Consider the following 282,859-nt stretch of genomic DNA (forward strand, 5'->3'; position numbering starts at 1 on the left):
AGCCTGTGTTGGTGAGATGACAGAGGTGGAGGAGTCTCTGGTCTGTAATAGAACCAGGGAGCAATCAGAGCCAAACTGAGATTTTGTCCCTATTAAGAAATGACACAGAATCATTAGAAGGCTGGTTTGCATAGCACCCCATCTTTACTTCAGATCCTCTTTTTTTAGACATTGTTCTGATACAGATAGACCTGGTTGGTCAATCGATCAATACATTTCACCTGACTGGCTAATTAACAAGAAACCTTTCTTATAAACAATCTTTGAGAAAAACAAGAAAACAGAGAGTAGGAAAACAGCATCTGCAGGTTGTTTATAATAATAATAATCTATCATTGTTTATCTTCAACTCCCTAAAGTCTCTCAAGACAATTCTGGGAAAACTTATCTAGTTTTCTTGCTCTCTGACTAGGCTGTCACATCCACAAGGCTCCTTGCTTAAACTCCTTTGTAGGCAAGTAAAGGTCAGCACAGAGTCCTCACTGCTACCTCTTTTAATAAAAACAGCCCTCTCCCACTGGAATGATCATGCTGCCTTTGGATGCTGTCTTACTGAATTTGTGTTGCCCTCAGACGAAGGAATGATGAATCTGACTCCATGTTTTCAGAAGGCTAATTTATTATTATATTATATTATATTATATTATATTATATTATATTATATTATATTATATTATATTATACTATACTAATCTATACTAAACTATACTAAAGAATACAGAAAAGGATACTTGGATACTTACAGAATGCTAAAAAGATAATAATGAAAACTTGTGACTCTCTCCAGAGTCCTGACACAGCTTGGCCAAAGAGTCAGAACAACCCATAGCAGAATCCAATGGAACAATCACCTTTGGGTAAACAATCTCCAAACACATCCCACATGTGAGCAAAACAGAGGAGAAGCAAATGAGATAAAATTGTTTTCCTTTTTCTTGGAGGCTTCTCAGCTTCCCAGGAGAAAAATCCTGGGTGAAGAGATTTTTCAGAAAATGTGAATGCCACACTGTCTCTCTCCCGCACAATGATTGCTGCAGCATCATTGCCTCTGGCTGCCTTGTGCTGCACAGCTACTGTGTTCCTCACTGGCTCTCTCAGAGGTTTAAAGCCCTGCTTTGAGGCAGGGACTTTGACTGCTGTCTTTGGTGGCGGTTTATTAGTTAGATTCAAGCACATTTTTAAACAAAACACTGCCCTGCACTTCACATCACATCCTATCACATCACATCACACCACAGGACAGTTTTTGCAGTGGTCCTGGGGTCTTCCAGGTGAAAGAGTTTGAACCTGACTTTAAAGAAAATGGTCCTGTTCATAAGTAAACTGAGGTCTAGACAGTCTTCCCCAGAAGTATTTGGTAACTTGCAAGACTTTGCAGCCAGATCAGAAACCAACAGCCTCTGCCACCAAACCCAGAAGAATCAGCGGGCTAAATCCTTCTCCTACATCACCCCACATGCAAAGGCACCAGCAGCTCTGCTCAAGCCATTGTCTGCCTTCTGGAGCAGCACATGTGCATGGACACAGGCACGCACAGAGGAGCCATGCAAGTGCCCTCCTGTGAGGAGGAGAAAGGCAGCTGCCCCTGCAGCAGCTCCCTGGTCACCACATACAACACCCATGAACAGGGTATTATAGGTCCCTATATTTCTGATGTTCTGTTTTGTGCAAGGTCTTCTTTTACAGCACATGCACACTGCTAAAGCTGTCATTCATGTTGCCACAGGCAGCAACTGTTCCCAAATCCAGCTGCTCTAGGAAAACCCGGAAAACAACCCTTGCCTTTGCCTTGGAGCCTCTGCTGAATTATGGTTTCTGACCACTTGGCCAGTCCAACTGCTTGCTTGGCCTGAGCAGAGGACTGCAGCTGCCAGTTATGGCAGGCTGCTCTTGTCTTGTGAATGAAAGGATTTAACCCTTCTGGGGCTGCACTGAGCCTTACAACACTGATTTAACAGCCTCACCTCTGCTGCCATGCGATGGAATTCCCTGATTTTGTAGCCATTTCTGCAATTATTGATGCCTTAGTTTTGGTCTTACAAGTTGCTAATCACTTCCAAATTAAAAGTATATCCTTGGATAAACTACATTTATTGTTGTCATTGAGAAGGCAATGCCCTGCCTTCTCTAGGGGACCCACACAAAAGAGGTTTCTCCTACAGCCACTGGTACAGAGAGTTTTACCCTGCTTCTCCCCTGGGTATGGTGCAGTGTGACTGTGTGAAACTGACCTTTCCTCCTTGCTGGTCTTGCTTCACCCTTATCAGATGGGAAACACCATTTACAGACCCACAGATTTCCCTTAGAAGTAGTCACTTTGGACAAATGCAAGTTCCATTTGTATTCCTGCTGCCTTTTACAAGGTGGCCAATGCTTTGCAATGGCCAGATGCCAGGTAGCTAGGAATGGCTTCTGTGGGGATGAGGCTATACCTCAGTCCCTTGCTGGGCCAGCTGAAAGTCAAGGGGGAGCAGGCTGGATGGTGTGGCTGGAGAAGCCAGGGGACATTGCCCCTTTGGGCAGCACTGGGAGGCTGGATGAACTCTGCCCGATTGTCACTCTGTACCAGTGGGGTCCTGGGCTGTCCAGCCATAAAGAGCTTCCAGAGAGAGGCAAGAGCACAAACTGGCATCTCAGTGGAGCCTGTGAGGACCTCAGACTTCAGACAAATGTTTGAAGCTGGTCCTCATTTTTAGCTTGGTATGTTCTTGGCCCCCACCCATGTCTCTCCCTGACCCAGTACATTGGTTTGGCACAGCCTGGTTTTTGGTAGCAAAGGGTGGGGGGTTGGGGAGAGGAACAACAGAGGTAGCTTCTGTAACAGGTTGCTAGAAGCTTCCACCATGTCTGACAGAGACAATCTCTGATGGCTCTGAAGATGGACGTGCTGATGGCCCAATTACTGATGTTGGTAACACCTCTGTGATGACGTATTTAAGAAGAAAATCAACACAGCGCACACACAGCTTTTTTCAGGGATAGTGAAGCACTGCCACTGGGGCCATCGCTGGTGTAACATGTAGCAATGCACTGCAGTAGCTGCTGCCATCTCGGTGCAGCCCGCGGTGAGCCTTGCCCGCCTGGCCACTCCTAGCCACTGTGCCATGGGCAGAAGGGCAGGGGCAGCAGCGGCTCCCCCTTCCCGGTGCACGTGGAGAGGCATTGAATGGCGCCAGCGCCGCGGCAGCCACCACTGCCTGTGCAATGGGGCAGAGCCGCGTGGCTGGCAGCAGAAGCATGAGGAGTGATTCCCAACGTGGAACCTGGGCGAGATCAACTTCTCAGCGCTGCAGGATCCTGCAGGAATCTTTGAACTCGTGGGATTTGTTGGCAGTGGTTCCTACAAGCAGTAGCTCTTCTTCTAGTCAGAGAAGAGGAGGAAGTGAGGACTCGTGAGGGAAAACAACATGGCGGCACCAAGATCAGTGGTAAAGAAAGAGGGGGAAGAAGTGCTCCAAGTGTCAGAGCCAAGATGCAAGCTGTACTGAGGACTGTGGTTGAAACAAACTGTCTACTTGTAACGCATGAAGTCCACCGGGGGTGAAGAGAGCCGCTTGTAGCTCATGGGAAAAGTGCTCACACCGGAGTGGGTAGATGCCAGAGAAAGCCATGATCCAGTGGGAGACCAAACAGAGAGACAGGGGCCCCAGCTTCCAGAGACAGAGACAGAGAGAGCCCTTGATTCCAAACTAGAGCAGCCTATCCTTAGGGGACTGCACCTCTTGGATGAGTGACCCACACCACAACAGTTTTGAGATGACTGTTTGCCCGTGGGAGGGACCCCATGGCATAGCAGAAAAAAGACTCCTCTCCCTGAACAAACAGAAGATCTTGAATGATGAACAGACCAAAACCCCCACACCCTGTTTCCCTGTGCTCTTGGTGGGTAGGAGGGAGGGTCTGGGGGAAAAAAGGTGGTTTAAGTGCTTGCTTTACTTCTCATTATCCTCCTCTGACTCTGTTAATAATAAATTTAATTTGTACCTTTAAATTTAAACCTGTTTTGCCCTTAGAGGGTTTTTCTCCTAGTTTTTGTCTCAACTCATGAGCCCTTCATAAATTTTTTTCCCTCTCCTTTGCCCAACTGTAGCAGGAGAGGGTAAGTGAACAACTCTTGTGGGTGCCTGGCATTTGGCCAGTGTCAAACCATGACGCCCGGGCATGGTGCTCTGGGCCCAGGCAGGAGCAGTCCTCCAGGCCCAGCACGCAGCTCTTTGTTGTGCAGGAACAGGGCACAGGAGAAGGGGTTGCCAGCACAAGCCTTTGGGGAATGTGACTGTGAAGGGGAGGTTGGAGGGGAAGATGGGCTGAGATGCTCAGCCTGCAGCATGGACAAGAGACATGGGCAGCACTCACAGGCAGTGAAGGGGACAATTGCTGCAAACTGCTGTGCCCTGCGCAGGTGGGCTCACATAGGTCCTGCAGAGGCAGGAGGCATATCTGCAGAGGCAGAGTGCCTGTGTGAAGGATCCTCCACCATTTTGGCACAAGTTTTCCTGCAGCCTCGTGGTGACCTGGGCTCATTTACCTGAGCAGCCCCAGGTGCTTCTTGTAGGAGAAGCTGTTTTGGACACTGCCTGCCCCGGCTGAGTCCCACTGAGAAATGGTACATCTCTTACCCACCCCAAGAGGGCCTTGAGTGGCCACGGTGGAGGCAAGAAGAGTTCCTCTTCATTCTCCAGTCAGTGACACCATTCCAGAGGAGCAGCTGTGTGTGTGCTGGCTCTCAGCTGTGCTATTTGCTTGTACCATATGACACCAGACAGCTACAAAGCAGTTTTTCGTGACTGAGCTCATGACACAACATGGTTAACAAAAGCTTAGAATTCTAATATTTCTTGCTCCTTGTTAACATGGATGGATGCCCACACTTTATCCTTGCAGACTAGGAGCATCTGCAGTGTCTGGGGCATACCTGTGACATTCTGCAGGGCAGGCAGCAGCCACTGGTCACTGAGGTACTGAAGCCAAGGGAAGTCAGAAAAGCAGCAAAGGTTGAGGAAGATAGGTGAACTGCAAAGGGGAGGTCCTTCCTAGAGTGAGTTCATTCAGACAAAGACTCACCAATATGCCAAAGACTGCAGGGACAACCTGGCAAGACTGTTTCCTGAGGAGATAAGAGTAATGGGGTATCTATCTTCCAATAAGGTGTTGGTCCTTCCTTGTATATATATCCCAACAGCAGAGTCCTGTAGAAAGCAAATGTTGCTATTTCTTTTACATTAGAAGGTATTTTTTACAAGAACTAAAAGGAAAATTGGTCATGAATTGGCTGGTGTGGCCAGGGTGTCATTGACACAGAAGGAGAAAAGTGCAGGGTGAGAAGGAGAAAAGTAGATGAAAAAGTAAATGAAATTCAAGAGATTTGTGTAACAACAGAGCAGAAGTAAAGGGCTCAGTAGTCCCAGTGCCCATGGGTGGCCCACAGAAGTATGGATTCTTCACACAGAATTTTCTCCTTCTGGGTGTCCTAGTTATGAAGCCAAATATATCCTGATGTGGCTGAGCACCTCTAGGCACTTCACTGGAAGCTGCTCAGGCACTGCAGTGGAAGGACGCCCGGCTCCTTGCCAGATGTAGGGTGAGGGTATTCTCCCCAGTGGCCTCAGGCCAGCCCTCCAGACCTTGCCACAAGTTGGGATGGCCACTGAACCAGAACAGCCAGGGATATCCAAACGTATTTGCTTAGCAGGGGTAGAGAGGGAAAATAGTGATTTATGTTCTGCAAGATGCAAACTTGCCAGGCTTGGCAGATCCGAGCTTCTGCTTCTCCAGGCCTGGTCAGATCAATACTGGCACAGATGAGAAGATGCACACTTCTAGCCATTTGCACTATGACTCCTGCAAGTGGAGGCTCATCTACACGATGTCCACCATGCATCACTGACTTAACTCTTTATTGCTTTTTAAGTTAAATTGTCAGTATAAACTGTCAATGGCCTCACTGGCCATGTAGCCTCAAACTGATCTCTCTGCCTTTCTCCATTCTCAGACCATTTAAGTGTCTGCAGTTTTCTAGCATTCCCTGGCTTCCCACTCCAAACATGTTATAAAAATGCAAACCCAAGCAACAGCTGCATCATGGTTTATCAACTGCTTCCTTATTACCCAGCAAATACCAGATTAATTTCATGTTTAAAGCTGAGTCTCACATGTCAGACAGGTGTTGTCAGGTAGACTGTTCTCCAAGATAATTGCCAAATTGGTGCTAGACCTCAAGCAGTCCTTAAGGATGTGGCCACAGGTGTCATGGGGTTGCACACACGTGCACTGGTCTGGGGATCATCTCTGTTAATGGTGTGAGTAAATCCCCAGAAATGGATGATCATTTATGATGGGAGTATCACAGATCTGTCCACACTGCTGGGAGAGATAGATGTGGACACCACGCCTGTGAAACTGGGGCAATATTTCCTGGTATATTGAAGGAGAACTGGCCTGGTCTCCCTGCCACATGTCAGTGAATCCATGCCACTTGTTAGTTCTCAACAGTTTGGGAAGCCCAACACTTTGAACACAGCAGTTGTTTTTCTGGATTCCATGGGGTTATACCTTTTGCACTTGAAGAAGCTCAGAGGTTCAGTCAGAACAGGCCCAGACTTAATTTCCTGCACTTGGGCAGATTATCCACCGAGTGAGGACATCCACCCAGCCCCCGAGCAATGGCCCTGATCTTTCCAGGGCACAATTTTCTGCATGCCAGCCTGTCACACTACACTACATAGGGCCATGCTGAAGCTGATCTTTTTTGTACATTCAAAATTTCTCCAGACAGTATAAAACAAACTAAATTCCACAAATCTATGCTATTCTCACACTCAGAACTGGGGTTTAACAGTGCAGAGGAAGCCTGGAAATATCACCATCAAATAAAAGCTTTTCCTCATTTGCTGTAGCTTCTGCCCATTTAACTCCATCCAAGCAGATCTCTCATGGCTGCTCAAAACATCTGATTCTTGCACCTGCCCACCTACGTGCATTCTCATGGTAAAGAAAGAAGTGATGTGATGCTGCTAGCCTTCAAAATTCAGTACAGAGCACAGGCTGCAGGAGAGTCGGGTAGGGCACAGTCTCTTCTGACTGTACCAAACTCAAGACAGCAAATGGCTTCCTGCTGTAGGTTCATGGTTAGCTGGGGCTGTTCTTTAGGGACATGCAGCTCCAACACAAGTGTTAAGTGAGGCAGTGCTCCAGCCCTTCACTGTTGTTCCCAGCTGTAGATGGGAAAAATATTTTCCCATGAGACAGATGTATTGACAGCCTCTAAAAGGGCCCAAGAGAGACAGAGAGGAACTTTGGACAAGGGCATGGACAAAGGGGAATGGCTTTCCACTGCCAGAGGGCAGGGTTAGATGGGATATTGAGAAGAAATTCTTCCCTGTGAGGGTGGTGAGCCCCTAGTACAGATTGTCCAGAGCAGCTGTGGCTGCCCCATCCCTGGAAGTGTCCCAGGCCAGGCTGGACAGGGCTTGGAGCAGCCTGTGGAAGGTAAAAGATGTCCCTGGCCATGGCAAGCAGATGGAACAAAATGAGCTTTAAGGTCCCTTCCAGTCCAAACCTAAATCAATCTGTGATTCTATTACTCTGTGACATGAAAGCCAGGTTCAAAGAGCTACTCCATGAAACTCTAAACATACAGACATTAACTGAAAAATCTTCATGGTCATCTTAGTTTTGTTGCAAGATCATTTTAAAGCTTAATGAATTATCCTTTGTAAAATACTTTGAGATCTTGGGTGGAGCACACTTTGGAGTTGCAGAAAGCATTCCTTTCATCTCCTTGATTAATCATGCATTAATATATCCAAGAGAGACTGATTCCATGCACAAACCTAATTATCTCCCTAGGCCTGTCTTCTTCCTTCTCACGTATGTTTTACTCTGCAAACTTTACCTTTGACAGAACCTCTGGCTTAAGTAATCAGCACTCCCAAATACATGTAGCATGTTACAGTGCATGATGGGATAAGGAGATAATTCTCTTTCAAAGTGGAATCAAAGATTTCTACTTTGACCTTTCTACACTAAAAACTGAACTCTGGTGGGAGCTGGTTTGTTTGTTTATCAGCATAAGACTGAAATATTTCTCTCCAGTCAGACCATGACAAAAGTTGGCAAGATATGAGGAACAGAACAGGTTACTGCAGCTGCTGGAGGAAAATATGTAAATAACTCTACAGTGGTGGGCACCTAGCCAGCTGCAGTTGGGCTGAGAATATGAAAATTAAGCACCAAATGGTTGTCTTGAAAAAAATGCTGGGTTTGTTTTCTTTAGCAGATGAGTGCCAGGCTTTATATAATAACAATTCAGGGGTGTGAGCATTGCATGCTTCCCTCCCATAGCTCCACTGGCACGCCAATGATTTAAGGGATTCTTGGAGCAGAGCTGGGATTGCTCCTGGCTGATAATGCAAGCTTTTTGAACTCAGAGGAACTGCATTCAGAGCCAGCCCCCACCCTCCTTCACTGTCCTCTCCAAACTGTCGAGTGGCTAAATGATGACGGGCTGGCACAGGAAACGAGGGAACCTGAACTCCACAGGTTGCTGAGAATTGGGGCTACCCTAACAGTTGGGTTATTGGAAGTCTAACGAGAATAAAATCCAGCTCTGCTGTGAATAACAAAACTCACATTGTTAGAGATTATTGGCCCAATATTTCATTAAAAGTGATGTGAATAAACCCTTCCTTCATTTTAGAATAATGTTACTTTTACTTTTTATCTCTTTTAACAGCAGCTGCTCTGCACAAGGCATGTCCATGGTCTGGCTCCAAAGGCTGACACAATCTGGAAGGAAGCAGTGGCATTTTTCTACCTGGACAGCTCATCTGTTTTCAGTGGTGCTTTCATGGTATTCAGCTGCCAAGAAATCTGTTTTCCTATACGTTTGGAAGAATTATTGAATCCTGGGGAGACCCAGTCCCAGCCCAGGCACAGCCCCAGCCCCAGCCCCAGCCCCGGCCCGGCCCCAGCCCCAGCCCCGGCCCCAGGCACAGCCCCGGCCCCAGGCACAGCCCCGGCCCCAGGCACAACCCCAGCCCCAGGCACAGCCCCGGCCCCGGCCCCAGGCACAGCCCCGGCCCCAGGCACAGCCCCAGGCACAGCCCCAGCCCCGGCCCCGGCCCCAGCCCCAGCCCCGGCCCCAGCCCCGGCCCCAGCCCCAGCCCCGGCCCCAGCCCCAGGCACAGCCCCAGCCCCGGCCCCGGCCCCAGGCACAGCCCCGGCCCCAGGCACAGCCCCGGCCCCAGGCACAGCCCCAGCCCCGGCCCCGGCCCCGCCTCTCTCGGCGCTTTCCCCTTTGCCGCAGTTCCGGGCACAGCCGGCAGGGGCGCCGGTGGCTCCCGGCCGGGCGGGGCGGGTGCGATGATTCCCCCGCGGCTGCAGGGGGCGCTGTGGCGCCGGCCCGGCCGCCTCTCCACACGGCAATGGCGGGCGGGCTGCGTGGCGGGAAGGGGCTGCGGCAGAGCCGCGGAGCGGTGGCCGGAACCGCAGGGCCGAGCGGACTCCGGGGTAGCAAACGAAATGGAACAGAAACTCCGCAGCTGTAGCGGGAGCCGAGGGGAGGCCCGGCAGGCGGGGCTGCTGAGTTACAGGGCAGTGGAAAACCCGGAGCAGTGGCAGAGAAGCGGCGGGGCTGGGCAGGGGCCGCTCGGCTCCCGAGCGCCGCCGGGAGAGGCTCCCTCGGAGCGGGAGGGGACTCGGGGATCCCGGGGTGTCCCCTGAGGCACCCGAGTAGATGGGGAGGGTCCTTTGTTCGGTTAGGCAGGGGTTAATAAGGTCCCAGTTCAGTGGCTGCGGTCACGAGCAAAAGCCTCATTCCACGGCAGAAGAAGAAGAAGCAGGACCGGGCTGGGCTCCCGCAGGGGCAGCGCCTTCCCGCCGGAGGCAGCAGCTCCAACGCTCCTCAGCCGAGAGAGCAAGCGAGCTTGCAGCTTCCCCGGCCCTTTCTTTTACCAGCCCAATTACCGCAGTATCTCTGCCCCTCCGAGAGAAACTCAGATAAGAGAAGTGCAGCCAGATACCCTTCTCTCCCCTGAGCTTGGCAATTTCTGTTGCCCTTAAGTACCTGATCGTTATTGTTTCTTAGAAAAAAAAAAAAAAAAGAAAAAAAAGAAAAAAAAAGAAAAAAAAAAAAAAAAACAAAAGCAGGGAGGGAATTCCCGAAAAGAAAAACCAAATAAAAACTCTAACCTACAACATGCTATTATAAACAAATCACTTTGATCACTTTGTAGAAAAATGACAAAGTGGAATTGTGGAAAGTTGAGAAGCCTGAGCACTGACCTCTCAGCATCTTCTTTTGCCCCTTTTCTGTTGAAATGTTGGGAAATGTGTAGTGTTTTTTGAATTAAATTCTCATTTCTTTCTGATCACATGAGAACAGGGTCTGGTTCCAGTATGCATCTGAAGGGCCACACTTGGAAGTTACTCACCTTCCTTACACAAAAGAGGGAACAATTCCAAGCACAGACCAGAATTCTGTCTGTCCAGACTTGGTTGGCACTTCCCCCAGCATGATACAGCTTGAATTGTACCTCAGTAAGGAGGTAAATGCTGTAGCAAAATAATATTATTTTTCAAAACTCCTGTCAAACAGTACATGCTGGATTCAGAAAAACCACACCCTTGACATGTTACAGCGTAATGTCTTGTCTTGAAAAAAGCCCTTGTCCTACAGTCAGTCTGCTGTTGGCTTTAAGCCCTCAATTGTGTGCCATGTTCCTCTTTGCTCTTTTCTACATCTCAGCAAACTTCCTCATAGTGCATGAGGAAGGTTTCATCCATGACTCATGGTATACCATTCATTTCTCTACTTGCTTTAGTGCTTTCTGTCCTGACACTGCTGGAAAATATTTTATTCAATGAAAGATGAAATTCAGGAGCAGAACTCTGTGGTGAGATATGAGTACTTCTTCCAGACTTGGACTCATTGCTAGCAATTTTTTGAGCACTAATACTGACGCCAGATTGAATTTGATAGGAAAATGTTATGTGATATATGTTCAATCCTGTCTCCTTCCTGAAATTAATGACAATATTTGAGACAATCAATGAAACTTTATCTGGCTTTTTGAGCAAGGTGAAGAACAAGAGGCACAGGGGGAGTTAGGTGACTACAGGAAAGCTAGAAATAATCCTATTCAAGACATACAAATAAAAGAGGGTAAAATGAAAAATGGGAGAACATAGCAGCAACTGCTGAGAAACAAAAGCAGTTAAGTAATAGCATTGGAAATCCTGTGTCTTCAGATTTATGAAAATGTCAGAGTCATTATGAAATCCCAGATAGCATCAGAAAATTTGTTACACCCAAATGTACAGGAAACTGGTCAACGAATGAGAAGGTGCCCTGCATCAAAGGGTACACAAGGTTTCCCTTTGTCTTTATTATGTACTAGAAGCAATTCCTTCTTTTTTTGTGGTGGAAGAAATACTCCAAACCTAAACAGAGCCAATCTCTACTCTCTGTGTCTGACATCCCGAAAGTTTATTTCTATCCTATGCAGACAGTCAGAAATGTTGCAAGTGTCTTTGAGCTAGAACTTCAGTACTGAACCCAGGGCTCTTCCAAGTTCCTCACTTTACATCAGGGTGGGATCTGTATCTGCAGCAGCTTCCTCCTCTGCTCCACTTTCCACAAAGGGAAAGCCTGGGAGAGTGGGCAAGGCAGGAGCTGCAGTGTACTCTTTTTTCTTTCTTTTTTTTTTCTTTTTATTTTTTTTTAATTATTTTCCTAGCCAGGTGAGGCTGACACATCCTTATACCATCCCTTTGTCAAACACTAAATTATTTTGTCTTGGGATAACAAATCCATTCTACCTGCTCAAAACAGAAGGAGTTTATTGTAAAATTGTTTTGGGTAGCAAAGACCTGTCAAAGTCTCTAATGAAAAATTAATTGCTAAATATTAAGAGACGAGTCAACATATTGAGCGTGGTTCAATTCTAAATCCCTGTCATAGGAGGGATCCAACAGGACCAGTATTTAAGCAGATGCCAAAACCACAACTGAAACTTGTGTTGCACTCCCTGGAAATCACAGCTGGTGAGCAGGCACTCAGCTTTTCCACTTCCCTTTTTTCCTTGATGCCTCCTCTCCCCATCTCACCCCCAAACCATTCTCTTAATTTTAGAAGAGATAGGAAAAGTGAACATACATATTCTGTTAACAAGTGGAGATTGGTGTCAGGGATGAAATTGTGCAAGTGTCCAGGTTACTGCTAAAGAAAGGGGCTTTCTAAAATATGTAGAAAATATCAGGTATAATTATCGATGCATATTTCAGGAAGTATATTTTGATAAAAAACTTTACTTCAATACAGTTGATACCAACACTATGAAAAAACCCAGTAACACTAGAAGGAAAAAAAACTAAACCAAACAGAAAAAAACCCAAAACCAAAAAAGGGAACAAAACAAACAAAAAAAAACCCGCACAAAACCCCCCAACCCAAAACCAAAAAAACACAAAAAAGCCAACCAACCAACAACAAAAGAACCCCCCCCCAAAAAAAAGAAAACAAAAAAAAAAACCTACAGCACACAAACTCTTGAAATAAAGTTTTTTAAGCCATTTTCTCAACTTCATGAACAAAGGGAATGTACATCTCGTTTACATTATCAATCAAAATTAGGCAAAAAGCTTAAAAGAATTTCTAAAATATGAAAGATGCACAGATGATCACATCAAATAAAAATAGAAGTGAGCTTACCAAAAAATGCTTATATAGTGGCTTTCATGATTCTTAAAATATTTTTTCCTGTCTTAACACAAACAGAGTTTATAGCTGGTCTTTCACAAATTTGCAAGTGTTGGATACTGAATGTTAAAGAGAGAAAAAGTTCATTTTAAGCGCACTGCTTGATGCTCAGGGGTCTTTTTTTGGTTTGCTCGGGGGAAGCCAGTGCTGTTAGAGACGACACGGACTACGTGGGGCGGGAGCAGGGCTCGGGGCTGGGGCTGGAGCCGGTCCAGCAGCAGTTCGGTTGCAGTTTGCAGACAGGCGCCAAAATTCAAACCACGCGCGGTTCTCTGCTGCAACTCCCGAGCGCGGCCGGAACAAAGCGCAGGAGGCGGATGGGGCCGGGTCCGACCGCCCTGAGAGCAGCGAGCACAGCACCCTGGGAGTTGTAGTCTCTGCTCGCTGCTTCCTTCCCCGATTCGGGCAGAAAACTGAATTCCACCTAGTCGCCCATCATATCATCAGATCTCACTGGCAGCGCCCTGCCGGCAGTGACCCTCATGTAGAGGGCTGTGCCTTCCAGAAAGTGCACGGGGAGTGTTCTTGGTTCCATTTTAGCTGTCACTCATAAACACCCTCCGGGAAACCCACTGATACCCACAGCTCCACAGACTGCCGAGGAAATTCTCGGTAGGAGGCGGAGGTGAAGGGACACTCAGCGCTGTCCCGGGAGAGGAGAAGCCCGAGCAGGTGGGACAGACACTCTGCTGTCTCACACAGCCAGGACAAGTAGTTTTGTACCAGGTGGACATTTTGAGGCAAGCACATTCATGTGAAAACCTGTGATTTATGCAGTGATTGCTAGAGAGCCTTACAGCTATTTGCCCACGTGGATATTAAGCATCCAGAATTCCTGGGTTTATTCCAAGGTTTTCCAGTTTGAGGTGTACTAGATACTAGGATTTCACATTAAGATCGTTTTAGTTCTATTTTGAGACCAAATAACTACTACCTACTTTCTCACACTGGGTCCGTAAGTTTTCACATTGTATGCTGTATTTTCTTGCTGTCTTTCCAGTTTCTCTATCCAGACCTATACTCCCACCTCTGCATAATGCTCCTGCTACTTTTTCTCTTGGCTCTTCATACAGATGACAGACTTTTCAGTCTGTTTTTTCAGCTTCTCCTTTTTCTCAGCCCTCCCTTCAGCTCCCTCAGCTGAAAGGCACAAGACCAGGAACAGCTTTTGGGAATGGTAATCTAATTTATACTCGTTAACGTGCAAGAATTGACAGAATTTGAGGTTTTGGGGGAAAATACTGCTCCAAATATTCAGGAACAGAAAACTCAGTGAATTCTAGTTTGTACAAAGTTTGACTACGTAGCCAAAAAACATCTCTTTAGGCATTAGAAAAATATTAACCTTGGGGATGTCCAATCCATGTTTTCTCCATTTCAGCACAGAGCTGGACCCTGGCCTGTGCAGAGCCGACAGCAAACAAGGGCAACATCTCAGAGCGCACAGGCGGCTGTGGACGATATTTTAGGGAATTACAGTGAAAACACACAAACACGCCCTTTCACGGAACCCCTCAGCCCACAGGCCTGAGCCCCGCGCGGGATCCGGGCTGCTGCTCCGCCAGGAGCGGGTGAAGGTCAGTCCTGTTGGTGGGTCCGGTCTCTTCCGCAGTAGCCACCAAAACCTCTTCGCTTCAGAACCAGCCCCAGCCCGGTTCTGTCCTTGACGCGCAGCCCGAGCGGCACCCGCGAGCCCCCATCGGGCGCGAAATGGCAGGCGCGCCAGCAGCCCGCGGCCATCTTGGCGCGGGGACTGCATGTCCCAGGCGGCGCCGCGGCGCAAGGGGCCGCCCGCCCGCCATCTTAGCGCTCCCTCCCCCGGTGCGGCGGGATTGAATGAGTCGCTGCCCGCCCGCCTGCCAGCCCAGCGCCATGTCAGGCACTCCGAGCCGCAGCACTCCCGGCGGGACCCCGTTGTCGCCGACCCGCATCTCCCGGCTGCAGGAGAAGGAGGAACTGCGGCAGCTCAATGACCGCCTGGCCGTTTACATTGACCGTGTGCGGGCACTGGAGCTGGAGAACGACCGTCTGCTGCTAAAGATATCGGAGAAGGAGGAGGTCACCACCCGAGAGGTACGGCCGAGTTGGGGGCGAGCAGCGACTGCTCCCGTGGCGCCCCGCGCCTCCGTCCCGGGGCGGGTCCGCGGCCCGGCACTCGCCCGGCCGGCTCCCGCCCGTTCCCTGCGCGGCGCGCGGTGCGCTGTGGCGGCTCCGTGTGGCGGCCGCGCCATGCCCGTCCGCCGCGCGGGGAGCGGGGGGCCGTGAAGACCCAGCACCTACCCGCGCGACCCCTCGGGGCGGCCGGGGGCTCTCTGGCCGCGGTGTCGCGCTGAGGGGCTACTGGCGACACACTGAAGGCGTCTGAGGCCGGGATTCGGCACGGGGAGGTGGCGGGAGCGGAGCGGGGTGGACACGGCGCTGCAGGCGGGAGTGGCGGCTCCCGCGCCGGCCGGGCCCCAGCGCGAAGCCGCTGCGGGTCCCTTGGCCACGGGCGGGGCTCGGCCGGGGTCGCGGGCGGTTCGAGCCCTCCGTGCCCCGCGCCCACAGCACACGCGTGCTCTGGTACCGGCTCGTTGGGTGTCCCCTACGGCCTCTGTCTTGACGGCTGATGCAGTGGGGTGGGAGATTTGAAAAGGTTTGGGCTGGCTTTGCCTCTGACCGTAGGAAATCTTTTACAGACTCCGTAAATACTCGGAATCAAGTCCGTGTAAGCGACTCTGATTTGTTTCCTCGAATTTTGGAGGCAAAACTGCATGATTTTTTTCCCCAAGTTTAGCTTTCCCCTATTCTGTGGCGGCTGCTTTCCGCGGTACTCTCCTCCTCCTGTGGCGGAAGGATGTAGTCGGTGGCACTGGGGACAGTCCCGTCCTGGGCAAGCCCAGACCCCCTCAGCAAGGTGCGGTGTCCCGCCGCTGAGATGATGTTAAGGTGCTGTGGAAAGTCTATCAATAAACTGCCTGGACTGTAACTTCTGGGATGTGATGGATCGCTGTGCCACTGTGTAGCTTTTAATTTTTTTTTGGTCTTTTTCCCCTTTTCACCCCTTGAAATGCTGATTTGATGATGCTCGGGGTGTTGGGAGGAGGATTTGATTTAATTTAGTTTAAGTAGAGCAGATGTTATAATGTCTTATTTGGGGATGCAATCAGTGCATGTATGCCCAAATCAGAAGTACCTTTAGAGTCCCTTTGTATCGCTTAATGATATATTGTAACTTCCATGCTTTCAAAATCGCTAGCTATTTCTAAGCATGAAGCATAACTTACCGTGTGAAATCATGCTATAAACAAAATAAACACATCTAATTTAGGAAGCTTCTAAGCTATAGATCGCTGGAGGCTAGAAGGAGTATCCCTTTGAAATGCAAGAGTGAGAATGTAAATCTGGTGATGGTAGGCATGTGCAAGAGTAAGAGGACAAGCAGGCAACGTTGATATAATTTCATTAGACTTTTAACATGAGTTTAAACCAGTTTGTAACAGTGTAGTGTGTGAGCAATTCTGAAAAGTATTCTGATGCAGTAATCAGAAAATAAACTTGAGAATAGGAACCTTTTGGTTACTTTGAGCTTTCTACCTCTGTGTTTTTCATCCAGACTTCAAAAAGGTCTTAATCCTCAGACATAACAAACTTCTTCAAGATTTATCAAGCTCTTCTTTGGCACTGATGCTTTGGCTTGTCTCTGGACCACCTTTGTTAAATACTTTCCTCATCCCTTTAGGAAGGTTTATTTATTCTTTACATATGTCCATAGAAGGAAACTTTGTAGTTTTATTGTTTTAGTGCTGGGCAGTGGACATTGGTTTAGGACTGTGGAAGCAGTAAGCCTTCACATAGTTGTCAGATTTCCTATTTACTGGAATGGGAGAGTCCTTTCACTTTTGGGACCTACCTAGTAAATTGGATTTTCTGCTGGCAATTCAGCAAATTCCAACAATTATTAACTGTTGGAATTTGCTTTCATAAAGTAATAAGGCTTAGTGTGAAATAAGATATTAATTAAAAATAAACCCTCCAAATCCCACAGCCTCCCCCCCAAACAAACCCCAAAGTAGCTCTAACTTCTGTGTAGAAGCACAGTTAAACATAGTCCAGTGAAATTTGCATACTGTTCTCTCTGCATTATTAAATCTTTATATATGTAAGCATCTAAGCTCTGCATGCTTATAGGAGACTATTTTCTTTTTCCACAGTGTTCAAAATGCACATTCCCATTTGTTATCCTCAACTGTGTGTAAATTTGAGTCTGATCTTATTTACTGTTTATAAAAGCTAATTGGATATTCTGTTATTTTTGGCTTTTCTTTGGTTCTGGCAGAAGATGTCACCTGCCACTGTGGTAGGTGGCATCGTGCACATTGTGGGAAGCAGACAGAAGCACTGCTCAGCAATGGGCTGTTGGTTACTACCTGAGACTTTTGCCTAGAGAGCAGATGATGGAGTCCATGATCAAAGGTGGATTTCTCAAAGCAATAGCTTTAGCAAGCAGTATACGGAACCATGGTTATCATGAGAGAGATGTTTGTTCTTTGCTTGTCACTCAGGTATCCCTCAGGGACCATACCTGAGCTGGCAGAGACTGTTATTTACTGACATGGCATGTCCTGAGTAATGGGTTCCTGATGCCCCCTTCCCCAGCCCTGCATGTCTGGGAACAGTTTTGCTCTGTGCTCAGAGTTCTGGTTTAGGGTGGTGTCTTCTGGATGAGAGAAGTTCTACTGATGCTGATCAGGCAAGGAGTGTAGTTATTGTTCTGCCAGAGATTCTTTAATCATCAGCTGGTCAGGATGTTCTTTTTCCTCGTTGTTTCAACTACCAATTTGAACAAGATTGCAGAAAGCAGCTGTTTGTGTGGCAGTCCCAGCATGGTCTTAGAACAATATAATTCCTGTTCTTCTTGATGAACACAGGGCTGCCATCTCTTAACAGCAGAGAAAAGGAGCTTTGCAGTTGATTAATCTTTAGTTCTTTATTAATTATAGCCTTTTTCCTAACCCTGTCCAGTGCTGCTTTACTTGTATGCAGTAGGCACCTAGACAAATAAAAAGTGTATACTGTAAGCCCTCAGAGAGATGCAAAAAAAAGTTTGCAGATGTGTCTGAGGGAACCTCTAACTGTCCTCATTCATTCTCTGTTTGCTTTCCTCCATCACTGCCCTTGTGTAAGTTAGCCTGTGACAGAAGAGAAATGGAGCTCATCCCCTTGTTTTTCTACATCCTTAGTACATGACTGATGCTATTCTCACTGTGTTGGGGTCATTGTTGCAATAATCTGATTTGTGAGGCTGGGAGGGGACATAGTGGAAGAGCTAAGAGAACAGTCCTAGAGCACTCCTCAGTTCTGTTTTACTGACTCTGCCCTCTTCTGTAGTGCTTGTGGTTGTAGCCTTCTGGAACAGATGTTTTGATGGGGACAAAAGGGATTACTGCGCTGTTCTGAGGTTCTGAGGACACCCCACTGTGCTCATCCCCTCAAAGGAGAATTAGAAAAATAAGGTCCTCGGGAGCCTCAGCTACTGACAGCAATTGCCCTTGTAACAAAAAGAGGATCTGTGGGGTTCCCTTTTCACTCTGTCTTCCCATCTCTGTGGGTGTGAGTGCAGGTGGCTGCAATCTCACATGCTTTCCTCTTACCTGCCAGTGTTGGAGCTACCATGCCCTTTGTGTGCACCATGTGTGGTGGCCAGAGCTACTGTCCTGACCAGGATATGAAGGTCTGGTGTTGCCTAGTTGTCACCTGCAAAATACATACTTAGATGCTGCTGTGGATGTTGGGTCACTCAAGTTGCATCCTCTAAAATATTGGGTTAAATGATTTTCTGGCACTGTAGGTGTCATCTGGGAGGTGTCATAACACACATCTTCATTGTTCTTGAGAACTTGACTGATATTTTTGGTGGCCCTGAACCAGAGCTGACTGGCAGTCCTTTGTCAGTCTATAACTGGCTAAATTAGAACGTGCTGAGCCACACTTGGTGGGAATACACTTGTGCTTTGCACGTTAATGTATTCTTATGAGATTAACGTTTCCTCAGCAGATTTGTCTGGAGTCACTTGTGGTTGGCTGGAACATGTTTCTTGCCTAGCATGTTGGTTCAGTGCCTTCTTGATGTGTTTCAAGTCTTCACTGAGTGACACCTTGCAGCTTTTCTCAAGTGGGGTTGCTTTGGGAGGGTCTGTGTCAGTGTATCTGCCCTTGACCCACTGCCTAGTGAGCTTTGGATGTTCCCAGCGCAGGTAGGTGAGAGCATCCAGCAGCTGTGTCTTTCAGTCTGCTATGGAAACATCTCTGTTTTCTTTTTCTATTTCCTTGTTCCCTGTGTTGCCCAATTACAAACTCACAGGCTCTTTTGCCAGCAAAAGAGAAGGTAAAAAAGTGGAAGCACATTTGTAGTGCAATAAGGGTGTCTAGGTTGGCCTCTGTGCAGGAAGATTTATGCTTGGGCACATGGACATGAAGTGGATTGGGCTGCAGCATGTCCTTTTGTTTTGTGCTGAACATTTTAGGGTTTTTCTGTTGCTTTCAGATGGGGTTTCCATTTTCACAGTTGAGGGACCCATTTGCTGGCCTAACCTGTCATCTGGAAAGGTTTGTTGCTGCTTCCCAGGGCTTGTATTCTGGACATTGTAGAGAGACTGCTGAAGCTCACAGGGCCAAATGAGTTTCATCCCTTCTGCTCTTCAATAAAGGGACCAGTGCTAGTGGCAAGAGGGACCTGAAAAGTATCAAACACAACAACATGGCTCTGGGTGATCGTTGGAGGTTAGGGATGGGTTTTGTTTGGGGTTATTTTTGGTTTGGCTTTTTTGGGGATTTTATTTTGTTTGTTTGTTCGTTTTGTTGTTGTTTTCCCTTTTCTTTCTCTTATGGAATTTTTCTCCCATTTGTTGCCTAAGAGACTGGAACTATAGATACTCGAGAAAGGATGTGGGGAGGGGGTGCAGGTGGCTGCAGCCCCTGTGGTGGGGGGCTTTCTCTTGAGAAGTTCAGAGACCCTGTGAGATTTTGGCTGGGGGCTCAGGGACTGGGCTCAGCTTCTCACTCCCTCTCGGGGTTGGAAGGCAGGCAGTTGGGCTGCTGCTACTGCAGGGAGAATTCGCTGCCGCTGAGAAGTTCTGTCCTGCACAGCTTCTACTACCAAGGGTGAGCCTTTGCTTGTTAGAGTGGCCATTGAACTGTGACCTTTCCAACACCCGACCTCACCGGGAAGGACCCTTGGGGTAAACCTGGAACCCTGAGCCCCTCTGAGGGGGTGTCTCCGGGGTCTGCCTGACCCCTGCCTTCCCTGGCACAGCTCCTGGGTTTTTGCTACACTGTTTGCCACTCTGGGTGTGCCTATTGCTGCTGTTCCAGCTTGCTGCTCCGTAGTTCCTGCTCCAGGCCATTCAGCTTCCCAAGTGGCGCTGAGACCGGCTGCCCACTGAGGGTTTGCAAAGAAATCCCCTTCTCTCTCACCCACCATTGCTGTGTGGGGCTGGGGCTGTGCTTGGGGCCGGGACTGGGTCTGTGGTTCTGTTTGTTGTTGCTGCTGCTGTTGTTTGTTTGCCTTGTTATACATAAACGTACTACTAAAGAACTTTACTCATTTTCTCATACCTTTGCCTGAAAGTCCCATAATTTCAAAGTTATGATAATTTGGGAAGAAGGGGTCACATTTTCCATTCCTAGGGAGGAATGGAAAGACATTGGCATCAGAGCACAGGTGGTGTGGGGAGAGTGAAGGGCTTGAAGATAGCCAAGCAGATCCTGCAGATCAACCATGGATTACACAACTGCTGTTGGCAACAGGGTTTTGGATTCTACAACGAATCAACAAATCCCAGGTGCAAATTTAGGCTGGGTGAAGAATGATTTGAGAGTTCCTCTGGGAAAAAGGACTTGGGGGTGTTGGTCGGTGAGGGGCTGAACCTGCTCTAACCATTGGCACTAGCTGCTAGAAGCCGCCTCTGTGATGGGCTAAGCCCCTGGTGTGGGCAGCAGGGGAGGGGGGATTCTGCACCTCTGCTCTGTTCAGAGAAGCTGTGGCTGCCCCATCCTTGGAAGTGTTCAGGCCAGATTGAGGCTTGGAACAACCAGGGATAGTGGAAGGTGACCCTGCACATTGCAGGGGGTGGAATGAGATGGGCTTTAAGGTCTTTTCCAACCCAACTCATTCTTTGATTCTTTGACCATGGAACTGTCTTTCAGGATTCACAACTGCTTCAGAGAGACAGGCAAGCTTGTCTTTCAGGATCCACCTGACTAAATGTCCAGCATAAAGCTGGATAACCCTGTCACGCTCTGGGTGAGGAACTGGCTCACAAGCTGGGCACAATGGGTTATAGTGAGGGAGGGACATCAGGCTGACATTGGTCACAAGTGGAGTGCCATGGGTCTCCAACCTCAGCCCATCAACATCTTCATCAATGATCCTTGGATGCAGGACTCAGAGGGATTCTAAGAAAGTTTGCCAATGGCATTAAATTGGGAGGAGCTGTCAACACCTGCAAGGGCAGAGAGCCCCTCCAGAGAAATGCTGACCAACCAGAGAGATAGGAACTCACCTATGTGAAGCTTAACAAGGACAAGTGCTAGATGCTGCCCCTAGGATGGGGCAGCCATGGCTTGTGGATGGACTGGGGAATGAGAGGCTGGGGAGAGGCTACAGGAAGGGACCTGGGGGTTCTGGCTGATGGCAGGTTGGATCTGAGTCAGCAGTGCCCTGGAGCCAGGAGGGCCAACCGTGTCCTTAGGGGCATCAGGCCAGCTGAGTGAGGGAGGGGATTGTGTCTCTCTGCTCTGCTCTGGAGCAGCCTCACCTCGAGTTCTGGGGGCAGTTTTGGGCACCACAGTATAAAAAAGACATTGAGCTAGTAGAGGAGTGTCCAAAGAAGGGCCACAAGGATGGGGAAGGGTCTAGAGGGGAAGGTGTATGAGGAGCTGCTGAGGGCACTCTGTTTGTTCAGCCTGGAGGAGACTGAGGGGAGACCTCAATGCAGTCTTCAGCCTCCTCATGAGAGGCAGGTACCGGTCTGTACACTCTCATGGCCAATGAGAGAGCCTGAGGAAGCAGCATGGAGCTGAGTCAGGGGAGGTTTAGCTTGGATGTCAGAAGGTTTTTTCCCAGGAGGTGGTTGGGCACTGGACAGGCTCCCAGGGGAAGTGCTCAGAGCACCAAGCTTGCCAGAGCTCAGGGAGCATTTGGGTAACGCTCTCAGGCACAGTGTAGGATTGTTGGGGTGCCCTGTGCAGGGCTGGGAGTTGGACTCTCAATGCTCTTGCAGGTCTAACTCAGCATATTCTCTGATTCTGTGAAAGTTGTTCTGGCATCCTTTCACAGAAGCAAAAGTAGCAATCTTACATGGTCCGTACATTTTAGCTGTCTGATATAACTTTCAAATAATCTTGTGTTATAAAAAATATAAAGGCATAGCAGACTTCAAGGTGCCTCATGCAGTCTGTATTACTGATTATATGATAGGTTATTTTGGGACACGAAGCAGTCTGTAGTTCTTTATCCTCTAAGATAGAGAACAAGAGTGGAAGCTCATTTCTGAACAGTTGACATTTCTGTAGTTCATGTGGTTTCAGACACTTTGTAGTGGAAGAACAGCAGAGTCAAAATGGGTCCTTGGGCTTGTATTCTACAAAATATCTTCAAGTGTTTAAAAAAAAATCTCCCAAGGCAGCAGTATTGGGAATAAGGGCAAATAATTGAAGTTAAGATTGTAAGGTGCACTGATCTTGTTCAGTTTATCTCTTGGGAAGGTTTGGACATTTCAAACATAGTATGTTTTGTTGCATTGGTAATAAAAATGAAATCTTTGTGTTGCTTGTTAATTGAAAATGTTCAGTATAGAATGTTCTTAAATGGCAGAAATCATATTATACACCCTTTTTCAAAGAAACTTGTGTGTAACCTGGTCCTGTGTTTCGGTTCTTTGATAGTTGTTGTGATGTTACAACACACAAATACTTTACACACCCAAATACTTTTTTTTCCCCTTAGGTGAGTGGAATCAAGAGTCTCTATGAGTCTGAACTGGCTGATGCTCGAAGAGTTCTGGATGAAACTGCCAAGGAGAGGGCTAGATTACAAATTGAAATAGGAAAACTGAGAGCAGAACTCGAGGAGTTCAATAAAAGGTGAGGAGGGTGTTACATTTCTTTTCTTTCAATTAGAATGGGCAATATTTGCTGTGGAAATTATACCAATGATGCTTCTTAAAACACCTCCTGGAAGCAGATCCATGAGAAGATACAGGTTTGTCAGAGAGAAAATCCTTCAGCTTGTTGGTATAGCTGGTCAGAGCACATAATTCCAGCAGTGTATACACAAGTGTATTTGTAAATATTAGATGAATGTTATGTGATGTGAGACTCAAGCAAATGGCTGTGCCTGCTTTGTCCTGTCCTGCCTCCCCTGATGTGAATGTGCATGTGTGCAACTGCTTGGTAAACTGGATTGAGAAAGAGATCTAGATTAAAATTGATCTATTCAAGGAGGGTTCATTAATGATTTTTATTGTCTGGCTCACTGTATTAGTGATAGGAGAAATGGAAGAAAAGGGAAGGGGTTGGCCCTGAGCAGTTTGGGAATATGGAAGCAGTGTTGCCTTGAAAAGACATGAAGCTACAATGTAAATGTGCCAGGAGAAGACCTTGTACCCCTGAAATAATTTTAAACTGCCATTCAGTTTGTATCACAGAGAATTGGCATAACAAGCTAGTTCCTGAAACCATGTAGAATTTATTATTTCAATTCCCATGGGAATTATTTGTAATCAAATACTGTTTAGCAGTAGAAACTTCATTTAAAATTTAATATATGTAGTGGAAAATAAATTTTTGCCTCTAATTGAATTTTGCTACCTGTTTTAATATATAAGATTTGGGAATGACAGATTTTTCCTGAGCAGGTCATTATGTACATCACCTGTTTTTCAATGTTGTCAGCCATAAAATAGGTTTTAATGTGGCAGTACCACTAAGGCCTACTGTAAGTCTCTCATCTCTTCATTTGCAACTAAGTAGTTATAAAAGGACTTAAATGTTTCCCTCCCCTGTCTTTTTTTTTTTTTTTTCTGGCTATCTAGTTAATTTATGATAAAGTATTTCACATTTTCTCTGTAAAATTTGCTATATCACTGGATACTCATTTTCTCATTTTCTCTGCTGGGCCCTTTTTTAATATCAGCCATTGGAGATATTTTTGGAATTTGCCCTAAAACATCTGTCCAAACATGAAGTAGTGATAGTGTAAGCATCTGCATTTGAGTTGGTGTAAAGTCTGTTGAAGTACAGCCAATAGCATAGGCCTGCATGTGGTCAGGCAAGCTGTGTGCTGGTATTTGTGGACTTGGTTAGCTCAGCTTTTGTTAACCATGAAAAACTCCTCTGGTAACTAGGTCAGCAGTAAAACCCCTAAAGTGCAGTGAGGTGAATCCCACCCAGCCCTACTGGGGTGTTGCTGTTGGAACTGTATATTCTCTTCAAAGCCTCAGGCCAGCAGTCTTGGCATTTATTTTGGATAGTGTATTTTGCATGGCAGGTGGCATGTGCATGGCACATGGACTTTAAGGTTGTCTCTCTCATCTTGTGATAGCAAGTACTCTTCTTGCTTGGCTTTTAAAGGAAGCTCCATAAGAGAGCAACAGTAGTAACTGGGAATTTGGTTCACCTCTAATATTTCTCTGTTTTGATTAAGGTCTCCTTGTAAGAAGTATCTTTACTTGGCAGATAATGAGAATCCAGTTGATTCCTGTTCTTTAGACTTTTGATAGCCATAAGAGACTGTACAAAATACTTTGTGGTGGGAAATTGTGCATGTAAAGTGATGGAGATAGTGTTTTCCCTTGGATCACCCCCCTCAACCATTGTCTGGACAACTGAGTTGCCCCTTACCAGTCACTTCAGTGACCAAACTAACTTCAGCTTTTTGTTTGCTTGTCTTCTACAATAGATGAGGAAAAAATACCTGGTTTTCTGGGTTTCTCTCTGTGTTTACAGTTCATAGCAGTAGAGTCAAATTCCTCAGTTTCAGTTTCTTCTACTTAATTCCTTCCAGTCCATTGAGATGTTTGTAATGTTCTTGGAGTGTTTGTGGGGTGTCTAGCTTGTGATGTGGCCAGATTTTAAATATGACTCTTGTAAGTGAAACTTTCAATTTCTTGTCTGATTTGCGGTGTTCACTTGGCATCTAGCTCATTACTGAAGCTGACAGTCAGATGGTGTCTGTGCTGACAGTCAGATGCTGCTTCTCTCAGTATTGTAGCAGCGGGCCCCTGCACGGGGTGTAATGAGCATTGACACCATGATTGCAGAAGGCTGATCAAATGCTTTATTAAGCTGTTCTATACTACACTACACTACACTACCCTGTATAAAAAACCCTTCGTCCATGCCAGACAGTCCGATACACATGTGGATCCAATTGGTCAATGAATCAAAACACCATCACCAGAGTCCAATTAGGAAACTACCTTTTGGTAAACAATCTCCGTAACACATTCCACATGTGCACAACAACAGGTGCAGAGATTAAGATAAGAATTGTTTTCTCTGAGCTTTCTCATAGCTTCTCAGGAAAATCCTGGGAGAGAAGTAAGTCTCTTTCTGTTCAGAGAATATGTGATTACCACATCTCACACCAAACTTGCTTTGAGAACTGTGTAGTGGAGGAGTAGGTTATTGCATAAGTTTATATTCACTATTATTGCCTCTCCCTCTCTTTCAAGCTCATAACAGAGAAGAAATTTAAGAATGCCAGCACAGTCTGGCCAGGAGCAATCCCAAACACTGCCATTCTTTTGTTTGCTTGGAATACATTGGGTTGCTGGGACAGGAGATATTAGACTTCCCTCGCAATATAGGATCACAGTCAACCTCCTGGTTTATTAGCAGATTCCCCATTTCTTTTTTTCCTCCCAAAGACTGAGTTTGTGAGCATGGAAAGTCCTGAAGGCGCTGAAGATACTCCAGGGAAGCCAAAGGGTATAACATCAGGCCTAGTGTGGTAACACCGGGCCTAGTTTGTGCCCAAAGGTGCCTGAGGCTTACCCTGTGTTTAGTTCCTCCCTGGAGCTGTTTACTTGCACAATTTCAACTTGTGAAGCAGCTGACCAACCTACATCAAGAGTCTTGGATAGGGCACAAGGATTTGGGACAGAGCCTGTGGTCTAGGAAAGAACAAGGTTTCTCTGTCAATGTAACGGACATAAGAGGAAGCGCTTCTGCTTATGTCTTTCTGTATCTTGTTCAAATACTGACAGATAACACTACACCAGGGTTCCATATGAGTGCCAATTCAGCTCCCAGGGTTTGCATTCTAGGGCACATATTTGTTTATTTTAGATTTTTTTCTCTTACTGTGTTACCAGTGTTGTAATATTTTCTGGGGGATTTTTAGTGTTTGAGATAATTGGATATAATTTTCCCTACTAAGTCAACAAGAAGAATTCCAAGGCTTTTTCTAGAGTCATTTGTTGTGGCAGGGTGGTGCTGAGGGTGCTGTGACCTCCCTGAAGAGCGTCCTGAGGACGGCTCAGGGGCACAGGCACGTCCTTCTTCCAGTGATAATCAGCTCTGGCTTCTTCTCTCAGGTGATGTGGAGAAAGAGACTGGGGCTCTGTATGGAGTTCCACAGAGCAGTGGCCTCTATTAAAGGCAGAGGCCTCCGCAAAGGGAAGCGGGAACAGAAGCGCTCTGAGCTGGGCAAAACCAGGCATTGATGTAGGGAAGGTGAGGGGCGGGACAAAGCCAGTAACCAATGGGATGTGGGCTCAGGGGTGGAGCATGAGGGGAGGACCAATGAGCAGCAAGCGATTAACATAGAGCTGCAGTGGCCTCTGAGGTGATTTACTCGCCCCAAGTCAGTGGCTGGGGGTTGGCCCTCCAGGGCAGGGCAGCCAGCCCCTCTTTGGCTGTCTCTTCAGCCCTCACAGTTTGTGTTGGATTGGACCAAAGGTCTGCTTAGCCTGTTAATTGATCTCTGTTAAAAGCCATTTGTCTAGAGAAGAGAAGAATGTAACATGCATAGCAACAGCTCTCGGGAATACTCTTCCAGTCTTCAACAGTTCCCTTCAGCTGAGGGACTTTGTGATGTCCAGCTGGATTCTGTGTAATAGCCATCATGGATTTGCATTTCATAGTGTGACCAGTATTCTGAGACCAGCTGTTTGTGGAGTTCTTAGACATAGCAAAGGGATTCTGAGTTTATCTATGTATTGTATAAACATGTTGTTCAATCTGCCTTTCATTTGTTCATTTATCCCTTTTTTTGGTATTCTTCTTCATATCTCCTATGATTTTCTCTTTAATGATCTCTTTTTTTTCAAGTGGAAACATCTTACTGCTTAATTGCTTCTACTCCTGAAGCTGCTTTGTGCTTTCAATCAATGTTTTATCATCTCTGTCATTTTTACTGTTTTAGTGTATCCTCTTGGGAAGGAAAGCTGCAGAATTGGATCTTCAGCCAGTATTCAAGATGTTATTGTACCATAACAGTGTTCTATGTCTTGTTCTGTATTTTATTTATTAATAATTTCTCAAACACATTTGTATTTTGAATGCTTCTGAGCTGCTGATATGTGAAGAAGGGTAAGTTCCAGGTAGTATTTTACATCAGATGTCTCCCAAGACCCCAGTGAGTGGCAGGAGTGCTACAGAACTCAGAAATATTTTGTGGTAACTATATTTGCTGTGGCCTCTTTAGGCAGAGGTGAAATAAGGCCCTCTCAGAGCCCTTCTGTGCAGGGTTTTTACCCCTGCTTATGCTCCTTGCCTTCCTTTACAAAAGCCAAATTAGCTCTGAATTTTCAAATTCTTTATGTTTATGCATATGCCCGCTACTCTTCTTCATTGATGCCTTTGTCAAATTTTACCTGTGCAATCAGAGAAGGATTTTGTGGGAGGACTTTATCAAAGGCCTTACAAAATATTGTGCAGACAGACAATATTCATAGCCCTTTCACAGTTAAGTGACTCCATCAGTGGGCAAGGGAAGGCCACTAGGTTGGTCAAGTAGAACTTGGAGAAGCTGTACTGGATGTCTTGGATCGTTTCCCTGTGCTCTGTATGCCTTTGAAGAGCTTTTCGGAGGATCTGTTCCGTGATGTTCCCAGGTACGGAGGTGTGGCTGGCAGGTCAGTAACTCCTGAAGTCCTCCTTCCCATCCTTTTGAAAAATGGGTGCAATGTTTCCCTTTTACCTGGGCCTTCATCTCACTGCCGTGAGTTTTCAAATGTCATGGGGAGTGGCTTGGCAGCTACTTCAGCCAATTCCTCGGGACTCTGGGGTGCATCTTGTCAGGTCCCACGGACTCAGGTTCCTCAGGTGGTCACAGACCTAACCTTTTCTTATAGTGTGAGCTATTTTGCCTTCCCAGTTCCTGTTTTGTGGTCCATCTACTGGAGAGGTTGCCATTGAAGGCTGAGGCAAAATAGTTGTTGAGTACATCAACCTTCTTCTCATCTGAACCACTTCGCCAGGCTTGTTCATTGAAGAAGTACACTTGCTTTGACCTTCCTTTTCTGCCTAACATACCTGCAAAAGATCTCGTTGTTCTTGGTGTCCCTTGCCAAGTTCAACTTCAGCTGCACCTTGGCCTTACTGACCCTATCCCTTCACAACCAGGCAATGTCTCCATACTCTTGCCAGGATACCAACCTGTACTAATATTGCCTCTTCATTATCTTCTTGCCTTTTAGTTTCACCTGCTGGTCTCAACTCATTCTTGCTGGTCTCTTGCCTTCCAGTCCTGAGGATCAAGAGCTCTTGTGATGTAGAAAATTTCCTAAAAGTTTTTCTCCCTTGTCCCTGAGGGCAGTTTCCCAGCGGGTGCTATTGACCAACTCCTTGAACAGTAGGCAGTTTGTTTACCTAAAACTCATTCTTCATTTCTCTTCACTTGACCCATGTCTCTCAGGACTGCAGACTCCTGGACTGCATGATCACTGCAACCCAGGCTGCCTCCTGTCTGACATCACTGATCGGCTCATTTGTGTTGATGACCGCCAGGTCCAGTATCTCATCTCATCTGGTAGAGCCATTTATTACCTGGCTTGACAGGATATCCTCAGTCCTCTCCAACAGCCTCCTCGATTGCCTACAGCTCACCCTGCTGCTTTTCCAGCAGATGCTGGGATGGTTGAGGTCTCACAGCAGGCTGAGTCTGTGAGTGCAATGCCTCCTGCAGCTGGAGCAAAAAGGCTCCAGTTGATCAGTCAGCTAGGAGTAGATGCCAACCACAAGGGTTCCCATTGTTCCCTTGGTCTCTGATTCTTTCCCATAGGCTTTCAAAATGCTTATGGCTATTTTTTAGAGACAGCACTTCACATTCAATCCACTTCTTGGGAAGAGTAACCCCTCCACCTCTCCTTCCTCACATATCCATTCTTGACAGCTTGTATCTGTTGATAGTTGAAGTCCAGTCATGAGATTCATTCCACCAAGTTTCACTAGCAACTAGGTCACAGCTTCCCTGCAGCACAGTGACTTCCAGCTCCTCTTATTAATTGCCCACCCTGCATGCATTGGTATAGAGAAACAGCTGGATTGTTGGCTGTATCATCTTCTTAGATGAATGCCCCTTAATTTCTTGGCAGTATTTCACTGTATTTCCCTTTTGGCTCCTATTATCTCAGGAGCCACCAGCTCATCATCTCTGGAAGTAAGACTTCCAGAGCACCCTGAAACTGAATGTGAAACTAGGGCATGAGGGGGGCACGGGGCAGGAAGCACTTCCTTCTAACAAGAAAGAGCAGCCAACCAAAACATGTGTGGTGCAGTTGATGCATTGAAGGGAAGGGATGCCGTCTAAAGAGATGAGGACACGCTGGAGAAGTAGGCCTGTGTGAACCTTATGAAGTTCATCGAGGCCAAGTGTAAGGTTCTGCGTATGTGTTGAGTCATTCCCCTCACAGACACAGGCTGGGTGGAGAATGGATCAAGAGCAGCCCTGAGGAGATACAAGTATCAATGGATGAAAAACTGAATTTGAACTAACAATGTGCACTTGCAGCCCTGAGAGCTGATCAAACCCTGAACTGCATCAAAAGAAGTGTGGCCAGCAGGTCAAGGGAGATGATTTGCCCCCTCGAGCCCACCCAGAGTACTTCATTCTGTTCTGGGGACCCAACATCAGAATAATGTGAAGCTGCTGGAGTGAGTCCAGAGGAGGCCATATGTTCTGGTGTTTGGAGGGCTGAAGCTCCTCTGCACTGGAGCCAGTCTGGGAGAGTTGGGGGTGTTCACCTGAAGAAGAGAAGGCTCCAGGGAAGCCTCAGAGCCCCTCCCAATGCCTAAAGGGGCTCCAAAGAGAGGGAGAGGGACTGGGACAAGGCAGTAGTGGTAGGACAAGGATCAATGGCTTCATACTGACATAGGGCAGCATTAGATGGGATATTGGAAAGAAATTCTTCCATATGAGGGTGGTGAGGCACTCAATCATAGAATCATGGAATATCCTGAGCTGGAATGGACCCCACAAAAACCATCAAATCAACTCCTGGCCATGCACAGACACCCCAAAATCCCACCCTGTGCCTGAGAGTCTTGTCCAAACTCTCATTGAGCTCCAGAAGCCTTGGGGCTGTGATCATTCCCTGGGGAGCCTGTTCAATGCCCCAGCACCCTCTGGGGGAAGAGCATAATATCCAACCAGCTGTGGCTGCCCACAGCTGTGTGCAAGTGTTCAAGGCCAGCTGGATGGGGCTTGGAGCCAACCCGGTCTAATGGAAGGTGTCCCTGTCCATGGGAGGGGTGAAACAAGATGAGATTTGTGATCCCTTCCATCCATTCTGTGTATTTTACAACATCTGCCATACGTATATGTATCCACTATTTGTACTTGGATGCAACTCATGAATGTAAAATTTTTTCTTTTGAACCAAGTTCATAATTAGGTTCATAAAGCAGTTAGGTAATTTCATTTTATAAAAAGTTAAGTATCTTTAGGATGTTCAAGCACCATTTATATGATGTAAGGAACAGCTTCATTTTTGTTTAAAGATGTTTGTATCAGGTGTAGGGACATATTTTTAAATCTAGAATTAAAATATTGTTGTAAAAATAGCCATTCTCATTCTGTAGCATGTATGGTTCTATCCTATATGCTATGTAATGGCTTCCAGTGTTTGTGTTTTCATCTTCAGCTGTTTGACAAAACTTTTGACTACTGGAGGGAGGGGATAAGTGGAGGAGGTATGGATGGGAATAATTAATTTACTGGTGAGGTGCACAAAACTTCTGCTTGGGTAGAACACCACCCTCCCACGAGACTGTTGAACCAGACCTGGTGAAGTGAATAAGGTCCATTCATTGATAACAGAGGGAGCTCTGATGCCGTGGTGAAGGAAAGTCTCCTGTCCTGTTGTTCGTGAAGTGTCAGTTCCTGTCTTTACCAGTGTCACTTTTCCCCAGATCAAGCAGGGTCTGAAGGTCAGTATCTGTCAGGTGCCATCATTTTGCTTGTTATAGCAGTCCTGCTGGAGCTCCTGGCTCTGAGAGGGGTGAATGCCATGCTGTGGCTTCCTCTGCCTGCTGCCTACCTATAAGTAGGGACAGAACAACAGGGCATGGCTTCAGACTGAGAGACAGTAGGTTTAGATTTGATATTAGGAACAAATTCTTCCCTGTGAGGGGGTGAAGGCCTGGAACAGGTTACCCAGAGCAGTTGTGGCTGCCCCATCCTGGAAGTGTTCAAGGCCAAGTTGGACAGGGCTTGGAGCATGACAGGGTTGGAATGAGATGGGCTTTAAGGTCCCTTCCAACCCAAACAATGCTGTGATTCTGTGGTCAGTGAAGCATTTCCCTGAAGCAAACTTGGCTCTTTCTGGGGAAAAAAGAGCTCTCAAGAGTTACCCTACTTGGAGAGTTACTTGGTGTTCCTTGAAGCATTGACACATCTCACCAGGTGGATTGACTGCTGGTGGGAACTTTTTAAAATCTCAGAGACCCCCAAAAGCAGTTGTACCTTTGTAAAACCTCTGTCACATTTTTGCATGAAGGCAATCAACCAGGCTAAAATTATAAGTGAAAATAAAAATTAAAATGGCTTGCCATGTTGTCAGTGTCCTTGAGGGGGCCAAAGTTACCACTGTCAAGAATTCTCTATGGTTCAAGCTGTACATCAAACACTTTTATTCATTCCCATCCCTGGAAGCAGTCTCTTGCTGCCTGGCTTCTGCAGGTGGATGTGTGCACATACTGCTGTTCATGATCAGAGTGAAGTAGCATTTGCCCTTTGAGTCCTGTACAGGCAGAAGGCTCCCAGGTCTTGGTTGTGACACAAGCAACAACACATGTGTTTTACAGCACATGTGTAACATAGCGCTTGTGACCTTCTGACTGCTGCTAAATAACTGTCTTCTAAATACAAGCCATGTTTTGTCTGTGCCTCCAGCAAGCTGCTGAGTGTGAAGACACTGCACATATGTTGCAGAACAGAATTCAGAGTGACAGATTGGACTGATGATAAGAAAAACTGGTTACAGTTAAATGAAAACAAATGCTAAGATCCACACCATGAAATGCCGAGAGAAAACACAAGCTGAATGCATCACAGAATTAAGATTTCAGCTTAGAAAAAGAAGCACATTATGCTGAACCATGTAAACCATTGGTAAACCATTGTACAAGCCAAAGGCAAACCACTGTGTGTAGGACACACCAATACCCAATAATGGAGGATTTTCATTAAGTAATTCTGGCCAATTCAGGCAAATCAGAAATTCAAGAAGACAGTACAAGTGATAAGGATTTTGGGAGCCAAGCTTCAGGGTCTGGGCTGGGCAGCAAGGTTTGTATTAATCTAGAACACTGGTTTTCAGCTTTTTTTTTTCTCTTTGCAAACAATAGTTTTTTCCACGTTTGGAGTTGCAGATTGAATACAGAGCTTTTAAAAGCCTATCTGTAGTAGGAATTCTCTTCAAACTTATTTCTGTGGGCCCTTAAAGCAGCTTATGGACCATAGGTCCAAACTACCTAACTATAGATTAGAAGTGTGAAGAAAGGAAAGGAGAAAAATTGTCTGTGGTTACTTAAGAGAAAAAAATAATAAAACTGTTCCTTCGTCCCATGTAGTGTGAGACTAGAACAGCAAGCTTAAGCAGCAATAAGGAAGGATTATAGCACATAACAGATCAGTTTTTTATTAACATAATGATACATGCTGAGAAAAGCTGCAGAAAGTCACTATGTTAGATGAAAAAACTGATAAAATTACTTAGTGAGCAGAAGAAAGATTATCTTGATCATATCTACAAGTTGGATATAACAGCTCAATTAATGATATTTAAAGCACTCGGACGTGCTTTGCCCATAATGAATACTGCTGAAGAAATACTGGTTTATTCTTGCAAGGTGACCACATTTTCATAGTGGATTATTTTATTTTACTGCTTTTTGTGGGACTACATCATAAGGAATATGCTTCACCACATCAGATATAAAACCTTGGGGATGTTCAGGCCTCTTTGGTGCTTGCATGTACTTTGCTTTGTGGGCTGTACTCTAAAGTAAAAGATATCAGCTGTGTAGCTGCCAGATGAAGAAGTACTGTTTACACCTTGTGTGTGTTACCATCTCTTAGCTGCCAGATTTGCCTTCTTGTTTTTCCCTTTTCTGTCCATGACATTTTTTTTACTGGGCCATGCATTTACAGAACATGGTACCAGCTGCACATTTTGGGGGTGTTCCAGGTCAATGATCAGCAGCATTTGTAGGGTACTGCAAGAGCCGTATAGTGGTGAGCTGGTCTTGATAAAAAGTGTCTGGTAACAAAATACCTGTGGCTGTAACCGGGACATGCTCAGGATGTGTGTGCACCCATGTATAAGTATAACGTACTTTTGTTTTTCCAGCTACAAGAAGAAAGATGCAGATTTGTCTGTGGCTCAGGGTCGTATCAAGGATCTGGAAGTTCTCTTCCATAGAAGTGAGGCAGAACTCAACACTGTCCTGAATGAGAAGCGCAGTCTGGAAGCAGAGGTGGCTGATCTGCGTGCCCAGCTTGCTAAGGTATGGTAGGGAATGCTCTCTTGCTTCAGCACAGCTATGTAGAATAAATTCCCTTTTTTCTTTGCAGTTAGTTTATATTCTGAACATCAATGATGCACCTTGTTTACTGCTGAATCTTTGGCTACCCCTCTTGGATACAAAACTAAATTGTAAGAAATCTACGTAAAACAACCAAAGCAACACAATGTTTAGACATTTTGGTTGTTGGAAGCTTTTGTTTTAAAATTTCTGATGTTTCTATATCTTGAGTCATTAAATGTCCTTTGTAAGGTCCTGTATAATTTTACACTTGTGCTGGAGTACCCAGTGTGACCATGCTAGCAAGAAAAAGAAAGTGCAACATATTGTGCTTGAGGAATTAATAATCCTCGGCTCCTGTATCAGAATGTATTGAACTAATCCTTCATTTTAAATAGCTGGTATGCAAACATATAAGCTTGATTTAAATGTCAATTAATACACTCACACACACACTGGTTTTTGTTTGGTTTTTTCCTGGGGCTTTTATTTATTGTGTTTCTTTCTGGTGGTGGTGTGGATTGGTTTTCTTTATTCAGTGGCTTGACATTAGTTTTGTTATTATGAGTAACTGCTCCAAAGACATCAGATGAAGACTGTAAAAGGTTTATGGATGGAAGATAGGAATCCAGACAAAATTATCTTTAAAATTCTTTACTAGGCTGAAGATGGTCATGCTGTGGCAAAGAAGCAGTTGGAGAAGGAGACACTCATGCGTGTGGACCTGGAAAATCGGTGCCAGAGTTTGCAAGAGGATCTGGACTTCAGGAAGAATGTATTTGAGGAGGTATTATCAATCTAGTAATCTTGCCACTGTCCAAAGTTAATGTAGCTTTAAATCAAATTGACTATGAGCAACTACTAAGTAGTCCAGGTAAAGAAAATCAGTATTATCCTTCCTATAAATGGGTTGAATAATAAAATAGGTGAAGATTTTTTTACCTTTTTACATGGTAAATCAGTGGTGGAGTCAGTATGAGAGCCAGGTGATAAGAGTACTGTTCCATGGGCAGGTGAACTGGAGCCAGCTGACTGCTGTGGGAAAGGGAAAATCCTTTTCCCTCTCTCTGGATCTGGTAGCATGGCCCTGCTCTTTACTTACATCAGCTTTGGTTGCTGGACCTGATTATAACCTGTTCTTATTGACTAGAATAGTATGCAGCTGCCTTGCTTATTGCAGAGGTAATTTTCTGCCTGTTAAGTGAATAGTACTAGTGAAGACCAAAATTTTTGTAATATTGGGACTTGGGAGAGGAAAGCATGACTTTCTCTCTCTACCCAATGCAAAGTGTTATGTCTGTTTATTCCACCTCTGGCGGTTCTGCAAGCTCATTCAGTGAGTGGCTGCTGAGCAGTTGCCACATGCTTCTGCTGTTCTTCTCCCCTACTCCAGGTGTGATGCTTGGCTCACTGTTCACCCAACCATTTCAGCCAGATTAACTAGAAACATACTAAAGTTTTCTTGGTTGAGTTTAATTTTTGATGGCTTAGTGGCTGAGTTGATTTACCACAGAATCCAAATGAGTGCTCAGACTGGTTTAAGGGATGGGACAGGGCTATGTGGCTAAGGACAGGGGACAGGGGCTGGAGCAGGGCAAAGAAACCAACCAGGGAGATCAGCCTGAGATGTACTGACCATTGTCTCACTTCCATGCTCTGGAGTGCTTGGATTGGTACACTGACTGCAGTGACAGATCCTTGTTTGGTTGTAGGATCTTAAAATAACTTTTCTTCTTGGGAAGAATGTGTTGCTATATGTTCTTTAGCCATCCCTGAAGCTTTTTGATTCTTGGATGTACCAGTTCAACACATGAAGCAATAAATTGCTTTACGTTACAATAAATTGATTTCCTTTACATTAGTGAATTTATTTGGTTTACTGAAGGGTCCAAATCTCCATTAGAATTGAGTCATTGTGATGGGGAGTGTGACAAGTGAGGCCTGCTTATTCTAGTGGTGTTGAACTGCTGGATCAGCTCAGCCCTTCCCCTGATCCTTTGTAGTCCCCCAGGAAATTCCTTTGGCTTCTGAGCTGTCATTGCCTGAAGTTACTGAGAGACTGCTGCTTGCTAGTTTTCTTGGTGTAAAAATTAACCAAAGAAAGAAAAGCTTATTCCATATCACTTCAGAGCACATTGCTGTTAGTAGAAGGACATGTTTCTGGGGATCTATTTTAGATGCAGAGCATTTCTGCAAAACAATTAGTAAAGTTGCTTTGAGTATGTGTTAGCCTTATATGACTCCAGTCTAGCAAAACTGAGCCTTGCTTCACTTGCTGTTGTTCCTCATGGCCCTGTTGTAACTTCAGGCCTCCTCCCAGTACTCAGAACCACTCCTTGGTTGTTTGTCCTGCCCTGAAGGAAGAAATTGTTTTTGTCATACCACACATTCAGACCTGGCCAGATCTCTGCATGAATAAGTGCATGAGTAAGCCTTACCCTACTAGTTTGCAACCAGTGTTCTTAAGCACAGAAAACTCACACATTTCTAAAAATGCAAGTTTCTTAGTGCAAACTCTAATCATAAAAAAATATGTCTTCAGGATTGCTTGGATTGCTGCTTTATTAATGCTGTAATCAAAATCTAATAAGAAAGGCTCATCAAGTATATAGAACGTAGATGGGACCCACGTGTGCTTAAGAGTGAAATTTGAAGATGCAATTTTTCTCTAGAATTTTTTAAAATATATAAGTGGTGTTCATTTTAATCTGATTCCTTGTAGACTGCTATTGTAATGTCAGGATGTATATTGAGAACGACAGGGTTTGTAGCAAAGCAGTGAAACAGCCCCTTACTTAGTACATGGCTATTTTTGAAGCTGGTGTTAAGTTGAATCACTTTTAAATATTACATCCTGACAAATGAGAACAGTAACTTGAATCTGTTATTGCATGCATGCAGCAATTCCCAGGCTTAAATGCCTGTAGTACTGTAGCTCCATTATGCTAAATAGTTAGTACTGCAGTAGTCAATTGTTGTCTGAATGTAACTGCTCGTACTGTTTACCTTAGTGTGGGAATTTGTCCCTCTTCTTTTGTGTGTATGTAGGAAATAAGGGAAACAAGAAAACGACATGAACATCGTTTGATTGAGGTGGACACAAGCCGCCAACAGGAGTATGAATCCAAAATGACTCAGGCTCTGGAGGATCTGCGAAATCAACATGATGAACAAGTCAAACTCTATAAGATGGAGCTGGAGCAGACATATCAGGCTAAGGTAACAACTGCTGTCCACAACACTGTCAGACTGGAAGCCCAGTTTGTGAGATAAAAGCCACTTCTCCCAGCTCTACTGGTCTTAAGGAGATGAGTAACTGTAATTTGAGGAAATTTTGTCCAAATGTTCAAATGCTTTCCCTGGGACTCGTGTGCAGGTGCATTTCCAGGGGGTTATAGCCAGAGGTAATAGCAAGCAATAGCTTTAGCCAAGAGAGGTCAGTTAGTGAGTAAACATGTAGGGCTGTTGTCTCTGCAGAAAACACAGTGGGAATAGTGGATGTCTAGGTTAGACATCCACTATTCTGATTAGACAATGTCTTTTGCTCTAAGGGTTCTTTTTTTACATCAGTAGATCCAGTTTTTCTTCACAAATGGAGGGGGTTGGGAAAACTTGCAATATGTGCAATCATTGTGCATAAGAAGCTGGAGGGGGGATTGGAGAGCTTGGAAGTGAGTGTGTCTCAGTATGGGCTTTTGCTTGGATACAGTGAGCTTGCAAGCTAATACAGACACACTGGAAGGGGCTTCTTATCTAAGGGTGCATTGTCACTTTGCTCTTACTGTGGCCGTTGCAGTGTTCTTAATCACGCCAATACACTTTTAAATATGTCTAAGCCTTGCAACATTTCAATGATCTAAGGTAGTTCTGGACTGGAAAATTACTAGATGCAGCTGTGAAATCTATGGTGGCAGGGAAACCTCAGGCAAGATACCAGACCTTTCTTGACCAGCTTTGGTGATGAAAATCATGGTATGTAATTTGGAAATCATAGAATCATAGAGTGGTTTCAGCTAGAAGGGACCTTTAATAGCCATCTAGTCCAGCCCCCTGCCTTGAACAGGAACATCTTTAAACTAGACCAGGTTGCTCAGAGCCCATCCTGGCAATTCTGGCTGTTGAAAGTACTTGTCAATAGTTGCAGCCACTTCTTGTTCTCTTGTGCTGGAAGAATGATGGTACTGCTAACACTGTTCTCTCCCACCCTTCGCTGAGACTCCCTTTGACTTCTTTGAGTTGATTATTTGGTTTAAGAAATACTGATCTACAAATATTTAACTATTGCTTATGGCAGCAACCATATAGATAATAGATACTAAAACCCCAAAATTAAAATTAAAACCCCCAACACAGGTGGCAGAGTTGAAATTATTCAGAGAACTCTGGAACATTTAAGGAGCTATTTGGATTGACTTGCCACAGTCTGAAGGAGATCCAGGATAGAAGATGTTTAGTAGGAAAAAAAAAATAAAAAGGATGCAATATACAGACTTAGAGAATGAAAAAGTGACAAGCTTTGAACAGGGGAATGAACAAATTAAGCTGCTTTTTCCCTGCATGAAGGTGGTTGTTATGGATGAAGTTGGAATATGGAGTGAAAGGGGTTTAGCTGTGAACTTAATTTTGTGATTTCTGAACAAGGACGTGTCCCTGTTAGAGAGCCAAAGCTGGGGAGGAATATGATGTCAAAGCAAATCACTAGGTTTAGCTACTGAGCAGCTCCAGGATGAGATGGTCTTGGGTAAAAGCACACATCTTGCACAGGGCAGATATGGAGTGGCTGGAGAAAGTCCAAAGGAGGCCACAAAAATGATCCTGAGGACTGGAGCACCTCTTATGGAGAGAGCTGGGGTGTTCAGCTTGGACAAGAGAACTCTTCAGGGACATCTTATTTGAATGTGACTTTTGAATACTTAAAAAGGGCTTCTAAGAAAGATCATTATGATCTGTGATAACAAACAATAGAAATCCTAAATATGAGTACTTGGCACTATGCCAGCATGACTGTAAGGTAGTGAATGGTTGTCAGACTTCAATTATTTTTTAATTTTAAAGTTTACAAGAAGTAATGGAGTGTGTAGTTGAAGTTGCTTCAAAATCTGTAGCCTAAAGAAGGCTCTGTGTGTGCTGCTCAGAACTAGCGAACAGCAGAGCTAGTGAAGATTGATTTTATAAACCTTTGTGCTGTGTGGCTAAAGAACATCTGCCTGTAACTGTTCTTAGAATTAGATTGGTTTAGTTTTTGAGTGGATTCCATGGTGTGGCAAAATTGTCGAAGTCCAGCTCTAAAGCATGCAAAGGATGGTTTTTCTTGCTCTCTGCTTTCATGAAATTTACCATGTAAGAGTTCTGGTTTTGCCCTCTCTGTTTTGGTTAAAATTAACCACTAGAAATTTGTTCACTAGGTGAATTTAACAAAAAATTCAAACCAAATCATATATTGGCAACTATTACAGAAAGAGAATAAAACCAAACCCATTGTTTTGCCTCTGGGACAGGATGTCATCTGGAGTGCTGGGAGTAGTTTTATTGCTTCTTGCAAAAGTACTACAGAGTTGACAGAAACTATTTAGAGTGGGAAACAAGTCATGCATGAGAAAATTTTAAGTAAAACTTCACCTGGAAAAGAGATCCGTTGAGAGAAGTGAAAGATACAGTGGATGTCTGTAAAGGGATAAATAGCATGGGGGAAGGTAAATGAGGAATGATTGGTTTTTTTTCAGTAGGAGCAGGGATGGTGAATGTCCAGTGAAAATGTCCAGATAGAGAAGAAACAGAAAGTATTGTTCTTTAATGTAGAGCTAACCTCATTGCCCCAAAAATTCAAAAAGCAGAGACAAATTCCTGCCTGAGAAATCCACTGAGAGATAGTAAGCAGTAAAATACTGTCCCTGACTGAGGAAGTCCCTGAGTTGCCTATAGCCAGCAGAGACATAATACCCGTGAAATATTTCATTGAGTTACTCTCTGGGCATGCAAGGAACTGTTGGACCAGGACAGGAATTAGGTAGGCAGCCTTTGCTGTCACCCAGTGTGATTTGCCTTAGGACAAACAAGCAGAGCACATGGTCAGTTTTTTAGAAACTAAGGTTGCTTTTATAATGGAAGGGCTAATAGAGTATTTTTTTAACAGCATAAGCAAATCCTGAAATACGTTTTCCTTCGTTCCTTAGGGCATTCCTAAATGTTACGCAGTTCCTATCCTAAACTTACTAGACCATTTAAAATTTTCTGAATTTAAATAGTTGCTACTTTTTTACCAAAAGGATATTTCAGGATTTGTAACTCAGCACAAGTGAGCTGTATAAAACTTTCTTTCCAGCTGGAGAATGCCAAATTGTCCTCTGACCAAAATGACAAAGCTGCTGGTGCAGCTCGAGAGGAGCTGAAGGAGGCTCGCATGAGGATAGAAGCTCTCAGCTACCAACTTTCTGGTCTTCAGAAACAGGTAAAGGGACTAAATTGGCTTTTATCTCAAATACACAGCTGTTTTGTGTGAATATATTAGCATTTCTGACCCTTCATATTTTCTGAATTTTGCACAGAGAAATCTTTGTTATGTTCAAAGATTTGAACATAACAAGGGAGGGAGAAGGGTTTTAACTTTTTGAGTGGACCTACATGGATGCCAGGTGGGCTTTTTCTTGTTCTGTGTGCCTAGGCCAGTGCAGCAGAAGATCGCATTCGGGAGCTGGAGGAAATGATGGCTGGCGAGCGGGAGAAGTTTAGGAACATGCTGGATGCAAAGGAGAGGGAAATGACAGACATGAGGGACCAGATGCAGCTTCAGCTTACGGAGTACCAAGAACTGCTTGATGTTAAATTAGCTCTGGACATGGAGATCAGTGCTTACCGAAAACTCCTGGAAGGAGAAGAGGAAAGGTGTGTAAAGATTCCACTTTCTTTTCTAAGGACTCTCAAGTGTTATTTTCATTTCTTGCCCTTATTTTTTTACCACTTGAACAGGAATGCCCAGATTACCTTTAACTGAAATTATATTGGCTTCACACCACAATGTTGTTGCATGGAATACTTGTTCTCAATTGAACACTGTCCTTATTTTGGGTTTTTGTAACGGTCTTGGAGTACAGTGAAATATATCATTCTGTGCTTGGTCTTCATATCATCTTTTTACTTAAATGCTTGTACTTGTATGGTTTGAAATCATGGGGCCCAAGAATAGTGTGTTCAGTAGTAGCTGTACTGGAGGGAGGGATTAAGGGATCACTGTTGCTGTCAGTAGCACTGCTTTCCATGTCACATGGTCATACTGCCAGAACATTCCTCAGGGATGGGTAGCCCCCTCTTCCTCATGTGTGCAGTCCTCTTGACATACAGAGTGAGGATACTGTCAGCCTTGGAACATATTACGGTCTGGTTACTTGAGGATATTGTAGCTTTGTATTTCTCTGGGTGAGTTAATTAAGATGCTTTCTTGGTTGTGTTAAGGTTGAAGCTCTCTCCAAGTCCCTCCTCCCGTGTCACAGTCTCTCGGGCTACCTCCAGCAGCAGCAGCAGCAGCACTTCACTTGTTCGCTCTTCCCGAGGCAAGAGAAAACGTATTGAAGCAGAGGAGCTCTCTGGCAGTGGAACTAGTGGGATCGGCACTGGAAGCATCAGTGGCAGCAGCAGCAGCAGCAGCTTTCAAATGTCCCAGCAAGCTTCAGCTACAGGAAGTATCAGCATAGAAGAGATAGACCTGGAGGGCAAGTATGTTCAGCTTAAGAACAACTCAGAGAAGGTGAGCATCAGCAGAACTCACAGAAAACAAGCAGGAGCTGAATTAGGCTGCACAGCCCTTTGCAGCATGAGTAGGGGCGGCCGTGTGGAGAGCGGGAGCAGCATCTCAGGGTGCAGCGTCCTGCAGGAATTAATGGGGGCTTTTAAAAGTTGAACATAATGGTGGGCTAACATGCTGCAGGAAGAGAATACAATCTGTGTCCCAGATGTGTGCTGGGACATTGCTCACAGAAACAGCCTGCTGTCTAGCAGAACTTTGTTGTGTGAAGTGGTTATCTTTTAATATTTTACTGAACGACCTTATGGGGTTTACACTTTAGACTCTGACTGGATGTAGGCAAATACTTTCAAGGTAGAATGCAAATGCCTAACAACCATATAAATAAATTTATGTTCCCATTATTTTTAATTACAAAGACCTAGATTCTGATGCCTCTTTGTTGTGTTTTGTTCACTCTGCATAACTTTCTGACTCTCTCCATTAGGATCAGTCTTTGGGTAACTGGAGACTGAAAAGACAAATTGGAGATGGAGATGAAATTGCTTACAAATTTACTCCTAAGTATGTCCTCAGAGCTGGGCAGACTGTTACAGTAAGTTGTATTTACAGTATGTCAACAACATATTCTTCTGTTCATGCTGTGGCAATTGGAAATCTTGAAGTCTGGTACAGCCTGAATTGGTTTCATGGGTCTCACTATAGAGGAGCAGGATTTCAGTTATAAAAATGCAAAACAAAAAATTTATTTCTATATTAGTACTTCAATATTTATGACCATTTATGACCATTTCTTTGGGCACATAGAAAGTTGAAGAAAAAGGTACTTTGGGGGATTAGTCAAGTGCTGTTTGTTTCCAAACACCTTTGCCCAGGTTCAGAGCCCTAATCCTGCTCAACCTCTTAAAGAATTGGGAACAGTTCAGAGCATTCATCCAGACTGTAGTTAAGACTGGAGATTGTCGCATTAACTGACAGCTGTAGCTGTAGAACAGCTGCTTTTCAATAATTTTGCATTTTATTTTCAGTCTGCAACAGATGTTCTTTTAGGAAGAAACAAATGTATCTTTTAATCACTTGCAGCTATTTCTACCTAAGTATCAATTGTTCAGATACGTATAAAAGATTTAAGTTGATGCACTACATGCTGCTTTTTGCCTTGGCTCCATGCAGTATGGTTTTTGAGACAGTGGTAGGAGAAATTTGTTCAGAAAAGAATTCATGACTGCAATATTAGATTTTTTTAATACCTTACTACAAGTAATAGTGTAGTTAAAAGTAGGGTAAAACTGCCATTGAAATTCAGAAAAGAAGCCTAGTATGTAGAGAGAAGTAGGAGAATTAGGGGGATATGTATATTTAAAAGAAAAAAATTGGATAAACAGCTGATGACAGATTGTCGTTCTCTCTAGATCTGGGGTGCAGATGCAGGTGTATCTCATAGCCCCCCTTCTGTTCTCGTGTGGAAGAATCAAGGCAGCTGGGGCACTGGTGGAAATATCCGCACTTACCTCGTCAACTCTGAAGGAGAGGTAGGCTGTGTCCACGGGCTGGGTTATCTCCCAAACTCTTAATTTCAGAGTGGGGTGACATGACACAATGACAAAATCCTGTTTGTAAGATCTCCGCTGTTGTCCTCTAATATGACAGTTTATAACACTGACATAATTACATATTATTTATGTACATATCTGACATTTTGGGGATATTTTTGAAAACTGTGACCATCATGGTTATGCCCATAGACACTTTTTCCTATTTTAGAAGAATACCCTGCTAGTAATTTGTTTGGAATTTGAGTATGTACTTTCAGAAGAGACAAAGAAAAGAAGCATTTCTGCCAATTCACAGTTCCATTATATCGTCCCTATGATGTTTTGAGGTGCAATATAAATATGAATGTAGGAAGATAACTATCCTTTCCATGTTAGAAGCATATCATAAGTTGTCATTTGTCAGAGGTTCCTTAGCATTCTGCATTGTCCTACACCTGCCCACAGTTAATTTTTTTTAAATCATCTCTGCAGATGACTTTTGCAAGGGAGAATTGTGCCTTGGCTGTTACTCATAACCATTATCCCAGCAATCTGATAGCAGTAGGAAAAGGAAACAGACCACAGTCATATCAGTTTTTGTGTTGCCTTTCTTGCTGGCAGTTTTCTGGAAGAATTTGGTGGGCAGGATGAGGTAGGAGGGGGGTAATTTGTACAAATAGAAAGCTAATGCTCTCCGTATTCAATCTGTGTGGTCAAACTAGTATCTGAAAAAATTTCAAATCCATGTCTCTTTTCACTATGGTTACCTTTAGTATCCCTGCTTAGGAGTGTATGTTAAGGGCAACTTTTTCCACAATTACAGATTTTCATCTGTGATTTCCATGGTGCAAGTAGGCAGAAGAATTTCTTACTATTTATAAGTGTTAAAAATAATTTAGTAATAAAGGAAGCTTCCTGGGATTTTAGAATTTTCTTTAGTGCCTGGCTTGTAAAACTATGCTGAAAACCAACATATGCAATTAACATTGAATATTTATTAGAAACTGGGAATATTCTTTATGTTGTGTAATCATACTGAGAAAGTTTGGTTTCTCACATTACACTGTATCTCAGACAGCTCCTACCTGTTTCTGCTGTGACCTTGTGTAAAGGTGACTGCAATCGCCTGCAACATGTCTACTTCCTCTTAAATCCCAGGGTAATGAAAAAAAAATCAAGTGGCTGAATTACATTACCATGCCTTTTAATGCACAGAAATAGGAATGATGTGGCTTGCAGGATATTGCTGGTATTTGCTTGCATAGCTAGTGGCTAAGTCTAGGCCAAATTGCTTTAAACTCTCCAAAATTTAATAAGGATATTATATTGATGATATGGCAAAAACTTAACAGATAAGTTAAGTTTTTCCTGGCCATCTCCTTATCTGTCATTTTGCGTAGGAAGTTGCAGTGAGAAGCGTTACTAAATCAGTAGTTGTGCGAGAGAATGAAGAGGAAGAAGACGAAGCAGAATATGGAGAGGAAGACCTTTTCAACCAACAGGTAATCAGATGCAGACCAGATGTTTAACTTGTGCCTCATTAGTTGGATCAATCCAGTATAAGATATAGTGGGGGGATTCCCCTTCAACTTTTGCCAACTCTGAGCTTCCCGGTCCTTTCTTCCTTTCTTCCGATGGTTGCTTGCAGCATTGCAGTGCCCCAGGAGAGGACAAAGTGAGCAGTGCTGGCAGGAGTTACTGCTGGGATCCATCCTCACACAGCTCAGGCAGTGGCTGATGCCACCTTGGGGTATCTGTGCTTCACAGTTTGAGCATTAGCAGGCAGTGTTCCTCCCAGTATCTGCTGCTCTGTGCAACAGAGCTGGGGCATTCTTGCTGGAAGCAGGATATTACTGGATAATCACTGAAAGCCAGCAATGGGGATGCTTCTCTTGCTGCAAGCTGCAGCTTATTGGTTTATTTTCTGACACTATATAGCTTCTGCACCTGAAAAAAACTTGTTTTTTCTTAATAATACCACCTGTATGTTTTGATAACCTTCAGCTTAATAATGTGAAATAAGCGACCAGGAGTTGACAGAACAAAAAAAAGGAGAAGGATATATAGGTGATACCAGAAAATATGTTAAATTTGAAACCTAAGGGATTTGTTCTTCTGATCAATGGGCATCAGTAGGTCTTTTCACAAATAACCCATTCTGTGCAGGTTTGCAGGTGAGTTCTCAAAGCTTTTTTGGTCCCAAAGATTAAGCAGTGTATTTGTAGTATAAAACAACTGATTTTTCTTACCCAAAAAAGCAGCTGTATAGCAGAGATTGCTCTCAAACCAAATCAGCATTTGAAATACAGGAACTTGCTGGTCTTGAGCTAATGACATAACATCTTTCATTTGTCATCTGTACCACTGTTGGAAATATGTCAACCCATTGCAGGAGACCACAACCAGGGGAGCAGGGTGTCAGTCCTGGCAGCAGACCAGGGCATGTACTTTACTTCCTCTTATGTAGTGATGTTCCCTTAATGTAACTAAACTACTAAAAAATGCTTTTGGCAACTGAGATGATAACCAGAGTCTAGGCTTACAGTCTGCATAGCTGGTAAGAACTGAATTCAACTCTGTCTATCTTTTTTTAGGGTGATCCCAGAACAACCTCTAGAGGATGCTCAGTGATGTGAAGAAAGAAGAAAGAAACTATTATTTACGCTTTTCCCTCTTCATTTATTTCCTTTTATTTTTGCTATTTTTTCCTTCCAAAGCCACTGAAAACTATTTTTATATGCATCACCTGATTTCTTTGACGTTTACTCCTTGGTACATTTTTATAAAAAATTTCAAAAAAACTTTACTGAACAAAATTGCCAGGATTTTTAATAGATTTCTTTATTTTTCCCTCTTTGTTGAAACACTGTATTGGAATACAATATTTTTCCCCATACAGAATTTAAAGTCTTACATAAAAACCTAAAGCAGAAAAGAGATTTTAGCCAAAATGAGATGAGACTCCTTGAGTGTAAGGTAAATCTATAATTAATATATAATCAGTATAATACCCCCAGAAAAAAAAAAGTTTAATGAAGTGTATTCATTTACAGGGCCCTGGGAGAGATTCACAGAGTGTTTCCTCAACAGTTGTAGAAAAGCTAGTATTTTGCCTGGTATCCTCAGCAATTCCCAGCTTAGGAAAATTAGACCATAGATTCATTCAAAGTGCTGCTCCACAATTGCAGTGACGGGGGAAACTTCATTTTAGGCATTTTTGACTCAGGACCTTGCCATTGTGTCTTTCTCCAAGGTTTGACAGCCTAATGGTAAAACATCTGGGTCTGTCACACCTGAGCTCCGTGTCATCATTTCAGAAGTTGAATGGTGGGTTCTGCTTCCTGAATACACACACCATCCTAAGTTGGAAGTGTCAAGCCCAGAGGTTGAACTGTTTGATTTTTAGGGAATTTTGCCATTGTCACAAGTTAAATCATTTACAGATTGTGATATTCGGTATTTATAATTTAATCCTTTTGACACATTCAGCTTTAAAAATATTTGATTAAGATTTTAGAAGTAAAACATATTTATACTTTTGGCAGTGATAAACATTGGGGATTTTAAAGGTTATCCAATGTAAATGTTGACCTTTTTAATCAGAGCTTGATATAGCTTGTTCATACTTCTGTAAGGTTCAAAGGGGCATTGTCAGGTATCCCAAGGAGCAATATTTGCAAAATAGAGCAGAAATAGTTGAATGACTTTTAAACAGTTCAAAGGAACTGCCTCTGTTAAGGATGTAAGCAACGCAGCATTCAAGTGCTCAAGGCAAAGTCTAACAAGGAGTGAAGGGAGAATAATGTTTTTTATAAAAAATGCGTTGTATGGGTAGCAGGTGATTTTTATTTTAAGAGGATGCATTTTTTACCTGATAGTGTCCATTTAGGTCCATTTCTGCTGCTGCATTTCTCTGGAGATAACTCTGAGTCCCATAATCTTTAAGCACGAGGAAAAATACTTGACTGCTCCAAAGAATGCAAATGTTATTTCAACTACTAGTTGAAAAACAAACTTAGTAGTTTGGATAAAAAATTTGGACACCATTTGATTTCAGCATAGAATCCTGTTGTTACCTGCACTCTTGAACTCTGATCTTGTCATTCAAAATGTTAAAACTCATCAGACAAGTGACAAGGTTTGGATGTTTTCGGTGGCTTTTGGACATTATGTTCTCTGAACAGTATCGTGACTGATAGATATAACCTAGAAAGTCGGTTTAGTGGCTCGGATTGATGGCTTTGTTATGCAAGCAGGGTGGGAACAAAAGGGGCTTTAAGCTTCAGGATTTATTTTGTCATTTAAAAATAAAGATGCTACTTTTCTTTCCTTGAGTGAGATAACTGAGTTGCTGAAGTTAAGCTAATAGACATTTAGAATTATGTTTTAATCCATTATCAGAAGACCCATTACAAAAAACCAGGATAAATATTCGGCTGTTTGGGCTGATGGGATAACTGAATTGATGTGCTTGGCCATCTTTCTGATGTAATTTTCCCACTCTGCTTGTGTAGAAGGTTAAATATGTAGTAAATCATGTCTCTCTCTCTCTCTGTAAGATATATCTAGTGAAATTATGTTTCTCAGACATACTGTTACAATTACCATTTCTAAATTCATTGTTATGCAAATGAATGCAATCAATGTAGAGTTATTTTTGCAACACACCTTCCAACCACTGGACACCATTTCCCTTATCTGACCCACAGCTTCTATAAGATACTGACATAGCGTTTGAGGGCTTTTTTGCTTTTTCCCTAAAGATCTGTATTTATTTTTTTTACATGGGCCAGTTTTCAGACTGCTTATTCCTTTAAGATTGTCCTGTAAATTTAAGATTATTTTGTGATCTTAAATACTAAAGTAATGAATGTATAGTTAATTTACATTTTTTCTGTGGTTTTGGGTTTGTTTGTTTCCTGTAAAGAAAGGCCTCAGAAAGGCAGCTCAAATGAAGAAAAACCTCTTGCTACCTGAGCCATGGTTTTCCTAGCAGCTACTGTATGAGGAATATGTTTTCTTGTAGCCTTAAGAACTGGTGCTTGCAGATTTCTTGTAATGAGCACTGTGCCCTTGAGTAACAGTCTGCAGAATATGTCCTTAGAATTGGAACTGTATCCTTTAACTGTGGAAACAGTTTATTTGATTCTTTGGGAGCATGCTTAGGTATATACAGGTCACATAAACCTGTGATAGACACTGTGGGAAAAGCCAAGTCTGAATGTGGATAATTCTGTTACTATAGTGCTTTTTAATAGGCTACTGCAAATATGATAAATAACTCCTGGCTGTAAATTACAAGCCACAGAAGAACTACTGTATTCCATGTACTCTATTTTTTTGTGTTGCCTTCTCCAGACACCATCCCAGCCTCTTGCTTTTGATGCTGAGCTTAAGTCTTAACAGTGCTGTTCCAGTCAGACTGGGAGGCAGTTTTGTGGCTTTACCAACCCAAAAAGCATTGTTTCTTTTTTTTTTTTTTTTTTTTTTTCTGTCTTTCCAAGATTTCTTTCCATTTTCAGGATATTTAAAGTTTTTTATTCATACAAAATCCAGTGTCTCCTTGCCCCCTTTTTCTCTTTGATCCTGTATATGAACCAGTCTTGACGAAATTAGAAGGGTGGGCAACAGTTCTACTTCAGTGCTGGTACCTGGCATAAAGCTTGAAGGAGAAATAGATTTGACTTGTCTGGAGGAAAAATTATTTTAAGGTGTCTCTGATGAGGGAAATGAAGCTTTTATCAGAGTAGTTACTTGAGCGTAACTGTCAACATGGATGTTCTTAATCCAGAAATATAATCTTACTCTGAATGAGACAGTAAGTAGTTTTTCCTATGTGTAGCTCATAACAGAATATCATATAAAATACAATAAGCACATCCTGCCTCCTCCTAAGCTCATGCCACATGAAAATGCTTGTCTCAGAACAAGTCCCTCTGTTTGCAGACCTGTCAGGGAATGTGGTACCTTCTGGAGTGAATTGTGGCCTCAGAGTCCCTGGCATTTCATGCCATTTTTTTCTCCCTTGCTTCTGCATTTGTTCCTTTAACTGTTGCATTGCAGTGACATACTCCAAGGAGTGGAGTGGCTGGGATTCCCTTGTTCCTGCACATCCATATTTCCTGTGATTCCTTTGCTGCCACACAGGTGTATTCCTGTTCCCTTTGTTGCTTCACAGCTCTATTTCTCAGCAGGTCTCTTTATGCCTACATGGGGCTCCAGCTTGGCTCTGGCAGAACCCATCATTTGCACTGAGATGTTGCTCACTTACCTTCAGCTCTGTGTTACCATTAGATGGGCACTTGGCTGCATAGTCTGTGTTTGCAGCAGGAAACAAAAGTCTCAGGAAGAATATAAATATCTGCTTCCTGTGATGTAAAAGCCAGCTGAGTGTGCAAGCCAGCAGCAGTGTGGGAATTGTACTGCAGTGTGAAAGGAGACCACGCTGTGGTGTCTGTCCTCAAGCAATGGGACACTTCATGTTCAGTTCAGGGATCTTACTGGGTTTTATACACCCGTTTTCTTTTTTATGCTCATACTGTATAAAGGCCCTTTAACTGCAACCTTAACAGAGATTGCAGGTTAGAAGAGACCTGTAAAAATCCTCTCTACACCCCAGACCTTGTAGAATCTGTTACTTTATGTGCATCAGAAAGGTTTTGATGCAGCAGGCAAACATGCATGCTGTATGTTCTAGATCTCTTGTAGCCACTTCTCTCATGTCTTCACTGTTAAACCATTCTATCTCTTCTTTCTGTATTTTCTTTTGAAAGTCTTATCTCTAAACAAAGGCATATCCATATATGATCCTGCATTTTACTGACACTGTTGGGTCCAAACTCTGTGTGAGCAAAGCCTTGTGAACCAGTGAGCGGAAGGTGAGGTAGTGATTGCATTTTTCAAAGCACTGTTTTAGCTGAATGTCAGGACAAATTATATTGGAGAGATTGTTTTCTCATTATATTGGCCTGGGAAACAGAATTTTTATTTGCCCTTCAATATGCTTAGCTTTAAACCAGTTAAAAATTATTCAAAGGTGTTCGTTGTTTTTTTTATACAAGATTATATTTACATGCAATTATTATTTGTAAACTTAATTCTTTTCTTGAAATGCTAAGGTCTAGAGTGAAAAAGATGCAAAAGCCTCCATTCAGAATAGCACAAGTAGTGAATTGACTTGGAGTTCCAGAAAAGATACTGTTTACTGAACTTCCAGATTTATTGTTAGCTATTACCGAAGTGACAAGTCCATCTTGGTAGGGCAGATGTTACTATATATTCAGATATCCAGATCATTACACTAAAATTACAAGCAGTAATCTATTTTGAGCAAGTTTAAGCCAAAATGCTTTCCATTTGGGCACAAAATACAGTTGATCTCTTATTTTCATAGCAGTGATGCCTGGTGACTTGAATTGTGATTTTTATTTTTAAAATTTTTAAACAAAATTTTGATTTAGACAGGTCTGGCTTGAGGGTACTGCAGTAACCACCTCCAGTCAGCTGCTGTGGATGAGTTTTTGGAAGGTTCAAGTTTTTTAAATAGGGAATTATGAAAAAGGCTGTTAACAGAAACACAAAGACAAAACAATGAAAGTGTTCACTTGAAACTTAGAAAAACTACATCATGACCTAGACTTTATCATTTCAAAGTGTTTTTTTTTTTCTTTTTAGAATATGCATGCCAAATGTCTTGTCTTTTTCAATGATTTGTAATATACATTTTATGACTGGAAACTTTTTGTACAACACACTCAAATAAATGTTTTGCATTTTATTGGTTTCCTTCTGTCTATTACCCAACACACAGGTAATGGGGGCTATTTGAGATGATTCACCCAAGGAGGCCTTCAAGTGTGGAGAGAGGACACAAAGAGCTGCTGTCTGCACTGCTAACAGTGATCAGCTGAATTGTGTTTCTGCAGGGATCGTGGGCTGTGTCAACAAACCGCTTTCCTTAAACGTGACGGAATGCTGGTGGAAGCTGCTGTCCTCTCTCATCACTACCAACAAAAGCAGGGGCAAGAATAGCTGGAGCTGGAGCAGATAAACCTTCCCTTGCGTTCTCATCACCGCGGCACTGAAGGGATTTTTTGATTTAACCTACTTGATGCTAAATAAGAATGAGAGCAAAAACCGATCCCTGGCAGGGATGGATTCTTAGGGATAGACAGGAGCATTGCCACGAGGTGATGCATTTGCCAGCCTGGCTCAGCTTCCAGCCCACATTCAAGTCCGTACTCGTAAGTGGGCTGGGAGCTGAGCCAGGCTGGCAAATGCATTTAAAAATTGCTTTTTAAATTCATTTTAAACTTGTACCTTAAACACATTTCATTTTAAACTTGTACCTTAGGTGGCTGCCCCATCGTTAGCACTAGCTATGCTTCTTGCAGGGTGGTAGGAACGCCTTCTGTTTGAAGTGGGCAGATCCGAAGACAGGATGATGTGGTTTGCAATACTCTGATTGTGGGCTCAGGCTAGTGAAGGTGAGCAGAGTTTTGGCTTCAGCTCTGCTGTGGTACTCAGTGCCCTCCTCTCATGCCATCTCCTACCTGCACATCACATCTCTCCCATGAAAAAGAGCTCCGTAGCGTGGTCTTCTCCCATTTGCTTCTACTTCGTCCCACAGCATTCTTACTTAATGGAGGGAAGTGTAGTGAAGCTGACTTTAAGGGCACGGACCTCTCACCCGAGTCACGTAAGGCAGAGGAAAGCCTCGAATAACAGAAGGATGAATTCCAGAGAGAACCCAAAGCGGGGTTTCTCTCTGCGGGGATCTCAGCGGAGCCGGTGTTTCACCGCGGGGCGCAGCTGGGCAGCGTTTGTGTCTCTGGTGATGCCGCTTTAAAGCCCCTTCCCGTTGCCCTCGTTCGTGGGGCTGCGCTGAACCCCGGTACTCGAACCCCGGTGTCTGAGCCGGGCCCGGCTCGGCCCCGGGGAGTCCCCTGGGAGCTCGCTCGATGCCGCCTCCCCCGCGGCCGGCGGTGACAGCAGCGCTCGGCGGCGGCGGGACGGGCGGCCCCGGGCTGGGCCTGGCGCGGAGCGGCTCCGCTGGGGCGGGCGGAGCGCGCGGTCCCGCCCGGCGCGGAGGCGGAGGAGGCGCGGGGCCCGCCGGGAACCGCAGTCCGGGCGCCGCCATTTCTCCCTCCAGCGGTGCAAGGGCCTCGGCCGCGGTGACTCTGGCAATGGAGAGCGGCTTCGGCTCCGATTTCGGCTCCGGAGGAGGCGGCGGGGGGAAGCTGGACCCGGGGCTCATCATGGAGCAGGTGAAGGTGCAGATCGCCGTGGCCAACGCACAGGAGCTCTTGCAGGTCAGGAGGGGCGGCGGGGCCGGGCGGGGCTGGCTCGGTCCCGGTGCGGGTCGCGGGGAACGGCCCGGCCGGCCCGCTCCCCTCGCAGCAGGGGCGGCGGCTGCAGCCGGAGCCCCGGGACCACGCTGCCACTCTCGGGCTCTCTCCGCAGCGGATGACGGACAAGTGCTTTCGGAAGTGCATCGGGAAGCCCGGCGGCGCCCTGGACAACTCCGAGCAGGTGAGGACGGGCGGGAGAACTGGGCACCCGCGGCCCCTTAGCTCGGGGCCGCCGCTCAGGCTCTGTGTCCCGCAGAAGTGCATCGCCATGTGCATGGACCGGTACATGGACTCCTGGAACACAGTTTCGCGAGCCTACAATTCTCGGCTGCAGCGAGAGAGAGCCAACATGTGACGCCTGCCGGCCTCCGGGCCGAGAAGGGACCATGTGGGGAAGGGACAGCGGCCAGTCCAGGTGGTTAGGGGTGAATCCTGCTGCCTTCCCAGCCCCTGCCATGGCAGAGCAATAAAACCTCGCTGAACCTTTTGCATCCATTGGCTTTTATTAGCACCAGCTCCAGGAGAGAGTGATTTTTTTTTTCCATGAGCTGTTGTCCTTCCCAAGTGTCCAGATTGGCCCAAGGTATTATATCAATTGATAAATCCCTGCTGAAAGGGCTGGGACAGGCAAGGAGCCTTCTGTGGAAAACGGGAGCCAAGCCAAGCCAGCAACACAATACCCTTGCTTGGGATTCCAGCATGGACCCATCCATAAGGTCATTACTCAGTCCCTTTTCATTAGTGAAAAAACTGCCAGAAGATTGTCCACATGCCACCTTGCCTCTTTCATCTCCTATATCTGTATAGCGCTCTGTGGGGTTATTTTGGGCTTGTAGGCTTTGACTCAGCTCAAGCACAGTGCTGGAGAGCAGGACAGCCTTGCAAATAGTTGTATGAGCACAGCTAGGCATGTAGGGTTGGGAAGTACTTAGGTTCTTTTCTTTGTAGAATAAAGTGTGTTGTGTGGCTCTAATACTCTGTAGTTTCTGGTTTAGCTCTGGCACAAATGTTCCACCTTGGAGCCTATATCCTAAGCATAATTTTTTTGAGGGAGGAGCATGTCTGCAACAGGGAATGTTGGTCTGCTTTGGGGCACAACTCTATTTTTGTGCTTCTACACTGCTCCTGAAAAGGTGGGTTCATGCTGCGTGGTCAGCAGTGGATACAACAGCTGGAAGAAGAGAGTGTTAGAGATCAACAGTGCCCATGTTTGTTTTCTTTTTAAATCCTTTGTTTTGAAGCTCTTCTGTATTTTAGAAAAGATTTCGTGGTTTGCTGGACACAGAGACAGACTGGCAGAATGGTATCTCTGTACCTCCTAGGGCATTCACTGGGATGTGGTAGAACCTAAAGTGTTTTCACACCAGGTAAACTATGAGGAGATATTTGGGTATTTGGACTTACTGAAACTGGAGTTTCCTTTCTAGACTGTAAGAATGACTACTTGAAAATAAAGTGCTTTCAGACATGTTTGCTTAGGGGGCTTTTTCCTTTATGGCTGTATGAATTCTGTGGTACTGGCTGTGCAGCAGTCCCATTTCATTCATAGGAGCATCCCACAGGTGTTGCAGCCATGCATCCAAACCCGTCTGGAGCTGAGCCATGCCTGGAAGCCAGGTCTCCCACCTAGCTGGTGCTCTGTCTCAGAAAGTTGTAGATCTTGCTGCCAGCTGGGTTGGGATGGAGGAGACCTCTTGTTATGCCCAGATGCAGAACTTCAAGCACCAAAAATGAGGAAGGGGTTTGAGGTACAAGAAGCTGTTCAGTTTTGGTAGCTGAATCAATGGGGACATGTCTAAGTCTGCTCTGCCCAAGACTCAGCGCATGAGCTCTGCTGCAGTTCTTTGCTTGTGAACAAAGTTGTCTCTGTGTCTTATCCTGGCTGGTAGGACCTGACAAGTGTACTTGCACCACTATCTCAGCACTTTAAATTTTTCCCACCTGGCTTAAGCAGACAGTGGTCTGTGTGGCCATGCCTTAATCTTTGCCAGTTTAATCACCTGTTACCTAAGGCTGAATGAGGTGTGTGGGGGTGTGTGAAAAGCCCCTCCTTATACTCTAGTACAGGTCAGGGCCTGTGCAGTCTGAACTCCCAAATGTTGTCGTCCTGCATTCTCTTAGGATCGAATGGTGAGCTGGAGGTCATCACTGAGCTCTCTAGTCTCACACACTAATTGGAAACAGCATCATACCCTTCCCAAAAGCCACTGCACAGCACAACAGCTCCATCGAGTCAGTGGGGTCTGAAGCTTCTGCAAGCGCATAACTTTGGGCTGGGGCGAAGGTCCCAAGTCTGCTGGCTTGGCCATGGGATGACAGCTCATAGGCAGGGGTCAGCCAAACTCCATGAATTTTTGGCAGGTATTTCCGGCACCCATCCAACTAGGAAGCTCATGTTTTAATGCACAGTATATTTGGCCAGGTCTTAAGATGGGACAGGCTTCATTTATTTATAGAAAAAGTTTAGAATGTGTACCTTTCTATGCAAAGCAGTTATCAAATGCTTTGATAACAACCAGCATGTCACACAACACCTGCAAGGTGTCTTCACCCCTTTGCAGCATCAGAAAAATGTACAGTAGCTGAGGGGTTAGTGCATCCTCTGGCAGTTACTCCTCTCATTCACTGCCTTCCCTGAGTGGTGAAATGCAGTTTCAGAGCTTGAGGTTCTGCACAATCCAGCCTTGGACAGCTGTCACTTTGGTGTAGACACCAGGGAAGAATGGCCTGGCACAGCCATAGCCCCAGCTTGTGATTCCTGCTAGAAACCACTTCCCTGAAGGTTCTTTACATGCCAGGGGCCCACCTGCATCACCCTGCAGAGAGAGGAAAAGGATCCAGTATCAAGCCACAAGCAGTACAGCTCCCCCAGCCATGAAATGTTCTTTCTTTCTGGGGCAGGGGCATTTGCTGTCCTGTTCCCCACTTCCCCAGGAGCTGCATTCCAGGCTGGAGAACTGCTCAGTGATGTACCTGCATGAACAATCTGAAGCTGGGATTCTGGAACATAGAAGAGTGTATTTAGAGATACTGTAGGGTCATGGAACAGGCCCCATGTGGTCTCCTAGCATTATCTCTCTGTGTATTCCCCTGACCTGTCACAGGTTGGTGGGGCAAGCAGCAGGAGGTGTATGCAGGATGGACATGCATAAAAGCAGCAGCCAGTTGATGGACAGACAGACATCTGAACTAGGGGAGGCAGGCAGGGCCCTCCTGAGACAATATAGTCTAGGGACTTGGCACGAGTTTGCTGTGTCCCAGCCACAGCATTTGTTGCTGTTGCACTCACTGAGCAGCTGTCAACGGTGCCCTGTGGGAAACCAGCACACAGCATCCTGCTGCTGATCTGGACAGGGTAGAACTTTTTGCAGGCCTGGTCTCCGATCACGTTCACTGCTGCTTTTTGCAGATGCTTTGACATGAGACCTGAGGAGACAAGTATTGCTGTTAGCTGGGTGAAGAGCACATGGGAAATAGCAGCATGTGAAGTGGGGTCTCTTACTTGTTTGCCAGAGGGAGAGACCTGCTCTGGGAAAGTGAGTCACCTGGTTCAGCAGAGCAAACTCCAGAAGGTCCCTTGGGTGTGTCATTTGTCAGGCAGCTTGGCTGACCAGACATAAATTGGAGTGGTCCAATTTGGTATTGGGGTGGTCCTTGTACTGCAGAAGCACAGCTGGAGCAGCTGCTGTGGGGGTGGAGAGCACAGTGGCTGGCATGTAGAAAGCTTGGGAAAGCTTCAAGAGGAAAGAGGTGCTATAAAATGGAGGAGTAGTGTGCACGGTAGCTGGGGAGGAGATGATGGTGACACCAGGCCTTGCCCAGCTTGGTATCTTCTGCAGCCTATGGCCTAGGATGGGAGTGCTTGGGGCAGTGGTGTGGGAACTTTGATGTTTGGGCTTGCAGTGTTGCAGTGTAGGTGGCCAAGCACTGAGCTTGGCCATCATGATTGTGGGAGGGCCCTCTTTATCCAGTACCTCCTTCCTTTGTGGAGCCCCAGCCTGTGATGAAGCATCTGGCCCCTTCATGGAAGATGTGAGAATTGTCTGGGAGACATATAGGTCTGATGGTGCTGCTGAACGTGACAGGTGTGCTCAGCTCCAGTAGTGCCACATCATAGTCTAGGCTGTAGACGTTGTAAAAAGGGTGTTTGTAGATACGAAATATTTTCTCCATTTTGCCATCGATGACACTCAGGAAGGGTGTTCCAAGATAGGCCACCCACATTTTGGGGTCACTGTAACTGCAGAAAGACAGCAAACCTGGCTGTTAGGAGCATAGCCTCACAAGGAGGGCCATCCCTCCACTTGTGGGGCTGGCCACACCTTAGGAGATCAGGACCCCTGTCTCCAGAACCAGTGAGTGTACTCAGGCTTCGTTCCATCCATTCCTTTTCACACTTACCTCTAGGGGCATTTCTCTGATAGGGGGTGTGTGCTTCCTGTGGGACACAGCATGCCAGCCAGGTGCTGGACCACGAGGGAGGGCAAGGGCAGGTTGACTGATGGCACTGAGGCAAGAGCCAGCTGACTTAACTAGCTTATCTCAGACTTACATGTCAAAGCAGTGAGCTGCAGAGAGCAGCCAGCGGTCAGCAATAAGGACAGCCCCACACTTGTGCTCCTTCCGCCGGAGCCAGAGACTGACTTGCCAGGGCCATTCTCCTCGAGCCGCGCTGCTGCCGCCCACGATCTTGCTAAAGGCCAGAGCTGTTGTTGAGCCACAGTCTGGAACACAGGAAGAAGCACCATGGTTTTAAAAAACCATAAATGGAAGGAATTACTTCCTGCCTTCCATAACCTGTGCTGTGGGACAGCCTTCTGGGGGAGCATGTACAGGACAGTAGATGTGATGAATTCAGTTCACCCAGCTGAGGCAAGTCTTGATGGACAGGGTGTATTTTGCAGACTTGTTATCACAGATCACACCTTCCAGGGATGTGGTATGTGAGGAGCAGGTATTTGGATGGCCTGGCTCAGCTATCAAACAGCAAGGAATGTGCAGCCCAAAGTGCAGTCCCAGGGATGCCAAGACACTTTTTGGGCTGCCATGTTGTGCAGACCTGTCTTGCCACCTTGTGCTACCAGACTGACTGGCCAAAAGGCCTGTGTGCTGGGAAATGGGTTCTAATGTCTGTAGCAGAGTAGAAGAGGCTGCACTTTCTGGCAGTAAATTTGGATCCAGCTCATCCAGCTGTATCTTGTTTTAGGGTCTGGCAGAGCAAGTATGATCTGGACCATAGTGGGCTAGCCTAGGACCCCAGTGTCTGGGCCCAAGACAGCCAGTGTTAATATGGTGGGTACCACTGCGGAGTCCAGGTCATGTAGAGCTGTCAGCAGCCACGGGCTACAGAGGAGAACTCACCACAGTTGTGCTCATCGAAGCCATTGCTGCAGTCCACAACACCATCACATTCAGGATTTTCTTTTCCAATACACACCTTGCTGGAACACTTGAAAGTGAGGCTGGTACAAGGCACCACTAGAAAGCAATAACCCATGACCTGCTCAGTACCCTCTATGCTGGAGGCCTCCTGCCCACATGTCAATGCATCAGTTCTCAGTTTTACCTGGGGTTTGGGTAGGCTTGGCAGTCTCGGTCGTTGTCAGAGCTGTAGAAGTTTTGCTCATGGTTGTATTCATCTTTGTCCACAGGGTGGTTCTGCTGGCTGGACCTGCAGCCATTGTGCTGGGCTGGATAAAAACGGCTGTGGTAGAAGCTCTAGGGATGGCTGAGCTGGAGGGTATGCTTGTGCCACCACTGGGCAGCTGGGAGATGGTGTCCAGGATCCAGTCAGTGAGTTTAGTAATTCTGGAGTACACACCAGGTCTCATAGCCTGGGCACAACCAAATCCCCAGCTCACGATGCCAGCAAGGTAAAACACTCCTGGAGTCACCTCACAGGCCAAGGGCCCACCTGAATCTCCCTGCAGAAGAAGCAAGGCAATGGCTGCTCAGTCCAATCAGGTCTGCCCTAGGATACACCAGAAGCACTTAACTGCCCTCAACTCCTTCCTCCAGCCTTGTGGGCCTGTCTGCTGTCATGCAATGTGTATGCAGGGCATGAGTGTGGAGAAATTGAAGTTGGGGTCAGTGACTCAACCTGGCTCCTGTCAGCACCTTTCCACAGCTGCCACCAACTGCCACTGACTCACTGCCACAGGAGGAGACCTGCTTCATCCAGGATTTGTCTGGCCAGACAGAGTGGTGGGATGTTGGTTTAAGTAATTCTCAACTTGGTGGAGCTTTATTTGCTTTCCTAAATCTCCAAAGAAGTGGGCTGGGGTTTGTTTTGTGCTCAGGTACATGTGAATTACACAGTTGGATTACAGCAACTCAGTAAATATTTCACAAGCATCTGCTGAAAGCAGAGTTAGCCCAGCTTTCTAGAACAATCTGCAGCGTAGAGAAATCCCACACTTTTACCTGGCATGAGTCTACCATCCCCTCCATGAAGCCAGCACAGATCATTCGGTCAGTGAGGGAGAAGTTGTAGAGGAAGTTGCAAGTGTTCTGTTCTATGATGCCCACAGATGCTTTCTGCAGGATCTCGGGCTTGGTGTCTGCATGAAAATCACAGAATTAGTGAGTGCAGCAGAGGGAAGGAGCTAGCTAATGGCTTTTAGACTGACTCAACACATATTTTGGGAAAACAGGCTCTAATCCCACATGGGAATTGACTCCTATAAAACCTGTTTTCTCTGCAGCCCTGAAGCTTGGCGCTCACCCCAGGGTGCAGTTTGTGTCTGTGCTAAGGATTCTGCACAGTTTGTGTCCCATGCTCCTGAGAGTCTGTGGGCTTCTTGTCAGCTGGACTTGTTTGGTAGCACATGTGCCACTCTCAGGCTTTCTCCTTATAGTGGGATCTTTGCTTATGCTCATTGCTGGAACACCTCTGTGACTGAATGGCTGACATGCCATCCTGCCAGAGCTGCAGCAGGCTCTGAGGCAAGGCCTGACACTTGTTTAGCACAGCAGAGCTACTGAGGGCGGTCCGGCAGGTTTTCCCTGGCTCCCACCAAGCTGCCTCTCCTTAAGGTAGTGCTCTGTGTGCCTTTATTCTTGCTTATTCTTGTGTTTCTGTCAGTTCCTGACTGTCCCTGTTACTGATCCCTGTCCTATACATTCCCAGGAATGTGGATTGAGCACGGGCTTTGCTGCTCAGGGTACCACTGCTCCAAGGCAAACCAGCAGGTAATGCATTACTGCTTACCATTCCCTTCCTGGAGGTCACCCCATCCAGAAATGAGGCATTTCTTGCCAACAGGAAACTTCTGCATGGCAAGTGGGAGGCACACAGGCTGTATGTATTTGTTGAAGGCAAGAGGTCTTGCCAGTTCAAGTACAGCTACATCAAAGTCCAGAATCATGGGGTTGAAGAGGGGATGTGGGATCACTCTTGTTACGTTGACTTTCACTGCATTCTCGTCTGTTCCGTTTATTGATGTTGTTCCCACATAGGCTTCAATCTCTTCTGGCATTGTCCTGCAAATACATAAACCTAAATGTGCATACTCACACACTTATCCCTGGCATGAATTCTGACATTGAAATTAGAGACAGCTTTACATGATCAGCATGCAGCAGAGCAGCCCTACTAAGTCAAGCCAAAAGAACTGTTTCCAGCAGTGGCACCTGTTGGATATTACCTGAAGAGCAAATAAACATACAATAATAATCCTCTCTTCACCTTCAGGAATTTATGATTTCAGGAGTATTCTGGCACACAGGTGGTGTCACTCTATTCAGTAGATCTTGCTGGATTTTTTGGTTTTATTTGGATTTTTCTAATGTTGTGTTTTGTTTTTCTAACCCTAGGTGAATTTTAAATATTTAGCTTAATTACATTTATTAGAAAAACTGCTTCCTTTTGATTGTTTTCCACCTGCTCTTGGTGATTATTTGGTATCTTAAAAAGACAGTCAAAAGGCATTCCCTAAACACTTTGTACCCTTCATTATTGTACAGTCCCATCAAACACTGCCTTCCCATTAGTTATTTTTATTCCCAGGTCTAGTCTGATCTATTTTGTTGTGCTTGTTATGATGCTGCTACACACCCTGCTCATACCTGAGCCTTGTGAACACAAGCACACGGTGTTACTCTTGCCCTCCCTGTGATGTTGGAGCAGTCGGTGTGCTGTGCATTACCAGCAACATCCCACTCATCTCCCATGTTTTTTACTGCATTCCTGTGCTCATTAACTGCCTCTGCCACAGGACTGCTGCTGTCAGGGCAATATCCACATGTTTCTGACCTCTTGTTTTGCAATAGCTGATGGAGGCTCATCTTCATTCAGCACTATTGGTTTTGCTGTGTACCTCATTTCACACTTGCCTACCTTGCATTTCACTTGCTCCTTTATTGCCCAGCTGTTTATTGCATGAGGTTGTCTTAAAATCCTTCAGAATTAATAACCCACCTTTTCTGCTTTCAGGAATTTAATCTTGACAAGCATTATCTTCTTGCTACTCACTTCTTCAGGCTACTTATAAACCTAGGCTTGGGTTCTTGCAGTTTAACAGAACTATGCAGGATTGAACTGACCATTTTCCCTTTACCAACTGACCATGTGTCTCTATTTCACATATTACAGACAATTTTTTAAGGTTAAGTTTATTAAAGAAACTCTCTTGTGGCACTTTCTTCCACCTCTCTTAGATATGTTGTCCTTTCTCCCTGATCAGGCTGCTTTAACCTTTCTCTGCCTCATTCCAACCTCCCCACAAACTCCTTTTTGCTATGAATGTCAAGCTATAGCAAAAATTAATGTCCAACATGTGTTCTCGATTTCCATTTCTTGGCCCCAGTGCCACACTGTGGATTTGGCTGTGCAGCTCTGTGCTGGTGGGCAGCTGAGCTGGAGCAGGGACAGGGATGGGCTCTTACTCATTGAAGCAGTGAGCTGCTGACAGCAGCCAGCGGTCCCCAATGATGGTGGCTCCACAGAAATGTCTGGAGTCTTCTTTCAGGCTGACTTGCCAAGGGATCTCTCCTCTGGAAGCATCTGTTCCTCCCACAATCTTGCTGGGTTTAGAGAACCCGGGTCGTCCTCCACACTCTGAACAAAAGTCAAAGCATGACTTGTGAGTATTGCTAGCAGAAGATAAGCAAGAAACTCTCTAACCAGTAGGGCTTAGCAGGGATAGGTAAGGCCTGAGGTGAGAGATATCTACCCAAGCCCTGCTGGCTGACAGTGGCAGTGCCTGATGGTGGCCATGTACAGCTGGACTTTCACACAAAATGCTGTTCTGCATCTTGCTCTCAGCAAGTTGTGAATCCTGGGCCTTTCGTGAAGGCAGAGTAATCAGTAGCTCCATGCCTTTTAGCCTTGCCATTACAGATAAAATATTATTCTAGATTTAGAAAAACACCCTTCATTTGCATTTCCTTGCAAAGCTGCTGGGAGTATTCCTTGGAGTGGACAGGTCATCCTACAGACACTTGCCCTCCTTCCCTTCAGGGAGCATGGCTGCTGTGAAGGGACAGCTATCAGTTATGAACTGCTGGGAGCTCCTTAGGTGGCAAGCAAAAGCAAATGATCAACAGATTAAATACTATCAGATGCTGCTGTGCCTTAGTGACCTGTTCTGGGCCTGCCAGAGCAGACCAGTTACACAGCAAGATTACACAGTCACAAAAGCAAAGGAGCACATGGAACTGCAGAAGTACTGAGTGGCTTTGCCAGGTTGCTCTGGACTCAGCTAGGGCAGCCATATAGTGGCTTTGTACCTTAGCACTTTGGCAAAGTTGTGTGGCTCACCCTACAAAACGTCAGCTTAGGTTACTGGAGGAATGAACCTGATGTTTGGACCTACAGCAGCCACTGTGCCTGCCACGATGCACCCACTGTGGGTGCTCGTACCTTGTGGTCCTGCTGCAGCCCCTGGCCTGCTGGCAGCTGGGGCTGGTAAGGTGGTCGGGGCTGCTCCAGTGGTGGTGTTGACCTCTTCAGCACTGACCATGTTACTGTTAGTCCTCAAGTGCACTGGAGGAACAGTACGGGCTATGGAGGTAGGGAAGGCAGAAATAGCATCCAAGATCCAGTCTCTGAGTTTGGTAACACGTGTGTAAACCCCAGGCCGCCTGGCTTCAGCACATCCAATACCCCAACTCACAATTCCCGCCAGAAAAAACCTGCCAGATGGTTCTTGGCAAACCAGAGGCCCACCAGAGTCACCCTGCAAGAGAAAGCAGATGGTGAGCTCTCCCTGGGGAAGCACTGAGCTTGCCCTGTCCACCCTCAGCATCCCTCTACCAGCTGGAGTCTCTCTGTCCCTTTACATTTGCTCCAGCCTAGTGATGAGTGGAGCATCTGGGTGCTGGCCTTTGGGTGTTCCTCCATGTGGGCACGCTGTCCTGCTATTACACAGAAGCCTCGTGCCCTTTATATGCCAGAAGAACAAAGGACACAATCTGTAAAATCTAGGATTAAGCATTTCTACTGCTTTAATAATTTGTTAAACCTCATAAAGGTTAATCCTAGCAGCCCATACACAACCAGATGATGGGTGTTCATTGCCTGATACACAACCCAGGGAGACAACATTAATGTTTGCATCAGGTTTTCTTCATGTCAGAAGTGGTTCAGTTCTTGGTTCTTGTGGGGCCCTGTGACCATCACTGATGGACATGTGGTGTCTGTGAAGCTGGTAATGCCTTCTGGGGATGAGATTGCTCTCGATCAGTAATTAATAACCAGATGGATCGTGTTCATCACCCAACTTTGAATCTTCAATTCTTGGCCCCTTCTCTGGTGTTTGTGCTGTATTTGGTGCAGAAATACAAAGCACTACCACCAGAAAAGTGCAGATTTGTTTAGCTGGTTTCTGTTGATTTGAACGTTCCTGCCAAGCTACAGAGACAGACCTGGAAATCACAGTCCTCCTCTGGCATCACAGTTCTCCTCTCTCCATACTATCAAAGGCAGGCTTGTCTCCAGCTCACCACTTGCAGGATGGAAAAAACTAAAAAACCACTCTGTTGTTCACCAAAAACTGTTGTGTATGTTTTAGTTTCCACTGCTGCCCTTTGCCCATCTGGATTTTTATCTGAAGACCTGTGTGGAATATTGGTAGGGCCAGCCCTGATGACAGTTCAGGAAGACAAGAAAAGTAGTTAATTAACTGAAAGAGCCCCTTAAATAACAGTACCCTGCTCTAAGCAGTAAAGAACATATCCTCATTTGTGTCTTCTGCAGTCACTGATCTGTGCTTGGGTCCAAGGCAGGGCCTCAAACCTCAGTGGGAAACAGTGACCATAGTGTCAGTTCTGCTTATTGAAGTGTCACTTGATGCATACTGGGAGGAAGAAGCTTTATGTGAGCAGGTGTGCCATCTTCTCTGGGCAAAGCTTACCTGACAGGAGTCAACCTTCCCCTCCAGGTAGCCAGCACACATCATCCTGTCTGTGAGGACATGGCTGTAGAGACTGGAACATAGGTTCTGGTCTAGAAGCTCCACTGTTGCTTTCTGCAGGAACTCCGGTTTCACCACTGAATGAGAAAGACACAGTTGTGAGCTCAGTGCAGGAAGCCCTGCACAGGATCAGCAGCTCAGGGTGCAGCCCACCTCAGCTGGCCAGAGCAAGGTCTGAGTTCCCTTCCCCTGATGCCTTCTGCCCCACTCACACCCCACCACGTCTGCTCTGCTGCCTGCCATGCTTTGCTTACAGAAATCCTCCTTGAGGTAGCCCCAGCCAGAGATAAGGCACTTCTTGCTGGTGGGGAAGTGATGGCCAGCATCTGGCAGGCACACGGGCTGGATGTACTTAGTGAAGGTCACAGGTTTCTTCAGCTCCAGCACGGCCACATCATAGTCAGCTGTGTCAGCGTTGTAAGAGGGGTGTGGGATGATCTGTGCAATGTCCATTTTCACTGCACTGCCATCTGAGCCTCTGAGGGAGGTGGTCCCTGTGTAAGCTGCCCACATGGCTGGGTCCTGAAACCTAGAGGAGAGATAGTGGGAGCCCTGTGAACCTGCAGCCACAACATTGTCCTGCAAACCCAAGCTGCCTACTGCCCATCCTGCCATCCACTCCAGGAGTGATGGAAACTCCTCATTCTCCCCGTGGTGGAGCAGAGAGGTGCAGTGGGAGCTTGGGCAGATATGGCAGCTTTTGGAACAGGGATGGAGGGTGCAAAGTGGTGTGACTGAAACTTACTCAGTAAAGCAGTGAGCAGCAGACACCAGCCACTTCTCTGTAAGGATTGCAGCGCCGCAGAAGTGCTCATTGTTCTCTCGAAGGCTGACTTGCCATGGGAACTCCCCTCTGGATGCCTCTGAGCCTCCAACTATCCTGCTGGCAGTCTGCATGGCAGGACGACTCCCACAGTCTGAAAGGGAGGAGAAACTCAGTGCCCCAGGATCCTGCTACTGCACCCCAGCAACACGCTCCTGGGGGCAAGTGGGAAAAGCTGCTTCAGCTTTGTGTGTGCTGCTGGCATATGCTCAAGCAGCAGGGTGGTACTTGGGATGTCACAAAGCAGCCTTTACCCTGCAGGCTTGGGAAGAGCACTGCAAAGCAGTGGGCCATCACAGCATCCTCCCTGAAACTCTTCTAGAGCAAGAAACTGTAGAGCAGCATCCTGACTAGTTTGATGAGCTTAGCTACTGCCTTGTGATAAGCTTCCAGTAGCTCATGGGCATGTGTTCTTGTCCATTGTGCCAGACCACCAGTAAGGTGGACCTTGTCACCACAACCCATCACAGCTGATGGGACTAAGGTGTTTCCAGGGCACAGTGTCCCTCATCCCAATGCAGTCATTTACTATTGCCTTGAAAAGTCATGGCATGTCCTTGGCTGTTTCCAGTGCCTGACAGCCACTGGTGTCCCCCCTGTCAAGGTCTGCCAACAGTGGGCTGTGGCTGGGTTCTATGTCCAGGACACCTGCTGTGGGAGATTCAGCACAGCCCCTTCCATCAGAGGCATCAGCACAGCCTGTCTGGCTGTCACATTCAGGGCTTTCTTTTCACATACTGGATGTTGGAGCAAGCCTGTGTCCCAAGAGCAGCTCCCTGGGGACAGCAAGGCTTGAGTCACTCATGTCTTCTGCAGTCCACGCAGCAACTATCCCCTGCCTTCCCCAGGGGCAACCACCCCTGTATTCTTGTCCTTCTGCTCCCTGGCTGCCCCAGAGTCCCTGCAGGATGGTGCTGGGTGCAGAGCTGCAGCTTGTTTTGAGCTTGCAGGCCCCTGGACCACCAGGCTATGAACAAGATGGGGCCCAAGCCTGTATCTGTATGCAGGCTGCTGGTGAGGAAGAGGAGGAGGAGGCTGCAGAGTGCAGGTGATTCTTCCTGCTGCCTGGCTCTTACCTGATTTCAGTCCAGGTCTGTGGGAAGAAACCTTGTTGGGACCTGGGAAAAAAGAGGAAGGAATCAGGATCAGCAAGGGCAGGGCAGCCCAGCCTCAGGTCCTGGAGTTCCTGGGCTGGGGCTGCCACGGCCTTTGCTGCATCTGCCTTTCCTGCCTGGTGATCTCTGTGCCCACCTGTGGCCAGTGTGAGGCAGGGCCCAGGTGCACAGAGCAGGGGAGGCACAGCTCCCTGGTGCCCTGCAGGCTTTGGGCTGACTCCACGTGGAGAGAGAAATTCCTAAAAGCTGTGGAAGTGAGCTGCCTCTCAGGAGCAGACTGGGGCTGAAGCTATGCAAAGCTGTTTGCCTAAAGCCAAGGGGACACCAGCACCTTCCATTTGGGCAGCACAAGGCTCCTGGAGATCCAGGGATCCTGCCCTGGATTCTGGCAGAGGGTGCAGAGGGAGCTACAGAGGAGCCCACGCCTTCTTGTTTCCCAGGCTCATGGGGGTTTTTTTAATTGGCTGGACCTGGAGTCCTACAGTCACATGCAACTCCACAGTCACAGAAGGAAAGGAGAATTTCTTGTCAGGTGGTTTCAGAGAGTAATTCAACTATGAGAAATAGCAACCTGAGCTGTAGTTATTGCTACAACTCTGAGGTCTGCCTAAGGGCTGCTGTGCACAGGTAGGTACAGAAAATCCAGCCATTAACTTCCTGGAGCTTCATTCCCTGTCCCTCAGACGGATTTCAGGTGCTGCAAGAAAAGCCAAAATAGTTGCAATTCATGCTTTAGGTTCTGTCCTTATTGTGGGTCCCTAAACCTGCTCTGGCACTGCAGAGCAGCTGGACAGCATTAGTGTTGGAGAGGTATCTGGGGACTCCACAAATGTCTCTTAAGCTGGCAAGATCTAGGCTGGATTCTGCTGCTGTCTGGTGAAGCTGGAGCAGCTGGGAGCCAGGCAGATCATGTTATCGGTTTGCTGGGTGCCTGCCAGCACCCCAATTTCTAACACTGACTGGACATTCGGAGCTAAAACCCTGCAGCAGTTGGGGTGGCTCATGGTGGCTTAGCTGTGTGCCCCTGGGTGCCAGCAGCCCCAGCACAGGGCAGCAGGGCCACACCTGTGAGAGAGGCTGAGGAGATGGTCCCGTAGGCAGCCAGGTTGAAACCCTGCTTGTGCAGGGCAGCTGCCAGCCCATGCCTGAAAGCTTCCTCCTCCAAGGTAGAGCTCAGGGGCTGGGAATCCTGGGGGGTGAAGAGCAGGCGGAAATGGACGATCACACTGGAGTTTCCATTCCTGTTGGGAGACAGAGAATTAAGGGCAACCTTGGCTTCATGGTCAGTACAAGGGTCAGGTTCCTGTGCTAGCTCTCTACAGGGAACCCAAAGGAAACAAATCTTATTCTTAATATTTTAATTCTTAATAATTTAGGTTTCTCTGGAGATGTGCTCTGGGTTGACATGATCATTTGAATTTTTTTTTTTCCTTTGGCCCAAAGCTGTGGTTGAACAAAATTCTTTTCCTCTGCCTTTCTGACTGCATTTTGAAATTTAAAAATCCAGAACATTGCTGCAATCCCAGATGAAAATCCAGCCTTGACCAGTTTCTCTTTGTACTAGCTTTGAACAAGAACACAGGTATGAGTTCACCTTCTTGGTGAGGCTTGTCAGAATTCTCTGAAACATGAGCTGTAGGGTCTGCAGAGATAGCTGCCTACACTCACCTGTAGCCCAGGATGGTGCAACCAGTGCAACTCCAGTTCAGCTGGGAGTCCTGGAGACTGGACAGAAACTGCAAAGCAAAGAGTGATGGTCACACATTTACTGGACCCCAAGGAGATGGGAATAGATGATGCCTGGGATTTTGCTGGAATGTGGAACTGTTGGTGCCTGGTCTCTTGCTCTGTAAGCAGAAGCACCCATGTCCAGCTCATATGTAAACTTTTTCCCACCCTGGCTTTTAGGGCATGAGGCAGTACATCTTTTTTCTATGTAAGGAATAGGCCTGAACACACGTTTCCCACTCCATGAATGTCTCTCAGGGCCTTGACAGGGCCTCTCAAAGTGTAGTTCAGCCCCACAGTGTACCCTGCTGATGTTTAAGAAGTCCCAGTTTTCCTCCTGCCCTTGGCTTAGAGATTCTGCTGGTGCTACCACCACAGTATTTCACAAGTGTTTTCCCAAGGCCCAGATAACTCACCAGCCTCTCAAGAGCAGGTGTCAGCACCCTGTAGTAGTCTGAGTTCTCTGTCTGTAAGCTGCTATTGAATGGGATTCCTTGCAGCTCCACTGTGTGCTCAAAGCTGGCCTCTCCTGTGGAATGGCAGGCTGCCAGAAAGGGAAGGTGTCTGTCAGAGGCAGCTTTCCTCACAGCTTTGCAACATGAATACCATCCTGTCCTTCAAACCCCCTGTTTTTAGCAGCTTGACTATCCCTGAGCATCCCAGCTGCCTCGGGGGTGCCCCATAACTGGACTGGGGTACCCTGTGCATGTGCAGGAATAGCATTTTGTACTGAACTTGTTTGAACTTGAAAACAGTGGGTTTTTGTCAAGCCTGAGACAGAAATTCATGAACAGATGGGTACAGCCTGGCAACCTGAGATTGGCCCTGTCCTTGCAGGAACAGCCTCAGAAAGGTTCTGCTGGGTACTGAAGCCACCTCACTAACTGTGACTGTACAGGTGGCATGTGTCAGTCATGTCATGCTGGGGTCTCACTGGCATGCTGGCCTGAGGTGGCCATGGGGCAGCAGAAGCAGCAGGAGAGAGGTGGAAGAGGGAGGGAGATGGTGGCCATGCTCTGGAGTGGGACAGTAAAACAGGCAGTGCTCAGTGGCTGCAAGGGTCATGGTAGGAAATGGCAGAGGCAGCAAGGTACAGTGACAAGAAATTTCAAAGTCACAGAGACAGACTACAGGACAGAATCACAGAATCATGGAATTGTTTAGGTTAGAAAAACCTCTGAGATCATTGAGTCCAATCATTTCACCAGCACTTCCAAGGCCACCATGTCCCCTAATGCCACATCTACATGTTTCTTAAATCACTTAAATTGCAGGGATGGGAATTCCACCACTGCTCTGGGCAACCTGTGCCAGGTCTGGACAGCCCATTCAGTGAACAAATTTTCCCTATGTCCAATCTTAAAACTCCCCTGGGCCACCTTGAGGCCTTTTCCCATTTTCTGTCCTTGTTCCCTGGGAGCAGAGCCCAAACCCCACCAGGCTGCACCCTCCTTCCAGGAGTTGTGCAGAGCCAAAGGTTCCTCCTGAGCCTCCTTTTCTCCAGACTGAGCCCCTCAAGCTCCTTCAGTTGCTTCTGGTGTTCCAGCCCCTTCCCCAGCTCTGTTCCCTTCTCTGATCACGCTCCAGCCCCTCAATGTCTTTCTTGTCATGAGATGTTTTAAAACTGAACCCTGGATTTGAGGTGGGGCCTCACCAGTGCCCAGCACAAAGGGACAGTCACTGCCCTGATCCTGATGGCCACACTATTGCTTCAGCAGATCAACATCCCACCCAGCTTGAGTCATCTGTGAACTGACTGAGGATGCCCTCCATCCCCACTGATGAAGATAATTAACAGGGCTGGCTTCAAAGTGGCCCTGAGGATCACCACTGGTCACCAGTCTCCAGCTGGATGTGACTCCATTCACTCCCACCCTCCGGGCCTGGGCATCCTGCTAGTTTTTACCCATTAAAGAGCACACCCATCCAAGCCATAAGCAGCCAGCTTCTCCAAGAAAATGTTTATGGGAAATGGTGTCAAAGGCTTTACTGAAGTTGAGATAGACCAGATTCAGATGCTTTCCCTCATCCACTAGGTAGGTCATCTTGTCATAGAAGGACATCAGATTGGTCAAGCAGGAAAGGAATAGAGCATATGTATCATGAGACACTGAAGATAAAGTGCTTCAAAGTCACATAGTGAGAACGTGAGCTGACTACAGCCCTTGTAGTTTTTGTGCATTGTGCAGAAAGGTGTCTGCATTTTGATCTCAGTAGGAGGATTTTGAGATTTTTGCTATACGCAGTGCAGACCACTTCTCTTTCGGAGTGCTAAACTGAAAGAATGTAGCTGGCAGCACACTCACCCAGCAGGATCCCCAGGCAGAGGGCTGTTGCAGTGCCTGCCACGGCAGCAGCAGCAGTTACCTTCCAGCAGCAGGCCCCCCATCTCCTCCTCTGGGTGCCTTGCCCTGGCTTTATCTGCTCCATGCTTTCTGAGCAGCTCTACAGATGGGCTCTGTGATTAAAAAGAAGAGGAGGAAAATTACAAGACTGGGATGAAATCTGTCATGCCAGCTAAGGTTACCACAGGAGCATCACTGTCTGCTCCTGCTGGACCATTCCGACCCGGCAATGGCATTAGGCTACGTGTATCCCCAAGGTGCATGTTATATGGATTAAAGCTCTCTAAGTAATAAACCTCACCCTGTAGTTGTTCATGAGGCAGATTCCAGGGTGTTTCATATAGCCCAATGCTATTCCACATTTTTTGCAGGAATTCTGGAAGAATTATAAAATCACAGTGGGTGATTTCCCCCCCCCCCCCCCAACTTTACAGCATTTAGCTGGGAGCTCCCAATGCCTAGTAATGTAGAGCAATTAATATGTCCTTTGCTTACAGCTTTGCTGCTATCCTGATAGTGCTGGCCAGTGCTAATGCTGGCCACAGGAGCAGATTCTCCTTCCCTGTGGCCAGCATTAGCACTGGTGCTTCCAGTATTTTGCCCCGAGTGGTCCTGCACCCAAAGCAAAGCCCCTTCATGTCACCTTTTCTGCCTCCACGCTTTCCTTTGCTTGACTGGTTTCAGTATGTCAATGTTTTTCATGCACTGAAGATGATCAGACGGGATATGTTGCTCCAAGTGTGAATTCAAAAATGCCAAAAATAGAAGGAGTATCTTTCCTGTTTTTTTGTTTTTTTCCTCTGCAGTTTTTCTAGTACAAGCCAGACTATATTTGGCCTTCATTTGCCCATCATCAACAACTGGGTATTACTAGGAATGAAACCAGCCTGTAATATACATAGTTATTACATCATTCAGACAGGTTAGTATCTGCAACAAGCCCAATGAGACAAGGAGGGACACTGATTTCCTGTGGTCCTAAAATGTATTAAATTACTGTATTAATATTTCTCCCTCATAGGCATGAAGAAGATGCACAATGCTGCTGTTCAAACTGGCAGGTTGAAGTTGTCTCAGACAATTTGTGAGATCAGAGTGGAAATCCACAGAAGTCCACTCCTCTTGGCCAAGGGTCCAGAGTGATTTTTTTTTGAGGACTCAACCTCTAACTGTTGGGGAACTCAGATTTACAGAAGACACCAGAAAAGCCTTGGCAAGGCACAATCACCTCTCAAACTTACTCTGTCTTGATATCGACAGCGTCAAGAGTACAAAACCCACCCAGCTCTTCCCTCCTCAGTTCCTGAGTCTGCCCTGCTGAGGGACATCTCACATGTCACATTCCTATCCTCTCTGTGCTGGGAGAGGTTGGGCTGCCACAGCAGCGATTCCCTGTAAATCAGACTGGGACTTCAGAGAAGCTGCAGAGGAACAGCCTTTTCTAATGTAAATGCATCCAGCAATGAAAGGAAGAGGGGAGGAAAGGGACACAGGGAGAAGCAGCTCCCTGTTTCAGAAGAGCTTTTCAGTGTTTTCCAAGAGGCTTCAGCAGCTCTTTAAACAGAAGCTTCTAGATAAGAGATTTCAGAAGGTCATTTCTTTGTGAGGCAGCAGACAGAGAAAGGGGAGAGGGAGGGAGAGTCTGTCCAAGATGCCTCTTTTTTTCTAGCAGACACCCAAATATTCTTTTTCAGCTGTAACTGAGCCTGGCACAGATTGGCACTGTGGCCCCCGGGTTCTGCTAACAATATCTCTGTTTGACAATTCAGCTCTGGCTAAGGGGAGACAAGTAGGGAACCTTTTCTCCAGTGGTCCTTGTGGCCTGAATACATACAGATGAGGAATCTCTCCTTCCCTCTTTCGGTAGGTTTTGGAGTCACTGTCCCTCTTGCAGTGTCCTGAATGTGGGCACCAGAAATCCAGTTCAGGTGTGCTGCCCAGTGCAACAGTGAACTTCAATGGACCTCAAAGGTAGAACAGGTGCATCTGAGGAAAAAAATAAAAATTGCAGACAAAACTGGCTCTGGCTTTTTTTTTTTTTTTTTGACAATACAATCTTAGTTGCATGTAAAAGTCATACTACAAAAAAAGGTACTTGGAAACCTAGAAAAAAGTTTGCATTAGTGATTGGAGAGGCGTTTTAACTGGAAAATAGACTATTTAGAGAAACTTTCTACTTCCCAAAACAATCAAAACTTGTCTTTGTTCTCCCTTTTAGCATATTTTCTTTTGCTGTCAGTGGTGTGAGTTAAAAAGAATTAAAAGGACATGTAAATGGAAAGCCATTTTGCAACAGCAAAATAGAGGTTGCGATTTATTTTTTTTTTTTCTGAAAGATAATAAGGATCATCTATAAATACATAGTGGAGATCTGTGGCAAGAAACTATACACAGTGAAAAATATTGTGACATAAAATCAGAGGAGAGAAAAGTAGATTTTTTTAGTAGGGAAGAAACTGGGAGAGTATTAACAGTCATGAGTTTCCAATAGGAATACTGAGAAATAAAAGCACATTTATGTTTTTTTTTGTCAGTTTATAAATTGTAAGTGGTTATAAAATATGCCCTTGTAAGCAGGGTGTGGGGAACTCTGACCTAAGAGAGTCCCTGCACCAGTGGGGTGTCTTTTCACTGTTACGTTTTAGCAGAGAAGGCATGTCTGATGTGCAGCACAGAGTCAGAAAGAGCTGTCCTGCAGACTGTCACCATCTCTGGCTGTCCCTGAGGATCTGCCACAGTGCTGGGAGTTGGCCACCACCCCTGCTCTGCTGCTGCTTGGCAGCATAGGGTTTGTTTTCTCCACAGAAGTCTGAATTTTTCTCTAGGGCAGCCTTGAGCCACTCCATAGGATTTCCTTGGAAGATGTCTTTTATTTCTCAGCTGATTCAAGTAGGGAAATTGTAAAATATAAAGCGTTATCGTAAATATATTCCTTTACCCAATTAACTAAACAGTCACTAACACCCACTCTTCTTGTCAAAGAGGAAAAGTAGCACGTGTGTGTATGTGTGTGACTGTGAGAGTGTGTGAGTGTGTGTGTGTGAGAGTGTGTGAGTGTATGTGAAAGCGTGTGTGTGTGTAACACTGTGTGAGTGTGAGTGTGTGACTGTGTGTGTGTGAGTGTATGTAAAAGCGTGTGTGTGTAACACTGTGTGAGAGTGTGTGTGACCTCACGTGTATGTGTATGCACACAAGTGTGTGTATGACCTCACGTGTAAGTGTGCGTGATCGTGTGTGTGTCTCTGTGTGTGCGTGATCGTGTGTGTGTGTGTGTGTGTGTGTGTGTGTGTGCATGCACACGTGTGTGCGGGGGAAGATCCCCTGCAGGAGCGGCAGAGGGACAAGGCAGGGCCCCAAGAGAGGCCCCTGGTTGTTGGCCCGTGCCTGGGACAGCCCCAGCATGGCTGTGGCAGGTGCCTCTCCAGCTCAGGGGATTCCACACACACCTGCAGGGCTGGCCCAGTCTCCAGCACAAATTATGCAGGTTCCTGTTTCCAGGTAGAAACTGTCTTCTTGCAAAATGCCACAGCTCCTGACTCTAAAGCGCAGTGGTGACCTCCCAGTGCTGCCCAGCAACAGAGCTGGTTTTCTTCATTCACCTCCACATACCCTGGCCTTCTTTCTTCCACTGCTTGGTACTTCTCTTCCTTCACCTCACCGTGTCTTCACCTTCATGTTTTCACCTCCTGAGACCTTTTCTTCCGCCTTCTTAGCCTTCTGCAGTCTCTCTCCCATCAGAACGGGAGTGTTTACACTCCTGTCTTGCTCTGCACTGCCCCAGGCTTCCTCCTGCTGTTCTCCAGCTTCTCCCATTCCCAGTCTGCCAGCCCCTACCAGCAGCCCTCAACCACAGGGATGCAAGCTGAGGTGCCCTGCTCTGAGCTGCTGGCCAGAGGAAAGAAAGACAGGAAAGAAATAGTGGTACCCGTGTTTTCAAAAGTCAACTTCATTTACAGATAACTGATGCAAGGAAACCCTGATGTCCCCCAAGGGACAATGTAAGAAAACCACTGCCCCATCCCCACACACACCCCCCCCGATGGTGAGTCTGGGCTGCTCTGGGGTCTTTGTGCTGCATTTCTGTATTCTAGCATGCTTGGTTTCTCCCACACTGATGATAAAGGACAGCCAATATGCTGCAACCATTTGAATAACCAAGTGTTAATGGAATATTTGCTTCATCCCATAATGGGGTAGTGTGGCTCTTAGCACAGCAATACAGTGTCTGCTGAGCCTTCAGACACAGGGGCTGTAAAACTGTCTCACTATGACCTGTAAATCCTGTAAACCCAGACAGAGCCTTTGCAAAATGATGGCACAAGTATGAAAAACATGGCACTTGCTCAAGGCAGACCACAAGCTCAGCAGCAGATCTGCCTGCAGCCTCAGCAAGTAATGAGTCTGTGGCCAAAGACAAATAAAGGACTATTGATTTTATCACCAAGGTAAGACTTGTGGCACTTCAGAGGGGTAATACAGCAGAAGCAGGATAGTTCTCCAGAAGGAGGTACCCCAAAATCAGAAAGCAGACTCCAATATGCTATCACTTGGTAGGTTCACCATCCAAAACCACAGCTGCCAAAACAATAAACCTTTGGTGACATATATACGACACCAAACCTGAGCCTGAGCAGGAGAGAAGACACTCATTTGCTGTGAGATGAGAAGCACGACCACAGGAGATAACAGATGTGGCTGTGCAAACAGATCTGCTGGCAGAGCAGGGTGGTGGGAGCAGCCAACCTGAAATATCTCTTTTAAAACGGGGTCAAGCCTAGTGATTTTATCCTTACAGCTGAGAATTTAGTTGCATTGAAACGAAGCTCAGATTTTGTGCCAGCAGGTACTGAGAATGGTAGAATACTTTTAGGGGAGTGGATTTCTAACCAGTGGTATCTATTGGGTGGTGGTGCAGTGTGAGGTCATGTCAACCTGGAGATGGCAAGAACTGTGTGCCAGTTCATCCTTATGGCTCACTCTCTCTCTGAGTGGGGCTCCAGAGAAGGGAGTGCAGGAATTTATCCCAACATTGTTGCTTCCTGGTGAGCCCATATATTTCCCCTTAAACCTTCTGATGAGATGATCTTATGTCATGAAAAAAAAGCCTATGCAGAGACAGCAGCAGCTGGTCAAACAGATAAGAGATGGGTTATGATGAACAGAGCTCTCAGCATCAAAGGCAAACCTTCCCAAGACCAGCAGACACAGGCTTGGCTACACGGCCTTTTGTTTTGTGTGACATGAGCTTCACCTACCACAACACTGGTTCCCTGGACCTGCCAACACAGCATTTCTGTAATCCTTTCGCTTTAACCCATCTCCAGTTTCTGTTATGGATGTATAGAGCATATCCATATCCCCACTTCTCTGCAGGTTAACATTTAGAAATGGTTGTGCTGCATTTAAAAGGCTAAACCCTACTTTCAAGCAGAAAGAAGCTCATGTCACTTAAGAGAATGCAGATTGAGCTGAGGACACCTCATATTATTAAGGTGAGTGAAAAGCCCTGACACTGCAAGCTCCCAGATCATGCAAGTGAGCAAATCTAAAAGCCCCTGCCACTCAGAGTACTGAGGATCCTGAGCCCCTGTTCACTTGCAGCACTCATGGAGATGCACCTGGTTCAGCTGTAGTCCTGCTCCCAGCAAGCCAAATGACACTGTGCTGGCCTTGTTTATTGTCCCTCTTCGTCTACAAATGTCTCTCAATTTACAAGTAAGAAGATCCTCTCCCTGCCTGCCAGCTCAGCAGTCTCAGCTGGGGCATGACAGACAAGCTGAGCTCCCCAGTGCTCGCATTGTCACAGGTAACAAAGGCTCTAACATCACTTCCACCTTGGAGACACTCAGCCCTGAGCTCTCTCTCTCTGGTAACAAAGTACTGGGCAGATTTGTACCTGCAATTACTTCTTAAACTTGTAGCTGTGGATTACACAATAAAATAAAGGCAGCCTTGCCCCCCTTACCCCCCCAACTCTGCTGGCTTGAAAACTCAGTACAGATAGTAAAAACTGAATACACATAGGGAGTATCCAGTAAGCCAGGAAGTCCATGTTTGTCTGTTATTTTCCACAATAGGAGCACTATATAATTTGATACTTTTCGGCTCATGAATGGCCAAGAAAAACTCACATGCTTAACTCATGGCATTTCCACCACTGACATTCAGTCACCTCCCCTGAACACTGCCCGGCCCAATGCAGAGGGTGTGGGAGAAATCTTGGTCCCAATGAAGCTGATGGACACACTGGGACCAGAGGCTCTTGGAGAAACAGGGGCTAAAGTAGAGGTCTTCAGTTTGCAAATAATCACATTTTATTCTTTCTTACCAGCTTACATACATTAGAAGCAACATGTAAATTACATTTTTACCTAGCTTCAGCTGTTATTATAGATTGTCAAGTAGGCATTAGTGTTCATAGATATGAAATCCCCAAGCTACCCTGAAATCAGTTACCTGCAATGCATGCTCCCTCAAAGGAAGAACTGACACAGAGAAATCAGCAAGTGATGAATGGTATCAGTCAAGCAGTGCACTCTCAGCACTTGAGTCAATGAGAGTGAAACTCTCCGTGTATCGATATGGGACAGTGCCACATGCTGACCTCCAGCGCCGAAGCTGTGTGACCGTGCCCAGCTTTTGGCAGCTATGTGACAGTGCCCAGCTTTTGGCAGCTATGTGACAGTGCCCAGCTTTGGGCAGCTGTGTGACTGTGCCCAGCTTTGGGCAGCTGTGTGACTGTGCCCAGCTTTGGGCAGCGCTCCGGCCTGGGGAGGCCACACTGGGCAGAGGCCGCAAGACGCGGGCACACAACGGCTGCTCCAGTCCTGGACCTGCTCTGGGCAGTGCTGCCTGGCTGGACCTCACTCACAGAGGCCTCCATTAGCACACCTCGCTCCCTCAGCACACCTCGCTCACAGAGGCCTCCATTAGCACACCTCGCTCCCTCAGCACACCTCGCTCCCTCAGCACACCTCGCTCACAGAGGCCTCCATTAGCACACCTCGCTCCCTCAGCACACCTCGCTCACAGAGGCCTCCATTAGCACACCTCGCTCCCTCAGCACACCTCGCTCACAGGGGCCTCCATTAGCACACCTCGCTCCCTCAGCTCACCTCGCTCACAGGGGCCTCCCTTAAGCCAGATCAGGGGCTGTGCCCGAGCTCTTTGCAGGGCAGCCTCAGGGCTGGAAGACAAGTGGATGTGAAGCAGCATGACTCTCAAGCCCTTCCCTTCAACCATGGGAACAAAGAACCATCCAGCTACAGAGACATTTCTTTAAGCTCAAATAATGGTGCTATTATAGGTCCATAGAGGTTGTTGATAAGAGTTTGTCCCATGCCTAGGTCGAAGCTGCTCGCTGCCATGGCTGTTTCACTCTTGTATTTCCTACACTGATAATATTGATTTTTTCAGCTTTTAAGTCTGCATTACTGTCAAAGTTGCACTTTTTGTTTTCCGTGAAGTACTTTGAGTTTTCTTACTAGAATATTTCCTAATTTGTTATAGCTTTCAAATAATATAGACCATTCTCTGCATTTGGTTTCCAAAGTGTTTAAGTAACTAAGATATTTCTCTTAACCAGTACTTTAAGAGAAGGGGGTCCAGAAATCACTGAATCATATTAGAGTTACATAGAATCGAAAAGCACTAAAAAGCAATCCAGCACTATATAAGGAAAACTACTTAGCCATAAGTGACTAAAAGGACGCACAGAAGTTTTTTCCATCTTTCAATCTTTTTTTTCCACTTTCAATAAAAGGTGAGTTGAGCTGTTTTCCCCACAGGCATTAAATTCAGAAACAGGCTGTTTGCTCAGAGCCAGCTAAGCACGAGGGATTTCCCCAAGCATGGGGGAAGATCCAGCGTGGAGAAGCAGTTTCAAACTCCAGCTCGGCTGAAAATCTGCGGGTGCAGGCAGCAAACCCGTCTGACCCTGATGGAGAAGCAATGAGGAAGAACAGAAGGAGGTGGTGAAGAAGGAGGAGGAGGTGAAAAAAAGAGCAGCAGCAGCAGGAGGAGGAGGAGGAGGGCTGCCAGGCAGGAGGGATCGCGGTGGGACCGCGGGGCGAGGAGCACCCAGGGCTAGGTGGGTGCAGCCGCCGGGAAAGGTGCGGGTTTTTCCTCTTCCCTTCCGAGCCAAGAAAGCCCGGCACCTTGAAGGAAGTAAAAAGGGCTCCTAAGAAGGAGCAGGGACTCACCTGCTTTGCTTTTCCCGTTGCCGCCCGCTGCCTTCCCCGGCAGCTGACCCGCCCGGGCCTGCGGGGCGCCGGCGGCGGCGGTGGGAGGCACTGGGGGAGTTCGCGGCGGAGCTTAAAGGCACAGGCTGAGCGACAGGAACGGCTCAGCCTGAAGAGCTGGTTTGTTGCTTTCGCTGAACTTTGGAATTAAGTAATTTCCACCCCCAGCCCCCTCCTCCCCCCGCTTGCTCCCCAGCTGCCTGCGTTGGAAGCTGGACCAGTGATGCCCCAGCTCCTGCATCTCCCCAGTCACCAGATGTTCCTGCAGTTCGCTGTACGACTCCCATCCTCTCCAGCAGCAGCACCTAAAGGAAAAGAGCTGCCTGAAGTGGGTTGGTTCGTGCCTGCAGCACTGCACCACTGAATTTCCTCCCATCGGCAGCTCCCACACTGGGGATGATCTCTTAACCATGCAAGGAGAAACCATAAAGGGAGTGATATTCCCAAAAAAACCCTACTAATTTCCTCAGTCAGACATCCATAGCCCTTGCAGTTCATACTGTATTTACCATCCTTATAATCCTATTTGTCATCATTTATGTGTTAGAACAGCCTAACTGCTGCACAGGAACAGGCAGGGGTTATCCAGCATCACACACGCACAGCAGAGGCCAAAACTGGACAGAGTTCCACAAGTGACCCTTCTGCCATCTTGAAAAGGCAAAAAGTAGATGAAAAGCTGAGAACTTGTTTTGCTTTAGTCTGAGTTTTGGCCTGCACAAGTCATCTCTCATCCAATAGCCACTTCTGTCCCTAAGTATCTTCAACATTAACAGCAAACATGAGCAGCTCATGTGTTTGGTAGCAAAGCAAGGAAAGAACATAGGATCCTAAAATGATAAAATTAGCATAGAGATTTCTCTGAAGTTGATTTTGGTTAGAGTATATCCATTCATTCCTAACATCTGCTGTCCCATGGATCTCTCTAGACTGAGCAACAACGACCGAAATCTGTTTTAGATTTCCTGCTGAGCATCAATAATGAAGATTTGGCTGGTTACAGAATTACAGACTGTCTGTGCTGAAAGGGACCCAGAAGGATCGAGTCCAGCTCTTAAGTGAATGGCCCATATGAGGATCAAGCCCAGAACCTTGGTCTTATTAGCACCAAGCCAATAACCAGAAAAATGCTGCAATCTCTGAATCTGAACATGTTTGGCTATGAGCCCGTGAACGCCACAAGCAGTTCTTGTCCTTTCAGACAGACTGTACATCCCTGTGAAAGAGCTGAGTGAGGGAGTGACATCCTTCTAATGTTCATCAGATAAAGAGGATCTGCACGTATCTTTGTGTGAATGGAGATGAAAAACTGCACAATCAAAGCCCAAAAGTAACAAGGGGAGGAGGACTGCAATAAGACTGCAATAAAAGAAGAAACCAACAAAATCTATCAGTGGTTAAATAAGTAAGAAATTAGGAGCAGCAGTTTCTGCACTCCTGCTGAAGGAGCTGGGAGCAAACACATCAAAGTTAAGTGAGAAGACAAGTCACTGTGGATGTCATCTATGGCAACCAAACTCAACAGGGGCAGCTGGGACTACTCTTGTGTCTTATGTTTGTTGCACACACAGTCACAGTGTGCAGATAAAATGATTACTGCACTAAAGCAATATAATACTTGAAATTTAATAGAACAATCAGGAAAACATTGTGGTGCACTAGAAGGATTTAAATATCTTTAACAGTATTTAGCTGGTTTGCTACATTTCATATTGGAATGCTGGAAAATGCTGTGCATGGGATATGGAATTATTTCTATGGTCAAGAAAATTTCTAGATGCAAAAAAGATGGTAAGGAGAAATTTACATGAAAGGATTTCAAAGACCATTCACTTAATTCTGCTTCCCAGGAATACCCTTTTACTGGGGGCATGGAAAAAATGAACGTGAGGTTAAATGGTTATGTTCTTTCCCTGTAGTACAACAACTAAGAAATAGAATGGTAACAGAAACCAGCCTATGAAAACATAGGCTTTTTATCATGAGAACCCCATCCTGACACATCAAGACATATGTCACAAAGCACCACCCCCAAAACACATTTTAAGTGCAGATTTCCTTGTTTCATTTTCTTTTTCTGCATGGGTAGAGATATTTCTCATTCTTGAAGGGGAAAAAGTATTGGTTGATTTGATTCAATTTAAAATCTTGATTTCAGAGTGATAAACCAATCAAAATACAAGAGAACATAGGAAATTTTAAAATTGATACTCATACATAACTTTATGAGAGACGTTTGAGAAATTTTTTTTTTCATAAAATTAAATGCTGCAGTTTTCATTTTAATAAATAGACAAAACTGATGATTATGTGGCTTTCTTCTGCTAGTGTTTCCCTCTCTCTTTTTTTCCCCTATGGAAATATCACAGAAATATTGAGTGACTCGCTAACTTATTAATGAAAGTTGTTTGAATTTTGATGGAATTTTTTTGAGACCATTGAGCGATTCTGTTATTGCCACAGAATTGTCCCTTTCTCTATCTCCATCCAGGGGGTACAAAGACACAGAATAAATATACTTTTCATTTGGCCTACTGAAGGTCATTTGAAGTTAATTTTTCACTTGAAATACCTCACCTGGAGCACTACACCTACCTGTAGGGTCCTCAGCATCAGGAAGGACACAGATCTGTTGGAGCAAATGCAGAGGAGATGCTGCAGGGGCTGGAGCCCCTCTGCTCTGAGCCAGCCTGGCACAGCTGGGCCTGCTCACCTGGACAGGAGAAGGCTCCAGGGACACCTCAGAGCCCCTTTTGGGGCCTGAAGGGGCTCCAGGAGAGCTGCAGAGGGACTGGGGACAAGGCCTGCAGGGACAGGACACAGGGAATGGCTCCCACTGCCACAGGGCAGGGCTGGGTGGGAGATTGGGAATCAGGAATTGTGGAATCCATCCCTGGAATGGATTTCCCAGAGCAGCTGTGGGTGTCCCTGGATCCCTGACAGTGCCCAAGCCAGGCTGGAGCACCCTGGGATAGCGAAATGCGTCCCCCCTATGGCAGGGGCTGGAACAAGATGGGCTTTAAGGTCCCTCCCAACCCAAACAATTATGGGATTCTGTGAATAGGACTATTGCCTTCATCACCATACACTAGGTGTTGTGGATATTTTTTTTATTTTTAGAGCTTTAAAGAGCTCCTAACCGTGGCTGATGAAACTGTAATAATGTAACAGAGTACATCACACAAAATAAACCTCTTCAAATTCACCAAGACTGAAAAATTCTTCCTCTGGAATCCCCACAGCACAGAGTCCATGAAGCTCCCTAATGTTCTCTGTCTGTTTTAGTGTGACCCCGTGCTGCCGAGACTGACCGAGGAGGGGGCAGCAAGCCAACTCTCGCTGCTCAGGCACTGTTTCCTTGCAGTCCTTCACATGAAAGAGAACTTTCCCTGCCCCACACAGAGGAAAACAGGAAACATTTGAATGGCTGGGCTTGCATTGCAGAGGATGCAGACATACCTGACTATAACATAACCTCCTCAGGAGCATCTGCTGGGAACAGGGAGACTCCTAGGAGCCAATGGAGACACAAAGCACACTCTTCTGAAAGCTGCATCTCTTTCCAAGAAACTCTTCTAATGGAGAGCAGTACGCAGAGGTGATCCAGAGAGTCAAATCTATGTTGGAGGTGAGACTGACAAACCGTGAATATGGAAATTGTACTTAAACAGAAAAAACAGAGACCACAATACTGTATATGGCTCGTTAAAGTTCCCACAAGAAAAATAGGACAGATTTAGCCAAGTCCTAGGGTCCCAGGTGGTCCAGGAACTCCCCAGTTAATCACCTGCACAAGTGAGGCAATGAGCTGATTTGAAATTTGGTAATTGGCTGAATACATTCTTAAAAATGTAATTCAGCAGTTGGCACAGGAGCTCTCCAGGTGGGAATTTCAGTGTGCCCTGAAACCCAGCTTCAGGCAGCTCCTGTTCATGGGGCAATCCCTGTACTTAACTGAACCATCATCCTGGGGGCAGAATGTGGAGAATTCAGCCCCTCCTTCCTCAGGTGCCTGAGGGGGTTTTGCTGCAAAACTCAGCAAGGTGTATAGAGATAAAATGCCTGTGAATACTCCACACAAACTGTCCCTGCAGATGCAGAAATGGTCACGTAGGACAAATCTTTAGCAAATGCACAGTCAGGAGGGGCTCAGAATGTCAAGATCTTAGCTAGTGATGGATCTGCACTTGTGTCACTGTGGGGAGAACTGTGGGCTCCACCACAAGTGTTCAGCAGAGCAGCAGTTCAGTCAACAGCTCCTGTTGCAATGGTGCCATTCCCATCAGAGCATTTCTTTGTGTCAAGACCTATAATATGGATTTTTCAAAAAAAAAAAATTAAAAAACCCACAACCAAATCAAATATCCCCCTGGGAAAAAAAAAAAAAAAAAAAAAAAAACAAAGAGGGGAAAAAAAACCCAAAAAAACCCCCCAACAACCTGCTCCCCAAACCAACCCAAACCCACAAAACCTGAAATAACAAATACTCTATCCTTGTCCTTGACTATTCAACAGATACAGGAATAACCCAAGTGCAAGAATATAAAGGTCACACAATTTTGCAGATGTACATCTAAATCTAGAACACTAGGCACTGTTTCAGATAATATCTGCTGAGGTTTACAGTAATTCAGGATGAGCTTTGTGGCCAGATTGTATCTTAGTATTTGCTACCCTCTATCTAAAATGAACCCAGTCTTTCTGGTTTTGAACCTGCCTTTTCTGAATGGAAGCAGCTGTCTCTTGGTTCCCAGTGATAGTCCAGACAGAAAAGCTGTCTTGCTGCAGCTGGATTTTTTAGTGGATTGGATTTATTTTTGTGTGTGTGTGTAGTTTTCTTTCTGTTTGTTTGGTTTTGTTGTTGCTTTTTAGAGTCAGATACCACAAGAAATTTCTCAATTTCCCTCTCCTCAGGTGTATTGTGTATTTACAAGTGAAACGCAGGGCATGCTAAGCAGAAACAGGGTGGAATTGTACCCTCTGTCAGTTTGTACTGTTCCTGGATACACCCGTGACTTGCCTTGTAATTCAGTAGATATTCAGCATTTTTTAAGAAAAAGGGACTGTTAGTAAACACCTCCCTTCCCAAGCAATAGCACTTCAACATGCAACAGAGTAGTCAAAACAAACCCAATTTATCAGTATAAGTGATCACACGACTTTAAATGGCTGGGCAGGCCCTGGCACAGGGTGCCCAGAGCAGCTGTGGGTGCCCCTGGATCCCTGGCAGTGCCCAAGGCCAGGCTGGACAGGGCTGGGAGCAGCCTGGGACAGTGGGAGGTGTCTGGGATGGGCTTTAAGGTCCTTCCACCCAAACTATTCTGGAATTCTGTCAGGGTTACAAAAGCCAGGGAAAGAAATTACTTGTGTGGACCGTGTGGGGATGTCAAATACTGTTTCTGGTATTGAGCAAGTTTTCAGAATTTTGCATGGAATCCAGCTCATGGTGGGAGCTGCACACAGTGAACTTTAAATTCCAACCCACATTTTATCACATCCCAGAACAAACAAAAAAAAGTGTTTCAAACTTCAGGTTGATATAAAATAGCAAAACTCAGTTCAAAAATCAGGTAACTTTATTTGACGCTTTTAGAAATTTTTTACAGTTTTAAACTAAAACAGACTAAAGGAAATTCCAGTGTTTTTTCAAAGCAAAACAGAAAGAAAAAACTAAACGCCGGCAATTTGACTAGCTGACCAATTTCAAGTTTGCTTTCTTTCATTGTATCTATATATGCCCGAATCGGGCTTCCTTATTCCATAGAAAATTCACTCTGCAGAAACCCTTGGGATATTTCCCATCTGTTTGTCTTAACACTCTGCCATCCTTGTTAATTTTGAAATAGGTTTTTTCCCATGTTACATCACAGAAGGAAAGTTAATCTACATCTGGTCTCTGGAAATCCTATGTAATACAATGTATTTACATATAAAAAAGAAGATATATATAATGATGTGCTGTGCAATTGGATAGAAGGCTGTAATTCAGCCAGAGGGAGGGCTGGTATCAAAACCACAAAGATCCATATAGACATAGGGTGGGAAAAGGCCACCCAGACTGAACTGAAAATCAGATGCATGTACTATGGTAAGACCTACAGTTTTGGAAAAACATAAATGTTGGCCAAAAATGTTTTTTTACTACTTAGGAACAAACTTGCAATTTTTCCCTTGGTTTTTGCAATGGTTCTCTCCTAGTGTCAGCACAGGAAGGGATCCGTGAGGTGACACAGTCTCTTCTTTGTACTACTTGCAAACAATAACAGCAGAAAAAAATATCTTGGTACCATAGGTAGAAGATACTTGTATCATAGACAAAAGTCACAGAATTACTGATTTATCTAGCCTTGCAGAGATCATGCAATATGCACAATTTTGCAAGTCATCAAGTAGTAGCCTGAGTTAGGGGAGAGGGACCGTCTTCCCATGGGGAATCAACAACCCCACAATCAGCTCCAGCTGGGGACTGATCCACACAGTGTGTGCCACTGACAGACTGACTGACAGGTAAAGGACAGACAAGATAGGAACCAGGAACTCAGGGAATGACATTCATTGTATCAGCATCACTGACTACATCCTCACAGAGAACTAAATTCCTCATTCTTTATGTCCCATCTGCACTTCATTTTCATAGCTTGTGGGTTTGAAAATTTTTTTGCAAGAAAAATACTCCAAGTAAGTTTTCATACCAGTCTCCCACACTGGCCAACTTCCTTAGCTGTTCTTTTTATGGAGGGAGGGGGTGTTTTTCAATGTGGATTTTTTTTCTAATTTTTTTTTTTTTTTTTAATGATTAAGGGGCCAAGCTGCATAGAAGATCTTACAACAGCAAAAACATGTAACACATTGGATTAAGAGAAAATCTTCCCTTCAGAACCTGAAATGAGCTTAAAGTTTATTCTTCATGCGTACATATGTAGAGGTAAACAGATGCATTTGCAAATGCTAAATTTAACAATCTTTTAGGTTGCACTCTTCATATACTATCCTACATACTATTATTTTAACACCATTACAAAGTCTTTCCACAAAGACACCAGACATTTAAGGCTGATAATGTTATCTCCAAGAATCAACTTCCTCTCTAAAAGCAGCTACTGTCAAGCCTCCAAATGGGTCTTAACTTCTAAATCATCTTTATACAGCTTGAAATTTTTGCTTCCAGCTTCCCACCAATCCACATCCAAAGCATTTCTGATTCGGTTTTAGTAAAGTAACACTAGCAGGGGTCACAGGGGGCTCGTGGCTTGCTGGAAGTCTATCAGACCCCAGTTCCTCCAGCCTTGAAGGAACATGGTCAGCAATGAACAGAGCATCCATGGGCAGGGCTGTAAATTCAGATTTTTCTTAGGTTTTGCTTTCCTGTGTTGCTAGGCTGAAAGTACCAGAGCTCACAGTTCCTATCAGTGGCTTTAGGACCGAGGTTTTGTGTGTTCAGCCCCGTGAGGAATGCAGCAGTGGCACAGGCCCCAGGCTGAGCAGAGTGGTCAATTCCATTTCATGCCTTTCCTACAGCACCAGGAGTGCTCTGTGACACAGAGATTCCTTCTTGCTCTCCCACAACCGGTGCTGGCTGTGGGGCTCTCAATGGGAGTCAAAAGGTTGGAGGAGACAAGTGGCAAAGCATGAGCTGAAGAGACACTGGTGACATGCTCACCCCAGCACAGGCCAAGCACAGCACTCACTGGCCATCAGAGCAGCCAGCCTGCTTCCCACACAGCCTTCCTGCCAGCTTAGGGCCTGCTGTAACATCTCTGAGAAACATTTTTTGTAGTCTCCACTACTGAATATGAAAAAAGTAGATTATGATCCAAACCAAATTAAACTGTGCCACTATAGGTTGTTTTTTACTTTGTCAAACTAAACCTGAACCACTACTTTGAAGTTTTTCTTCAACATAAATCAGAACAACTTCAGTCAGAGCAGAACAATAAAATTCTCTTCTGGTTCCTTGCTGGGGAATGTATGTGAAGGACTGTGCTCCTCCTCAAACAGCACCAGCTCCCCACCATCCCAGTGCTCAAGGCTTGGATCCACAGTGGAGAAGGGGCAGGTTTATGGCAATTTCTTGACTACGGACATATGTTTCAGAAGAGCTTTCTATCCATTCCAAACCTCTGGCTCAAGGAAGAAGTTAGTGTATTGAAAACATCAGATAGGACTCTTGTGTGCAGCCCTCCCCCAGGGTCAGGCTCTGGGAACCCTCGCTGCATTACAGGGTGTTGCTGCTCATGCCAAGTGCCACATTCTCAGGCCTGGAGATGTTCCAGCAGCTCTTGACTATGAGGTGTTGGCTACTGCAGGGCTCCTGCCAGCCCACACCATCAATTGTTTTAGGAGTTAGGATAGAACCTTAGAATCACAAAATGGTTTGGGTTGGAAGGGACCTTTAAGATCATCTCATTCCAGCCCCTGTCACAGGCAGGGATGCCATCCACTAGATTCAGTTTGCTGAGGGCTACATCCAACCTAGCTTTGAACTTCCAGGGATGGGGCAGAAGGTGGTGATGAGCTGGTTTACTTTGAAAGCGTGTCTCTGCATATTTTCAGCTGACCAATATTTACATGAAACACTCAAAGTCAGTTCACAACATACAATGCATGTCTGTCAGCAGGAAGCAGTTCTTCAGGAAAAAAAAATCTAGCTAGCACATCATCTCAGAATTTTTCAGAGACAAACACCTGGATGAAGTTTGCCATCTGGAGCTAAACTTGCATGCTGACATGCAGAAAAATATTATGGGAAAATTGGATAAAACTGTAACGCCATCTTCACCTAAGGAAGGTAGCTCCAAATAATTGCAGCAGCCTGTGCACCTGTAACCCCTGGCTGCTGGACCAACAGCTTCTGGCAAACAGAACCAAGCCTGAGCATCTGCATCACATGAAGTTAAGTCCTCTGCTAGTTCCTGAAATTATAGATTATTGTGTACAGTACACTAGTTCCCAATTCAAGAAAATCCAACTTAAACACATTATTCATCACCTATCACTAATTTACAGATCGCAAAATGCCATCTTTATTCCACATAATCTGAATATTTAACTGCAAAACTGGAAAAGGTGGAACCCTCACAGAAGAGCACATCATTGATAGAGATGATAGGGAGGATCAGTGCAAAGAAAATTCTTTTATGCCACTGGCCAAAGGAAGCTTCTGGTAGCACACAAAGCTGTCTTGTTCTGAAAATGTTCCAGGCTGCCAGAAGCAATTCAACAAATTAAACATAGACAAAAAAGACTAAAATTGATGGGCTTTCCAGAAGATTTATCACTTTTAAGTAGCAGAAAATGCAGTATTTGTCTCCCAAGAGCTGAACTGTCCATCACAGTTGGTACAGAACATCCTGACAGCATTCATGAATATAAACTGAGTACTCTGGGATGAAGTCCATGCTATAACTTCATTAAACCAGGAATCCTGACCCTCAGACTGTATCTCGACAGGGAGGACAGGGTTTGTTGGCTGGCCACAACTGCCAGCAGCATGAAATGGCTCTGGTTGGTGTGGTTCAGCTCTCTCCTGGCAGAATCAAGGGAGCTCATGCCCTGGGCACTGCCCTGTCCTGCTCAGCCCCTCCCCTGTCAGCCACTCCTGGATTTTTCCTACTGCCAGCACCAAAATTTCCTTATTAAGTCTATTAATTCCAATGTCATCCCTACTTGACAAACTGTTTTCCCAATTTGCAGCAGCCTTTGAAATTTTTGGGTATTTATCATGCCCTTAGATCTCTTTGTAGTAAACTCTTCCACTGCCTTTCTTGTTCAGTGTCTCCTCATGCTTTCTGACTAATCTTCAGGTTTTTTCCCTTTCTCCACCCTACCCAGCACCACTGGAAAAACCTAAACTGAAAAGCTCAGTGCAGCTCTGTTCTTCATGTCTTGCCCCAGCTAGGAAACCACATGCAAGATTAAAATACCTACAGATTAATTGTTCCTTGTTGATGATGCTTTCTGGACCACTGAAAATAGTTCCTGTCCTCATTTGCCTGAAGACACAGCCCTACATTCTTTTTAAAATATCAGAGATAATACTTGTCATGGAAAAAAGCACCATCTCTGCAGGCTTTGGATGTGCATTTGGATCTACTGGTATGTCTGTATTTCACATTTGTGTCAATGTGCTATGTGCAAGTGTCGATACTCATTAGTAGTATACACTGCTGCTTGGCCAGCATACTCAGCCTTCAGTACACTACAAATAACACACCAAATGATGAAAGCATGTACAAAACACTCTGGTTTGTTCGTGGACAGTCAATGAAGCTGCTGTTAAAAAGAAGTATCATGGGCTTTACATCGTATGCAGCCTCTGTAGTGCAACAAACCAGAAACACACACACAGCCACGGGGCTGAAGACAAGAACAAAAGCACTGGATCTTGCACTAAAACAGCGCACACGAGCTTTGACTTCAAGGCAACACTGTTCTCTAACATCCAGTATTGGCTTTTTTAAAGAGCTGCAGGTAAATTCGCAGCATGTCCCCGAGGCAGATAAATTCATTAATGACTGCAGCATTCATTAATGTCAGCACCACTTTCCAGCATACTCAGAAGTCAACAGGCACTACCATGGCAGTCATGATCTGTTCCCAGTTGGAACAATGCAGCAGGAAGGCAAAAATCAAAGCTGAAACACTGAAATGTGCATGGCTGAAGAATACTGTCAAGACACTCTTAACAAGAGCCATATTGAGGGGTACTGTAAGGAAAGAGCATCATCCTCTGAAGGAAAAGCTTGACGAATTATCCAAGACCATGGAAAATGTTCAAGAAATATGGAAACAGTTTTCTAAATGAAGTTTTCTATGAAGTATGTTAACAAATCTTTTGGAAAATAGGCTGTGCAGCAGATTTTCTGTTGTCTGGATCTGTCCAAGTTTAGAGAAAACGTTTAATATTTTCACAAGTGTAATTCTTACATAAGTGGATGCACTTTTATTTTAGTGCCACTGGTAAACATAGAATATATTTTCAAATCTATTCTTTTGTTTCTTTTTTATATATTTCATTTTAAATGCTCTTCATTTCTGACAAGAAAAGTAAAATCCGCAAAATTCAAAGAGAGTTCGAGATACTTTTCTCTTGTCATCCTCAGTAAAGTCTTTCATATTCCACTCTACCTTCAGCAGGGAACTGACCAAAACAAACACCTGAGGAAGGAATCTGACCCTCATTATGTGGTCCAAAGAGTCAAATTTTCTCAGATGGATTTTTGTTTTAGTGGTGTTGATTGTTACTGGGGTTTTTCTGTTTGTTTGGATTTATTTTTTTTTCTGACTAAAAGAAGTGCTTCCCCTGAACATATACAAGTTCTCAGGAACAGAACCCTTACTGCATTTCTAGACAAATAAGGCTTAGTATGTGAAAGACATAAACAAGAAGCCTATCAACATTATTTTTAACATTAATATTACTTTAATTACTTTAAATATTAAAACTCAAGTTTGGTGTGGAATGTGTATCGGAAATCATCAAATAAAATCAGAGTCAGTCACATTGAACCAACAGGCATATTTTCCTATACAACATTAAGTTTTAAATTAAGCTGAACAGGGAGCTTTTTTAAAGATAAAAAAATACAGCCTTTTGTTTGATGGAAGGGATTGATCTGCCCTAAGGATCAGGGTCCAAACAGTCACAGCCAAACTGGAGCACCAGGCTCACCTGATTTGTACAGTACTGAGATAGTCAAAGTCTGTAAATTGTTACCACTTCACATGCTTTAACTGGAGGTACTGCACTGAGAAGAAATTGGGATTTTTTTCCTGCATTCTTTGTTGTTTGGGAGAGAAAAAAATTACACGTAAAAATAGATGGGAATTCCTCAAAACCTGAGGTGAAGCAGAAAGTCCAGAATACAACTGTGAAATGCCTAGTTCAGTATGACCATTTCTCCTGTTTTAACTGAGCTATGAACAATCTGAAATAAACTGTTTCCTAACCACACAGGAGAACAAATGTGAAAGTACACTTTCAAGTAGATGATAATACCTAATGCTTGGTCATCAGAAAGCTACTCCAAACAACATTCTGACTAAGAGATGATCAAGGCAAAAACCAATAGAACTTTGAGTCAGTCTCCAACTTACCTTGCTATTTGTCAATCTCTTATTTAAACACAAGATTGCTCTCTTAATTTAATAACCATACTTACACAAAGACTTAAGGCATAATCCAGCTAATTGAAGTAAAATGTTTCTGTTGCTTTTTATTAGTAATAACTGCTTCAGGTTACTGCTGGCCAAAGTAAGGGTCCATTGAAGAGAAGACTGAAAAGCAGATTGCTTTAGTACTATCTTCCATTAGGGCAATTTGTAAATGAAACATTGTGTTGGCCATTGGACCCAGGGAGCCTTCCAAGAAACTTCATTAATCATCCTATCAGACAAGGTTCAAAGCTTTAAGCAGAAGCTGGTAAAACTCTGAAGCCAGAGTGTGGTTTTAGAGAAAGCTGCTCAATTCTAGAGAAACAATGTCCACAAAAGCTTTCATCCAAAAAGCCCAGGGCAAAATTTTGGAAGATCTAGCCAAAAAGACAATGGCTGATATTTAACCGACATTCTTAAAAAGAGAGCCCTTCAAGTCCAACTCAACATGCCAAGTGGAGACTCTCAATTCAACAGCAATGCCTCTGATTGCATCACTGCAACAATACTTTTGTGAATTACATTTTGGGCTCCCAAATACTTGAGAGTATTTCTTCCACACAATCTGGAATCATATCCAAGGATCCTATAATACTTCAATTTTCTATTTCAGTTTTTGTGTGAAGTGTTTGAGGCTTTCTGGAATTGCAACATAAGTGCAGAACAGACTCCTCTGATAAAGCCAAATGTACTTAGATGGAACAAGTAATACGCAAATCCCATCATCTTTCTATGTACAAAAGCTGATGCATGAAAGACTCAATCATGTTATACAGGAAAACAAACAATTTCAGGAATATGAAGTAAGACCAGCTGCACTCCAACATTTTTAAATTCACAAATTCCTTCACAATGTAGCAAGAAAGACAAAATAATGAGTGAGCTCCCAGGTTCATTCCAGAACCTGACAGACTATGCTTTGGCTGTTCTTGGGACAAAGACAAAACATGACTTAGGCAGTTGGTAAGTTACTGAGCAGCAAGTAGCTTTTAAATCACACCTGTCTCTAGCACCACATGTGCTCTGTTGGGAATGAAAAATCAGACTATTTTCTTCAGAATCAGAAATCACAATTATATTCCTTGAATGAAGAACAAATAGAAGCTCAAAGCCCCAAATGTAAGAACATTTGCGCTTTAACATTTTCCCAGTGAAAATGCTGCCTGTTAAGCTTAGTATAGTGCTACTACCTAATTTTTTTTTTCACCTATTTGGCTTATTCTTTATTTCTAAACATTCCTAATATGCATTTGTTTCCAGACATTATTCTGTGACCAACCCTGTTTATTATCAGAGCCCTTAGAGTTCATATGAATGCCTAGAAAGCTTCCTGGAGCTCTACTCACCCTGCCTTTTAAACTAGACTAGTAGCTCAGGTTCCTAGAAGTAAAAACAAAGACAAAAATTTAAGAGATGCATTTAATGCATCATGGTAGCATAAAGCCTTTAGGAGTAATGGTAATTTACCCATTTTCTGCATTTCCTGAATGTCAGTTTATAATAATGCATTCCCTTATATCAATGGCTTTGACAAGTCAGGAGAAGTAAAGTAAATGGTGACAATAGGGAAAGTGCCCCCCCCCCAAAAAAAAAAACAAAACAAACAACCAGACCATATTTATCTCAAGTAAGCATTGCAGCAGACTTGTTCAATGCTTTTCCTCCATGTTAACCTACATCATGGTGAAGCAGTGAAACAGCCATACAAGCACAGAGTAAATAAAGACTCTTGATGCCACCCTGCTCTAATGCAAAGGGAACAAATGGTCAAAGGCATTCACTAACAGCGATCATTGAAACCCACACATCAGAACTCCTGGAGAGCACCATATTTCAGAAAGGTGTTTTAAGTATATAGCTGTACCAAAGCTGGAGACAGAACATTCCTTGTTGGATTTGATGATCAGACTCCTAGTGAGGTTCCTCAATGAAAGCAAACCCTACTAAACCAGTCCTAAATACATACTGGTTTTATGTATGTTTGTGAGGGAAAGTTAAGGAGTTCTTATCACATCACTTATTCCAACTGGTTTTGTTCTGCATTTAGGCATTTGCTTTCAAGGTCATCCTTATTCTGAGCAGTTGGTTCCTCACTGTGGGCCACAGAGACTTCTGGCTGCTCTGTCTTTGTGCTGGTATCAGCCAGCTCCTCTTGAGCCGAGGCGGAGCCGTGCAGCTCCTCCACGTGCAGGGTGGGGTTGGTCATTTGCTCTGTGTCTTGCTGAGAGGCTGGCACACTGCTGTCTTTGGGAAGCTGAGGGCAGTTGACAGGAGCTATAACCACAGGAGGCTGAGGTAGGTCTTTCTGTAAATGGAAGATCACAGTCAAAATGATGAAAAACAAGAACTATTGTGTCCAGTTATCCAAGGTAATGGTCATACAAGAGGAAGATTAAAGGTCCATCAACTCTGTTATCATTCTCCAGCAGTGGACAGATGCATGCATTAACCTTTCTTTGTGTTTTATAGGACACCAGGAGAATTTTTCCTTCCAGAAAAGTGTTTGCTTTCTGAGTGACTGCTCCTCACCAGTTTCAGACATGCTCTGCTGATAAGGCAGCAACAGGCACTTGGTCCTTGGCCACTATCCACTTCTGCCCACCTTTACTATCACTGTACAAGAACTGACAACTTTTACATAACATTTCAGATGATCTCCAACAATTAAATTAATTTCTCTAGTGGAAGCTTGTGAAAGTTATCACAAATAGTTGAATAATAAAATAAAACTCACTGGGGGAACCTCCAGCTTCACAGATTTGGCCTTCTAGTAAGTATTCAAAAACTAAAATAATGCATGATAGAAATTATTCCTTTTTGAATCAAGTTAATTTCACTTGCAGCACAGTGAAACAAAGGGATAATTTACAATACTGAACTACATTTCCACCTTCATAAACAATATGCTATGAAAAAATAGAAGAAAGCATTTTAAGGGTGTATTTTATATAGTACTAAACCCCACATTTTATATAATATTATCATCTTTTACTACTACTGATACTTTCAAGAAAGATCAAACAAGTAACATTTTGGCAGAATCAAGGATGAACAAGGTCTACTTTACTTTTCACTACTCTGATTTAAGTGGCCATAAACACTGCAAAAACCAGAAAACCTTACTGAGGCAAAAAAATGATTTAAAAAAGCAAACAACCAAGCAAAACCAAAACCTTTGCGTTTGTGTGATAATACTGCAATATTTTACTCAACTTTAATTCTAGTTAGGTTTTTATAATATTAGTATTTCCTGAAGACACTCATATCAAACTGGTATTCACCGCAAAGCCGCTGCCCGTCCAGAACATGGCAAGCTCCCTTCTCCAGAGGGCCACCACCAAGCTGGTGAGGAGAGTGCAGGGCACCAGGTAGAGGAGAGCAGGCTGGCCCATCTGCATCAGTGCCAAGGCAACAAAGGTCACAAGAAGGCCTATGCCATATGCTGGAAGAAAACAAACCCAGCAAAACACAGTTATTCAGATATAGCTTTGCTCAAGCACAACTAAATAATTGGCTAAAGGAGAATTCTCACTGGAATTTTTTTAAGCAATATGTACATCTCCAGAAGTTTTTCAGGCCTCTTTAGCATTATTTACACCATGTAAACATAGAATACTACAGTTTTTCTACTGATAACATGTGAAAGTAGTGTGATTGGCCTAGTCCATATTGTACAATTAAATAATTACCTTAAGCAAAATAAACACATGAAATATTGTGCATTATATTTATGAACTCAGCAGATACAGACAAATATTTTGACCATTATAAGGTGCTTCTTGTTTGGGTTGGCTTTAGCTGTTTCTTCCTATCCTGTCAGACAGCTAAAAAAAAGAAGCCAGCCTGGTCTAGGTTTTATGTTTTTATTAATTTCTATTTAATTTCTGCATAAATGTGGCAAAATTTATTTAGTAGAAGAGAAGTAGCTTGGATCTCATAATGTAATTATTTTTAATTACATTTTCCAGACAATGAAGTTAATCTAACATTTTCTTCAGATCCAGATTCCAGATCTTTCTTCAGAAAGCCAAGAAAGACATTGAGGGGCTGTCCAGAGAAGAGAACAGAGCTGGGGAAGGGTCTGAGAGGAGCAGCTGAGGGAGCTGGGAAAGGAGCTCAGCCTGGAGAAAAGGAGGCTCAGCGGGATCTCCTCACTCTCCACAACCCCAACATGAGGGGGCAGCCAGGTGGGCTCCCAGGGAACAAGGGACAGGAGGAGAGGAAACGGCCTCAAGTTCTGCCAGGGGAGGTTTACATTGGATATTAGGCAGAGCTTCCTCCCCAGAAAGGTTTTCCAATCCTGGCACAGCTGCCAAGAGCAGTGATGGAATACCTATCTCTGCAGGGATTTAAAAGATGTATGGATTTTGCATCTGGAGATATGGTTAGAGGTGGGCTTGGCTGGACTTGATGATCTCAGAGGGCTGTGATTGGAATAATCAATAACTTTTTACAGCTCTTGAGAACGTTTTTTGGGCAGAGGCATATTCTGTTATTATGGAGAGTTCCGTATATATAATTATTACCTATTGTTTCTTATAATGATTTAAGTGCATTGCCTCACACCTGTAGGAAAAGCCTCTCTGTCCTCTCTGCAGTCTCCTATTAGGCAGCTGCGGGAAGCAACAGAATCTCCTCTTTGCCTTCTCTTCTTTTTACAACCCTGTGCTCCAGTCTTCATCCATCCTGACAGTCTCCACTGGATTTACTCCAGCATGTCAATGTTTGTCTGGCACCAGGGATCCTGCTTAACTCAGTCGTAAGTGACAAATTTTGAGGAAATAATCACTCCTCTCATAACTGCTGACTACATCTTGCTAACTCAGCCCTGTATGTGGCTCATTCTCATGACTGCAATAGCACACTGCTGCCTCTTTATCAATAAAATATTTTCCGATTTCTGCAAACATATTTTTAAAGTACCAGATAAGACAATTTTGTTTTACTATATATGAGACAATGATTTGGAACATCAATAAAAGCATCTCTCTACCCCTGCCAGAAGTGTCCATGAACCTAGATATTTTTCCAAAAGAATTTCTAAAGAAGTTGTTAATGACAATTTCTCATAACATTCACTGCAAGCATTCGAAGTCTTTGCTAGCAGAAGTACATTGTAAGAAAGACAACAGGAATCTGTCAGATCCTATTCATCAGTAGCATTTATGTTCATGGCACATAATTCCATGGATTTTACAAACTAAAGAAAACTTATCTAGAGGTGTTATAGTCATAATAATAAAATTCCCTAAATCATAGGTTATGGATTTTAAGAACACACAAGAAATTAAGAACAAAGTCAAAGGATGATATCCCTGAACTTGAATTGTCATGCACTTTACTCAAAGATTCATAAATCAAGAAACCACGATGAGTAGCTGAGTACATGTAAAAATAGTGTAATTACAAGGGGTAGATTGAGACCCTTGGCAGCCCTTACGTAAGGCAGGCAAAACAGCTCAGAAAAGCAACATCAGCTAGTTTGGTGATGGAAGATCTAGCCTTGAAAGCACTTTGCTAAATGTTTCTGTTTAATAATAAAAGGAGGAACAGGATAAAACCCCCAAATATGCCATGCAAGACTGATGACATGCTTTTAGAGGGAGCCACTCCTGTAGGTGTTGCTCAGGTGGCACTGTGGTACATACCTATTGTGCAGGCTACAAAATAGACTCTGGATGACTGCACCTGAATATCAAACCTATGGCAATAGGCTACCAGTAAGCCTAGGAAAAGAAAGAACAGTTACAATATGCTTTCAACCTAGTCACACACTTAATAATAAAAATAAAGCCATCAAACCAGCTAGGAACTTGCAAGAACTTTTTTTCCCAAAAAACTTTCTTGGCACCCTGTGTATAAGCACCATGACAACATATCCAGGAGGCTGCACAATTTACAAACCAGTTATCTGATGGTACAAGCCCCATGTATTGGAAGCACTCCAAAAGTAAAATACACAGCTACAAACATGCAAATCATAGATAAAAATGTCATCTCACCCCTACTAAACATTTGCAAAAATACAGTGTTCACAACAAGAGCAAGAGTAAGTTCAGCCCTTCGAGCTGGTACTGAAGACAGTAGAATTTTATAGTTAATGACTATGCCTGCTTCAGGTTGGGGGGAGGATGGGAGACTTATGGGCATAACAGAGTTCATATTTCCCAAAATACAAGAAAGTAAACAAATTATTTTGCAGAAGAAATCTGAAAGCCAGAAGGCACATAATTCTTTCATCTGCAGTGATGCCAGGGATAGTTCTACATACAATCTAAAATCAAATTTGGGATAAAGTGTGGCAGAAATACTGGGTGTAGTATGACTAACAGTTAGGAAGTTTTGAGTGGTCAGACATCTGTACTTAACCCATGTGCAAATGGACAAATAATTTCCTCTATCACCACACTATCAAATATGCTTTATAGTATAGAATCAGCTGCTAAATCTAGTCCTGCAATTTCTCTACATCTCTTGACATCACTGCATGTGAAAGTGAACCATGAGATTAATGTGCATTTTTCTTGTTGAAAAAGTGAATAGTGCACAAAAAACCCCCATACTTGAAAATTTATCAGGTTTATAGTAGTCAAATCAAACCTACCACTTGAAGCAGGAGTACAAGAAGAATAAACTAATATCACAATGCAACATGTAAAATTTTTAACATGCTAAACAATACCTGGAACTAAAATGTCTCCAAATCCTAGGAGAGAAAAAGGCCTGTCACATAGAGCCAATGGTGAGGAATTCAGTCGTGGAACCTTCAGGACCATTGGGAGCTTGGAATGAGAGAGACATATATCTGATGAAAAGCACAGTGACACTACCTACCAGAACTTGTTCCTGTTGTACTCAAAGTGCAAGTTTCAAATACATCAAACGGATCTTTTTATACATTCATTACATACAATATTACTGACAACTAACAAAATGCATTTAAGATGGGAGCAATGAAACACTTTCTAAATACTAAGTTAACTTCAAAGTTTTCACATACAATTGGGTGTCAACTCTGCTTTAGCTGCAGGTATGTACAAAATTTAGGTAAGCTGCTACATGCATAGGAAATAATTCATATAGTTCATTCACATGGGTGCAATAAAAGTCTCAGAAGACCAAGACATGAATAATTTTAAAAAGTCATTTTTCAAATCACTTTAAAGACTCTTCCCTGTGTTCCTATTTATTACATAAATTGCAATGTGAGGCACAGTATGCAATGGTTCATTGCAAACCTGTATTTTCTTTATTACAATACATTAAAGAAACTTTTTTTTTTATATACTAGTGCCAAAATAATTTTATATACTTAAACTTTCATGACTTTCATGACATAATGTTGAATCCAAAGGGGTACTAAAGGGGTACAGGAGAGAAGAACAAAAGAAGTCAAAGAAATTAGTATGGACTGTATGGATTGATCCACATCCTGCAACAACTATTTTCTTTGCTATTTTCCCACATGACACTATTACATTCATTGCTGAAATAGATAAAATTAATCCTTAAATTAACATAACTTTGTTTTCCTACTGATTAGTTTTTTTTGTTTTGTTCACTATATCTCACTATCTCCTACATCTCACATACTTTCCTCCCTGAGTCAGCCACATCTTGTAAGGTGTTCATGCAATTGGCTGCTGTCCAACGGTGAAAACCCACTGAACACTGACTTCTGTTTTCTTCTGTCTCCAATTTGTGTTTCTCTCTTTTACCTACAGCCTCAGCTTTTCATAAAGCAAATGTCAAAAAAGGGAAGGAGGGGAAGAGACAGACTGATTATATGTTTAATCTCTTTAGGAAAAGATGCTCATGCTTAATTAGCAACAAGTTAATATTTACAGATGTGGTCATGTTTGTGTGAAGCTGAGCTAACCAGCTTTCTCATATTGAAACCCTGTCAAAAAAGATAAAGGAAAACCAAAGCTGGTGTGATGAACCACTATAAGTCTGCTTTGCCTCTCCAGAATTAACATTCAGGAGCACTTATTCCCATATTAAGTTCTTTTCAGACTGACATCTTCATTTCAGCTAGTGCCAGATTGTCAGACAACATGCAGTACCTTTTCATGAGTGGCAGAATCAGATGGGCCTGCAGCCACCTCCACCATTATACTCTCCCCAGTCTAAAGAAAAAATGGGAAAATTGTAAATCAGCACTTCATTCAGCAGCTCTGGGATCATTTAGGAACACACAGAGAAACAAGTCATTACACTTTGCTCTGTGGGCAGCAGGCAATAGAGAAGCACCTTACTTACCTTTGTTAGAAAAGGTGTGATAAATACAAAGAATACATCATACACAAAAAGAACCAGGAGGAGTAAGGTACAACCCTGAAGGAAGAGACAAGATATTTGGTATTTACATACAATGCATTAGCAAACAGCAAAGAATTAATAATTAGAAGGCTATTAAAAGAAAAAGCTTGCAAAGACTAAAACAAGTCAGTAATGTATTTTTCTTAATTCCTAAATATTTTAGATAAAGGAATAGGGTCTTGCATGCACCATATATAATAAAACACAAAATTACACGTTATTGCCCAAAATTCTTTATCGTGTAAAGTCTGAAAATGGCGCTACTTGAGTTTGCTGGGAAATATGAAGCAGCTCTGCACTGGGCATAGCTTGAAACACTATATACCATTTACTGTCAGTCTATACAAACTTATAGGTGAAGATAATTTGAAACAAGAGTTTGAAGAGCTGCTTAAGGAGCAAATAAATGACTAATACTAATTTGTGTCATAGGATACTGACTAATGTCAGAAAGACTTGGAAAAAAGCCCACTAGATTGATGCACATCAATTTGAAAAACAAAATCAAAACAATCAAAACAGAACAAATATCCCCCCCCAACAAAATACTCAAATACCAAATACATAAATAAAGAGGTGGTGCTTGATTTACTAGTCAACACTCTACAGAATCTACAGAACAATCATATGTCACTTCTGGGTCTTCATTATACTCATTGAATCCCTTTTTCCCATGCTGACATATGAATGGAATTGCATTTCTAAGACAATATACTCCACTATAAGCGACTCCTCTGCTCAAACACATACATGCAAAATTCTCTTTAACTTTCTTCTGAAAGTCTATAACTTCTGTTTAACTTTCATACCTTAAATGTAGGCAGGCGAATTGTTTTCAACATGTAAAGACAGAAAGCAATTCCTAAAGCATCTTGCAGAACCCAGGCCCACCTTAAAAAGAGAAAAGTAACATTTTTGCAGGAAACAGCAGGAAAAACAGACCAAGCCTTGTCCTCACTAAGGGGCAAGGGACAAAGAAAAAACCCTTTTATTCAAAGTACTTGCTTGAAATCGACATTGTTGTCAGCATGAGTTTGCAAATGGGAAGTTGTTTTTCATCAACCTGATAACCTTCCACAAAGAAGTGCCTGGGAGATGAGGGAAGACCTGTTGATTGTCTATCTAGACTTCAGTAAGGCTTTCCACTGACAATCTTCCATAAAATCCTCACAGAGAAACTGAGGAAGTACTAGCTGAATGAGCAGTGAGGTGGACTGAAAACTGTCTGCATGAGGTCAGTGGATACCAAAGTGGGAAGTGCTGGGGTCCTTTGTCCTCTAGATAGGTGTGGGACATGCACCCTTGTGTGCTGAGGGAAATTTACAGCTGGGCCCGGTTTTCAATTGTGTTTTGCAAGTTGAGTATAGAAGTGCTCTTTGCTTTACTCTCAACTGCTAGGGCTAAAGACAAGTAGGATCTGACAAAAACAAACTAAAGTTTCCCAAAAATTGCTATGGTCTAGGTACAATGACAGATGGTGCTGTTGGATCAATACATGGGTACTTGCTGATGGAGCTCTTGCAGGAAACACTCAGGCCCACATCAGCTCTCATGCAGAAAATGGATTTCCTAGTCCTAAATATTTTGGAACATTTCTATAGTACTGCTGTACTCCTCAGTCTCACACTTATCTCTCTAAAGGGTCTTTCAGAGTTGATGAATCCTGGATTTGAGTTCTGTCATTGATTGGTCCACACAGAACACAGATCCCACAAAAGCACTGGCATGCATTCAAATCACAAGTCAGAAATATTTGATATCATCAACAGAAACACAGCCAGCATTTCAGTTCCAATACTGAACCCCCAAGAGATTAACCAAGAAGATGAACACAACCTGTAGATATGGGAAAACTGGAATATCTGGGAGTGAGGTAAGAGGTAAAAAATCCCAAACAAAAACAAACCCACAACACTCTGTAAAAGATCCACCTCTAACAAAAGTGGTAAGAACCTGCTACAATTAGGTACTATAGCAACACTGGGTGTAGAGAATTACTGACTTGTACAAGAAAGCTGAGAGAAACTAAAGATCTGACAATCTTACCAGTTCTTATTCTCATGAAGAAATAAGTTAGACCACTTGTGTCCAACTTTCCATATCACTTCTGAAAAGCTGTCTTAAGTCAAAGAGATCGGAATACTGACTGAGACTCAGAGAAATGCAAGCTTAACAAGAGACAGTTTTCTGTAATTTAAATGAACAAGAAAAAGATGAAGTACCTAAGGAACAACTAAGAATTTCTGCATGTCTCTATTTTTTTTTCCTGTCATTCCTAATTTCTGGATACATGTAGACTTCTGTGGATGCCAGTTATTTATACTATAAAGTGTATTACAATTTTTAGCACAGATCACTTACTGATCTTCATTTCTGAAGATTCCCCAGACTACGCTGACAGAGATACAAAACACTGCCAGGAGCAACATCCGGACCTGGGGACGCTTGTGAAAATATGGCAAGTTGTTGTCTGGGATTCTGAAAAACAATCACACCAAAGCTACAGTTGTCTATGTATATAGCCTCTTCCTTTGTCGACACTTTGAAGCATGAAGCCACCTTTTAAACCCCACACCTACCCAACAGTATAAAAATCTAAGTTTCCCTATTAAAAGTTTGAAATTTGCCACATACCTACACTTTCCCAAGGGGAATCTTCTTACAAAGGGAGACAGACAGCTGTAAAGACCAATCGAGGCAGCCAGGCAGAATATTCCTATTATAACATAGACTGAGGGGAAAAAAAGTATTAAGTCCAAGTAGGATAAGGCAAGAAATGCATTTTGCATATCCTCCTGACTGAATAAAGAACAGATAGTCAGTAAGACTAAATGAGAAATAAGGCTTGCATTTCAACAGTGAAAGATAAATACAGAGACTTCAAATGATTGATTAGATTTGTGCTCTTTAAGTATCTAATTCTAGCTCCTTTTACTCAGGTGTACTTTATGCAATACCTACTTAAAGTAAAAAACCTCTATCCTAATCTTCTTAAGTGAGTCATAAGCCTCAAAGGCAACATATGATGAAGCATTTATCTTCTCTTTATGAGTACACAAGAGCATTATAAGGAACTGTTAAAGTCACTAAGTAGCAAAATGAATCAATACAAATGGGATAGATGCATGTTTCACTACTTCCTCAAAAATATGAAGAAGCATTAGGCTCTCATGTTTTGTCAATCTGGTAAGTGATCAGTAGAAAATTATAATCTTTATAAAGATAAAAAAACGATCCTTGTCTTGACTTCCAACTGAACAATAATAGAGAGAAAGAATAGGTCTGAGAACACCTTTAACAAAAATAAAAGGTGGAAAATACTAAGTCTGTATCTACTTAATAACCTTTAATGTTTGAAAGAAGCTTTATGATCAACCTCACAAAAAGAAGGATTAGAATCTACTCAGTGAGTTTTCTTACAGTATTTTAAATCATATTGGGATGAAGACACATGACAGAAGAGAGATGTTTCATTATTATTTTCACAATAAAGTGTACATTGAATGATGTCAGCCTTGTGATATTGAAGATGTATCAATACAAATACAACCTTAAGAGTACCTAAGTGGTCATAGAAGAAATAAAGGAGGACGAGCATTGAGCAGCACATCACCACAAACACACAGATCATGATGGGAGTCACATCCACTGTTTCATCATCATGTTTCTCTGCCCCATCATCACGCTTGTGCTTCATGTATCTCCTGAAAGAGTAAAATGGCTACCATCAGTTCATTCCTTATGCAACAAAATACACAAGGATGCTGAATCTTCAGCAAAAAACCACAAGGGGTTGAAACAACACCAGTGCCTGCTTTGATTCCCACTCAAGTCAGTAGGGCACTGTATTTTCCATGGAGGTATAAACATCAGCTGTAACACAAACGCATAAACCAGTAACTGCTGTGTTAACTTATCTAGAGAACTATTTCATTTGCTAAAACTCAACTGAATCTTGAAAACTACCACAGAATAATTTGTTAACTTCAGAAGAAATCCTTGAATCAGGTTGTGTATACAAAATAAATGTTAAAATTAGTGTGGGACAATGACCGCCTTCTCCCAATCCCACTTGCAGCCAAAAAGTAACCATAAAACTTCATTTAAAAGTTGGTAACAAACATAGCATATATGAGCCATCCAATCAATTTGGTTTGCCCTGTACCAGTAAAAGCAAATTTTATTATTTTTTTACAAAGCATTTATGTGGTGAATTTTTGCAAAAGGGAAGCCTATTACTTAATCATTTTCTTTCTGAGCTTTTCAAATTTTTGGTCTTTTAACATGGCAAAATCCTAAAAAAATTGACATGCAATTTAAACTCTAATGATTTCCTACAGTGACCAAACCAATGCAAGGCTCAGGGCCTTTTAAACATCACATCAGCATTTTCCCTAGAGTCTCCTAACCTCACCAGCACAGCTGCCAGGTGATGCTTACATAAACACCACCTTTTTTTTTTTTTTTTTGTTCTGTGAAAAATACAGGAAAACTGGTATACTGCATTTAGTTACTCACTTTTTCACATCTCTGCTTCCTGCCCAGTAGCCTCCAATTGCAACAGTCCCCACGGCCATGACAAAGATAATCACCATGTTGTAGTCCAGCACAGGTTCATTTGGTGCATACATTGCTCCTTTCACTGAGCTGCCAAAACTCTGTGGAGGTAACTACAAGTTAGGAAGGACATCCAAAAATCCACCTCAGCAAAGGTTCACTCACTTAATTTTCACTAAGCAACCTCAGAATCAGGCTTTATTATAAACACATAAGAGCCATCTATTGGCTCTTCTGTTAGTGATATTTATTTCCAGCGCCACGCTGTATTTTGATTTTATTCCAAAGATGAGAAATAACCTCCCAAGAGATTTTTTTTTTCCAAAACACAATAATGCAGTCTTCATGAAGACACTCTCTACATATTCAAAGCTCTTAAGGCAGACTTAATACTGTTGAGCAGTGATTCATTTACATGAGATAATATAAATGAGAGTTTTTAGTATCGAGTTTACCTTGCCAATATCTAACATATCAGTATAGCTAAGCAGAGCCACAGGAATATCAATCTCTTCATACTGGCTCCTATTACCTCCAGGAGGAACCTGAAAGACAGTTAAGACCAGGTAAGAATATGTTTATTCCTGCAAATACTTCTACTGCTTCAAAAGGGTTAAAGTTGCAAATTCTGTTCTGGCTAATTTGAAAAATACTCTAGAAGGGAACTTAGTGACAGCAAACACTCAAAAGTCAAAATATATGCCTGCTCCCAGTAAAACAGAAGTAATATAAGACTGTAACAGCAAAATGAAGCAACCAAATTTCAAGCAGTTTTTTTGCACATCAGGGTCACAGGTTTATGACTGATGTGTGCCTCTAGTTTTGACCAAGACTCAAACCTACTAATTTTATTTTCAAAACTACTAATTTTACAAAATACATGCTGTGGCTGCTCAAGCTGAATCTAAAGCACTAGATTCAGTGTGGTAGTATGATGGAGTCACAAACCAACCTCATCCTTTGACTCCAGTTTCATTTGGAACAAGGACAATCCTGAGCCCTTAAACTGAATTTCACATGAGCTCCATGCCAACCCTTCCTGCTGAAATGAGGATTCTTGTTTCATTCCTTCTTCCATCAGATGTATGGTTTCCACACATAACCATGCAACATATGTACATGCAGGAACACACATGCATTATTTACTTTGAAGAGGAACTTCAAATACCAGCAATGTGCACCGAAGACAAGACAATATCTAGCATCAGAGGAGTATCAGCAGCATAGGAAGATAAAAAGCAACTTACCAGTCTCTCTCTACTAACAATCAGCAGCCCACGGGCCCCATTTATCTGAGCAAGCCTCACTTTCTCATAGAAGGTGCAATTTCCTCGCATCACCATGGGGATTTGATTATTAAATCCCCCATGAGGTACATCAGAAGGAGAACACAAAACAGATGCTGTCTGATCCTGCAGTTGCAGCAGTGACTGAAAAAAAGAAATTAGCTAAATACATATATATAACATAAAATAATAAAAGAAGTCAAGAGCAGAAGACAGAGTTTCTAAAGAGTAATTTAAAACCTTCTAGTAATGGAGTGGTAGACTATTCTCAGAGCAAAATGAAAGCTGAAACAATGCAGTCTTCTCTATTATGTGGGGACCTGCCTTGTTTCACCTTATTGTACAGAATTCTGCTGGTAATAAAATTTGGGATATGACCTTCACTTGCATTTATTTTCTTCAGCATTGCTGCTGTTCTGATGCACACAGCCAGGATGTGGGAGGAGTACAGCAAGGTTTTATCTTTGCTGGGGTAGCAGAATGGCAGGCTGGGATGATAGAGAGTATGAACAGCTAGAAACCAAAACAGGCTGGGGAAAAGTACACAAGCATATGGAATAAACTTCCATCTTGAAACCTACTGTATCCAGTGACCTGAGATTTTGCATCCCAAGTACCTGAATACTGGATTCTAAGCTACTTCTCTCACTTGTGATCCAGAGACATTGCAAGCCTGTCCCAATTCCTTAATTTTGCCCTTCCTCAGACCCAAAGGCATCTAATCTGGTGTGTTTCTACAAGAACATCTCAAAGACACTTCAAGGTTTTAGAAATAACACTGGCATGAATTGTTCCTTGCAAAATCTAAACAAGCACTAGCATCTTTGCCCAGTTCTATTTGCAAGTTACCAGAAAACTGCAATTATCTACCAGACACCCAAGCTGTGCTAAGAGAAGCAGGTCTCAGCCCTTGCTGAGGTGAGCTGTCAGATTTGAGAAGAGTCAAGGTAAAGTTTTAACCTGAAAAACTGGAACAGTTTGTATTAAAAATCCACAGGTACACAACATACAATACCTGTGCAATGGACTCTACAGTTTTAGGAGGGAAAGGGAAGTGTCAGGTTGTCAGGAGCTTCTGCCTTATTCAGAAAACTGCTGTCTCCAGCCTGACCTCTGGAGACAGTGAAATGCTCCAACCCACACTCCTGGCCAGGCAAGATTCAGAGCACAGAGCACAACACAAATGCAGAGTGAGCTCAGAGTGCTGCACTGCACAGCCTCAGCTGATGAACTGTACTGCTGCAGGACTGAAGGAGGAGGAGCAAGAATGTGAAAGAAGGGAAAAGCAGGAAAGAACCAAGGAAGGAGACAGGGACAGGCAAGGGATATAGCATACACTACCCAAGCCTGTGCAAGCTTTCTGGACTGTACTGGCTCCTGCAGAGCTACTGAGATATGAATCTAGTGAAGTTTTAGGAGACTGATTTAAACAAGGTGTCCAGAGTACAGTCTCACAAGTACCACAGTCAGTCATGCATGTGCTGATTCACATTATACAGTCAGGGCAACTGCAAGAATTTATCAGCTGAGTCTATACAAGGCAAAGACAACTATTGATGTATCTAGGGACTAATCTACATGTGCAATAAACCCACCAGAAGTAACTGAGACTTGCCTACACACTGGTAAGGAACTCTAATAATTCTGTGGGGCTCATTCAAAGTGTGTTTGCTGATTTCATCATTCAGTGCCAGTAACTTTGTCTCACAGAAAAGAGTGAAGAATTTACTCCATTTCAGCTCATACAGCTTTGAATAATGCAGCAAAAGCTTGACATAGTTTATGACTACCTAATATTACACGTGACACTGAGAAAGCACTAAAGGCCACAGTCACCATATAAGAAAAGCCATGTGATATCTTCTTGTACCAGGCTGACTACAAAAACTCCTTTGCAAGCCCAGGTACGTGCCATTTGAATTTCATTGATCACACCATTGAAAAGGAGTATTTTTGTTTTGAACAGCAACAGTCATTATCTCTGCACAATGCCTGGAAATGAACATTGCCATCCAGTGATCTTAGGAGATAAAACACTTTCTAGGCAGAACAAACAAAGCGGTTGCTTCAAATTCTACTAATCCAACTAAAAAATCAGAAGTTTCCTTGTAACAAAGGCATTTCTATACATTTTTTGTCATTAGTTAGCTAGGTACTTACAGCTTTACCCAGATCATGTGGCAAATGAGCCCACTGAGAGTTGAAGAGAATACAGTAGTCTTTTCCTTTGCTGCTCCCCTTCTCTGAAAGGACATGTACCATCCCATACTCACAGTACACCTGAAAAGGTAACAAAAATTTCACAAGAATTTTAGGTTACATAAAATGTCAGAAGTGAAGGGAGTAACTTGCTGTTGACTGGCCTGCTTTGTATTTTTAAAGAAAAACAAGAGTCTAAAAAGTTTCCATATCTGTGCAGGGAGTACAGTGGAATTTGTTATTATTTCCATCATGCTTCAAAGAAAGACTTTAGCTACATTAGGCAGATTCCCTCCTACACAGCAATTGGCCAAAGAATCAAATGAAACAATACTGGATGTGTTTAAAGAAAAAAGACTGAACCCAACAAACAAAAAAGCCAACCTCAAACAACACTGGTGCGCATATATATATAACCACAGCATTTCATGATTTTATGAACAAGATACCAACTCCTGAAAGTACAGCCTGAAATAATGATCAATTCTAAATTTGTCTCACTCCAAAACTCAACCTTGGACACCTTTGCTGAAGATGTGGCAAGACCCCAAAGCAGCAGCAGCTCTTTTTGTGTCCTGGGTAGTACACAAAGTCTACCTACTGCATGTATTTATCACTGCTTCAATGACCAGTTGTCACTGTTGTCAAAACTCCAATGACATCTGCAACAACGTAGGTAGTGAGATTACATATCTAATATTTATAATTAAAGGCCTGTCCTGGGTCTGGCTGGGATGGAGTTAAGTTTTCTTTATAGCAGCTGATGGTGCAGTGTTTTAGTTTTGTGCCCAAAACAATGCTGATAACAAACTAATGTTTTAGCATTGCTGCACAGTGAGCAGTGTCAAGGCCTTCTCTGTTTCTCACCCTGTTCACCTGGTGAAGAGATGCCCAAGAGGTTTGGAAGGGGTCACAACCAGGCAGATGATTCAACAAGGAGATATTCCATACCCATAGCATTTCATGTTCATTTTTATAAAGAGGTTAGCTATCTTTTGCATCATGTACATGTTAGAATTCTCCTGAAGAACTCACGGAAACTGAGATAACAGAACCCAGATCCTGTAGTAACATGGAGTAAGAGAACAAGAATTACAGCAAAAAATAAAATTAGTAACATGCAGCAAATCTACCAGTTTTAGACATCTCAGTTGTGATACACAGTATGTAACTTGCTCGTTCAGTGAATTGCTTATACTACACCTAACTGCAAGATGCGCTGATTTTAGCACAAATATTTTCAGCTTCCCATCCCTGCAAAAAAAACCCAAAAAACCAAAAAAACAAACCAACAACAAACAAACAAAAAAAACCCCACAGCCAACACAGTAATTTCCTAATTATTTTGGTTAGGTCAGATTGTACCAGGCCATTTCCCAGCAAAACTGGAAGATCTGGGGGCTTTCAAGTAGGTACTAGCAAACATGTCCTTAACACAGATGTTTACACAAATCTCATTCTTCATGATGAGGTCTGTTCTTTTAAACATCTGCTCCTATCCTTCCTTTCCCTGTGTATAGTGACACAATTTTGTGAGTACTAGGTATATTCCTCATCTTCCATCCAAAAAGCTGAACCTAAATAATCTATAAGAGTATATACATATATATATATATACACACACACATACATATGTATGTATATACATCACACACATATGTATGTATATACATAATCTGCAAAATAAAGTACTTTTGTGGAGTTGATGCAGTTGTTTGTTTGTATCCCAAGTCCTAGGAGATTAGTTTACCTAGGGAATCAGGAAGACAAAATAACAGTGGAAATATGTACAACTCCCCTAACACTAGTGGTAGTTTCCTTTAATTACTGTTGATTTCATTCTTGTATTAACTGAGTCAAAATAATTTTAAATCCTCCCTGATCTTGGAAATGGTTAAGAAACACGAAGTGTATGATGAGGTCTGTTTGTAGTGTTCTAAGGATGCTGAAATAATCCTCCTGGCCATTTCTGAGTGGCAAACAGGTCCCTTGCAGTGCTTCTCTCTCTGACAAGAGGCTCTTGTCCTTGCTTGAACAAGAAGGCATCAGAGCATCATCACTTTACCAATCAGCCATCAAGTCTACAGGACACTTGCTCCTCAGAGCAGCAACACAGGGCTTGCAGGCTCTGTCTTGGCAGGACTGTCAGGCACCATCTCCACTCATTGAAAAAGAGTAAATCAGGAGCGTCTTTCCTTTATACAAAATACTGAACATCAGCTCCTCAGTGTGAAGTTCGCTTATATGCATTCTGTGGCCATCTGGTCAGGTTTGAACACCAACACATTAAGAATTCAATTTCAGATTAAGATCTGACCAGCTGCTGCAAAAAGATTTTAATGCTTCACATACAAACGTAGTGCTCAGAAAGCAGGACAAAACCTAACTTTAAAAATGTAATTCAATTATACAAACCAAGAGCAATGCTTCTTTTTGAAGGAGAGTCTTGCTGATCTTCAGTTGCTGCTTTAGAGCCTCACAGTGCTCTTACAGAGCAATTTCAATGTTCAAGAAGTGCTGTCTGGTAATAGATTACAAAAGAATGATGCTGAGAGCAAATGCAAATCATATCTGTATTTTAGCTTCATACAAGCTACTAGATAGTCAGGAAAAAGTTGACCGCATATTAAATGCAGCAGTCTCAAAACACTGTTTCAGCTCACTGATTTGGAAATCCAGTCCGAAGGAACACCAGACACTGTCAATGTGACTGGAGTCTTCCTCTTATCATTTTTGTGTTCCCAGAGCATTTGTTTCCTATTGTAATGGGAAGTTTCTCCATTTTACTGAGGACATTCACTAATCCTTGCTAGCACTTAGCACTTGGAAGTTGCAAAAAACCCAAAATACACCAACCAACCAAAATGCCCTTAAACCAAACAAACAAGCCCCCTCCCCACACAACCATCTTATCTTTCTACCATCCCCCTTTGTGTCATACTCCTCTCATACCCACACATCCAATTCCTTCCTTTCCATTCTTCCTTCTCTCTTTTTCTTGTTCAGCACTCAAGCAAAACTGAAGTCATTGACTGAAGATATGTTTAACTGGTCTATTGCTCTGCTTTAGCTTTCGCCAAGGAAATCACTTTGTGCCTACCAGAACTGATGAAACTTTGTTCAGGAGATAAATATAACATCATATCCCTAACCATTGCTGCTACTAATTAGAACATTGTGACAGACTAATTTGTCAACATCTAGTTTAACATTCCTAACCTAAACACACCAATGATATGATAATTATGCAGTTACACTCTTACAAATACACCTAACACATCTGTTTCTTCATGTAGCAGCTGAGCAACAAGATGCTAAAGATGACTGGAGTCAGCAAAAATGTCGTATCTTAACATGCTTGTTCAAAAATCCATTAAAAGAATCCATCAGATTTATTTCTCCCTCTTTATTTCAAACCCTACTACACAGAAATTACCATGCATCCCTAGGAGACACTCAAGGTAAAAAGATGTTTTTTTGAAAACTTTTGAGAATTACAGAATGGTTTAGGTTGGAAGGGACTTTTAAAGGTCACCTTGTCCAAATCCCTGGCAATGGGCTGGGAAATTGTCAAGTAGACCAAACCTTGTTCAACCTGGCCTTGAACACTTTCAGGGATGGGACACCCACCTCTTCTCTGGACACAGTGAGGAGTTGTGTGTTTTACTAGTATTTTACACTGTGCCAGTTTTTACCACCTGCATTGTAAATCACTCTTTAACACACAGAGTGTGCCCAGAGGCAATGATGGCATTCTGCTGCAAGATGTCAGCAAAGCAGTAAAGAAACGTCATTGTAAAAATACACAGGAGGTAGAGATTTTTATATTTAGCTCTTCTGCATATAAATGGTCTTTGTTAACATATGCAGCAACTTTTTCCCTTTTTTATAACATGAGTGCTAACTCAGTCCTTTAGAGGCAATGACATTTGTCCTGAAGCAAGCTGATAGGGGAGGTCACACCGATTAGCTCAATGCAGATTTAAGCCACTTGAGCACAGTGCAAGTTTCCAAGAGATCTGTGCAGAAAGACAGGCACTACTGTGCATATGCTGTGAGGAAACAAGAACTCCAATTCCCTGCCATAGTGGACTTGTTAACTCATATCTCAGGTATCCAACCATAGCACCTAAACAACAGAAACAAATAATTTAGGAAAATAACCTGTACTTATTATCTTGAATTTGATTTTGAAGAGTAACAAATAACAGAGATGCAAATACAGTCACACACAAAAGACAAGAACAAAAGAATGTTCCCTGCTTATTGTATGTGGTCTAACTGGGCTTAGATAAACAAACAAAACATGGAGGATTTTAGCTTTGAATATTACATGTACAATTCCCTCCAAAATCTTCAGGCAGTTTTGTAGGAGCTCTCCCATAATTGAACAGCTTTATGCATATGGGAAACAATCAAGCTGTACAGTTAAAAGTCTCACATCTATGAAATATATGGCACACATCTTTAGAATGAGAGTAAGTATAGGGTGTGTTGCTACATTTCTGTGGAGATAAGCATTACTGGAACTCAGGAATAATTCCTAAAAGGCACCCGGGAGGCAGTTATACACAATTTTGCTTTCTGAGCCATTTAATGGATGTTCTTCAAAGAAATATTAAGGGAGTAAAAGGTTCCTAATGTGAAATGCTCAAAACATTTTAGAAGCTATGTGGATTTGTGTTCCAAAGGCCAAATGAAAGTCAAGTGTGAGAGGAATTAAATGCAATAAGAGCGGGGCTAAAAGCAGAAGAGGGAACAGAGAGTTTTAGAAACTCAGTAGAGAACATAATCTGTGGATAATGTGGATTAACAGACATTTTTACAAAGCTATTATCACTTAGAAGCAAAGCATGGTTCTGAAGTTTGTTCTTATCCACTTTCAAGCATCCAGGTTTGTTTTTATTCATGTCAGTAGGTATGAGACAACAAAAGTTCAAGCAGTGCTGCTGATGCACTGGCATAGATATTTATGATGATTCCTTACTCCTAGAGACCACTTCATATCCTAAATTAACCCAGGAGAAAATATCATCTCCTGTGCAATCCTATACAATGTGCCTACAACACCAAAGGGTCTTTTCCAAGTGTTTGGATATCAAGTCCAGCCTTTTTCAAACACAGAAAACAACAGCTGCTATGACAATAAGGTATATTATAATACTTGCCTCTTATTGATCCTGTGGCTTACAAAGCACACAATAGTGTATAATTAACACAAAAGAAAGTGTTTTCTATAAAGCTGCAAAACTGGAAAGGGTTTTCACACAACAGAAATGTAAAATCTGAGGGCAGAATTTAACAGAAGAGCTAATCTAATGTTCACGGTAATAGAAGGGCATACTTGTTAACTCTAAATCTCATCAGGACCTTCCACAGACCAATGCATAAAAGAGAAGAATGCTCCCCAGTTTATTTGCTGTGCAAGTTTTTTTAGGTGAATTAATGTAGCTCAGAGGCAAGCACTGGACTTGCAAGTTAAATTATAGAAGAAGGCAGAGAGGAAGAATTCAGTTCACCAGTATTTCAAGAAACTTCAGTGTGTGTGACTGAGCCAACCCAATGTCTGTCTTGTTTGTTCCTCCCTGCCTCTGGCCCCACACTCACTCATGTCCCATACACCTTTTCTGCTTTCAGCAGCTCTATTAACTGACCTAGCCACTCATATCTCAAGAGAGATTTCACAGGCACTGGGAGCTGTGTTCCTTGAAGAAGGAATGAATGAGCTATCCTCCTCTTAGAGTGGGTACCATGTCTGAGTTCCCAGGAGCTGGAGTCATTCTTTCCCATGAACTGCACTGATCCATCTGGAGACCAGCAACAGCAGGCAGCAAAGCTGCCACAAATAAAACGCTCCTTCAACAAACACAGTGCAGAGAGCTACGTATTCATGATGCAATGATTCCAGGAGACTTAAATCGTCAGCCACCACCATAATGCAGAATTTCAGACAGACTTTCCAATTCTTTGGACCCATATCAGAGTGCCCTAATTTAAAATACAAACCAATCACCTCAATTCAACATATTCTGCTGAAAGCTGCTATAGTGAAGGCCAGCTAGATCCAACACACTTGCTGCAGATCATGTTGCTATGTTCGTCACTAGTCAAAGGCTCACGTATCTGCTGTTGTTACAGGAAACTGAGGGGTAACAATACCTGGGAAGAACAGGAATTTAAATGAAATGTGAGAACTCAAATACCAAAGCAAGATCTAAGTGCAGATTGTACTTGGATCTATAAGATCACACCACTCTTAGTGTTCCCAGATAAGGACCCAGATTTGGAAGAGCCATACTTCAGTAGCCAGGCTGATCCTTCTCCCTAAATCAGAAGACAGAAGCAAATGTGGACACTACCTCCTCTTGCCCCAGGGAAAACAAAAAAACCAAAACAGTCCTATTATCCTGTTTCAAAGAGGGAGACAAAGGTATATGCTCACTAAGGCAAGAGTAAAGCACTGAGAATAAGTACAGCTGGCACAAAGAAAACCCACACAGCAGCTCCTGACAACAGCTGTCAGCTCTGTCCCCTGGAATGACTGCAGCCATCAGTCACAGGGGTACCAAACCAGGACAAGTGCAGCAGAGCACTCTTCTCTGCCTCACACTAAGGAGGATGTGCTACTCAAGCCACCCCAACAAGTCCAAGCACAAGAGATGCAGAAGTTATGCACAATACAAGGTATTCAAGCAAATTTTTAAAACACCAGCTTGGCTAACAGAAACATATTGGCAGCACACAGTACATCCACTTTTCACTGCAGCAGCAGGACTGCTTCAGTACCCTGGCCAGTCTGCCCAAGCTTATTCAAATACATTAACACTTCCACTGCACAAATATACCAAATGTTTACAGACAGGAACGTGCTGCAATGCATGGAGCTGAACGTAAGACCTCCAAGTACCCACTGGTGGACTATCCACGCACTGTCCTTCTGCACTGCCATACGCTCACCTTCCCCAAACTGATGGGTCAAACTGACTCCGTGCCAGTGTTTGACTCATTCTTGTTAATTCGTTAATTAAATCTTATTAATTTGTTGGGACTACACTGGCACTACCAGTCCCTGCAAAGCATCAGTGGAGATGACAAAATGCATGGGGCATGCAAGAGCATGATGAACACATAATGAAGATAAGGATAATGGATGCAAAAAGGGAATGATACAGAAATAAGGAAGATAGCTGACAACCAGACTACTCTGTAACTAAAGATTATTGGCAAGGAAACAGTAAGGAGACAGAGGCAGAAGCAGGAAAAATTAGAGTTCCATGTTACGATGTTACACCAATAATATTCAAGAAGCCATAATACACTCCAAATTACCTAACAAACAGTCAAGAAGTTTAAATGACACATTAAATGACATTTCAAAATTTTCAGAACACAAAACACCAAACTTAAAAGGCAAAAGCTATATACCATGCAATGCAATTGCTAGAAATCCACTCTCTCCTGTATGAGGATTACATGCCTAGTTTGTCACACCCTTAGAACGTATCCCACAAAATAATTAATATTTTAGTAATGACAATCAATACAAGACCCAAGGCAGACTACAGAGTCAGGGTCAGCAGAAATCCCTTCTCTTCTGCTGAACGCTTCCTCTCAGGGAGTTTGTCAGTCAGGATAAAGCCAGAGCCGTCACTGCGGGGATCTGGCCCGGGGGCTCGGCTGCTGGGCTGGGCCCACGGGTGCCCGAAGTTTTAGGAACTACGAGGAAAACGCTAGTTACTAAAGAAAGCACAAAAAGGCCTCAAACAACCCCAGACCCACAGATGAATCAATACTGCCAGATCGCGGAGGGCAGGGCCGGCAGCCCCATGCGCTCCGCTGCCTTCCTGCGGCCACGGCTCGGCCCCGGCCCGCTGCGGGGCGGCTGCAGCACCCCCGAGCGCCCACGGGAGGCGGCTCCGGGCTCGGACGCGCCGCACAGCCCGCCGGGGCCCGGCTGCGCCCGGGGCCGCTCCCCGCCCTCAGCCGGGCTGGGCGCGTAGCTCGGGCAGCGCACGGCCCGGCACGGCCACTGACCTGCGGCAGCAGATGCAGGAACAGCCAGAGGCGGAGCGGGGCCGGCCGCGCCGCCATGCCGGGCCTGCCGCGCCGCCGCCGCTTTGTTCCGACCTGGGCCGGGCCGGACCCTTCCGCACCGGGCACCCAGAGCCCGCCCCGGACGTCCCGCCTCAGCGCCCCGAGCCGCCAACCGGCTCCGCCGGGGCACGACGTCACTTCTGGCGGTGCCGAATGAAATGGCGAGTGGCGGCGGCGGTGGCGGCGGTGCGGGGAAGATGGCGGTGAGGAACGGGGTAGTGTGGGCTCGGTGCCGGTGGTGCCGGTGGTGCCGGTGGTGCACCTGCGCCCCCGTCCCGCCACCGCGGCATCCTGCAGCGGCGTTCCGGGTCTGTGTCTCCGCCGATGGCGCGCTTTAACTGAGCCGTCTGTGCTCTGCCGTAGGATAAGGAGAAGAAGAAGAAGGAGAGCATCTTGGACCTCTCCAAGTACATCGACAAGACCATCCGGGTGAAGTTCCAGGGCGGGCGGGAAGGTGAGCCCCGCGCGTGGCTGCAGCACGGAGCTCTTTGGCCTCTCGGCATTTTCCCTCAGCCGATGCCTGTCGGCTCTGCCCTCCTGCTCACGCTGCTTTCCCATCAAGGGAAGCGGAGGAATAGCGGGTGCTTTGACTTATTGGTGGTTGCACTTAATGGTGCGAAGGTTCTCTCGTTTAAGTGTTCCATTGATCTCCTGGGTGCACTTCTCTTATTAGTTGTTTTGAACAGCCTTATTTTGGCTGGGATTGGTTTTTTTTTTTTTTTTTTTCCTTTCTTTCTTTTGGCATTGCAAGGATGCACTTAAAGGGACAAAGAAACATTTATGGATGTAACAATTAATGCAACTGTCGTGCCTGTCATCTCTTGACATGGTAAGCTTGCCCGGAGCGGTTCAATACATGCCACGGTGCCTTTGCATGCCCGTCCCTTCCCAGCTGGGCAGGTCCATCCCAGTGCTCTTCGTGCCACCCGCAGGCACTTGTTTGTCTGAGTTTATTTACCATGTGCTGCAGTTTCAAACTCCACTGCAGCCTTGTGCTTATAAGGGTTTGGAGGTTACTTGAACTCTTCACTGAGAAGTGTATTTGTCAAACTGGGAAGTCCCTCTGTGTAATTCTGTGATATATTAAGTGCCTAGTCTTGTGGAATCACGTTCTCCATTAGGGTAAAGTGCTGGTCTATCTGCAGTGCCTTCCCGTGAGGCAGTGCTTATGCTAAAGGCATGATGTGCCAGGAGGGCACCTGGAAGATGGGGTTTCTGAGGAAAGAACTTAAAATATGGTCTTGCTTCATTTTTAACCATAACCTTTCATTAAGGATATTTATTTTGTGTTGGAGTTGTCTTTTTTTTTCTTTGTGTGACTTGTACTGATTTGTTATACAGTATTCTTAAAGTGCCCTTGAAGTTGTCTGAAAGCAAAAATGTTAGTGTCTTGAAGAACATTTGGAAGAATTGATTGAAAAGTCTGTAAGTTTTAATTGGTGCAATGCAGACCAGTTTTTGTGTACTTGCCATTGATAAAGAAGACACTGTTTAATATCTCTGGCCTCATTTGTTTGGACTTGCCTGAAGGAGGGAACAGGCCTGGAGAACTGAATCTACCTTTCATGAAGTCTTATGTTGCTGTATGCCTTGTTTTGGTCCTAATCATTGTTTTCTGTGTGGTCTTCAATAGCAAGTGGTGTCTTGAAAGGATTTGACCCTCTTCTGAACCTTGTGCTGGATGGTACCATTGAGTACATGCGAGGTAAGTAACGTGCAATCTTTGGAAAGCTTCCCTTCCCTGGGTGATTTTCTTGACAGAAATCTTACAGTTCTGTAAGTGAATAAGGAGAAACTGCAGATTAACATCACCCAAACTGCAACATGCTTGGGATAACTGTCTTGTAAAGAAAGACATAAGGTGACGGGTCTATGGGACCTGATAGCATGTTCCTGAGGGAATTGGCTTACACTTCCCAGGCTACCCTAAAACATTTAAAAAGTGATGGCAGTCAGATAATGGGAAAGAAGGAAACATTGAAACCATTTTTCAAAAGGGAAGAAAGGAGCCTGGGAACTACTGTGCTGTCAGCCTGACTTCTTGTGCCTGGGGTGGTCATGGAAAGGATCCTCCTTGGAGCTCTGCTAAGACATATGGAGGACAGGGACGTGATTTTAGACCTCCACCATGGCTTTACCAAGGGAAAATCCTGTCTGAACAACCCAGTGGCCTTTGACACTGTCACAGTAGCAGGCCCCCAGCTGGGTAATAATTAGCATTGCCTCCATGGTTCACAGAAGGCTGATCAATATTTTTATTTTATATATATGTATTTATATATATCATTATTAAGAAACCCATTGCTTTTATAGCAATTGCATTGCGATACACCTGGACTGAATTGGTCCTCCAATCCAAACACTATCCCCATTGGCTAATTAAGAAATCACCCTTTGGTAAACAAATCTCCATAACACATTCCACATGTTCACAATAACAGGTGCAGCAGGCCAAGATAAGAACTATTTCTCATTCTTTTCTCTGAGCTTCTCACAGCCTCTTCCCAGGAAGGCCTGGGAAAGTTGTCTGTTGCTCTCTGTGGCCTGAGAGCAGCTGCCACACCCTACAACATCCTTCTCCCTAAGTTGAAGAGAAATGGATTTGATGGGTGGACTGTTTGGCGAATGTGGAATTGGTTGGATGATCATATGCAGAGGGTAGTAGTCAATGGCTTCATGTCCTCGTGAACATCAGGGACAGGGGGTGTCCCTCAGAGATCTCTGGGGACCAGTACTGTCTAGTGTCCATCAGAGATGTAGGCAGTGGGATCAAGTTCACCCTCAGTCTGCAGGTCACACACCTGAAGGATGGGGGCATCCAGAGGGACCTGGACAAGTTTTTGAAGAGGGCCCAAAGGAACCTCATGAGGTTCAGCAAGACCCAGGCTGGGGGATGAATACTGAGAGCAGCCCTGCTGAGAGGGACTTGGACTTGCTGGTGGATGAGAGGCTGGACAATATGTGCTTGCAGCTCACAAAGCCAGCTGTATCCTGGGCTGCATCCCTACCAGGGAGGGGATTCATCCCCAGGGGGGGATTCTGCCCCTCTGCCCCTGGGCTCAGGTCAGACCCCACCTGCAGAGCTGCCCCAGCCCTGGGCAACAGCAGCAGGAGGACGTGGGGCTGCTGCAGCCGGGCCAGAGGAGCCACGGAGATGCTGCCAGGGCTGGAGCCCCTCTGCTCTGAGCCAGCCTGGCACAGCTGGGCCTGCTCACCTGGACAGGAGAGATCTTTGAGGAGTTAGTATTGTGCCCTTTCAGTTTTAAAGGGACATAAAGGGAAATGCCAGGGGGTGAATGCTTCAGCAGGCCCTATTGTGGCAGAGCAAGAGGTAATGGGTTTAAACTAAAGGAGGGCCAATGTAGATATAACAGAAGATATAGATCTAAGGAAGACAGGGGGTTTTTTTTAATGAGTATGGTAAAAATACTGGGACAAGCTGCTCGGAGAGGTGGTAGGTGCCCCATCCTTTGGGAGCATTCAAAGATGGGACTCTGAGCAACTGGGTCTAGTTAAAGATGCGCCTGCTTGTTGCAGGGGGGCTGTACTAGATGACCTTTAAAGGTGATTCTGCAGCAAAAGTTAGATTAAGCACATTTCCTGTGATAGAACATCCCTGGTCGTCCTTGCTTGAGCTCCTGTATAGTTACCTCACTGGCTGCCCTTTTCCTCTAAAGCTTGAATAAAGCAGTGTCTCTTTCTCTCTGATACAAAAGCTGTCATTTGATAGGACAGTGTTTTTGAAGAGTACTCTCCAACCTGTTTAAAAGGGAGCACAGAAGCTTTGAATTTCATCTTTAAAGGAGAGTCTTGAAACGTGTTGTTCATTTCTATTGAATATAGAGATATCTCTATATGGAATACATATGGAATATTGGTTTTGTTTGTCCTAATCCAGCCCTATTTGGCCTGGTCTGAGAATGGACTGGTGCTCTCTTCCCTAGTGCATTGAGAAGTCAGGGTCTTTTTCTGATCTATGTTAATCCCCAAGTGTTTGTCTATAATGACATTTGAAATGGGATCAAGAGATTTTTTTAATCTCACTTACTTAGAGGCTTATGAATTCTTTAATAACTGTGTTCTGCTTTTTGTTGCATACAAAGCAAGTTTTGTTATTGCTTACTGTAGGTAAGGTCTTGAAAACATCAAATGTCACTGCTGCATCACCTGTATGGTCCGTGTGTTCAGTAAAACAAAGCAGCTATGCCAGGAAAGAACATGCATGTCTGTGCCTTTTAAAGTTGATGGAATTTGGTTTCCTTTTCTTATTTTCCTGTTCTAACCATGGATCTCTGCTTCTTAGATCCGGATGATCAATTTAAATTAACAGAAGACACACGTCAGCTGGGACTTGTGGTTTGCAGAGGGACTTCCGTGGTTCTGATTTGTCCACAGGATGGAATGGAAGCGATTCCAAACCCTTTCATTCAGCAGCAGGATGGCTAATGCTTTCTTTGAATTGTCTCTGAAAACTTCGGGGTGCAAGTCATTGGAGAAAACTATCAGTGTGTGAGAAGCTTCCTGTTTTGGGGGGGAAGTTTGAATGTGTATTTGTTAGTGTGAAAGAAGTCAATTTTTATTTTTGTGGCTTTCATAAATGATGAGATGATGGGGAATGTAAGAAGCATGTTCTTGTTTTTCTCCTGCCCCCAAATAAGCGTGTAACTATGTTGTTTAGAGCTGACAGAAGAGAAAATATTGTTGTTAATTGTCTGAGACCTTCTTGATCTTGTGAGTTTTGAAACAACCCCATAAAATTAGTTATGAATGCCCTGAATATTGGTTATATTCTTTCAATTTTTAAACACATTAAAATGCCTTTATTCCAAATTAAAAGCCTAAACACAGTAGAACATATTTTTCTTCCTCTTAGATATCAGTACTCAACTGGGGAAGCATTATGTTGCTGTCTTCTGCTGTTGAGTTCAGTCTGTTGTGCAGGAAAATTACTTCCTTGTGTAGTGTCATCACCTTTACAAGGGATGTAGCCAAGAAGGTCTTTTTCAGCACTTGTTCCAGAACTGGTGGGCTGTGATCTGTGTATCAGCAGGCTCACATATTTCTACAGAGGACTGGTCTAACTTGTGGGATAATGCTTGGTTGAGTGACCTAAACCTTATGGAGGTAGCTATTTGTTACTTAGAATTTTAGGGGGAGAATATTTAATATCCTAACATTTGTTCAATTGTAGGCAGTATCTGGAAGTACTGCATATTTTTATATTGTAGCTATCCACTTGTGGTTTTGCCTGTTATAAATTGATTTGTAAGTAAACATTTTTATTTCTTTTATACTGCAGAAAATGCAAGATATGAGGAGTTCTGAGTGAATAAAGACAAATTGATCTGTTTCTAAATGTCTGTTTTTTAATCTGTAAAAGTGCACTACAGCTGACATAAATCTAAAATTAGTTCAGGAGGTGCATAAACACTGCAGGATCAGGAGGGACCAGAGCAGAAGCCGTACTTCAAACAGGGAATTGATGGAAAAGGCCTGAGAGCATCTTGTCCCTCTTCTGAAGCATTTTAAAGACTACCTGGTTGAGGCATGTGCCTGGAGCCTGTAACCTGCTTCTGCCACCTGCTCTTGCCTTTATAGAGGACCCTTTATGAGGAGGCTGTGGCAGAGTGAATTGTTTTGCTGGCAGCAGCAGTTTTGTTCCTGAAGGGTGTCAAGAACACATGGCAAGTACAGGTTGTATTGGTTATTTTGGCCACAGCACTTTTCTCCCGTGCATAACCTTTCCTGGATCAGCTCCAAAATGGGTGGGAACTTAGAGTAGATTTCATTTTAGTGAATCTGACTTCCAGGAGGCTCTGAAACTAGGGACCAGGTGTTGTGTGTGATGTTGCCTGTGTGAACTTGGGTGCGTCTGGATTTTAATCTGGGGACTCACAGAGCTGTCTATAAAGTTGTGCTCCTCACAACCTAGTTTTCTAATGCTACAAAACTTGCTTGTGAAACTGCATAGTTCAAAAGATAATCCTTATTTAGAGTGTGAGGAGTAGAATTTGCTTGCCATCAGCCTGAGCAGAGTCTTGAACTGTCCTTTTAGGTGGGAGAAAGATTGCTGGTGTTGATGCCAATAATGTGCTGCACTATTTTTGCACTCTAAGTATAGCATCAGAAACAGACCTGCTGGGGCTCTCTGGGCTGGATTCTGGGCTCTCAGTGTTGGGAGATCTGCCTGAAGCAGATCAAGTGTGTAAACTCTGGAGAGGGGCATATTCCCAACATTTCCTGCTCAGGTGATTGGTTGCTTGGTCTTTCTTGGGAGCTGCATGGCTCTCCTGTTCTGTAGCACAGACTCTGAGGTTATACTTTGGAGTCAAGTACCTGAAAAGAAGAATTTGAAAATAATAGGGGACAGACATTTTAGCAGGGCCTGTTGTGATAGGACAAGGGGTAATGATGGTTTAAGCTAAAAGAAGGGTGATCCAGACTAGAAATAAGGAATAAAGTTTTTATGATGGCATGGTGAGACACTGTCAAGGCTTCTGTTTGCTGAGCTCTGCCAAGAGCTGGGAGTGAGTCTTGCTGGTATGGGCTCTTTGGGTAAGGGACTCTCCTTCAAGGTCCCTATCCAAGTCTCTTCATGCAATAGCTTTGGAAAAATTCACTGTGGCATTAGCTGTTGCTTGTCCTACATCTGTGTTTATTTAGTGCTTTTAGATTGAGGATGACTGAACATGTGAAGCCATCTGGGTTTGAATGAGGGCTCACTCCTTCTCTTACTGAAGTATAAAGTTAGATATCTAATAAAAACTGTAATCACATTGGTATTTGGTTAAACTTGAACTAATGAAAGATGAGATAATGGTTGTTTTTTTCCAAATGGGTTCAATGTTTTTTACAACTTCTTTATATTTACTCACTGCTTAGGAATCTTTTGGTTGCTTCTCCAGTTGTTTTCTTTTTAGCCCAGGCTCTTTGCTTGGCTAACAGCTCCCCTTATTTGCTGTGGCCTTACCTGGTAAAAGTAGATGCCAGTCAAATCTGTAATTTTTAGGTTATACAGCTGTTCTGCTAATGCTGTTCAGAAAGCAGCAGAAAAGACAGAAGAACAAAGCAGGAGAGTAGAAAACATGCTATTTTTAGGACAAGATTGGTTTATCTCATACTTATCCTAGCTGGGGGGATAGTGTTTCCAGAGATGGAAAGGGCTGCGTAAGACAGAGTTAAAATTAACTGCCTGGCAGTATACAAGCATGGAGCCTGCACAAGAGCCACAGGAGCTGGGACCTCAGACAGAAATGATTGCAGACACAGTTCTTGAGGTTGGAGAGAGACTCTTCCAGGTCAGCCGTAGGGTGCTTTCAGTACACAGTCGATATTTTGAAGCCATGTTTTTTGGAGGAGCAAGAGAGAGCTCTGAACAGCACATAGTGATCAAAGGGATCGATGCAGTGCCATTTCAGGCACTACTTGAGTTCACTCGCACGGCCCAAGTGCTCATAGGTCAAGAAAATGTGACCAGCTTACTGGAAACAGCTGATTTTTTTCAGTTTGACAGGGTGAAACTGTTGTGTGAGAAATTTCTGGAGAGAGAACTGCATGTTTCAAACTGCCTGGGCTTGATGACCTACTCACAGCAATTTGCCTTTACAGAGTTATATGTGTCTGCTATGAATGTGGCTCTCACTCACTGGGGGGATGTGATATGCCAGGAAGAATTTAAGGCATTACCCAAGGAAATGCTGGTGCAGCTCCTGAAGAGTGATGACCTCTTCATTTCAAGAGAGGATGTGGTTTTTGACAGTATTATGATTTGGATAATGGAGGACCCAGCAACAAGAGAGGAAGAATTTCTGGATTTGGTGGGCGAAGTCAGGGTCACTTTTCTGAGTTTGTCCTTCCTCGATATCTTGGTGAAACGCAGCAAGCGTGCTGGAGAGACAGATATCTTTTCCAGACTAATAAAGAAGTTAGACAGCTGTCCCCCACCCAGCTGGCAAAATCCGAAACTCTGTCCTTATGCTGGCCGGAGCTATGACACCTTATATGTCCTGGGAGGAAAGCATGACAAGGAACAGCAAGAATTATTTCTCTTTCAACCTAAAACAGGGACCTGGCAGGCTTGTTCTCCCCTGCAGCGCAAGAACCTCACCCAGTATGCAGTGGCAGCAGTAGGTAACTTACAGACGAGGGAGACTGAGCAGATGCAAACAGAAGTTGAGCCTGAGTCCCAAATGCAGGGAGTCCAACTGTTGCTGTAAAACTGTTGTGCTCAGCATTGCTAAAACCTCATTCATATTGGTGTTCATATTTGTTCAAAGAATGCTTTTTTCTTCCTTGGTCCTGGGAGAGTGCTAGACAACACTATTCTCCTATAGCAGAAACTATGCAGTCTCCCAAGCTCCTTAGCTTGACTTTATCTGGAATTAGTCTAAGGACTTGGCTTTAAAGCCAAGTGTATTTTTTGGCCTTCTCTTTTGTAGTGATTTAGACATATGACAGGTGACTTCTGATTTATAGTTGCCATTGCATTAAACTTATTTACAGATGTTGGGAAATCTTCATGCTTGGAGACTTTCAAGCCAGCTCAATACTATGGCTTCCTGTATTAGTGTTGGTAATAGTTCTGTTTCTGGTAGGAGTTTAGAAGTAAGATCGCTGAGGTTCTTTCCAACCAGTGTTTCCATGATTCTGTTCAAAAATGGGAGCAGGCTTGGAAAGACAGGCTGCATTTCATAGGCCCAATGAATTAAATACTGCAAACTGATAGAGCAGTGATTTTCTCTCATCTTGCACCTTATCAATACAGCCCAGAGTGAAATGAGAACCCCAGGTATCAGGAGCAATTTTTAGCCTTCACATGACTAGTATTTTCTTTGCTGTGCTTCTAGGGAGCTTCCTTTTTGTGACAGGAGGATATTTCCGGGATGAATTTGTGTGGTACAGTGTGGATTGGGTGCTCATCTACAACTGCTTGGACAATTGCTGGCTGGAAGGGCCAGCCATGAAGAAGTCCCGCAACAGCCACTGTGCAGTAGGAGTAGGGCTCCACTTGTACGTGCTCGGAGGGAGCACGGATGAAGGGATCATCCCAGCAGTGGAGCGCATGGCTCTGATGGAGTCAGAGTGGGAAAGCATGAGTCCTATGGCTCAGCCTGTGGAGAGAGGTGATGCCACCAGTGTGGGAACCAGGATCTATGTGGTCTGTGGCCTGGATGAGAATGGACACGTGTATGATGGAGTGCAAAGGCTGAACACAGAGACAGACAGCTGGGATGTCATCTCGTTCTCCCCTCTTCCAAGGTAAGAAATAATATTCTGGCACCTGGCAGAAGATGAAGGATTCTAGTGTTGATCCAGCTCCAGGAAGAGGTTATAGTGTAGAAATCCGTAAGTTCTGTCCCTGCAACACTTCTGTGATTCTCTGTTTTAAATAGGACTTCTGATCTGAGGACCAAGGTTACCCTGAATATTTCAGGGGCCAAATCTGTCTGTTGATTCTGATCAAGGGTTTCTTCTCTCTCAGGTATGACCTCTGCATCACATCCCTGAATGGGGCTCTGTACACTGTAGGAGGGGAAGCTTTTCGGTTTGATGTGGAGACAGATGAATGGACCCAGGTGAATGAGGAATGCTTGACCCAAAAGTTCTTCATGGGATGCAGCACTGTGAATGGACAAATTTATCTTCTTGGGCAGAGGAAGGGAAACAGCACCCTCCCCATTGCAGTCCTCTTTGATCCCTACACTGATGTGTGCCAGGTCATAGATAACAAACTCCCTTGCCCTGTTCCTATTCATGGCTGTGTCTCTGTGCGAAGATTTGATACATGGGCATAAGAGTGGAAGATGTGTACTTTACAGCTGAAGGGAGTTAGATTGCATCAACTTTGGCCTGTGACATTTAAACAATTTTATTCCTTTGTAATTTTACCTTTTCTTTTCTACTTGACAAATGAACTGAAGCCAAAGCCAGTGCAAACTTTTTCTACACAAAGGCTGCAGGTCATTATTGAAAATGGTAATTGGTATTGTTATGGCATGTAAACTCCTTAGGGTTGATGCTTAGTAAAGGGCTGTTCTGACCTTTAACCTCTGTGTCTCTCTGTTCTTTGAACAGCTGGAAAATCACTGCCTCATTGTTAGAAAATATCATAGGATTTAAATAATCAAATGGGTGTCAAGGGAATCTTCAGCAGGGTTATAAGCCCATAGTGCTGTAGACAGAGCCAAAAACCCAAACAGTAATTGCTGTCAAGCCATACTTAATATCCAGTGCCATTTTAGCCTGAAATAAGCAAGTTTCACAGGTTAATTATGGCTAAAATTATCTTTAGTCAAGGCTGAAAAGCACCACAGAAGGTGGGAGACTGTTCTGGATTTATGGATTCAGGTATGTGATGACAAACTTTTGCACATTGAGTCTTAAGAATCTGGCTTTAGTTTCCTTAGTTGTCTTTGGGTTCACAGCTGCAGAGACTCAGAATAAAAATGCCCATCCCAAAGCACTAAAATAAAGTTGCAAGGAGCAGGGTCCTGCACATGGCTGTAATTAAAGACTGTGTATGAGGAAGAGAATTTCCTGGGCAGAACTATGGCCTATGGGTGGTAGGGATTGATCTCCAAGGGTGCTCGGGCCTCCCAAGTGTGGAGAGGGAGAGAGTGGCTGCCCCATGGGTGCAACAGATGGAGCTGGGAGGCTGCACTGCAAGCACTGCTGTCATCTGTACTGTCAGTCTGTCCTCTGATGTGACGCAGCAAGAGAGCTCCTGAGCTGAGTTATCATCGTCTCCAGAGAAGGGGAGAGGCCTTAAAAACTGAGAGGTGTTGGTGAAAAGCAATCCTGCCACTGTGGCAGCTCTGTCAGGGCAGCAGGCCTGCAGACATGGAGCCCTCTAGGTCTGCTTTGGCTTCCTCTCCTCACCTGCTCCCTCCCAGAGCTGGGGGTCCCATGATGGGGCTGCAGCAGCCAAGGCTGGGCCTGTTCTCTGGGCCCAGAGGCCAGTTGTGCCCTGGAGGCTGTATAAGTCTTTTGAATTATGAAATTCTCATGTTTCATGTGGGGTTTTAAAAGAAAGCATCGTACTTGAAGGATTAATTCATGAGCAAACCCTGACCCAGGGATCCCCATGAAGGGTCTTTCACCTCACCAAAGGGTGGCATCCTGCTCGAGGCTGATGCTCCACAGAGAGAGGGTGGCTGCCTGCCTTCCAGCATTGCAGCCTGCAGACCCAAATTCCAGAGTCCTTCAAGTGAAAGCTGGTTCAATGTTTGAGTTACATGATGTCAGGCTGCCAGCAAGCTTCAGAGATTTTCCTCCTGACATATGGTCTGCTAGTGTAAAAATATTTCATGCAAAATGTACATAAACCAGACTTTTTTTGATGTAATTAATTTTTTACATTTACTTAAAATTTATTGTTATGCTATAAATTCTGAAAGTTAGAACTTATGCAAGAAATTACAAGATGAAGCATCATCCAACTCCCAAGTTATCCAGGTAAAATGATAGTGTTGTAATGCTCCTATTTTCCAATTTTAAAAATGACATCTCAACAAAATTATTACATCCATAGAGAAAGCTTTCATTGATAATGTATAATTTCTGATGGAAAAAAGTGCCTTTGGAAGAATTTAGTTCCTTTCCATTTTATGAGACTTTTCCCTAAGTAGACATGCAGTAAGCAAAATCTTTTAGACATTAGAGCTATTTTGAATAATTCATAAGAAAATACAGCTTGTATAATTTAACCTGGCCTTAGCTGCAGAAATGGTTTATCCCAGAGCCTGACCATTTTATACTTCCCAAGTGAAAACTTATTTGCCATTCAAACCAGTACCTTTCACATGCAAGTCCTTTCATGGGGTGGCTGGCAATGAATGCCACTGTCTTTTGAAACTGCAAATTGGTTAAATCTTCCCCAGTTTTAGTTTATTATCTCAGGAACCTTTTGGGAAGGCTTTGAGATAATGACAGATAGGAGCCATATCTTCAACATCTTGTTCAACCCCCCTCTTCTCTTTATACAGTGGGTCTTTGGCTGGTATACCCTTCCATTCCTGGATTAATGACTATGGAGTAGTAGTAAAAGAATATTCCTAATAGAAGAATTATAGGAAACAACTCCTGAAGTGACTTAACTGCTTATAGATGTGATGAAATTCACCACCTAGGCCTCAGGCACACTGCAGTGAAGCCCTGTCCAGCCTCTCTCCCAGTCCTGTTCAGCCTTCCTGCATTCCAAACACTGCCTGGATCCTGGTGTTTTGCAGCAAGCCCCATGCTATTCTTTGTTCTTTGCCAGATCCTCTCCTTGCTCTTGTCACTCTCTTTAGTGTCACTTCTGGCATCTTGTCTTTTCTGAAGAAAAGAAAGTTTATATTGTATTTAAGAAGACTAGTCCTGTATTCATTCACTGCCCTCGGGGCCTAACGTGGCAGCTAAAATAAGAGGTGTGATCATGTCATTAAAGCCAGTGCCTCATTGTCCCTGCAATGGGAGGCTCAGAAACCTCATCCTTATCCCTGCGTTGAGGTGTCAGATGTCCTGACCACCTTTTGTGGCACAGACAGCCACTTCCAAGCAGACTTGTGTGGCAGAGGAAGTGAGAAGAGGTGCCTGCTCTGAGCAGAGCTCTCCATGGGCTGTCATGTGGGAGCACACGTGAGGAGCTCATCAAGAAGGTGTCAAACTGCTTGCATAATGCAAACATAATGTGAGGATGAGAGACCAGAGGGGTGTTGAAATAAGACAGGTGGATATAATGAGGTATGAGTATAAAGCTTTTTGTCATAAGGTGGTGCTGTCTCCATACTTGAAGGTTTTGAAAAGTAAACTGGAAAAACTAAACTGGGAAAAGCCTTAGGTAACCTGATCTGATCTCACAGCTAAGTTCTGCAGGCAGGAGGTTGGACAAGAATATTTCTTATCTCTCTTCCAATATGAATTATCTTGTGATTCCATGTATTTGCTGCTCACCTGTTGTGGAAATTTCAACCAGCACTTGGTGTGGTTCCAAAACCAAGGCTTCTGTGCATAGAGAAGGCAGCAGTAAGAACCCAATGCCTTTTAATGACACGTGAAGACCATGGGAAGAGGTATTGCAAGGACTCAGTGTGCCCATGCTAGATTCAGTCTGGCTCTGAGCTTTGGAGAAACTGGTTGGCAAAATGCATTTATCATTAGTGAATGTACAAGATGTGATAGGGAGAGTCTTTGGAGCAGTGGGCAGCAGCCACAGCCAGGACAGGCTCTGCTCTTGTCTGAGGTGCAGGTATCTGTGGGGAGCACTTACACCAGGATCTAAGGCAAGAACAGCAGAGTGACATCTCTGACACCTAGCCAGCTCCACCCAGGGAAAAGGGAACTTCTAAATCAGCATTAGGGATGATTCTGTTCCATACCCCTGAATTTGTCCTTCTTTGGCTTTGCACCCACAGTCATGACCACACATCGTCTTTGGATGGGCTCTTTAAAGTGGCCGGGGACCATCAGCCTCATTTGCAATGAACAAAGAGCCCTTGAAAGACGTCACTTCACAGCATGACCCTGCTCACATGCTTACATCATACAGAAGAGCCAGTCCAGAGAAGAATGAGGTGAAATAAAATGTAAATCTCCAACTAACACAGAAAACAAGGAATTAAGACCTCCTCCAGAGTTGAAATAGCTCCCCAGGCTGTGCCCAGGATGCCCACAGGGGAACCTGTGCTTGTGTGGACAGAGATTTGCAGAATCTCAGCTCTGCTGGCACATGGGAGCATGTGCTGTAAGGCTTGAGGGTATCCCCTGCCCAGCCAGGCTCTGCTGAGATCCACGCTTTGCCCAGATTCCTTGGGCATCCCATCAGTGCCAAAGAGGATGCAGTAGGACTACCAAGATGCCTCTCCCTGTCTCCTTTTGTCGTGTGGATGTTTTGTAGATCACCTATCAGATGCTTATACACCCCAGACAGTGGAAGGCAACCAGTTTTTCTCAGTGATGGTACAGGAATACTGGGGGATTTATAAGTTTCTTCAGAAATGCTGCAGTAGGAAGCACTGCACAAGCTTTCAGGTGGAGAATATATTTTTTAAACATAATAACATGATTCAAACACAGAATAATTTCTTTTTCAGAGGGGGAAGAGGAGTAGATCTCTTACCTGATGGGGGTCTTTATGTACATATAGCATTAAACCTCAAGGTGAGAACCAGAGATAACTTGATTCTCTTGATCAAGACACTTGGTGACTCCTCTCTCCACCACGACTCCATGTATTACTAAGATATGCAGGAAGATTTAATGTAACAGAGCAAACAACTTCAGGAAAAGGAAGGCTGTCAAGACTTTGGTGCTTTCTTGGGTTGTTCAGTTTTAACCTCCCTCTTTCATGGCATGCACTGCCTCCTAACTGCACTTCATGGATTCATTTTCTGCCCAACCATCCGTGCTGACAAGATCTTAAAATTTTAATTTTGTATCAAAATCACTTTTGAAAATAAGTTTAACACATTTTACAAGGGGCTTTTGTGCTCAAAATCCCTCTGAGGGATTTTGAGATTTAAACCTGTTCTCCATCAAGGCCAGTAGACTCTGCTGAGGCAAATTTAACTTTTCAAAGGTAAACATGGGAAGCTGGCAGTGCTGCAGATGGCTCTGTGTGCAGTGAGGGGACCTGCCCTCATGGGACAGAGGCTCTGCTCGCAGCCACAGCAGCTCCCTGGCAGTGGGTTTGGGGTAAGGACAGGACAGAGGGTATTGATGATGTGAAGGCTTCCATCACCAAAATCTAACCCAACTACCCGGCCTCACAGAACTTCTTCATCAACCTGGGGTGGTCCTGGGCCCGCCAGTGCCTGAACCAGGTCTCCACTTTTTGACAGGCAGGTCACTTTGCTTGGCCAGTGCAATCTGCTCCTCCTGGAAAACAGAGCAGGGAGGAAGGACTGAGCCCTTTGCAGGCTGTCATTCCCTGTGAGGGAGGAGGAGCTCTGCTCCCAGGGCCTGCTTCTGCCTGTCTACCTTTGCCCAAAGTACACCTTTCTTTGAAAAAATTGTATCAAGTCTGTTTGCATTTGTGAACTCTCAGATTGTTTTGGCCATTTTAAAACTCCAATTCAGACATATCTAAATGCAGGTTCAGAAGTAAGCACAGCCTCTCCCTGGTTAAATTTTGTCACCTGTACACAATGGGATGTAATGTCTGGCTATAAAAGTCTAAATACATTGTTTTTCATCTCTGATACAATTTTGGCTTATAATTATCAGCTATTGATAAAAGCTGAAGATAAAAGAAGTTTCAACTTGGAAAGATAAAGAAATAGACACATGGTTCACTCCATAATGTCAGTAAACCATTCAGCTGTTGAAGTGGCAGTCACAGGCTAAAAGGCATCAATTCTATCATTCTCATTTTCTTAATGAATTCCAAATAACATGATGTGATAAATAGATATGATTTGTGCTGACAAAATTGAAACAGTAATCAATATTGATACAGTAATTAATATCTGGAAATAATAAAACAGTTAAAAGTTGTAATGCCAAGAAAGAAAGGGAGAGGATGGGTTCCACCCCCTCCCCTTCCTGCAGATGTTCAAGCACAGGAGAAAATAACAAGAGATAGCAGTTACTAAAAATTAACAGAAAGAAGGGAAAATCTGGTTAGGTCCCAGGAAAATGCCAGCTATAAGAGATTTATTGCTTTGATTCTTAAATGTAGTAATATGTTAGTCTTGGCTTACATTGTACTGGTTTGGTGTGTATGTGTAACCCAAAGGCGAATTAAAGGACATAGAGGAAGAGGAGAGGCCTTCATCATAAACGACCCCCAAAGACTTGTGTGACCACCAAAACAAGTGGTGGAGCATGCGCGGTAAAGATGGTGATGAGGGCAGAGGTAGAAATGTGATGAATCGAAAATGGGAGGAGATGGTATTGACACATGACATATAAGGTGAGAATCTTCACTTTGCAGGCTCTTACGTGAGGTGGCAAGGGTCCTGCACTCCGTACCCTGCTGTTATCTTCTGCTTATGCGCTATTATTGGAACCAAATTATCCCTTAATCAAATTATATTGTCAATATATATTTTCTAAACTATTCAATTAAAATTGCTGCTACCTAAAACATTGTTTGGATTTTTTTTATGATGGGATAATTGGGCAAACATAACAATGACAAGAGTTTATAAACTGTGATTAAAATTAATGTAAAGATGAGCTCATAAGCATTTTATAATTAATCTGACAAAGTTTCATCATTATTACAGTAAATTATTTTTTAAAATCAATGCATCAGTGTGAGTCATGATCCAGGCCCAGAGACTGGTGGTGGATGAAGCTAAATCCAGCTGGAGACTGGTGACCAATGGTTTCCCCCAGGGCTGAGTTTTGGGGCCAGTCACATTTATTATTTTCATCGATGATCTGGACAAGGGGATCAAGGACACCCTCAGTCATTTCACAGATGACACCAAGCTGGGTGGGATGTTGATTTGCTGGAGGGCAGGAATGCTCTGCAGAGGCAATTTGACAGGCTGGATCAATGAGCCAAGGCCAACAAGGCAAAGGGCCGGGCCCTGCCCTTGGGTCACAAGAACCCCATGGGACAATCCAGGTTTGGGGTAGAGTGGCTGGAAAGCTGCCTGGTGGAGAAGGACCTGGGGGTGCTGGTCAACAAACTTCAAGCCCTGGCACAGGCTGCCCAGGACTGTGGTGGAGTCCCCATTCTTGAAGACATTTAAAATATGGGTAGATGTGGTACATGGAACATGCTGGTGGCCTTGGCAGTGCTGGGAGAATGGCTGGACTTCATGATCAAGTTGGAGAGCTTTTCCAACCTAAATGATTCTGTGATTCTGAAGGACTCGGAGTTCTGCCAAAAATAAGCAGCCTTAATAGACTCTACCCAAAGGGGTGGTGGCTGCCTTCCTGCCAGAGCCAGCAGCTGTGACAGCAGCTGCAGTGTTTGACACACGGCAGGTCAGGGGTGCTGGGATTGCAGCTGCTGAACGTGTTGGAAGCTGCTGCAATATCTGCTGGTACATCTGTTCCCTGAAGGGGGGCAAACAGCAACTGCCTGGCTTGTGAGGCTGGCGGGCCTGGCCTGGGGACAGAGAGAAGGTGTTGCTTGCCTGGGCTTTTGGGACAATGGGACACAGGAGACACTCACCTTCTTTGGGGTTCTGCCCAGCAGAATGTAGGAGCCTTCCAGTGTGGCGCTGGTCTGAAGTTTGGGCCTTCACTTGTCGCTCACCCCAGTGCCCTGCCCGAGGGCAGAGTCAGGGCTCTGTGAGAGGAAGGAGCTCTGGCACCACAGGACCTGTGTGCCCACATTGCAGCCAGGGTCAGCCAACAGCAGGATGCTGCCAGTGCCATGCTCTGTGCTGGATTTAGAGCCCCAGCACCAGCAGAGTGCTCCCACACCTGGCTCAGAGCACAGCCCAAGGCTCCCAGTGCTGCTCCAGCACCACTCAGAGCTTGGTACCTCTGCCAGGTCAAAGCTGTTTCTTCACAAGCACAATGGCACCAAAGCAAAGGTGGAGTGGAGACAACCGTAACGATGGCTAAATAAGCAATAGTTAAGTTTGCTGAGGCAACAGGACACAGAGCATGCCTCTGTGTTGGAGTATATGCTGGCCCTCCTTACTGCGCTCCTGAGCAGTCCAGAGGATGCCACAAAAACAGTTTGCAAGTGTCTGAGTGTCCCATGGGCTCTGTGTCTAGGGTACCTGACCACTGTCTGCAGCAGGAGCCAAGGACAGAACACATAGGAATATGCTGGTTCCTGCAGGAAACCCCAGCAAACCTCTAGTGAGAGGCATTGTGTCCTAAATCATGTTGTTTCTAGGAAGCCAGGCGGGTGCAACATGCCTTCCCTTCTTTGAGGCAAGACCTGATGACCCTGGAATTAACTCTGGCTCTTCCTACAGCTCTCATCTGCCTCATCTTCTTACATGGCTGTGCACTGCAGGCAGGAGCCAGCACTTGGGGCAGATGGGTCAGTGAGAGACCCTGTCTCAGCTTAGGGCAGGTTTGCTGACCACAGCTTTGATACTTCATGTCCTCCCCTTTTCCCCCTGGAGTCCTGCTGTGCCTGGTGGGAAGCACTCTGGCAGTTCTGCCCACAGGGGCACACAGCCCTGCTTTAACTGACCAGCTTCCAATTTTCTGAGCGTGAGGGCTGATCTGCACCTCCCCACATGTCAGTCCTTGTTCCGGAAAAAGGGGCTCAAAGCCCTCTCTGAATCCATCTCATGGGATGAGCAATGTGGATCTGCCTCATTTCCACACCCAAGTTCTGGGGAGATGCTAACCAGTCCCCAGGCTCCCTGGGGTGACAAGCCTGCAGCTGGGACCCTGGAGTGGATCATCACCCCTGACAGAACTGGGGTCCTCTGGTGCCAGGAGGAGAAAGCGAGGCAGAGCTGGGCAAAGAGTGATGTGAGCAAAGCGGTCACGGCAGCTGCAGGAGCTCTGGGGTAGGGAGCTCACACAGCACCTTCAGGAGCATCCTCTAGGATCAGGCTGAACCCTGGCTCAGCTAGGGGCTTCCAGCACTGACATACCCACTAAATCCCTTATCTGTGCTGCAAGCTGCCTTATCTGCCTTGGACTGTCTCCAGAGGGACCCACCCATAGCTAAGGTGTGATTGAGATATTGACTTGTCTTTTCACAACTACAGGTACAGGAGAAAGGGAGGGCAGGGGAAAGAGCTGCCATACCATACAAATACCATATGGTATGAAAAGCAGAGAGATTCATTATTCTTGGGGACAATCCCATGTACACTTTGTAGTGGTCAGGAGACAGGCAAGGATTATTCTGGAGCAGCCCTGCAAAACACTGGTGACAATCAGCACAGGAAAAACCAGAGGTGCTGCACTCACCTTTCAAAGATGCATCAGACAAAGATCAATAATGGGGCACCAGGGATGCAGAGCAGGAGGTGCTGAGGCTGTGGGTACTGTATGTCTGCAGACTCCTTCAAGTCCTCCCAGATAGCTCCAGGTGACAGGCAGTATTCATGGTGCCAGAACCCCTCTGACACTCCCATTCTGGTCAAGACAGTGGGCACAGAAACCAGAGCTGCCTGCAGCAAGCAGGTATTAGTAAGGCATAAAGCTCACTGCTAAATCAGGATTCCCAACTCAACAGCTCATCACTCTCTGTCCCAACCTCTTGCTCAATCCGATGAGAATGTCAGACCAGTTGAAATATCATCACTTGTTCTGATGTGTCTGTGAGCTTGGAGGTGGGGTAAGATGTCCTAGTACACGAGAGTGTCAAGGAGGTGGCTGATTTCAATTTCACTCTGTTTCACAGATGACACCTCCCTGGTGACGCTATCAGCAGAGTCATCTCTCTTGCCCCCTCTTTCTTTCCTTCTCATTCTGCAAAGCCCTCATCTCTTAATCAGCTCTGACACCCAGCAGAGGGTGTGGATGGATGTCCCAGGGGAGACCACCCATTGTCTACATCCATTAAAATCTTCTGGCATCTTCAAGGCCCCAGCAGTCCCAGTTTTGGTTCCTTCATCCTGTCCAGTGACATCCCATATCCTGTTTGTGTTTTGAATCCTCATGTACTGAGCACAAAGATGAGGCACTGCTGCCCAGAGCAGTTCTGGAGTGCTCACACACAGACCAGCACTCCAGGACACCCTTTCTCCTGCACCACCTTCCTCTCCTCACCTGTGTTCTGTCAGTCTCTGTGATGTGAACTGCAGCAGACAACATGCAACACCATCATGAAGAACCTTCATTATCAGCTGATTTTGCTCTTTGCCTTTCCCTCCCCCTTTTTGGGGGCACCTGCACCAATATACAGTTGCAAACAACCAGTGTTGGTCTCTCACAGTCAGCTCAGGTGGGTTTCCTCACCAGGCTGGTGAGGGACCTTTCTGAATGCCTTTGCAAAGCTGAGCAGGGTGCAGGTTCTCTCCACTAGATGTGCTCACGAATTTTTTGGGGTAACTCCAGCAGAGTGAGACAACTTCCCCACAGACACCCTGCCCCTTGGGGACTCTTTCCTATTATGTTCATATCTGTTTCCAAAAATTCTATCATATATAATACTTTCTCCTGCTCTGACCAGTCTTAATGTAGACTACAGAAGGCTGAAGTTTCTTACATTCCCACTGGAACCTTCTTAAATTTTTCTGATAACAAGATGATTTGAAACAAAGAACAGCATTCCACAGTTGGTAGTTGAACTCCTCTAAGAACAAATTTTCCTCCTGCCAGTGGGTTTGAAGGTTTGCTGTTACTCAGGTAATCTGTGTGCTAGGTGACATTTTCTCCCCTGTTGGCTTGAAGTGGATCCTCTTGCAGTATGTTCTCAGTGAGATGTCAGGTATTGAGCCCTCTCTCTCAGCTGGGGAGCCACACAGGGCAGCTCACTGCATTTCTTGGCCTGACCTATCCCTGTGTTGCTGCCACCATCATTTCTGAATCCAGTCATCTTGCCAATGTTTCATACTGCCTTTCAAGTTGTTTCTCAGGATATTTCTTGGCCTGCTTTATCACATGCTTACATTCATCTGACAAAGTTAAAGGTCCCTTCCCTTGTTTAGACATGACTTCAGCTTTTTGAACAAGGCCTTGTCTTTATTTGCAGGCACTGTGTCTGCTGTACCTTTGAGAATGAGAAAAGCAATGCTGTTCCAAGTGCAGCCATCCAAGAAAAGGTTCCCTTGGGCATACATTTCCAAATGAAATCATGTGAAAATGGAGATCTTTGAAATTTACTGTGTGCAGGAAGAAGGAAACAACCGTGCCAAATTATTCTTAAAACAAGATCCAAAATGGCAGCAGATGTCCACAATTCCTGGAGTCAGCAGATTCAGGTCAGCCATAATTTTGGGCTAGGGCAACCTGGGGGCCCCACTGTGCCAGCCTTGACTCACCCACCTCCCAGCAGCCTGGAAGCATCTATATGTGCTGTTTTTCTCATGGCTCACCTGGAGCTGCATGCCTCGTCTCCCACAGCTGCTCACTAACATTATGTGGGCACACAGTTTGTGATGCACATCTCATCAGTGCATATGGGGGATAAAAGTATGGGGAAAAGAGAGTCAGGCCCTGCTTGGTGCCCAGTGCTCCATCTGGAAACAGAACTCTCCATTAGAGAGTGAGTCCTGTGAGGAGCAGCTGAGGGAGCTGGGGGGGCTCAGCCTGGAGAAAAGGAGGCTTGGGGTGATCTTCTCTCTACAGCTCCCTAACAGGAGGATGCAGCCAGGCAGGAGTTAGGGTGACAGGAGCAGAGGAAATGGACCCAAGCCATGCCAGGAGAGGTATGGGTTGGACATCAAGAAGAATTTTTTCATGGAAGGGGTTGTTAAACATTGGAATGGGTTGCCCAGGGAGGTGCTGGAGTCTCCGTCCCCGGAAGTAATTAAGAAGTGATTGGACTCTGCTTTGGTTGACAATGTGGTGACTGGTCACAGGCTGTACTTGATGATCTCAGAGGCCTTCCCCAATCTAATGGATTTGGTGGTTCCATGATATGCTCTGCTGGGTTTCTCAGCAGACAAGTGACAGGCTAGCTGCAAGTTTTCTACAACAGCTGTTCTGTGGGGGGAGCTGTGATGCCCCCTGTGTGAAGAGAGAAGGGCATGGATATACTATAGTCTTAAACACTGTCACACTACTCAGAAGCTTCCCAGCCCTGGAGCAAACATAAAGAGAGAAGGTGGAGAAGCAGGGAGGGAGCTGAATGCTTCTTCAAGCCTTAGCAAGTTGATGGCAAGAAAACAAATTCACCAGCTGACCTGCCTCAATGAATCATGACTGTTATGCTCAGCTAAAGGCAGCACTCAGTAATTCTTGCTCAAATCCAACAGCTCTCCTGTATCTTTGATGTATCTTTCATAAGAACCAGATTTGCCTCCTAACAAGCTTATCTCAATCTTCAGGGACACAACAAAGCCCTGAGGGTCAAATCCAGCAGGCATTAACATACACTGGCTCCACTGGGCATTATGCAGACTCTGGGAAGCATTCTGCTCCTAGGAGGACAGGTGATGTGATTTTACAACAGGGAGCTTTCCTAGCCTCCTAAAACCTCAGAAAAAAGAAGAATAGATATTAATTTCTCTCCTCACACCCTTGCAAGGCCAAAGCACCTCCCCAGTGTTGCCATCTTGGACTTGCCATTGTCCTGGCAGTACCAAGTAACCTGGCCTGCCCCTATGTCTAGTGTAGGGGTGTTCCAAATTGTCCCTTGTCACAGGGCCAAACACAGTCTTACTAACAGGAGACAAAGGTGGCAGCTGCAGGTCTTTACTGGCATGACTCAGTGTGCCTGTGTGTCCTGGGCAGGCAGCACCTTCCCCTTGGCAATGGCACCGACGTGGGTCTCCCCAATCACACATCTACCTGCAGCCAGCCAGGTTTACCTCCTGGTGGTTAAAGAAGTAGAAAAGAGACCAGACGATCAAACCTTTAAAAGTAATTTATAAAGAACATTTACATTCAGTAGTACAAAATGATGTAGCATTTCAATATCCCTCCTGAGCACAGCACCTGCAGAGAGGCGGGACCATACGCTCAGATCACAGCAAACACAACATGTGCTTCCAACTTTCAACTGTCACAGAATTACAGAATTTTATGTGTTGGAAGGGACCCACAAGGATCATTGAGTCCAATTCTAAGTGTTGAGAAACAGCTGTCTGGACTTCCCAGCTCTTCCAATGTGATTTGTGTGGGTACTCCTCCAGCCTGGGCTTTGGAGCTTAGGGGCAGTAAGTAGGGACTGAGATCCACACATTACAGAACTGGTCACTGGCACAAAGAGTACCTCCCTTGAGAAGACCATGTTTTATCTTATGCCTTTCAAAAGCTTTCATTTCACTGTACTCAGTTTTAATTTTGTGAGTGCATACAGGGCACCTGTTTTCTCAGAAGAGGTATCCCAGTGATAAGATTTGTCACTCATCAGCCATAATAATTACTGGCAATAGGTCAGGGCCTCCAGAGGCTGATCCAGGCCAAACAGATTCCTATCAAACATTAGGTGGGTAAAACTTTACACTGCCAGAGTTTATCCACCTTCTTATTTTTAAAGTATTTTTCAAGATTAACACATTTGACAACAATTATGGTACAGTCTTAATACAAGTCAAACCACTTTGATCCCTTGCTATCTGTTTTGAGGCTACAATCTATAGTAAGCTTTTACTGAAGGAAGACAAAAAACTTCCTTCAAATATCCACTGGCTATAAACACCTTGGTTTATGGGAAGCAGGAATTCAGCTACAATACTGCAATTGCACTCCAGTTTATCTACACAGTGAGCAAAACTGTTTCTACTGATGGTGGCCTGGGGTTGCTGGAGGCCAGGCCAGCATCACAGGACAGCAGCTATCTTTCCTTGGCATGGCCATTGGCACGGTGGGCTCTGTTGTCCAGGGGCTCAGAACCATTCCTCTGGATATAACCATTGCTTGTGACGTTGCTGAAACACGTGATCCCATTTTTCTCCTTTTCTCTAATTTTATCTCTTTCTTCATCCTTGTCACTTTCTTCTGTGTCACTTCTCATGTCCTTGTCCATCTACAAAGGCAGGTGAGTGAGAAGCCAGATAAACAGAGCAGTTGCACAAGCAGCAGTGATGGCTGAGCCACAGGCTGACCATGCCTCTGCTGCCTCAGCTCCCTTCAGCCTTCACATCACCCTTGGGAGCAGATTCTCCCTGCCTCTTTGCTTTCAGTCTCACTGGAATCTCATCTGTGACCCTGATACACATTCCTGATACACAGAATTCCTGAAATTAGGAATTACAGGCTGCAAAGCAGAGCAAAACCACAAATGCCCAGGACTGAGGACAACTGTGCAAGCCTGAGGAGATCCACGTTGCTGCCCTGGTCACTGGCAGGGGGGAGAAGGAAGGGGAGGCAGTGAGTCAAGCTTGATTACACTTTCCAAAAGGGACAAGGAGCTAACTTGTGCCTACATGGCCTGGGTGGCTGCAGGCTGACAACACTGGGGACAGGCTGGAAACATGCCTCCCAAAGGCTCAACACAAAGCCACTCCACTCTGACTGCATTCAGGTTTATGGTCAGGTTTTTCCTCTTGTTCATTGACTGAGAGACCTATAATCCACTCCTAAGTATTTAATTATCTGCCTTAAAAGGAAAGCAAAAAAGAAATAATGGGATAAAATGACAGCTTAGAAAAAAACAGCTCAGCACTTCCTGGCTTCTCAGGCTGTTTCTACTCTGCCATATAAGATGCCAATATTGGGGACAAATTCACAGTGTCACATTCCTTGTAGGATAGAGGGGAAGCTGCAAACCCCTTCTGTGACCTCAGCTTTAGAAACTGCTCAGGGGAAAATCAGGTGCTGCCCAGAAATTTAGTCTCCATTTATGGCTGTCCATTCTTCTTGAGATCTCCCAGATCATACTGAGAACTCTATTTCAGCTCATGCTCTTTCCAGAGATCACTACAACCAGATGCAGACAGGATTTGTAAAAATCTAAATTTGCACTGAATTCATTCGACCTCCAAGGACAATATGGGTGGGAGATAGGATCTGCTGTGAACAACCTGCACCTTGGATCACTCTGGAACTGACAGATCAGGAAATATGCAGGAGTCTGGACCTGCAGCATAAGGACAAATAATAGTCAATATTACTAAATATACCCATTTATAGCCAGAGAATGTGGCTGAGGCCTTAAATCTGGCAAGATTCCCAAAGGAACTATAAAGCTGCTCTCTCTATGAGGGAATGAAACTTGTACTTCAGGATCTAGGCTGAGTACTAATTGCTTGGGATTAGGAAACATCATGTGAGAAGGTGGTAAAGATTATTCTGTAGCCAGAGAGGAAAACCATGGAGACCAGAAAGGCCTGCAAGAAGAACATGAACTGATTGCAGCAAAAGTTTTGTAGCTCTCAAAGAGAGAATGTCCTGTATTCTTGCTGATATTGCTTTGGGCTACAAAATATTGTCATTGAAACAGATATGTTTAGGACAATTCTTTTTTGCTTTTTACTGTTCAGTACAGAAAGCTTTCAAATATATTTTTATATCAAATCTGGCATATCCATTTTAGATAAAATAGGAAAAATTCTGGACATGCTTCAGGATCTTCTTCCCTGATGGTTCTTTACTTTCAAATAAGACTATTTATTACCTCATCATTTTACACTACAGTAACGGCAGTGGTAATTCAGCCCACACAAAAACTAGGAAAACAATAAAAGGCAGTTGTATCTTCATTTCCAGCCCTGTTTCCTGATCTGCAAGTAATTTGCTCTGTGCTACCTTAAGGGAAGGCAGATAAAGAAATTGGGGACAATCAGGATAAAGAGGAGCCTTTAATGATTGCTCTCAGTTCCTGTAAGAGAATTCCAGTTGGATACTAATAAAACAAATCATCCTGGGCTCTGAGGTCACTTGTCACAAGGCACTGACTGCTCGCCTTTGGACTGCATCCTTGGCACGTGGCCAGCCATGGCTTTGATTTTGGGAACATGCTGAGCAGCACTTTGGTCTCACAGCAAATACTACAGGCCAGAAAGAATGGGATGTGGGATGCATTCCATTTCAGTTTATACAGCTGGAGCTCAGAAACTCATCTCTGGTTGCTTTGTGCCTGTTGAGCAGCACTGCCAGGTGAAGTATGGAATGGATCATAATTTGGGCATGCCTGTTGCCTTCCACTGCTGGAAGAAGAGCCCAGGCAGCTAGTTTAGACAGAAATACCTACTGTGTGAAATTGCATTCAAAAATCCTGTACAATAAGGGAAACACTTTTACACTGACCTCACCAGTCATGACAATTTCCTCTTCCTTGATTTCTTAGTCTTGTTACAAATGCAAATCACACTGCACAAAGTGTTGGGATTTTTACCCAGATGTCACTGGCATTGTTCACAGACATCTCTCCTGGAGTCCAATCCATATTTTTGTTGAATATTTTTGAAGAAGTGGACCCAATATTGTAGTGATTCATAAAAAATTTTTTGGTCAACTTCCCCTAATACAACTGAGTTTCCTTCTACCTCACTGTTGGAAATACGCATATAGAATTTCAATAGAACAATAAGGAATCCACGCCAGATGGACCCCTGTATTCTCAAGCAGTCTAGGTGGACCCTCCCTCCCCATGTGATGCAAAGGACAGTGCAAGCTGATGCGTACCGTGCCCTGGAGGATGAACTTGTAGACCATGTGAATAATTAGGCAGGACCAGAAGACATGGAGCAGCTGCAGAATCATCAGGAGAACATTCACAAAGTAGTATCCAAAGAAGGGCTGGAATATCTCCATGGAGTAATAGTAGGTGTTATAAAGCACTCTGCAAAACAGAGGGGATTGCAGTGGAGGGAAAGCATGTGGTTAACAGGGCCACAATTAAGCCCCAGAAATTTGTAGTCACAGAGGAAGTTTCAGATCAGCCTTTCCATCTTTACCTATCCCAGCTCTCAGTTCCCCACCTGAGGTACACGGGATGGAGCCAGGCTCCAGGACTGCTCCATGAACCCAAAGAGCAGCCTTTTTACCCCAGGGCAGGTGCAAAGGGGCAAACCCATGCTCCAGGACTAACACCAAAGGCTGCAGCCCCAGATAATCCTGCTGTCTCTCAGGAGGGAGCTCCTCCCTGTCCCCTCACTGAGCAGACTCACGTGTAGGGGTAAATGACCAGGCGGCTGATCAGGAAGACAGCTGAGAAGATCATAAAGAGGCTGTCACAAGTTCTTTTCCACTTCATGTAATTGAATATCTTAGTTGGCTGGAAGGAGAAAGAACAATTAAACAGCAGCCAAGACAGCATCTGCACACACTCCAGGGGGTTAATGAGACATGTGTGACACAATCTGCATGCAGGTAACCACAGCTCTCAGCTGGGCACCCTTGGCTGAGTCAGCAGAGCAGCAGAGGATCTGAGGAACACCCCAGTGCTTGGCCTGTGTTAGACAGAAGGCCATTCTGTGACTGAAGAGCACCATTGCTGATGAGGCTCTGCGTGGCTCACCTCTAAGAAGCAATCAGAAGCATCATGAATCACCATCACCAGTGTCCCAATGCGGATGTAGTTGGCACAGTATGAAAAACTGATCAGGAAGATGGTTGCAGCATGATGGACTATCTGCTCCTTGAAATCCTGATGAGAAGGGGAACAGCAGAGAATAAAACACATAATGTACCTCCTGCCCCAGTCTAAACGTGGTTCCTGCAGGTAGCAACGATATCTCTCTACCTAGTGACTAGGAAACCTCCCTCTACAAAGTCTTACCCACATAATTATTTTACCAAATGTATTCTAAAAATGTAGGCAACCAAGAGACCCAGGAATGAAGAGCTTGTGGTGTAAACTGAGGATCTCACAACAAAGAACACTCTTTCCCTCCACCAGCCATGGCCTGATGCTGCACCCTGTCTGTTGGGACACTGGCACCAGGAACACAAGCAGCTTTACTGGCAGAGAACCACCTCTTTGCCCGTCTCTGTGATCAGTGCAGCCTAGAAGAGTTACAAAAGAGCAATTTTTATATTTGGATTTTAAGTTTGGATTGAGAACTCTGCAGTACTTTGCACCTTTCTATATCAGGGCTAGTGTTCTCCACTTCCAATGAGTGGTAATGAAAATGCCTGTGAATGAGCAAGGAGAGACTGCCACGAAACCTTGACTATCACTATACACACACTCTTTGAGATCACTCTCCTAAGTATTCAGCTTGAGTCCTGGTTGTACTTGATTCTCCCCTGAGACTGCCACTCACCTTCCTCTTCACGTCAAAGGGCAAGGTGAACACCAGTGACCAGTAGAAGGAGAGCTCCAGCATGTAGTACCAGAACAGGGAGGGCTGGAGAGGCTGGGAGAGAGGGACAGACATTAGTGCAAGGGCTGGAAGTGAAAACTCCTTCCAAGGCAAAAGGCAAATGTAGTGGGTTGATGCTGACTGGATGCCAGGCAGCCACCAAAGCCACTCTGTCACTCCCCTGCACAGTTGGACAGAGGAGAGAAAATATGATAAAAGGTTCATGAGTTGAGATAAGGACCAGGACAGATTGCTCATCAAATATAGTCATGGACAAAGCAGACTCTAATTAGAGATATGAATTAAGTTAATTGCTAACAAAATCAGAGCATGATCATGACAAGTGAGATAAACCCTTAGAAACACCTTTCCCCCTGCCCCTCCCTCCTTCCCAGCTCCACCTCAAACCCCAGTTATGCAAGGACATGGGAATGGGGGTTATGATCAGTTCATCACCCATGGCTTCTCCTGCTGCTCAGGGAGAGGAATGCTTTCCCTGCTGCTCTGTGGGGTCCCTCCCATGGGAAACAACTCTTCGTTAACCTCTCCAGTGTGAGTCCATCCCACAGGCAACAGCTCTCTGTGAACTGGCACAACATAAGCTCATCCCACGGAGAACAGTCCTTCCCAAACTGCTGCGGCGTGGGTCACCCTTCTATGGGGTGCAGTCCCTCAAGGACAGGCTGCTGCAGCACAGGGGCAGGGCTCCTCTCCCCACGGGCCTCCCACGGGGCCACAGCCTCCTCAGGCATCCCCCTGCTCGGATGTGGGCTCCTCTTCCACAGGCTGTGGGGGATCTCTGCACCTCCATGGATCCCCAGGGGCTGAGGGTGGATTCTCTGTGTCCCCCTGGGATCTCTGCATCCCCCATGGATCCCCAGGGGCTGAGGGGGGATCTCTGCATCCCCATGGATCCCCAGGGGCTGAGGGTGGATTCTCTGTGATCCCCCAGGATCTCTGCATCCCCATGGATCCCCAGGGGCTGTGGGGGATCTCTGCACCTCCATGGATCCCCACGGGCTGAGGGTGGATTCTCTGTGTCCCCCTGGGATCTCTGCATCCCCATGGATCCCCAGGGGCTGAGGGTGGATTCTCTGTGATCCCCCAGGATCTCTGCACCTCCATGGATCCCCAGGGGCTGAGGGTGGATTCTCTGTGTCCCCCTGGGATCTCTGCATCCCCATGGATCCCCACGGGCTGAGGGTGGATTCTCTGTGTCCCCCCGGGATCTCTGCATCCCCATGGATCCCCAGGGGCTGCAGGGGCACAGCTGCTTCACCCTGGTCCTCAGCACAGCCTGCAGAGGAGCCTCAGCTCTGGTGCCTGGAGCACCTCCTATCCCTCCTTGTCCACTGACCTTGGTGTCTGCAGAGCTGTTCCTCTCCCATTTCTCAGCCTGCTCTTCTTTGGCTGCAAGTACAACTGTGCAATAACTTTTTCTTTTTAAATCTGTTATCACAGAGGTGTTACCACTATTTGTAATTGGCCCAGCCTTGGCCCGTGGCACATTCAACTTGGAGCCACCAGGGATTGGCTCTGCTGGACATGGAGGAGGATTCTGGCAACTTCTCACAAAAGCCACCTCTGTAGCCCCCTGCTACCAAAAACAGGCACCGAAAACCCAATATTACAACCAAATCAACAACGCAGGCTCCCGCAGCTACAGGGGGAATTAGTTCAACTGAACAACACACTTGCTTACTAAATGTCATATGTGCCAAGATTAAATCAAACAGCAGGGGAAATTCAACTTTACCACACCATGTCAAACATTTAGGGAACCACCATGAAGACCGTGAATATTTTTAGGATTTCTTCAACATTATTCAGATTCCTGAGCAGACAGTAGAGAGTTGTTTTTAAAACTACATAAACCAATTCATTATGGTGGAGAAGGAGTAGCTGAATAAACCATTCCCTTTTTAGGCTTGAAGATGCTTCAGATACCCTGCACTCTGTCAAAAATTTTCCAGTTTAATCAAACTAATGGGGGGAAAATCCAACCCCAGCAGGAAATGTAATTCACATTCTTTTGGGTAAATTATCTGAGCTTTTACAGCTGGGAAACAGAAAGCTTAGACCCACTCAGCAAGATTTTGTTACTTAACAAGCAATTTTTGCTGTTGTTGCATTGTATGACCTCCTTAAACCTGAATCTATTTGATTAATAATTACTATGACTAAAGTGGTTTTGCAACCATTTTCAAAGGAGAATGAAGTATCGTGCTCCCTAATACCAACTGGTTATTTACGGCCTTCATAAATTCTAGTTTGTTTTCCTTTGCAGCACCAGCAACTGGCCACAAGAGGAAGCACAGCTGGATGCCCTGGGGCTTCCAGGGAGGATATGAACATCTCCCGAGCTGGTATGTGCTGGTCACACTCCAGGTTATCCAAACAGGAGCTCTGGATCAGAAGCTATTTTTTCCCCCAGACATCAGACTGTTGGGGAGAACTGGTGTTTCTTTTGTCATTGTCTGTAGCACACGGCATGGTCTGTTTAGTAGAAATTGTAATTAATGTATTTGTTGTTCCTGCTAATACACAGGTTTGTCCTTGACTTGCTTTTTGCCAGTGGGACATGACCAACCCTGGTTTTGGTCTTTTCTGGTTGTTACAAATGTTGGAAAATGAGTGTGCACTGGATTTACATGGAAAGGTTTTGCTAGAGGGGTGAGGGCAGGGGTGGCTTCTGTGACAAGTCAGAAGCTGCCCCCTGTCCAACAGAGCCAGCTCCAGACACCTCCAAGATGGATCTGCCACTGGCTCCATGAATGATAGTGCCAGCAGCTCAAGGACGATGCATTTAAGAATGGGAAAAACTGCTGGGCAAGAGTGGTGTGGAGAGAGGAGTGAGAATATGAGATACAGCTCTGTAGAGCCTCAGGTCAGTGCAGGAGGAGGAGGAGGAGGAGGAGGTCCTGGTGCTGCAGCAGAGACTCCTCAGCAGGCCATGGTGATACAGGCTGTGCCCTGCAGCCCATGGAGGGAGCAGAAATCCACCTGCAGTCCCTGGAGGAGCCCTGACTAGAGCAGGGGGACGTGGCCTAAGGAAGCTCTGAGCCTGTGCAGACCCTGTGCTGGGACAGGCTCCTGGCAGCACCTGTGGACCTGTGCTGGACCCAGGATGGAGCAGTCCATTCCTAGTGGAGTGCATCCTGTGGGAAGGACCCACAGTGGAGAGGTTCATGGAGAGCTGTCTCCCACCGGAGAACCCCGCTCCAGAACAGGAGGAAGGAGCAGCAGAGACAAGATGTGATGGACTGACCACAACCCCCATTCCACATCTCACTGCACCACTGCAGGGGAGGAGGTGCAGAATGTGGGGGGGAAGTTAAGCCCAGGAAGAAGGGAAGGGTGCAGGAAGGTGCTTTTAAGATTTGGGTTTATTTCTTATTAAACTACTCTTATTTCACTAACAGTAAATTAAAATAATTTTTCCCCAAGTCAAGCCTGTTTTACCTTTGATGGCAACTGGATATGCTCTCTCCCTGTCCTTATCTCAACCCATGAGCCTTTTCTATATTTTCTCTCCCCTTTCCATTTGAGGAGGGGAGAGAAAAATGGGCTCGGTGGGCACACTGTGGCCAGCCAGGGTCAGTCCATCACAGTGTGCCCTTATGGAGGCTCCCATTGTTTGGACAAGACATGGATCACAAGTGTACAGAGCAGGAGACTGAGGGAGCCAAGTGATCCTTGCAGTCTTACATTCCTATTCAAGCCCCACTTGTTTGTATGGTTTAATTTTTACACAGAACTACAGACTTGCATCTAAAATTTTTGTGTTCAAGCAATACTGGATTGTTCAGAGACTCATCCTCCAAGGCACTGCCTCACTCTTCAGTCATTGGTCCCATTACATTTCCTGTGCCTCATGCTGTTAGAATTGGGCATTACTTTTCTCTTTATGGGTTTGCAACCTCCATATACAGTCAAGGGGTCTTGCTCTAGCTTTGACTGTCAGACAAAACCCCTGGAACAAAAGTCTTCATTTTCTCTTGGTAGTGACAAAGTGCTCTGCCAATTCATCTTCTCTTGCATTAGATGAGACCAGGTACAAAGATGTTCTCTCCAGATGAGGGTCTGACTTTGAATTCTTAGGTCTTCTGTGTCTGAATTTAATTCAGTGTCCTCTTTTTGTCACTATTATAATTTGATTTTCAAAAAATACAGAGACACAATACAAGACTGATAACAGCAATTCTCCTTCTTGTGTGACTCACCTGTTGTGGATATCCTGTCCAGCACTCTCTATGGTCCCAAAGCCAAGGCTTCTGCAATAAAAATGCAACACGTATGTGAGAATATCAGAGGAGTTCTTTACTTATCAGTTGTCTAATTCCTTTAGTTTGTTACTACTATAGACTTTGCTGTCTTTTATTACAGGCAGAGCTGGTCTCACTGTCTGGAATCCAATTGCCAAGAGATTTCCACTACAAGGACTGGCATCTGCTTGTGACATTTCCAAATTGTGGCTATTTGCCTGAAATCTCACACACTATTTAACTGTTCCAAATAAAATAGCTCAGAGAAGACTTCTTCCAACTTTTTACCATCTTCTACAAGCTTGAGGTGGTGGTGATGTTCTGAACATTTAAAAATAATCTTACAAGTATTTCATTAGGAATACCTGTGATTTAGACAATAACACTTAAATGTGGATAGAAGGTTGAAAACTGGTGTGTCAAGTATGTGTTTTTTTCCTTTAACAGTGAAGGTTATGCTGCAGTTTGTTAAGTAATGAACCTCTGAAAAGATCCTGCTCTGTTCAATATAAAATTGGTAGTTTGGAACTTGGCAGTTTTGAAACCTTTATAGAAACATGGCAACTGCAGTGCCCAAGAGTCCTCCCTGCATGGAGCTGTGTCCAGGCTGGGTCAGAGCTCACAGAACACAGCAATGCCTCACACCTATGGGGGTAACTTTCTTTAAGTTCTACAGGGTTCCAGGTATCAGAGCTCAGGCAAGAAGGCAGCATTGCTTCTTCCCACTGAGCACTGCTGGTGTGTGGGAGATACAGAGGCAAAGAGGAGGCAGCGGTTTTAGGTGCAGGGGTAATTTGGAACAGACACGGTTCCTGCTGACTGGGAGTGAGGTTGGGAATAGAATTTACAGCAAATACATGTGCAGAAGCAGGAGAGATGTGTGATATAGAACCAGAAAGCACAAAGCAAAAACTACCAAACAACTATGGCATACTGTTTACCTAAGCTAGAAAGGAACTCCAGATCCCTGAATTTCATAATTCCTCTATTCTCAGCAAATATAGCTGATTTCTAGTGGCCTGCTGGAAGATAACTTTCCTTTGTTACAGGCTGTTTCACTGACTTACATGCAGAGGTTTTTGCTGCCAGTCTAAAACTACTAATGCAGAATTTAAACATTTGTTTTTTTCCTAAAGAAAGAAGTGAGTTTCACAAAAACAAACACACATTTAAAAGCTACCCAGGTTACAAAATAAACCTGTGAAAGTCAGAAAATTTCACAAGTATATTATATATATATATATATTTCACAGGTATATATATAACTTGTCATGTTAATTCTTTGTCCTTCTTTTTAAAGTAGTCATTTTAGTACAATTTAGGTAACAGAATAATATATTTTCTACAGGATCTAGAGGCACTATCTGTAGGATGGATGTCTCCCTTTTTTGTGAAAATTGTAAGATGTGTGTTGAATAAAGACATGGGTCACAAAAAGTGAAAATGGTATTTCATCCATATAATGGACAGACAACATGCTGAAGAATATGATTTTGTCCCTTCTTGCCATAGGGCTCTTGTATAATGCTAAGTAGATCATGCAGACCAAATTTCAGTAGCTGGTCTCAAGGAACAGTCTTCTGCTTTGATGTACAGATCCACAGAACACTGCAGATACCTTCACTCCTCACCTAGCTCATCCTCTATTCCTCATACTTTTGAGTACCTTAAAATCTGACTTAAAAGTCTGTGTAACTTAGAAGTCCTTCAGGTGCTACAATGAGAGGTTACAAGGAGAGTTTGTGCCTGTTGCCTTGGGATGTGCACATTTTACATCGCTTAACTCATCAAACTGTACCAGAAGACTTTTGCAAATCTCACCCAGGGAACCAGGCACAGCGAAAGAGTCAGGGGAGCCTTGAAAACAGAGGCAGCAAATGGCCACTGCCCCAGTCCCAGCTCAGTGACCACAGCTCAGGGACAAGAGCACACCCACGGCTCCTGTCACCACTTCTGCCTGATGAGGCAGTACAAATTGTATGAAGAGAACTCACAACCAATCACATCCTGGGTAAGGAAAACAAAATTAGCAGATACAATTATTAAATTGCAGTCCATGCTCCAAAGGAAGCCAAATTTATTTGCCTTAAAGAGGTATTAGGTACAACACACAAACAGGCCCTGCAGCTTCCAGCTTAGGTAAGTGTTCTATCTCCTACCCTACAGAAATTTACTTTTATACAATCTCAACTGCTTTCTGCTTTGCCAGAAGAAGAGGAAACATCTTGGTTCTGGAGTCCTTAAAATAGGCATGGCCCAGTATGTCTGCAGCCTCCTAAGTGTGCTATGCAGGGGATACACACCAACCTGTATGGAAAACCTCTAGAAGAAGATCTGAAAAGGCATGTTTGACAACAAACTCTGCCATTCCTGCAGGCATTGGCTGGGGAGAACAGCAGGTGACTGTGTGTGTACTCACATCATACAGCACAGTGAGTCCAGTGAAGAAAGAAATGATGTAAAATGTAAATCTCCAGCTACAAACAAACAAAAAAAAGGGCATTAGAATCCCATTCATTAACCCCTGAGCTGCAAGTCTGTGTATCCTCACACTAATTAAAAGAATTATAAACACTAATAAGGCAAAGACATGTTAGTATGTTCAAGGTTTGACCAAAACAGGACCAGCTCTTTGCATTTTACCAGCACATTTCACAGACTTCACAAAGAGCAATTCCTTTGCTGTAGAGATGGCAGAGGACACAAGAATCTTGCTGACTAAAATTCTGAGGAGAATAATCCCAAAGCTTCCCAGCAGTAGCAGATGCATTTCCAAAAGTGAAACAATGCCAATCTCTCTCCTAGGCCTTTGGAGATCCAGACCGCTAAATTTGTTATCATGTACAGTAACTAATTACTGTCATGTTTGGCCCAGTGAGGAGCCAGAAATGACTTTCCAACATTAAACCCACACAGAAATACAACAAACTGTTTGCCCAGTTCAGTGGACAGAGGCAGGTCACCCGAATATTCACACACATAGTAAGGAATGGAGGAATTTCAGCCCAACTGAATAAACAAGTTATTAATAAATGAACCAAAGGAAATATGAAAAGGAGTAAAACTGTCTAAACTAGTCCTTTAATTTCCAAAAATCTCCATAACAATTCAGACATAACTGCATTTTGAGAGACTCCACCTGTCAATGAAAGCCCCAGGAATTCCAAGATAAAAATAAACTGTAAAGCTGCTGTGTCACATCAGAGAGACATTCTGTCTACAGACTGCACATGGCAACAGAGGGCCAGGGGAAGGACTCTATCCTCAGAGGGCTGAGGCAGAAAAGGATTTACGGTTTCCTACTTACTGTTACTATTTACTACAAGTGCAGGGAGAGCTGATATTTCATCCAGATGGAGGGAGAATAAACATTGTTTATAAATAAACAACTCCTTATTCCCTGTTTCTGTAAATATTTGTAACTATATGGAATATTAGAAATAAATAATACACATCCTTTTCTTTTTGAATTAGGGTTTTTATGCAGGGGTTTCAAATTACAGGTGGAGTGTTAAATTGAGCACATGCTGATGAGCCCAAAGTTGATGCCTACCCAAAGGATACAGATACACACTTTTAGACAGATGAACTCCAGGTGTAGTACTATTTAGATAGATAGTACTCCAGGTATTTAATGATTTCTTTTGCTTATGTGGCTTTCCTGGGGGAGCCCAATTCCTTACACAAATAGCAGAGCAGCCCCTTGTAAATGAAGCGTTCCAACCAACCTGTGGAGAACCCTCCTCTTCTGTGGAAAGCTGAGCCAGGACTGGCATGCAAATCTGTCTGTCCTGAAATTTATTTTGTGCCTCCACATAACAAGGAGGATTTCCACACAGTTGTTTCCAAGGGAGTTTTTGCTCTTTGCTCACAAACTTGCACCCCAGTGGAAGGATGCTGGTTTGTGACTTCCAGGATGCTGAAGAAAAACGACAGCAGAATCCAATCCAGCCTGCTGCCTGTAGCTTTTGAAAGCAACAGTGTGCAAAATAGTTGCAGAAAAGGTGCAGCAGAAGGAATCTATGCAGAAAGGGAAACTATGGGGAAGGCAACAGAAAGGATGCCTTTATAATAGGAACTGAAGCAACAGCAAAGCACTAAGATGTAAACAGCAGAGAGTTTCAGTTTCAAATGTGTGTCAAAGCAGGATGCCAGTGTAACGAAGTCAGGAAAGGTCAGAAACAAGGGCCTGATAAGGAATAAAGGAACAACAGCAAAAGGAGATTTGGGATTGCAAATAAGGGGAAAAAGCAAGAAATGTTTCTGTAACAGAGAAGCAGCAGAGAGTAATAGCAGAGCCAGGTGGGTCAGGGAGACCCAAGATGCTTTCTGTGGAGGGAGCTGGGATCTCTGCACAGGGATGGAGGGCACACGGGGAGCTGGGATCTCTGCACAGGGATGGAGGGCACACAGGGAGCTGGGATCTCTGCACAGGGATGGAGGGCACACGGGGAGCTGGGATCTCTGCACAGGGATGGAGGGCAGGGGGAGGCAGTGAGCTGCCTGTGGAGCTCAGCTCCCATGAAAACCTGGGTTCATGGCTTGTGCTCCTGCTCACCAGGCCTCGCTGAACTTCTTGGACAGGCTGGGCCGGTCCATGTTCCTCCGGTGCCGGAACCACTTCTCCACCTTCCTCACTGGCAGGTCACATTGCTTGGCTAAACTGAGCAGCTCACCCTGGAAAAGAGGAGAGGCAGCAGGCTCAGATCCAGATTCAGAGGTCAGACAGGGCATTATCTCATCTGGCCCACCACAGAGCCCAGCTGGGGCCCCTGGCCAGCCTAAGTCTGTTCAAGCCAAGGCATCTTTCTGAAAGCTGTCCACTCCCAGTGTAAAGATCTTGGTTAGCAGAAAATCTTTCCATTCTCCTCTAATCAATTGGTTATAAATACTAATGTTGAAAGTTTTCATTTTTATGTTAACTTCCCCATTTTTAAACTGGTCTTGTCCCCTCACATGATTTTGTAGCCTAATCACTTCCTCACCCTGTCTTCAGGGATCAAATCCTTAAAATCGGTCACTCCAATAAAGATCACTGCAGCTTAAATCCTATTTTATGGTTCTGCACTGAACCTTGTCACACCTCTCAGCAATTCTGACACAGTATCACGGTGGATGTCATAAGCAGAGGCAACATCATTTTCCTACTGGATATTCTCCTCTTGCAGTAAACCTGTTAGGGGCAATTCTTCAATATATAACTCACAGAAATCCTGCAATTACCTTCCTTCTTGTCCTTAGGCTGTTAAGAGTTTGTCATGTTTTATATTCCTACTAGGAGGTGTCATCATGGATAACCTTATTTTTTAAGTAAAGCAATAGTTTTTCATGGAATGCATTTACCTGAATTAGTATCATGTGAGACTGGCCTACATACTTTAAGCATGCTGTACAAAAATAAGTTGATTACCAATTTTCAGATATGCTGCTTTCAAATGTGCTGTTTTATGAGCCCTTTTCTGGAGGTGGAGACAAATGGAGATGCTAATTTACATTCTCTAACTGCTCCATCATGTGGAATTCTCCCGAGAAATGGCTGCCAAGAACTGCAAAATCTCACATTGTACTGGACAAGTAAAAGCTGCCTCTGAGCAGTGGCGTGAGAGCTCCTGGGAGGGGAAGGGAGCAGCAGACTGGCTGAGGTGCACCCAGCGAGGGGAGAGAGCCGAGCAGCAGCTCCTGCTTCACCTCACACTGCTGTCGCATGGTGAGGGTCTGTGCCAGTGTCCCAGATCTGCTGGGGAAAAGCACCACTTAGTGCAACAGGGGTGCAGGAAGAGCCACAGGAAAAACCTGCTGGCAAAGCCAGGCCTTGAGTTAGATCTCTGACACAGCAGCAGTTACACTGAGAAATGTCTAGATTTTGGGGACAGAAAGGCAAGAGGAAGGTCAACCACTGATAAGTGTCCCTCAGAACACTCCTTCTCACTGCTGCAGAGATGGGCTGGCTGCACTACCCAGATCAATGCCTGCATTTTAATTTTAGCCTCTTCTCCTTTATTTCTAACTTGGTACTGCATATCCTGGGGCTCCTCATGCCCCACTGCAGCAAAACCATGCTGCAATAGCCTTGGTGAAGCAATGTGTTTGGAGCAGGATTGTTCCTTGGGAATGGAACCCATGGTGAGCACCCTACTCACCCATCCTCTGTAAGAGTTCACAGCTGTTGCTTTGAGGCCAAGAGAAAGTCTATAAAAACAAGCTGAAATAAAATCAGATTGATTTCCCTACAACAGAGTTCACACTCAGGGACTTCCCTGACCAGGCTGAATTCTAATATTGCCTGAAAAATCATAATCCCGCTAGTGGTTTTTTCCATCAGCAGCAGCCATTATAACTCTGGGTCATCTTGTCAATTTCTTGAAAAACACTTTTCTTACCCCTCAGGGGAAAACTACCCACCAGTTGTGTTAGCAGGTTTCTGAAGCCCCTCCCAATCTCTGTGATGATGGCCAAGACTTTGGCTTCTTGCAAGGCCAATCTCAATCTCAGGGATTGCATGGCAACAGAACCCAGACCCAGTCTAGGACTGGGAGATCAAGCAAGACACGAGGGCTGAGCTGCAGGGATTGGCAATGTGGGAGCTCAAGGGAGCTGATTGTTTTCAGGATTTGCCAGTGTATGAAAAGAGGCCATCACAGAACGGCTGGGGCAGGAAGGGACCATGGGAATCATCTCATCCAATGGGCCCTGCTCAAATGGAGCTGCCTGCAGCCAGGTGTCAAGGACCATGTCCAGAGAGCTTTGAGTTTTCCCAAGGATATAAATTCCCCAGCCCCCTGGGCACCCTGGCAGTGAGAAGGAGTCCTTGTTGCTCAGGCAGAGCCCCCAGTGCTGCAGCCTGTGCTGGGTGTGGGTGAGCAGGGACAGGAGCTGCCACTGCTCAGGGCTGATGGCATCAATGGCAGCAGGACCCTCCTGGAGCTAACCAGGGCCACAGTGCTCCCTTTCTCGAGCTTCCAGACAGGAACGGCATTGCTAAACCTCAGGATTCCAAATGGGATTTTCTTTGGCTAAAGACACTAAATCTACAGGAAAGCAAAGGAAGAAGGGACTCACCTCTTTAGGGTTCTTGCAGCGTGTGCTATAGAATGTTTCCAGCACAGGGTTGGGCTGAGCTTTTGGTCTCTGCTTGTCTCTCACACCCAATTTGGCACTGAGGGGCAGGGCTATGGCTCTGCAAAAGGAAACATAAAGGGTCAGCCAAAAGTAGTACAGTGATTTCTGATTTTGCAGCACTGTTAAAACACGGTGCAGTAAATAACAGCTGCATCCCACATGTGAATCTAAATATGAGTATTATGTTGAGCAGGTAAAATCACAAACTTACAGTAGAAACTGTTGGACTTGCACCCTACTGCTCTGAGCTCTGTGCTGTGATATTCAAAATTACATGAGGTTGGCAAATGCAATATCCTGCTTTGTCAGCTTCTGAATCACCAGTCACGGGCCTCTGGCATCCTTGCAGCTGATGGGGAGTACCACACTGGTGATAAGGCCTAAATGTTGCTCCCTGCTTGATCTAGAGCATGGAGCATACATGGCATTCACCTGAACCGAGGCCTAGGCTCAGGACCAGGAGGGAGGCTCTGCCAGAGGTGTATTTTTAATGCAGAAGAAATGTCCTGCTGAAACAGAAAGCCATTTGGTCTTTCCTGGAGTAACTTACCCCCATGTTTCCTAATATAAATCAAACACAGTTACCAGCTGTGCATCTTCAGTCTTTCACAGTGAAGAAATAAAGAAATAAACAACAACAACAACAAAAAAACACAAACAACAAAACAAACAAAACCCTACATAAATAGAAAAAAGTTATCCAAGGAAAGCTGTTCAGAGAATTCCTGTGCTCAACAACTCAACTCCTCTACTACCAACACTCTTCTCTACCCCAGCATCAGAAAACATCCTCATTGAAGGTTAAGTGAGATCCTGCATAAATGCTGCAAAAAGAGGAAACTTGTCAAACAATTTTTTTAAATTTCCAAATAATCTGAATTTTACTTTAATTTCTCAAGAATTATCTGTTCTTATTAATTGGTGCCTTTTACGCACTGCCCCTGGGGAAGGGTCTCTGTGTTACTGCAAACTGGGGCTGAAGCTGTTTGAGCTGACAGCCCCAAGCAGAGGCAGCGAGTGCTGAGCCCACACCTGCTCTGCCTGGTCACTCCTGATGCCCAGGCAGGTCCTCTGATCCATTCTCCCCAATGATTTGGACACAGAAGAAGATTTTTTTCCTTTCACTTTGGTTAAAAAAAGCTGCAAAAGCTATTTCACTGTTCAGGTGCTTAAAGGTGTTCTACTTCAAAATAGTATGGGATATATTTATGGTTGTGATGGTCTGGTGTGGTTACCTGTGGTTTCTGCTAGTAATAGAGCTTATATCTTTAGGGACCATTTCAGGTCTAGAATCCTCCAGATGGGTCTTTCAGAAGTTTTCTTTTCAAGAACTCATTTCTGAATTTATTTATCAAACATTAAAAAAAAATTTATAAAAGACCCCCTACCTAAGGAATGCTGTAACTTCAGTTAAACCACAGGATGGGTACACATTTACTCACTCATATAACAGCTCTCACTTTTCTTTTGCACAGCCAACCCACCTGCCTGTGTATCAATTGTTCTTTGTCATTATCTTTGGGAAATTCCTTTGGCATTACTGGCTATAGGAACATTCAAAGATGTACCAAGGCCAACAGAAATTACATGTTTCTACCATAAAAGAAGGGCCAGGGCTAAGTGTGCTTGCTGGCAACAAGACACATAGTGATCACAAAAACATGGGGAAGCATTAACCAGTTTCAGTGAAATTTAGCAGCACTCAGGCACTGCTGCTGGGTGGCAAAGGAATATAATCATCACTGGGAATTCTGGGGTTTGGCTCTGACTGCTCTCAATAAACGTTTTAGGTACATCTAATGACTTTTTTTGGATATGAAGTGATTGGTTTAATAAGAGTGACACTGGACCAGCAGGTCCTGTGCTAAGAACAATAACACAGTATTTCAGCAGTATCCATAACTCCTCTGAAGTTGGGAAAACATCCACCTTAAGCTCTGCACTAAATCTTGGTTCTTACATTAAACATGGGCCTGATCTTTCTATTTCAAAGAACAGGCATCAACATAAGCACCTCTGAAGAGGAAGATGTAATAAATTATATTGTTGAAAACTGCCTTATTGCCACTTCTTCTCAGGCCATATTGGGAACTGCAATGTATGACAGTTTCCAGATACATTAAACAAAGAGAATGTCAGGTGTCAATGCAGTTTGCCAACAAATTTATTTTACTGAAAAGTATCCTGAAAATTTTCTTAATTTTGTTTAATCCCTGACTTCTCTGTATTTTCTGATGATTTCTTAAGGTTGTGGCATAAAATCTCTCTGTAACAGAAACAAGCCACTTGCAGTGGATGAAGTCAGGGTGTAACCAGTTACAATTACTTTGTTATTCAGGTTTTGAGTTTACCCATGATTTATGGAACCAATCCTACTTTTATGAACATCATTGGGAAAACAAAGCCTGAAATTCTTCCTAAGGGACATTTGCATGTGTTGGCTGTATGCTCTGACTCAGTTCTCAGTTCAGCCCTGTTCCAAGCACAGCCCTGAAAGGATGATGCTTGTACTGATTTCAACATCACAGATATGTCATCTCAGTGGCAGAGATGCCTCACCATGGCACTGTATCAGCTCTCTGCAGGACAAAAGGGTAAATCTGAGGACTAAACTGTCTCCTCTCAGAGTCAGACACAGCCAGGGAGATGATTCTCATCACCAGCCTGCTGCTCCATCAGTGAGCACATCTCACTCCATGTTTTACATGGCAGAGGTCTCACCAAGGCACTTTATTAAGTAATCACAGAACAAGCTGTCTTGTGCAAAACCTCCTGAAGCTGAAACTAAGTGGATTTATCATGAATGGGCTTAAACTCTCCCACCTTTCAAAAGTGGGCTCCACTCCTTCTGCAGAGGCTTTCAGAGCTAGTGTGAGGTAAAAGAAATATTTGACTTTGGAGGTGGGTTTTTAAAATATTATTTATAAGGGTGCCACTTGCAAATACCTTCAAGTACTAAGAAATGCAGAACCAGTCACAGCAGCAATCTGAACTTCTGTTCTTTGAACTGCACAGTCTCTTTTGGCCTCCTGCTTTCCTTTGGCAGAGGGCTATTGCTGTGCTCCTGGTGTAGTCTCTGCCTTCTCCTGCTCTCAGGAGAATGTTTCACACCAGTTAAACTGACTGCTCCATTTCATACAAGGCCTGGATTCACTACAGTGCTGCTGCTCAAACTGACTCAGGCCCATTTTCACTTCTTTTGCCGCATCCTTGCACCAAGCCCTGCCTGTAACACCTTAACAGGAAATTGTTTTCAGATCCTTCCTATTACTGATCAACAACAAAAGTCTCTATGCAAAATAAACTTTACAAAGATGCATTTCTAAATAAAATATTCAGAATTTGTGTCCTTTCCTTTTTCTGGTTTTGAGTTCAAGTATCTGTTCCAGGCTGATCAAGAGTGTCCATTTCTTTAAATGTACAACATATGGCTCACATCCTGGCACCACCCTCCCACAAAGAGACCGAGTATTTCTGACTAAAATCCTCTTCTAGTGAAATCTGGGACCTGTGTGGATTCAAATTCTCTGACAATTCCTTTCAATTGCTCAACACCCAAAAATTCCTGGACAAACCCCAAGTCGGACAAATCAAAAATTGTATGTAAAGTCTGGTTTTCAATGGCTTTACTATTTCTCAAAGGACTTTAGTTACCACATTTTACTAACCATGCAGGCAAGAAACACTTTACAATATTCCTTCAATATCATAGCTTTCCAAGAACTTAATTTTTACAGAAATGGTCTTAAACATTACATAACTAGAAGAGTAGCCAACATCCTTGCAGGACTACGCCCAGGGAAAAGTTCTGCTAAGTAAAACCAAGCTCCAAGTTCTGGTTGCAGGACGTATCTCCTACTCAGAAGTGCAATCTGGAAACATTAAAGGAACAGGGGAGCTTCCCAAGTTCTAGGTCCTCTCTTTTCTTAGGACATCATTAACTGCTTCCCCCAGTTCCTGCCTCAGTACTGTGGCACAGCTCAGCACTGCAGCAGAAATGGGATTTCTACTCTCCAGCCCTGAATCCACCGTTTCCCACCTTCCTCAGCACAAACCAGCTCGCAGGGGAGTTGCTTCACAACCGTGAGCTGTTTCTTCTCCCCCAGGGCTGCACCCACAACCTCCTGAGCTCTGCCAGGCACACCCAGCTCCTCTTCCCAAGCCACCACCTCATCCCCAGCATCGCTGCCTCTGGGACGGACCTTGCTGGCTCAGTTTTCCTCAGTTCAGCCAGCTGGTGCAAAGGAGAGGGAAATCCATCCTTTCACAAGTTTAATGCCTAAAAAAAAGGATGAAACAATTGGTCCCAGCACAGTGGCTGATGTGGCCAATGATGGCACACTGCAGAAAATCCTCCAGACTTCCCCTGCCTCTAATTTTTTACCTGGAGTTCTGACAGTTAAATCACATGAATCACATTATAACATGTCTGAAATCCCAAAGCAGACACCACCAGGAACTATCTAGAGAGAGAAAAACTTGGCACCCAATGCAGAGTTGCAGGTAATAGCTGGTGGTGGCTGAAGGTAGAATAAATTGCCACAGGGCAAGCTACAGCCACTAACCCCAAACCTGTCTCTAGTTACAGTCACTCATTTCAATCTGCAGACTGGATGTCCAAAGATATACAGTCAGGGTTATCTACACAGAAAACGAGAAATAAACATTTCCTTCTGTAGTTCTCAAACTTGGCGTAAATTATTTTAAACAGGGCCAGTGCCACTGTTTAAAGATACAGATAAGGCAATGGAGAAACTGAGGGCTGGATTCACACCTCACCTTCCCAGGGGAAGATTTCTTCTCCAGGATGAACTGGATGTGAAACAGTAATGATTCAGAATGAGAAAAAGTCATGCTGAAATAAATTACTGCAGAGTTAGGACAAACAAGAATACAGCTCAGAACACCGGCTTGTAATTTGCATAGGTAAAATAGTGCTATGATTACAGGTTTCCTGGACCTGTAAAATGGGCTTGTGATGTTATCTTTTTCAAGGGTGTGACATGCAGCTTTAATTTAATGAAGTTTGTGAATCAAAACAGCTTTAAAATTAATGAGTAGGACCAGGCCTGTGGAAACACTCCCAGCTGAGGCAGCACTTGGATGGGAAAGAAAAAATCTTTTTACTTGGCCATCGGCATCTAAAAGCAGATGAAAAAGATATTTAGATTGACTGGGAGTGGTGTGGCAGGAGGTAGGCAAATAAAGGGACAGGGTGGCAGAAGCACAGAAGCAGAGATGCTGGAAGGGGCTCTGGAGATGGCCCAGCCCAGCTCTGCTGCTCCTGCAGCTGCCTGGGCTGTGTGTTGTGTTGTGGATCTCTGCCCGTGCAGACTCCTTCCCTCTCTGGGGAAGCTGTTCCAATGTTTGACCACTGTCACAGTAAGAACAGAGTTTCTGTGTGTGCAGATGGAGCATCCTGCATTTCTGCTTGTGCCCACTGCTTCACGTCCTGTCAGGAGCCACCACAGGGAAGAGCTGGGCTCCTCCATCCTGGCCATGTCTTGCATGGGGAGCCATAAACTGCCACCAGTGGCATTGGTGGCATTCCAATTTCCATTCCCCATTTCCAGCTCCGCACCAGAAGAACATCTGTGTCACCCACCAGCAGGAGCAGGAATCCAGCCAGGTCTCTGCACCAGCAGGAAAGAAATGTGAGTCACTTGTGTTTTAATGGCTACCTAGAGCACCTTGGTTTCCACAGGAATAGAGGTAACCAAGATGCCCTGTACCCAGGAAAGTGGAGGACAAAATCCATGGAATTTACACTGAACATATTGTTTACAAAGAAGATATTTTAATTCCAATCTTGTATCATCCTAAAATGATTATTTCAGTAATTATTCACACATTTAGTTTTAATAAAATACCCCAACTCACAGCCAGTATTTTTAGATAAAAGCATTCTTATAGGAGAGCTCTGAATCATTTCAACTTCTATACGTTTTTCCAAGCTACCCTTGTGTCACAGAGAATCTGCAGAAGAAACATCCTTCTAGTCTACAGAAAAGCCCATTTCCATTTTGTTGTGCACTCACTTTTCAAAAGAGAATGATAAAACGCTTTTTTAAATTGTCGTTTCCCCCTCTTTCTAAACTTAAAACCACTGAAGATTTCAAATTATTACCTCTTCAGAGAGCTACTAAGAATACTGTGTTTTGAATATACTGAAAACCACTTTAAAGTGTAGTCAAAATCATGAAGGGGACTTGCTCTGCAGTCTTATCAACAGTTAATGCTGTAGTAAATCTGTTTTCCACCAGCAAATCATGTGTCACCAACCACATTAACTACTCACCAAACTGTATGAAGCAATGGCACCAGTTCAGGACTTTAATGATTAAGCTCAGAGTTAGTGACACCTGCAGGATTTCTTGCTATACTTTTGTCATAAGGCCCAAATTTTCTGTGCTGAAGTGTAATGTGAAAAACATTCAAATGGTTCTGGCCAGAAAGATTCTTGAGCCAGAGTAACTTCTTGTGCCAGCACTGGAGGATGATATCACAGAGTCTGCAAAAAGCAGCCCCACAAGCAGATTTGGTAGCAGAATGAGAGGAGCAGGAATCCTGGCAGCCCAGCACTGAAGGGTCTGTAGCAGCCTCAGGTCAGAGGCAGCAGCTGCAAACATCTGTCCGTGCAGAGGAGAGCAGTGCCCTGCAGCCCACGGGGTCAGTGCCACCCACCCTGCGCAGGCAGGGCTGAGGCCGGGGCACAGCAATCAGCCCAGCCTGATGCACCTTGCTCAGGTGTGTCTGGCAGTGCAATACTCCAGATCCCCATCACCCAGGATAAAGGAGACCTCACTGCATGATGGAGTGTTAACGTGATTTCTGCCACACTCAACCCAGAAACAGCAAGTAACATGCAACACACACAAACCAGCAAAACACACACATAAACCTGACCTACACTGATCTGTTTAATGTGTACAAAGTCACAGTGCTTGCAAATAGACCCTAAGGACAGGGTTTGTGCTCTACATTCAACACACTTCTTTAGCCAGTGCACAGGGCTGAAAGGAAGGGGCTGAAAAATGCCAGCACACTGTGACACGGAGTCTCTGGGGATCTCTTCGGTCATGCACTGGCACAGACAATAAAGCCAGCTTTTGGACCCAAACTGCTCCCATTGTACCTAAGAAACCACGAACAGTATTAAATAACTTACCTTTCAAAGGCACACCGAATGACTACCAAGATTAAAGCAAAAGGGATGCTGAGCAGGAGATCACGAGGCTGAGGGTAATGCGTGTCTTCAGACTCTTGCATGTCCTCCCAGGTGATTCCTGGGGGCAGCCAGAACTCGTGCTGCCACAGCCACTCATACAGAGAGCGAGCCATCCTGGAAGGAGGAGAGACCAGAACTGAGTGAGCCCTGCACACAGGAAACCTGTCAGCACAAGCCAAGCAAGGATTACACCCTTGCTGAGGTGGCATCTGGCTGTGGGACTGCCCAAAGAACTGATAACCTGTTCACAGATCCTGATTGTGTGCTTGGGAAATGCTGACTCCTGGCACCGAACCAAAACGGGTAAAATGGAGAAAAGTGCCTCAGAATTCAACAGAGTATTAGTGCCAAACTTCTCCATTCGGGATTCCTCTCTACAGCTTGGTATTGTGGGGATGTGGGAAGTCTGCTCTACTTTTTATGTATGTATCCTTATTTTGCAGTTTTTGATGTTTTGCATTTATTTGATTCTATTTACAGATTGTAATTCCATTTTGTGTGTGTGTGTGTGTGTGTGCATTATTATTCTGAGACTTTGCCTTGTAAAAGAAAAGAAATCAACTTTTTGCTTTGAATTATTAAGGAAGGTACTTCAGGTAAGAATTTTTGTGCTAGGTGGATTTTGTGCTGTGTTCTTAATGTAATTTTAAAGACTATGCTTGAATGTAGAATCTACATACATGATCAGTGAATTTAGCAGCAAAATGGACAGCAGAATGTTGATGTGACAATTCAACACACAAACACTGTTTCTAGATAACTCTACCTCATACAGAAATATGAGCTGCACCACCCTCCAATACACATTGCTCATTCTTAGCTGGTAACAACCAACATCCTAAACACAAGCTCTGAAGTCAAACAAACTCTGTGTAAGCACAGAAGAAGGAAATGTGAATGAAATGCCCCTTGAGATAATCAGCACACTGCACAGGAAATGCCACCTTAGGTAACTAGGGAAAAAGCATACAATTTAAGTGTCTGGCCAAGTATTATAAAGCTTCTCTTCAAGCACAGTCCCAAGGCCTGGCCTATTTTCTGCAAGAACTGTCTATCAAATCAAAAATTAATCAGTCATTTTATTTTGAAGATATCTTCAATTCTGATGCAATTTCTCTGTTAAACTCATTCTACAATTTTGGTATCTGAGGGATATTTTCTGAATCACAGCCATGGAGTCATAGAATGGATTGGGTTAGATAGGACCTTGAATTTCATCCCACCCCTCCATGGCAGGGACACCTCCCACTGTCCCAGGCTGCTCCCAGCCCTGCCCAGCCTGACCTGGGCACTGCCAGGGATCCAGGGGCAGCCCCAGCTGCTCTGGGCACCCTGTGCCAGGGCCTCCTACCCTGCCAGGGAAAATTCCTGCCCAAGATCCCATCTAGACCTACTGTCTCTCAGTTTGAAGGCATTCCTCCATGTCCAATCCCTCCAAGCCCTTGTAAAAAGTATCTCTCCATCTTTCTTGTGGGCCCCCTTCAGGCACTGGAAGGAAATGTGACATCTTTCCTTGATTTGGACTTTACTATTCCCCTCAATGTTTCTTTTGATCTGACTACAACAGGGAAGGAGAGGATGCTATTTCTTCAGATTTGACTCATTTCTCCTGGCACATGCACATCCAATTTGGTTTGAGGACAAACCTGGTTAAAAATACATGCGTAATTGATAGTAAGTGGATGCAAACTTTCTAATCACTTATAGAAAAATATATATAATATATAGAATTTATATATTTATATAGAAAGGAGGAAAACATTTCCCTTTTTCCCCAAAGAAAAAGGAAAACCATCTTATGAAAAATGCATTCTTCTCCTCCACTGTGCACTGCCTGATTTCAGCTTTTCATAGTAAAACCCCCAGCATAAAAATCTTCCTAAAAATCAAAAACCTGACATACTGAAGAACTGCAACCAAAAGAAGTGGACGTATGGCTTCACTAGCACTGAAAAGAACATCCAGGTTTTTACTAGAGTTCAGTTTGACAATAATCAACAGTATTTTCTTTCTGGTGTAGCTCCTGGGCCTCTCGAAACTGCAGTTTTGACACCACTTCCAGGCTGCTCTCCACTCCTTCTTCTAGCTCTTCTTCCAGACAATACCTGGACAAAAACTGCTGGCACATCTCCACTAAATGGAGATACAGAGGGTTTATAGAGCCTTCAAATCCTGTTTTAAGAGCCTGACAAGCAGGATGCAGCAGTTTTCTAATTGCCTGCCAAATCTCGAGTGTCTGCAGCTCTCAGGGCCTGTCCCCACCGAGGCTGTTTAGAGGTGGGAACATTTGCTACCAACCCTGTTCCTCTGGCAGGGCTGTGGATCCCTTGGGACAGCTTCCTTTGCCTTTAGTGCTCCAGCAAAAGCACCTGGACCATGGGGGTTGGTGATGGCTCCTGGTGACAGAGCTGGCTGAAGCTCACATCCACACCTGCCACAAAAAGCTCTGCAGACTGCTCAGTACACATGCTACAGCTCCTCCGGGTGACACAGCCCTGTGCCATGGGACAGGGTGGCTCTGCTGAACCCCCAGGCCTTGGGAACCATTTATTCAGGATGTCACCAAACTTCCTACAGACTGTGTGAACCCAGGTTTCTCCATAAGAGTTTGCATTTTTTAGAGAAAAAATGTGTTTGTGTAGAAGCAAACTGTATATGGCCTTAGCCTGCGATGAATTCAACATCCTGTGACCACGGAGCATGGTGACACCACACCAAAACAATTTGTGCACTTCAGCACTGGACACCAGCCTGGAGAGCCAGATAACCAGTGAGGTGTCTGAATTGCAAAGAACTTTACAGGCATCGAACATACCAACCTCAAAATGTTGGTAAACTTTCTCAGCTGTTAAAAATCTGAGCTCCAGTTGGGAAAAGCATTAGGAATACCTAGGAGAACTCCAGGGGAAAATTACACTTCCTCCTTGGCCCAGCTCTTCAAAACCCATTTCTTCAGTAGGTTTTCCCACTGTGCAGACAGAAGGCATGCTGAGGAATGCTGCCTTCACAGCCAGCTTTGCAGCTACACATTCCCACATTCTCCCTCCAGAACTGTCTATATCTGGCAGCAACACAAAACCACAACTGGTAGAGAACAGCAGCTGAACTCTGTAGGAGAATATAAAATAGATGTCCAATTTGCTTAGGGGGGATATATAGATTCAGTGTGCTAAGGAAGCAAATAGCCAGTACCTAATTGACTCTCATGTGCAAAACACAGATAGGCAGGATCACCCTCATGGAATAGTTCTTCATCTTTGCTGCAGTCTTTACACATTGCAGAAAATACAGAGCAAAAAATACAAAAAACCAAAAATACAGAACAGGGTACTACATGAAGCAACACATATATCTTTTGCAATTTATACAGGTCAAATTCTCAAGTCAAGGCTGCTGGAAAGCTGAAGACAATGGTGTGTCTAAAAGGCCCTTTGAGCACCCACAGAAAAGTGTAAGTGGGCCCATTCTTTCTCAGTTCTTTACACTTCACACAGCACCTATCCTGCACTCACACTGCACCTATCCTGCAGTGTAGCTTTTGAACATGCAGAACCAAGCTCTTCAGCTCTGAACACAGGTCTGACAGAGAAGACACCCCCTCACACAGAGCTCAGCAAGAGCAGAGATAACAAACAGCACTGGGAAACACTGGACAGATCAACATAAGGACTTCACAAACAACCAACAAAATAGTAAATGCTGAAAGAACAGCTTTAGGTTGGTTGTAGAAAGGTACATGTAAGGATGAAATCAAAACCAGAGGAGTACCACAGCTACACCATTGGGTAAGGGAGGACAAGCCATCAGCACTTCCTGAGCCCATAGTGCACCAAGAGGAGACTGGAAAGGGGGAATTCACTGAGGTCCTTTGAGGTGACACAGCCAGAAGGTCTTGAAGCAGCTGGACTCTGCTGCCCAGTGGCCTCATCCACTGTATTTACTTTATTGAATCTTGCCTTTCCTGGTGTTGATTGCTTTTTTGGTTTTTGTGAACATAGTGGTTTCATCTGAATCCTCAGCATTGCAAAGGTCTCTGCTGTTGGGCTGGCTGGGCTGCTCCCAGGAGAGCAGGAATTGCTGCATCTGCAGTGCCTGCAGCAGAGCAGCACAGCAGGGCTCCCCCCCGAGCCACAGAACACCACTCACTGAGCCCTGCAGGGCCAGGCTTGTGCTTGGTTTCGCTTTTGAAGCAGAACTGCTTGAGAAGAAGCAGGACACCCAGCTAAGGAGGTTACTGCTCGTCTCACAGGTAAAATGGCTAAGCAGGTTTACCCAGGCAATGGTAACTGTTGCTTACATCTTCAAAGAGTTACTCTCTTGCTTCACTTACAGACTCCATTCCCAAGAAAAACATTAATATATAGGTACACAAATATTCATATAAATTTACATGAGTGACTATAGCAGATAAGGGTGGAGACGAAACAGAGAGAAACAGCTTACACATCTTGGAAAGAACTGGCTGCAGAGGCCTTTGAGTGCTCAATTACAGCAGGCGTGGGCCATTGTCTGCAGGTGGATTACACAGGTTTGTGGGTGAACCATGCCAAAGGTACAAACATCCCTGCAGTGGCTCTGGGCCAAGCCATTTAGGTCAGCCAAGTCTTATTAGTTTAATTGCAGCCCCACGTGAATGGCCCGGCTGCCGGAGCAGCCCAGGGATTCCTGCAGAGCCTTCCTGGTAGGGCCAGTTTTCCCAGGATGCAAATATCCCCTGCAGCACAGCACTGCCACGGGGAAACCACCACTCAGTGGGGAGCACACCACCACAAGGATGCAGTTACGCTGCTTCTCGAGTCAAGCTGCTTTATTTTTCCATGGGGTTGAGGCTAAAGTAAACCAAAAAAGCCTCCTCAATCTTGATATGCTGGAGACCAAAATGGAGAGGCTTGTCCTATCTTCCCGAGAAACTGGGGTTGAGAAACAAAGTCCTCTGTATAGTTCTAAAGGTTCCTGTTATTTCAAACTGGAATTTGGAGCCATTGCGTTCCTGCGCTACTCTGGTCCATATTGCCTAAATTTGAGTTTCCATTGCCTATTATGCATTTGAACCTTTAACTCATTTTGCTAAGAAATCAATTAGCCAAGAACTCCATGAGTAAATTCTCTCCCGATAGCTTTTCTAGGCAGTTTCTTGTTTGATACTTCCCATAATCCTGATGTCTTCAACTAAAACTACTTGTTAGAGCAACCCAAGAGAAGATACTAGTTTAGACATGAAAATTACCATGTCTCTTTTAGGCGGAAATAAATAATTTTATCAAATAAAGCTCTGACTAACATAGCGCAGGCTATCTTTTGAACACCCAAATTATATTTAATATCTTAATCTCCATCTCCAAGGATTTTTCTTGTTTTAAACTTTCACACTAATGATCACAATACTGGTTTTATAGTATTATAGTTCTAGGATAATTTTTGCTTCTTTTTTTCTTTTTTTCTGGTAAAATCTTTTATACATTTCTTCTAATATATATCAAGACTTGGTAAAATTTATAGATAAAAAATCACTAAAGACTTTGTAAAATTTATGGATAAAAAATCTTTGGTCCAAAAATTTTAGTTACATGTAGCATTACTTTCAGCACACTGAGATGGAGATTAGTTAGTTAGAGTCACCTGCCTGAAGGGAATGCATTAAGCTTTTCAAATTTCACTTTAGTTTTGATATGTTCATTTCCATTTCCTCATCTCTGTTAGCCATCCTGGAGTCATATCTGCTTTCAGATATGGCCTTACTCAAAACAACACTTCCCCTGCCCGAGATCCCTTTTTTAAACTATGTTTCTCTTGGTTCTTCACCATTTAAAGGCTTTTCTTATAATGTAAATTTAACTATGGATGGACAGTGTCCAAAGGACTCAACTGAAATTTATCAATTAAGAAAAATGCCTAAGAAGGTCCTCCCATGGTAATGAAAAGATATTTAAACCTTTCCATATAGTTCCAGTCCATGAACTACTTATTGGCCTTAGCTCTCCAAGCATGTTTCCTCACCCTGTCAAAGTAACATTCCTATGGAACCCAGCACCCTCTACACCTCCATTTCTTTGAGCTTCTTTTGCAGATTTTTACAAGCCTGCTTGCTCTGGCCATAACTGATGCAGAATCTCCAACCACATGTACAGGTTTTGTCATTAATCTCTTTTTACCTGCAGATAATTCTGCTTTATTTCTCTAGTTCCTCAGCCTTCTTATCTCTTTCTCTTGTGACTCTACACACCCTTTTCCCTAGAACTACAGCTTCTGTAGTTGTTTGTTTTTGAATCAAATAAGATGTTTCAACTGTGACCAGAAGCAAGAGAAATGAAACCACAACCTCCTCACCTTTGTAATCACCAACACTATGTTCTCCAGGCTCACCCTCCTCACCCAGACTCTGTTCTCCATATCCTCTTTTTTGGAAAATAATTGAAAATATAAAATTATTTGTGCAGTCTTGTTTCTCCACCAATGTCCAGTTACCCTCAACTTCCTAGCTTTTGGATGTTCTCCTCAGTTAGATCTACCAGCTGACATTTCCTACCAAATTATTTCATGTCCGCTGTTTACACAAGAATAAATTCATTTTCCAAGTCACATGCTGCTCTGTTCAAAGGCCAAAATTTCCATCTCTTGGGAGAGCTCTGTTGCAAAAAAAAAACCCTAAAATGCCCAATTAAACATTTGAAACTGCAAATAAAAGTTCCACAATAGACAAACTTGCTTACTTAGATCTGCAGAGAACATCTTCCTCACCCAGCATAAATTACATACTAAGCTCACATACCTCGTGCTCCACTCACCAGCTCCGTCCCTGCTGGGCTCTGTGCTGTGAGTGCTGGCTCTGAGCAGCCTGCAGGTATCACCCACAGCAAGCAGGGCTCAGCTGATGTCACTCAGCACGTCAGAATGCAAATCAGACAGCTCTCCTCATTCAGCCATCCCTCGCTGAGGGGAACGAGTACAACTTCCTGCTTTTGCACAGTGAAAAACAAGCATTAATTTATTCAGCTAAAACAAGGCCAGAAAAGGCCCCAGATACCTCCGGCTTCACCATGTCTTTGGTCAGAAGGCGGTCAGAGCAGTGTGTCCGAATTTTTCTTAGCCTCTCTCTCGCTACCAATGTACTTTCAGAAGCTGCTCTGGGTGCTCTTCACACCCCTCACTCCAGCTGAGCTTTCTTCCCTGCATCCTTCTTTCCCCAGGCAACATTTCTATATTGCCCTTGGCCATTCATACCTCTCCCACCCTCCTGATGCTTTCTGCTTGTGTTTGAGCTCAAACAACAGCTCCATGCCCGTGCTCCTTTGCTCCTACCATGTTTGTTTGTCCTCTTGCACGTTGCAATGGACTCTGTGCGCTTGGACCTGGCTGCCCTGGAAGATCAGCACCTTTACCTGCCAGGAGGGTCTCCCATGAGCTCCTGCCAAGCAGATCCCTGAAGCAGCACAAATCTCCTCTCCTGAAACTTAAGAAAAACCCAAGAAGGTAGATTCAAATTTTGAAATACCACAGCTGTTTCTACCATATCTTTCCTCCAAGAACCTGGAGATATTTCCCTACTAATGCTGCAAAAAACCTAGGCTGAACTGCAGCACTCATCAAACTAGACTGAAAAACAAAGTGCTGTATTGAATTATCAGGGTAAAAGCAAGAGACAAAAGCTGAAGACTTTTGCTGTTTGGCCAGCACCTAGTTCACGGCTGAATTATTAAATGCAGCAACATTCCTATTACATGCTAACATGAAGTAACACGCCTTCCAAGGACAGAGTGAGGTAACAAAAACCTTGTTGCCCTGACACTTGGGAACAATGTTCTGCTACTGAACATTAACTGTACAAACAAACAAAAACAAAACAAACAAAAATCAGCGAAAAACCACAGGAGGCTGCATGCTGGCTGTTGGTCTGTGCAGGAAGCTACAAACCATATCATGGCTCAGTGAGAACATCAGACACCACTGGTGTCACAGCACCAGCTACAACATCTCCACAAAACACACAGTCCCTATGTGGGCTTCTCAAGAGTGCAAATGTAAAATACAAGAAGGAGGTTCCTATAAACCCCAAATGAGCTACTTATCAATTTCTTTGCATTTTTTCCTTCACTCCTTCTCCTGACATCTACTATTTCCTCCAGTCTCACTGCAAAAACAGCCGTCACTGTCTGACATCGCTTGATAGAAGTGAGGAAGAAAATCAAGTTATTGGCCTCAGGCCACAGTGAGCTAAGAAGTCAGGTTGGACGATCAGTCAAAGAATCAAGAGGGAGATTACTTCTCCTAGAACTGCTCACCTGTTCTTTATCTAAATTTATCAGTACCAAAGAAAGAGTCAGGCAACCTTAATGAGATCATGTCCTTCAATCTGAATTAAGAGACAGTAAAAACTGTCAAAAATCCTTTAAACAGAAATGCTATTTATCCACAAAGATTGTACCAACAAGCAGTTCATGCACCAATAGAAGCCTTTTGGCAGATTTTGGAAGAGAAAGGCACAAAAAGGAATCAAACTGTGAGAATACACACTGAATAAGGCTCAAGACTTTGAGTCTGGGCAGCAATAACTTTGTGAGAAACTCTTTCAAAGGCAAGTTCTGGCCTTACAACCCAGTTTATGTGCATAGATGTTCAGATGCTGGAGAAGCAAAAAATACTTGTCCAGATAATTCATGACAATACACACTCCTGACACTGTTTCTACTAACAGCTGCAATCACTCAACTGATTATTACTCAACAAACATACTGATTATTACTGATTATTACTCAACAAACATATACCAAGCCTTAAAAAGTTTAATTTTAACTTAAAAATTGAGAATAACAAAAAGCAGGTAGTAGGTTCAAGTTTCCAAGCCATACTTGAATCACATTAAAATACCAACACAGCACTCAATAAAGCCTCTTATGAGCTCATGTGACAGTGCAATGCTTCTCCAATGCATTACCTGGCTCTCCAGCCCTTTTGAAGCATAAACATTCCTAAATAATTGTACTGGTGTGATGGCCCTCTCCTCACCTCTAAGAATCCCCCTTGGCAAGCCCCTCAGGTCCCTTCCAGGACAGCTCCTCCTTTCCTGTCCTTTTGTCTTCAGCCACACCCCAGGTCCCACAGTCTGTCAGCCCTCAGAAACTCTTCATCCATTATTTCACCTGCAATTCCCACTTCCCTGCAGCCCAAAGTGTCACCATTGCTCCTAATACATACAGTCAAGCCCTACAGTGAATCAAGCACTCTTGTCTCTCTTTCTCCTCCAGCCAGGCCATTTCCCCACTCAAGTTTTCTAATTCCTCACCCCAGCACCTCTGAGCATCCCCCTGAGCGCTGAACTCCTGAACAGCCAATGCTGGGTCAAAACAAGAGAACCTGCTGTGTCAAACAAGGAGGCCTCAGGGACCGATCTGGGCAACCTCTGCCACAGACCTCGCAAAGATCAAACAGCAAAGAGGAATTGGATCATCTTTAATGCCAACATAGATTAGAAAAGTGCTTACCTATCACTTGGGATTAATCTGTTGCATGAAGTTGAGGGAGGCATCCTGTATTGCAATGCAGTACACCTACACACACAGTAAATGACTTTTCACACAACCCTCGTTCTCCTCCCTCACGCAGGAAACACACAGGCTTTAATTACTTTCTATGAGCTGTCTTTAAATTTCAGTATCAACAGTTCCATCAGTTTCCCAGGTATTTGTTCTTGCAAACTCCCCAGCCTGTTCCAAAGCTTAGGGAAAAAAATTAATTACGCTAAAATTAAGATTCTTTTAAATTATACTCCTACCTGGAAAACTAGTACATGCTTTCATGATTTTTCATTTCAAAACACAAAACGTAAAACCTTATCTGAGAACATCTACATTCCCAACATTACTGCAAAAGCAAAATATGTCAAAAACATTGAGATAGCAACTGATAGAAAGATTTGCCTTTCTCCAAGATTAAAACCATTGAGAATCACTTTTCACAAGCATTACTGCTTAATGAGTAATGCAATCTATCACATGATGATATTCATTGAAAAACAAATGTGAATATGAATTATTCTTCATTAGCACAGATAACTTAAAAGCTCTGTGATAGAAGCAGCCTATAAAGCACAATGTAAAACTCCAGTTGTTTCCGTAGGAATTGGGCTCTTTTCTTTGCTGGAAGGTGCCTGACACGAAGAGAACCTGCCTCCAATGGAGCTTTATCTATTACATAAACAAATCACTGTAGGACGGTGTATTCATTGTCAAGATTTGATGGCTGCCACAACTGTGCTATTTATCCAGAAATTCAGCACAACTGTGCTATTTATCCAGTAATCCAGCATTATGGGATGGTATAACCACACATGCAGTGGGATCCTTTCAATGAGTGATCCCGCTGGACACAGACAGGGCTCATTGGGATTGCTCAGCCCTGGGGGTCCTCTTGGTCTTCTGAGGACACAGTCCCTCCTCAAGCTGGCCTGCTCCTCCTGCTCTGCTGAGGAGCCCTGTGCTTGCTGAAGGACCTGAGGGAGAACTCGGACACCCCATTTATTCCTCCAATTCCTCTGCAGAACAGACACTGATTCACCTCACCACAGCTGGCTGCCCTGCCCGAGCCGGCACCGTGGTGGCTGCAGAGGGTGAAGAGCCCGGCCCCGAGCACAGGGTGCCAGCCCCGGGCAGCTGCATCCATCCCTCATCCCACCAGATGCATCTCCTGCTGCATCCATCCCCCATCCCACCAGCTGCATCTCCTGCTGCATCCATCCCTCATCCCACCAGCTGCACCTCCTGCTGCATGCATCCCCCAGCACATCACCAACACCTCCTGCTGCATGCATCCCTCATCCCACCAGCTGCATCTCCTGCTGCATCCATCCCCCAGCACATCACCAACACCTCCTGCTGCATCCATCCCCCATCCCACCAGCTGCATCTCCTGCTGCATCCATCCCCCATCCCACCAGCTGCACCTCCTGCTGCATCCATCCCCCATCCCACCAGCTGCATCTCCTGCTGCATCCATCCCCCATCCCACCAGCTGCATCTCCTGCTGCATCCATCTCCCATCCCACCAGCAGCTCCTCCTGCTCCCAGGCACAGCCCTGACTCACGCTGCCTGAGCTAAGGGTTTATTTTTAAAATGCTGATACCGAGGGTCACTTTCTCCTTGCTTCAGTTCACCACAAGTAACTTTACAAAAAAAGTCATACGGAAGTGATTATTTGGGGAATTCTGCTTTCATGCTTTTAATTCAATATCCTCACTAAACAGAAGAATTCCTCTGATCTTTTCTTTGAAAACATTAAACACAAACTCTGACAATTCATCTTTCAAACCCTGCAGAAGGATCTTTCAAATATGTATGAAGACAGACAGATGAACAACAGGGAAGCTGTTGTCCCAAAAGCTCTTATAGTACCTCAGGGATAAAAATAACACTGCTCATTGCAAACAAAATAATGTGAACACAGCCTGTAGTTTACCTCTTTCACAATTTATTTTTCCTTATCTGTTTTGAATCAAAGCCTTGGCATTTGTTGGGTTGGAAGGCATATGCCATAACCTGTGACTACCAGTGCAGCAACCTCAGAAAGAAAAGTATTTTAAGAATTTCTTTATTTTTGGAACATACTTTTAAAACAAAGACACTAGCTCTGATCAAAACCAGTTTCGGTAAAAGGTGAATCAGTCTCAAAGTTTATGGAGTTACTGCAGTCCTCTTTGAACATATTTCCTATTTTTCCAAATAAAACTCCTGGATTAAATTAAAACTACTGCATATTGGAAAAGGAGTGGGGACCATGCACTGGGTTCTTGACATTGCTGTTCAATTCTGGACAAACCTGCTGAGGCATACACTATAAAAACAACCCCCAACAGAACAGCCTTAAGTGGACTTTCAAAACTGGGAAAATGATGACTTTTTTTTTCTTTTTACTTAAGAAGAACCAGCTATAGAATGCCAGTAGAATTATATATGAAACCTTCGATAGAGATGCACTAAAGGTGAATACATGCATATAGCAGAGACCCACAATAAAATGCAAACCTTTGTTTGAATGAGGAGGGTGGCTAAGGACACAGAAGAGACTTGCAGACACTCAGTTAAGGTGAGAAGCGCCCCACAGCCAGGTCAGTGTGTGGGAGCTGTGGTCACACCAAAGCAGGCCCAGGGACAGGAGCTGTGGTGGCCAGGGTGCATCCAGTGCAGAACAACACTTGGCATCCCCAGCCCTCCGTGGCAGCCTCGCAGGCCCAGCCTGGGCTGGCAGCAGCTCCTGGGACTCCTCCAGAGCCAGAACCTGCACTGGGCATTCCAGGGCTGTCCACGCTCCTGGCAGAGGCTCCCCTACAGCTCCTCTCAGGTGCACTCCAGCTCTAGGGACTCCCTGAGCTCCAGCTTTTACCAGAACCTGCAGTGTGTGGCATTGCAAGGAAACAGTGCTGGAAACGTGCAAACTCTACACCGGCAACAGATGCCACTCAAGTGTTCAATATCTCAATGTTAGCTGCAACGAGGATAATTAATTTTACTAGTAAGAAATAATTACAAGATTTCGGCTTCCTCAAGAGCAACCTATTTTTAAGTAAGCCTTTTAACTTCTCCTTTTCCTTTATATAAAAGCGTGGCTTTTCTCCCACAGGAAGAAACCTGGAACAGACGTTAGAAATACAAGCAGGATATAAAACACAGAGCACAATCAACAATTCTGACTCCAGTAATCTAATGGCACTTTTGTTCTTATCAGCAGGCTCTAAATTCACAGCTAAAGTGGAATCAGATCAAAACTGCGTGCCCCTCAGTTCAGCTGCACCCCCACTGGATTTTAGTGTGGACTTGTTATGTCATAGTAATGTCTGGATATATCCAATGAGCCTAAATGTATTAAACAAATGATATTTTTCAGAAAATGCTGTGATATAATGACTCAGCATTTCAAAGAACAAGTACATGTTACTTACACCCTACAGTAGAGGAAATCAAGATGGACTATTTGTTCTGACTTGTGCATGTCAGCTCTTTCATGTTCTACAATCTCCTTTCTTCTAAGTTTGTTTTCACCTGAACAAAGCCTGAGACTGGAGGACCACAGTGGGAAAAGAAACAGATGTGCTTCCTTTAAGATTGTATCAGTGGGTGGAGAGATCCACTTCAGTCCTTAAAATGAAACTGCTGCTCTTTCCAGCACGAAGATGCCCCTGCTGAGAGAGGCTCCTCACAACTGAGAGCCAGTGTAAACCCACAGAGCCATCAAAGCCTGGGCCTGGCCAGCCCTCCCACATCACTGCACCACCCACCATGCCCAGCACAGCATTTGTGAGGCTTCACAGAGAACCAGCTTGAGGAAAAGATTTGGGTTTAAACCAAACTTTTTCAGTTTTTATCACTTGGGGGTGATTTTACCCCGTGCCAGTTCCTCAGTGCAATTCACCTCCTGGCTTCAAAATCATTTGTGCAGCTCAATGCAAGGTGTAAGGGGAAATGGGAAGTGGCCTGGACCTGGCAAAGGTGGCACCTCTGTCTGCAGGAATGCAGCTCAAGCCAATGAAACTGCACCTCTGCTGAGCTCCAAATACCCATCTGCTACATCACACCTGGAAATATCACCATTCATATCATCGAGTCCTTACTGACCTTTGCTAAAGGAACCTAAAAAACCAAAAAAACCAAACCAAACAAAAACCAACAACAACAACAAAAAGAAAAAGACAAACTAAAAATAAAAAAAAAAAACCAAACAAACAAAAAACCCAAAACACACACACACACAAAGACCCACCAGAAAATTAAGCCTAAATATGTGACAGATGCACCCCCAAGCAATTTCTGGGTGCACATACACAACTGAGGGACCCTCTGGATCATATCACACCTAACACCATGCCTGTATTTTTCTCCTATTTCTCTCAGGAGTGAGTAACAAGCTTAAAGAATGATCCCCTACTCATCTTAGACCTGAAAAAGTAGTGTACAATAATATTCTACCTGCATTTTACCCTCTTGCAGAGAAATTTACTATGAATTAGGATCCAAAGATTCGCTGAGGGATCTTTCATTTACAACCACTGCTTCCAAAGTCTGGACAAGTCATCCTGACCGTGGCAGGTGAGAACCCAGCTGCTGCAGCTCAGCTGTGATGTGCCTCCATCTGCTACAGGCACTGCTCACAAACCCAGCTCGTGTACCAGTGCTGTGCACAGTGCTCTCCAAAAAGAGAAGTCCCATGGACTTGTACCTTGGAACTGCCTTGGAAGAAAAGGAGACCAGGCTCAGGTGTGTGTTGGGAGAGTAGCTAAGAATTAGAAAAGTATAATTACAGAATATTCATGAGCTTATTACTTGCTGTATAAGTGTCTGATGCTCTCTTCAATAAACGGAGCTTGCTGATCTCATATTGAGTGTCCGAGTTTTCCCTGCACCCAACAAATAACTCATCCCCAACAAATAGCTCATTCTGCAACAGGCATGCACCCAGATGGCTGGAGCCTTGTCATCTGTAGCTGTATTGACTAAACACTCCTTTACCACAATCACTTTTCACAAGCAGAATTAGCAGCTCTGCAGTTTGACTTGTGTATATTGAGCCCACATAAGCCACTTCCTAGAATAATGCTAAAATAAGTGATCTACAAAGACTTTCACTTCCTTCCCTGCCCTGCAAAGTATTGTTCTCTGCCATAAACATGTCAGAAAAGAAAAATTTGGATAACTCTATGAGCCTGAAAGCAACTTCCCCCAAAGAGCTCTGCAGGGAAGAGTCTAGGGTTTTATAAAAGCTAGAGCTAAAACAGAAAATACAATTTAGAAAAACAGTATCAATTTTCTTGTTATGTATCTCAAAGAACAGAAAGCAATTGGACTTTCCTGAGCCTTCTTGGGCTCATGAATATGATCAAGGATTCTCATTACCTGCCTGTTAGAGAAAATAAAAATTGCAGGAATGCCTGAATTAGTTATTTTTGTGTTTATTGGACACTGCCAGGTTTATAAAAGATTGGATGTTGTCAAGATATTGACTTTCCAGAGCTCATGCTGTCCTTCAGATCAGACATCATTTAAGTTCTGCATTCAAAAGGACATCAGAAACTGTAAGTGGTGTTTAAAAACCCACTGGAAATGCGCTCCATCAATCTGGTGACCTCAGGAAGTGAAGGAAAAAGCTCCATCACGAGGAGAAGCTTTAAAAAGAAGCCTTCTTTAACTCTATTTCAACAGAAAGGCAGATGCCAGGAAACTGAACTTGGAAGCCTGTGAGGATGCCTGCACGAGTACACAACCGTGAGCCTTTGGAGTTCAGGCAGGTTGGGAAGCAAGAGCAGAGAGCTGAGATATCCTCAAACACCACTTGTGTCTCATTTGGCAATTCAGGGGCTTCCCAGACACTGTCCAACAACATGGGGAAAGGACACCAACTCAGACGAGATTTTCATTTTGATTAAAGCTGAAATCCTTCAGCCCAACATGAAAGGTTGGCAGCATGAATCTGATCTTTGCCACATGTGAACAGAGGAGCCAAGTCTCTTGTAGTTACTGGTGTGACAGCAAAACAAAGCCGTTTCTGTGGATTTTGGTAGACTATAACAAAAGAAAAGGACAATAATAATTTTTCATTGTAGGTGTTTACCCTCCTTCCTGTCTGGAAGCAGTTGTCAAGCTGTGAAGTCTCTACTCTGCTTTATCTCCTTAATATAACTCTGACATTAGATGGGGATTAGATTAAGAAAATTAATATTATATGCAAATTTCAACAGATTTTAACAGCTAATGAGCCTCAGCAGCTTTGATTCTCAGTAAAAAGCTCTTTTGGCTGCATTTTTCCATTTTGGCAGCTTCTTTGCTGCTCTGAACATAGGCATCTCACAGTCTTATCTGTCAGTGTATAACTCCCAGGTAAAAAAAAAGTTTTATCCTTTTTTTTTTTTTCTTTTAAACAGAAATACAGAAAAAATTCCTCTGCATTTTCAAACCTCATGGCTATCTTGACAAACCTGAGCTTGTAGATTCATCAGTCAGCAGCCGAGTCACACACCTCACCCCAGTTCTCACTGTTGGCTGAAGGAGAGGTAGATTCCTTCTGAGGACAAACTTCACCACGTGCGTCCTCTCACACACATCTTCCATCTGACTTTGGCAAAACTTATCTCACAAAACTCCATATTACATTTTCAAAAGAAGGAATTACCTTTAAATTATGATAAACTGATATCAATAAAGATGCATTTTCCAATCTGGTTAGCTAAAATTCAGCTGTCAGACTGCAAATTAACACCGGTCTGCTCCAGAAACACTCACCTCATACCCTGACACCTGACTTTACTCTTAACTCATTGCCATTACCTCCTAAAACCTACCAGCTGGTCAGGCTTTAAACGATTCCAGAAGTGGAATTTGCTGTCAAGTATCTGATTTGAAGTTTTTGGCAACTCCAGTCTAAAATTAGGGTTGGTTTGCTTGGTTGTTTTTTTTTTTTTTTCGTTATCCTACTTGAATTTTGCTCATTACACAAATCTTTCTAAAACCAATTCAAATCACAAACGAAATATCTCAGCCTCCTGCCCAGCTTTGCCGTCCTTTTCTCTGAGAACAGTTTTCATTGCTAGCAAGAAAATCTTCCTCAATTCAGGGGTAAAAGCGACGCTCCCGTGCTCGTCGCGGACTGAGCGCTCCGGGCCCCGCAGCCCCGCGGCTCCCCCGGCCCTCGCCCGTTCTCGCCCGCGTTCACCCGCTCACCTCCGGCCCGGGCCCCGCCAGCGGCCCCTGCGCGCCCGGGCCGAGCAGCCGGCGGCGGGCCCGGCACTGCCCCGCGGGGCCCGGCGCTGCCCCGCGACCGGCGCTGCCCCGCGACCGGCGCTGCCCCGCTCCGCTCCCGGTGCTGCCCCGCCCCGCTCCCGGTGCTGCCCCGCTCCGCTCCCGGTGCTGCCCGCTCTGCTCCGCTCCCGGCGCTGCCCCGCTCTCGGCACTGCCTCTCTCCGCTCCGCTCCGCTCCCGGCGCTGCCCGCTCCGCCCTCTCCGCTCTGCTCCGCTCCCGGCGCTGCCCCGCTCTGCTCTCGGCACTGCCTCTCTCCGCTCCGCTCCGCTCCGCTCCCGGCGCTGCCCGCTCTGCTCTGCTCCGCTCCCGGCTCAGGGCGGCCGAGCGGGGAGATCTCGGCGCAGGGGACCCGAGGCTCCTTCAGCGAAATTGCAGCCGCTCTTTACACGGAAAACAGGGGTTAAAGTAATGCATAGTATTTCAGTCGAAACAGCGAGAAAGTGCTCCTTCTGTGGACCACGGCTTTGGAATCAGTGCAGTACAGCTGGATAGATTTTAAGGCCGGAAAAAAAAAAAAAAAAAAAAACCCTTGAGATGATCTATTCTGTCCTGTGTTATGCAGGCCAAAAAAAATTCCACTCCGTCATTCTTGCTCTCGAGCCTTGGGAGCACAGATCCTGTTTGCTGTTCCTGTGCTATAATGCATTCTTGGAGCACTTAAGGCTGTTCCCTTGTCTCACTGAAATGCTGTCCATCAGCTTATTCTTGCCAGACTTTTCTAAAGCTCTAGTCAGCACGGTTATGATGAGCATGGTTATAAATACCTTTGCAGACAGAAATGTGAACAATTTTAAAACAAACACAGTGACTTGCTGATAGTTTTCTCGCTTACCCATTTGAGTTCACCTGCTCCATTCTCACTAGGCAATGCACAGTCCAGCTGCTGGCAAAGGGATGCCTTGTAAACAGTCTCGGTTACAGTAGCCAGGTTGCCACAGCATATCAGAGAACACAGTTGCACAAAGTACTGGGGGCCTGGTTTTACAATCCTGTCAGGAAACTCTGGCCATCTCAGAGCCCCAGGGGACACCTGTACACCTACAAGCAGGTGGTCATCCAGTACTTGTGTGGCATCACTGAAACCGTCTTAAAGCAGTGCTTGATCTGCGATCACCATATTTATAGAGCCAGTTTTTCTGGGGCTGATCTGAAGCCCACTGACGAAAACTCCCACTGACTTCCAAAGGATTGGGATTGGGCTTTCCATGAGCAAAAGTCTACTTGTTTCAGTGTGTGCAGTAGGTGGAACAAAACCATCTAAGACCCCTGGAGCAAAGGAAGGTGCTCAGGTGTTGTTTGCCTTTTCATTTCCCTTGCGTTCACTTTGACTCTTTTAGTTACAGAAGTGTGATCCAAGTCCTCCCACTCAGGAAGACCCGTCTATGTCCTCACCAGAGGGTCCCCAGCACGCAGAGCCACAGCAGCACAACAGCAAAGCGGCTCAGAGCAGAGCCCTGCTCAGAAGTGCTAACCCTGCACGCCTCAGCAGTCCATAATCATAAATCATGGTGAGTCTAGAATTACAAGTGCTGAATACTGCTATTCAATCCCTCTGCAGAGTGCTGCCTTCAAGCCATGAAAGATACCAGGTTTTTTGGGATCTGTACCTTGAGACATCCAAAGGAGACTGAAGGACAAAGATGGGCACCCAGTCTCTTCCCTATCAGGTTTGTTCAATACTTCATGAAACAATTAGGATATGAGGTACTTCAAAATCACTTATCATTTCAGAATATGGACTGCTGAACCCCTGCTGGGTTAGTATTTGTATGACAATATATTTATGAGTATACACAGGTTTATAAAAATGTAATAATTTATCCAGCAGATGCCCACTATGAACAGGATGATAATATGTTCAGAGGTCAAACAAGTCTTCTAGTTAGAGTCCACGAGAATGTTACCCTCTGAAACCCTGTTCAGTGAGTCCAAATGAAGCTCTGAGCAAGCCTGATGGCCATTTTGTCTGTGAGCTCTGGGATGTGATGCTGGGCACTGGAAAAGTAGAAGGGTGGCCTTTGCCAATGGGAACAGCACCCTCGAGTGGGAAAATGAAGTTCCTCCCAGTCAGCAGGACCTGAGGTAAGCACAATTAGTTCAGGCTGGAGAAGGCTCTAGGGAGACCTCAGAGCCCCTTTTACTCCCTTAAGGGGCTCCAAGGGAGCTTGGGGAGGACTTTGGGCAAGGAGGAAGGACAAGAGCGAGTGGAGGGACAGGACAAGGGGGCATGGCTTCCCACTTCCAGAGGGCAGGCTTAGATGGGATACTGGGAAAAAAATCTTCCCTGTGAGGATGGTGAGGCCTGGCAAACTTTACCCAGGAAAGCTGTGGCTGTCCCATCCCTGGAAGTGTCCAAGGCCAGGCTGGATGGGACTTGGAGCAACCTGGGATAGTGGAAGGTGTCCCTGCCCCATGGCAGAGGTGGGAATGAGATGGACTTAAAGGTCCTTTCCAATCCAAGCCATTCTGTAATTCTATGAAACTCCAAATGCAGTTGAGCACTGGTGCCCCCAGAGCTGGATGTGCTCAGGTCTGGCAATGGTGAGCGAATGCTTGTACCTGCTATGGCACTGATCTGGGCAGAGCTGCTGCCCATTGCAGCCTTACTGGTCTAGCTGCAACAACCGCACCTTGTGTGGATTCTTGCATTTAAGTCACTCTTGAGTTGTGACTCTCATAACACTTCATCCTACTGTCTTATTGCACCTCTCCATCCTAGTGAGGATCCCAAAGCCATTATAACTCAAGACCAGGATACAGCATTTTCATGGAATTGGTTCATCTACTCTTGAAATAGATCCTGTTTATGAAGAAAGGGGGAGGCTTGTCTTCAGGAGATACTGCAATTCCCCAGGTCTTGAGAGAAGATGCTGTGAGACAGTGTCTAACTGGAACTGCACAGGTTCCAGAACGTGCAGTTATTTACACCTGAAATTTGATAAGATGCTGTTGCTGACAGGACTATCCTTTTGAACATGCCCTTCTATTGTCACTTTATGGCTTTTTTGTCAGAGGAGGGTAAGGTGGGAGTTTTGAAAGAATTATCACTAGCAGACAAACTCAGAAACTGACTTTCCTGTAGATCATGATGAGGCATATGTTTATGGTCAGGCAATGAGGGTGTCAGGGGGTAGACACATCACTGATGCTTCTCAAGAGGAACCCAACCATAATTAACTGCACCAAACCTCCTCTCTAGAAATGCTCATGTTCTGAATCAGTGACATTACTCATGCCAACACTCCTAACACTAACAGTCTGAGGAGTCTTAAAGTCTTCAAGTTATCATCTAAGCCAGGTCATTAAAATAAATCCCCAGTGTCTTCACAGAAAGCAGGTATCTCTGTTCCAAGTCTGCTGTTGATTCCTTCTGTAGAGGCTGTGAATTCCAGCTCCACCTGGGTGCCTCCACATCTGCTTGCTCACAGTACCAGACCTGGCATCATTTTGGCACTGGCTGTGGCCAGTGGGGTGTTGGGTTTTACATGACTTAAGCAGAAGGAGTCTAGCAATTAAAAAACAATGTACAGCTGGAATGGAATGGAATGGAATGGAATGGAATGGAATGGAATGGAATGGAATGGAATGGAATGGAATGTATGAGCCAGTGGTGCAGAGCCTGGATCTGTGAATGCCATCGAAGCCTGCACACTACAGCAGCAAGAGCTTAGTCTCACTAACAGGACCCTTATAAATTACATACTCTCCTAGAGAGTGTGCTCAGAGTGCTCTGAACAGGTCTCTGCCATCTTAGTTACCCTGAAATGCAGAGTGGCTGGTGGGATTTAAAGAACATTCTTGATTAGGAAAATTTGAAAATCTTCTAGATCTCCTTCCATTTACCAATGGCTATTCCTGTAAAAGCAATGTCTTCTATGAATTTTCTGGAATAACAGCTCCTCTTTGAGGGCCAACACCCTCTCAAGACATTCCTTTTGATCATACTATTGCCTAGGAAGTTAACATGCAGCTTCCTGTTAACACCATTGTCTTGATATTTTGGTGTATGTACTTTCCTTTTTCCCACTTAGATAATCCTGAATTCTGTGCCATTTAGTTTCTTCATTTGTTCAAGCCTGATGCAGAAATTTTTGTTTGGGCTTAATTGGGTCCCCCTTATGTGTCTCTCAGCAGCTGTTTGCTACCTGAACTCTGCCCTAAATCCTGCAGTGACAGGTGATGCCCATTGACACAACTCCACTTACTCTCTTTCCCGCTGGCACCCCCACCCCACTGTCCTGGCACTGGTGTCTGCTCTTATGGTGTCATTTGGACTCTGAACCCTGATGTTTAGGGTCACAGAGGGCCCTCAGATTCTCTGTGCAGAGACAGCACGTCCCACACCCCACCCGCGTCGCTGCTCATGGCAGTTCACTCACCCGCTCCTGCTGCTGGCGGCTGCTGCACTGTCTTACTGCCACATTCTTCCTGCCATGTATCAGCCTGAATTGGTTGTCCTTGGATATCCTTACACCCGTGGGTGTGCAGAGAAGGTGGCTTATTGCCTGGTGCCAAAGTTCAGTATCTTGAGAGAAAGGTACAACTTTGTAAGTGAAGCAGAAAGAGGAGAGATGCAGACAGCACGGGCACTCTCAGATATCATGTGAGCCCTCCCCCAGCTCTGGGGGGAGGCACATGGGAGCAGCTTTGTTCCTATTTTAGGTACAGACCTAAGTATCCCAGAGCCATTTGTGCTCTCTGCGCAGCCTGGCAGGATTTGGGTTACAAGCCTCAAAGAGCTGCTATTGAGTGTGCTGCTCCAGGGGATTACAGGCAGGAAAGCTGTCCCACAACCTCTGTCCTTCTTGAAAGGCTTTCTAAAGTATCCGACCTGTGGCTAATATTAGACACTGCAACTTCAGCAAGCAATCCAGTGCCCTTTCTGTACTGCTTGGCTCTGCCCATACCTGCTGTGATTTCATCCTGTAACACCATTTTGAGGGTGAATGTCAGGACCACAGGACTCACGTCACTGGACACTTAAGGGTTCCTTGCTGATATTTTTGTTGAAGAGGGTGAAGTGTCCCAGGCAAGCCTGCTGGAGTGTCAGAACCTCCTCCCCTTTCCTTGCACAGGCAGTGCAGCAAAACTTGGGATGATACACTGAATAGCTGGTTTTATTAGAAACAAAACTGACTTAATTTCCATTCATTTAATTAAATTTCATTCACAGGTTCTCTGACACTCGTACAGAAGTACTGAGATGAATGTGTGCAAGTGGTGTTACTTGAGGTATAGAACATTGGCTGCTGAGTCCTCATCACGTCTCTCAGCTCTCCATGAGTTGGTGGCCATGTGCTGCATATTGCATACACCTTTCATACCCACCCTGAGGCTCTTGCTCCAGAGAGTGCCAGGGCTTCACCAAGCCTTGCAATGGCACAGGTGGGACCCTGCAGCCCTGCAGCTAGCCCTAGGAACTAAACAGACTCAAATATTTCAGTTGGAGGATATAATGCAGCTCTGAGGTTTTCGGGGTCTCACCAACTCTGGCTGCCGTGGGTGTCCCAGACAGGGAAGTCCAGTTAAGCACAACCTGTCTGGGCCTCTCAGGCAGGCTCAAAGCTGCTGGCAATCCTAGCAAGCTCAGCTCTTAAGTGAGATCAGCTTGCTCTTTGGTGATTTTCAGCTCTTTGGTGATTTTCAGCTCTTTGGTTGCAAGGTGCCTCGGCAGATGCAGGGAGAGAGAGGAGAAGGCTGTGTGAGGTTCCACAGAGGTGTCTTTATTGGTATTTTCTGCAAAGGGTCCCAGTGACAGTCCTTCTGCCAAACTGGGCAGAAATAGGGGTTTATATAGGATATAGGAGTTTTGGGAAACAGTCCCGTAGTAAGGGTCGAGATGAAAATGACCTGTTGTTTTACAGAGATAACAAGGGTCCGAGGGTGGAAGAGGGGTTTCTTAGGTCCAGTCATCATGACCAGGCATTTCTTATCTTAGGTTGCTGACTGCCAGAGAGACCTTGCAGGCACTGTGCCCGCTACAGGAGACCTACAACAACCATCTCATCCACCTCCCTGAGCCCTTCAGGGCTGACCAAAAACTAAAGCTTGGTCTTAAGGCCATTGTCCCAATGCCTCTTCAACACTGACAAGCCAGGGGCATTGACTGCCTCTCAGGGAAGCCCATTCCAGGGTTTGAGCATCCTCTTCATAAGGAAATGCTCCCTCATGTCCAGTCTGAACCTTCCCTAGAATGGCTTTGCACCGTTTCCAGGAGTGCTGTCCCTGGATCCGAGGGCGAAGGGCTCAGCACTGCCCTCTCCATGTCCCCTCCTCAGGAAGCTGCAGAGAGCAGCAGTGTCCCTCAGCCTCCAAAGGAGACAAGGCCAGAGCCCTCAACTGCTCCTCAAGGGCATGCCATCCAGCCCAACCAGCTTGGTTCCACTCCTCTGGACTCATTCAAGGACCTTCACATTCCTTTTTAAATTGTGGGGCCCAATTTATGGGATTGCATTCCCATTCTAGGGGTGACAGAACAGAAATGCAGTTATTACAGCTATAGTAAATTGTTTCAGGATTTGATATGCCAACATTCATTTGCAGTGCGTGGCCCTTTGCAGAGGGGAGAGGATGGTCTTAAAATGCATTGGTTACCAACTTGTTTTCAAATGTAATTCAAAGCATAGGTTTCAGCCCATAAATCCTGTGTCATTTACAATCCTTGCTGTTATAGACTAGGGGCATTCAAGAAAAGGGAATTTATCTCTGTTGTGGTTTGACAATGGTTAAGACACCAGACACCCCTGAAAATCATAATGAAGGGCTCATGAGCTGAGATAAGGATTGGAAGAAAACACTCTAAGGGCAAAACAGGCTCAAACTTAAAGGTATAAATTAAATTTAATATTAACAGAGTCAGAGGAGGATAATGAGGAGTAAAAGAAGATTTTCAGTTCATCACTTGATATCTTTCTACAGTTTGCTTAGGAAGAGGAGTCTTTTTCTTCTGCTATGCCGTGGAGTCTTTCCCGTGGGAGACAGTTGTCAGTGGCTGTGGTTCAGCATGGTTCTAATTTCACAAGTAGCAGTCCTGCCCAGCTTGCTGTAACATGAGTCCCTCCCACAGGCAAAAGAGTCTTCTCAAAACTGCATGTCATGGGTCACTAGTCCATGGGATGCAGTCTTTAAAGGCTAGGTGCTCTAGTTTGGAAGCATGGCCCCTCTCTCTTTGTTCAGGTCTCCCACTAGACCACAGCTTTTTTAGGATCCACCAACTCCAGCGTGAGCACCTTTTCTCATGGGTTGTGAGTAGATCTCTTCATCCCCCATGGACTTCATGCATTACAAGGGGACAGTTTGTTTCACCACGGTCCTCAGTACAGCTTGAAGAGAAATCTTGGCTCTGACACTTGGAGCACTTCTTCCCCCTCTTTCTTTACCACTGATCTTGGTGCCGCCATGTTGTTTTCCCTCACGAGTCCTCACTTCCTCCTCTTCTCTGACTAGAAGAAGAGCTACTGCTTGTAGGAACCACTGCCAACAAATCTCAGGAGTTCAAAGATTCCTGCAGGATCCTGCAGCGCTGAGAAGTTGATCTCGCCCAGGTTCCACGTTGGGAATCACTCCTCATGCTTCTGCTGCCAGCCACGCGGCTCTGCCCCATTGCACAGGCAGTGGTGGCTGCCGCGGCGCTGGCGCCATTCAATGCCTCTCCACGTGCACCGGGAAGGGGGAGCCGCTGCTGCCCCTGCCCTTCTGCCCATGGCACAGTGGCTAGGAGTGGCCAGGTGGGCAAGGCTCACCGCGGGCTGTGCCAGAATGTGGTGGCTGTGGTGGTTGTACAGCCACCCCCAGCACAGGGATCGCCCCTGGCAGCGGTGCCTCACCACCCCTCAGATAAACCTTCCCATGTGCCATTTTGATTTCCTTCTCAAATATGTCACCACAGAGTGTTACCAGCTTCTCTAATTAGGCCAGCACCATGTCCATCTTCAGAGCCATCAGAGATTGGCTCTGTCAGACATGGTGAAGCTTCTAGCAGCTTGTCACAGAAGCTACTTGTGTGGCATTTCTCTCATACTAAGAACTAGGCTGTGCCAAATCAGCACAATTTCTAGCCTCACTCTCACAGGCCTGTTGATGCCTGCTGATCTATCAAACCCATGTTTGGACATATAGAAGGATCTGTGTTGTGACACTGAGCGTGTGTCATGGCTAAATCCCAGCTGGCAATGAAATACGCAGCTGCTCCTCACCCACCTCCATCCTGCCCTGGTGGGAAGAATCAGAAGGAAAAGTTAAAGCTCATGGGCTGAGAGAAGAACAGTTTAACAATTAAAAAAGCACAAAAGAACCCCACCAATAATAATAAACACAACACTAATAATTGTTGTGAAAAGGAGACAGATAAAATGCAAAAGGAACAAGTGAAGCCCAATACAGTTGCTCACCAATGCCCAGCCCACTCTTGAGCAGCAGTCAGCCCCTCCTGGGCAGTTCCCCCCTGTTCACACACTGGGCAGGATGTTTTATGGTGTGGAATATCCCTCTGGCCAGTTTGAGTCAGCTTTCCCAGCTGTCTCCCCCCAGCTTCTTGCACAGCTCCTCACTGGCAGAGCATGAAAGAATGAAAAGTCCTTGACTTGGGGTGAGCACAACTGAGAAACAATGAAATCAGTGTGTGATCAACATTATCCTCTTCATGAATCAAAAAACCACAACGATGTACTAGCCACTGGGAATAAAATTAACTCTGGGAGCCATTGTGCAGCTGGAAAACTGCACTGGAAAACTGGGGAACAAAGTGACATGGACCCCCTTATGCATCCAAAGAAGATTGCTTTATTGTAGAATCAGCCCTTTTTTTACTGTGAAAAATGTTCATCACTTGTTTTAAAACTTTAAAAGTTTAATAGTAGTAAAATGGTTATAAAAATAGTAATACAAATTAGAGCAATAAGAATTTGGACAATCAGAGTTAGGACAATAAAGGACAATAAAAAAAGCAAAGAATTATGCAAGTTTGGATGCTTTCCTCAAAAAAGCATGTCTGCTAACAAAGAATTAACCCTTAAAAGCCATAGCCTGTTGCATATTCATATATCTCATACATGATGTAAACATTCCTTTCAAACTAGATTTTTCTGTTTATTGTTAACTTCTCCCCCTTCTTCTTGTAAATCATGGTTTGGGTCCATGGACTTTGAAAGGAGGTAGAAGAAGCCTGGTTCTTCCCAATAAGGAGGCAATAATTCTTCTCTTTGGGATTTTAGTGTCTTGTTGCTGTTATCTCTGTGCGAAGAATTTCTTGATTATCTTATCCATTCCTTGAGCTAGTTAGAAAAATATCTTACATCACATAGTCTCTATTTTAATATTATGTTGTAGCCTGAAACTATATTTAACACACTATTTTAAAAGGATTAATACAGCGTAACTTTCTAACATAACACATATAATATTCATTTTAATATTTGTGAAAAGCCAATCATATGCCTTTAATTTTAACCTGACATAACTGAAACCAAACTGAGACTTAAGAGATCTTAACAGAAAGAATGCACCCATTGGCTGGCTCAGCTGCCATGCTGCTGTCCATGCATCCTACCATCCAATCAGTTTCCTGCTCATATGCAGTCCATGCATTCCTTCAGCCAATCAGCTGCCTGCTCATACACTGTCCTCGTGTTCCTCAGCCAATCAGTTTCCTGCTCATACGCTGTCCTCGTGTTCCTCCAGCCAATCACAATCTCACAAATCCAGCTGACTGACTCCTCACTCCCAGCTCTTGCCCTCAGACCGTTCCCGCCCATCCTGTGCCTTTCTGTGGGGCCTTCTGGTGAGCGTGAGCCGTAAACACTCTGATAATTATTATCCCATATCCTACAGAAAACTACGGCATCATTGCCACCACAGAAACACAGTGGGATAACTCACGTGACTGGAGTGCTGCAGATTCTGAAGGGGCAGGCAAGGAAGTAACCAAGTTGGGGTAACCATATGTGTGAGTGTTTTGACTGCTTTGAGCTTAATGATGCCAACGATAAGGCTAAATGCATAGGTTTATGGTTAAGGATTGGGGGGAGGAACATTGACCGTCATGGACTGACCAACCAGGAGGAAAAGGCAGACAAAACCTTCTATAAGCAGCTGGAAAAATCCCCACAATCACTGGTCCTTGTTCTTGTGTGGGACTTCAGCTTAACCAGATGTCTGCTGGAAATACAACACAGTGGAGAGAAAAGAGTCTATGAGGTTCCTGGAGTGCACGGGAGAGAACTGCCTGACACAGCTGGAAAGTGAGACAACGGGGAAGCCGCCCTGCTGGACTTGGTGTTTGTGAGCAGGGATGGACTGGGGGGGACGTGACAGCTGAGGCCATCCGGACACAGCGATGATGAAGTGACAGAGGTTTTGATATTGGAGAAATAAGGAAGGAGGACAGCAGGACTGCCACCCTGGACTTCTGGAGAGCAGACTTGGGTCTGTTTAGGAGACTGATTGAGAGCCCCTTGGGAAGCAGTCCTGAGGGGCAGAGGGGTCTGTGATGGTGTTCACAGGGGTTCCTCGATGAGGGGAGAGATGAGAATGTTGACTCCATGTTCAGAAGGCTTGATTTGTTATTTTACGATATATACATTACATTATAACTATACTAAAAAGAAATAGAAGGAAAGGTTTCCTTTCAGAAGCTAGCTAAGAATAGAATAGAAAAGAATGACAACAAAAGGCAGCTCTCTCGGACTCTGTCCAAGATAGCATGGTCCTTGATTGGCCATTAATTATAAACATCCAAGATGGGCCAATCACAGATGCACCTGTTGCATTCCACAGCAGCAGATAATCATTGTTTACATTTTGTTGCTGAAACTTCTCAGCTTCAGCAGGAAAAATCCTAAGAAAGGATTTTCATAAAAAGATGTCTGCGACAGGACAGGAAGGCTGGACACTTTTCAAGAAGGAAATCTTCAAGGCACAAGAGCAGGCTGTCCCCATGTGCTGAAAGACAAGCTGGTGAGGAAGAGACTGGCCTGGCTGAACAGAGAAATTTGGCTGGAACTCAGGGAGGAAAATTGTGTTTAACACCTCTGGAAAAAGGGACAGGGAACTCAGGAGGACTTATGAGGATGTTGGGAGGTTAGGCAGGGAGAAAGTTAGAAGGGCCAAAGCCCAGCTAGAAATTAATCTGTCCCATGCTGTAGGAGATAAATTGATAGTTTTCTCTGTTTCTATAGATAGATCAGGAGGTCCAAGGAGGCCCTCTATCCCTTCCTGTGGTGAGAAAAAATTTCCACAATGAAGTGGCTGAAGTACTTAATGCTTCCTCTGGACCTGACTGTGCTGGTCAAGAGCAACTGAACATCAACTGGTGTGTGCCCAGATGGCCAAGAAGGCCAATGGTACCTGGCCTGCATCGAAGATAGCACGGATGAAGTTATTCGCTACCCCCTTAATGGTATAGTTATGAGCTGAGTTTGCACAATTTTGTTGCAAATTTGATACTTTCACACACTTGGGTCTGGTTTCTTCCAGCAGCAAACTCACTTGCACAGAAGAGGTCAGTTAGTCGAGTTGTCTTGAGCATGTTTTGGAAGTAATCTGTCTTTGACACTGTGTTATGTCAAATGCTGTACCCCTCTTTGGTGTGCAGAGGGGCCACAACAAAGCATCTCAGACCCTTCCATTATGAGCTAAATGCCAGAACGTTCCATCACAGGCCATACTATCTCTCCCGTCCATTAAGAGCTCATGGCCAGAACCTGCCTAGAAGGACACATTCTCCCACCACAGCCCACAGCTCACACTGGGGAAGGGTGGCAGTGGCTGCAGCTGGGTCAGGGCTCTGCACCCCTCCCAGAACCAGGGAACACAATGGTTGGAGGCCCTGGCACCAGCTTGGTGGTTGACACCATGACATGCTGTATTGGGGGCTGGGGGCCTCATGCCTGCAGTCACCTGTGACAGTGGTCACAAGGGTTTTCAGGTGAAGAGAGACGAGAATGTTGATTCCATGATCAGAAGGCTTGATTTATTATTTTATGATATATATATTACATTATGACTATACTACAAGGAAATAGAAGGAAAAGTTCTCAGAAGGCTAGCTAAGCTAAGAATAGAAAAGAATGATAACAAAGGAGCTCTCTCCCACTCTGTCTCAGAGAGAGCTTGGTCCTTGATTGGCCATTAATTGTAAACATCCAAGATGGGCCAATCACAGATGCACCTGTTGCATTCCACAGCAGCAGATAACCATTGTTTACATTCTTTTTCTGGGGCCTCAGCTTCCCAGAAGGGAAAATCCTAAAGAAAGGATTTTTATGAAAAGATGTCTGCGACAGTCACCCTTTGTCCCGCTAGGGTCTGGAGCAAGCCCTGGGCAGCCTTGGGGAGAAGGAGGTGAGGACGTGGGAGCTGGAAGCATCATGGGTTGAGTGTGAGCAAGAGTGGTCCTGGACCCAAGAGCAGCACTGCTGCTCCACTGCCACCCTGCAGCTGATTCAAGGCTGGCTGGTTGAATTGAATGGTCAGTATGAGAAGCTAAATTAAAGCAGTCAGCAGCTGTTTCAGTAATTGGAACAGGTGGAAAGAGAAAGATCCAGCTCTGTCATTTCCAAGCTGCAGCAGGCTAACCTGGAAGCAGACAAGGAATCTATCCTCCTGGAGGCTGTGAGAAAGCAACTGGCAGAGCTTCAAGCATTTGTAGCTTAATATAACTATGATCCTCTTCATGGTCCCAATAAGTGGCCTGAACTAGAGCTTTCTCTCATTTCTGGACAGTGTTTACATCTTTGGAGACACGGATGAAGATGGTTGGTATGTGGGAGAACTGCATGATGGCACAAGAGGATTTGTCCCATCCAGTCTTGTTGAAGAAGCTGGAGTGATGGGACACCCTGATGGCACCACATCTGATGGAGACCAACTGATGGTGTCTCCAGGGGCTAATGCTTAGAGGATGCAGAGGATGTCCACTCTCATCTTCCTGTTAAATGTTTTCTTGATGATCTGTGTCATCTCTCTGTCCTGTGCATATGTGAATGGAAAGGACAAGGTGCATTCTGGGCAGGGGTACCAGAGAGCAGATGGTGCAGTATTCACAGAATCCACACACGTGTGTGCTTGTGACTGTGGAGTGTCACATACGTACCTACACTGTGACCTCTCTGCCAGCCCAGGACAGGGCACCAGGCTGGCTTCCAGCAGCTGGGCAGATCTGTACTGTACTGAACTACAGCAGCACAGCAGGAGAGGTCCTGTTCTGGAGTGGCTGGAGGCCAGTTTTGACATCCCTCAACACTCTGGCTCTCTGGGTTGCATGGGGGAAACTGAATCCTGCTCCATCCCCAGGGCTTCCAGCTGGGAATGAGATCACTGCACTGCTTCAGCTGAGGCTCTGCCTTGCACAGGATTCAACCAACACCTCCCTGTCACTGCCTGTGTGTCCTTGCTGTGTTATGGGTCAAGGATACCAGAGACCAGAGGGAAATATTTACACCTTTTGCAGACATCCATCTCTGGTAGGACAAACCTGCTTTCAGAATCAGTCTCTCTTGTGTCTTTAGATGACTGGTGATTATTTCAGTCAGCTAAAAGATGATTTATTGAGGGTGACTCTGCTGCCCTTTTTCCACAGGAGCTGTCAGACCTGGAGCCCTGGGACAGGGAGGCCAAAAGGGGCAGAGAATGTGGCACCTTGGGCTGGCAGAGTGTGAGTCCAGGTGTGTACCCAGAGGTACCCAGGGCTGTCCTTCTGAGTAGGGTCTGTGTGCCAGGGCAGGAACTCTGCTGGGTCAGAGTAGGGTCAGTCAGCACTCAGCCAGCCCAGGGAGCTTCCCAGAGCACTCTGGGGAGAGGCTGGGGGTGGAAGGAACTGCACTGGGAAGGGCAGAGTCCAGTTTCAGCTGAGAGGGTGCTCCATGGGCCAGGGCTGTTCACAGCTCCACATCATCCTCAGGATATTTCTGATGGCGGTTTTGAAGAAGAATATCAAAGCAGGGGTTGAATGAAAGGGAAGGAGTCTGTGCATTGTGTTTTCTCCTCTTGGTTCCTGAGTCGGCAGACTGCATTTTGGAAAAGGCACCGAGACCTCAACTCTCATTAGGACTTGGCTGCCCTGCTCCTCAGGCCCTGCACACACCTCTGTCCCTGTCCCTGTGCTGCTGGCAGGAGGGCTTTGCAGGGCAGTGCTGAGGACTCAGCAGGTGGGAAGGGGTCTGTGGACACTGACAGGGAGGAGTTGTAGCAATCAGAAACAGCTCCTGGCAGAGACATCTCCAGGCAGGGAGGGAGAGGAAAGTGCCACCCGAAATGCCTTGGGAGAGGTGATTCAGGCTCCTCTCTGCCATCCCCTGCAGTGCAGATGCCTTGGCCAGAGCAAGGTTACCTGGCAGGAGAGACACCATGATCAGGAAGGGGGTACTCTCAGGGCAAGCCTCACCTCCTACACTAATTTTTCTTCACCTGAGGGATTGAAAGGCATTGAGCACGGGTGCAGTGAAGCAGTGTGGGGTTGAGATGTAGCAGCATGCTTGCTGCTACCTATACTTATTTCCCAATAAGCATCTCCTGTGGAAAAGCCACTTGGGGAAGCATTCAGGCGAAACCGTCAAGTCCACACACACCACGCTCGGTGAAGAGAGGCAGAGGGGCCTTTTGTACACTCAGTTCCAGCAAGGTTTATTTCAACACGCCCAAGGGAAGCCAGAGACAAAAGTCAGGACTGTGTGCTCTGCACCAGATTAAGTAGGGGAGGGCATGGGGGAGGCACAAAGGGCAGGGCAAAGGGCTCTGGCTTTCAGGGAAGATGGGGCTGGCCACCAGGGATACCACAACCAATGAGGAAACAGGGAAAGGACAAACATGGGGAATTTGGGACATATAGGGCAAGGAGCTGGGATGGACCAGTGTTAAGCAAGAGTCCATGAGGAAGTCCTTTCCATCTCTCTATGGGAAGTCTCTCCAAGGCAATGCTCTGGGGATTTCCCTGAGGGGGAAAGATTTAGAGGATTCCATAGCACAGGTTGCCCAGCGCAGTGGTGAAGTCACCATCCCTGGAGGGATTTAAAAGACGCGTAGAAATGCCACCTGGGGATGTGGTTTAGTGGTGGTCTGGACAGTGCTGGGTTAACAGTTGGACTTGTGGTGTTGGTGATATTAAAGGTACTTCCTAATTTAAACAATTCTTTGCTTCTAAGCCCCTGGTCTGTTCTCCCACCCACAAGTCTCTGCTGTTAAGGCCATTGGTACAAGGATGAGGTACCTCCTCAGCAGCCCAGCCTCTGATGAGGAGATACCCCCTTGTGCCCATATATCTTCCCTGACCTGCCCCACTGGCAGGAGCATTGGGGTATTTCTCTATGTTTCCCTTCTTTGTCACCATCTCATCTGGGGTCCCCTGGTGTTGCAAAAAGTGAGGCTGCAATGAGCTCTCCAGGCTGAGCCCCTCGAGATTCCTCAGCTGCTTCTCATCAGACTTGTGCTCCAGACCCTTCCCCAGCTCTGGAAAGCCCCAGCCCCTCAATGTCCCTCTTGTCATGAGGGGCCCAAAACTAACTCCAGGATTTGAGGTGAGGCCTCAGTAGTGCCCAGCACAGGGGGACAGTCACTCTCTGAGTCCCATTGGCCATGATAGCCAGTCCCTAAATGCTTACCCACAAACTCTTACCTTGGATGGATGGTCTTCATCCATCCCTGGGCACAGCTTGATCCATTCTAGTTCCTCTCACACGTAAAGAGCAGTTCCAGCCCTTCTCTTTGCTGACCCATCTTTCTTAGTGTGTAGCCATCCACACCAGCATTCCAGTCATTCCAGCTATCCCACCACATCTATGTCATGGCAATGGGACCACGGCCCTGTGACCACACACAGCTCCCCAATCCTTCCCATTTGTTCCGGGCAGTTCAGGGGTAATGGAGCAGGCAGCCTTCCCAGGAGGGGTCCAAGAGGATACACAACAGCCATACACACCCCTGAGGTGGCTGGTCTTCTGCTCTCATCTTGGGAGGCCACAAAGGAACATTTGCCACTGCTCAGGGGGTCCTGGCTTATTCCTCGATGTGATGGTGGAAGTGCCCCCAAGTCCTTCAATTTAAAGCCTAGCTGTCCAAGGTGTCTGGCCTGCTGTCAGGTTCCCTGACCTCTTCTAGACACGTGGATCCCATCCCTCCCTAACAGGTTGTAGTCATCGAAGAACGTCCTCTTATCATAGAAGGCAAATCCCTATGATGGCATCAGCCACAAAGCCAGAAATTGATTTGCATTACACATCTGTTCCTCCCCTTTCCTCTTATGGGTGAAATGAAGGAAAAGATTACTTGGGCACCAATATTTTTCACTTGGACCGCCAAGGCTTTGTAATCTTTCTTATTTTGCCCAGTTTCTGGCTTGTGTGGCGTTTGTGCCAGATGGAGGAGCAGCAGTGGAGAGCAGTCTGTGCTCTTGAGAGGTTGTGGCGCCCTCTCAACCATATCTCAGGCCTCAGCTGACAGAAGGTAGGTAACCTCACACGGCTGTCTGCTGAAGGCCTCACGGTCCCTTAACAGTCACCCACTGTGAGCACTCATCATTTCTTTTACAGTGTCCCCTCTATGTCTCTGGTACAGTTTCTCCTTGCAGACCTTGCTTGTGGGTGTCTAGAGCTGCCAAAATGCTACTTCTGGGTCTGGTGTGGTGCTGGAGGGCGGAGACTGAAGCACTGCCCTGCTTCTGTGGGTCAGCAGCTCTGAGGTGCCTTGTTCTCAGTGCCTGCCAGAGGAACATGGTTCTGAAATCACCTGTGCACATCCATGTCAGGTCCTCTAATACTGCACAGCCTTTTAACTGTTTCCTGTTTGTGAGATAATAGATCATCAAACCTGTGCACACCTTATGAAGGTATTTACATTTTCTCCAGGAGAAAGGTCTGGGCACTTGTTGCAACTCACCACCTTTACTGAACTCTTTTTCCTTACCATTGTATCCTTCCCTTGGCAAGGTCCATGCCTGCTGGACACCAGTTGATTGCAGTATCTGGTGTGAAATCATGTCTGAGAAAGAGCACACTGCTCTCCTCCCTTTGCAGAGGGAGCTTCTCCTATAGCAAAATAATCTGGAGTTACCCATCTCACAGTTGTTGGGGGACACAAGACAGATGATGGACTTTGGACCTGGTTAACATAAGAAATTTGGTAACAGGATGCCTTGGCAAAAGCAAACAGAACTTTGAAAATTAGACCTAGATTGCAAGAAGATTCAATCAAACGGGTTTACTGGAAAAAGAAAATCCCATTAAACTCTGCAAGCAAGAGATGTTGTTATATGCATAAATTTATATATGTGATTTTAACCTGATCACTGTAGCACATATTACTAGTCTCCCTGAAATAGTATATAAGTGTTTGTATCCCACAATAAAATCGGATTCTGATCCCTGAGTCAGTCTCCCTGTCTCCATCGCTGACACACGGTGTGGAATATCACCAGGTCACAGGTGAACTCATCCCCAGGGTTTGTGCTGCTGGCAGGTGTGGGGACAAGCACAGCCATGACCTGTGTGACGTACGATGGCAAGAGACACAAGCTAGGTGCAAGCAAATTTACTTCATTTGCGAAGCTCACTGGATTTATATCCTTAGCACAAAAGCTATTTCTAACTGCAAGCTTAAAACTAATCACAGTTCTACAATAAATCTGTCATCTCAACATCTTCTATTATTCTTTCCAGAGTCACGAGTCAGTAGAGCAGAAAAACTGTTTTGTTTCAGATTCTTCTTGTTCTGAAGTGGTTTCTTGTTCAGCTGGTGTAGTTTGTCCAAACACGTGATATTGCTGCCACTGTTTTTTCTGTAACCCTTTCCTTACCCCAACAGACCTCCCCCACTGACATGACTTTATTGACCCCAGCAGGATGCAGTGAGCCATTTTCTGCTAAGTGCCTGCAAATCCCACAGGAAAGGAGCAGGAGACATTGCTCAGAGACAATGATGCTGACACACATACAGACAAATGACACCAAAGTAATTTCACTGTGTACATTTCAAAAAAGTCCTTGTTCCTGGAACATCTTTTCCGTAGAAATTGTGTTCAACAGAACAAGGAGAGTTGAGATGCAACTGGAGAAATTCTGACCAAAGAGAAAGGGTTGGGTCAGACCCTTGAGAGAGAACCAGCATTGGACAGAGGTCCAGAAATATAACAAGATCTCTGTCCTGGGAAACCCTACACAACTCAGCCAAACAAGGTCCAAAGACACCAAAGGCAGCCCTCAGGCAAGCCCAGCTCTGAGCAGCTGGTTACCACAGAAACTCCACAGGTTCTTTCTAACCTCAATCCTTCTGTGAGTATAAACTACCAAGTTCTCCTAGGAAAGCCTTATCTCATTCCCTCACATTCATCACAGTCATATTTTGAGAGGTCCCAGGACCCAGATAGAACCAAAAGAGGATTTTTTTCTCTTAGACAATACCAGTGGAAATGTGAAGATGGAAATACCCTCATCAACACTGAAAATGCCACCCATCCCTCTTTATAATCCAGACAGATCCAGATCCATTTGGGGGTACTGATTTCAGGAAGAAGAGTGCAATCAGGAGAGGTGAGAGCTGGGAAGTACCCTGCCAACAGCCCCACTGCCCAGCTGCCTTTCTCTGCCTTAAATTCAGAAAATATCATTCTTCTTTTTCACATCTTCTGTAGAGTCCCCCCCCATGGCCCACCCTCCTGCATCCATCACCTTCACCTCCCAGCACTGCCTCCCTGAAGGTGAAGCCATCACAGCCGGCACACAGCAGCATGGGTTAAATCTCTCAGGGATGTCCTGTTGTGTGTCACCTCATTTCACACTTTTGCCATCATCAGACAGGACAAGGTCCCAGCGGGCTGTTTCTGGATCCAGAACCATGTTCACTGCAGGTGAGATGGAACCAACACATCAGGGCAGAGCTCATCCCAGGGGAGCTCTTGGCTGGGGCTGTCTAAGGAAGAAGCAGAGTGGGAGAGGGAGATGGCAGACTGTGGCAGGGGAAGATGCACGTCCTGGGTTGCAAGATGTGGGTGGAGGTGTATATTCTATTACCATCTGTTAAAGGTGGGCAGTTATCTTCTGTTAATTGGGCAGTTTATCTCTTCCACAACCAATCCTCCCTCGGGGGGATATCTGCTGTTAATGGGCCATTGAGTCTCACTGATAAAATTACATCATCCCATTGTGAGGTGTGCCATCCAGAGGGAGGAGCCAAGCATTCCTACCTGGATATAATCTGAGATTTGGAAGGCCATAGTCAGCCTTTTCCCACCAGAATCCCAGAGGAAGACCAGGCCCATCTACACCCCCACTGGATCTTCAGAGGAAAACTCCACCCTCCTATAGGATCACTGCTTCAACAGAACCATGCCTGTCACTGCAGGAGGACTGCAGCCACCACACTTTCTGTGGATCTGCAATGATTGTCCTTAAAATTACAAAATTGATTCATTCAAATTAATTGCATTATATGTATCCAAACAATTTCCACCCCAAATGTCCCCCAGAAATACAACCCATGAATTCTTCCATTTGAAGATTTCTCCAATTTCTGGAAAATGGAAAGTAAAACTTACCTCTTTTTTTCTGATGCTTTCCCATGAAGAAAATAAAGAAATGCAAATAATTTTTAAAATCATCCCTTCCACCAAGCACTGATTAACCTCCAGCAGGTTACAGTCACCCACATGGCAGAAGGGCTGCAAAGCATGTGCTGCTGCAGTGCATTTTGGTATATGCTTAGTCCAGTTCACCATTGCATCTCTCCTCTGATATATTTCCAGCCCCAAATCAATCATTGTTGTGTTGCACAAAGTAGTTTATTATAAACTAGTTATTATTGTGCACTGGGTGATTGGAATTGTGCACTGAGTAGTTTTTATATTGCACTGAGTGGTTTGTTTGTATGACACGGCTTGTCCCTTCTCCCCTCTTGTCCAAAGCCCGGTGGTGCTGGTCTTAGCCTGGGTTACTTCCTCCCCTCGCCCCTCCATCAGTTGTATCCCATGGGCTGTAGCACTCTCCTCTGCCTCCGTTCCTCCGGGTTTAAAATCTCCCACCATGAGCCATTCCTGCTCTTTCTTCTCCTGGACAGCTCCATCCCAGGCTCTCTTTCTTTTCCTGGGCACCATTACCTCTCTCCCAGACTCTCTCTTTCCCCAGAGGCGTTCCACAATAAGGTTGTGGGACGTTCATCCTGAGAAGAAGACCATCTCTCATCTTTTGCTTTTGTCCTTGCCGGTGAAGCCAGGGTCCAGGTAATGAGATGATTGGTTCTCACAATTAAAAGATAATTATTGTGTGAATATTAAGAAAAGCTTTAGTGATGTATAGTTATGTTATTGTAGTTTAGATGTCCTCTGTTCTCCCATAGTTCCCTTTCCCCCTGTGTTGTGACCATCAGACAGGCTGGGATCTCTAGGACAGGTAAAAAAGAAGGTGTGCACATGTGTCTTTGCATGGGGCAGCTGGGAATGGAAAAGCTTGGGGTGTTTAGGGGGTGCAGCATGGCAACACCTGAGCTTCAATCCAGTTACAAAGCAGTCTGCACTGATAAATGGCAAAGAAGAGCTGACTGACAGACTTTGGGAAGGGCCAGGGCTGGCTGATGCAACCCCAGGGGTATAAAAGACTGAGCACCCATCTTGAAGATGAACTGGCAATGTGGTGTGCACGAGGGGCAGTTCCCAGCACTGCAGCTTTTTCCTTATGTAGTCCTTTGCTGTATTTTTGTTAAGGTTTAATAAAACTTTTTAAATTTTCCAAGTGACCAGTTGTCTCTCACACAGAACTCGCCAAACCCGACCTCCACAAGGCTCTCAATCCAACAAATCATCCAGTGAAACAGGAGCTTTCCTGTGACACAAGGGAAAACAAAAAATACATTCAATATCTTTAGGTGCTAAATTGAGACACAAGGATTTCTTTCTCATACTAAACCTGTAGAACACGATTTCACAGCGGGGAGACTAAGGGCATTGGTTGGTTTTCCCTTTTTTATTTAGTTCCAGTGTTTATTTCAGCCAGGGGTCTGTGTAGAAACTCTGTCACACTGAAGGCTGTTCCTTTTTCCCCCTGATGGAAGTGATGAATTTCGGAGCACAGCTGCACAAACCCTATCAAAGTCACAGGGAACAGAGAGACCCCAGGTGAGCCTGTGGGGTGCTGGATACTGGGGCAATGTGGTGATTTGGCTGTTCCTCTTCCTGACAATGACAATCTTTGACACAGACAAACCAAAGAGTTTTTTCCTGTCAAATGTCACCTGGAGTCAGGACATTTCTTGCAATCTCATTTGCATAACATAGAAATCTGCTCTGGAGGCCAGTTCTGCAGGGAAATAATCCACAGGCCTGGATGTTAAAACATAAATGCCCAAACGACAATATTCTTTATTACCCAATGCCTAATTTTTTTCTTGCTCCTTCTTATATGAAGAAAACAATAGCAAGAACACTTCTGAAGGAGGAAGCATATCTCCTTATGGCCACTTGGTGGGTATTTCACTTCTCTGAGACAACCTTGGTGTTTTCAAAATGGGACTTAGGAAAACCCTATTTCCAAAGCAGCCACGTCAAACTGCATCTGGGCAGGAGGACAGGAGAAAAGCACTGGCTGCAAGCAAGTACATTAGAGGTAGCAAGGACATGAACTACAGCCCTGTCACCTCGAACTCTACCACAGTCTCGACATAATCTAAGCCATGTTAAACAAAGCAGGTGTAATTCCCACTGTCAGAGAGTTGGACATGGAAAATTTTCAAGTGTGTGCTGCCCTGGGCAGGGCCATCCTTCAGCAGCTCAGTGCACCCTCAATATTGAAGCATCTGCTCCCCATACTGGTCCTGTTTGCCCCTGTGGCGATGCACAAAGGGTGAGAGCTGCTCCCAGAACCAGGTCACCTCCGTGTCCTGTGCGTGCTGCTCTGGGGAGAAGCTGCAGGGCAGCATGGCATTCCTGCCCTTGGCCAGGGGATGGGGTTGGGGTGTCCCCTGACCCTGACCAGAGCTGGGAGAAACACCCAGAGGGAGAAGAGAGAGCTGTGAGTTTGCTGTGGCACAGCAGGTGATGCTCAGCACTGTTGGTGTGCTGCCAGGCCAGGGGTTGGGGTGGTTTATGATGATAACTATTCCATAATCATCTGCTTTATGCCCAGAAATGTCTGCAGGATCTTTAACATGAACCAGGGGGCAGGGCCAGAGCCTGGGAGCTCAGGCATGGGCTCTGATCAATCTCTGTCTCTCTGGCATGGTCAGCAGCTTCAGGGACTGTTACTTCATTGCTTTTGCTGGATTCATTTTCACCAATTTAGGCAAGAAGCTTCTGGGTGTGTTTTACTGGTTTTGGTTTTGGGGCTTGTTTGTTTGTGTTTATTTTTGGCTTTTTTCGTCCCCTGGCCTGGAGGCTTTTCATCAGCAAATCCTTTTGGAGGCTTTTTGTTTTTTTCTCCTTGAACTGTTTTGGTTCATTTTTTTCTTTGGCCCGAGGAGCCCGCAGTGGCAGCCCCGGCCAGAAAAACCAGCAAAAGAAGGGACATTAAAGTCCACCAACTTCACCTGCCGTGAGGAGAAGTCCCACGCCAGAAATCCAACAGGTTCCCAGGCCACTTCACAAACTCTTTTCTCACCCCTTCCCAGAGACAAACAAGGGCAGCCAACATCTTTACCTCTCAGCGAGGTGGGGATGGGATGAAAGGTTCAGGGGTTTTTATCCTGTGCTTTGTGGGTATCTTGCTTTGTTAATAAATAGTTTTGCATTTTTTTCATTTTCATCCCCTGATATCTATTTCTCTCATTGGCAGAAGAAAAAGGAGTTATTGAAGCCCTTTCCCTCTAGAGGAAATGCCCATTCCAGGGTGTTTCCTCCTGAAATTTGTCTCCAAAACTGAGATACCAGGTCATTGTGCCAGCAGCATCCCCATGCCAGGCACAAGAGGTACTGAGAGGATCTGGGAGAGGGACTGTCCCCAATTGCAATGCAAGATGTATTCTATTTGCCATCTGTTAGAGCTGTGGCAATTATTTTCTGTTAATTGGGCAGATTTTCTTTATCTCTTCCACAATGTCATGGTTTGACACTGGCACAATGCCAGTGCCCCCATGAAAATACACTTTCCCTGGTATCTGCTGTTAGATGTGACCAGGAATAAGCAAAGCAGGCTTCTACTTAGAAAAAACTTTATTAACTAAACTACAAGAAAAAAAAAAAAAAAAGAAAAAAACACACAAGGAAAATGAAAACTTCACCAATACATCTCCCCCTCCTCCCCACCAAATTTCCAATACAATCCATTCCCCAAATCATCGACTCTCAGTCTGGCACCACCCTTTAGAATACTCAATCCTCAGTTCATCAAGGGGAGAAGCGTCCTCCTTGCGGCCATGGTGACCTTTTCCTTTTCATGCCCAGTGCTCTCACCACTGAACACAGACCAGAGCTGCTTCTAGGGTTGTCTTTTAAGGATGCATCGTCCCATTCCAAAAAGGCACGGTCTCAACTTTGGGACATCTGTCCCCCCCAGATTATTCCTCCTGGGGCCGAGGGGCACCAACACAGAACCCTCTTGGCTCTGGGGCATTGCCCCCCCAGATGCAGTCTCTGTATCCCAAGGAAACACAGTTCTGTCCATGGCTACACAGAAAGAGTCCAGCATAAGAGCCACTCCATCATCCCTTCCCACTCAAGGTTCTTCAAGGTTCTATTCTTTTCATATCTCTCCCTTGCTCAGACCTCCATCTCACTTCCTCAGTTCCTTCTTCATCCTCCACTGCATCTCCCCTCCAGGAAAGGTCAATGCTCGGCAAAGTTTTCATTGTCCACAAAGGGGTTAAAAGCTCCTACCAGCAGCTGGACTCCTTGCTGCCCCGCTGCCTTCTCCGCAGGCCGTGCTGTGCACACAATATCAAATTCCAAGATAACAGTCCCAGGCACGGCTCTGTCTCTGTCTCCCAGAAGGGGGGGTGGATACCTCTCAGTAGTTCTTCCATGCTCCCACCCCTGGGCCCCTCAGGGTCAGGCCCACCTCTCCCAGGCCGAGTGGCTTTCCCCTCTCCCCGCCCATCCAGCAGCTGGGCCAGAGGACAGATCCCAACCCTTCTTGCCAGAAATCCAGAGACCCTCCCAGGATAGAGCTCTGCTTTTAACCCTGTGTTCTCAGAGGCGGATCCGGTGTCCCAATGGCCAAACCAGGTGCCAATATTAAAATCTGAGCACCCATTGGCCTGACCACAGCATCCCAGAAATCCCATTTCCTGTCAAACCACCACACACAACCACTCCTCCCTCTGGGGGGACACCTGCTGATAATGGGCCATTGAATGTCACTGCATGACTGATAAGAACTACAGCATCCCATTGGGAGATGCAAGCCCAGAGGGAGGAGCCAAGCATTCCTACCTGGATATAATCTGGAGATTCTGGAACACCAGCACGGCTTCTCCACTGGATTCCCCAGAAGAACAGCAGCTGTCTCTTCCCCTGGATCTTCAGAGGAAGAGACTGCACTTTTCTACAGGATCCCTGCTCCAGCAGAGCCACCCCTGACACTGCAGGAGGGCTGAGCCACAATTCCAATGGGACTGCTGCCAACAGCCTGACCCACAGTGTGTCAGGTTGTATTCTGATTCTGTCAGTGTTATTTTGTATTACTGCATTTTTTTATTTTATACTTATATTTTCTTCCCTAATAATGAACAGTTATTCCTGCTCCCGTATCTTTGCCTAAGAGCCCTTTAATTTAAAATTTATAACAATTCAGAGGGAGAGGGTTTACAGTTTCCATTTCAGGGGAGGCTCCTGCCTTCCTTGGCACACACCTGTCTTTCCAAACTGAGACAGGGACCCTGCCCTGTAGCATGGGCAGTGGGCTGGGGCCATGCCACCACTCCTCCCTCTGCTCCCCTGTCCTGCACTGCCAGGAGAATTCTTCAAAGCCCTGGTTCTCAAGGGCACAAGTGGTGCCCATGCAGCTCAGGGCAGGCAGAAAGCAGGACAAGGAAGGATGGAAGTGGCGGGAAGGATTCTGGGAGGTTGATTGGAGCAAGTGACAACTTGGTTACAAATAAAATTCAAATATCCTTATATCCTCTTACCCTTTACAGACATCTATTTAAAAAGTAGAAACATCTCAGGTACTCTTGGCATCTTTGAAAATTTAAAAGAAAAAGGCTTATAATAAACTGGCCACTCAGCTCACTGAGAAAGTGGTTCTGGTTGAAGGGAAACAAAAGCAAATCAACATTTTTGACAAGATCACTTTTGAGTTAAGTGCTCTGCTGCATCCTTTGCCAGGGCTGCCTTGAAGAAGATGCTTCAGGTCAGCAACATAAAAGAGCCCAAGCTAAATTTGTTGTTGCTGGCTTTTTTCCTTTATTGATTGGGTTTTCCAAAGAGTCCAACACACTCTGGACACTGTGCAATAAACAGGAACGTGCAGGAAACAAGAAAACCAGGGAGGGACATGGCAGCAAATTGTAATCAATTCTTCAGCATCATCTAATCCTCACCCAGATTCAGTGAGATTATTCCAACGCCTGTGCTGCTGTGGCCAGAGGCATGCACCAAGATCCAGAGGGATGCTGGTGCTCCCAGAAGTGGAGAAGGTTTATGGAAAGGGCCTGACCCTGCTTTGAGCTCTGCTGTTCACAGGGAGCTGCTGCACTGGCAGCCAGGAAGATACTTAGGCTGGAAGCTGTGCCACAGAGATCAGCAGGATCCAGGAGATTCTTACCTAGTGCTGCTCATGAACTTGGAAAATTGTAAATGACAAAAGCCAGCAGAGAGTAGAGGAGCTGGGAACAGGAGCACCACCTGGAGACGAGGAAGGAGAGGGAAAGGGCAAAAGGGAGGAAAACCAAGGGAAGACACAAAAAAAAGAATGGCAGAATTCACTTTTAAAGGGATTCATTGCTGAACCCAGCTCCTTTTTGTAAAGCCTAGTGAAGAACCTCAGATGCCAAAGGCTGAAATTGATTTTCCATCTTCAGCCTGACGTTGGTTAGTGTTTTATACACAAAGTAGGAGACTGGTATAAAAGGTTGTGGGGATTTCTCGGGGGAAAGTGTTGAAGATTGCATGCAAGATGTTTTCCATTACCATCTGTATGGCAGATTACCTTTGTCAAGTGAGCAGTTTGCTTTATCTCTCTCTTTGAGTTACCACATTCACACCTCCCTGGGGAGGAGACCTCTGCTGATAACAGCTATTGAATGTCCCTGCATGGCTGATAAGAACTACAGCATCCCACTGGGAGATGTGAGCCCAGAGGGAGGAGCCAAGCATTACTACCCGGATATAATCTGGAGATTCTGGAACACCAGCACGGCTTTCTCCATGGGATTCCCCAGAGGAACAGCAGCTGCCTCTTCCACTGGATCTTCAGAGAAAGAATACATCCTTCTCTACAGATCCCCCTTGCTCCAACAGAACCACATCTGATACTTCAGGAAGTCTGCAGCCACAATTGCAATGGGACTGCCACCAACACCCTGACCCACAGGGTGTCAGGTTGGTTCTGACTCTGTCAGTGTTGTTCTAGTGTACTGCGTTGTTTTATTTCATCCTTTAATTTTTTTTTCTTTTCCCTATTAAAGAACTGTTATTTCCTGCTCCCATATTTTTGCCTGCGAGCCCTTTAATTTAAAATTTATAGCAATTTGGAGCGGTGGGAAGGGTTTACATTCTCCATTTCAGGGAAGGCTCCTACCTTCCTTAGCAGACTCCTGTCTTTCCAAACAAGACAGAAAGCAAGACAGCCTGCTCTGCCTTTTTTGGTTCAGTATTAAGAGACAAACAGGTGCAGAACAAGAAGTCCTGACCAAATCAGGACTCATTCCATGCACTTCAAAGAGAGCAGGAAGTGGCCTTGAATCAGTTAAAAAATACCCAAAACACTAATCCAAGGTGCAGCCAGGACAGGACCTGGCCCTGATGTTCTCTCCCACCCTGAAGCGGTCAGGCTGGGGAAGGATTGTCCTTCTCAGATGTCCCAGCTAGCTTTCCAGCGCCGCTAGCAGTACAGGGGCACTATCCCAATGTCTGTGGCTCGGGACGGCACCTAAAGCAAACGCTCTGTGCCATGACAGCAGCGTTACCTTGTGGTAGGACGGGGCTGGGCTTATGGCTACAGTCAGCAGAAATAAGAAGCCAGCACTCTCCAGCTGTGGTGAATCCAGGTTTATTGAGTCCCAGGAGAAACCGACAGCCAAAGGGCAAGAGGGGGAAGTTACAACAGGAGGGAGGGACACGGGAGGAGTCAGTCCTTGGACGAATAGGGTTTCAGAGGGGAGTGGGACACAAATGATTGACTTAGGGAGAACACCAATGGGGATAACTTGAGGGTGGAGCCCCAGCCCCTGAGCCAATCACTCGACGCTCTAGTTAGAAGATGCTAGAGAGTTCTAGAGAGAAGGGTGGGAGTGCCGAGTGATAGACAGGGCACCGGGGAGGAGTTAATTAATTAATTAATCTCCAAGGCAGCTGGGGAGGGGCTGGGATAACAGGCAGCATAAAGGAGGGAAGGGAGATCCAGGGCAGAACCATTACAAGATAGGGGGGAACAGAACGGTCCAACTTTTACAGACTCAACACAACACCACCCCCTCCTTTTTGTTCACTCACTTGGTTCCACCTTGCTAACAAGAGGTGGAAACCACGGGCAGTTCACAGATGTCAGAGGGTCCTTTCCATCTGCAGATTCCCAAAAAATGCCACCTAGCTGGAGCCCCTGAGCACTCTGAGCTGGAGGAGGAGCTGCTGGGCCATCACTCAGCACCTCGGAGAGGTCCCCTGGTCCCAGCTAAGACTTCCCCTGCCTGAAAAGGAAACAAAAATGTCACCCTGTCCCAGCTTGCTGCCCATTTCCTCCTGCGCTACCTCCTCTCCAAAATTAAAGTTGCTGAGTGATGTGGAGGATTTTGGTAATGCTTTTGTTGTGGACATGCCCTTCTGGCAGACCCAGCCCTGCTGCAGGGACTGTCCAGGGCTGCATGTGGCAGCCTCCTCCCACAGTTCTGGCAGTTTGCACATCCTGGCATGGGCACAGAGGCAGTGGCAAGGAGGGAGGTGGTAGAGCCAGGATTCACACCCAGAGGCAGTGCCAGGGGGGCAGCAAAGCCCAGCAGTAGCTTAAAAATTGCTTGAAAGCAATGCCCAGCTGAAAGGTGAGGACATCAAGGATGGGGAAATCTGCTGCCCTGAGAGAGGCAAAGGCAGTGCCAGGGGAGCTCAGCCCAGCGAGGTGCAGCATGATCCCAGCCAGGCATGGGGCACCTGCTGGGGCAAAGGGACCTGATCAGCGACCTGGCCAAAAGGGCTGACAAGGAAAAGAGAGAAGCAAAAAATAAAGGGGACAGAGACACAGACCTGGACAACTGTCCTGGTTTGAAACACATGTGTCTGCCAAGGAAGTTGGGAACTTCCCTTGGAATGGCCAAATTACTATAATTTGCATTATTATTCCAATATTATTATATTGGAATCAAGGGGCTTTCAGGCAAAGGCAAAGAAATGGGAAAAGGAATGAGTTCTTTAGCAGTATGTATGTATATATATATATATATGTGTGTGTATGTGTGTGTGTGTGTGTGTGTGTGTGTAACAAGGCAAACAAATAACCACAGCAGCAGCAACAACAACAGAACCACAAATCCAGTCCCAGCCCCAGCCCCAGGCACAGCCCCGGCCCCAGCCCCAGGCACAGCCCCGGCCCCAGGCACAGCCCCGGCCCCAGCCCCAGGCACAGCCCCAGCCCCAGCCCCAGGCACAGCCCCGGCCCCAGGCACAGCCCCGGCCCCGGCCCCAGGCACAGCCCCGGCCCCAGGCACAGCCCCAGGCACAGCCCCAGCCCCGGCCCCAGGCACAGCCCCGGCCCCAGGCACAGCCCCGGCCCCAGGCACAGCCCCGGCCCCAGGCACAGCCCCGGCCCCAGGCACAGCCCCGGCCCCAGGCACAGCCCCAGCCCCGGCCCCAGCCCCGCCTCTCTCGGCGCTTTCCCCTTTGCCGCAGTTCCGGGCACAGCCGGCAGGGGCGCCGGTGGCTCCCGGCCGGGCGGGGCGGGTGCGATGATTCCCCCGCGGCTGCAGGGGGCGCTGTGGCGCCGGCCCGGCCGCCTCTCCACACGGCAATGGCGGGCGGGCTGCGTGGCGGGAAGGGGCTGCGGCAGAGCCGCGGAGCGGTGGCCGGAACCGCAGGGCCGAGCGGACTCCGGGGTAGCAAACGAAATGGAACAGAAACTCCGCAGCTGTAGCGGGAGCCGAGGGGAGGCCCGGCAGGCGGGGCTGCTGAGTTACAGGGCAGTGAAAAACCCGGAGCAGTGGCAGAGAAGCGGCGGGGCTGGGCAGGGGCCGCTCGGCTCCCGAGCGCCGCCGGGAGAGGCTCCCTCGGAGCGGGAGGGGACTCGGGGATCCCGGGGTGTCCCCTGAGGCACCCGAGTAGATGGGGAGGGTCCTTTGTTCGGTTAGGCAGGGGTTAATAAGGTCCCAGAGACACGGCCGCTCTCATGAGCAGTTCCGCTCACGGTGGAAGACAGGAGGAGCCCACCCCGCAGAGGTGGCGAATTCTGCCCGCAGGGAGCGCAGCCGCTGAGCCTCCCCTCTGATGTCCAGAGCGGGAGAGAGCCACAGCCCCTCCTGCCAGCCCGCATCTCCCGGCACCTCTGCCCTTCCCAGGAGAATGCCCCCAGCTGCCATAGTGCAGCCAGCTCCACTCCTCCCCCTTCTCTTGGCCATATCTTGAGTCTCTTAAGTATCGGTAGCTATTGGCTCTTAGCAACAAATGGGAGAAAATTCCCTGAGAGAAAGAAAAGTCCTAACCCCCATCAACAACAAATGATAGCAAAGAAAGTGTAATAATCGAGCCTCATAATTTAACGATGGGATCACAATTCCAGGGAAACCCATGAGAGGAATAGCGGATTTGTCTTTACAAACAAGCTGTGGGTCTGCTGGTAGATAAAACCAGCACTGGGAGATAAAAGAAACAATGGGAAGGATTCCACTGATTGATGAATGGAAAAAGATATTTGCTTTTACAAATAAACTTTAGGTTTGCTGATAAACGAAATTAGACATTGAAAGATGAAAGAAACAATGGGGAAGAATAACCCCTAAATTCCATAAGAGTTAAAAATTCAAAGGGAGGGTTGTACATTAGAGGGAAATCTTTGGTATCAGGCATATCAGGGAGTCTGTACCTCTCAAGTACCTCAGCCAGTGGGGAAAGAGAGAAGGGAAATGCGGCCAGGAAATTAGGATAAAAAAGAGGCTGCATCCTCCAAAAATTTGAGAGATCGCAGGGGAATGCCCCATGGCCTCTCCCTTTATTTGAATAAAGCCAGAAAGGACTCCTCTGTCTCCCTTTTGGACATAAACCTCTGGTGTTTGTGGATTAATTTTCCTAGCACCCAGCCTGCAAAGCTGGGGATCAAAGCTGCGTGTCCCAGCCAACTCCACGTGCCAAGGGAAGGATGTGAGCGCTGAAGCGGTGTGGACTGAAAGGATTTGGGGAGGACAAGGTGTCAGACACGCCAGAAGAGTGCAAGAGGAACTGGTCATGGGTAAAGTGGAACTGGTCAGTGCTCCAGGCCGGGGTTCAGGCGGTGCCTGCAAAGCCCCCTGGCAGCAGCTGCCCTTGCACCCTGCTTGATTTGTGCTCAGCTGGTGCCTTCCAGAGCGACGTGATACAGCAGAGCGGAATCCCTTGTGTTCCCTGTGCCTGGCAATGAGGCCATCACCCCTGGACACAGGAGGAGCTGCCTGCAGAGCAGGTGGGTGGGATGCAAAGCCCAGCACAGGCTGTTCCCCCATTTACCAGCTGGGCAATCGAGGTGGCACATGCCCTGCACACATCTCCACCATGAGCCCACGCAGCAGGACAGAACTGGGCAAACAGCCAGGGCAGAGCCATCCCTCCCCATCCTTTTCCCAGAACGCAGCCTGGACACCCAGAGCAGGGCCACTGCTCTGCAGCTGGTGTCCCCAGGTGCCATCCCCAGGTTGCTGGGGTTGCCCAAGAGGGCTCTGAGCATCCTGCACAGGGAGATACAGACTCCTCCAGCACTCAGGGGCTCTTATCAGCCACCTGCAGCTGGGCTGCAGCAGACCCTGTGATGTAAACAGGACTGGGCACTGCAGGAACAGGAGGAATTGCCAAATTCAAGTGTTGGATGAGGTCCCACATGGGCTGGCAGCTTCAGGGCATGGGAGGTCATTGCCCAGAGGATGGGAGGGTACCCAGATAAACTCCCAGGTCTGCTCTCCAGGCCATCCAGCCCCTCTGGACTGTGCCCTGCTCACTCAAACAGGCTGGAAGTGCTGGGCAAGCTCGGTCCAGCCATGGGCAGATGAGGGGATCAGAGGAGTGGGAAGCAGACTGCAGACCCTTCAACCCATCTCAAACCTGCTTTCCTGGAGTCAGCCTGCAGGCTGGGCAGGTAAGTACTGGCTGTGTAAAAAGTGCTGAATGCTGTGACCTTTTCATTACTCCTCTGCTTTATCATCTTCAGGCAGTCCTCGAGTCTTGGAATTCCCACTTCCAGCAGTGAATCCTGTCTCCCCCACTGCTGATTGACTGTGGATATGCTGGCATCCAGGATGGAGACAGTACAAAGTGAGACCCTGATTGATGAGGTGGAGGAGATGAGTGGAAGAGGTGAGTTTTCAGAAGGGAACAGGAGAGGGAACTGTCCTCTATTGAGGACAAATGCATCTGCTTCTGCTGTGGGACAGCTATTGAAGGTCAAAGCACTGGGGCTTGTCCCCAAACTGGGCTTTTCATGGGTTGGGACTTGGTGGCTGCAACACTCCCAGCTGAGCTCTTGGTGCTCACCTATAGGCCCAGCTCCAGCACCAAAGGCTCCTGAGCTGACATCCTTGGCCCCCTCCACTGTTCATAGAAAGAGATGTGAATTTGGGGCCATGGGTTGTGGGTCTTGGGGTAACCTCTACTGTGGTCGGCGCTGGTTTGTGCCCTGACCTGCCTGTTCTCCTCTCACAGCACCAGAGACACCCAGGCTCAGGTCCAGGTGGCTGCACTGCAGGTTTGCACCCACCCACTCAGGTGCTGCCTCCTCCTCCAGGAAGCTGAGGTCCCCTTGTCCAGGATGTGTGCAGGCCCCCGGCATGGGGACAGGGATGGGGCAGCAGGGAGCCAGGGACAGTCCAGCCAGGGAGGTTTTCCCACTGCAGGGAACAGGAGCTCACCCTGTCCCTTCTCTTGCTGGGGTGGATGCAGCCCCAGGGCTGCCTGTTCTGAGCAGCTTCTCCTCCTCTCTCCCCAGCTGACGTGACTCTGGACCCAGACACCGCCAACCCCTTCCTCGTTCTGGCCAGTGACCAGCGAGGGGTGGGGCGGGGGCACGAGTGGGCCCTGCTGCCCGACGGCCCCGAGCGCTTTGACACGGAGCCGTGCGTGCTGGGCAGCCAGGCCTTCGCTGCAGGGAGACACTGCTGGCAGGTGGAGGTGGCCGAGGCAGGGGACTGGTGGGCAGTGGGAGTGGCCCAGGAGTCTGTCAGGAGGAAGGGAGTCCTCAATTTTACGCCCCAGGAGGGGATCTGGGCCGTGGGGCAGTGGTTTGGACAGTACCACGCTTTCAGTGATCCTGACTGGACCCCACTGCACCTTCCCTGCCTCCCCAGGGCCATCCAGGTCTGCCTGGACTTCACCTACAAGCAGGTGACTTTTGCTGATGCTGAGAGTGAAGCCCCAATCTTTGCTTTCTGCCTGGCCTCGTGTGCTGGGGAGAGGCTGCGCCCGTGGCTCTGGGTGGGGATGGACTCGTGGCTCAAGCTGTGCCCCTGACAGGGAGGGAACATCAGGGGCAGGGGAGAGGCTGGAAAGGCAAACGCCATCCATCACCTTGGGTCCTGGTGCTGGGAACTGGGGGGGTCCTGCATCCTGCTGGCTTCTCCTCATGAGGATCCTCTGGCCCCCAAGGAGAGGATGGGCAGCTCATGGAGATGGATGCCACAACAGAGCCTCCTTTATCCCCCCACCCCTCGGCTGGCACTGCGGGGACAACAGGGAGCACAGAGACTGGGAGCAGGGAGGGGCTTGGTGCCCGGTGGTCCCTGGCAGGGACCATCACTGAGTGCCAGGGCACTGCAGAGCTGCTCTGTATGAGGCCATGGAAAATACAGCAGGGTCCAGCTCCTCCCAGGGTGCTGGTGTAGTGCCTCTGGCTTTTTTCAATTAAGTTAAAAAACCCCAAACATAGCAGGATACCCATGATAACACTTATCTTCCCCACACATCCAGAGCCTGTCCTTGCCTGATGTGCACCAAGCACGTTTCTTGCAGCAGAGCACTGGGAGCAGTGCAGGGCAGTCCAGGAAGGAATGCAGAATGCTGAGCTGGGTCTGAAACCCACAGGAGAGGCTGGAATCCACAAGAATGGCCACAGATCTGCCATTCTCAAGGTCCCACCTCACAGGATCCTGCTAAATCCTGTCCTTAGGAGAGGAGAAGGTGAAGAGGGACATTGCCTGGGTCCAGCCTAGATTTCATCATTTCTGGTTGGACCTTCTTTACTGCCACTTCAGTTGTCATTTTTGTAGTGGCATCTGGGCACAGACAACAATATTGGTCTCCCTGCTCTACTCCAGGAGCTGCAGTTGCAGGACTGGGTCAAGCCCAGGTATCTGCCCCCAGAGCTCTGCCCTAAGCCTCTTCCACTGTGGTAGCATCAAGACTGGGGAAACCCAGGGTTCTCTGCTCCCACAGAGGCACTTCCTACTGTCCATGGGCAGGAGCCTCTGAGACTGTCCTATTTTGCTTGGGATAGAGTTAATTTTCCTCTCAGGGGCCAGCACAGTGCTGGGTTTGGGATTTAAGGTGAGGATAATATTGGTAGCAACAAGCCAACCATCAGGCATGTGGTGTTTACGTGGCCTTCTCTGTGCCTCATGCTCTGCCAGCGAGGAGTTGGACGGGAAGCTGGAGGGGAGTACAGCCAGGACAGTGACCCAAACTGGCCAGGGAGATATTCCACACCATAAAATATCCTGCCCAGTGTGTAAACTGGGGGAGCTGCTGGTCAGGGGCTGATGGCTGCTGGGAGACAAGCTGGGCACAGAGCAGCGGGTGCTGAGCACCTACGCTGGACATCACTTGTTCCACTTGGGGTTTGTATTTTTTTCATTACAATTATTATTATCATTATTATTATTATATATTACTTTTATCTCAATTATTAAACTGTTTTTATCTCAAATAAAAAGTTTTTTTCCCCCATCCCCCTTGGAGGGTGGTGTGTGACTGAGTGGCTGTGTGGTGTTTAGTTGTCAGCTGGGGTTACACTGTGACAGAGGTTCATAGCAGAAGGTTGGTGTATGGAGATGGCAGATTGTTAGTTCTGTATTTTTGTCCTTTGTCATGCAAAACATCCCAAAAGAGCTGTGCTGTGCATTTAGGGGTACCTACCTCAATGAAGAAGAAGAAATTCCTTTCTGAAAGCCAACTAAGTCCCTCAGACTGGAGAAAAGTTGGGTTTTTCAACGGATTGGTGTCTGGGAACTTCTTCACTGGAATTTTGTGGTCTGGAGGGAGTAAATATTTTGCTCTGGTTTCCTTTTTGATGTGTCTCCCAAAAATTAAATTTTAAAAAATCATCTCTCTGGGAGCTGAGTTACGTAATTGCAGCATTTGTGTGAGAAATACACAGTTCCATGTAGAATTGCACCACAAAGACTCAGGGGAGCTTAAATTCAGCTCTCATGTGTTAGAGGTCTCTGCATGTTGGAACCACAACGGGTAGGAAGGGAAGGAACCCCGGGGTCCTTGAGCAAGGCTGGACCCACGTGGGCTCCGAGTGGTTCTGGGGAGACAATTGGGGCTGGGGGTCTGTGCCACAGCCAGCACATGGCAGCAGTGATGCTGCCTCCAACCCTGCCTGCACAGCGAGGCCACAGGGCTCTCCTGAAGCCCTTGGGCCACAGCAGGGTGGGCTCAGACCCCTGGGACCCTCCTGCTGCCAGGGCAAAGGGCTGCAGCAGTGGACAGTGGAAGCACCTCAACAAACACGCTCTTCTCAGCATTGGTCTGTCAGACACGCTCCAAACAAAGCCTGCCTGGATTTGGCACATCAGCCAAACAACTGTGATTGACCGCCCTTCCTATGAAACTGTTTCCTTTTTCCCGGTGAGCCCTTTCCCTGGCACTTCTGCTCCTTTTACATTGTTCTCGCTGTTGCAGATGCCACTTTGTCTTCTCCCCACCCTGCCAGATTGCTGTGTGGCATCACAGTTTTATTTCAAAGGTCTGGCTGAGCCAACCTCGGCACTGTCTTTTTTTAAACTTTTTTTTTCTTTTAATATTAAAAAACCCAGAAAACCCTTGATTTGAGAGCTTGGCCAGGTAACTCATCCAAGGTCTTGCCCAAGGCTAAAGCCTTGTCCAGGACCTCAGAAATGCATCCAACATTGGTGTTGCAGTGCTTTGAGTGGCACTTTAAATGGGCAGCTTCACAATTTCCAACCCCCTGCTGCAAGTGTGGCGTGACCAGATTTGCAGCACAGGGCCAGGGCCAGGGGCCGAGGCTGCAGGGGATGTTGGGTCCCCTCATTGCTCCACACAACAGGGAACGATGGCTGCCCAAGTCTCTGCCCTGAGGTTCCATTCCATGCCCTGCAGCCCCTGGCATGGTGCTGGCCCTGGGTGGCTCTCAGAGCCAGATGGTAGCGAGCACACAGAGCAAGGCTCCTGCCCTGCAGCTCCTGCACACTCGGGCACAGCTCAGACACAGCTCAGACACAGCTGGGCACAGCTGGGCACTGCCCACCATGACCCCAGCAGGGCTCGCAGACGTGTCCAGCGTCTCCCACAGCCCTGCAGTGAGGGGCTGGGCTCAGGGCCGTGGGCAGGCCTGGGTCAGGCAGCTCACAGGGAGCCTCTGTGGGGTGGCATCACGCAGCATCAGGGTCACTCCATGCAGCCCCATACACACCCCTGGCCCAAACAGGGGCCAAAGGACTCTTGGCTTGGCCCATGCCAGGCAGGCTTCTGTACACTGACAGAGAAACTGCCCAGAAATGAAAAAAGCCCTGGGTTTTGTCCAACTTTGAAACCTCTGCTGGGGCCCTGGGGCTGGCCATGGCAGCTGCTGCGGGCAGGGGGTACCGGGGGGCTCTCAGGGAGGCAGCCTGGGCTCTGCAGCCCTGGCCCCCTCCAATAACAACACAACAGCCCAAAGTTTGTCTCACTTTTATTTACATCATTGCACAGCCCATTTCCCCAGAACACACTGGAACGTGGTGGGTCAGACACCATTGCCCACATCCACGAGCTGAACATCTCTGGGAAGGAGGACAAGACTCAAAGAGTCACTGAGTCTTGTGGGGGCACAAGCAACAACTCCAATTATTGGCAATGACAACAAAGCCAAGGATGCTGAGTGCAGCCACGGCCATACACGGGACCGGGCCCCCACTGCCCCAGCCAAGGGCTTCTGGCTTTCACAGTTGCATATTTGGATTGATGGTGGGTTTCTTAAGTGGAACAGTGGCTCCATGAAGTCCTTACCCTGGGGACATGCTATGGGAGAGAGCATCCCTCATCACCTGCCACAACTCGGTGCCTTGTGGGGCCAAGCTCCCGGGAGGCAGCCAGGCCTGGGAAGGTTAAACCCCCCCTTCCATTCTTCTTCACTGGTGATGTCCTGGTGACAAGGGGGTTGTTGGGAAGGGGCTGAAGGAAGGGACACCCAGGACAAGGCACAGAGCAGTGGTGCAGAGCCTGCTGCCATGGGAAGGGGTATGCAGGGTGGGATCACCTGTGTGGGAATGGGATGGGACTGGAGCAGGGACTGTGACTGGAGAGGGCTGCAGCAGCCTCTCCACCAAGAGTACCAGAAGCAGAGTAATCCCTGCATGAGTGCATGACTGGGAAAAGGGCAGACAGCCCACGGATGTGGAAGAAGGGAAGGGACGGTCAGGGAGCAGAGATGAGCAGCCTGGCTGCAGCAGAGGACATTCACCCACAGTCACACCGGCCCCTCACGCTTGGAGGAGAGACCAGTTCAGAGCAGCCCTCAGGGCACAAAGAGGCTGCTGCAAGATGTGTCAGGGTATCCCCGAGCTGCACCTGGGAGAGGGGACAGAGGAGAGCAGACACCAGGGCCAGGAGCAATCCTGCTGGGGAAGTTGGCACACTGGTCTCTGCTGCTCAGGCCACCAGAAACTTCCAGCTCAGGCTGAGGGAACACACAAGGAAACACATCCTGCTTTGCAGCTAGAGAGGAGGAAGAGGAGGAAGTGCACATGGTGCTTTGAATTCAGGAAATTACAGATGTCCATCTCACAGGGCATTGCACTGACCCAGTTGCTTTCAGCAAAGGGGCAAAGGGACATAGTGCATGACCACCACCACCCAGTGCAAGGACACAGGCCCCTCAGAGCCTGCCTCTTGCCTACTCTCTACCCTCACCACCACGGAGCCAGAGCCCAGGCTCCAGCAAAGCAGCTGCACACACCCCTGGAGCACCTGGCAGGGCAGCATCACAGCCAGTGTCCCCACAGCCTGTGCCACTCAAGGCTCAGGAGAGATCAGCACCAGGCACTGTCTGGCAGGGTGAGGTGGCAGAGGCAAGGACCAAAGCCAAACCAGGGGGACTCTTGGCAAAGGGGGCATTCTGAGACAGAGGGCTTTGAGAACTGCATGTGCTGGAAACACAGGTGAAAGGAGGAGGAGAAGGAGGAACACTGGCCCCACTGGACAAGGGACCCAGAGCCTGTTCTCTGGGACCAGCAAACTGGGGGGTTTCACTACAGGACACAACAGGCAGGCAGCGCTACCAGGGATGAACCCAACGCCAGCAGCTCCTCTGGAATGTGCAAATAAAGCGCAGAGACAGCCAAGAGCACCTGCGTCCTGCCAGGGCACGGCCTGTCCCCTAAGGTACGTGTGAGACTGATGCTACAGGAGGTCCAGCCTCAAGCTGGCAAAAGGACATCAGCAAACAGAGACTCCAACTCCCACCTTCTGGGGTCAGGAAAGCTCCCTTCTCACTCTTTGCAAAGCCAAAGGCAGTGGTGGGTTTAGCTAGTACGGAGCCATCTCTTCCCACCCTCGGATCCTCCATCCACCTTTGCCAGACAGACCAAGGGCTGAGTGCATCCGAGTCCTGGGGATAAGCCAGGATCTCAAGGAAAGCATTTTGTGAGATCATGTCTGCGCCGGAAAAGATTCTCTCACTCTGAAACTGATTTTGAAATTCTCAAAATTACAGTACTTTACAATACAAAATGTCTCCATTCAGTATTATGTCATTTTACTCCTTCTGGGATTATAATAATTATTAAAAACACTCAACTTTCTAGAAAGGACAGAACACCACAAAAGAGACCAAAGAGTAACGGGAAGGCTGCTGTAGTATATCAAAACCAATTTAGTGCAAAGGAGAAGGGGACTTTCAAGAATGGCTGATGAAAAGTGTTCCTCATACACTCATTTGGAGAAAAGGCATTGATTTAACCTCTGAATGAGATCAGATTGCCAGCTTCTATCCTGAAGCTTAGAACATCAACACAAAAGGACTGTAACACAATATGCATGGCCATTAAAAAATAATATTATATATAGATATATATATATATATATGGAGAGAGAGAGAGGGAGATGTTTTCCATGTATGGTATTTCATTATAGGAAAGTGTCCCTGCAGACAGGCATTTTCTGCCATCAGGCTCTTTTGGGCCATTTCCCCCACAGATGTTGATATGTGTCTCTTTGCCAAGGTCTAAAGCTGAGGGCAGAGTGCCTTTGGGTGGGATGATTGTTTTCCAGTGCCCCCACAGCTGCCACGGTCCCTGGGCCTGTGGGGACGCCCAACCCTGCGCCGTGGCCGCCGCGGACGGCTCAGACCGTGGTCTCATCCGCGGCCTTCTTCATGAGCTTGGCGGAGAGCAGGGAGTGGGGCACGGGGTGGGGGCTGCGCGAGGCCGGGAGCATCAGCCGGACTTTCTGGTTGGTCCTTCGCCACTCCGAGTACAGCTGGCAGTGATAGCGGAACGAGACCTGGCGGGCGAGAACGCAGCACTGTCACAACCCCGGCCACGCTGTCACCAACCCGGCCTGCACTGTCACAACCCTGCCTGCGCTGTCACAACCCTGCCTGCGCTGTCACAACCCCAGCCACCCTGTCACCAACCCCGGCCACGCTGTCACCAACCCCGGCAGTGCTGTCACAACCCCAACCACGCTGTCACAATCCCAGTCACGCTGTCACCAACCCCAGCCACGCTGTCACCAACCCCAGCCACGCTGTCACCAACCCTGGCAGTGCTGTCACAACCCCAGCCACGCTGTCACAATCCCATCACGCTGTCACAACCCCGGCCACGCTGTCACCAACCCGGCAGCGCTGTCACCAACCCCGGTCACACTGTCACCAACCCTGGCAGTGCTGTCACCAGCCCCAGCAGCGCTGTCACCAACCCCGGCCACGCTGTCACCAAGTCCGGCAGTGCTGTCACCAAGCCCAGCCCTGCCCCGGAGCACACACAGGGACGCTCGATGCCCACACCCCTCTGCCTCTGGGGACCCTTTATCCTGAGGCAGGGACACAGCAGTGTGTGGCACAGTGGGGCACGGTGTGGGGCACTCTGGGACAAGGGACACAGCAGTGACCCCGGCATGGTGTGGGGCCCTCCGTGTCCCAAGCCTGACAATCGGTCCCTGCCTGGGGACACCAGGCTGAGGGGCACAGCCAAAGGGGCCTTCGGGGCAGCACCAGCAGAGTTTGGGGTTTGCTCAGCTGGGTTTGGGTCCGGGCTGGTGCAGGGTGTGGGGAGGAGCTGCACCTCACCCCTTCATCCAGCCCCGGGCTTCAGCAGCACCTTCAGTGAGCAAAACAAAACTCTGAACCCAACCAGCCTCCTCCTATCTCACAGACCCTGGGGACCTTCTTTGTCCTGCACAAAAACCTTCCCTCCTCTGTCTGCAACAACAGCACAGCAGCTGGACTCATTTTTTCCTGACAACACCGTGGCCTGGGACACTTGTCTACCCGGAGGGAAACAGGGGAGGATGCAAAGGCTGGAGGGACCCAGAGCAGCCCAGCAGAGGCCCGAGATGGCCCTGCAGTTTCAGAGCAGCCCTGCGAGGGGAGCTTTGAGCTTGGCTTAAACACTGAATGCAGTCAGGCACTGATCTAAACCAGGCCTTCTTACGGGAAGCATTTAGCTGGCAACTGGGACGTAGCAGGAAGTGCATCTGACAGAAAACTCAGTAAAACTGCAACTTCTGGATGGGTTTACGAGACATCTTATGAGAAACGAAGCTGTGCCACTGTGGCACTGAGGTAACTGAGCTTACTGATCTGTGCACACTCCTTCCTGTTGCAGAGGGATTGTGGCAATAAGACTTTTTGCTGACAAACTCATGTCCCAGTTTTCAGAGAATAGGGAGTGAATGATGGGAACCTCAAAGAAGGCTCCTGTTCCTCACAAAGGAGCTGCAGCCTTGGCTACAGCCTCTCTCACAACCCTCACACTGGTTACAGCCATGAACTCCCTCCCACATATTGTCCTCTTGGACTGCACTGCCCAGGGCTGAACAAGCTGAATATAAACAAAAGGCCTTCACCTAATGTCCTCCTCTGCTCAAGGAAATGTGAAACACAGCAGAATTAGAGCAATTTTAGTCAGGACTTGTTACTGCACAAACATTTTTCCATTTCCTCCAGGTTTCCAGTTCCTCCCCACCAGTCCTGAGATAGAGGATTCGGAGACACTTCCTCTTAAGGTTTCCAATTTTAGCTTGGCTTCCTACAGAAACAAGCTTCATGCAGGAACATGCAGCATGGAAACTTTCCTCCATGCTCCCATGCAAGGAGTGCCTCCAGCTTTGCCCCAGGCACTCTCACCCTCAGAGCAGGGGCTGCTGCAGCACCAGCTCATCCTGTCCTGGTTGCCAGGTCTGTGAGGGAGATTGCAAGGAGTGTCCAGCCCCAGGGGAAGGGGTTATTCTGTGAAAGTGGAAAATGACATGACAAGGAAATGGACTGGGGAATTTCTACTGCCCACAGGACTCCCAGCTTTTTGGGGTCCCACTATTTCTCCTGCATCTGCACTTTTTCCCTTCCCAAAATGATGTTTCCCTGCAAGGAGTTGGAAAAGGGCATTGACAGGGCATGAGCACACAAAGGGCTTGCTTGGAATAGGAGAGCCAAAATCAAGATCCAAACCCAGAAATCCACTCAGCATCACAAGACAAAAGAAGTGAATGGGAAACAGATGGAAGTCCCTGGCCCAGCAGCCCTGGGGCCCTGGGGAGGGACCAGGCAGCCCCACTGAGCCTCCACTTGTGCCACAGGCAAACCTGCATTCACTGTCCTGCCCTTCTCTGCTCCCTGCAAGATGCAAGCTCCTCGCTCCCTAATTCAGCATGTCCAGAAAAGGCATCTGCATGAAGCTCTCTCCCAGCAGGGACCAGTTCAACCCCAGAGTGGCTCAAATGCAGGTTCCCAGCAATGCCCAGTGTCCCCCATGCAGCAGTGGGCCAGGGCACACTGGCTACCAAGCCTTGACTTGGGGCCGACCACACAACATCAGAGCAGCCACAGGTTTCCCCAGGGCCAGAGAGTTCCTTCCACACACCTTAAAAATACTGCATAGGAGTTTGTTTAGTTGTGGCCAGAGACTCCCAAGGTCAGTCTGCACCCCAGCTGGGCACAGCTGGTCTGCTCTGAGCAGCAAATCACAGAGGAACATGGTGGTAAATTATTTAGGCATCAATTGTGTTCCATATTTTACTTTTCCCCTGCACTGCCCAGGTACCAAGTTTGTGTTTTTTCGTGAACCACAGATGGGCCACTGCCTGACCCAGCCCCAAGCCCTTCCCTTCCCACCCAGCCTCAGCCTCAGCCCCATCCCAGCTCTGGCACATCTGTGGCTGGTTGGGCTCTGACACTTAGGGAACACAGTCTGGAAAGCAGATGAATGACCAGCAGGTGATTTTCCATTCTCAGCTTGCACATGAAGATAACTAAATGGACATCAAGTGGAAGAGCCCAAGGTGTTCTCACACAGGGAGGCAGAAATAGCAGGTGGCACTGATGAGGGGTGAGCCAGTGCTCCCAGCTCCTCTGGAGCAGGACGCTGGCAGCTGGCACTTACCAGTGTCCAGAGGACGTAGATGGTGAAAAGTGCTATAGTGAGTGCTATGAGTCCGATGGCCTCCAGGCGGCTGTTGAACTGCAGGTGGTCCTGGGCGCCGCGCAGGCACAGCCAGCCCGAGATGGCCGCCAGGGGAGTGATGAACAGGAAACACACCATGTCACAGAACAGCGTCCTCTTCTCATTGCGGGGCCCGGGGTCCTTCAGCCACTGCGGGAAGGAGGAGAGGGATCAGCCTGGGACAGGCAGGAGAGCCGGGAGCTCTGGCTGCACTGTGCAGTCTGACTCACACCAACCTTCTCCTAAAGGGAACCAGAGAGTGGCAAGTCTAGGTTCAACAATTAACAAGGGAAATGGAAGAAACAGTTAATGAACATGTACAGGGAAAGGCAGTCATGAATGCAGAAGCTCCTGGACTCTCCTCTGGAGTAGTGAGGAGCAGGCACTGCAGGACATCAGTAAAGCCTGGCTTAATATGGATCTGACAGGTCTTGGACTAAACTTCAAAGAAACAGACCCAGGACTCTAACTGGTGAAGGGGCTGTGGGAAACAGGGGCACTGGGTCTGCAGCAAGGCCAAGCTATGACAGCATCTGTCCCAACTCTAGCCTTGGGCTCCTGTGGGAGAATCACAGCATTTTAGAGTTTCACAGGCAATCTCCAAATGTTTCTTTCTTTTGGGAGTCCTGACTTGCTTCCAGTGTGGGTTCATTTTAGATACTTCAGCAACAGCAATTGTTCTATGTTCCTAGAATTATGCTATTTTCAGCCTTTCCTTTCCTTTTTTAGAACAGCAATAGGCTGTGGTTCCTACAGATACCAAATTGTTACAGCACATCTTTACTGGGATCTGTGTGTGCTGGCCTGCAGATTCTTCCTTCTTCTCCTCACAAACATGACGCCTCATTCAGGATTTTTTGAATTTTATTTTTAGATAAGACTTGGAGAATATTATTGATAAGGCACAGGCAGAGCAGGGAAGAGACTATCAGGGTCTGGGCTGTCAGGCCAATCCTGCTGTATGGCACCTGCTTTGGAACAGACAGCTTGGGCAGGGACTCATCTGGGAACTCCACACACAAAGCTCCTTTCCTACTCAGAATCCACCCTTCAAGGAGCAATACTGAAGTGGTGGTGACAGGTCTGCAAGAAATGATGGGACCTCAGCAGAGGTGACCTGAGGACATGGCTGGCCAGAGGCATGCAGGCCAAGAGGGAAGCAAGGCAGGGGCCACAGAGGTGAGGGCAGATTTAACTGCAGCAGGGATGTTCAGTGAGACAGAGCAAAAGGGCAAGAATGGGACTGGAAGCAGAGCCAACTTTTGTGGAAATGGGGAAGAGAAGGGGCAGCTGGTAAACCTGGGCATGGAATAGGGGGGTAGCTAGGCTGGTTAGAGCCACAGGAACAGCAGGTTCTGCAGCACCTGGGACAGGACACTGAGCTGGCCATGAGCAGAGGAGAGGATGCTGCAGTGACAGGAATGAGCCTGGCCTGGAATTCCAGCTGGGAGGACTCATAACCACAGTATTTTAGGGATGTGACCTCAATCATCTGAACACTTCAGTGGTAACAGTCAAGGAACTTTCATTGATTCTAAAGCCATTTGGAGCATGACTTAATGGGCAGACAGCCAGGAGAAAATCTCAAAGAATCACAAAATCACTAAGGCTGGAAAAGACTTCAACATCATCAAGTCCAACCATCAACCCAGAGCTACCTCCAAACCATGTCCTCAAGTCATCCACATACTTTCTGAACACTTCAAGGGATGGTGGCTCCACCACTGTCCTGGCAGCCAGTTCCAATGCCTGACAACCCTTTCCATGAAGAAATGTCCCTAGTATCCAACCTAAACCTCTTCTGGCACGCCTTGAGGTTGTTCACTCTCATCCTGTCGCTTCTTCCCTGGGAGTAGAGCTTGACCCCACCTGGCAGCATCTTCCTGTCAGGGACAGATAACAGAAGGTCTCCCCTGAGCCTCCTTTTCTCCAGGCCGAGCCCCCCAGCTGCTCCTGGTACTCCAGACCCTTCCCCAGCTCTGTTGCCTTTCTCTGGACACACTCCAGTGCCTCAGTGTGTTTCTTGGACCAGGCAGCCACCCTGGGATTTGAGGGGGATCCTCAGCAGTGCCCAGCACAGGCAGATGGCCACAGCCCTGCTCCTGCAGCCACACTGTGGCTGGTACAGGCCAGGTGCCATTGGCCTTTGTTGCAGTGTGTTGCAATTTCCTGTTTTAGATTTCCCAGTCCCTTCCCAGGTGTGGCAATACCTCTCTCCCTTCCCCCTTGCTGAGTGACTTCTGTCAATCAGGCTTAACATTCCAGCAAGGCCTCTTGTGGCTGGTCAGGTTCAAAGGATGCCCCTCAGGCCTGGGGTCACTGGCCTGTCTTGGTGTCCCTCGTCCCCTGAGACCCTCCTCCTCCCACCTGGTTGGTGCTCACCTGTCCCTTCTCCTCCCCCTGTCCCTGGGCTTAAATTGAGCCAGAACCATGTGCTCAGCATTCTGTTGGAGCTGTTACCAAGATTCAGACATCTGTGACCATGGAATAAAACTCTGGATATAAACCCTCCGACAGAATCCGTCTCCTTTTCCTCTTCACCTTAGCCTGATGCCTTTCCACCTGAGGTAAACTGAGTTTCTACAAGCCTGGGTTTGTTTCAGTGCCCAGCTGCGACACCCAGCCAGCCAAAAGTGTCTCTGAGGTGAAACACCACAGCTGCCGCCTTTGGCCCAGCAGCAAGGGTCAGACGAGCCCAGGCACAATCTCCCCTGTAATATTGGGATCATATTCAAATAGAGACCTTCTTGGCCATCTGGCTCACATTCAGCCACTGCTGACCAGCACTACCAGGTCTTTTCCAGTGGGCAGCTTTCACAGCAGGCACAACTGTCATTTGGACAGGACTGGGAGCAGGGAGGCAGACCTGCAGCTCCCCCCTTGCATGGCTCTGCAGAGGAATCAGTGTGAGGAGCTGCATGGGGACAATCAACACCACACATGCAGTCTGAGCAGTTCTGGGGGGAAGTGAGGGTGGACAGCAACTCATTGGCACAGGAAAGCTGCTCCCATACACAGGGCTCAAACCCAGCCCTGTGTCAGGCTCCCCCCAGTCCAAGGCCAGGACACAGCACTCAGGTGAGTGCCACATCACCCTGTCTGGACCAAGTTCCCTCTAGCAGCAAGCCCAGAGCACCTCATTCTATGCAACAGGACACGTTGGAGCACTTCTGACCCTTGTACAGTAAGAAGCTCAGGCAGATAAGTATTTCACTGCATCTTAATTCTATTTATATTCCTTGTGACTTTTGAAACTCCTTCCTCCTTCCCAAGATGGGAGACAAACATATAAAGGCAGGAAGCAAATTAATTTCCTTTTGAAGCAGTTGATTTACTTTGCCAATATGCACTGACACAGTAACAAAATGGAAAACAATAAGTCACTCTAAGGGTGCAGCATTTCTGGCACAGCAACACTTTGGTGCATACAGGACTTCAAATAAACTTTGCCAACAATCCATAAAATGATCAGGCAGATTAAACAATTTTTGTAGGGAAAACTATCTAGTGAGCATGGGAAAGCAACAAAAGCACAACTTGGTCTTCTTCTAGCAGCTTCCACACTGCAATCGTGTCTGAGACTGAAAGGAAGGAGGCAGAGGTGGCTGCTTGCTGCCATTTGGGCTATGAGCTGAGCCCCAGATCCTGCTTGCAACAACTTCTCTCTGCTTGTGTGACAGAATTCTGAGTATAACCATATTTCTTTGTCCTCCAGCATGATCCTGAGGCTTTTCCTGATACTGGGATCAGCAGGGTTGTGGAAAGGAGCTCATTTCTTAGAGCCACAGCAGGGCTGTGGGATGATGAGAAGCTGACCTTTGGGTGCTGCAGTGCCCATGAAGCTTGGGTGAGCCCAAGGGGATGGGAGGCAGGAGGAGAGCAGGCAGTAAAAGGCACCAGGACATCAGCAGCTCCTCTGGAAGCCAAGAGCAGAACTCAAAGCATATCAGAGCAGTCTCTTATCCATCCCAGCACCTGCTGCTCCATGTATCTCAGGGCTGGGCTGCATTATGCCCCTTGGGGCCAAGGGGAGTGGACAGAAGAGGGACTCTCCCAGCAGCACTCAGCACCTTGCAGTCTGTCTGGAGGCTTAAAAATGGGTGCTTTAAAAATTAGCTTTCATGGATTCTTAGAGCTGACTCACCTTGAGGGGCTGAATGTGAGCTGTCAGCTGTTTCATGACCACATCCCATGCAGCACTCAGTGCAGCACAGCACTGGGGGGACCAGCAGGTGCTCACATCTCTCCCTGCCCTGCACTGGACCCCTCATTTGGTGGCCATGAGTCAGGAGCAGTGTGACCTGCCAGCCTCACCACCAGCCCTGCCAGAGTTCCCCACCTGCTTCACAGCCACAGCACCACACAAGCATTTGGCTGCATTACAAAACATCCCACATGCTTTCTGCCCACCAAACAGTTACCCTCTGGCTTCTCAGGTGCCTGCTGATTTTCCTTTCACTGCTGACCTGCTGCCTGGCTATAAAAGCCAGAAAAAAAAATCACATTAACTCGATCACATCAGCATTATTAGTCCTGTACATGTACTGGGAAACATGTTGAATCAAATAGTACAGCTTCAGATGAAGGACTCTCATATCCCTTCTCTGAGCCTGCACCAAAACCTTTCTGCAGGCCACTGAGCTCCATGGGCAGCCCCAGCAGAATGGTCCTGTCTCCTTCACCAAGGTGGGAAGGGATGTTTTCTGACGGAGTACCCAGAATTTAGGAAGCCAAGACCCAGAAATGCCCCTAGCCCTGCAAGCAGAGCAGTTAAATGCTGCACAAAGCTGCCCCTCTGCAAAGCTCCATAGACCTCCACAACCCAAATCTCTCCTTGAACAGCATGAAAGCCTTCCCTACACCCTCAGCTGCTGGGAAGCACAGGGCTCTGGGCTCTCCCAAGGGATTTAGGAGCACTAGAAAGGATGCACAGGAGAGGAATGCACCCAAGCAGCGCTGCAGGTCACTGGGACACTTTCCTCCAGAGAGAGCAGCACGAGCTCCCATGGTTGGTGGCACCATGGCAAATGCCACACCATGACATGTGCCAGTATGGGATCACAGCACCCCAGAGAAAGCTCACTGGTCTTCTGGATCAGCACAGCACAGACTGGGCTGGACAAAGTGCTGAAGAAGGACAGGTAAGGAAGACTAGTGCTGGTGAGTATCAAGAGTGCAAGGGTATTTCCACAAACAGGCCATTGCTTTATGCAGAGCAGTGCCCAGGACTGCACAGAGAAGTGCCGAGAGGATCTCATGTTGGACCTGTGACCAGCATCTCCAGACAGCAAACTCAAGTAAAGAGAAAAAGGAAAAGATTAGAGGGGTGGGAACTCAGCTGGAACCAAGAAGGATTTGCTTTTCACTAGAATCAGGAGTGTAAAAGAGGGGTGCATTGAGCAAGAAGAGAGGTGGGCCGGGGAAGGGCAGAGGAGCATGGATCAGACAACAGTGCAGTGAGTTCAGCAGAAGAGTTCGAGGAAAGCAAAGGGAAAAGTCTGTCTGCAGGGAAGATAAGGCTGGAGGAAGGGTGGGGCAGAGCTTGTATCACAGCTCAATTCTCCAAACTGGAGGGGGGACAGTGAGTGCTGAGGCAAAACTCCTTTCCCTAGTAACAAGCAGGAGTAACATCACAATTCCTGCCTGCCAACCTCCCTTTTCTGTTCCAGGGACATCTCTGCAGCACCTCCCACAGCCACAGAGGTGCAGGAGACTCAGGAGATAAAGCAGAAGGACTGCACGGGACAGACCCACGGGAGGTGTCGCCCACTCTAGCGTAACCTGCAGTCAAGCAGCTCCTCAGAGAATTTCAAACACATTTTCTTGTGTGTGACATTGTGTTTGAAAATCGTACTTTCTAGAGACAAAAAAATAATCCACTGACCTACATAAAATATCCAGTTTAAATTAACCAAAAGTGTTAGCAGTCATTGAAAAGTAATCATCTTTAATCAAAATTGCACCATAAACTCCAAGAAGAACAGCAGGAGCAAAAAACTGTAAAGCTCCTGTACAGCACAGCACTATTGGAAGCAGGAGCTGTTTTGAGGAGGCAAAGGAGCACACCAGAATCACTAAAGCAGCCCATTTATAAATAAAGTTATTAAAACACACGCTGCTGGAAAACACCAGCAGAATTGAAATACAGAAGCAGAATTTTCTTGGGACTCCATGATAAGATTTGCTTGCAAGGACAGAAATAGGGAAACAAAACATGTGGCTGGACTGCTCCAACAGTGACTGGTTCACCAGAGAAATCTTTTTTGGAATTAGTGAGATGTCTTAAATGATTTTTGCCTTAGCAAAGGAATTAAATGCTTGCAGAAGCATTATCACCAAGTCCTGCATTGTACTTGTTAGCTGTCACCATGAGGCTATGCTGACTTTCAACCTCCCAGTAATTTTAGCAAAGTCCTTGGTCTCTGCACCAGCAGTCTGTGTCCTCTCAGAGCAGAGACCTGAAACTCCTGGCTCCTCTCCCTGGTATTTACATTATGTGTGAACAAAAACATACCCTTCCTGTGGAGTATGGAGTGATTTTTGCTGGGACTCAGCAGCTGCTGCTCTGATACCTGCCTGACCTGCAAGCCCGGGACACTTCTGCGGAGACCTGGGCTGGCAGCACAGACCTGACCTGGTCTCTCCCCATGCCAGGACCGGCCTCAGAAACCACAGCTGGCTCCAGCAGAGGCACAGGGCCCCAAAGAGGAGTCTTTGGGCTGCCGGGGTGGTGCTTCTCTTCAGCCCAACCAGAAACACTCAGAGGGGACAAAATCAACAACAGCTTGAAGCTTTAATACTTTACAAGCGGTTAATGAACAGAAGAGGGAAATGAGAGCATGGGTGCCACAGCAAAACACATAAAATAAGAAAAAATACCTTTGAGATAACCTGGGAAAGTAAAAACGGGCAGGAGTGGGCTCAGGTGCACCAATACAGACCAACCCACACAGCCCTGTCCCTCTGTGGGCAGTGGGGGAGGCAAGGGCAGAGCTGTGCAGAAGGGCTTGTGGCTGTACAGACACAGCCGCACTGTCAGCCTTGGCACTGCTTTCTGGAAATGCACAACACATCCAGTGCAGTCCCAAACACCTCCATCCACACAGCTCTGCCTGAAACCCCAAAGGGCAAAGTATCTCCAGCAGGAAGACCACTTTGTAGAGAAAACAGGTTTGTGATGGATTTTGTCCCAGACCAAAGAGAAGGGTTTATGTGGAAGGGAAAGCATTAAGGACAGAGGCAGGGGAGGCAATGTTTTGACTCATACACAAGTTGCCTCGTTCTCCACATGAAGAGGCAGACTCCTCCAGGCAAGCTGACACATCCTAACTCAGCCTTCTAAGGAGGCAGGAATAAATTGATCACAAGAGGTATTCCCTTCTCCATACACTATACAGGACTTTAAAGAACCAGGTCTGCCTGAGGCCCATTTAAGACATGCAAGGTTAGGACAAATAAACTCAATCATGCCTAGAGAATTGTATGATCACCTGTGGCCTGGGAGAAAGAGCTGTTTAGGCTGCAGCAATCCCTCAGGTCCAAAGGCCTGCACTCCTCCTTCTGCCATGCTCTGGACACCAAAGGTACAGATACTGAAGAAGAATCCTGGGCAGCAACTGGGCATTTCCTGTGCATGATATTATTAGAACAAAGAGGAAAGTAGTTCCTCCAGGAAAACTGTCTGGTGTAGCTTATACTTCAAATACTTCATCTAAGTATCAAATGACGAAATCTTTCAGGGAAGACAGAAAGTATTTTGCTTTTTTTGACTATGCCATGTTGGCTAGAGTGTCCTGGAGTCAGATCACTTTTCTGTAAACATATGGAGGTCCATTAAATGAAAAACCATACAGGAATACCATCCCTCTCTGAGGCCTGGCCATTTTGTTCTCTGCTGGGGACATGCTCCTCACTCAAGAACCCTGGTCCACAACTGTCTTGTGCTGAAGACCACTTGAGAGCCAAGCAGGGCCTTTCTGTCCTCTCACACCACAGGCAGCAGTGTCCTGCACCTCTGACTACAAAACTCTCCACTCAGGGCTGCAGGTCAATTCTCCATCTCCATCTCCACCTGCATGTTCAAAACATGTCCCCCAAAACATGCTGCCACTCAGCCCAGTGATCTCACAGCTGGACAGTTTTCCAAAGCCTTTCATTTTTTTTTTAGCTTTTAACCATCTTGTTAGTTAAAAAATGGCTCAACTAGGCTGGACTGCAGGAGATATTTCCATCACAACCATGGGCCAGCCTGTGGTTGCCAGAGCTGGCTCTGGGCTCAGATGAGTCTCTCACTCTGGGTTCAGAGATCAGGCATGCTGGCAGTCAACACTGTCACTGTTTTTACATTGCACAGACCACAATATAAATCAATGGCTGCTTAAAGAAAACAAAAATATAATTCTATTAACAAATTATCTTCAATCCATACTGGACAAAGTTGACACCTGTCCTCTGTAAAAGAGGCTGCAAAATTCAATTACTGTTTGTGAAGTGCTTGGATGTCACAGCAATAAGTACCCCAGAGAAGCTTGTGAGAAAATGAATAGTTTGGTCTTGGTGAACAAGGACATAGCAGGATTAATACAGTTAGCTAGTGAGCATCTTCCATCCTTGCACTCCTTCTGGAAGACACAGCCTGTGACCATGAAGACCACACTGTAACACAGATAGACAAGTGGCATGAAGTAAAAACTAAGGCAATTTTGGTCATGGCATTTCCTGACTTCTAAGAAATCAGGAAGTTTACACAGAAGCATTTCAACTTGGCCATGTAGCTTCCCCCCCAGTACTCACCAAAATGTCTCCTGGATCCCAAAATCAGCCTCAGACCCTTTCCTTCTGAAGGATCTCAAAACCACATGACAAAGCCAGTTCTTAATGAAGCTGATGGTCCCTTCCCAGAGATGAGCTGACCAGTGACTGCTGCAGCCACTATGACCAGCTCTAAGCTTCCCCAGGCTGGAAAAGCAGGACATGGCAGAACCAACAGCAAGGGCTGCTTTCTCCTCAGAGGCCCAGCAGCAGCAGGTACCACATTACCAAATTCCCTTGTGGCCAGGTGACAGCGAAAGAGAGCAAGAATGCTTGGGATAGCATTTCACACATGGGGCAGACCCTTCTGCCCGGCAGCATGCCCCTGCATCATTCCTAGTCCTAGTCTCCAGCCATTTATCCTCTGCTCTTAATTTCTATTTTGATTTCACAGCTTTACTTGGTGAGCAGTGGATTTTTATCAGGGCTCCTCAACAGCACACTCACCACAAGCATCACTTCCCCCAAAGTTTCAAAACACTCCCCACCCCTGCTCTCAAATAACCAAGAGGCACAGAACTTCCCAGATAAGGTGGCTGGGGAACTGTGACATTTTTAAATGACTAAGCAGCCTCTTTCCCAAGCCCTCTTCTCAGAAACAGATGAACAACTTGGAGATGACACTTCCCAAAAGTATTTAGTTTGGTATGGGGATGAGATTGCACCAGACTGCAGGCAGACTATTAATGACAAGTGCCAGCCAGCTGGCCAAGGGGTTATCAGCTCCTCCCAAAGGGCAGAGCCTCTGCTACCAGCAGGAGCTTCTCAAAGTGGTCACACTTGGTCAGTTGGCCTCTAACCCCAGCAAACCTCATGGGATGAAGCACATTCACTGTCATTGCCTCTGCCCAGCAGATTGCAGTGGTGCAGGAGCTCAGAGTGGCTGTAAGAGCTCCCAATGAAAATGAGAAACTGAATTCCAGGTCACTTTCCCCAGGCTCCAGGCAAGGATCAGAGGGTTTATAATGTGGTGGAAGTAATACAACAAAACCAGGTTGCCTTTCAAACCAGGTGAGCCATTCTGCTCCAGCAGGAGCCATCCAGCTATGGTGTGCCAGGCCCAGAGCACAGGTGCTGATGAGCACACGGGGCTGTGCAGGGCCCCAGCACACCTGAGGGCAGCCACAGCACATTGCTGTAACTCCCCCACTGCACTCCATCACTGGGGGATGCTGCCAGCCCTGGAAGAGGGGCAAGAGCAGCCCCTGCTACCATGGGCTGTGTCAAACCAGGCTACATGCTGCTTCCCAAGCCAGGGAAAACCTTTCTGCCCCTGAGCTGTGGCAAGGGAACTGCTCTGGGGCTGTAGCATGTCAGGCTCTGCTCTGCAGCACGGATCACTCTCAGCAGCCACCTGGTGACTTTCATCATGTGCTTACCAGCCTCCAGGCTCACAAGGCACTTCAGGCAAGCTGCTCCCCAGCAGACACCTCAACAGAGTAGATCATCTCCTTCACTGTGCTCACAGACAGTCCAAGTACACCAGAAGCAGTAAACCCTGGAATCCCAAAGCCTTTGCCAGCTGGCAGTAATGGCTCAAGAAGTCCATTCCTCTCTGAAAACACAGTGGCAGTTCTCCTGTGCTTGAGTTCATTAAATGCTGCCCACCCATCACCTCTCAGCACTCAGTTTGTTGATCACCATACCCTTATAGGCTCTAGTCCAGAGGGGCTTTTCACAAATTTCAACAGGAACTAAAACTGATTGTCCTGGAATGCTCATTCACCCACACTGAAATACAGACAAGACTTTTCTGTCCCACTCTCCCAGCAAGCTCCTCATGCCAGATGGAGGCACAGAGTTGGTGTCACAGGAAAAACTCCTCCTATACACACTAGTCTTTGAGCTTTTATTTGAGTGTGCAGTTTTCCAAGCCTATGCTTGTTATGAGGTGCCACAGCATCGTGAAAGATGGCTGAACACGCTCCCACATGTTTGTTTCTGGCTACGAATATTTAATATTTATACACCAGCTCTTAAGCTAAAACATCTGAGACCTGTACTCACAACTTGGCCTGCATAAGCCCTTGCAAGATCATTGCCCCTGTGCCTGCACTGTGTTCTCAAAGCCAAGGTACAGCCCTTCCTAAATGTTTTAAAGCAGTGTTTTGCAACCTCTGAAACAACTGTTTGAGAGATATTGGCCAAAGCACCAATTTATATGTCTGAGCAGCTGGGAGAGAAGCAGTAAGACCCCAACAGCAGTAACCACTGAGGTAATGGTCACACAAATTACTGTGCTAGACACACGGTTTGGGTTAGCACTGCAGGCTAAAGCCTGCTCCTGTCTGGGGCTGTCCAGGCCATGGCAATCAGTTGTAAGTTAAACAGTCATTAAAACTTAGTATCTACTTTGCAAACTGAAGCTTGAATGCTTCCCCAGTTGGTGGATTCTTTTCCACTCAAAGGTTCACTAGGAGAAGATGGGAGTATGAGAAATAGATCTGGGGACTCTCAAAAGGAGGACAGGAAAAATAGTTTCCAGAGGGAGGTGGGAAGAGAAAAGAAGCAACCTCTGGAATTAATGGGAATGGAAACAGAAATGTGGAAAGCAACTTAGAATTCCAGTTGTGACTCAGTTTTGACCTAACTGATGGGGCAAAGGGCAGGAGAGAGTGGACAAAAGCAGCCACCATTACAAATTTGAAATAACCTGCCTCCACACATGCTCTGGTAGCAGGTAGTGACAAATCCCTGACAGCTGCCAGGTAACAGGAGTGTGTTGCTAAGAACCAGCTCCCAGAGCTCCCACTGGCTGATGGCTGCAGGAACCTGGGACTCCCAAAACTGTTCTGTGGAAATGCCCAGCTGCAGAGTGACACTTGTCTGTGTTGAAGGAACCCCCAAGCAAAGGCAGCAGCACACTGACACAGGAGAGCTCACTCAACTGCAGACGTATTAAACCATCTCTCAAACAAATCCTTAAGCCTTTTGTACTGTACCTCACCTGTTTACTTATTCCTCTTTCGGGGATGTACACCTGAGGTCAGACTATGGCCTGGTCCATGCTGCCTTTGTTCCCAAAACAAAAAACCCCAATGCACCAGGCAGAGCCTGCATTGTGTGTTCCAGCTCTGGGAGCTGAGGGACTGATCCCCCGTGGTTGACACAGAGAGGAACATGAGGAGCAGCTGAGCCCTGTCCTGTTTCCTCCTTCACCTGGGAGGAGCACAGAGCAGCAGGAAGGAGCAAAGCCTGAAGGAGCACACATCAATATTAGTCGTGGGAAGACAGGTCTTTTACAAACAGTATCAGCAATCACCACATCTCACTTTTCAGAACAGAACATGACAAGGAAGGCACATGCAAGAGAGCTGCACTAATCTAACACTGAGATAAGATTAAAAGCAGGAGCAAAAAAAAAAAATACTTATGAGAACTTATAATTCAGTCAGCCATGTTGTGACACCTGCAATTTGATGCTCAGGCATTAAAGCACAGCCAAAAAAGCACAGTGCTTGCCACTGGCAGGTGGCATGTGGGCAGGTCACAGGTAGGAGCTGCCCCAAACACCACTACTGCACATTTGCAACTACCTCACTTGGTCTGACAAGGGACTTGACCTCTCCAAATAGACTCTTTTTGTGAGTACAAAGGTACTGCAAGGAGGAGGAGACACCAAGAACTACAAGAACAGTAGGGCAATCAGTCATTTTCTCTCAAATTATACGGAAATAAAAATGAAGCAGGAAGAAAATGGTACCTCTGTCAAGGGTCTTGGTCTTCTTTCTACAACAAATTCTGTGTGGCAGAGCTCACAGTAACTTGTGTTGGAGGAGGATAACCATTTTTCCAGGCAGCTCTTGTGCACGGTGCCCAGTGTTCCTGTGCAGTCACATGGGGAAAGCAGTCCCTCCCCATTTCCACCTTCATGACAGATTCGACAGATGGGACCATCACTAAAGAGGCAGAATGAGAGACAAACAGAATGAAATCACAGTCAGAGCAGGCAGAAGAACACTGCCATAGGGTCTGGTCCCACCAAGCCCCAGAAAGGCACATGAGCAGCAGGCAGTGTGTGGCACAGCATGCCAGGAGCCTGCTGCAGCAAGAAACCACTCTCAGGGGACAATGGAGGTGCTCAGGACATTTCAGATACTTTAAAATCTGGAAGACCCATAACAACAAGAGAAGATGGCACATCAGCCTAGCCAGCTCAGCTGGCCCCAGAGGTGAGTGCAGTGCACATCCTGCAGTCTTCAGCTCTGCCCACAGTGGCCAGGGGCTGATACCAGACCCAACACCAAGCCTGAAGCACTCTTGCAAATCCAGACACTCACAGCAAAGCCAAATGACCCACACCAGTCACAGCATGCCCCAGCCACCTGCAGCTGCTCAAGAGGCTGGCAGTCAGGTCACATTTACCACATCACCTACCCACGCTCAGCCCACCTCAGCCCTGCAGCCTGGGCTGAGCAGGAACTGCAAAAGGAACAGCAATATTTCAGGAGACAACTGAACTGACCCTGGAAGCTCACCTCCCCAAGAATACAATTTATTTCACAGCAGGCATGCACCCAGAGCAAGGTCTCCAGCATACAAACCCTCTGCCCATCACTGCACAGTAACTCTCCAGCATCCTGTGGGCACAACCTGCCCAGACAGCAAGTGCCCTGCAGAAATGCTTTGGGGCTTCAGGAACAACACCTCCTTGGCCACAAGTTCCAGCTACAGAATCACACAGAACCTCACAGAACCACAAATATCTACCAAAGCAACTAAAAAATATTTTCAGAGACACTTGCAACCCTCCCCACAGGAGGCCTGAGCTGCTCATCACACTGAAAGCATCCATCTGTTCCCACAATATTCCTCACACCTTCAGCTGGCACCACTGACTGAACAATTAGTGCTACACCTTTCACTAGACCAACTTGCTCAAGGCCCCAGCCAACCTGGCCTGGAACGCTGACAGAGATGGGACATCCCAGCTGGCACCCCAAGGCACTGGTTTGCTAGCAGCCCTGTGCCACACATGCCAGCCCCATGATGAGGATGTTCTGGGCTCCCTGGGAAGCCCCAGATGGCTGCAGACACCCCAGTTTGCTGTTCTCAGCAGTTCAGTTAATTTCTTCAGCATTCACCAATCACTGAGATCATTTAGGAAGAAAATGCTGGACAGCAGAGGCCTGGGGCAGGACTGCCTCCCCTGGACCATGGAAACCAGGCCCTCACTAGTATCTCATTTCCCACCTTCCAAACAGCCATTTCTTTCATACAGTTTTCCTCTTACATCCACAGCTGCCCAGATTTGGGCATGTGAGAGAGGGTGAAAAAGGAACATCTTTGTTTCAAAGTCCCTATTGTAGCTTCTCTTGAAATCCAGGTGAGTGGTATCAAATATCTCCTTTTCCTAGGTACTGCTGACAGAACAAAAAAAGCCACACTGAACCCATATCATAGCTCACACTCAACTGCCATTCTGACTTCAAAAAACCCCACCTGACTACAGAAGTTTGTGGGATTGCAACACAACAGCCAAAGCAACCTTCAAAACCAGCAGCACCACCTCCATTAGTTTGCATAGAAAGCAAGGAGTGAGACATGGAAGCACAGTTCAAGGAAAAGGAGCACACTGGGGAAAAAGGTTGGTGGGACATAAGGGAAAGAGAAGAGCCAGCAAGGAAGTGCATGTCAGCTCACTAAAGGAGAAGCAAGATTCCTCAGGAGATCTCTACCACAGGAGACCTCTACTACTTTCAATTCAGTATTTAGCTGGTTTCATCCCAATTGGACTTCTATTCATATTTAGGGCTGCAAAGCAAATTACCCAATGTACACCACCCCCTTCTCTCTGCCAAACATCACTGGTGAACCACGGACCCATGTTCTCTCCTCCTTTTTACATGCCTTTTATTGAGGGGATTTCTTCAGCCAAGACAATCCCTGCAAAAGGTGCAACGGGAGTCTGGGAAGGAGGTGGAAACTTCATCCTCAAAGATCCTGGAAACTACATCAGACAAGACTCTGAGCAGGCTTGCTCTGAAAGGAAGCTGGACCAGACATCCTATGGAATTCCCTTCCAATTTGAATTATTTGATGATTGTGCAACATTCATTGCCATAAAATGCTGTACCAGAACAGCGTGCACACAGAGCCCTAGTGACACAGACAGACAATCCCCTACAGCCTCCAGTGCTCTCATGCATCTGCCATTTCCTAAGAAAAGCACCTGTAAGTTATTTCACCCGTTCTCTTCCTGTTTGTGAAGTTTCATATTTCCAGAACATTACTATAACCTTGGCTATCAACAAACAATCCAAAATGAAAAAATTTGCTGACAGTGTGTGAAAAGAATTCTTATCAGACTTCATTTTCCTTCCTTCCTTTCCCCTGCCGGGTGGGGACCCGCTCACACTCCCCCATGATGCACACTCAGACACAGTTTTCCAGCAGGCTGAAGTCACCTGGGATTGGTAATTCAACATTCCAGTGCAGTCACGCTGCTCTTGGCCTTGCTGTGATAAGTGCTGCTGACAAGGAAGACACTGAAACCCACTACCACAAGAAACAAACTGGTGTCCATGTAGAAACAAAGGAATCATATGGGTTGACCCTAAACATGAAACCCTAAAAACATTAGGGTTTTAAAACCTCTTTCCAGGCAGTTTTCCCACACAATTATTACACCCCCACAAGTTTTAAAGGGTTAAACAGCTTCTCACCCTATCTACTGCCATAGAGCAAGTCCAGTTACTTTCACATTTTTATTGACCTGCTCCAGGTTTGCTGCAATTATGTTTGCCTCTATTCTCATCCAGCTTCCCTGCATCTCTCCCCCATGTCTGCAATCACTGCTTTTGTATCATACAAATGTTTGACCAAACTCATTGAAACAAGTAACAGCTGTTCAGACAGGATTTCTGAACACAAAATGTGACAGCTCTCAGTAGATGGACTGAACAATGCTGCCAAATGTCTTCTACTCTGGAAGCGACTCAAAATAAATGACAAGAAGTCGCATCAGGAGGAGTCTGAGCTAGTGAAGCTGCCACGTGTCCCCTCTAGCAATAGCTGGATGGGGTACTTCCTGCAACACAAACACCGTCCCCTCCCTGCGGCTGAAGATCAACACCACGCCTTCGCTCCATGGACGTTCCTAAACGAGGGCTGAGCTCCCCGTGCCCAGCACAGTGCCCGGGAGCACGGCCCGGGCTCAGCCCCCAGGCCGGGAGCGCAGCGCGGCCGGAGGCGCTGCCCGCGCCCTGAGGGCGGCAGGAGCCCGGCTGAGGGCCCTGGGAGCGGCCGGCCCCGAGCAGTCCCGCCCGCCATCAGCGCCCCGCAAACTCCTTCACACAACGAGACTCTGCTGTCTCCCTGCCCCCGAGCCAGGGGAAGGGCCCAGCCGCGGCTCCGAGCCCGTCCCTGCAGCAGCCTCACCTCTGGGCGCCCAGCGCCTTGATGACGGTGGAGAGGAGCCGGCCGTCCTTGGCCGTGACCTGCGTGATGTACTGAGGGCGGCCCATGTCCGACTCCTCCACAGACTTGGACAGGGCAGCGCTGCCCGGGCAGTCGCACAGGGAGCCGGGGAGGTGGCAGCAGTCGCCTGTCGTCATGGCAGCTCTGGGCCCCGCTGTCCCGGGCCCGGCACCCGGGAGACCTGCAGGAACAGCACCGCAGTCAGATCCAGAACCCCGGAACCCCCAACCCCTCACGGTCCTCCAGCCCCACTCGTGCCAGCAGCGCCCCAGGCCCCAACACACGCGAGTTTTTTGTGTCTTCTGTCCCCTTTAACAGGCTTTGTGAGGCTGCCTTACCATAACATTAAGGCTCCAAGTGTTCTACTTACATAACTTACCATCAGAATTGCAAATCTGCCTTTCCCAGAGAGAATTCCTGGTAACCACCCTTTAACCTGATGAAGCCTTTCAAACTAAATGTGCTGATACAGAGATGGGGAAGGCAACCAGAAGCCCCATGGGCCTGTGCTGCTCTGGCTACAGCCATCCTGAAAACTTACATTCATACTCTCCATAAATACAGCAAAGTTTCACCTGAACAGGGCACCTAAACCAGTTTAGGTGGCTGGGCTCAGGAGGCCCTTCTCAGCTGCCTTCAGAAGCTTCCTGACCACTTGAAGGACTGTCCAAGCACAAAAGGCTCTCCCATCCCATCTTTGATGTTTTTTCTCCTTATTTCATTGAAGAAATACACATGCTCCCATTTCTACATCCGCTGTGGTACATCCCAGCAGTGAATGTGTGGACATGGACATCCCAAAACCATCAAAAATGCTCCTTGGGAAGGGCACCAGGCCAGCCTGACTCCTTTCCCTTTCAACTGTTCAGACCAACCATGACTTTCACAAGAGTCACTTGCAAACAGCAAAGCACACCAGCACATTTTCAACATTCACCCAGCAAAGAGAAGACACAGAACAAACAGCAAATGCAAGAAATGGAGAGAAGGTGCAGAGAAAAGCCCAATATGGCAAACCAGGAGCTGGCTCTGATGAGCCACATGTGGAAAGGAGAGCTCTCTGCCTTTGAGGTAAGGCAGCAGCTCACCCAAGCTGCCAGAAACAGCCAGTTCCTCCCTGGCCAGGGTATCTCATCCCCAAAATAGGGTATGCTCTGCAGATTTAGAAAAATCCTGGTTTTGCCAATCGCCTTTAACCTGGTCGCTGAGAGGCAGCTGTGCAGAAATAAAGAGCTGAGGTTACAGTGAGTCACACTGAACACAATCCAACAACATTGTACTGCTGGTAAAACCAAAATCCCTGTGTCTGTAAACAGGACTGCCTTATGTAAGGCATGCACAGTAATCCCTGTGCACCAGCACTGCTGGGATCAGAGCTGGAATGCTGCCTCATCCTGGTGGCTGGATTTCAAGATGAAATAAATCCATAAAAGAAGTTCAAATGAAAGCAATAAAAAGGAAAAAAGGGGAGGAATAAAAGGAAATAAAACAACCACAGCCCCAAATAAGATATATGAAAACAATTAGGTTTGTTACATTTTGGGGGAGTGGGGGGAATCAGCAATCCTTGCCTCCTGGGGGTAGGAGCCAGCAAACAAATCTTCACCATCCCATCCAAGGAAAGGTTTTTGTTTTGAGATCTCTGAGGACAACAGGAGTCAAACATTCTCATGAAACTGCAGTTCTGTCAGGTTCAACTAAGCCAAAATCTAACAAAAATAACTAAAGAAAATAAGGGCTTGTTCCTGGCTGGAGGCTTGGCCACACTACAGAGGAAAAAGGCCAAAAAGCTGGTACAAGAACATGATGCTTGAAGCCCTGAAAACACTCATTTGGGTAAGCACAAGCGCTTTGTCATGTCTTGGAAATTGAGCAACTCACACAACCAAGGGCTTCATGTGTCACGACAGCTTCCTTCATGTACACCTATTCAAGAGGGAGAGAGCCCTTCTCTGGTGTCTCAGAACCAGATCCCAAGGATTCCCTCACTTTACAGAATAGTTTCTAACATCTAATAGAAGACTTTCTAATCTCTTTTTCAAAGCTGCTCTTGATAACTATCTGTAATCCTTCCTTCACATCTGAGCAGGAATAAGCTTGAGCTTGTGGGCAGGTCAATCCTCTTCAGCATGAACTTGAATCTTTTCATCAATTTAAAAATTAACTTGATAGACTCAGCCTCTCTCTCCACCTGTGCAAAGAACACACAGAGTTAGAGCTACTTTTCTTATTTCTCCTCCTCAAAGAAAAGGCTACAAACTCTCCAGCTGCAAGGAGCAAAAAGTAAGATGATAAGTGCTATTGGAATTACTTAAGTCAGCTGTCCCGCAAATTAAGGAGTTCTATAAAATTAACAACCTCTTACTGAAACAAGCATGAGAAGATATATGCTTTTAATAAAAAGGTCAGTTCCATTTGTTTGGCCAAAATGTTGTTTATTTTAAAGTTCAGAGGAAAAAGTCCATTCTGCATACTGGAATAAAACTGCCCTCACTGACTGTGTCCTGGGAGTATTTATACTGAGGCTCTTTGTGCTCCACATCTGACAGACACAGGCAGCCCCATGGCCTTGCCCCAGGGCTCTGTTGGGGCTGGAAGGGAATGGCCACCCTACTGTTCTTCAGGAAATGCACAGGTTTCTGTTACGAGTTATTTGGTGTTTCCTTGTCAGGGTCCAGCCCAGGGTGGAACCTGAAGTCACTGCTTTAATATCTGACTCATGCCATTCAGCAAATATGAAGGAAAAGCAGCAAGATTTTCATGGTTAGTAAAGAAGTAACTGAAATCCAAAGACAACATCTGCAGTGCACTCGGGTCCAGTTGCATATCCAGTGGAACATGAACCATGGTGTACAGCCAAGTCAGTCCCTTTCCTGATCCCTGAAGGATCAGCACATCAACACAGCCTTCTCTCACAATAGTCAACAGCTCATCCAACCCAAACCCAGTGTTCACAGAATCATTCAGGTTGGAAACAGCCTTTGAAATCATCTCGTCCAACTGCTCCCCCAGCACTGCCAAGCCCAACACAAACCCATGTCCCCAAGTGCCACATCCACAGTTTTTAAATCCCTGCAGGGATGGTGATTCCACCACTGCCCTGGGCAGCCTGTGCCACTGCCTGACCACACATTCCATGATGGAGTTTTTTCAGCCCAAACCTTCCCAGTACAATTTGAGGTTGTTTCCTCTCTTCCTGACACTGATTTCCTGGGAGAAGTGAATGACCCCCACCTAGCTGAACTCTCCTTTCAGGGAGTTTTACTGAGCAAGAAGGTCCCCCCAAACTTCCTTTTCTGAACAGTCAGCTCCCTCAGCCACTCATCATCAGATCTGTGCTCCAGCCCCTTCCCCAGCTCTGTTTACAGCAGAAACATCAAAATCTCAGTGTGAGAAGCAAGACCCAAACAGCTGGTTTGAACCACACACTGTATTTTTTCTAAGCACCTGTGTTTTCTGAGCCCATTCCTTGGGGATACATTTCTTGCACATATTTTTTTAAAAAGTCTCAGAGACACTAGGTTTATTATCAACATCCCTTCTGCTGCCACAGTTAGACATTAGCAAATAAATGGGAAGGCTCTTCTCAGCAACATTTTGCATCCTCAGCTTCTGAGCAGATCCAGAATATAAAGGGCTGAGTTTGTAGATAATTACTCAAACTGAAAAGAACCCAAACGCTGTCTGTGGAAAGCTGTCTCAGAAGAGTGAATTCTGCACTAGAATTCCAAAACTAACATGTGTGACAAAATGAGTCAGTCCCTGAAGAGCAGCTTGTGCTCTGTCACTCCCCAAGGCAGAGACCAGGCTGGTGCAAGATCCTGCTCCATGGCTTAAGTGAAACACACCTGCAAGACACTCTCCCTGGCCAGTCCCCATGCACTGCAATGAGATTTGTAATCCAGTTTATACCATCCAAAGGGCAATGAGGTGGGCAAAACCCCCTCAAAAGACTGCAGAGATCTGGTCGGACCAGTGCTCTCCATGCAGGAGATGTGCCCAGCAGAGGTAAGCAGGAGTCAAGGAGCTAAAAGGTCCCCCAGCTCTGCTCTCCATATTTGACTTCGAAGATGGATGAAACAGTTATTTCTCCCAGACAGGGAAACCACAGCACACCAGATGAACATCTGGATCAAAGCCACAAAAGGAAAAGCACAATCAAGATGAGAATGACAGCAGGAAAGGCTTCAGCCAAATGATGGCAGAAATGGGGACTGTCAGGGGCAGGTTGAGGCCTGTCCACAATGAATATCCCAACCAGTGTAAAGCCTTGGAGCAATCCTGTGGCTTTGATAGGATCCAGAGCAAACCTGCTCTGGTGCAGAGTGTAGGCACCAGCTCCTGAGCAGACTGGCTTCCCTGGGACATCTCCATCAAACAACACCCAACACTGAGGCTGCCAGCAGCCAGCTCTGCTCCTCTCACTGAGCAACCCATTGCCCTGACTGCTGGAACCCAGCCCTGGTCCCTCACCCATGGTCCCACAGAGATAACCAAGTTGTGCAGCCAACACAACCCACCCATCTGTACACAAGGACTTCTTTTATTTTTAGCAGGTAACCCATTCACTGATGGCAAATCAGAGCTCTGACCCCTCCTCACATGAGCTGATGTTTAAGCCTGGGTGCAAAGCTTCCCAGCCTGCTTTCCAAAGCCCTTTTAGCCACTTTGGGCACACAGACACTGAGTTTTCTAATCATATGATCCTGCAAATGTCACCAGTGAACTGAAGATTTTCAGTTGCTAAAGGGCATTTCCTAACATTAGCTCTTTCCTTTTCATCACTAAAACTGGATTTCCCAAATCCTGGGCCCTACAACCATGTGAACATCTCTCTCCATCTCGAGGGAGACGTACAAAGAATTGCTTGCTGCACACATCCAAGCACTTGCTCTCACACACCCCATCTCACACAGCTGATGCACATCTCCCCACGGCCCAGGGTCAGTCCCAGGTGTGCAGCACACCCTCCAGTACCAGTTCTGCCTACTGAGGCACCAGCCTCACCAGGGTACCTGTGGCTCTGTGCTCTGGCTTAGTGGCAGGGCATCCCCTTCTCCACATCTGGCCTCTACAGCCTCACACCCAAGATCACACACCTAGGGCTGCCACCAGAGATACAGATGGGATGAGTGGCCTGAAGTGCTCCCTGGTACTGTTCAAAGGTTGTCTAAGTGGTTTAATCTAAAGAAAACCAAAACAAAATAAACAAAACCAACTGACCAACCAAACAACAACAAAAACCAAAACAAAAAAACCCCAAACCATCTCCCCCCACCAAGAACCAGACCCACACTGGGCTTTGTTTTCAGTTTTGTTTGTTTAAACATACTTTCTGCTGAGGGTTGAAAGCCACAGTATTATTTTGTTCGTTATTAAAAATACACTATTTTATACATCAACTGACTCCCCAAAGTCACCCTGCAGGTCTCCCATGTAACACCTTAAAAGTACTCAAAAAGCCAGCTCAGGATCTGCCCCCAGCTGAGCCATCAGCAACTCTTCCCTATGCTCAGAGCCTGGGAGGAAATCTCATTATTCCTGTGCTCAGAAGTCACCTGAATACAACAGCCCTAAAGTCAGGGTGCAAGGAGCCCTGTCCAGTGAGAAAAGTGACACAGCATTTTATGGCATATGCCTCAATATTCAATAAAATATCTGATGCCATCTGAAGCAACAGCTTCTAAAACATCTTAACATTTGGTAAATAACAGAGGGGAAAGCATTTCACTCCCCAGGAGCTTCTCTATTTCTGCCCCGCTTGCAGCATTTGGCTGTCAAGTTTCAGCTGAAGGAGATGCTGTAAAAACTTCAGCCACAACTTGCTCTTCAGAGGATGCCAGTGGAGCAATGCTGTGAGTCAGAGCCAGGGGACAGCCCTGACCCTGGGCTCAAAACAAATCCCAAAAAGCAAGGGGAAAAAATAAGCAAGGCACAACGTTCTGGGAGCTTGGGAACCTTCTGATAAAACTTCACACCAGGAAACTCCTCCTACACCTCCAACAGCAAAAGCTTTGGGCTGACTCCAGAGGCTCACCTGCCTCATCCCTGGGGCAGAGTTTAAAAAAAAAATGCTCCAAGTCTAACCCTGTAACGCTCAGGAGGAGGCCAGAAGCTCAGAGGACACGGCCTTTCTGGACTCCTGTGTTTGTCACATTGGCACATGACCACAGCTCACTTGGCTGGGCTGCCTCTCCACTATTTCAAACACTCACTTGCTAACTCAAGGCTTCACTCACTGGCTGCTGCTGCTGGGGACAAACAATCATAACTTCTCTATATTCAGAAACTATTTAGACATATTCTAGAAGCTCTCTGAAGTCTTGTTATTTAGATTATGGCAAATGAGTTTGCAGACACAGATGAAGAGACAGTCTTCCACTTCCATTTTTTCTGAGGAGACATGCCAGCATCTGAGTTCTATTCCCCAAGCAAAATACTGCAGCAAGCCTTAGTGATCAATAATTGCTGTTTTCCAAAGCCAACATCCACACACACCCCTCCTCTTCAAAACATCAGTATATTGGATTCACTTCTGCAGGAGTTTCACTTCATCTCCACGTCCTGAAGCAATGGAAAACTGTTGGCTGGCAAAGAGGAAGGTCCTGAAGGCTCCTGTGGGTCTTGGTGGGGCTCCCAGTAGGTGAGAACCCCAAGCTTTAAACAAGGCCAAAGGCATGGGTCTCATGTGGATAGAGCAGAACTGCAACACAGCAGAGCTCCCTTCATTTCAGGGTACCTGTCGTGTTGTTCACCCATTGTTCTTCAAACAAGTTTTCTTCACTGCATAATAAAGTTACTCAATATTCAAAAAGAAGCAAAAGGTTCAAGCTTAGATGTTGAGAAAAAAAATCAGTATAAAAAGAGGAAGCCTAAAGGACGATTTTTTTCTTGCTGTGCTTGAGAACAATTAGGCTGTATGCTACAGCTGGAATGCCAAAATGAACAAAGTTATCTCAGCTCTTTTGAGACTTGCTATCTGCCACAAGGCCGTATGAAAGGAAAGTTTACTGCACTTTGATTACCAACATCTGGAAAAACGAATTGCAACATTAGAAGAAAATTCTTTGCAGAGGGTATCTCCAATCAAAATTCAGTCATTTTAATAACAAGTTTCATAAGGGAACAACCAAAAACCAGCTGGGGCATGAGGAACACCTGTGACTCCTCTGAGGATTCAAAAGACATCAGCTTTTAAAGATGAACAGCAGCACAACCCGCTACATAATGCAACTGCAGAGTCTCTGTACCCACATCCCTCTGCATTTTATCACTCTTTCCAGGGAAAGAAAGATGCATTAAAAGGACTTGAAACTGAAACCATGAACCAGGGTGGAAAAAAATGTATTATCATGCCTACAAAACAATTCTTGCAGAGGGCTGTCCATCACTGGGGACAACAGCCAGCCCAGCAGACACAAGCACAGCCCTGCCCTGCTGAGGGACCATAGCTGTGTGGCCTCACATCTCTCTGCACCCACGTGCTTTACAAAACACCAGCAGCAGACACTTCTGTTCCCAGCCCTACTGCTCCAGCGAGCTCCTCTTTAAACAGAGGCAGCCTCTGCAGCAAGGTCAAAGCTCTAGTGCTCCCCAGTCCTGCACAGTCCCTTGCCAGGCAGTTGCAGTTTGTTCAGAACAAATGGATTTTCCAGCTATGCTTAATACCTCAGGAAACAGAATTTTGGTGTAGCAGTAACACATGCACCAGATCAAGACTGCAGTGCCCACACACCACAGAACTGGTCAGTCCCTCGAAGGGCACGACTCAGGAGGATGCAAAACATTATTTCAGGACTGGGAAGCCCAGGTCAGAAAGAATATGCATTCTCCCCAGTGTCTTCCTTCTTGGTTTATAAAGCACCACTTACACTGCTGTACAGATAACAGCACTGTGCTTGGAGATGAGCTGAGCTGGAACAATCCACAGCAAAGGCGGCGCAGCCCTGCCTGCCCCGATGCTCAGGGAGCCACTGCACGAAGCCAGGCACACACTCAGCCCCCAGGAGACATTTCATCTGCAATTCAACTTCACTATTTCTATTTTTCAACCTAGCTGTATCACAAATCTCTTCAGAATGTTCAGCTTTCAAAGAGCTTTCCAGCAAAGGCACCACCAGAGGCAGCGTGTGAGTCACCAGAGCTCCAGAGCAGACAGACACCCAGCGAGAGCATGGCCGTGGCCAGCCAGAGAGGAGGAGGCACTGATCCCAGCCAGCAGCACCCCTGCCTCCCTTCTGCCCACTCCTTACTGCTTCCCTCCTCAATCCTCAAGTGAAACTTCAGAACTGCTATCTGTGCTGCAAAACTCTCTCAGTTCAGTTTGCAATGTTTTGCTTAGGCTGCATTTTTAGTTTTTCTGGACACAGGCCTTGTCTGATTTGTCTGCAGGGAAGCACAAGAAAAACTGGGAGGAAATAAATTGAAAACAGTCCAGAAATGAAGTTTACCTTTCCCCTCCCACCACTCTCAAATCTAACCCCAAAAAGCTTTCAGCTGAAACAGAACTAAAGCTCTCAAAGCTTTGAACAAAGAAATCCCTGTTCAAGCCAAGACTACATGAGCTTGGTGTGTTCTCCTTTTTGCAGAAAAGTGCTTTAGAAGATAAGTTTGATTTGTTTGTACTTTTATTTCCTCAGCCAGTGCTGCTCCCTGTCCCTTGTTTCCTTTTTTTAGGAACTGGAGGAGAATGTTTCTTTCAGCTTTGATCACTAATTTTGTGACAACTGATTATAATTGCAACTGCACTTACAGCACTTCTGTCTTTGAGGTTAACCACACAAAATCATGTCAGGTTCTAAAAAGTTTCGTTAGAATTGCTACAAAAAAATCTGGAATAAAACTTACAGATGCCTATCTATTTGAAACGGGGGCAAATGACAGATTCCAAACTGTAAGACCTTTCTAGAGAGGCCTGGGCCAGGAAAAGTATTTGCAAGGCAGATGGGTAGGAAGAGCTGCAGGTCAGTACAGCTCCTGCTGGGCTGCTCCCTTCACTGGAGGATGCACAGGGTTCAGTCCCTGCCCCAGGACATGCCAGCAGTCCCTGCTTTCAGGACGTTGTCATTCTGCACTTCACCTTCAGTGCTTAGGGCTCTCACAGGCTGTCACTGCACAGCAGGAGAGGCACATTCCATCCCCAGCAAAGGTACACAAGACCCTGAGACACTCAGGAGTGACTTCCCTACTTTCACCCAGTAAGATGAGCCACCAAAAGCTCTCCCAAACCAGCTGCAGGGGGGAACCCCATCTCCCAGCTGAGCTGCATTGCTGCTGCAATGAGCTACAGCTGAGCTGGTCTACTTACAACAAAGATGGCACAAAGACACAGGTTCCAGGGAACAGCTGCTACAGCTGGAGCTGGGGAGAGAACAAGACCAGGACTGGAGAGGTGGAGATCCTGCTGTTTACGTGCATGACATGAACTGTGCTGATAAGCCATGAATTTGATAAGCCACGCTTGATAAGGCTCAGCACAGATTAATGCGTCACTTCAGCAGCCAGCAAAGCTGACGGACAGACTTTGTGGAGACCCACTGGCCCACCCTGGCTGGGTGCTGCACTCCTTCCCTTCACAGAAAGCAGTCCCAGGGCTTTACCTCATGGCTTGTGTGCCCAGGTGTCACTCACTGAGACGTGCCCAGAGCGCTTCCAAGAGGACAAGAGTCATTAACTGAGACCATTTCTCTACTGTGGGAAAGGCTGGAGCTCAGAGCAGGCAGAAGCATAAGGTTAACCAGAGTAAATTAGACTGGGAGGGAGAAGAGACACACCAGCTCAAACTTCAGTCTAGAAGGGAAAACAAACTAGTTTGGAAAGAGAAACTCTGAAATCTCCAAATATCCAAAGCTAAGTCAAAGGCAAGTGGAGGAAAAATAAACTTATCATGTAGTTTATAGTTCACAGTGCTGGATTCCTCCCTTCATTCTCTAAGAAAAGCTTCTGCGGTCTTAGTGTGAAAAACCAAGATATTTTAAACAATAGTGAAACAAGTCCTCAAGTGCTCATTTTGCTTTGTGCCTCTACCTGCAGAAGTACTACAAAGTCCTACCCTGAGGACTTGCAACAGTCCCTCAAACTCACAGAGTCTCAGAGCCCATACCAGGCTCAGCTCGCCATGGATGCATTTTGACTTTGCTGTTTCAAGGAAACAGTGCTTACTTTCTTCCAGGGAAACATGGTGTGCTACACTTGCTTGATGCAGGCCAGCATCAATCAGCTGGAAGAGGAAAGGGCCTCTCCCAGCATCCAGGAAGGCAAGAACTCTGTGGGAAGCTGCTCACAGTCAGTACATTTAGCTCTGCTCATCTGCATGGCCCCTTGGCGTCCAGCACAGCGTGACCTCACCCTGCAGCCTGTGCAATCCACAGCAAAACAGAGCAAGCACATCCAAAGTGAGGAACATTAGTTCTGATGCCATTTTCTGTTTCCACTTAGGCAGTCGTGCTGATCAGCTAACCACACACAGACACCCCAGCTATATAGCTGGTATAGAGTGTCCATGAACTACACATTAGGGTGACACTTGGCCATTCCCTGTGCCACCTGCTCTATTCTTGGCAGTTAACACTTCCCTACTGGTGCAGGCTGCCTGCAACGCTCCCCTGTGTGTGCTTGGGGGGAATCAGACCTTCTGTCCTCAACTAGAATTATTAAATTCACTGTCACACTGCATATGACAAAGGGATTTTAGAGTCCCAGCTCTCTTCCCTTTGAGCCTCTGTTTCTGATGGGTGACACACCATCACAGCTTCAAACACACCTGAAAAACCAGGGCACTTCCAGCCTCCAAGCACTCCCCTGCATAATCCTTTGGAGATGCAGAAAAGTGTTCAAACACTTTAGCTTTGGAAAGCCAAGACTAATGTCCAGCTGTTCAGAGGACTGTACTGTGCACGTGGGAGTGGCAGCCAAGCAGGGCTTTATGTCCCCACAGCCAAAGCAGCTGCCAACCACAGCGACATCACAGGCATTCTCAACCAGAACCTGGAAAAAGGTCAAGAAAGTGCTAGAAACTGCATCAGAAGGGAAAGACACAGAGATAAATGCTTGTTAGAAGGAGAGTTGAGCAAGAGAATGAGAGTGCCAAGGAAAATGAAGGGCTGGTAATAGAGAGGGTTAAGAGAGGAACAGAAACAGTCCCTTAGGGATGAGCAAATAAAGGCCACAGGGCTGGATGAGAATCACATCCCCACTGACAGATCTTCATCACACACATCAGGGCAGGGACAGAACACTGAATACAAACAAGCAGAATAAAAAGCCACAGCTGCTTCGGATAACCCTGACACTTCCAGCTCACCATCATCATCCCAATATGCAACACCTCACCTGCCTGCCTGCAAAATTCGAGCTCTGCTCAGCTCCCTCCAACAGGACAACAGCCTAAACTCTCCTCGGTCCAGCAGCACCATGCAGTGCAGAGCTATCACCCCATGCCTTGGTGGCACCATTTCTGAGGGCACTACATGCAAGCAACTTCACACTCCAGAAGCCTCCAAGACCACTGCATGGTGTTCTGGTTTGTAATCTTGGTCCCCCCACCAGATCTCGATACAACAAGAGCAACTTTACTGCTCTTGTGTTTGAGACTGCAACAAAAACGCTTCCCATGTCACAATCACCTTCCTGGACAAGAGCCACAGGCTTGTCCCTTGGATAAATCTCACAAACCAGCAGTTCTGGCCTGTCACAATCGGCTCAGAAACCTGAGTTTAAGCGAGACAGAAAGTTCAAGACTGCCGGTTTATGTAAAGTCCATCGCAAACCCTAAGCTTACACCACGGAGGAAAGCAGCTGCTGCTCCAGCACAGGACTGCAGCAACTTCTTCAGCTGCGCTGTGACACCGAGCTCGTTCTCTTGGGAAATCTCTGCACACGAGGCAGCGTGGCTGTGTGATCAGGAGGCAAAACAGGCACCAGAACGCTCCCAAACATGTGAAAAAAAAAGGTACGGGAGCCCAGAGGCAAAGAAAACTTTTCCTAATCACTGCTCACACCCAGGGAAGAAGAATCTAATGAACAAACAGCGCTTCTCAAACCTCCGGCACTTCTGTCGCTGCTGCTGTTTGTACGCGACAGCCCCGGCGCTCCCGGGGGGCAGTGGCGGCCCGGCCCGGCCCGGCTCGGGTCCGCCCAGCCCAGCGCAGCCCGGCCCGGCCCGGCAGAGCCGCGGCTCAGGCGCGGGGCCCCGCACAGCGAACACGGCGCAGTCCGTACCGGCGGCAGCGTCTCGCACGGGGCCCGTGCGGGCAGCGGGGCCGGCGGCAGCCGCTCCGAGGGCGAGGCCCCGAGATCTGCAGCGCGGCTCCGGCTCCCCAGCACGAGCGGCGCCGCACACCGGGGCCACCCCTCGGCGGGGACACCGGGAGGGCTGTCAGGGCTCCCGGGCCCGCCCGCCTCGGCCCGGCCCGGCCGGGACGCCGCTGCCGCGGCCGCAGCCCCGCGCCGGAGCGCTGCCCGGGCCGGTGGGCGCGGCGCGGGGCGTGGGGCCGGCCCGGCCGCCCCCCCCCCGTCCGGTACCTGCGCTCCCGGCGCCCGCGGCCCCTCAGCGCGGCGCGCGCCGCCCCAGCGCCGGCTGCGGCGGCCGCCGGGCCCCGCCCCCCAGCGCTCGCCCGCCAACCCCCGCCCGTACCGCTCTGACGCAGCTCCCGAGCGTCCAATGGACTGCGGGTAACCCGCTAGCGTAGCAACGCGACCCCGCTGGCAACGGCCGGCGGCCAATGGCGGCCCTGCGGCCACGCCCCGCCCTCCCTCAGCCCCGCCCCGCCACCGGGCCCCGCCCTTCCCCTCTTGTTCCGCCCCCAGCGCAGGGCCCGCCCCCGCCCTGCCCCCGCCCCCAGCCCCGGGAGGGCTCGGCCAGCGCCGGCCCCACAGCGGGACAGAGGGACAGCGGGACAGAGGGATAGGGGGACACGGGCACCGCGGGACAGAGGGACAGAGGGATAGGGGGACACGGGCACAGCGGGACAGAGGGATAGGGGGACACGGGCACAGCGGGACACGGGCACAGCGGGACACGGGCACAGCGAGACACGGGCACCGCGGGACAGCGGGACAGAGGGATAGGGGGACACGGGCACCGCGGGACACGGGCACAGCGGGACACCGGGATAGGGGGACACGGGGACAGGCGGACACCGGGACAGGGGGACACGGGCAGCGCGGGACACGAGGACCGCGGGACACGGGAACAGAGGGACACCGGGACACCGCCCAACGCGGCGCCCTGCGGCAGTGCAAAGCCCCGGGGACAGCGCGAACCCCGTCCCGCCGCTCCCGGGGCGCTGGCAGGGGCATCCCCGCCCCGTCCCGCGCTCTGGCTCGGGAGCCCCCCCAGCTTATTCTGCAGTTGTGTCTGGAACAGAACTTTACACAGACGGTATGATTTGGCAATCTTTATATCCACAATACATCATAACCATGCACAAAAATCGAGTGGTGTGTTTATTTACAAAGTGAATTGCACTTAACACAGGAACCAGGAATAAAAGTAAATGAAAGGAACCTCTCTTCTGGGTTGCATAAAGGCCCACTACTATTTATAGCCTACAAAGCCTGATAGTCAACACTACCATGCATTATCTGATCAGTGTAAAATAGGAATTGCTGTTATTTATTGAAACAGTGCAGCCCTGGAGATACTCATTCCATGGAAACATTCCACAAATCACCAACTTCATTTAAGAGTCTGCAAGTAAAGAGAATCCACCCTTCAGCCCCCACTTACTGTGCTTTACTTGAAGGACAGTTCGTCTTAACCTCCAATTAATTGTCTGATTTTCCTTAGCTGAAATTCAAGCCCCTACCTTTAACACTGTTTTAGTCTTTTATGGAGGAAAAAATCTTCCCTAGGTGACTGAGCCACTTCACTGGGATCTTCTTTTCTTCTACGGAGTCCAGAACCTCTAAGCAAGTTCTTCCTTCTGCTTGGAAGGGAAATGAGCACCAAGCCTCGGCAAGACTCAACCAGAAGCAGATCCCACCCCACCTTGTGGAGCAGTACAGCACGCAGGGATCAAAGCACCAGGAGCAAAAATACCTCCTGTACAATTCTCCAACAGCTTGTGTTAAGTTACCGGTTCAAATAAAGGCTCAGCCCAAGCCATACCACAGCCAGCCAAGAGCTCTGTGCTCACACAAGAGGTCAGCAGGGAGTCACAGGACAGCACCCAAACGGGGCATCCCTGGCCCCACAGAGCTGACCTCCACAGCACACACTGAAATCTTTGTAACTAAGTAGCAAGCCATAACTCTTCAACTGGATTTTTATGTTTATACAAATATGGAGCTTAAAAACTTTCCTAGGAACCAAACCTCCTCGTTCTGTGCAGGCTCCAGTGAAGATCCCAGACTAACTCCCCTGTCTGGAAGCAATGACTTTGCAGGAAAAGAGGCTGGATTGATCTGATCTGCCCAAGGAATTCATTTTACCAATTCACTGTTTGTGTGCTCAGGACCAAGTCACTCCTATGTATGCATTTTGGCCTTCACCCTCCCCATCATAAGAGGAGAGGCAGCACGACAGACTCCTGCCTAATTCTGCATTGAAGGAGCTGTTCTAGACAGCAGTAGGATGGTTGTGTTATGACACAGGTGGCAGTACTCAGGGCTTTGTAGTGTTTTCAATATTAAAGGAAAGTCAGTCTCAACATCCAAGTAAAGCAAGCAAAGCACACATTCCTTCTTTTCACAGGCAGCTTTCCTGTTATCAGGAATTTTACAAAAGCCAAACTTAGCCCTCAAATCCCTTGGGGCAGATGGAAGAGAGCTATAACCTTTTTTTTTCCTGACAGTAATACTGAGAGACACACAGCCAGCAAAGCTGTGGGATGAAGCAGTCAAGTTGAGGTTACATGTAGTCTGTAATTTCCACATCAGGAAAGCATGCATAAGGAGTCTGGGCTACTGCAGAGCTTCTCTGAATGTCAGACAGCTCTTCCAGCATTTCCAGCTTCCTCAGGATTCCTCCAAGTCTTCCCCTCAGTAATTCCAGCACAGTAGTGGGCTGGGTTGTGTGGATGCAGTTTCTAAGGAGCACACAATGCTTCATCAGGACACCAGGAACCCCAGATCACAAGCCTTGTCCCCAGTCTGTGCACAGGAACATGGCCTAACCTGGCACAACTGATCCAATGTCCTTTTTCTATTACCACAAACAGCCCTGTGCTCAGTCTGGGCAGGAGCACCTCAAACCCACAGAAGGGCTGTGGCTCTGCCTGGAGAGCAGCACAGCAGCCTGGAGAAGAGCCTTGTCTCGTAGGGAGGGAGCACAGCAGATGAAAGCCCCCAGCCCATTCCCAGGGCTCTCAGGAGCTGCATGGGTGCACACACCCACTGCCCTGTGTGCCCCACAAAGGGCAGGAGCCCCTCCCTGCCACACAACACAACAGAATGGTCCAAGGTCCACCAGTGCTCAGGGGCTTTGGACAATGGAGTTGTTCAAGAGCTCTTCAATACCCATAAATTTAACTGCACTTAAGCCCTAGACACTGACCTTTCACCGGGACTCTGCAGCAAAGTTTAAAGCCTTCCACAAAGTCAAAGACTAAAGAAAATCTTTGAAGAGACAAGCAAGTGACTAAACTGTTTTCTTGGCTTCTCTCACCAGGCCAGACTGATTCTAGAAACTTCATGTTAAGAGCAGGACTTGCAGAGTAAGCATGTTAATACATCACACTGAACTAATAAGTCTTCTTAACAGTACAATTTCTCCTCATGCTGTCCAGCTAATTTCTTTATATAAAGTTTGTTCAAAAATTAAGGAGCCCAGCTCCACCAGTGTCCACTTGTTCTCAAATGAAATATTTTCAGTATTTCACAATTTTCCATTCTCTCATTGCCAGCTGTCTGAACACTGACTGCACTTCATGGTCTGGTCTTGGACCACCAAAAAGGAGATATCCCAGTTCCCACCTTCTCTCAACAGAATGCTAGTGAAGCAAATACCAAGTGTTGAAAGTGCTTCCTGAACTGGAACTCCCTTAGGACAGAGTCCTGTGATGCCTACCAAGGAATTCATACCCTCATTCAATGGGATCAGCATGCAAGCATGCACCCTTGAACCTTGAAGGGAACCTCTAAACAAAGCTGAAGAGTGAAAGTGCCAGCACCACGTGCATCCTGTGCTGTGAGCTGGAGCCCTCTCAGTGCATACAGTACAAAATTAAAGGCATTGGTCTGGAAATCTTATAAAAGAAAAGCCATCAGAGTTAACTGCCCTTAATTTTATTACGTAACCAGACAGAACAGTTGAGACTGGAATGTCAGATTTCCTCTTCAAGCACAATTCACAGTTTCATATTTGCTTTGTATCAATAAAGAAAAATCAACTCACTAATATGCAGCTGGGATTCATCCAGTGAGATACAGGCTCAGAATACAGAGCAAAAACTCACTGCAAATGGTGCCACAAGCCTTCAGGGAGCAGCAGGTGGTTTCCAGCTCTTCCTTTAGATCATTTCACCCAGTATTTGCCATCAGAACATTCAGCGGACACCAGAGGGGATACAAGTGTGCAAGAGCTAGTGAGTGATGAAAAGCCATCAGAGATTTGCACAAGCAAGCAAGAGACTGACTACACAAAGTTGTGGTAACATTCTTCCCATTCAGCACAATGAAGAATTATAGTAGTTAGCCCTGCCGATGACAAATCTGTTACATCAGTGAAGTACAATCATTTAAGAGTTACAGTCTGCAGTTCAGTAAAACGGTAAGAAGAAAACAACAGATTAGTAGTTATTATGTGAAATCCTAATATTATGCATTTTAGTAGAGGTCAATAGTGAAAGATCATGAAGAGAAAGTTCCAGATACTATGGATCTGCAGAAGTTTTACAAAATGTATAAAGTATTGTGTTTCTCTACAACAACCAAAACCCTTACAAGTGCAGGTATATATGTGACATGAAAATATTGCCTCACTCACTCAGACAGGGGCAGGAGAGATCTAGAGAAAAAGCAGCATGCAAAAAAAAAACCCTGGAACTAGCGCAGATCCTGCTTTCAGACACTGACCTACAGTACAAAAAGAAGCCTACTTGTACAGGCTGCAAAAGGTTTCTGAAATCAATGTGCTGGCACTTACTGTACAATAATGTTAACTGATTAACATAAGCCATGAATAAATATTACGCCACTTCATAAAGCCTGCACAGGCATTCATGGTGGCAGAGAAAGCAATGCAGACATATTTCATTGTTCCCAAATAAACAAGAATAGAGAAAGATTTCCCAAGCAGGAAACAGTAAACTACACAGCCAGACTAACTGTATTAGGGGTAATTACAGAATAAGTAATGTTATTTTCAACAGCTTTCTTATGTGTGTGCAGCCACTAAAATCCTCACTGTGAGACTTCATCAGGACAGAAAACAGAGCATTTGGCAGGATAGCTAGTTTAATTTCTCCCCCATTTACAGAAACACAAGAAAAAGAGATATCTGACTATGGGAGGAAAAAACCTTGTCACCTAAATATAGTTATTTCTTCAACTGGTAGAGTCAAGTCCCATTGTTCCCCTCCCAGAAAATAACAACAACAACAAAACCAAACTGAAAAAATCCTAGCAAAACCAAAACAAGCCTATTTGATAAGAGTGTTTCATGGGATAATATCCAGCAGCAGATTTTCCAACACAAACATGTCTATCAGATCAGTGACTACATTTCAAGCCCAGAAGTCACCACATGGAAGGGGTTTCAGAGGCAGGAGGATGTTAGCCCTACAATTAAAGCTCTAATATGAGAGGGGAGACTTGGGAATGGAATAAAGTAGGGAGGAGGGAGTCACTGAATCACAGGAGATAGGAAGTGCACACAGGTTTCTAAATGAAGCACAGACAAAGTGGAGGGCACAAGAGTCATCTAGAGAAGGTCACAGGTTCTGACAGCACTGGAGTTTGTTGGATTTCTGTCCGTCAGTGGTTGGCGGGACGCTGATATCCACGACATTGTTGCCTGGAGACTCATCGTGCGCAGACCGGTCGGCGATTTGCTTCTGCGACACGATGCGGTAGATCTCTGCAAGGACAGCACACGGTGAGAACATGCCAGAACTGAGAAGAAGGAGATTTTAACTTGAGGGCTCTGAAAGGGAATCTAGGCTAATCAGATGTGGTGTGTAACATCTGGCTGGCATTCCAGCTCTGGAATGACTACAACAGCTCTGTCTGGAAAAGTTACTAAGACAAGAGTCCTCATTGCCTTCCACAATAGCACTTCCTATCCTGTTCTTTTTCAATGATTCCATGAAAATGGGGATTATTAAAAGGGTTTTTGTTGCAGTGTGTTGCAACTTCCTGTTTTACTTCCCCGTCCCTTCCCAGGTGTGGCAATACCTCTCTCCCTTCCCCCTTGCTGAGTGACTTCTGTCAATCAGGCTTAACATTCCAGCAAGGCCTCTTGTGGTTGGTCACGTTCAAAGGATGCCCCTCAGGCCTGGGGTCACTGGCCTGTCTTGGTGTCCCTCGTCCCCTGAGACCCTCCTCCTCCCACCTGGTTGGTGCTCACCTGTCCCTTCTCCTCCCCCTGTCCCTGGGCTTAAATTGAGCCAGAACCATGTGCTCAGCATTCTGTTGGAGCTGTTACCAAGATTCAGACATCTGTGACCATGGAATAAAACTCTGGATATAAACCCTCCGACAGAATCCGTCTCCTTTTCCTCTTCACCTTAGCCTGATGCCTTTCCACCTGAGGTAAACTGAGTTTCTACAAGCCTGGGTTTGTTTCAGTGCCCAGCTGCAACACCCAGCCAGCCAAAAGTGTCTCTGAGGTGAAACACCACAGCTGCCGCCTTTGGCCCAGCAGCAAGGGTCAGACGAGCCTGGGCACAATCTCCCCTGTAATATTGGGATCTTATTCCAATAGGTTTTCAAATGGGAAAGGAGCAAGATTGCTCATTTCTAAAACAGGGAATCATCATCTTTGTGACTGAAAAAAAGCAAGCAGCATACTCTAGAAACACCAATCACCAGGGTGCTGGGAAACCTCCACTGCAGCAACAGGTTACCCGATGTCCACCTCCACTCCCAGCAACTGCTGCCACCAGGTAACAGCAATGCTCCTCCCTAAAACACATCAGTGTTCCTACCAAGGAACAGCAATGCTCCTCTCTGCAACACATCAGTTTTCCTACCTATGACAGTAAAAGCTGCATGGGTCCATAAAGCCCCAGACTTCTCCAAATGAATTTATTTGACTCAAACTAACTTAATGTTTGAAAGCATACAGATCCACAAAGCTGTAACCACTGAAGACAGATTGCCAACTTAAAAGCTTTCACAAACAAACTGTTTCAACTGCATACTTAGCAGAAGTCTAGTAAGTGGAAAGGTTTTTAAGTTAAATTATTTCACTGACTATAAGCCCTTGTTCCAACTTCCCTCCATTGTGAAACAGGAAAAGGGCAAGTACTTCCCTGGAAGTCTGTGGTAAATATTATGGTCACATTCATAGAGTCACAACTCCAAAACAGCAACACCCAAAGCCTTTAGTAAGGATTAAAAATCACAGAGGACTGTGCAGGGTTTTTTTATGGGGATTTTTGGTGGGTTTTTTTTGTTGTTTTTTTTTTTTTTTAAGAATCTGCACAACATATATTTATGTTGTTTAAAATGAAAACCTTTAACTCAAGGCCAGTCTTGTCACTGGCTACCAACAGATCTTTGCTAAAGGAAGGAGGAGGGCTGTTCAGAGGCTGTCACACCTTTTTCTTTCCTGCTCAGTACTGTATTTGAATTTCAGCTGTTTAGAGTGGTTGCCAAGCCCCCTTTGCTTTGGTGTAGCATCTCTTGGGGGTGTTTTGGGTTTTTTTTTCTTCCAGTTGTTAGTGATTCCTCAAACAAGTGTCCAGTAAGGGAACTCCTGTCCTGCTGTTCCCATTCTCTTCCCACCACCAAGCCCCCTGTGGTGGTTCCCAACTCACTACTCTACACTGCACATTTTCCTAGGTTCATTCTCTCTTAGAAGAATGATTCTCCCCCAGGTGCAATCACTTTAGGAATAATCTTTTCAGGACTTCTCAGTCTTATTATCCATGTGCCTATGCTACCTGAGGAGACAATCTCAACACTTTTGGGAGCTCAGGTGCTGTGAAAGAGGGGTTTGAGTTCAGTTTGCCTGGGCCTGACCTCAGCTTGAGGTGTTACAGCACTGTGGCTCTCCTAGAGTGGCCTGAGGCCAGCATCTCTAACCTGGGTCAGTCTCAGGACAACACTGCAAGGGAAGACAGGATGCATGGTGACTGTTGAACTACACTCAGAACACTAAAATAAAAAATACTCTCTCAAAGTGCCAGGGAAGTTGCTTCAAATCCAGCCAAGTGTCCCAGATCAGCCACAAATCTGCTACACGGTGCAAGACCAGCCCAGCTCCAGCTCTGGGCAGTTGGCTCTGCCTCACACTCCAGATGCTTCACTAGTGGCTCTTGAATAACACAGATCTGCTGGGCACCAAATACAGCCCATTCCTCATCTGTCAGGCTTTTACCTATGGGAGCAGCTTGGGTACCCTTTATTTCCTGTCTGCCTCTTTTTGGGTGTCTGTCAGTATGGCCTTTCTCCGCTAACCAGTTATTAATAAATCTCTCCACACTTGGGCACCTTGGAGTTAGAGTTGGGGTTGCTCAGTCTGGAGAAGAAAAGGCTCTGGGAAGATCTTAATGCAGACTACCAACAACTACAGTCCCCCAAGAGAGCTGGAGAGGGACTTTGGACAAGGGCCTGGAGGTACAGAACAAGGGGGAATGGCTTCCCACTGCCACAGGGCAGGGCTAGATGGGATAGTGGGAAGAAACACTTTGCTGTGAGGGTGGGCAGGCCCTGGCACAGGGTGCCCAGAGCAGCTGGGGCTGCCCCTGGATCCCTGGCAGTGCCCAAGGCCAGGCTGGACAGGGCTGGGAGCAGCCTGGGACAGTGGGAGGTGTCCCTGCCCATGGCTCACTGTCAACTTGACATCCTCCAGAAACCCCAGGTCCTTCTCTGCAGAAGATACTGTTGGTGCAGTGCAGTCACCACCTTTGCTATCAGCTGAGACTAAGAGTTCAGTAGGCTGAAAATGCTACCAGCCTGCTTTGGTGCAAGAGAAGATACTGCAACATTTAACTTCCAGCATGGCTGGGGCTTCACTGCTGAGATTTACAACAGTGCTATTGCAATAGCTTGAACTTATGGAACATCAGGAGATAGAAACCTCCAGGAGACAGAAACCCTCACCTGGGACAGAAAGGGGTGTATGGGGTGGGAGGGAGAACACAAAGGTGAGATCAGAAAGCTTGCAAAGCAACCATTGTTCCCACCACTCATTTCCAAAACATTCCAGAAAACTACAGACTATGCCCATGAAGAAGATCCACCACCTCAGCTGCTCCTCTGAATCCATAACAAACCATACCTGTAAGGATGTTCTTGAAGGCTTCTTCTACATTTGTAGAGTCCAGAGCAGATGTTTCAATAAAAGATAAGTTATTTTTTTCTGTAATAAACAAGAAGTGGTTCAGTTAAACAAATTAATGACACTTTATTTCACACTTACTTTGAGGTTTTTTAACTTTTACTTTAGGCCAAACCAGCCAGGGCACAGTAATTTTTTCTCATTTCCTTGTTGCACAAGGAACACCTTGGTGCTGGAGTTCAGCAACATTTCCTTTGCCCAAAGTGCAAGAACATTTTCCCCACTGCAGCCCTTGCTCAGCCAAACAACACAAAATACCATTCTCTTCTGGCTACAGATCACACCCACAGGTACCTTGAGCAAGAGCCCCAGAAAAAGCACATCAGCTGCTACAGAGACACAATTCTCCTCTGCAATCCCAAGATCAAAAGACCTATACTTTCCTAATCAGACCCCACTTCCAAATAACAATGACCCCCTGAAACAGTCTATTTTCTTCTTTCCTCTTACAATGCAATTTTTAAAAATTATTATTAAAAAAAGAAAGTGATTAACACTGAAATACCATACCTAGAATGGTTCTGTATCACCTGCCCAGGAACAGGTAAATTTCAGTAATGGAGCTTAAACAGCAACAATTAGAGCATCACTAGCAATTTAAAACAGCCTCAGGAGGAAGTCCAGGGTTAAAAAGTAAGAAGTTGAATCAAGTGACCAAAGTAAGAGACTATCTGGGGCACTTCTCCTCCATCTGAAAATTTAAAGTGGCTTTATTACCCTCAGGGTACTTGCTTACCAGCAAACTTCAGAGAGTGTATATAAGCAAGCCTTGGTAATATTTCTAGAGGTATTTTAGAAGCTGTACATTTACATTCCACCTCCAAGCTTGACAGCCACACAAAAGCTGAATGTGCCCAGGCCTTTCAGGACAAAAGAACATGTGACCAGCGCTCTGCCAGGTAAGGAAGAGAGAAGGAATGCAGTGGCAGCATCTTACATAACTCACCTGACTTCTCCCAACAAATAATAATTCTCAAACCTGATGATTGCTGCATTAAATGAGACTAGATGACACCACTACATGCATCAGTGCTCTAGAGCAGCAACCACCCCATCTAAGAGAAGGTTCAGCATTCATTTGTAGCTGTCCACATTGATATCTACTCAGCAGAAGCAGGTCTCTAGGAAGGAAGGATGGGAATTTTATATTGTGATTTTTTTTTATTTTCATTTTGATATTCTCTCTTCCAAACGCTGCTTACTGTTTCTAGCCTTGTTAGAAGAAGTGTTTATTCTTCAGCTATCAGGCAGCTCAAGGACAGTGTTTCAAAAACATGTACTACCACTAGATTTAAAAAACAACAGAAAACTGCAAACTAAAAATGGCAAAGAGAATGCTCCAAAAAACCCAAACCAACCACACATGCTAGTTAATAAGTCAAGATATTTCAATATAAAAAACCAAAAACTAACAAAACATCTTAAATGCCTTTTTTAGGGTCCAAACTAAAGCTGGAGGTGGGAGCTGAGCCCTGGACAAACGGTGAGACCCCAGCAGCCCCAGCCGTACCTGCGAAGGCCCGGGCCTCGTCGGTGGGCACGGCCCGCAGGTGGCGCAGGTCGCTCTTGTTGCCCACCAGCATGATGACGATGTTGTTGTCGGCGTGGTCCCGCAGCTCCTTCAGCCAGCGCTCCACGTTCTCGTAGGTGAGGTGTTTGGCAATGTCATAGACGAGCAGAGCCCCAACAGCACCGCGGTAGTACCTGAAAACAGGAGGCACAGCCCTTCAGCAGGGCTCTGTCCCAGCCACAGCAGCACCCAGCCCATCCCGCCCTCCGTAACACGCTCCCCGTCAGAAAAAGCTGTGCTGATGCAGACACTGTTGTTGGAGTGGTTTCAAAGCCTAAGACCAAGTTCCAAATGCAGGGCTTTCTTCTAATAGCATTTCTAAAAAAGTCCAGTGTGTGTACCAAAATGCTGGAGAGCCTCCAGAAACCAGGACTGAAAATGTCCTGTCTGCTCCAGCTGTGTATAGGAAAACTCACCATTGCAGAATCGCTGCAGCTGGGAGGTTTTTGTGAAGTTACAACCTAACTTTCTCCAGGAAAACAGCCCTTAATAAAATGTCAGTATTTGTTCCTGATCCTTCAACTATCTCCTGTCCCTCCTACAAATTAAAGAGGGGACTCTGGACGATATTTTCACTACCCACCAACCTCTAATCCAGGAACAGGGTTTGCCTCCTCAGCGCAGGTTTGGGCCCATTTCAACACAAGCCAATCTGTATCAGCAATCCTGTAACATCCGTATCTCTCTTCCACACAATCCTACAGTTTCTCCTCAGTTCTGCCAGCACCTGTCTGACATGTTGATGAACTGAGTCAGGGCACCAAGTCAGCAGAAATCATTCTCTTTTCCCTGGTGTTTGGCATTCTGCTGGCCGAGCAGGCTGAACTGGCTGAGTGATGTGTCAAGCAGCAGTTAGTGCCAGCACAAAGGAGAGGCAGGATCACAGGACTGCAGCTGCACTAACTCCCAGCAGTAAAACCTGTTGTTGATGACCCAGACTAGACTAGAAGTTTTTACAGCAAGAGCAAGGGTCACAAAAAAATTTCTTAAAGTCAACTAACAATTCCAGAAAATATGCAATTTGAAATTGTCACTTACATTTGCTTCTGCATCCCTTTCCCTATAGACTGCTCCCTTTGGGCTTCAGGGTCTCCTGGTTTTCTCCCATCTTGACAATTCCTTTTACCTTGAGTTTAATGGCTCAATCCATTAATGACTCAGAAACATGTTTTTACCTTTAAAAACTGATACACATCTGTAACATAAAAAATCAACTCACTGATCAAAAAATGCTCTGGAGAACCAGGTCTGACCAAAGGATTTGCTTTTTGTCCTCTGCAGGATACTTTTGCCAGCATAGAAATAGGTACAGCTCAAACCACTCTGCAGATTAACAAGGTGCCACAGGTGAAAGAGTTTCTCACCTCCAGGGTTGTGCCCAATGTTGCACAGCCTGCACTATCATTGTTCCCTTCCTACTTCCTGGCTATTCAGTGTCTGCACTCATGTATCTAATTTTCAGGGCTGTGACTAATGCTAAGTCATTGAGATTTCAAAGGACTTTGTGGCTGCAGGTTTTCCTAAAAATACCCTCAATCTCAAGACTAAGGAGGCAGTCGAGACCAGAAGCCATGGGTGTTACAGTAAGCCACCATACCTAGACCAAAACTTGATACCAACAGTACCCAGCTTCCATCTGAAATGACACTCACTCCACATAATGAATGCAGCACATTCAGCACAGACAAAAAACTAAATCCCAAAACTCCAACAGAATTTCCCACAGTTTTGATTTAAGCTGTCATTTGTTATTGTCATCCGTAACCATAACATGAGAATCTAAAACTTACTTTCATTATATTAATCAAGGGAACACAAAAGTATTTGCTACCTTATGACTTGGATCCACACTTAAGTCTGTCACAATGACGTTGTCATGTGTGCCAAGTGTGTTTCACTCTCTACCCAGACATTTATCTGCAGCATCTCTGCTCCTGTGGAGCACAGGGAGGGTACTCACGCTGAGGTGATGGCTCGGTATCGCTCCTGGCCCGCGGTGTCCCAGATCTGCGCTTTTATCGTCTTCCCATCCACCTGGATGCTCCTGGTGGCAAATTCCACCCCAATGGTGCTCTTGCTTTCCAGATTGAACTCATTGCGTGTGAAACGTGACAGAAGATTACTTTTCCCAACTCCAGAGTCTCCAATCAACACAACTGAAAGCAAAGACATTATTTTCACAATTAATTTCTCACACCAGCACCAACTCCAGGCTGCAGGTGGCCTGGCAGGCAGCACCCACCAGAAATGCACTCAGATAACACAGGAGAGACAACACAGACAACACCACAGTCTTTACTATGCACACCTTGCTTCTCCAAGCCCAGGAGAGCCCCAAGCTGTTTTGTGCTGAGTAGCTGCCTGGTCCTCAGAGGTGAAAATGAGAAATTGCTACAGTGACTCTCAAAGTCAAACAGTGCTTTGGAAGCCCCAACCACTGCAGCAGGCAGAGGTAAGACATGCCTCTCACACACTCAACCTTTGGCACAGGAAGGCTGCAACCCACATTTTAAGAAACACTACAGGCAAGAACATGGCAACAGGCCACTTGTCTGCCCAACAAAAGCCTTTATACAGTGTAAGTGAACTCTATTTTTATTTTAAAAAATAAAAAACGTGGTAAGTAAACAATCATTTGCAGTCCCTGTTGGAGTCATATAGGGTGTTCTAATTCAATAATTTAATTAATAAATCTGTTCACCACAAAAAGGGGAAAACGGGAGATATTTGGTACTACAAAAAAGATACAAAGCAAAGCAGAACTTCATCCAACAAAACAAGTTGTAGTAGACTGCATGAGAAGTAAGAGATGAGCTAGAAACCTCTGCCCCCACACATGGTGTTGCCATGATAACAGAAAATGTAAGTGCAGAGAGATCTTCAGCACACAAAACCCAGCTTTCCTGAAAGGAATTGTGAAAACAAAGGCACATCTTGAGGCAGGAGGTTCCCTCTACTTTTTTGCTTACAGATGAGAGCAAGAAACAACAGAGAGAAACACAGCTGAAACAGCTGAGCCAAGCTCCCTTCCTCTCACAAACACTCTTATCACATACCCTTTGGAATTCAAGTGTCCTGGCTCAAGCAAAAAAGGAAGAAAGGCAGCCAGCCTCTGTGAGCTTCTTTAACCCAGGGAATATTTCCTACTCCAGTTCTAAGCACAGATTTGCTGATCTTCCTCATTCATTTGGTCTGCTTTTCCTACAGAAAAGCAGACATGGACAAAAAACAGTCCCAATTTCCCCCCAGCAACTACAGAAGAACCTTCTCATTGCACACTTCCAGAATGAGCTCACCAGTGTTTTCCCAGGGCCAAGGCTCATCCTTGTCTTTCAGTGGTGCCTCAGCTTTTCTCTGCTCAGGCCATTGATGGAGGATGGAGCCCTGCTCCAGCTCGCTGCCATCCCAGCCCTGAGCACATTCCCTGGCTGGTGCTGGAGCCTGGCTCTGCTGCACAGGGCCATTGTTGGAAGGCTGGAGAGCCCCTGTGCAGCTCATCTGCCTGAGAGCACAGCCAGACAATCGTGCTGGCACAGCTGAGCAGGCAAAACACAGCACAGCAGGAACGGGCAGCCCGCACAGCGTGGCAAGGCACCACAGCTCCCACCCAGGAGAACTCAACCAGCTCCTCACAGGGCTCTGCCTGCCCTGGCAAACAGCCTAAACCACCTTTTAGGGTATGAGAACAGATAGATAAAAACAAGATTTTATTCCAAGTTCTAACTCTAGGATTTTGTCATCTTTATTTTCCAGACAGTTTTCATCACTAATTCCATGGGATTGTCCAAGAACAGGCAGAGGTCGCCCTTCCTGCACAGGGAGCTGGGGCTGGAGTAGGCTCCATCCTACAGCAAAGCCCTGGCCAGAACCAAAAGTAACAATATCCACCACACAAGCTAGACCAGACTGGAAGACCCCTGAGGCTTCCAGCTGTTTCTGAAGGAGCTATCTTCCCATGAGTTTGCAGCTGGAGAAAGCACAGCCTTGCCACATTCTAGCCATCTCTCAGGCTCTGGCATTTTAAAAGTATCAATTTGGGGCATAAACCATGCAAATGGCTCCCAGGTCATTAACTCCATCTGTCACTGGAAGAAAATTCCAGGGGTCCTGTGCTCCTTTGGCTGGTTATTCACAGGCTCCCTTCACCGTGCTGCCCCACACTCCAGCAGAGCTTCTAGGAGAGCATTTTTCAGAAGTCACAGGAAGGCAACCAGATCCCAATTCAATAAAGAGCATTCCTAGAGTTTCCATGTGCTTCTTATTAATACCCAATCTTGAGCACTAAAAGGGCATTTTCACTTTCAGGAGAAAGATGCCAAGACTGGGGGCCCCACACGCAGAGAGAAGCTACAAGCTTATTTTCTACAGGAGCTGAGCAAGAAGATACCTTCAACATTCTGGACTAAGTGATTAGATCTTGGGAAAGTTTCTAAATTTGGTAACAGACCACCACACAGTATTGCCTGTTCAAATTCAGAGGTCATGACAGAGAAGGAAAGAGTTCCAAATGAGAGCTTAAGAGTCTGAATACTCTCTAAACACATCTCACCAGAACCGAGGAACTCACTCTCAAAATGCCCCTAAGGGCCACACTGGTGATGAAAAGATCCTGGCAGTGACATGAACCAAAAACCAGCACCAGCCACCTTCAGATGGCCCAGAGCACACAGACAAGCCTTGCACAGTGCCCTGTTTATATCCTGAATCCTGCTCCTTCATTATTCCCGATTTTCCCTCTCCTCCAGCACCCCCTGCCACTCTGTGGGTTATGCATCACCACCACATCACCCATCCATCAACTCAGTCACCACCTCACTCTGCCTCCTGTGTCTGCAACACCCAGAGCTACAGCACAATCCCACCCCACACAGCTGCCCTGGACGCTGACATCCTTGTACACAGCAAGCCAAAGTCAGAATGAAAATTCCAGTGCCATACATCACTGGTAAGAAAGGGGAAATAAACAGATCAATTTATGACAGAATTCTAAAAACACTCATTTATTCATCTGGGAAAAAGAATATATACTTTTGAGTATATAAGAAGATTAAGACTACCTCTGGCAGACACCATCTAATGAGAGTTTGAGATAAATCTGAAGTACATAAGGTTGCCAGATATTGGTGACTAACAGGATACACATTTGTTTTTAAAAACCACAGCCTTAGCTACACAGAGACTAATCAGAGCAGTCTAAATTCCCACAAAAGTAAAAGAACACTCTTTTGCCCTATGGCTGATTTTTCCTGCCTTTTTCATGAGCCAGCACACATCTGCACAATCTCAGATTTAATTTTTAAAATAAACACTGATAGTAGCTAATCTTGGGAGCAAAATTAATGTGCAGCTCACATTTAATAGGCTTCCAACACTTTTAACGGCTCTTCAAAGGTTACGAATTCAATTCCAAATCAATGCATTCAAAACACATCCTGAGAAGTCCCTGCTTTTTCACCATTCCTGCTACAAAACTGACTGGGAATAGAGGCCAGAACTGCTGGCTCCACGTGGGTCACATCCCTGAGCACAGGCACAAGCTCTTCGCAGCCTCACACCCCACACAGCACTGCATACAAACCTTGGCTCCTTCCCCCAAAGGATGCTTTAGGCACTTTGGTAAAGAGTAATATTCTGTTGTGATCAATAAAATAAGCAGTTCTGTTGGGATGCACACAGAAAAAAAGGGAAATTGGGAACAAAGAAGCAGTAGGTCAGCAGAGCAGATCTGTAATCACTCACAATCCCAGACTGCTCCCAAACCTTAAGTTAGTCATTGCCTGCCACATGCTGTCCTTTGGAAATAGGTGGCAGGGGAAACAGTCAAGCTTTAAATTTAATAAAAATAAACCTTCCCAGACTTAAGATCCTCCTACATCATTATTTCTACCTCCAACTACTACACAGACTGGCAGAACATAGTTCAAAAGTCATCTGTGTAGCTAAGAAGGGGTTAAACCACAAACCAAACAAAGTCCTGGACATCATTATAGCAACTGTCCTTGAGGTTTAATTCTACTACTGAAGGAGGCAAAAAGAAAAGTAGGAGAGTTGGTACCACAGCAGAGCACTCATCCCACTTGGTCCTATTTATATTATTTTTTGTCTAGTCCCAAAAAGCCTCAGAAGAAGGAAAAGATAAATAATCAAACCCACAAAGAAATCCTTCTCTATCTACTTTTTTTTTTTTTTTTAGAAATCCACACAACAACCCCTCCCAAAAGATGCACAGAAAAGGACAATTCTCTCACCAGTTTTTTATCATGTGCTACAAAGTTTGCCAGCATCACCACAGCACAGATCCTGACCAAATGGCTTTAGGTTCAGTCTCATTCCAAATAACATTAAAAACGCATTTCAAAGCAAGTATTTTCAAGATGAATGCATTCTCCCTAGCTAACTGACTATTCAGAGAAAGAAAAAAATAAGTACAATTTTTAGGCTTTCAAGTTCCTGGCTATTAAACCACCTGGGAAACAGACTTCAGAAGGAAACTACTTCAGACTCAGACAGTTTAGTATATTTTTACAGTCTGGTTGTCTGCTTTATAGGCAGAGAAGAAATAAGGGCTTTTTCCCCCATTGTCTTCAAGATTCAACCCACTGTAAAACAAATAAAGCAATGGGCAAATATATTTATAAAATATTTCCCACAGATGAGTAACTGTTCTTGTTTTTGCTCCACAAGTTCAGAATCACTGCTGCCCTTGTGAGGGTCCAGGTACAAAGACATCGAACGCCTGGGAAATTGTCACAGCAGCAGGAGACCCCCAGAGCCCTCACAGACCGCCCCAGCACCGCCGGCACTGCCCCTCCCAAGAGCGAACTCTGGGGATGGAAATCAGCTTTCAGCCACTCTACCAACAGTAGATCTAGTGCAAAACAGGCGAGGAAACCAAAGCCGAGGGTGCTACACCCACCTGCACTGCTCCTCGGGCCTCACAGGCAGAGCTGTGGGCTGCTCCGGGAAATTGGGCAGCTTGAGCCCCTGGACAGGCCGGCCTGGGGAAACACCCACGGGACAGAGATCCCGCAGCCATCCCACGGGATGGCATCCCCCGGCTGTCCCCGGAGCCGGCGCAGGAGGAGCAGCACCGAGCCCTCACAAGAGCCCTGGCCAGCCCGACATGCCACAGGAAAGGGCAGGGCAGGCGGCAAACACCCATCAGCACAGCCAGTTAACGCCGCTCCGCTCCCAGGCTCCCGGTACCGGCGCTCAGCGGGGACAAGCGAAGGAGCCTCCACCGAAGCTGGCGGTTTTGCAGCTCCGACTCGACACCAGGCGATCTCCACACAGCCACAGGCACGGCTGGGCACAGCCCCGGCCCGCGGCCCGCCCGCTCCCCGCCGCGGCTCCGGTCGCCTCCGGGGATCGCAGCCGCCCAGCTGCTGGCGCACAGCCCACGCGGGCCGGGCCGGGCCGGGGCGGAGCGGGCAGGCCCTTGCGGCTCTGCCGCCGCTCCCCCGGCTCTGCCCCGGCTCAGACCAGGCCGGGGGCCCACAAGGCCGTCCCGCGCACCAAGGCCGTCCCGCGCACCAAGGCCGCGGCGGACGCCCCGGGCCCGCGCGGCCCGCTGGTCCCGGCCGAGACCGGCGCGGTGCGGCGGCCGCGGCCCTGCTGAGCACGTACCTTTGAACAGATAGTCGTACTCGTCGTCGCGGGTGCCCATGGCGATGGCGGCGCCGACCCTCTGCCTGCCCGGCACCGACCGCGGCCCAGCCGGGGAGGGGCGCTCCCGCACCACCCAATCAGCGCCCGCTAGAAACCGCAGGAGGCGGGCGCTGCGCCAGACCCGTCAACGACAGCCAATGAATGACGGGAATTCCGCTGACTGGCGGGGAACGATGTCCAATCGAAGAGAGGCAGCTGGGGAGGGGCGGTGCTTGGGTGCCCGAGCTGGGACCCTGAGAGACGGGGCGGGGTTTGTGTGAGGGCCGGGGCGGGGCTCCGGGGCGCGGAGCGGGGGCAGGCTGCTCGCGGCGGGGGCTGCGCCGGGTGGGGGGCGGCTCTCAGGGCCCTGGGGACCCTCCCGGTTTGAGCGGGATCGCTGGGAGAGAGGTTTCGCCCCGTTTGAGAGCGACCCCCGACCGCTGGGGCATGGCGCCAGCTCTGGGCGGGGGAGAGAACCGGCCCGGCCCGGGGGTCAGCGCAGCAGCGGAGCCGGGGAACCCGGCGGGGGACGCCTTCAGCAGCGCCCCAGGACGCGCGGCTGCCGCCCAGAGCCCCCGCCCCAGCCCCCTCGCTTCCCCCTCGGGCTGCTCCGTGCCCCGCTCAGCGCTCCCGGCCCCACCTTCCTGCTCAACAGCAGCTGAAAGGCTGTTCTGGCGCATACATGTCCTCACGGGGACACAATTGCTCGAGGAGAACATTTCCCCTTCTTTTTCCTGGCACGGCTCTAGGCAGTTTCCTGAGCGGAGCAGTGACGAAAGGCAGAGGCTGTGGCGGCTCGGGCAGTGACGGCGGGACGCCCTACGCCTCGGCTTTGCGGGCTCCAGGTGGGACATGCTTCATCCTTCACCTTCCCGACGGCAGAGCTACAGCAGCTTGTCCTGGGAACGCTATCCAGGCTGCAGGAGCAGCCTCTCGGGTGTCCTGCTGCCCTGGTGGCCCCTCCTCGTGCCCCATACAACCTATGTACAATTGTGTCCCATCGCTGGACTGACACCTTTGGTTGTTGTTGGACAAACCCTGGCAGGAAAACTGCCGACTCCCTCCCCTCCTCTGTGATGTGCAGGGAAGTGGCTCTGCTCATCACACATTTCTCTCTGTGCTGTGCTCCTTGCGACAGGTCTGCCCTACTTCCCTGGAGGAGGGTTTATCCAGCTAAAGGATTAGTGCATTTGCAGTATCACAGAGAGAGCAGCAGCAAGACTGAGACAATGGTAAGGAAAATACTCTGGCTTTGGACTTATTTTTGCTGGCTTTGGGTGATGCTCAAAGTGGGAGCCATGTCAGGGTGGGGACAGATTCAGACCCTCCAGGCTCTGTGGCTCTGTGCTGCTCTCAGGTTCCCCCAGTTGTGAACACCTTAGACAGGCAGGACCATGGTATCCAAGGGATCCCATTTCCAAAAATAAGTGCTAATAAATTAATGGGGGCAGACAAAGAGGCAGCAGCCTCATAGCTTGGCTGGGTGACACCCAGGCTATCAATGACCCAGGCTCTGAGAATGGGTGTCAACCAACATGCTGCAAGCACACTCCAATCCCACTGCCAAGGTGTCCCTGTTGCATATCAGGCAATTGAAGCAGCAGGGAAGGAAAGCCAAAATTTCACAGAACCTGCGGTCTAGGAAAGATGCAGCTCCAGCCTAGCAATGGTTTGGGTCAGTTATTCCTCTGTGACAGGCAGCAATTGCTGAAGGAGTGGGGAGGGAATCTTTTCTTAGGGGTTTTGTTGCTGACATGCAGCATGGAGCATCAGACTTTTAATCCTTCTGATGCCAAAGGGAGTTTTAACACCAGGATCTACAGGAAGGTGTTACTACTTTCTCCTGTTGATGCTGTTCCTGTTTCTGCAGGACCCCAGTGAAATGCCTTGGTGGGTGATGACTAGAGCACATCCAGGGGTGCTAAGCATCCAATGATCAGCATTCAATAGCATCGGGAGGAACAAAGCTGGAACATGTTGGATGCAGAATCTCTTAGGAAGGGCTATTGTCCCATGCTGAGTTTCTCACTGCTGACAATGCTGCAACCAGTGAGTGGCTATGTGACAGGAGGGAGAGGAGGGTGACTCCTTGCTGGTCTGCAGAGGAGGCCTTTACTTCCCTGATTTGCTCTGCACAGTAGAAGTAAAACATCTTATTTTCATTATTACAAGTAATTTTTTTAGTTCTGAACTGAACACTTATGGAGGAAGGCCTAAAAAACCACTAAAGCTATTTTTTATTAGTTTGGACGGAAATCACTTTCTTCTTTTCTTCTAATGCCTGGGAGTTCTTGCCATAAGTTCTAAAGAGCAATACATAATGGTGGTACCATTGTGAGTGCCTTTCAGCTCCAAAATCCCCTGGGACTGGCTTTTAACATGGGCTGCAGGGAATGGAGATGATGACTTGGTGTTAGAAGAGAGATGCTGTCTTGGGGCTGTGTAGGGTTAAGCATGAGCCCGTAGTCCTCACATTCTTCACATCCTGGAGTGCCCCCAGCTCGTGGCATGTTTTGCATTGGAGAATCACTGTCATGTCACCAAAACCAGCTATGTGTCACTGATGGGGTAATGCAATTGCAGAACCTTCCACGTGTCCTCAAATTGGCCACAGGCCATAAAGCTTCCAGAGCAGTGGCCTGAGGTCCCACCTGGGTCAGCAAACTGGTGAGGAAACTCCCCTGTCACCCCTGTCAGACCATTCAGATGCTGCTCTGGGGTGCCACTGTCAGCACACTGGCACTGCTGGGATCACAGCCCCTTTGCAGCAGAGGCTCCAGTGACCCCACAGGCCCCGTGTGGGTCCCTGCACACCCCACAGCCCCCCAGTCAGACCAGCTCCTCTCACCAGCTCGGCCCCAGGTTCCCACAGCACAGTCCCAGTTCCTTTGTGGTGCAGGGACACAGAACAGCTCAAGCTTGTGCCCTGGAGGGGACCCCAGACAAAGCCCCTCCAGGCTGTGCCCATCCTGATGCTGATGTTTAGCCTGGCTCCTATTCCTGACTCCTGCAGAGTCCCAGAGCCCTCACATGGCTCCTTAGGGCCCCAAACCCTTGGTCAGGCAAAGGGTCAGTGCCAGGTCCCAGCCCCTTGCTGGGGGCTCTGGCCATTCCCCCCACTCTGAGCACAACCTGCAGGTGCTGCAGCTCCCTGAGCTGGGCACTGGAGCATCCCACAGCAGCCCTCCCTTTGTTTTAGTGGAGCACCCTGCTAATATATTGAAAGGAAAAAGAAAAAAACTTTCAAGATATTTGAGTACTGCCCTTATATACAATATTATCACAAGTAAAAAACATAGCAGAATTAAGGCCAACAGGGTGAAGTACAACATAGACTCCTGTGCACAAATACTTCACAAAATCACAAAGGATTCTCAGAAGGCAGTTATTTATCAACCTGTGGATCACAGAATCACAGAATCATTAAGGTTGAGAAAGACCTCTGAGACCACCAAGTCCAACCTGTGATCAAGCACCACCTTGTCCACTAGACCAGAGCTCTGTGCACCACATCAGTCTTTTCTTAAACACCTTCAGGAACAGTGACTCCAACACCTCTCTGGACAGCCCATTCCAGTGTCTAATCACCTTTTCTGTGATTGTCCTTCCTAATGTCCAACGTAAACTTCTAGTGCAGCTTGAGACTGTCCTCTTGTCCTGTTGCTGGCTGCCAGGTAGAAAAGCCCAACTCCCACCTGGTTCTACCCTCTTGTCAGGAAGTTGTGAAGAGCAAGAAAGTCTCCTCTGAGCCTCCTTTTCTCCAGGCTGAGCCCTCTGAGCCTCCTCAGCTTCTCCTTATCAGAGACTTGCTCCAGATCCTTCATCAGCTTTGTTGCTCTTCTCTGGACTCAGCACCAAAATGTCCTTCCTGAACTGAGTGGCCCAGAACTGCACACAGAACTCAAAGTGCTGCCTCACCAGTGCTAAGTTCCGGAGAGGAATCTCCTCCCTGGTCCTGCTGGCCACACCTTGGCTGGTACAGGCCAGGTGCTGTTGACCTCCTTGGCCTGAACACTCCTGGGCTCGTGTTCAGCTGCTGTTGACCAGCATCCCCAAGCCCTTCTCTGCTGGGAGCTTTCCAGCCAATCTACCCCAAACCTGCATCACTGCAGGGGATTTTTGTGGCCAAAGTGGTGCAGGACCTAGGAACTGGTCTTTTTGAGCCTCGTGCTGTTGGTCTTGGCCCATCAATCCAGCCTGTGCAGATCCCTCTGCAAGGTCTTCCTACCCTCCAGCAGATCAACACTGCCACCCATCTTGGTGTCATCTGTGAATTTACTCAGGGTGGGCTCAATCCCCTTATTCAGATCATCAATAAATAAACTGAACAGAACTGGGCTCAACACTGATCACTGCTCACTGCTAGTGAAACTAATTGAACAGATCATCTACTGGTTGTTTGATGTGAGAAGACTATATCCAATTTTTCTTACCCATAACTTTAACAGCAAAATAGGAACACAGTAAAACAGCACATGACCCCTCCTATCTAGGTACTAATTTGGATTTTCTAGAGAATACCTTATTTAAAATTCCATCTCCAGGCTGTATATCATGTACCTGTATTTCGGGGGATTGAGCTGATAACACTGAGCATACTTTGTTCTTTGAACCCTTTCTGATTATATATGACACACTGGGTCAATCTCCATCCAATAAGCTGGGATATAAGATCTTGGCATAGCTAAGTGCCTTCCAAAGAGAATTTATGTTCGTGTCAGCCCTATAGCTTATCACAGAGTATTCTGAGTATGCCACAGGGCCAAATGTAAGGCTTCTGAACATTTCAGATTAGTGTACATGCATCTTTTCACTATCTTTTAATGTTCTGTTAATTCTCTCTACTTCTCCTGAAGACTGTGAGTGATGTGGTATATGTAATTTCCTTTCTCTCCCTAAAGATTTGTACAGCTGATGGATTGTATTTTCTGTAAAATGAGCACCTCAGTCTGTTTCACTAAGCTCTGGAACCCTGAGTATCAGGTATAACTTCCTTTAGCCAGGCTTTTACTACTCCTCCCGTGTCAGCCCTTCATGTTGGCAAGGCTCCTGCCCAGCCTGGCAGCTGACCTACCTTCACCAGCCACTCCTGTCCATAGGATCTGTGCAGCCACTGGAAAGGGAAGCAGGCCCATGGTGACCCTTCCACCTCTGAGCTTGCTCTGTTACATCAGAGCTTTGGGCAAGCTGCACAGCTATTAGTAATTTATTTTGCAGCAGCCTGAATTCCTGGAGCTGCCCGCACTTTTTGTCCCTCCATGGGCTTTACCCTGAAACCATCTGACCACAGTTACTAAACATTTCTTTGGCAGAGCAGTTTTTCTCCAGCTGACAGTATTCCATCATCATTTTGAGTTGCCTCCCACTTTTCCCATCTCTTTCCTTCTGTTGAGCCATCTTTCTCTTAGATAGTTTGGAATTCTGTCAAATTGGGCCTTTCACTCTCAACAACCATTAGACAGAGTCACAGTGCCCCATCATGCCGGAGGCTGCCTAGCTGTGCCTTCACAGCTGCATTAGCTGGGGCACTGCCTCTGCCAACCCCTGTAATGCCTCCAGAGTGGGCTGGACAAGGCACTCCAGCAGTTTCTGCAGGGAATTCTACAGCTTCTAGCAAACTACATATTTCTTCTCCATTGGATACTCTGCTGATGTGAAAAATCCCTGCCCTTTCCATAACATTCCTGCTGCATGACAAACACCAAAAGCGTAGCAAATATCAAATGTATAGCTGTTAACTCAGTTCCCTCTTCCCAGATGTGCAGCAGGAGCCAAGGCTGCTCCCTGTGTGCTGCTCCTCGCTAGGAGTGGTTCAGCTTCTGTTCCCTGTCCCTGGCATCCCCATGGGTGGCCTACCCAGACCATCACTGTCCTTGCAGGTAGGAAGATGAGCCCAGAGCTAGACCTTGGTTATTATGTGAGGGAACATCAGTTAATGGAAATCTTCATCCCTTGCTCAGACTGGAGATGTGCTTCTCCATTGTCAGGTAGAGGCATTCGGCTCACTGCATTCGAGGTGTTGCATGTTTTTAAGAGTACCTGCTGTTAGGAGGATTTGTTGTGACAGAGCTGGGGTTGGATACTTTCAACAGTATCTCCACCTCCTGTGGGACCTGGACTGTTGCAGGATGTCCCAGGGTGGGGGGGTGGCTTTTCTCTAATGTTGCTGCTGCTGCCACCACCGATTTATGACAGGCTGGTGCTCCCCCTGCAACTGGATCCAGATGAACTGAGGAATGTGTGACCAGTCTGGTAGGGTCCCATTTCCTATGTTGTTAGTCCGTTTCTTTATGTTCATGTGCACACACACACACACACATATTAAATATAACTTTTTTTCAGTAACAAAAATCTTTTCCTTTTCACTGAAGGGAAAATACAAAGCATTTGGAATGGAACCAGTTTCCTGCTCAGGTAGGACTTTTTGCCCACTGTCCTGGAAGAAAATGAAAGTTTTCCCAAGTTAATAGAAATAATATTAGTGTAAGAAGCTTTTCTGCTGCTTTGCACATGCCACTAGTCGCAGCCATAGGTGATGCCCTCCCTTCATGAATAGAACACACCAGATCTTCAAGAACAGCTACAACAGCTCTCCTTATTCTGAGGGAAGTCTTCAAATATTACTTGTATGGTATGTTTATCATCCCTTCACCTAATATAAATGTACATGGAGAAAAATGTGCTTTTATAAATGTTCTTTTAGAAATATACAAAAATAGCAAATTATGAGCAAGTGCATGTCCACAGGGAATCTCATATACATACAAAAATAAAGTGGTGGTTGAGCTGACACACACCTGGAGAACATGTTCCGTGGTATTTCTAGTCTACACCCCAACAATCCATTCAAATAGTTACAACTAAATCTGAATTCACAAACAATTTAAGTTTTCCAGGAAAACTGACACAAGCAGTACACATTTTGAAGCTGAGGTACCTCTGATTGCAGATCTACCCGAATCTCCCATTTTGAGGAGGCTCTGTGCACAGTGACCCCGAGGGAGCAGCTCCCTCTGCAGACGTTGGTGCCCCAGAGATGCGGCTCTCCTGGGAGCTGCAACAAAAGCTTCCCAGAAGCCCACAATTATTTTTTTTTAAATCAACTCTTAGATTAAAATGTCTTGAAAGAATCACCAAACCTAAATACTGTTTCTAGCGCACAATTTTTACTAGGTTCTCACTGTGTCTTTTACAATGCTTCAACCACTCTCCCTCAGCCTTTTTTCCTCTGACCCCAGCTCAGCCCAGCCCACCGAGTGCCCTCAGTCCCCGCAGGGCCCCGGCCGGGCAGGTGTTACAGAGCTTGCAAGGGTTTTCAGGGTGAAGAGAGAAGCGAGAATCTTGACTTCATGTTCAGAAGGCTTGATTTATTATTTTATGCTATATATTACATTATTACTATGCTTAAAAGAATAGAGAGAAAGTTCTCAGAAGCTAGCTAACTTAAGAATAGAAAAGGAACGAACAACAAAGGTCTGTGTCTCAGCACAGAGTGAGACCCAGCTCTGCCGTGAGTGGTCAGTAAATCCAAACATTCACCCGAGACCAATCACGGATCCACCTGTTGCATTCTACAGCAGCAGATAACCGTTGTTTACATTTTGTTACTGAGGCTACAGCTTCTCAGAAGGAATAAAAATCTTAAAGAAAGGATTTTTATGACAAGATGTCGGTGACAGGCAGGGCTGCGGACACGGCCCCGGCCCCACCACGCTGGTGCCGCTCCCGGGGCCGGAGATGCGCTCCCGGCACAGCGGGGATTGTTCTCCACGGCCTCAGCCAAGGGCGGCTTCTTGTCAGCGCTTCTTGTCCTGCCTTTTCAAGCACTAAGAGGGGCTTGAACCACCTTTTTACACGCTAAAACAAATACACTTTACCACCTTCTGTGTGTGCCTCCCCTGGGGCTCCAATCCCCGCAGGAGTGTCACCAAATCTGAACAAAATGACGCCCCAACAGAGGGTCCCAGGTCCACCCTTAGCATTTATATTGAATGTGCTCAGGGAATTTGAACAGCCATGCTCAGGCTCCTCCCTGCTCCAAAGATGCAGATGAACTCGCCTGGTAGCACCGTTTGGGTGCTTGGAGAAGGAAGACTCCAAAGGTAGTGGGTCCCACCTGTATCGACAAACTATTAAGGAAACCTTTCTGACCGGTCTAATGCCCCTCTGGGCATCCCACTGAGCCACCGGCTCTGCCTGTGCTACTCAACAGCCAGCAGGGCCCCTGCTAGCCCCAAATATTTTGTTAAACTCTGCTGGGGTCCACACCCTGAAGAGCTGTCTATGCCATTTGCTTCTTTTTTGAACATGATAGAAGCTTGCTCAAAATGATCGCGTGAGATGCTGAAATTTGTCCTGAGAGCCTCAACCCCTGCAGTGTCCCAGAGACACAGACACCTGCTCGGTATGTTTGAGCCAGGATTTCCCCTTCCCACCCTCTTAGTGGGATCTGAACCCCTAGGAGTCCACGAGCACCCTCAAGGAGCTGCCCCAGAGCACTCTGCATGGGAGGTGTCCCTGGTGAAGGTGCAGGTGCAGAGCTCTGCCTGGCACGTCCACAAGAAACTCAATTTGTGCTCAGTGCTGCTGAGCTCCAGCAGAAGAGCTGAAGCTACTGGGAGGACTGGGAGGCTCATGGCACCCCTGATCTGCCAGGCACCCCGAGGCATTGGGAGCCAGGGATGACTTTGAAAGTGTGACCCTTGCTAGTGCTAGTGAGGCTGAGTGCTGGGCTGGGGCTGTCTGGAGAGTGTTGGTGGGTGGGGAACTTTTCTCTTGCTTCCAGTTTGCTCTTCCTTGGCTGTGTGGCAGGTCTCTGGTCTCAGTGGGGATTTACCATTTTGCCTTTTTTGGTTTTGTCCTCCTGCTGTGTTGCTACACTGGTGGTGGGGGGCTCAAGTGATGCCTCTGGCTTACTCACTCCAGCACCTTGGTGCCATGGATGCAGGGGTTCAGGCTGCCCTTCCAAGCTGGTGCAGCTCTGTGTGCACACAAACACCTTCCCTTTTTGCCAAATAACGATTTGGTTTCCACTGAAGAATGAAAAAGAGCTTGAGGCTCTGCTGTCACATCTCTCAATGGCTGTTGTTCCTGTTCAGAGGGAGCTCTGTGCAGCAGGCTGAGCCTATCCTCACTTTTTGGGGCCACAAACACAGATGGCTCGAGATGTTGGTGCCTGTTGCAAATCTTCATCTTGATCTAATGATGCTTTTTGAGAAACCCGGGACAATCCGCTTCTCCTGACGGCTCCAAGCTCGGCACTGAGGGGCAGGCACGCCAGCTCAGTGCCACCCATTGGAGCACAGCCCCAGCCTATCCCACAGTGCTGCTGGCCCCAAAAACCCCATCCCACCATGTCCAGACCCTCCAGCCTTTGGTCTGCACCATCCCCACCTTCAGAAGCAGCCCTTAGACCAGCCCTCACTGGGGTTTTGCTGGGGGCTCGTGAAGTGCCGGGCGGCACAGCAGGGCTTGTCCCCTGCAGGAGCACGGCTGCTTTGGGAGCCGGCAGGAGCTGAGCTCGGGGCCGTTCCTGCCGGAGCTGTGCTCGGAGCCGTGCTCGGAGCTGTGCTCGGAGCTGTGCTCGGAGCTGTGCTCGGGGCCGTTCCTGCCGGAGCTGTGCTCGGAGCCGTGCTCGGAGCTGTGCTCGGAGCTGTGCTCGGGGCCGTGCTCGGAGCTGTGCTCGGGGCCGTTCCTGCCGGAGCTGTGCTCGGAGCTGTGCTCGGAGCTGTACTCGGAGCTGTGCTCGGAGTTGCGCTCGGAGCTGCGCTCGGAGCCGTGCTCGGGGCTGTGCTCGGAGCTGTGCTCGGAGCCGTTCCTGACGGAGCTGTGCTCGGAGCCGCGCTCGGAGCTGTGCTCGGGGCTGTGCTCGGAGTTGTGCTCGGAGCTGCGCTCGGAGTTGTGCTCGGAGCTGCGCTCGGAGCTGCGCTCGGAGTTGTGCTCGGAGCCGTTCCATCGGAGCCGTGCTCGGAGCCGTTCCTGACGGAGCTGTGCTCGGGCCGCGCTGTGCGTGGCTGGCGCTGGAGGGAGCCCTGAGGCAGCGCCGAGATGCTGCCACGAGCTGCAGTTGAAGTGGTTGTTAAAAAGCAAAGAGGTGGGGGATTTTAGATGAAAACAGAACCAGACCTGGCTTCTGCAGAGGGAGCTTGAAGGGGCCCTAGGATGCCACATGCTCCAGTATGGCACCGATGGCCCTGGGGCATGGATGGCACTGACACTGATGGAATGTGGAGACTTGTGCAGCAGACCAGGCAAGACTGAGACACACAGAAAAGGAGAAGCTGTGATCCCTAGCATAGGCAAGATTTAGAGCATTTAGCATTTGCCCATTTGGCATTTACTAAACCCTGGACGGTGTCTGGTACTGGCTGGTACCACCCACCAGGCACCTCCTGCAGATCAAATACATCACAAAGACTTGGGGAGCAAACCCCAACTATGCAAAAAAACTGGCATTGCAGAAGAGCTCCTTCACCAGCTTCTATTTGATGCATAAATCCCACCTCAGTCTCATCACTTTAGCATCCAGACTAAAACATGCTCTCCAGTATCTGCTGCTGCACTCAAGGACTAAGCAGGTTTTGAATTAAGCAAAGAGAATATTAAAAATGCATTTCTGAATGCAGGAGTGAGCACAGAGCTGGGCATAATGGGCTGTTTGCACAATTGTGCTTGGAGCTATCATCAACCCTGGGATTTCCCCCAGGGAAGCAGGACAGATGTGGGAGCTGGGGCCACATTTAGGTGCAAGAGGTATTTATAGAGCTGCTCAGGGGACTAGACCAGTCTCATCTCCTCTTCCTTCCTTGTACAGCAAGCAAGCACCTACGATTTTCTCCAGCTCTAGTATATTTGAGCTGGAGGAAAAAATATAGAGGGGATTGGGAGCACTGCTGGAATTCACCGCCATCACCTTAAAGATCCCTGCTCCAGCCCCAGCTCATCTCATCCCCACATCTACAATCACCCCCATAGAAGTGACAATAAATGCTTTTGGAGATGACTACACAGATGTGTTATGAGCGGCTAAAAGGCTGCTATTTAATGGGGCTGGCCCTGATCAGCTGACAGCCTGGATTTTCTTTGTTGGCCTGGATTATGCAGACTTTAGCCTCTGCTCATTTTCAAAGAGTTGGCACAGGCTTTTCCAGCCACCTCCAAGGAATGTCCCCTTCCTTCAAAGGTCTGCCATCAGGGAATAAGAAAACCCAACACATCAGCACTTCTTAAAAAGCTGCTGCCCCACAGTCTAATTTCCAGGAAGAAAAGAAATTAAACTTCAAGCAGATTAAAACCTGCTGCTGGGCCCTATACCAGCAATTTATCAGAGCTTCATAAGGCTACAGCTGAACACGGAGGCCAGAAGGGAGTCGAGTGCTTAGGTCACAATTCCAATAAAGTTTTCAAATGCAGACTCATCACAATGCTCCCACACCCCTGCCACAGGTAAACCATCAGGAAAATAATCCAGGCAGGACACTTAAAGGCTTGTTTTTATTAAAAGACATCTTCAGAAAAGATATTTTAGTACAAAAAATGTTTAAAATACACAAACTACACTTGCTTTCCTTTCCAGCATCAACATTTATAAATTACACCACATTGTTATTAACGCTGCATTTAAATATCAAAACAAATTGAAACAGAATTCATCAACGAGTCCAACATCCTACAAACAACTATGTACAGTATTTAGCAGCTAGGAGCTCTAGCACAGTAGTCAATATGACTTCAATAGGGCAGGATGCTTGGGAAGCCCCAAGACTGTAGCTTGGCCTGTAAGTTTTCAGGGACCTGTTTTGGCCACCTCTCCCCAGACACCCGCCCCAAAGGCAGAGGTGATGCCATACATCATAGTACACAGCTAATGAAGTGTGGCTCTTGCAGAGAAACCCTGCTGTCCCCTGGCTTTGTAGTACTGGGACACACATGCAGGACAGGCCCAGTCACTCTGTGAGGTGTCTGGTGGAAGAAGGCAGCCCCTACTTCTGGGGCGCTGACAGTGCCAGCAAGGCAGGTGCCCCCCAGGGACAGTCACTGCTCTGGGTCTGTGCTGTCCCACCCACCCCCAGCAGCACTGGCAGGCAGAGCTGCCCAGGACCTGGCCCCTCAGGCAACCAGCTGCAGGATCTCACCCAACAACCTCAGAGCTGGAAGCAGTTTTCCCAGCTCCCAGCAAATTCCAGCACAGCCAGAAATACAGGTCTTCAAAGGGAAGACAAGTGAGCCTGAGGTCTCCCCTTCTGCACAGGTCACTCTCAGCTTTCCCACCAAGCCCTGCACCTCAGGGGGCAGGGGCTGCACAGATGGAGCTGCCTGAGCTCACTGCCCCCAGCCCCTGCACAGGAAGGAGCTCCAGGGGCTCTCACAGGGGGTACCTGGGACATCATTGGGGAACAACAGTCAAAGACAGGACATAGCAAGACTCCATACCCAGTGCTGTGGTCCAGGGCAGTGAGACACTTCTTGTGCCCCTCCTGCCCCAGGCCCAGCTCATCAACAGAAATGTTAAGACAGGATACAAAGCACCAGACAATTTGAACTTGCTGCAGCAGCACATGGCAGGTCAGAAAACCCTTGTGCATGCTCTGGAGGTGGATCTCCCTCCTGGGGCTCCTCTTCGGGTTTGGGAACTCCCATCCAGAGGTTCTGGCAATGTGGAGCTGTTTTACTTTTAGTGAGGAGCAGTGTTGTGCCTCTAAAGGGCTTCTAACCAAGGAAGGGGAGGTTGTTTTCTGTAAACACCGAGTGATGGAGCTCAGGTCCATGCTCCACAGAGAAAGTCTCAAGTAGGAACTTTAGGGTTCTGTTTCCAGTGCTGCAGGTTGGATTTTCATGATGGTTGACTTTAGGGGGTAGTACCTGCCCTTCCATGTCTTCCAGAAGATGCCCTGCTTGCGCTCATGCCTCTGCCGCGGGATGGAGCGGAAATATTTCCCGTTGAGGTTGGCATGGCCACAGGTGCTGAACCACCAGCCACCTACACGGGCAATGAAGGGACAATTTTAACTCATAGAAATTCCAGACAGAAAAAACTAGGTTCAATGCAGCTGATGCCCCTATTTCCCCCATTTTTCTAGAACTTCAGGATCTCAAATGACCACCTCATGTACAGCCAAGGAGCCCTGTGCACAGGGAATCTCTCACAGATCTGATATGACTTCAGCTGCGTCTGCAAATCCAGGCTGCTGCTCCTTGTGTGCAAAACCCCCTCCAACCCTTCAGCAGCCAGGGCGAGGGGGGCCTCTGCTCTGCTTGAAAAGGTTCCATGCAAAGTGGCAGACAGCAAAGCTGTTATGAGCACAGATGCTTGGGCCAAGACCTCCCTCAGCTTCAGCTTCCCTCTTGGTTCACTGCACAGCTCCTCCCAAAGAAGCAGCTGTCCCAGGGGACAAGACCAGCTCAACAGCAAAGGGGTCTAGTGCCACAGGGTCTGGGTCCCACCAGACCACCACCAGACAGTGGAGGGCTGAAAGGGAAGTGCACATACTGGGATAGAAAACCTCAAACTGACCTGAGAGGTGTTTGGCACAGTTTGTGTCAGCTTTAAGGTCATGGTCACGATCCCGAGTGGAGAAGGGCAGCTGCCTGAATTCCCCAATGGCGTTTTCCAGCTCTCCAGACAGAGGCCCCAGCAGGTTGAGTGTGTAGGCTGTGCTCTCACCACCAAGACTGAAGACAAACTGAACCACCTGGGAATTCCCCTCCCAGTCTTCCAGCTCAATCAGGAGATTGTACTTTCCCTCTTGGACAAGGTGATGTATCTTCTCCAGGCCCAGCCAGAAGTCACCTGAAATAAGACTCATGACTTTGGCTGCAGGGACACAAACATGCCATGAAAAGCAGAGATACAAGCAAGCTCCAGAGACAAACAGGGAAAACCTAGGACACTGCAGTGTTTGAATCACTGTCTCACACCTGCAGGACACATCAGGAAGATCAAGGACCCCTGCTCTGCAAGCACTGTCCCACCCACCCTTCAGCCCACATCTGTGCTCCAGAGGCCAGCAAGGGGAATACCTTTGGCTAAGCTTCCCTTATCCCACAGTGAGAACACAGACACCACCATCCACCTACCACGAAGGTCTCCAAAGCCATTCTTGTAAGCATCCCACAGCTGGTCAAAGTCCACAGAGCCATCCAGGCGCCTCTGGATCACTGTCCAGCCACCCTCTGTGGGAAGGGAAACACAGTCACAGGGGTTGCCATTGACCAGGCCACCCTGCCAAGGGCCCGGGACGCTGCACGGCTTTACCTGCAGTCATGTCACAGTAGACTTTGAAGGGCTGAGATCCTGTGGGCTGTACCTGGAAAATGCCACTGCTTCGCTGCCCAGCCAGGAAGAGCTGGTGACAACCCTCTGGGAGCTCTGCAGGGGAAGGAAACAGCAACTGAGGAGATGGCCACGAGCCCCGGTTCCTCAGCAGGTTGCTCCAGCACAGCCCCAGAACTTGCAGCCCTGGCCACGAGCCCGGCCAGCTGTGCTCAGCTCTGACACGTGCTGGGGACAATGGCCCCTGACCTCAGCATCTTTAAACACTGTGACTCCACATCTTCCCTTTTATTCAAACAGAGCTCCTTGGGCTCTCATCCAAGGCAGAAGCCAGGCTTTGGGCCAGGCCAGAGTGACCTCAGCTGGAGAGCAGGGCTCCCCATCAAGGAGGGACAGAGGAGTTCCCAGGTCCCTCTACACTCACAGACAGGAGTGGCCCATTTGGGGTGGGGCAATGCCCAGGTATCCCCATCCCACATGAGGCTGAAGCGGGCAAAGACAAAGTCCTGACATCAGGAAGGTGGCTGAGCATCCAGCACATGACCTCTTTCTCCCAGCAGCTGTGGTGGCCCCAGACAGACATCCTGCTGGGCAGCCTGCCACCAGCAGGCACAGCGCCAGGCTGGGGTGACCCTTTTTCCAAGATACACTGACTGAGCCAAGGAGGGGGGTGGACTCTGGGAGCCCCAGCTCATTGCAGGAGTGCATTGCCCAGGGTGGAGCCACACCCTGCTTCATCCCCCTCCATCCCCAGGGGCTCCCACTGCTCCTTCTGCCTCCCAGGGACTTTGCCCAGAGCTGCCAGCAAAGCACCATTTCAACAGCTCTGATAAAAGTCCATCCAGGAACCACCACCCCCAGCACTTGGGAGGGATGCGGCAGGGGGAACCTGTTACAACACCCGAGTCAAAAGGCCACAGAAGGATGTGCAGGGACTTCAGCCCCAGGCTGCTGCACAGTCAAGGGGCTCTTTGTCAGCAGGGACAGGTGCCCCAGTCACCCCCAGACAAAGGGGCCCTGTTCTCCCCGGGCCAGGGCGGATGGGCTGTAGCTTTGGCTACCCTGGCTCACAGCTGCTGCCAGCGTGACCCTGACACACACAAGAAACCTCGAGACAAGCCCTGGGCTGTGCTGGGGTGCTGGCTCTGGGGGTCTCCTCACAGTAGCTGCCCCAGGGTCAGGGCTGACACCACGATCCAGAGCACAGCAAGGAGAAGGGCTTCCTCCAACAGCCGGGGGCTCCCTGGGGGCAGATGGAAGGGGGGATAAAGGGCCTTTGAACTGCCAAGAGCAAAAGCAGCCCTTGCAGAGCATCACCCCATCCCATCCTCACTGGCTGCTGGGGAGAATTGACACTGCATTGGGGTGAAGAGCAGAGCCCCAGCTGGAAGAAAGGTCAGGGGGACCCAGGGGACAGAAAAATGACACCTGCCATCACCTTTCATCCATTTCCAACATATTCCTCTCTTTTCCTTCCTCTCTCCCCACAGAATTTCCTCTCCTTGGTAGACGCAGCCCCTCTGCCACAGCCAGCACACCCTCAGGGCAATGCCAGGGCAGGACTGGTGCCACCACCAGCACACCACAGGACAAGCTGTGCCCAGCCCTACCCTGAACCCATGACACAGGAACTGAGGGCATTGTGCATCAAGCATCAAAACCACACAGAGCCCCCCCAGCAATGCAGAGGCTGAGTGCACCCTGGATATCCCCACCTTCTGGGTGGGGAAGGGCAAAGGCAGGGAAGCAAACCAGGCTCCGAGGAAGGAACGCCACAGCCAGAGGCCCCTGCTCACAGTGCC

At 46.6% G+C, this 282,859-nt stretch overlaps 11 protein-coding genes, 1 long non-coding RNA gene and 2 pseudogenes across 20 annotated transcripts in view; 6 read left to right on the top strand and 8 right to left on the bottom strand.

Annotated features, from left to right (window-relative positions):
* The first annotated feature begins 14,593 nt into the window (after nt 1-14,593).
* Nucleotides 14,594-50,825, top strand: LMNB2 (lamin B2). The gene is made up of 12 exons (XM_059489511.1): nt 14,594-14,833; nt 22,749-22,885; nt 33,601-33,757; nt 34,437-34,562; nt 36,824-36,994; nt 40,098-40,223; nt 40,437-40,657; nt 41,225-41,516; nt 42,001-42,108; nt 42,926-43,045; nt 44,449-44,550; nt 45,643-50,825. The coding sequence occupies exons 1-12, from the start codon at nt 14,597-14,599 to the stop codon at nt 45,682-45,684; spliced, it is 1,839 nt and encodes a 612-aa protein (XP_059345494.1). The 5' UTR covers nt 14,594-14,596; the 3' UTR covers nt 45,685-50,825.
* Nucleotides 50,826-52,166: 1,341 nt separating this feature from the next.
* On the top strand, nt 52,167-53,866 carry TIMM13 (translocase of inner mitochondrial membrane 13). 2 transcript variants are annotated; one of them, XM_059489937.1, is made up of 3 exons: nt 52,167-52,359; nt 52,511-52,579; nt 52,655-53,866. In XM_059489937.1, the coding sequence occupies exons 1-3, from the start codon at nt 52,234-52,236 to the stop codon at nt 52,751-52,753; spliced, it is 294 nt and encodes a 97-aa protein (XP_059345920.1). In that variant the 5' UTR covers nt 52,167-52,233; the 3' UTR covers nt 52,754-53,866. The 2 variants fall into 2 exon arrangements, with proteins under 2 accessions (XP_059345920.1, XP_059345921.1); XM_059489938.1 differs by having other exon boundaries at nt 52,658-53,866.
* A 1,013-nt stretch (nt 53,867-54,879) lies between these two features.
* TMPRSS9 (transmembrane serine protease 9) lies at nt 54,880-69,908 on the bottom strand. Its single transcript, XM_059489787.1, has 18 exons — nt 69,785-69,908; nt 67,895-68,022; nt 67,419-67,486; nt 66,816-66,991; nt 65,712-65,753; nt 64,558-64,729; nt 64,067-64,341; nt 63,753-63,889; nt 62,261-62,576; nt 61,285-61,456; nt 59,609-59,880; nt 58,822-58,958; nt 57,965-58,322; nt 57,760-57,876; nt 56,951-57,122; nt 56,373-56,638; nt 55,688-55,824; nt 54,880-55,214 (listed from the first exon to the last, which is right to left on the bottom strand). Exons 1-18 carry the CDS (start codon nt 69,906-69,908, stop codon nt 55,053-55,055), a joined length of 3,231 nt encoding a protein of 1,076 aa, XP_059345770.1. The 3' UTR covers nt 54,880-55,052.
* Nucleotides 69,909-92,045: 22,137 nt separating this feature from the next.
* SPPL2B (signal peptide peptidase like 2B) lies at nt 92,046-114,740 on the bottom strand. Of its 2 annotated transcripts, none has more exons than XM_059489495.1 (15): nt 114,615-114,740; nt 106,542-106,661; nt 104,343-104,525; nt 103,551-103,640; nt 103,057-103,196; nt 102,100-102,242; nt 101,173-101,269; nt 100,900-101,016; nt 99,348-99,429; nt 98,479-98,553; nt 98,283-98,345; nt 96,899-96,998; nt 95,865-95,942; nt 93,498-93,658; nt 92,046-92,521 (listed from the first exon to the last, which is right to left on the bottom strand). In XM_059489495.1, the coding sequence occupies exons 1-15, from the start codon at nt 114,669-114,671 to the stop codon at nt 92,234-92,236; spliced, it is 1,794 nt and encodes a 597-aa protein (XP_059345478.1). In that variant the 5' UTR covers nt 114,672-114,740; the 3' UTR covers nt 92,046-92,233. The 2 variants fall into 2 exon arrangements, with proteins under 2 accessions (XP_059345478.1, XP_059345476.1); XM_059489493.1 differs by lacking the exon at nt 114,615-114,740 and adding an exon at nt 107,448-107,558.
* A 92-nt stretch (nt 114,741-114,832) lies between these two features.
* LSM7 (LSM7 homolog, U6 small nuclear RNA and mRNA degradation associated) lies at nt 114,833-120,030 on the top strand. The gene is made up of 4 exons (XM_059489947.1): nt 114,833-114,877; nt 115,038-115,128; nt 116,308-116,379; nt 118,978-120,030. Exons 1-4 carry the CDS (start codon nt 114,833-114,835, stop codon nt 119,118-119,120), a joined length of 351 nt encoding a protein of 116 aa, XP_059345930.1. The 3' UTR covers nt 119,121-120,030.
* A 1,852-nt stretch (nt 120,031-121,882) lies between these two features.
* Nucleotides 121,883-124,699, top strand: LOC132084684 (kelch-like protein 24). Its single transcript, XM_059489924.1, has 3 exons — nt 121,883-122,804; nt 123,521-123,932; nt 124,156-124,699. The coding sequence occupies exons 1-3, from the start codon at nt 121,883-121,885 to the stop codon at nt 124,466-124,468; spliced, it is 1,647 nt and encodes a 548-aa protein (XP_059345907.1). The 3' UTR covers nt 124,469-124,699.
* A 130-nt stretch (nt 124,700-124,829) lies between these two features.
* Nucleotides 124,830-135,586, bottom strand: LOC132084731 (ceramide synthase 4-like; annotated as a pseudogene).
* Nucleotides 135,587-137,052: 1,466 nt separating this feature from the next.
* On the bottom strand, nt 137,053-182,286 carry LOC132084650 (ceramide synthase 4-like). Of its 2 annotated transcripts, none has more exons than XM_059489861.1 (11): nt 182,162-182,286; nt 160,946-161,119; nt 153,718-153,835; nt 151,217-151,335; nt 149,078-149,135; nt 146,617-146,667; nt 142,355-142,447; nt 141,607-141,735; nt 141,257-141,363; nt 140,772-140,928; nt 137,053-138,171 (listed from the first exon to the last, which is right to left on the bottom strand). In XM_059489861.1, exons 2-11 carry the CDS (start codon nt 161,116-161,118, stop codon nt 137,980-137,982), a joined length of 1,197 nt encoding a protein of 398 aa, XP_059345844.1. In that variant the 5' UTR covers nt 161,119; nt 182,162-182,286; the 3' UTR covers nt 137,053-137,979. The 2 variants fall into 2 exon arrangements, with proteins under 2 accessions (XP_059345844.1, XP_059345845.1); XM_059489862.1 differs by lacking the exon at nt 182,162-182,286 and adding an exon at nt 177,704-177,790.
* Nucleotides 182,287-199,430: 17,144 nt separating this feature from the next.
* Nucleotides 199,431-201,106, bottom strand: LOC132084732 (myelin-oligodendrocyte glycoprotein-like; annotated as a pseudogene).
* A 5,767-nt stretch (nt 201,107-206,873) lies between these two features.
* LOC132084681 (thaicobrin-like) lies at nt 206,874-211,950 on the top strand. 3 transcript variants are annotated; one of them, XM_059489919.1, is made up of 4 exons: nt 206,904-206,930; nt 208,121-208,486; nt 209,225-209,370; nt 209,999-211,950. In XM_059489919.1, exons 3-4 carry the CDS (start codon nt 209,298-209,300, stop codon nt 210,517-210,519), a joined length of 594 nt encoding a protein of 197 aa, XP_059345902.1. In that variant the 5' UTR covers nt 206,904-206,930; nt 208,121-208,486; nt 209,225-209,297; the 3' UTR covers nt 210,520-211,950. The 3 variants fall into 3 exon arrangements, with proteins under 3 accessions (XP_059345901.1, XP_059345902.1, XP_059345900.1); XM_059489918.1 differs by having other exon boundaries at nt 206,874-208,486; XM_059489917.1 differs by lacking the exons at nt 206,904-206,930; nt 208,121-208,486 and adding an exon at nt 208,912-209,152.
* Nucleotides 211,951-213,907: 1,957 nt separating this feature from the next.
* MARCHF2 (membrane associated ring-CH-type finger 2) lies at nt 213,908-248,661 on the bottom strand. Of its 4 annotated transcripts, none has more exons than XM_059489715.1 (5): nt 248,643-248,661; nt 236,082-236,301; nt 232,405-232,600; nt 219,831-220,040; nt 213,908-216,729 (listed from the first exon to the last, which is right to left on the bottom strand). In XM_059489715.1, exons 2-5 carry the CDS (start codon nt 236,255-236,257, stop codon nt 216,571-216,573), a joined length of 741 nt encoding a protein of 246 aa, XP_059345698.1. In that variant the 5' UTR covers nt 236,258-236,301; nt 248,643-248,661; the 3' UTR covers nt 213,908-216,570. The 4 variants fall into 4 exon arrangements, with proteins under 4 accessions (XP_059345698.1, XP_059345696.1, XP_059345699.1 ...); XM_059489713.1 differs by lacking the exon at nt 248,643-248,661 and adding an exon at nt 248,340-248,469; XM_059489716.1 differs by lacking the exon at nt 248,643-248,661 and adding an exon at nt 248,162-248,180.
* An 841-nt stretch (nt 248,662-249,502) lies between these two features.
* On the bottom strand, nt 249,503-266,878 carry RAB11B (RAB11B, member RAS oncogene family). The gene is made up of 5 exons (XM_059489645.1): nt 266,765-266,878; nt 261,099-261,294; nt 259,079-259,272; nt 257,509-257,589; nt 249,503-254,139 (listed from the first exon to the last, which is right to left on the bottom strand). The coding sequence occupies exons 1-5, from the start codon at nt 266,802-266,804 to the stop codon at nt 253,994-253,996; spliced, it is 657 nt and encodes a 218-aa protein (XP_059345628.1). The 5' UTR covers nt 266,805-266,878; the 3' UTR covers nt 249,503-253,993.
* Nucleotides 266,879-267,402: 524 nt separating this feature from the next.
* Nucleotides 267,403-268,923, top strand: LOC132084420 (uncharacterized). Its single transcript, XR_009420069.1, has 3 exons — nt 267,403-267,630; nt 267,924-268,017; nt 268,656-268,923. It is a non-coding gene; the product is annotated as an uncharacterized LOC132084420 (long non-coding RNA).
* Nucleotides 268,924-278,261: 9,338 nt separating this feature from the next.
* The window catches only part of ANGPTL4 (angiopoietin like 4), an 8,529-nt gene continuing 3,931 nt past the window's right edge, over nt 278,262-282,859 (bottom strand). Inside the window, exons 4-7 of the mRNA XM_059489972.1 lie at nt 281,040-281,153; nt 280,862-280,957; nt 280,299-280,574; nt 278,262-279,764 (exon numbers count right to left, since the gene is read on the bottom strand). Coding sequence (XP_059345955.1) covers nt 279,583-279,764; nt 280,299-280,574; nt 280,862-280,957; nt 281,040-281,153 — 668 coding nt within the window. The 3' untranslated portion in view covers nt 278,262-279,582. The remainder of the gene's footprint in view (nt 279,765-280,298; nt 280,575-280,861; nt 280,958-281,039; nt 281,154-282,859) is intronic.

This window comes from Ammospiza nelsoni, chromosome 27 (genome assembly GCF_027579445.1).
Source record: "Ammospiza nelsoni isolate bAmmNel1 chromosome 27, bAmmNel1.pri, whole genome shotgun sequence".
Classification (NCBI taxonomy): domain Eukaryota; kingdom Metazoa; phylum Chordata; class Aves; order Passeriformes; family Passerellidae; genus Ammospiza; species Ammospiza nelsoni.

Excerpts from the sequence above, each read along its gene's own strand:
- MARCHF2 (XM_059489715.1), bottom strand. The coding sequence starts at position 236,257 with ATGACGACAGGCGACTGCTGCCACCTCCCCGGCTCCCTGTGCGACTGC. Across the intron at positions 232,601-236,081 it reads AAGGCGCTGGGCGCCCAGAG|TGATGGTCCCATCTGTCGAA; the intron begins GTGAGGCTGCTG and ends CTGCCTCTTTAG. Across the intron at positions 216,730-219,830 it reads TCTACGTCCTCTGGACACTG|GTCTCGTTCCGCTATCACTG; the intron begins GTAAGTGCCAGC and ends CTCGCCCGCCAG.
- SPPL2B (XM_059489493.1), bottom strand. The coding sequence starts at position 107,540 with ATGCTATGGGTATGGAATATCTCCTTGTTGAATCATCTGCCTGGTTGT. Across the intron at positions 101,270-102,099 it reads TTTCTTCTATGACCACTTAG|TCTATGTTATAATAGGAATA; the intron begins GTACTCTTAAGG and ends TTTTCCCCTCAG. Across the intron at positions 98,554-99,347 it reads TTCGCCTGCCTACATTTAAG|GGTTGTACCTTACTCCTCCT; the intron begins GTATGAAAGTTA and ends CTCTTCCTTCAG.
- RAB11B (XM_059489645.1), bottom strand. The coding sequence starts at position 266,804 with ATGGGCACCCGCGACGACGAGTACGACTATCTGTTCAAAG. Across the intron at positions 259,273-261,098 it reads TACCGAGCCATCACCTCAGC|GTACTACCGCGGTGCTGTTG; the intron begins GTGAGTACCCTC and ends TCCTGTTTTCAG. Across the intron at positions 257,590-259,078 it reads CGAGGCCCGGGCCTTCGCAG|AAAAAAATAACTTATCTTTT; the intron begins GTACGGCTGGGG and ends TGTTTATTACAG.
- LOC132084650 (XM_059489861.1), bottom strand. The coding sequence starts at position 161,118 with ATGGCTCGCTCTCTGTATGAGTGGCTGTGGCAGCACGAGTTCTGGCTG. Across the intron at positions 142,448-146,616 it reads GGACAGGATATCCACAACAG|CCTCTCCAGCCCTCCCTGTT; the intron begins GTGAGTCACACA and ends CCTCTCTCCCAG. Across the intron at positions 138,172-140,771 it reads AGTTCATCCTCCAGGGCACG|ATGGACAAGGACATGAGAAG; the intron begins GTACGCATCAGC and ends CTGCCTTTGTAG.
- LSM7 (XM_059489947.1), top strand. The coding sequence starts at position 114,833 with ATGGCGAGTGGCGGCGGCGGTGGCGGCGGTGCGGGGAAGATGGCG. Across the intron at positions 114,878-115,037 it reads GCGGTGCGGGGAAGATGGCG|GATAAGGAGAAGAAGAAGAA; the intron begins GTGAGGAACGGG and ends GCTCTGCCGTAG. Across the intron at positions 116,380-118,977 it reads TACCATTGAGTACATGCGAG|ATCCGGATGATCAATTTAAA; the intron begins GTAAGTAACGTG and ends TCTGCTTCTTAG.
- LOC132084681 (XM_059489918.1), top strand. The coding sequence starts at position 209,298 with ATGCTGGCATCCAGGATGGAGACAGTACAAAGTGAGACCCTGATTGAT. Across the intron at positions 209,371-209,998 it reads GGAGGAGATGAGTGGAAGAG|CTGACGTGACTCTGGACCCA; the intron begins GTGAGTTTTCAG and ends CTCTCTCCCCAG.
- LOC132084684 (XM_059489924.1), top strand. The coding sequence starts at position 121,883 with ATGGAGCCTGCACAAGAGCCACAGGAGCTGGGACCTCAGACAGAAATG. Across the intron at positions 122,805-123,520 it reads GTATGCAGTGGCAGCAGTAG|GGAGCTTCCTTTTTGTGACA; the intron begins GTAACTTACAGA and ends CTGTGCTTCTAG. Across the intron at positions 123,933-124,155 it reads TCGTTCTCCCCTCTTCCAAG|GTATGACCTCTGCATCACAT; the intron begins GTAAGAAATAAT and ends CTTCTCTCTCAG.
- LMNB2 (XM_059489511.1), top strand. The coding sequence starts at position 14,597 with ATGAGTCGCTGCCCGCCCGCCTGCCAGCCCAGCGCCATGTCAGGCACT. Across the intron at positions 40,224-40,436 it reads TTTCTGGTCTTCAGAAACAG|GCCAGTGCAGCAGAAGATCG; the intron begins GTAAAGGGACTA and ends CTGTGTGCCTAG. Across the intron at positions 44,551-45,642 it reads AAGACCTTTTCAACCAACAG|GGTGATCCCAGAACAACCTC; the intron begins GTAATCAGATGC and ends ATCTTTTTTTAG.
- TMPRSS9 (XM_059489787.1), bottom strand. The coding sequence starts at position 69,908 with ATGGAGCAGATAAAGCCAGGGCAAGGCACCCAGAGGAGGAGATGGGGG. Across the intron at positions 58,323-58,821 it reads GGATGGTAGACTCATGCCAG|GGAGATTCAGGTGGGCCCTT; the intron begins GTAAAAGTGTGG and ends CTTCTTCTGCAG. Across the intron at positions 57,123-57,759 it reads CTTCGATGAGCACAACTGTG|ACTGTGGCTCAACAACAGCT; the intron begins GTGAGTTCTCCT and ends CCTGTGTTCCAG.
- TIMM13 (XM_059489937.1), top strand. The coding sequence starts at position 52,234 with ATGGAGAGCGGCTTCGGCTCCGATTTCGGCTCCGGAGGAGGCGGCGGG. Across the intron at positions 52,360-52,510 it reads ACGCACAGGAGCTCTTGCAG|CGGATGACGGACAAGTGCTT; the intron begins GTCAGGAGGGGC and ends CTCTCTCCGCAG. Across the intron at positions 52,580-52,654 it reads CCCTGGACAACTCCGAGCAG|AAGTGCATCGCCATGTGCAT; the intron begins GTGAGGACGGGC and ends TGTGTCCCGCAG.